The sequence below is a fragment of the Phycodurus eques genome, chromosome 8, assembly GCF_024500275.1.
Source record: "Phycodurus eques isolate BA_2022a chromosome 8, UOR_Pequ_1.1, whole genome shotgun sequence".
Classification (NCBI taxonomy): domain Eukaryota; kingdom Metazoa; phylum Chordata; class Actinopteri; order Syngnathiformes; family Syngnathidae; genus Phycodurus; species Phycodurus eques.
In genome coordinates this window covers 27,668,910-27,924,482 of record NC_084532.1, presented here as the reverse complement: position 1 = coordinate 27,924,482, position 255,573 = coordinate 27,668,910, and the positions used below count along the sequence as shown (strand labels likewise).

Genomic DNA, 255,573 nt, shown 5'->3' with positions numbered 1-255,573 from the left:
GGGTGGATGTTATATTTTTGGGGGGCCAATCGGATTTGAGCCTCTGTGCGTTGCTACGTCAATCTCATCTGCCCAGGGCCGTCACAATCGGTACCCGCTGGCCCGTGCGACTTCAACTAACGTGCTGCCTTGAGATACAAGTTGAAACGTTTTCCCTTCATCCAAACACCCGAATTAATTTTGTGGGTTTGATTTTCAATAAGAAAAACTTGCCGTCCACGTAACCCGCACACGCGTATCGTCCGTCCTCGTTCTTCTTCTGTGGTGTTTATTGGCGGTTGGCAAGTAGCGCCACCACCTGATATCGTCCTCGCGCTGCAAAGGAGACCAATTTCAATGGAAGGTGGCCAGATGTTGTGAAGGTGTCGCCAAAACAAAATTGTCAGCATTTTTCCGTCCCGTGATTGGTCGGTCAGAGCAAAACTGTTCAACCAATAGCGATCGGCACACATTCGTACATTGATGTATTGTCTTTATGTTTGCCCTCTTCTCAATGGCTTCCAAGCTGTGGCCCAGATGATTAACGTGGTACAGTTGCGCGCTGCGATGTTTCGTTTTGATGCTTACGATGATCGCGCTGTGATGTCGCGCAACATCCCACCTGACACCCGAGGTGTCCTTTGCAATCTATCTGGAGAAATACACTCATCGTGGATCCTAAAAAGCAGTGGTAAATAATTAGCACTACATATTATGTTGTGTCATTTAAATAAGTGCATACTTACTGTACAGATGGGGACCGGCGCACTGATAAAATAAATATACTAAACCAATTCATGCTCCCGACGTAAACGTTTGGGCCAACTAAAAACTATGATGATGATGATGATGACGTATCACAAAAATCTGACATCCTTGCATGAATAGCGTTGATTATTAAGAACAAAAGGCTTATTACCATAATAAAGTCCGATTTTATTTGAGAATAAAGGTGTATTTGTTTGAGAATATAATGCCTTTTTTTTTTTTTTAACAGAATAAAGGCGTCTTCCAGAATAAAAGTTGTAATTTTTTTAAATTCCTGATTAAACTTAGACTTTAGTAACATTATATTAGGACTTTATCTTGAAAGAATATTTAAAAAATACGACTTTGCCTTCATTACAACTTCTAGAAAATGTGAATTTCTTATCGTAACATGCCAAGTTTTTTTTTTTTTTTCCTCGAAAAATAGGATATAAAATACTTTTTCAATCGTGCGGCATTGAAGGGTTGTGACGATCGTTATGTAAAAACCTCCCTGGAGCCCAAAGGATGGAGAACCCCTTTGCTAGAAAGCTATCATATAAAGTTGTCATATTGTGACAGCTTGTCTGCCAAAATACAAATAACAAATCCATTTAGCATGGAAACACTTTATTTGCGTTGCCGGGTCGCATTATCCAGCAATGGTTCACAATTACAACAATAACAAAGTCTTAAAAAAATAGTCAACCTTTTTGACCAACCACACACAAACAAAAAATGTTCAAGTTGCTGGATGTCTCATTTGGGTACAGATTGTCCCCAAATTGAGGGGAAAGAACATATTACTGTTAGTATTCTGAAATTGCCTGTCTACGTGTGTTGCTAAATATCCACTGTTTAAAGGATTATAACATCGATGCTAGTTTCGTTAGCCCGTCTATGGGGTTTTGCATTGTTTGTGAGCATCATGCTAAACAAACGACTAAGCAATGCGGTTGCTTTAAATACACGACCGTTAATTCTCTTTTATGTTCAGTTTGAAGGTAAACTTCAACTACGAGTGGCAACGAGCAGCGAGAAGCCTCTTCTTTTTTTTTTTCCCAAGACTCGTTCACGCCACATGCCAAACCGCTGCTTGTTGTTGTGATGCGAGTTGAATTCAGTGCGGCAATTGGAGCACACATTTTTTCAAAGCAAAATAATCATTAAACAATTTCAAAAATCGGCCAAATACTCGCGTCTGGAAAATCTCACGAGTCGTGTCACTTGTACAGTGGGGACGGAAAGTTTTCAGACCCCCTTTAAAATGTTCACTCTTTGTTATATTGCAGCAATTTGCTAAAAGAATTTGTTCATTTTTTTTTCCCCACATCAATGTACACACAGCACCCCCAGATTTATGAAAAAAGAAAAACTGAAATATCACACAGCCATAAGTATTCAGTATTTAGGAGACGCACCCTTTTGAGCTAATACAGCTATGAGTCTTTTTGGGAAAGATGCAACAAGTTTTTCCCACCTGGATTTTGCGATCATCTGCCATTCCTCCTTGCAGATCCTCTCCAGTTCTGTCAGGTCGGATGGTGAACGTCGGTGAGCAGCCATTTTCAGGTCTTTCCAGAGATGTTCAATTGGGTTTAAGTCAGGGCTCTGGCTGGGCCATTCAAGAACGGCCACGGAGTCGTTCTGAAGCCACTCCTTCGGTATTTCGGCTGGGTGCTTAGGGTCATTGTCTTTTTTGAAGGTGAACCTTCACCCAAGTCTGAGGTTCTGGAGAAGGTTTTCGTCCAGGATATCCCTATATTCATCTTTCTTTCGATTGCAACCAGTCTCCCTGTCCCTGGATGTCAGAAACACCCCCACAGCATGATGCTGCCACCGCGCTGCTTCACTGTTGGAACTGTATTGGGCCGATGATGAGCGGTGCCTGCTTTTCTCCACACATGCCACTTAGAATTAAGGCCAACAATTTCTATCTCGGTCTCATCGGACTAGAGAATCCTATTTCTCACCATCTTGGAGTAAGGACCTTTATTTCAGTAAGGACTCCAAGACGGCGAGACGGACGGCCAGCTCTAGGAAGGGTTCTGCTCGTCCCAAACGTCTTCCGTTTCAGGATTATGGAGGCCTTAGGAACCTTAAGTGCAGCAGAAATCATTTTGTAACCTTGGCCAGATCTGTGCCTTGCCACGGTTCTGTCTCTGAGCTCTTCGGGCAGTTCCTTTGACCTCATGATTCTCATTTGCTCTGAGATGGCACTGTGAGCTGTAAGGTCTTATCTAGACAGGGGTGTGGCTTTCCTAATCAAGTCCAATCAGTATCATCAAACACAGCTGGACTCCAATGAAGGCGTAGAACCATCTCAAGGATGATCAGAAGAAATGGGCGGCCCCCGAGTTAAATAAATGAGTCACAGCAAAGGGTCTGAACACTTATGGCTGTGTGATATTTCAGGTTTTCTTTTTTTAATTAATCAGCAAAAACTTCAACAAATCCTTTTTGTTTTCTGTCAACATGGCGTGCTGTGCGTACATTAATGAGGGGGGGGGGGGGGGGGGGAATGATTTGAACAAATGGCTGCAATATCACAAAGAGTGAACAATTTAAGGGGGTCTGAAAACGTTCCGTACCCACTGTACATCTACAAGGCACCACTGCACTTGTAAGTTAACTTGAAAATCAGGTGACGCATCAGCCATCCTTACGAAAGTCGCCACCGCCACCAGACTTTTCTTTTGATCGTCGTCCCTGCCCGCCGCCGCCTGCCTCGGCTTGCGTCGTATCCCCGCAAACACTTTTGTTCACACGAAAACCTTATTGTGTTCCTCAAATTGACAGGACCTGTTCAAAGGCTTTTGTGCGCTAAATTGCTTTGCTTGTATTGTGCACACGCAGCCAAAGAAAAAAAAACACATCGAGGTCTTGACCCAGCCGGTTACTGTTGATCGGTTTGTGTTGTTGTCCACGTGTGGAACCTTTAGAGGAAAAAAACAAATCAGGGCCCCCACAAGTGGAAGTCAGGAAGTTGGTGCATGAAAAAAAAAATATATATATATATATATATATATATATATATATATATATATACTGGGGCTTGAATGATTAGAGATTTGTTGGAGTCGACGTTATGTCTGGCGTCATAATTTTCTCAGGACAGTACAGCAGTCCCCAAACTTCCTTGGTGTCATGTAAAGATATTTTTGTTCCCCTTCTTTTAAAAAAATGGAACAACAGTGGGGGTGGGGGGGGGGGGGGGGGCAAGCTGTGTCACAAATAGCGGTGAAATTCTGCGGGTAATTGACACCCACCATAAAAAGGTTTGTAATAAGATGCCACGAGATGGTGTGAAATGACTTTTGCCTGTTGGAGAAGGCTGTGTCCTGGTGCAACGGAGCTCCTCCCCCTCACTTCAACAAAGCTCCTTGGCGACAAGATATGTACCGAAGCAATACTTTGATATGAAACGGGGCACAAAACCAGCCAATAGGTCCTGATTTCGGCAAGTAACAGGATAGGTTCCAAAAGACTCATTTGCAAATAACAAATATGCACGCGAAGAGTGTGCCAGTTTTTGAAGTTTGCCACTGATAAGAGACGCAACTCATTATCGGAACGCTCAAATCATCTTTCTCCGTTGAAACGAATGAAAGTGTCATCGATCCGTTCCAGCCTCCCCAAAAAACACAACAAAAATGTTTGAAATGTGTTCTTAATACGGAAAATAGCACTCTGTAATATTGTTCTTCATGAAAACAGACAATAATGACATAATTGAGTAGAATGTAAAGAAATTAAACAGTTTTACCGTATTTCTTTCTACAATTCAATGGACAGTGCTGCACCTTCTGTTGTGCACACCTTGGCCACGTGGGGGCAGTGTAATACAGATATGCTGTGTCCGGATTGGAGGATCGTGGCGTTGCTGTGGAGGCCAAATGTGGACCCAAGCGTTCGGAGGAAGACCGCAGTGCAGGATCTGCTTAAAAAGAAGAAACCAAAAAAGGATTCATTTTTAAAAAATAATAATAAAGACCAGCAAGGTGTGGGCAAGCAAACACCAAAATAACGCACAGAAAATGAGGTTCAAAGTATGAAAGAAACAAAACACTCGCCAATACAAACTACGTGTGTGTGTGTGGGGGGGGTATGAAATATGAGCTCGTCTGCAGGTGAGGATGAAAAGCACAAGAGGAATTCATAAACATTTGCATTATTATTATTATTTTTTTTTATAAATATGTTTTTGTTATGTAAAGTGACTGTTTGTAATCTGCACTGATCTTTTTTTTTTGGGGGGGGGGGGTCCATGTTTGTTTTTCTATGCTTACGTGGAATTTAATTATGATTATTCTGATGAAATACGCTTTTTGGCGGGACAATGAAGGTGAAGACTATCATGTTCGGGTTCGACAATGACGCTGGACGGAGACACCAGTCCTGGGGTCAAATACGGGGTCGGGGTGGGGGGGGGGGGGGGCGTCTCCTGTGGCCCCCGATCACATGACGAGCAACCACGTGTACATAACCTTTCTTCTTTTTGTGTAACTTAAAGTGCAGTAGCTGTTCACACAGCCTCTGTTTGTGTGTGTGCGTGCATGCACCATCTCACAACCTCACATACATTACACACTACACTCTATTACTCTACACTGCATTTTATTACAAAACATTACATTGCATTGTAGTACACTATGCAGATGACGTCACATTGTATTACTTTACACCACGCTGCGTTCTATTAAATTACATGACATGGAAAATGAACACTGAACTGCACATTACACCGCATTACTACAAAACAGTACATTACGTTGCGAAAAAAATATAAACCACTACATTCAATTTACACGCATTACATATTTCAAAACATGACACGACACTGCACTGCGATGCAATACAATTACATTGCAAAACTGTCATCTGCAATATAGGAAATGACCCTGCAATAACAAACTACACAACATGACCTTACCGAACTTGACATGGCATCACACGCACATTTGTGCCCCACATTGTCCCAAACTTTGCCTGTCACTCCGCATGGAGACTTTAAAAGTTACTCTTGTCAATTTTCTTAATCTGAATAAACCATTCGGACAGTGAGCTCTTTCTTTTTTTCTTTTTTTTTGTCATCAGTCTCACTTGATTTTATTTCCTCCTCGATCAGTGTAAACGATAAGCAAGGTACTATATTAACCATATTATTTAATAATGCAAACTGGCATTTTTAGAGATGTCGGGTTAAAAAGATTTAGCTCCTTTGCAGTTGTAACACCATGAATATCCACGAGAGAGCACTCTACTTGCCTTTTTTTTGGTATCCTGTAGTGAAAAAACTCGAGTTGCAATACCAATTTTAAACACCAGATGCCAGCATATACAAGCAAAATCGATCATTTCCTTCAACTGTCCTTTTTAACTTTCTTCTAGTGTACTTTCCCATCTGGACTGGTCTTCTTATACATATACATCTGATTTATTGTGTAACCTTATACTTAAAGAACAATGCTCTTACTCAACTCAACACAAGGCGCCGTCGGCGGTAGAATTGAACTATAATGGACTTTTTTATTATTATTATTTTTTCTTTTTTGAGTTGCAGATTGACTTGAATTCATGCTGCGGGATTGTGTAAGAGGTGTCAAGATGTCATCGTGTGGGAAAAGGCCCACCTGCTGCCCCATGCGTCCTCACTGGAGCTCAGGCCGAGGCAGACAATAGCCTGCTTAGCGCCCCGTGTCCACTAGGGGGCCCCAAACTGCAGTCGTTGGTCTCTCAGTCAATTAAGTTAACATAAACTGATGGATCAGAATGCAGCCCTATGGGTGGCACAAGTCAGTGCAAACTGTAGGCCGGTCCCAAGCCCGGATAAATGCAGAGGGTTGCGTCAGGAAGGGCATCCGGCTTAAAACCTTGCCAAACAAATATGAGCGTTCATCCAAAGAATTCCATACCGGATCGGTCGTGGCCCGGGTTAACAACGTCCGCCACCGGCGCCGTCAACCTGCGGGGCGCCGTTGGAAATTCAGCTACTGTGGGTCGAAGTCAAAGAAGAAGAGGAGGTGGAAAGCGGGTTCTTCGGCAGAAAGAGAAGAGGAAAACACAGAGCCTAGAACTGAATGTGGGGACTTTGAATGTTGGGACTATGACAGGAAAATCTCGGGAGTTGGTTGACATGATGATGAGGAGAAAGGTTGATATATTGTGTGTCCAGGAGACCAGGTGGAAAGGCAGTAAGGCTAGAAGTTTAGGGGCAGGGTTTAAATTATTTTACCATGGTGTCGATGGGAAGAGAAATGGAGTCGGGGTTATTTTAAAAGAAGAGTTGGCTAAGAATGTCTTGGAGGTGAAAAGAGTATCAGATCGAGTGATGAGGCTGAAATTTGTAATTGAGGGTGTTATGTGTAATGTGATTAGTGGCTATGCCCCACAGGTAGGATGTGACCTAGAGGTGAAAGAGACATTCTGGAAGGAGCTAGATGATGTAGTTCTTAGCATCCCAGTCAGAGAGAGAGTCGTAATTGGTGCAGATTGTAATGGACATGTTGGTGAAGGTAATAGGGGTGATGAAGAAGTGATGGGTAAATACGGCATCCAGGAAAGGAACTTGGAGGGACAGATGGTGGTAGACTTTGCAACAAGGATGCAAATGGCTGTAGTGAACACTTTTTTCCAGAAGAGGCACGAACATAGGGTGACCTATAAGAGCGGAGGTAGAAGCACACAGGTGGATTACATCTTGTGCAGACGATGTAATCTGAAAGAGGTTACCAACTGTAAGGTAGTGGTAGGGGAGAGTGTGGCTAGACAGCATAGGATGGTGGTGTGTAAGATGACTCTGGTGGTGGGGAGGAAAATTAGGAAGACAAAGGCAGAGAAGAGAACCATGTGGTGGAAGCTGAGACAGGACGAGTGTTGTGCAGCTTTTCGGGAAGAGGTGATACAGGCTCTCGGTGGACGGCAGGAGCTTCCAGAAGACTGGACCACTGCAGCCAAGGTGATCAGAGAAGCAGGCAGGAGAGTACTTGGTGTATCTTCTGGCAGGAAAGGAGAGAAGGAGACTTGGTGGTGGAACCTCACAGTACAGGAAATCATACAAGGAAAGAGGTTAGCTAAGAAGAAGTGGGACACTGAGAGGACCGAGGAGAGGCGAAAGGAATACATTGAGATGCGACACAGGGCAAAGGTAGAGGTGGCAAAGGCAAAACAAGAGGCATATGATGACATGTATGGCAGGTTGGACACTAAAGAAGGAGAAAAGGATCTATACAGGCTGGCCAGACAGAGGGACAGAGATGGGAAGGATGTGCAGCAGGTTAGGGTGATTAAGGATAGAGATGGAAATATGTTGACTGGTGCCAGCAGTGTGCTTGCTAGATGGAAAGAATACTTCGAGGAGTTGATGAATGAGGAAAATGATAGAGAAGGGAGAGTAGAAGAGGTAAGTGTGGTGGACCAGGAAGTGGCAATGATTAGTAAGGGGGAAGTTAGAAAGGCATTAAAGAGGATGAAAAATGGAAAGGCAGTTGGTCCTGATGACATTCCTGTGGAGGTATGGAAGCATCTAGGAGAGGTGGCTGTGAAGTTTTTGACCAGCTTGTTCAATAGAATTCTAGTGCGTGAGAAGATGCCTGAGGAATGGAGGAAAAGTGTACTGGTGCCCATTTTTAAGAACAAAGGTGATGTGCAGAGCTGTGGCAACTATAGAGGAATAAAGTTGATGAGCCACACAATGAAGTTATGGGAAAGAGTAGTGGAGGATAGACTCAGGACAGAAGTGAGTATTTGCGAGCAACAGTATGGTTTCATGCCTAGAAAGAGTACCACAGATGCATTATTTGCCTTGAGGATGTTGATGGAAAAGTACAGAGAAGGTCAGAAGGAGCTACATTGTGTCTTTGTAGATCTAGAGAAAGCCTATGACAGAGTACCCAGAGAAGAACTGTGGTACTGCATGCGGAAGTCTGGAGTGGCAGAGAAGTATGTTAGAATAATACAGGACATGTACGAGGGCAGCAGAACAGCGGTGAGGTGTGCTGTAGGTGTGACAGAAGAATTTAAGGTGGACGTGGGACTGCATCAGGGATCAGCCCTGAGCCCCTTCCTTTTTGCAGTGGTGATGGATAGGCTGACAGATGAGGTTAGACTGGAATCCCCGTGGACCATGATGTTTGCAGATGACATTGTGATCTGCAGTGAAAGCAGGGAGCAGCTGGAGGAACAGTTAGAGAGATGGAGGCATGCACTGGAAAGAAGAGGAATGAAGATTAGCCGAAGTAAAACAGAATATATGTGCATGAATGAGAGGGCTGGTGGGGGAAGAATGAGGCTACAGGGAGAAGCGATAGCAAGGGTGGAGGACTTTAAATACTTGGGGTCAACCGTCCAGAGCAATGGTGAGTGTGGTCAGGAAGTGAAGAAACGGGTCAAAGCAGGTTGGAACGGGTGGAGGAAGGTGTCAGGTGTGTTATGTGACAGAAGAGTCTCTGCTAGGATGAAGGGCAAAGTTTATAAAACAGTAGTGAGGCCAGCCATGATGTACGGATTAGAGACAGTGGCACTGAAGAGACAACAGGAAGCAGAGCTGGAGGTGGCGGAAATGAAGATGTTGAGGTTCGCTCTTGGAGTGACCAGGTTGGATAAAATTAGAAATGAGCTCATCAGAGGGACAGCCAAGGTTCGATGTTTTGGAGACAAAGTTAGAGAGCGCAGACTTCAATGGTTTGGACACGTCCAGAGGAGAAATAGTGAGTATATTGGAAGAAGGATGATGAGGATGGAGCTGCCAGGCAAGAGAGCTCGAGGAAGACCAAAGAGAAAGTTGATGGATGTCGTGAGGGAAGACATGATGGCAGTTGGTGTTCGAGAGGAGGATGCAGGAGATAGGCTTACATGGAAAAGGATGACGCGCTGTGGCGACCCCTAACGGGACAAGCCGAAAGGAAAAGAAGAAGAAACTGATGGATCAGGAGGACAAGGTGTTCTGCACTAATGTAATTTTATGCGCGAAGATGATGTACGATTGCTTGTATTCGTGTTTGCAGCTGTTCCTTGCTGCAAAACAAATTAACTATATATATATATATATATATATATATATATTCAGCTGTAGCAAAGTGCTGTATTATAGTAGAGATGAACAAAGAACATAAAAAACATGAAATACAAGAAGTAAAATAATATAAATCAAATATTCATTTTATTGAATGTAATTAAAATATACTTATTTAAAAACAACTCCTGCAGCACCTCGACTGTGTCTTAACTCAAACTCACAGTCACACACAAAAAAAAAAAAATATATATATATATATTTTTTTTTTTTTTTAAACTAAAGCTTTTGCACATTTTTACATAGTTAAGACCTAATTATTTAAGTTACTTTGTTTTGTACGACAATTTTTGTCACCTTTGTCACCTTATATTTATTGACAAACCTTTGTTCAAATGAGCCATATTTGATTTTTCAAATGGACAAATTGGTAGATTGTGTAAAGGTTCAAAATTTTGAAAAATGTAATAAGGTTCAAATGTAGTCAGCATTGATGCATTGTGAGATCAAGGATTCTGGGCATAGTGGTCGACATTAAAAAAGAGAGAGCGAGAGAAATTGACCGAGTGATGCTCAGAACTGAAAACTTGTAAGTAGTTTTGTTTTATTTTATTATTTTTTTAAATGGACAGCTGTAACGCTTCCGTGCAGAAGGAACTGGTCAGCCGCGAAGGTAAATTGACGATCAGATTATGCTGCTTACTTAGTCAGCTCATCATCTTAATTTTTGCACCAGTCATGGCTCTTGAACATTTCAGAAAGAGTTTGGGAAGATGATGTAAACACGGTCGTTTGCTTTTATGAAGTATTAAAGGAACTGGACCTTTTTAACACATTCACTGCCATCGACGGCTTTAGAAGTCAAATATCCATGTTAACTGGGAAGGCTGGCAATGAATGAGTTAAGGAATTATCTTAAAAATCTTCACGTGTGCTCGAGGTGAACACGGCACACACGTAAGCAGAGTTCGCAAAAGTACTCACTCGCTGTAGAAGTACAAATACTTGTTTATAAAAAGACCGGTAAAACCAGAAGCTCCTTGAAAGTCATTAAAAAAAAGTACGGACTGAAATGCACCAAAGGGCATAACAACCATCAAAAGATGTTTTTCCGGGGATTCACCTATTCACTTTTTTTTTTTTTCAACTCAACTTTTTTTCAATTTTTATTTATTTTTTTGATTATTTTTTTTGATTCTTTAACTATTTTTATTTCTTTTTGTTGTCTTTTTGAGGAGCAACAAAATGCTTAATGGTGGTTTATCCCCACTTATTCAAGATGTATTTTTTTTGTCATGTTTTCACGCGCAACACGTTTGTTTTTGCACACATTTTCTCTCAAATATTGTTCAGAAATCTGTGAAAAATCCCTGTTAGAGGGAACTCCTCCTTTGTCTTCTCCTTCTCGTTCGGAACATTCCGTTTGCCAAAACGTCTGCCAGCCATTTACTCTGATACGGAACGTCTCCTTGTTTACATTACGTCTTCCCTCCTGCCGCTCCCCCGCAAAGTGTTCCTGCATTTATTTGCAGATTTATAAATGTATAAATTACAACACGGTACGAGCCGTGTAATGTGGTTGCGGAAAGGTGTTAGATAACAGATTTGTTTTTCCCCATCATTGTAGCTATGCTTGATGCTGGAACAATCCGCCGTGTTCTAACGAAGACACAGTTTGGAAAAGCGGCTTTTTATACACATACGTACCTACTTCGACCTATCAAATGTGAAATTACAAAACCAAGTGCACGGTTTTTGTGAGCTGCCTGTGTTGGATAATGTACTTTATGTGACACCGTTTTGTGTTTTATGATTAAAGTGGATCCTTGACTTGTTTTTGCAGTCACGAGCCGTCACTCGCTCGATTCTGTTTTTATATAGCGAACTTGACAACATCCGGCCACAATCAGCTCACGTTGTTTACCCGGCAACTGCCTTCGCTCTGCTTCTGTTTGCCAGTTTTATGCCTAGTTGGCATGGGATTTTTTTGTTCCTTCCCATTTTCCAGAGGGGGCTATCCTACCATAGTTTTGCCAAAGCTCCTGAAGCCCATGTTAGCAGGTCAGCGCGAGACAACCCACTAATGAACTGACACCTCGTCAGTCACGCCTTCTGTCTCTGATTGGTTGTTTTTCTTCAGGCGCAGTGATTTCTTAAAAATCTAATTAGATGCACAAGTTGGAGCCAGAGGGGGCAGCTTTTTGTTTTTGTTTTTGTTTTGTTTTGTTTCGGTAATATTGATAGTTTTACCAAATATGCCGGATTTTGGCGGTTGCGCTGTACTTTGAGTCCGAGACGCTTGAAAAGCTGCAGAAGGCTCCTCCACTTGGAGATGTCAAAGTTTATCGGGGCAGTGGAGCAGAACACAATTCCATCATCGAGGGCTTTTGTCCCGTCCTCAATGCCGACTCCCTTTTTTTTTTTTTTTTTTTCACCTCAATCTCGTCCCCCCGCTAAATGTCCTCATTTTTTTGTGTGTTCCCTCTGCGCACAAAGGTGTTTGTCGGCATTGTGCGAGGACATGATTGCCTCGCCGCTATTGTCCACCTGAGCACTTAGGTGGGGGAAACTAGGCGTTGCCACGGTAACCCAGTTCAAAGCTTTCTATTTATATTTCAGTAAAAGTGCTGTAAATTGCGGCGACGTGACAACGCTTCTGTTCGACTCCGCCATGTCTGTGCTGTGCTGTTTCCTCTTTCTATTAAGCTCTATATGATATTCTTATATGATAACAAAAAGGCCCCCTTGGTACCTCAAACATTACAATATGTCCTTTATCGTTCTTATTAATGCCTGAGCACGGAAGTGCGAGGACCGTATTGACACGGCTCTGATTCTGGCGAATAAATGGCCTTTTTGCGGCAAACGCACATCCAGGGTGTGTCAGAAAGGTTCCGGGACCGGTGTCCCAAAAGACACACAACTGCAACCGCAACTGATTTATTTGCACGATCTCCGATTGCGAGCAGGCCCGCAGATTTGTATCTTTCTAATCGAAAAGAATGACATTCTAATTAACTGCCAACATTGGATTGTTCCGTTTTGAGAAAGGCGATGATTCATTTCCAACATTAGACTGTCTCTCAATTAGTTCATTATAATTACATTATTGGCAGCGCGATGACGTATTGGTTACAGTCGACAGGTTCTGGGTTCGAATCTCGGTTGAGGTCCTCCCGTGTGGCGTTTACATGTTCTCCCCATGTTTGCGTAGGTACCCCAGCCTCCTCCCACAGTCTCTTGGGGGGGTCGAACCTGGTGTTGTTGTGCATCCAAAGGATCTTTCCCTGCCTTTTCAAGAATTTGGAGGGGTGTAACATTTTATTTAAATGTTTCAATCCAATTACAATGGGGGGGTCAACCATCCACAGATTTTCGCTATTCTCCGTCTCGCCCTGTCCCTATCCCCCGTGAATAGCAATAGCTGTAAAGAAAGTGTTTACAAGAGTATGGTAGATGTTAATCGGAGTGTGGGGAATATTAATAAGAGTCTGGGGAGGTTTGCACGCCTTTAAAATATGTAGAAATAATCCCCAAAAATGTATGTGGCCGTCACTTCACGGATTTCACCTATTGCGGGGGGGGGGGGTGATCCGGAACCTAACGTCTTCGATAAACGAACGATGACTGTATTTCCAACGTGTCTGATTTGTGCTTCGACAATCTGCCTGTTTGTTGTGTTGCGCTCCGAGCAGAGGAAGTGGCCGCGCTCGAGCCCCGCGACTCCGCAAACGTGCGGCGAAAAGTCCTCCGCCGCAGAGACCGGTTGTTGTGGTTTGTAAATGTGTGTCAGGCCCGGCTTTTGCTGATTAGCTCTGGCGCTAGCGCTGTGCCGTAACACCATACGACGGACGGATCAGACCAACGCGGAGCGACTCGAGATCGTTGGCCGATACGCCGCGGTTGGCCCGTTAAAGACGAGAGTGTAAATTGAGACAGTGACCCGCACTTGTTCTGTTTGCTTAAAGGCGACAGAACAATTGTATGTATGGGAACGGCGCACTTAGCGCGGTGTGTTTGTAATGCAAAGAAGCCAAGTAAGTCAACCAGTTGCTGTTGTTCATAAAAACACAAAAATGTCCGTAACATTTCATTTGAGTTTTATTTCACACAGAGTCAAAAGCTGTTTTCTTCTTTAAGGATAAGCCTGACGTCAAAGTTGAGCCTTGGTCACTACAGTGGGCAGCAATTCAAAAGCTGCTTTTTAAAAAAAATTTATAGGAAGGAATTTTGAAATCAAGGTTGGTCATCAGTCACTACAGTGAACAGCTTTTCAAAAGCTGATAAATTAGGAATGACTTTTGATATACGTATCAGTCACTACTGCGGACAACAATAAAAAAGATTTGTTGTCTTTTGTAGGAATATGTTTTGAAGTCAAAGTTGAGCATCAGTCACTACAATGAACAGCTTTTCAAAAGCTGTTTGATTAGCAATGAGTTTCGATGTCAAGTTATGCATCCGTCAACACTGCGAACAACAATAAAAAAGAATTTTTGTCTTTTGTAGGAATATGTTTTGAAGTCAAAGTTGATCATCAGTCACTACAGTGAACAGCTTTTCAAAAGCTCTTTTCTTAGGAAGGAGTTTTGATATCAAGTTGTGCATCAGTCACGACTGTGAACAGTTTTTCGAAAGCTGTTTTCTTAGGAATGAGTTTCGATATCAAGATGCGTAGAAGTCACTACTGTGAACAGCTATTCAAAAGCTGCTTTCGTCTAAAGGGATGAGTCTCAAAGTCAAACGTTGAGCGTCAGTGACTACAGTCAGCAGCTATTCAAAAGCGTCTTTCATCAAAACCATGAATGTTGTCAACGGTGAGCCTCAGTTACGACAGTCAACAGCCATTTAAAAGCTGTTTTCTTCGATAAGAATGCGTTTTGAAGTCAAAACTTGTGCATGGGTCACGACAGGCATCACAAACACTGCCACCCACTGGTCAGTCATTCGCTTGTTTTGCACTCTCAGCTGACCCGTTGGTTGCAGTGCATGGGATGACACCAAGATTTCCCCAAAAAAATTCAAACAAAAGAACATTTTTTGAAATGATATTTGTGCCTTACCACCACGCGAGGTGTAAAATAACAAAGAGCTTAGCTTTATTGTTAAAACTGAGAACGGTTGAAGCTCTCGTTTGCATTGCACCGAATTGTGCTTGCATACCAATCGAAGGTGCAAATGTGTTCCGTGTGTCTTTCTGCACTCGTTCACCTCATGATATGTATTTTGCGGCGGTGCACGTCTCCGTTTTCACGCGTCACCGCAGTCCCATTCACACCTCCGTTCATCACTCTCCCATATGCGACCCAATTACCGGGGATGAAAAGAATTGTGACCTCAAAAGAGAGGAATATGAAAGCATATTCTTGCCCTTTTGATGGAAAATAACTCCCCAGCCCCCGTTTTCTTTATAATACACTTTGCTTTTTGTCGTGCCCTCGCTTATTTCTTCTTTTTTTTTTTTTTTTTTTTTTTCTTTTTTCTTTTTACTATTGAGCAAAAGCAAAGGAGAGAAAGGTAGCACGCTGCCGGTAAAATGTAACACGGTAGTCAAAATGTGAGCATTTGCAGGAGTGTAGATTCAAAAGCAGAATGCATTTCATTTATTTGATCTTATTTGGGATATACAGCGGCGCCTTGAGATCAGAGGGACCCGACTTAGTTTTTTTTTAGATACGAGCCGTCGTATTCCTTTGACTTGGAAAATGAATACGTTAGTCAAAATGTTTGTTGTATTTTATTTATTTATTAAATTAGGGTATAATAATATTAATAACACATTTAGATGAAGTCGTATTTTTAGCAATCAGATTTTATTTAGTCCCTCTATAATAATGCATGTTTACAAGTATGACATTTATATGTCAATATTGTGGTGCATCATTAATAAAGGGATCAGAATATTTTCTGATTTGTATTGTATTTTATATTATATAGTATACTAGTATTAGTTCTTTTTTAACATGAATAGGATTTTTTCTTTTTATCAACCCTTACTTCATTGTCGTTTGTCATTCACTGCTTTTTTTTTTTTTTTTTTTAATTATTATGATTTAATCGTTTTAAAGACAGCGTAAACACAGCAGCGTCGCTTGATTTCCAGTGCTTACAGACGCTCCAGTGCCGTGGAGCGTCTGTAAGATAGAACCCTTAACCACGGCAGCCTGTCACGCCGCATGACAACTCCATGACAATAGATTAGCAGCTACGTGTCCTCGTGATAGCGTGTGCTTGTGTTTGTGTGTGGGCGCAAAGATGATGTAAGATTTTTATTCTTCCACCATTTCGCGTTAGCCATGAGCAAACATCTTTTATACTGTGCGGTCATTTTGACAAAGTTGAAGGATTATTATTCCAATTGGGGGGGGGGGAAATGTCAAAAAGGTCAAGAAGGTCATTTCATGAGTCCAGACTTGGATTTTCTGGACAGCGTGTATAATGAGGAATCTCAAAGCACCAGCGCTTTTCTATTTGTGTGAGCGTTCTTAATCCATCCGTTGCGTTTATATGCAGCTTGCACAACTGATCACGAGTTCCCCACACAAGATGTGGAAGAATCACAACATAACAGGAATGTTTTGTTTGTGTTCGTTTTCCCACACACTGCGCCGCATCGCACAAACTCAAACCTCCCCCCGATGTTTTTCTCTGCAAATGTTTTCAGTTGAAACAACTGCAGTTCTCTACGGGTGTTCAAAGTTGTTCCTTCCGCCGAACAGAAATGCTTGTGCTAAAATTTGCACAATGTGCAACGAAACAATTTCAACTAGAGCTGAAACGATTAACTGAGTAATAATAATATTAAGTAATAATACAATGATCCAATAAAAGAGCTTCTCAAACTGCCGATGAACTGCAAGTCGGGGAGAGAGAAAAACTTCTTGCTCGGAGGCAATTTTGCAACGGTGCTTCAAAATTAGGTCGATGTAAAAATTCTGCTTCGAAGCACCGCCAGGACCAAAGTAAAAGAGTCAAAAAGTAAAAGTTACACCCGGAACTATGTTTGCGCTGCCGGAACCCACGTTTCTCACGGACATTAACTGCAGATGGACGCAGTGTTGGGCCATAGATCACCTTTACCAAAAATGACAGAGGACCGTATGTAAATGATTTTTAAAACACCGTTAGATGTGTAATGTACATATAACATGATGAATGTGTGAGTTGAATGGTAGTTATTGTTTTTTTTTTTTGGGGGGGGGGGTTTACCTAAAATTGCAAGCATGCTAATGCTAATCGCGATTGCTAAGCGTTTAGCATTTAGCTTTTTTGCTGTCTCATATCCAGTAAACCAAATTTATACCATACACTCAGTAGCAACATATGCAGTTTAAGCATCAAAGTCCATCTCTCTTAAATGACAAATAAATGCATATCAGTAGTCAATTGATAAATAATAATGATTTGTGCTGATTATTCGATCACGAATCAAGAGGAGAATTGATTCTAAAAAGACTCGATAGGGACAGACCTAATGAATCGGCTTTTCTTCATTAGCTTCTGACCATGTTTTTGTTTTCCTTTTTTTTTTCGGGGTTAATTTTTGGGTCGAAAAACGAATACATGAATCGCTACTGATGCGCATTCACCACAGTGGTTGAATTCGTGCATTTCAAAAGTGTCTCAAATTCTGGAAAGTCGCTGAAGTTTAACACGATGGCTTTGGACATCAAAATCATTTTTAGCATAGGAAATAAGAGAAATGAACTGTCTGTTATAAAAACTAAGGTTCTTCACACAAGTGTAAAATCGCAAAACCAAAGATAGCAGTGGTTGTAGGTAAATGTCTTCACAGCAACACTGACGTTAATGTGTAAATTCAGTTCCTGTTGTATTATTCATGTCGGCTTTAGCCATATTGTACTGAATTTTTCCAGTGACGAGCCGTCGCTTAGTCTTTTTTTGTGATTTGTGTTGCGAGCCAAAATTTGCGCTACAGAGAGCTTGCGATACGCCGCCGTTCCAGACAAGTGGGCGGGGGGGGGGGAATGGAGCAACAAAGGTACTGCAATGCCCTCGCGTGTGGGCAAGGAGAGCCACAATCGCGATGAGTGATCGAGACAAAATAACAAAATGAAGGCCAAACCCATTCCAGCTCCTGATGTCACTCATTTGGCCCCGCCCCTTAAAGGCACACAACCAACACACCAATACTACGGTACATATAGTAATTACACTTTATATAAACCTTTGTTTCTAGTGTTCAAGCCCATACTCAGCGGTCCACCTACTTCCTGTGACTCACTCCCACCTCTGATTAATACTGTATTATCTGAGCGTTATTATTTCCTCAATACATCATTTTGAGGTACACAAATGACATTTTTCGCCCCACTTCTGAACCCGTCCGGTGACACTTGCAGGAAGCGGACGTCGTCATGTGTCTCTCAGTAAATGATGTCTGCCGATGTAATGACAGATAAGCGGAGTTACACTGTATTCCGTGTTTCACGCAACTCAATTTTCTCATTGGCGGCGCGTTAATATAGAAAAGAGCAAATGTAATTCCTCGAGAATCTTAAACCTCTTCGAAAAGTGCCTTCATCAAATCCGATACTAATCATAATAATAGCACTATTGTCCAATAGAAAAGTAGTCCTGCAGGCTGCAGTTGTTTTTCCTCCACTGCTTGGGTGCGACATTAACAAATATTATTGTTCGTCTCACGTAACCCAGATGAGAAAAAGAACCATTAAGAGTTGCCGTAATGATCTCATTTCGTGTAATGTTGCTATATTAAATATTGCCCAGGGGTGTCTGTCTGAATAGAAGTGTGGGGGCAAGCAGAAATAATGGATGCACGCAAACATTCTGCCCGTAATCCAATTTATTTGACAAATCAACAGCGTGTGTAATAAACGCGGCTGCAATTTTTTGATGAAATTATTCTGAAATGGCGGTTTTTCATCTGCTTGTACATATCCGCGGCTGCAGGAGGCAGGAAGAATGCGTCATTTATGGAAAGTAACCAGGATTAACTACAGATTGGAATTCTTTCAACTTGAAGTCATTGTCTCCAGACACACGGAACGGAAAACAGCTGCTGCCGCTCCCCGACTGTCACGTTAGTTTAAAAAAAAAAAAAAAGTCAATTGAATCATTTCATTACAAAAAATAATGAAGTACTATTTTTCATTTCATTTGTTTTAGCTCTAAATTAGATGACAGTAATTCCCTCTTGTTTTGAATTCAGATACAGTATTAGCAACATTCTCCAGAATTGCAAAAAATAGCTCCAAAATGTGGTTTTGTCATTCAGTATTACCTTAACTTGAATGAAGTTAAATTCATTACGTGACCGAGCTGATTATTCAATTTACGTGTATTTCAAATCAGTTTTCCCCATTGAAATGAACTTTTCATTTTCCCAGCACACACACCTTTTTGTGTTTTTAATCAAGGAAAATAGTACTTTATTGGATAAAAACATAATAAAACATGATACAATCGAATCTAAAGAAATCCACTGGTTTTATAAAGTATAATTGCTGTTCAAACTGTGATATTCGTGTGAGTGTAAAGTCCATTTTTACTGTGTTTTGCTTTGGCGGTATTGCATTGCGCCTAGCTTATTGCTCGAAACGTGACCCCAGAACGGCGACCTTTGGAGGACTGCAGGAGGCTCGTTGGTCTAGGGGTAGGTAGGACTCTCGCTTCGGGTGCGAGAGGTCCCGGGTTCAGATCCCGGATGAGCCCTGTAACTTGAAGGTGGGCTTTTTCTAGGGGACGGCTACTTGGTTGTTTTGAGGCTTAATCTGGATCATGAAACATCAGAACAGTAATGGAGCGCCACAGGGTTGTTGTTGGTTCTGATACAATCAGTTTTGTGTTTGTCCGTGGTGCTGCATGACTGGTTTGCACCTTCAATCTTTGCCTTTTGTCCAAAATCTTCCTCAGAGGTCAGCTGAGCTCGTTGGTCTTGGGCACGGGTGTTAAACTCAAGGCCCGGGGGCCAAATCTGGTCCACCAAGTCATTTCATGTGGCCGGCGAAAGCGAATCATTTGTCAACTTCCATGATTCTTGCTCAAATTCTCATAAAATAATAACAATAAATAGTATCGTTGAGACATTGCAAGCATTTTCTGTTTACAGTAACTTGAACAATAGTTGAACAAACTATTATCCTTGACTTCTGATTTCAAAACTAGGTATCCATCAATTTGTTGTGTGTATGTAATAATATTATGAGGCGACTAAACATTTATATGGTTCCACAGTCAACGGCCCTCTGAGGGAAACGGTGACGAAAATGTGGCCTGCGACAAAAATGAGCTTGACACCCCTGGCAGGGGCATGATTCCCGCTTTGGGTGCGTACTTTACGTTGCCCTTCCATAGGGGACTTGGCTTCTCTGAACACGGTTGTAGTTAGTGCTGATAGTCTTGGTTGTGATGGCACCATACTGTTGTGTGTGTTGGGGTTTTATTTCGGGGCGGTGACGATTTGTGCCAGATATGTTAGCCTCTTGTCTGCAATTATTCTCATGTGTCTTGTTGGTCGAGATGTATGGTTTTCAGTTGAGGTGTGAGAGGCCCTGGGTGCAAAGCCTGGATGAGCCTTATAGTTTAAGTTCAGGCTTGCCGAGGGTATTTGGCTTTTCTGGATTGTGAAAACCCCAAATAGTTATGGAGCACAGCAGGGTTGTTGTTAGTGCTGTTAAACTCAGGTGTTATAATTCCATAATGCTGTGTGTTTGTTCTGTGCACCTACATCAGTTTGTACCACATTCTTTTCCCTTTTGCCAACAATTGTCTTCGAGTTTCAAATCCCGGCCGAGCCCTGTAGTTTAAGGTGGCTTTCACTAGGGGGCATCACTCCTAGCTTGTTTTAGGGCTGAATCTGAATAACAACTTCCCAGAAGAGTAATGGAGCACCACAGGGTTGTTGTTCCAGCGTTGCTTACTTTATGCAATCAGTTGCGATAGCTCTATAATGTTTTTGTTGTTGTTGTTGTTGTTTTTTGTACTGGACAGCTGTCAAAGTTTGTACCAGAAATCATTGCCTTTGTCAACAATTGTTTTCCAAGGTCCATGGAGCTTGTTGGTCTCACGGGTATGATTACTTGCTTCGGGTGCACGAGCGTGGTCACAGAATGAATTCGACTATATAACTAAAATGAGACAGACCCAATCGCTGAGAGGCCACTTGAATAGGATCCGGACATTCCACCGTGTGTCAGCTTGTTTTCGCCATTACGTAAGGAGCCGACGTGTGCTCACACTTGCCGGTATCAAGGATCGTGGTTTCCCCTGTTGAGCTGTCGACCCGTGTCCAAAAATTCCTCAAAAGCACACGAGTCTAATAGAGGCAAGAAGCAGACGCTCAAGCAAAACGCGCATGCCTGCTGTGAAGAGGCATAATGTTTCCAAATCCAAATAATGGCAAAATAATCCACTGGTCTCAAGAGTGCCACTTACGCCCAGAGCGGCACAGAACATTTTTGCTTTTATCCAGTGGTGGGATTTAAGGAAACACAAATACTTCATTATTGCACTTAAGTAGGTTTTTTTTCAGATACCTGTACTTTACCTGAGGATTTAGTTTTCTGACGACTTTGTACTTTGACTCCCTATATTTGAAAAGATATCTGTACTTTGTACTCCTAACCTTGACAAAATAGGCTCAACTTTTTTCAACCTCTGTGGATGACGACCCAATGTGGGGGAAAACAAAAACAAAAACAAAAAAACACCAGTTTTTGGATTCTAAAATCATGCGTCTGAGTTTATTTTCTTTCTTTTTTTTTTTTTAATGCAATGAAAACAAGTTCTTTGCTGCCCTCTTATTGCATCTATAAGCAATTACAAACCTAACTTGTGGATTTTTGCTTTCAAACTTTTTTTGTGTGCATTTTTTTTTTCATTGTGCCAAGTTATCACAACTGTACACAATTGACAGTAAGAACCATTGTTTTTAGTTTTGTACTTTAGTACATTTCAGAATCTGTATTCAGTTTTTTTTTTTTTTTTTTACTCGATGTAAAGAATTTGAATCAGTACTTTCTACTTTTACCAGTCTATTTCTGTTTCACACAAGTATTTGTACTTTTACTTAAGTACAGAGTGTGAGTACTACTCAGCCAGCCGCGCATTTATTCCACAGAACGAAACAATTGTGATTTGATCACATGCGTATTTTAGCAATGTGACATCGTGCATGCGAGTATGCTGTCATGATGGCGTTTGTTGGCTAGCTGCTAGCTGCTACCTGCCTGCGTACATTGCGTAGGTCCTGCTGAGCTAACTAGGTCAGATGCAGTCTATCATGTTGATTCATCTCGGATGATAAATCCTCAACAGCATGACGGTGGACGATACGCAAGCGTCCGTGTGTGTGTGTGTGTGTGTTTGTGTGTGTGTGTGTGTGTGTGTGTGTGCGCGCGCCTTGTCTGTAACTGCAGCGTTTCATTGCAAGACTGGTTTTGATTTTTAAATGTTTTTTTTTAATTGCTATTGTTGTAGTGTAGCACTCCTTTATCAAATGAGTTGTTTCTAGTATTTTGTTTGGCTTTCAAAGTAGGGTTTCAAGCCATGGTAAGGGTTTGAAACAAGGGTCAGGGTTTAAAGTAAGGTTTCAAGCCAGGGTTGGAGCGTTAGGGTTTCCAAAAAGGGTTAGGGTTTTTAAGAGTTAGGCGTTGAAGTCTTGTTTTTAATCCAGTGTTAGGTTTTCTAATCAAGGTTACAAGCCAAAGTTAGTTTTCTAACAAAGGTTAAGGTTTCAAATGAAGGTTTCAAACCTGGGTTAGGCTTTCAAAAAAAGGGTTATGGTGTAATATCAGTGTTTCAAGCAAGGGTTAGGGTCTCAAGACCGTGTTGGTGTTTCTAATAAACGTTAGGGTTTCAAATGAAAGTTTCAAGCCATGGTTACGGTTTCAAATCAGGGTCATGGCTTAAAGTCAGGGTTAGGTTACAAGTTAGGGTTTCAAAGTAGGATTTCAAACCAGGGTTAGGGTTTCTAACAGGAGATAAGGATTTTTGCGTGGGGGTTTCAAAGTAAGGCTTCAAGCTTCCCTCTGGGTTTGAAATTGGGCTTTAGAGGCAGGGTTAGGGTTTCAAATGAGGGTTAGCACACACTCAAAGTATAGAAGCACTGTTTCATCTCCTTTATTAAGTGAAGGAGTTGAATCAGTGCTAAAAGTAAAAATGAGTGAATGTCAGAAGCTAGTGGTTTTTAGGCTGGCACAAGACACAATGCGTTCACCATGAATCATTCTTCTCGCTGAAAACATATCATTCATTAAATAATCCTCCATTTTCCCAATCTGATGTGTCATCATGGTTAATGCTCCCTGGGTCACGTTCCTCCATTTTGTTGCAGTTAAGTCCCCGAGATCTCAGTCGATCAAGCTCTGAACCACGGTTGACTTTACTACCTCGCTAAATAGACCTTTTTATGTTTGTCAAGAAAATGCAACAATGCCAAATTGTTTTGTCAGTTGGATATCGCAAATAGTGTGCAAGAGCGCCTATTAGCATAGTAGCCACTTCTAAAGGGACGTACTCCGCACAAAACCTCTATCATTGGATTTGTGGAAGGCATTTTCTCGCAGGTATGAATAAAATGTTTGGTCGGGGGTCTTTGAGTAATTGGGCAAAACATAATGGTTAGCCTGTTCGTGACCTGTTCATTTACTGTATATACTTGTGTACTTAATTGCTCCAACTTTTTTTATTTACAATAAATAATGTATCTTTGTTCCTCTATTTATGCGAGTGGGGCATAGTGACAGACAGAACAAATGATAAATGGTCTTCTATTAGATGGCAGGAAGAACATACAGTAATTACTGTATGTTCACTTTTTGTGACATTTTTGTTTGTTGGTGTTTCCATGAGATTTTTCTATTGTGTAATATGTTCCTTGGCTCCATAAAGGTTGGAAATCGCTGCTCTCGTCAGATCGTGTATTCTAATCAGTCAGGTCAAACCAACATTACATGACAGAAATAATGGCTGCTAACTTACTGGAATTCAATTACTTTATTTTTAATTAAATGACTTCAACCACACCGAACCTTTTGAGCATGATTCGACAGAACGGCGGCATGTTTACGTCCAACCGTCAGTGCTAGCACTGGCTTGCTAGGCTACATAAGGTTTTTGTTGCCTGCTTGCAAGCCGTATCGTATTAAAAGTACGCGAACATACCTCAAGCAAGCCTTAAACGAACGTCCTCTCCTGTCCTGACCACCGGTGACCACCAACACACATTTTTCCCCAGTCGCATTTGAGTTGACAAGATAAAGCCCAGTGATCGTAAAAAACGGGATGCGGTGGTATCGGAATACAAGATTTTATTGCAGTAGTCTGACATGCAACCTTTTTTTTTTTTTTTTTAAACATGTTTTCATCCGAGGAGGTTGAAAACAGTAACGATCCTACTTGGATAAAGCAAGGAGTAGAACGTACATATCTACAGATCAGTTTTCAAGCTTTTCACATGCAGGGAGCAAAAGTAAAAAAGAATTTGGAAAAAATAGAGACTCAAGTAAAGCACAGATACAGTAACTTGAAAAATCGACAGCGACAAAGTATTTGTTGCTTCCCTCCACTGGTGCCTGTTGATGTGTTTGGACGCACAAATGCGAAGTGTACTTTTGTGGACGTTACCGCACGCTCCGGCCTGATGATTCATAGCAGACGAGCCGCGGGGTCAGGGATCCTGCACGGCCGTTGTCATGGAAGCAAGAGCTGCAAAGATCAGATCTGCTTTCAGGATCATCGTTTTGTCCTTCTGCTTGTTTGTGTTCAACATATAGGAACCTTTTTAAAATTGTGTTAACCTGTGTCTGCTTCTTTGTGCGTGTCAGTCTGAAAGATGAACATTGTTTCTGTGGTGTTTTTTCGTATGATTCAAAAACTAATAATAATTTTTTTAAAAATGTCACTTCATAGACCTCAATTATCACTGCCTCATATGTGACAGGACCTTGCCATGAGTATCAGAAATTGAGCTACCCGTTGAAGCAGTGATGGCCATTTAGCTTCTCAAACTGGCGCTGAAGTGCAGTAGGAGACAGAAAAACATGTGGACTAGTGGTTAGCACGTCTGCCTCACAATTGTGAGGTTGGGGTTCACATCCGGGCTTTGGCCTTCCTGCTTGGGGTTTGCATGTTCTCATCGTGCTTGTGTGGTTTCAAGTAAGGGTTCAAGCCTGGGTTAATGTTTCAAAGTAAGGTTTCAAGGCAGGATCGGGGTTTCAAGAAAAGGTTAGAATTTCAAATTGGTTCTTCAAGCCAGGGTTAGGGATTCAAATGGGTTAGGGTTTGAAGAAAGGGTGAGGGTTTCGAATGAGGGCTTTGTAGCCTAGGTTAGTAGCTGAACATCCAATAGTCGATGTCTTTGTTTGCACTGCACACTAGTTGAACTGAAACAATCAATAAATCAAGCAGTGGTGAGGTGCAAGTAGGCCAAAGCACTCCCAACTTCATTTAAGCTGTCCAGATCGTCCAGACAGTTTCCTGTTCTTCGTTAATGTACTTTTATAACTTCTGCATGGTTAATGACTTTGCTCATGATGGTCCATAAATTAGATTGAAACCAATTCATCCACATCAGACTTTCAGCCTTGGATAATGAAAGAAAAAAAAAGACACAGAAAAAGGACACTGAATGTCTGCCGTTTTTCAGGTCATATACAAAGGTCCTTAAAAAATGAACTTTTTGCCATATGTTTTCCAATTGCTGCCAAATTGGAACCATGTACATTAGACGGATAGGAGTGGCAAAATTTTTATTTTCATCCTTGTTTTGTTCGTCGACCATAACATGATAGCAAAGTTTAATGTGTCGCCGTGAAGAACAGGGTGTACGAAAAAAGTCTCAAGGACCCATGCCTAAAGTTGAACGGGAAGTCAGCCGTTATAGGTTGAAGTAACCATTTTGGGTGATTTATTTATTTATTTTTTTCTTCTTCTTGAACTTTGACATGCTCTGACTAGAGAATGAACACAAATGATCTGCAATCATCCCGCGATTGGCAGGCAACTGGTCCAGGGCGTACACCGTTTTGGCCTAAAGTCTACTGAGTTTAGCTCCGCTCACATGTCGCCCAAATGAATGCAAGGCCTACGGAAAATGCATGGATGCAATCCGAGACCACTGATTCCCATCCGCACTAACCAATTTCAACTTCAATTTGAACTAAAGTGTCAAAGTTTGATGATCATTTAAAAGCCCCTGTAAAGTGAAAACATATGTCTTCTGAATTTGACACATCACAGAGAAGAGTTGTTAACAACAGTGCCAAATTTGAAAATATTCCCTAAAAAAATCGGAAAGTATATAAAATGAGGCTTGAAAAATCGTGAAAGGTCAAGCCCTTGTTTCCACTCTGATGCTGCGGGTGTGTCCGCTAAATGTGCTAAAATTCCACCCTCATGGTGATGTGCATGCACTCATGGCTGACAACGAGGCACTCTAAAATTCTGAAAAAGAGTATATCTCCACAGTTGAGTACTACATGGTTCTCAGTCTTTGCACGTTTCAGCAATTATCTTCAAACATGTACATTATTCAGGAACACATCTCTGTATTACTTTTACAGGATCCTTATGATTTAAAAAAAAAAAAAGGGGTGTGAGGGCCCTTTTATCACTGCCTTGCATCTACACGCTCGCACTGGATACACAAACAGTACAAACTGCTGCTGCCATGCTGTTTTTGTATTCCTCGTTCGGCACTGTCAATTGGTCACGCGGCTGCTTGTACGTACAAGAGTCTGCATTGAATTACCGTACCACGGTCTGCACACACTGGATATGCTCAGACCTTGTGACCCAGCGGTGTTATTGCTTACACATTTCCATTAGTCTTTGTTCGGCATGTCTCCTCTCCCGTAGCCGAACAGAAAAGCAGTAGGCTATAATACAGAAACATGTGCGGATTTAAGGGCGATGATAATGTCACGTCGAAACGTTGACGTAAGGGCTTAATATGAAAATCCTTCCATTGCTTTGTGTTGTTATTCGTGACCAAGACTGTCGCTTTCTCTCTCTCTTTGTTTCATGAACTTGGCGAAGGAATGATGACAGTTATGAGAGCATGCGTCATAGACATAAGGGCATCCTTGATGAACAATGAAGGGGGAAAACAGCAGATGGGATGCATATAAAACAAGGTAATCACCTTTGCGTGTTTATAGTCAGCTGACCACAAATTTGTCACTTGGATGAATTATCGGCCGTGGCAAATAGCAGAAAAAGGCATCGTTTTGTGTGGCTCGGACAAGATGAGCTCATATGAGTAATTCTACTCTGCTGAGATAGACATGAGTCACAGGAGGCAGCATGTCTCCTTCCACTCTTATTTAATATTCCTCTAAGGCGCTTTTCTTTTTTTTGTTTTTGTTTACCCATCTCACAAGCCTAATCTCTGCCGTAATCTATTTTGAGTCCCAGAGTAGATTAATGTTCATTCCTCTCTACTTACATCAGGGGCCTTGTCACCACACCGACGAAGGAATGAGACGGACGCGGAGGGGCTGTTTGGTTAAGCAGGACAGACATCTTTAATTGGATGCCCGGTCATTTAAATATGGCAAATAAACAACACGGCTGCATGTGGAAGGTCATACTTTTGTTTCTCTCCGGTAGCAACAGTTGCTGAGGCACTCCCGCGCGGTTGCAAGTGAGCTCAAGGGCTTGTTAGTTGGTTTAGCTCAGAGGATGTGTCACATTTACAGTCGCCTTCCCTGCATGTGTCCTCTTCATGGGGGGGGGGGCAACGAGTGGCAAAATCAGGCAACAGAGGTCAACAGCAGGAGAGAGCAGATGCGAAATATGGGACATGCGAGACAGTTTTACCTTGACAACCGCCGCTAGTGTGTGCGTGTCTCTGTGACATAGCAACAGATCGCTTTACATAGTATATGAGGGCCAAGGTCTGAGTAGATGTGGTGAAGCCCCGTGGCAATAAACCGGCAAAGTCCTGTCTTTTTACGAGACATTGTTCATTTTGCAAGTAAAATGCATTTGATCAGTGGTTCTCATCAAATGTTTGATTACCCAGGCAGAATTTGTAAGATGTGTACAATTCTTTAAAGAAAATATGAAGGACCAGGGGAAACACATTTAATTTTATTTTAATGGGATTCAAATTAAACGGCCAAGCATTTCAGAAAAGCATTATCATTAAACAAAACATAACCATAAAGAAATTAAGGGTGGTTGTTGTTCAGTCATCAGTCATACTTACAAAAAAAATTAAATAATATTTCACAAATTCTGCCAGGGTATCTAAACTTATGAGCACAACTGTACATATATGCAGTCATATGTCATGATTCATATGTCATGATTCATTTCATATTGGAATGAAAATGTAGGCTACACCTTTTTTGTATCCACTAGGTGGCGGTGGCATATTAGAATGAAAGTGTACACCTTTCATATAACCTCTAGGTGGCAGTGGGATTTTGCAATGAAAGTGTACAGCTTTTTCATAACCATTAGATGGCGGCATACATTTCTCAAATGTGAACGTTTTTTTCCATTTGCCCCTATACCTGTGTATAATGCACACTATTGACTTTTGACAATTTTGGGGGGGGAAATTGCGCATTATACATGAGAAATTACGGTAATTCTGTGTTTGTGTACATGGCTGCGATGACAACCGCCAGGAGGAAACGCACACTGACCTATTGATGTGAACCTTTGGGCAGGTGAAACTCAGGGACAAACCAGATTACAAGATATGGAAAAATCCGAGTGAAAGAGTGAGAGAGGGATCTTAGCGGGCATCGGAAAGAGGAGAAGGGGAGAGAGCTTTCAGCAGGATGAGGGAGAGAAGAGAGGATTATGGGTGCTTGGATCCCAAAATAATCCTCTTGCTATAGCAGGATTTACATACACCGGTTTCCCCTGGTCAAATGTGCATTGAGCATGCGGGAGCACATCGCGTACGATCAATAACGTGTGATAAAAGTGGAGGTCATGAACATGGCACAAAGGGCCTTTTTCTGCCTGACCTGCCTTGTTTCACATGCTTTAATTTGGATATCGTCACAGGTGACAAAAGTACTCACACGCTGCACTTGAGTAGAAATACAGATCCTTTAAAAACATTTTAAAAATAAAAAGACAGTAATTGTTACTGTCAATTAATCAATAAGTAAGGAGTATAAAGTACAGGTATCTGTTTTTAAATGTAGGTCATAAAAGTAAAAGGCCACCATAAAACTAAATATTCAAGCAAAGTGCAGTATCGATACCGATAAGAAAATATACTTAAGTACAGTAACAAAGTATATGTACTTTGTTACTTCCCACCAGAGACAGCATAACATGTTAGGCAACACAGGCAATCGCTTCGGGCCCCGGGTCGAGGGGGGTCCCGAGAGACGGCTGATCGTGGCCCACTTCAATGACACAACTGGAAACCCCCTAGACCACGGGTGGGCAAACGTTTGTGCTCAACGGCCACTTTTAATTAACACAAATGTGCCAGGTCTTGTAGATGAACGAAAAAATGGTTGTGTATGTAAAAATATTGGCTAAGATATTAGCCATCGTCCCGGTTTTTGTTTTGGGGAGGGCCTCAGTGGTGGGCCTTCTTGCATATAGAGCCCCTGGGCATCGAGAGTCACCCGTGCTTCCAAGCACTGGGTTAAAAGTGGAAGTGGCGCAAAGGGCCTTAATCTGCGTGTCTTGTCTCCGTGCTCTAATTTGGGCATCGCCATGGTTACATAAGATGGAGGGTCAGGGGGTGAGTGACATGACCGGCAGTCAAGAGCGGATGGATGCGTGGCTGCTTCGTAGACACGCCGAGGGACACAATATAATCCGAGCGGCGTGGCAGATGAAGCTCAGGGAAGGAAACATGAGCACCCTAAATGGGAGGAAGTGGAAGTTTACACGGCTGGAGGGAGAATAGAATACAAGAAACAAACAATCAAGACTGCACATTTCCCATCATTGTGCTGCTAAAACAAGAATGGGGAACGTCCCGCGTTTATTTGCCAATGTTTTTATCCGCTTTACAGAAAGTAAACACGGGTCTACGTGCTTTGAGAGGAACAACAAGTGGAAGCGAGTGCTGTTCAATTGAGATACAGTAATATGGTCGCAGCGAGCAAGCGAGAGCGACTGAGAGCGGGAGTGGGGAGGGGGATGGGGATGGGGAGGCTCCGGGTTGCTCCACTAACCTACTTACCATAATCTCTCCCCTCATTTCATAACTGTGCCCACGTTACATGATACGCTCGTTATTGTACCCACGCCGGACAATCAATTATTCAGCCATCTTTAGTAATCGTTTGGCTTTGTGCGCCTAGGGCCTTTGCTCATATTGTCATCTGTGCAGTACCGTTTTATCACGATATGTATTCTTTTCTTTGAAAAAAAAAAAAAATAGCTTTATCGTTTAAAAAAAAATAAAGTAACAGTGTAGCAAGCGAAACAAAACAACCTGTTGACTCATGTAATTCCCTCAAACGAGATTAGAGTTTGTTGATCCGGTGATATAATCAACTTCTTTGGTTGTGTTGCATCCAGCGAAAAGTAAAAAGAGGACGCCAGTCATTGCTCTCGCGATAGTTACAGTGGCGCCTCGAGATACGAGTGACCCCACTTAGGCAGCAGTTTGGCAAATAGTGAACAAATCTTCCCCCCAAAAAAAAGATCCAAGTTGAAGTTTACTGTCAAACTAAATATGAAACAAACAAACCAAAAAATACATGTATTTAAAACAACCACATAACTTTGCCTTCAAATCTGCAAGCTTAAAGCTAACACATGAAAACGCCATAGAGTGGCTAACCAATAGCGTCTATGTGGCTACGGATATTTGAAATAAACGGTGCAGCAACACACGCAGGTAATATAACAATAGTCACAGGCATATATTATTTATCCTTTGCAAAAAGACTTTTATTACCGCACCTTACTGAGTCACTTATTTGTGAAACTCATATTTGTGTGTTTGCATGACTGTATTATACTGCCCCCCCCCCCCACCCCCACTGGCCAAGTCACATGCATTTCAAATGTATGCCATGGATGTTTGCTCTGATGTGTGTTCGACATAGAAATGTCGTAATACTGAAGAATATCCTTACATTTACCAACATTTGTGGCCCTGCGCTGTATTGCAGTGACAATAAAGTTACATAAGGTTGATAATGTGGTATGTTGGCATCATTTTAATGCTGTATTGAATCCGAACCAAATTCATTATAACAAATATGTTTTCAATGTAGTATGCCAAAGTGATGTGTTCATGTGTTCAGTGTTCATGTGTCAAACCGTTTATACTGTGCGCATAATATTTGCTTCATTTCAGTGAACTTTTTGATTTGTAATCTATGGATCTTTATGCAATGTGTGCATTTTTTATTGTATGGGCCTAACAGCTGCAAACCTCATTGTGTAGGCCTGTACTTACGGTACTGCAATGGCAATAAAGTTACATAAGGTCGCATTGTTTAAAATGGATGAGGTGGCAAAAGTAGTCACACTCTGTACTTAAACACAAGTATAGACATTGGTGTTTAAAATAGACTGCGGTAGAAGTACAGATTCGTCTCGTTTGTTTAGGTAAAAGTCAAAGTGAATTTTTATTGCAGTGATATCCGAGTAGCTGCACTTTTACTTGAGTGCAAGTCAAAAGTCGTCAGAAAAAGAAAAAAAAATACTCAAGTACAGAGAATACAGATAGTTTTACTTCCCATAGATAGATAGATAGATAGATAGATAGATAGATAGATAGATAGATGGATGGATGGATGGATGCACTTTTTTGCCCGCGTCGTGTAATAGTTCCCACGCTGCGTGGCCGTCGGCGTGAACTGACACACTGCCACACTTTCTCACGCACGCGTGCGAGAGAGAGCGAGAGAGAGCACTTCCTTACGTGCGTGCGTGCGCGCGCCCGCGTCGACAAGCGGGCACGCACGCTCGCCGGCGTCGACAGGCGGGCTAGGTGACGATCATGTGTAGTCCACGCGTCGTCGAAAGTAAGTTACAGTCCGCCAGTCGCAAGCTCGGAAGGAAGGAGGTGCAAGTCCACGGCTTCTATCGAACCGTAACACGGTGCCCCCATGGGTGGAGGAGGACCGCGTAGAAAGTAACGACAACGTTATCGCTTTTTTTTTTTTTTTTTTTTTTAAACTTGTATCGTGGACGCGCTTTTTGACCCAAAAAGGTTCCACGAGCCATATGAGGAAGTTGCTGTTTTGACAGCTCGGAGCAAGTCAGCTCGCTTTTCGTCCCGGCTTTTTTTTCTTTTTTGTTTTTGTTTTTTTTTCTTTTCCCCACCACGAGGAGTTGCATGACTCGAACCCTTGGCTAAACTCAACCGCCGACATGAGAGGTGAGTAACGTCGCCGTTCTAACAAAAGTCTTGTAACGAACTAAGTGTCCCATTTTCGGACTTTTGGTGGGGGAAGCACTTAAACGCGCCCTAATCTTTTAAAAAAAATAAAAATACAGGAAATGAAGAAAATGGATAGACCGTTTGCATAAAATAATCGACATTGACGTCAATTCACGTTCATTTAGCGAGTTTGTATGTTTGCCAGTGTTATTTTTCGAGTTGTTGCCTTGACTGTGGTTATGTAAGAGCAGGAGCGACAATGGCGAAGGGAGGGAGCGAGCTGCTTGATAACAAGTCTCGCGAAAAGACACTTGCACGGCGACTTTGGGTTCAATCTCGCATTTGCTCAACTTCATTTCCTGCCACTATATGTCATCAATGAGGATCCCACTTGACCACCGACATGATAAAAAATATATATATATATAAGTGAATTATAATTGTTTCCATAGATGTGTGTTAAACAAGTGTGTTGTTTTGAGCAGTATGATGGACAGTGTGTTATGTATTGGGTGGGGGTGGTGCTAGGAGGTGTTCCATTGACCTAGTTCTGTCATTGAGGATTACTGTGCGCGCGTTTTGTAGTCCGTTGCAATCACATTCCTGTGTTCTTGTGGCAGGGATGCTCATCTTTGAATATGACGGACACTCTGTCTCCACTTGAAAGCATAATCCATCAGATGTGAATGCACAAACATGAGCTGACATAAGAAATTGCACTTCTTTGATGTAAAACGCAACCCCCCCCCCCCCCCCCCCCCCCCCCACACACACACCCACAAAAAAATCCACATTTGTTTTTTTTTTTGGTGCAACCTGGAAAACTCACCCATTTGCGTTTTTGTGCTCTTTCTGTAATGACCAAAAAATGCCACAAGATGGTCCCAAATCCCTGGTTAATATGAAAGTAGTAATTGGTGTCAAGGAAGTAAAGTGGACCCCTGTGAATAATTGATGCTCCTTTAAAATGGCCATGATTGATGATTAAACAACAACAAAAAAGAACTTCTAGTGCAATTATTTTCAAAATCAAAACATCTAAAAGTCCATAATTTTTAAGAATAATGTCAGAAAGTGTTTGGGGATCATGGTCTGTGGTATATTGATATATCAGTATGGGCTTTTGGCAAAAAATGTTTCAGTTACTTTTTTTTTTTTTTTGGCAGGGCTTATCAACGGCGGTTTACTGTATACCGTAATGTGCGATACGTAACTGTCCAAAGGTGCCCCTGCCGCTGTTATGTGTGTCGAGCACCGCTGTGGCAAAGCCGGATATGGGCACAGCAAGCCTACATTTAAACTTGAGGCACAGCAGGCTTGAGTTAAGCTCCGTTTCCTCTGTCATCTTGGGTTACTGACATCAACCAGAGGGAACGCCACTCAGGCCCGACACCGCTGGACGCTTCGATTTTTCTGACACCCCTCTCCCCCCTCCTTCTCGATAAGATATGCCGCTCCACCCGCTGTCGTTTGCGGCTAATTGAGAAAATGAAGGGATGTACAGCCACGAGCGACATCCGCGACTACAGTGGAGCACAGACCTCCGCCAAAGCAAAATAATCCTGATTTAAGTACACATTTTTTAAATTTTTTCCTCATTAAGATTCGTGCAAATAGAAGCAACCAAATTGCAAATAAACAGCCTAAATTATAAGTACAGTAGCTTACTGTTGTTTACCAATAATGTTGACAGCAATCTTTTCTAAGATGCTGATATACCTTGCATTTATTCATATTTCAAAATGATTTTTCGCATGGGAAATAGTGTAGATTGGATTAATCAGTTCCAGGCTCTAACAGTCCACCATAAAACCTTTAGAAGCTGTACAGTCCATGTATTAAGTATGTATTGTATTTTTAATGTACATGTATTTTAACAGGCTTAATTAATACAAGTATAAAATATTGTAAGTACCGACAGATCGAATAACTCGTTTTGCTGGCTCCCACGTCACTCACCAGGCCAGGCCCCACCATTAAAGCCCCACACACACTCAGTCACAGATTTTATCATGTGGATCGTGAGGATGGCGACCCCAAGTTGAAAACAATAATGCCTGCACCTTACATGCATATTTTGTTGTTTAATCGTACAAAATAAATTTTAATCCGATTAATCGATGGAATAATCGTTAAAATAACTGATTCTAAAAATATTCAATAGCTTTAGCTTGGTATCACTGTTGGTAGTAAAGCATGGAAACAATTAAAAAAAACGTAATTTGCAAAGGTGCACGGCTCATACCTCTAACTTCTGACTTAAGTTTGCTTAATTTACTTCTGATAAATATTCTCACCCTCTTCGAGCCTTTTTTGTGTTGCAAAGGGGGGGGGGGGAATAAAACAAAAAGCACATACTGACGTTGAGCATGAACGTTGCGTACAAAGTGTCCATGAAAGCCAAAGGAAAAGTCAAACGTACCGAGTTCGTCTTTTCGACCTCACTGAACTGAGGTCTCGGAAGATTTTGGAATATCTGGGATGGCGTCATGCTGAATTTTTGTTATTTTGTGTGTTTGTGTATATATATATATATATATATATATATATAATTTTAAAAACGAGTTCAGTTGTATTTGACTTTTAAGTACAACATATATGTATTTCATCTTTCAGAACTGTTAGTTCAAACATTTTCTTTTAGGTACAATTTTTATTTACCTTTTATGTGACACATAGTTTGAGTGAATCATTCTTTAAGTTATTATGTTCCTGTATTTAAGCGGAGTGTTAATGTTTAAAGTATTGCGCATAATGTTACAGTGGCTTATAAAAAAATACCTCTTCAGGAATAAAATAGCCATTTTTTAAAAAAGTTGATACTTGTCGTACGAAGATTGAGAACCGCTGTTATAATGGTATCTCTGACTGCACATTCATGACTGGTGTGCTACGAGGAAAACGGTTGGCGATGCTGAGTTCACAGAGGATCGAAAGGCCCGGGGGGGGCGAGGGGGGCGTGAAGGCGAAAGGTCCCTCCGCGCTCTCCAAGAACGCTGGGGCGCACAGCCCAGTGAACTCGCAGCCACTATCTGTTCAGTGCGCAGCCTTGCAGGGGTTCACAGTGAAACTCGGGATGTGTCAAGGTGCCCTCTCCTCTCGCTGTCGACTGCACACTAAGATTCCGTTCTACAATTATCTACGGCTTCAACTGAGAGCGTCCGCAGGGACTACATTCATGTTTGCAAGCGTGCAAAGAGAGCAACAAAAGAAAAATATATTTTGCTCATAAATATTTATTTGGACTCGGTGGTATCTTGACGCAAAGTCATTGTGATAAGCAATATCTGCTTGTTCAACTTCTGGATAAGTGACATTTAAACTGACTTGAAAACAGGCTGTTAAAACTCAAGGTGACTGCGATTGGCGTGCAATGGCAAATCACATGCTGCGCACTGAATTCCTCAGCCTGGTTCTGCTTGTGTTGCAGAAGGCTATCTGGATTTGAGAGGCACCCTAAAGAGCGATTGTAGTGTTTTAGTGTTGCTGTTCATTTGGAGAATGTTCATGAGTAACATCTCAATATGTACAATCCTAATATAGGATGTCCCAAAAGTCACTATACAGTACACTTCATTTTTGTCCATTTTGTTTAAGGTATCATTTGGATAGATGTGAGGCCATCAGGATTTGACAGCGTACGCTTTGCAGTTTGTGTAAGCAAGTTTCCATTGCCCACGGCTCGACAATTGACATCCGACCAGCGTTACATAATTGCCGCCTGGCAGGAAGTTCAGCGCCAGTTTGAGAAGCTTTATGGCCGTCCAACGTGTAGTGCAATTTACGCTATCCACTTCAAGTTTCTCGAAACAGGATCTGTTCTTGACAAACCACGCAGCAGAAGGCCTGCGAGGACCACCGTTGATCAAAAACGCCAAACTCTTAGAGCAGGTGCTCGCGCAAAGCCAGGGAAAGTCTATCTGGAGGGCTAAACTAATTTCAGGGACAGAAAAACTTCTTGCCAGGAAGCAATTTGGCTCGTGGCTATGCTCCTCCACTGCCAATTGGCGAGCCATGGGCCGGGGAATGACATGCTTACATAAACTGCAAAGCCTAAGTTGTCAAATGTTGATGGTCTTTCGTCTATCCGGATCATACCTGAAATGAAAGGAAGTGTGTAGTGACTTTTGGGACACCCTGTACGATGCAACGACTCCCAACCACAGTAGTTCAGTTTGATCTGAAAATTATGCTATAAGATCCGTGCCTTTGTCTATCTTAAATTATGTAATAAATTCCACGTATATCAGTTTTGTGCTCCACTAAACAAGACCAGATGTCACACTGAGCCAGTATATTTCAGAGTAAATTGAGACGAGATCATCATTATTTCAGTATACAGTATGTACTTAATGTGGCATTTTTGTTTGGTGGTGTGCCATAAGATTTTTCCAATGTAAAATATGCATCTTGGCTCAAAGGTTGGGAAACACTGACATAATGCAGCAGTGGAACTTCTTTTCCCATTTTCCCACTAGGGAAGAAGGTCGATTGACTCAGTGTCTGGGTCACACAGACTATTGCCATCGTAAAACCTTTATCAAATTGACAGGCAAGTATCATGTTATCAAGTCAAATGTAAGATAGAAGTTAAACGTAACTCATAAAAAAACAATATGACAAAATGTGTACTCATCCTTTGATGACACGTGATGAATATGGGAACATTGCGAGTTACTCCGTAACGATTCCTTTATCCCGTTTGTCCAATTATTGTTGACTTGGCCTTCTTGTCCTGCACAGCCGGGACACAAACGTGTTTACAGCTTTCGACATTACTCTACACCTGCATTGCAAAGAGACAATGATTTCATCTTGACCAACATTGGATTGGTTTTACTTTTAGCAGTGTTTCCCAACCTCTACTGAGCCAATGCAAATATTTCATATCAGAAAAATCTCATGGCACACCACCAGAAAAGTCACAAAAATTTACATACTTAAACAATGATGAGCTCACAAATGTACTTACTCAGTCTGTGCGAGCCATGTTTGCCTTAATCTGCTGTCTGAATGACAGTAATTACATTTAATTACATTCATTACATTACATTCGTGGCGACAAGTTAACAGGCACAACAATGATGAGGAGATGATATAGCCACAAATAATTTGAGAATATTTGTCATTCCAGAAGTGTGTATCATACTGGCAGCCCTTCGCATTAATTAAAGACGTCCCGATCGCATTTTTATTTTTTTTTTTAACTTTTTTTTGCACCCTAGTCCAAGTCACTTGATTTTGAGTAACTACCAATACCAAGTTCCGATTCGATACCTTAGCAACGCCCTAAGAAGAATTGAATAACTGACTCATTTTTGGCCCAATTTCCTGAAATTGGATGATTTCTCGTGGCACACCTGATGATCTCTTAGGTCACAGTGGTGTTAGCATGTTTAATAAACAAAAGGGGGAAAGAGCATCTTCCATTTTTCTCTATGCAGCGGTCTGTGGCAAAAGTGACCCTAAATGCTCGATGACCTGAAGTGTCGCAAGATTTGATGACTTTTCACATGACATTCATTGTGCATGTTATGTAAATGCATTCAAATACCATGACTGTTGTGTTAAAAGATTCCTCGCCATATAAATCAAGGCAGAACGACAAATCATCAGAAGTCCTTTTTAGGATGTGTGCTGACGGAAATATGTTTTTGGGCTGTTTTGTGACCGTCAGCAGTGCGTTGCGACCGCATTATGCTTCAAATTGGACCCTCCCGGTCTGCTGGAAACATTCTGCGCCACAAGTGTAAGTTGATCTTGTGTGTGATTTGGCCTCGTTGTAAATGATGCATAGGCCTGCGGCCGTCGCGCGGCTCCTGTCAGTCCAAAAAAACATGCCCGTAAATGTCAGAATTCTCCCCGCAGTGTCTGGCTGCACTCGAGGTATGTTGCAGGACGCTGCGATGGGCCTGTTTGTGCTTTGACCTCTCACTCGGTGACGTTTGCTTCTGCCGAGTAATTACTTTCACAAGCTGTTCATTTTTTAACGGGGTGATTGTCACGGAATACGATACTGTTTTCAAGGTAGGTCAGAAAGGTTAAAACGCTGAGTAGCTTCTTGGACAGAAGGTGTCAATCAATGGAACAGCCGACAGGGGAAAGAATCATATGCCTTTACGTCGACTGTAATATATAATAACGATACAGCAATAAGTCATAGATGCCATTCCTGTCAAAAAGTACCCTAGGTTAAGTACAGTATGCCAAGTAAGGAGTGGGCAAATACGACTTTGGACTGTTTGATTAGCTGGGAAGAGAGAGCAAAGTTTGCACTGACAAGCCTTTACAGCGCCGTTTCCTGCTGAGGGAAAACCGACTGACTGGCACAGAGGTGTTGCTGTGCTGTTGTCACCTCCCAGGCAAAAATCAATAAATAAACCTAATTAAATGAGAAATACATTGTTCACATTCAAATGAATTGAAATGCCTTTAATCGGTTGCAGCCACCCGCCCCCAAAAAATGTTTTTTTTTGTTTGTTTTTTTTAAATAAAAGAAATAGCACTGTACACACATCATAAAAGAATATAAACAAATAAACTGTTTTCATAAAGTTTAACTACTGTACGCACTGTCGTAATTGTGGGTTGGATGTGTGCTTTTAAAGGGGCGCGGCCTATTGGGTGGCATTAACAGCTGCAGTCAGGTTGTTATTTCAGTGTGAGGGTCTGGACGTGAGTCGTGGCTTTCAGCATCTCCTTGCAGGTGTTCTAATTTTGTAGTTGTTGTGTTTGTATTTATCAAAACAAAGCAAAACAAAAAAAATCGACCAAACGACAACTTGTTACTTGAAAAACATTAACAAGGGTAAACTAATCCTGGCCCATGCGTGATCACACGACACAATTCAGTGGCAAAAGTTAGTTGCTTTTGCGGAATCCTGCTAAACCTCCTTGGTGGAGGTAACACGTGCTCGCTTTTAATGTTTCATCTGTGTGAGACCATTGCCACAAATTGCACCCCCATTATTTTATTCATACGAAATGCGTGTGCTTTTATTGCTTGTATGTTGTAATTACACAGACATTTATTTGCCCGGAGGACCCGTGGATCGCCAGTTGCATCCGCAGCAAAAAATAGATTTATGGGCGCAGCTGAAATTTCACTCCCAATACTTGACATGCTGCAACAAGTTAGGAGCCGCTATTAGCTACAGCTGTTATTGCCGCTGGGCTCTCACTCTACTGTACTTGGACGTTTTGAATAAATCCACATGTCAAACACGTTTTGAAACAACCACCGACTCTAAATCTTAAACCTGTCAAATACTTTTGCAAAAGTTGCACTCCACGCCCTGCTGCCGTCAGTCCAAATCCGCTTTAAAACCTGCGAGGAAAAAAAAAGAAGGCGGCGCTTCCTCCTGCTTGAATGGGAAAGTGTGACAGTGGAGCAGCTTGGCCTCGGCGGGCCCGACTTCGCCGCTCAGCTGACTGGCAGGTGAGTCGGCGAGTGAAAACGCTAAAGTCACCTGTCAGGCGGCCAATGGGAACGGAGGCGGGCGAGGGAGGAACGTCACACGGTTGCCGGGACAACCACTTTTGAATGCGTGCGTTCGTGGAATGCGACCAGACTGCAGTTATATAACAGGCTGGCGGGAGGGGCAGGAGGCCTTGAGAGGAGCGATAGAGGGAGCAGTGGCTTTTTTTTTTTTCTCCCCCCCCTTTTTGTTTCCACTTGCCTTCATCTTTTTATTTATTCATATCTTTCCGATGCCTTTTCGCCAGTCACCGTGAATTCATGCCAGCCTCAGACACTCAAATATGTCACCTGTTGCCCCTGTGCAAGAAGTGCGGATAAAGTCAGGTTTTTTAGGATAGTTCTCATTTTCTGCTCGTGTGTGTGACGCAGGTCTCATCCCTCCCCGAGCGGGATGTCATGTGTGGGCGCTCAATTCCAAGTATTTGACAAAAGAGCCTTTGCTAGCAAACAAAGTGGGGAAACCGCTATTAGCACTGTCCCAAAAGAAACATGGCTGTGAGCAGTCAACACAGTGGTGTGGGGGACAGGGACAGCAGCGCGAGCCATGAAACTTTATAACCTCGGGCTTCAGCTAATGTAATTGACCTGCTATTCTGGGCTTGAGGAGGCCCAGCTACTTAGATAAACAACATAATGAAAAGAACATGCTGTTCCTTGGTAAGAAGACTCAAGCTTCCACAATGGACCCAAGGTGCATAATGTACACACTGTCTCTTATGTCAATCACAGGAGGAACTAGGTTCTTTGAATTTAGTTTGTTCACTCACGTGAGATTAAATAACCTCGTTTTTTTGCCTGAAATTAAAGTGACTCCACCCGTTACCTGCAGCATGTAGCCTGACCTGAAGTCATTTAATATGCAGTTAGTGCAGTCTAAATATTGAGTTATTGGAAGGTAGAAGGAAGTCTATATGAAAATGAGGACTTCCAATAAGGACTAACTAAAAAAAGCAAACTCCACGAAGAGGCGCAGCATTTCTCGCTTTCACTGTTACACTGATCATTCCAGTTAATTAGAATTGTATTGTGTGCATTCGCCTTGAGAAAATAGTTCATTTGTTTCCGTGACCACGCTCGTAATGCAAAACACTTGTATCTCAAATCGTCTTTCCCCATTGAAATGAATGGAAACGCCATTAATCCGTTCCAGCCTTCCCTTACAAAACTAATTTTAGTCATGTGTTTTTTTAATAAAGAAAATTATAATATTGTACTTATTTAGCCTGATGTTACCCTCTCTATGGCATTTTGCATTGTTTGTTGGCATTAAACTGAGCGCACTTTTCTCAGGCAAAGCTATGTGTTTGTTTTAGATTTGTAAGATGTAATGAATTGCGGCTGTCAGTAAATGTCACTAGCCTAGATAGATGAACAAAGATACTTTCTTTGTAGTCAATAAATCATTTTTGGACCGATGAAATTCTCACAGTGTGCCTGATGATCTCTTAGGCAGAGGCTGGGATTCACTGCACATAGATGACGTCATGTTGTCATCGAACTCGTTGAGAGTTCGATGACCAACAGCGCCTCTGCTGATTGCAATCAGTCGTTTTAAGATGCAATTAATCGACAATCAATTCGGCACAATTGACCGGTAATGTTGCCCCTTCTTGTCTGTTTCACGTATCTTTCCTTCTCCATTGTTTTCTCTTTCCAGCTCAAATAGAAGTGATACCCTGCAAAATCTGCGGGGACAAATCGTCAGGGATCCACTACGGTGTCATCACCTGTGAAGGCTGCAAGGTGAGTCCTCGCTCGTGCCAAAAGAGGTTTAACTCATAACCGTCATGACATTCAATACACCTGAGTCGCATCAATTTTTTTTTTTTAAGCCACCACCCCAACTCATATTTGAAATGTGAACCCGTGTGTTCTTTTTGTGAAGGGTTTCTTCCGACGCAGCCAGCAGAACAATGCCATGTACTCCTGCTCCCGACAGAGAAACTGCCTGATTGATCGGACCAATCGCAACCGCTGCCAGCACTGCCGGCTGCAAAAGTGTCTCGCTCTGGGCATGAGCCGTGACGGTGAGTTCCACCGCCCAGTTCGACAAAGCGGTACAGTCCAAAAGTACTTTGGACTCTACACTTAAGTAAAAGTACGGATCCTTTTGAAGAAAAAGACTGGTGAGCGTAGAAGCTAAAAGTATAAAAAGTAAAGACTCTGAAATGTACTTAACTCATTCAACTGCCTGCCGTTTTCAAAGTGGAGCTCCCCATACTGCCAGCCGTTTTACAGCCTTTTACAGACGTTTCAAGACCCAGAGAATATTGTGTTCTGTGACAGTAGAAGCACTCAACCTACCAAACAAAATAGTAAAAAAAAAAAAGTGTTTCTGGCGTCTTCCGTTCTTTAGTAATCAGCTGTAGAACATGGGTTGGTTTCAGCAAAAACACTGGCTTCTGCCAAAAAGCGGCAAAAACAAACTTATTGTGAGAAGAAATACATGTCAAGCAGAACAGTGACTTTGACGTCAGTATTTTTTGTTTTTGTGACATCTTGAACTATAAAACAACAAAAAAGTGACTGAGAGGGCTTTTGATGGCAAAATACTCCTTTATTTACAGATATAAAAACTAAGAAACGCGACGCTGACTTATCGCAAGGCTCAAGTTGAACGCCAGTTGCGTTCCTCATCCACTACTCCGTCGTCTTTACTCATGAGCACAACACACACATTCTACTAAGTACTGTGACACATACTCCGTTTATACAATACACGTAGAGTATGTACTCTGTTTGAGTGTCAGGTGCCTAAACTTTTTTCCTGTCAAAGGGCCTAGTGTACATGTAAATATTATTTTTTATAGCAATACATGATCTATTTTAGTAAGTTCAGGTCCCACATTTTGCTCCATTGAAGTTTCCTCCATGCATTGTTCATGTTGTGTTTGATTATACCAGCATATCATCTCATTATTATTATCATTAAATGTACATTTATTGTTGCTACAGCAGTGAAGTTTGGCCGCATGTCCAAGAAGCAGCGCGACAGCCTGTATGCGGAGGTCCAGAAGCACCAACAGTCCCAGGAATGCGCCAACACGGCAGCCCGGGAAAAGAACGGCGACATGGCCGACCACGGCCGCACCTACAGAAGAGTGTCCAGCACCGCGCTCAGCGATCTGGACGACTTTACCACGCTGCCCGACGGCCTGCTCTTCGACCTGCCGCTGACCCCCGAGGACGGGGGCGGCGAGTACGGAAACCTGGACATGCTTGCCGGCAGCACGGGCAGCAGCTCGTCCTCTCAAAGTTCGCCGGAACAGACCAACTTGGACTTTGCGGAGGGCAACCACAGCATCAAGCACGAATACCAGTTGTTGCACGACTCTGGGCTCTTCTCGCACGCCATCCTCAACCCGCTGCCCGAAGGGTGCTCCCTGCTTGAGCTAGGTACGCACGACTTTTATCACTTGTGAATGTGGTGAATCAATCCTGAGCATGACCGCAATCTTAACGCCAGCGCTCTCCTCTCAGAGCACGTCACTCAATGTGTGGTGAAGTCCCATATCGAAACAAGCCAGTACACTACAGAGGAGCTGAAGAGAATGGCGTGGTCCACATACAGCATGGAAGAGACCCGAATGTATCAGACTAAGGTATGATATAGGACAGAAACCATTAATCGAATAACTACGAAAGGAAGTCAAAGCAAAATCTCTGCTAAAACTTCTCAGCGATCCTGTTTGCACACGGACCGTTACTTCAAACTCACGCACCACTCCGTGTAGAAATGTACGAAATTGGCATGATGGCGGTGAGACAGAAGGAAAGACTGCGTAAAAGGCAGAGAATGCGAAGTAGAAATAATGTGTTCCAAGGTCAAGCCATTGTAAATCAGGCAATTTTCACAGTTGTACACATATAATCAATTAACCACTGTTTATAGTACAATTTTAAAAATAATACTCACATTGCTTTGAATGCGAGTCCCCTTTCACATGCTGTATCTTCCAGTTTATATTCTTAACAGCTTGTGTTGAGGCTACTCCCTGTCACAAAAAAGCCACAAAATCCAAATATAAAGCAAAACTCACGAGATAAACATTAGACCATTTCTCAAAGAATCCAAACAAAATCAGAGAACGAAACATGCGTCTTCTTCAGGACATGTGTACTGTTCTTAAATAATTACTCCTGACCGCCAACAAAAATACCCAAATAGGTATTTAGGTGAGTATGTCTTTGGTGGTAAAAATCGAATGGTAGAATCAGCTCATGAGCGGCAAACATAACTGTTTTCTGTGTTTTTTTTCTCTCTCTTGTATCAGTCAGCTGAGGTGATGTGGCAACAATGTGCCATCCACATCACCAACGCCATCCAGTACGTGGTGGAGTTTGCTAAGCGCATCTCTGGCTTCATGGACCTGTGTCAGAATGACCAGATTATCCTCCTCAAAGCAGGTCAGTAATCCTTAAAAGAGAAATAAATACAGTGAACGCCCGTTCACTGTATTCATTTTAACACACACTGAGCAGCAGCACATACAAACAGAACATACAACAAAACACAATTTATTTAATAACATTAATCATTGTACATTATGTGTGCTAGCTTAATGCTAACATGTAATAGGAAAAGTCATAGAAGGGCTAATGGAAATTAGCATGAATGTTACGGTAATTCAAAACATTCAGATAACGGCTACTTAACGGAGCGGCAACACATTGAAACAGAGTATACGACAAAAGAGAATTAAGCGTATATTTATACACCAAAATGTTTCATCAAACTATAACATTTTGTCTAAAGAAAGTCCGCTAGCTTGATGCTAATATATAATGGGAAAAAACATGGATGGGCTAATGGAAATTTGCACAGATGTTGCAGTAATTCTAAACTTTCAAACAACTGCTACTTTAACATACAGAGCAGCACCACATACAAACAGAGCATACAACATAACTCACAGGCATATATATTGCTCTGTGGGAACTACTACTGTTGTGATCTTAAAATCCACAATATAGCGGGGTCATGAACAATGAATCGCGATATAACTGGGACCCACTGTAAATAAAATAAAATAAAAAACACATACACATTGTGTTTGGCCACAATGCAGCTGGGGGCTGTCGTCACAAGGAAATGGGACTCTGGGAATACGCCTACGCTGCTGTGTGTGTTTATGACTTTGCCGCCTCTTATTTGTCATAGCCATCCTTATGGTCACATGAAACGGCGCACGCGGTACCTTCGCCTCAAGGGGCCGCCGACTTCACGGAGCTCGACATTCACAAGCGTAAAGTGTGACTTGAAAATCTCGTGTCTGTCGTCCGTCGGAAGAATGGGCAGCCCTTGTTTGCACCACGCCGCAGTTATTTGTGCCAACTGTCACGCTGTGAAGAATCCGTGATGTGCAAAATGAGCGGGGCTTCCCCACTATATCGCGGTTCATCGGTTGCACCCCCGCTGTATTGTGTTTTTATTTTTTTGAAACTGTTTTTTTAAATACTTTTACAGTACACTTACTGGTCAGTTAACATGTTTAGACAATTGGACTAACTGGACGTTATCATTAGTACCAACGTATAAAAGGAATGTAAGGAACGACGACGCCCAGCGCACCTCTTCGCAAACCAGATTCACCAGTGACAGCTTAGCTGCCGCTCAGTCAGTCTGAAAATAAAACTACAGTAGTTACAGTAGTCCCCTGCATAGTCACACTTCACTTTTCACAAATTCACCTATTCTGTGGAATTTAAACCCAGCTATTCACTGTTAAACCGAGTGAATACATTACTGTATTGTCACTCAAACAACTATATTAAGAGGAGGTATAAAATCAGAACAGCAGGCCTGAATAAGGTTACATTGCTTATTTCTTCATCCTCTGTCCACAGGCTGCATGGACGTCCTTCTGATCCGAATGTGTCGAGCCTATAATCCCATCAATAACACGTTCCTCTTTGATGGAAGGTTCGCCCCCGCTCACTTCTTTAAAGCACTTGGTGAGTTCCGCCCTCGCGTGCCATCTTCTCACCCCGTCTCCTTCATTGGTCACACACTTTCTCTATATATCCATGATGACTCCATATTTCCCCTTCCTCCAGGCTGTGATGACCTCGTGACGGCCGTGTTCGACTTGGCCAAAAGCCTGAGTCGTATCCAGATGTCTGAGGAGGAGATGGCCCTCTTCACTGCCGCTGTGCTGCTTTCACCAGGTGACGAATACACTCAGCGGATGATTTATTAGTTTCGTAACATCCAATACAAGAAGAACCAGCAGTCCTGGACATTGTCAAATTGGCCTATCCGCAGTTTTTTTGGTGTTGTCTAAATGATTGCTTTGGCGCCATCTTGGGGCCAAGGAATTATGTTGAAGTGAGGGGAGAAGCTTCATTCAGTCAGGTGACATAGTCTTCATACATCTGCGCGGGTCCCAGACTACGAATATAAAATTGTGGTAGATGAGTATAGCAGTCGGCCTCGCTAGCTTCGGCTATTCCGATTTCCGCTAGTCTTAAAAATCTTCATATTAGCGGGGACCACAGGACTAGCGGCGAGGAACGAGGGCAGCAGCGCGAAGTAGAGCTCCATCTTCATCCCCAAAATATTACGTTCGTGGCGCAAAAATGATGGGGGACCTGTGATGTTCTGTGCTGGAAAAAAATATTTGTGACGTCATCGATAATTCGACTTGAACTCGACTTTCATCACATTATAGTTGACCACAAAAAAAAAACAATCAAATAAGATTGCAGTCGTTTGAAGTGTTTTAATAAGTTGAAATGTTTAAAACTGGTTCACTGTTTTGATTTCTTAATTTTAAGATGATGGCTTAATGAGAGTTTTTTTTTTTTTTTTTTTTTTTTTTCCTTTCATCCTCTTCCACTTAGACCGACCCTGGCTGACAGATGTGCAACAGATTCAGAAACTTCAGGAGAAGGTCTATGTAGCTCTCCAGCGCTGCTTACAAAAAGGCGGCGCATCAGAAGAAAAACTTGCCAAGGTAAGGCTGCACTTTGGCCAACGTGAAGGCTGCACGGACTCCGCCGTCCGAATATTTCTGATTTATTTCCTTTTCCTCCAGATGGTGTCCAAACTCCCCATCATGAAGTCCATTTGCAAGCTCCACATCGACAAACTGGAGTTTTTCCGTCTGGTCCACCCCGAGACGGCGTACACTTTCCCCCCGCTGTACCGCGAGGTGTTTGGCAGTGAAATCACTTTCCCAGACTCCACAGAGGGCTAAGCGGCGTCGCAAATCCCACCGCGATTCCGCAACAGAGACTGTGTGAGGGAGCGAGAGAGAGAGCGAGACTAAATGATGTGGCACCAAGCTGAGGCGAAAGGCAAAGTGGCCGCTCAATGACAATCCTGCACGCTACACTTTAGGACGCACTCCTCTCACCTCGGAAACTCCCGACTGACCCACGCTGCCCCTCCTCGCACCGCGCTGAACGGTGCTCCTCGGTACCGCTCTTTTGAAGAGAGCTCAGAGAAAGGATTAAAGAGTGGCCTCGACAATTTGTATTCTCCAAATTATTTTTCTAAGTCCTTAAGGCAGACGTCGTTTCTACTACAGTTCTCACAGCTATGGTTGAATGTAACCCCACCCTGTGCCCCCTTAAAGCGTGCAGCACAGCCTCAAGGCCTCATCCCGAATGTACAGTACAGACTTTAAATCCTCACTTACCTTGCACAGATTTTTTTTCAATTTATTATTATTATTTTTAATCCGTTTCAGTCGTCATTCTGGTAACAGTTAACCACTTTTCGCACAGCATCAGTTATCGCCTTGTCGCAGGCTTTTTGCCCTGCGAACAAAGCGTTCAAAGGACCCCTGATCAAATTCACATCCGTCTTTTTTCCTCTTAGGAGCGTTTATGCAGGTATTTATTCTTTTTTTTTTTTCAAACAAGCACACCCTCAAACACTGATGTAAATGGGCTCTTTTTGATGCAATCTTTACCTCAGTCCCGTGTGCCCTTTCCCTTTTGCATATGCCACTTAGAGAAGAATCACAAAAGCGATTGTGAACATATTTTCAGAGTTTTCATTTTATATATATATATATATATATATATATATACGGCTATATATATATATATATATATATATATATATATATATATATATATATATATATATATATATATATATAGCCGTTAGTAGGAGACAAATACGCACACATACTGCCTGCCCGTACGTTGGCGTTCCGGGACGAAAGGATTGTTATAGCTGTTGAGACAATACAGTGGTTAATTACAATTTACGAGTCCGTGTTGGGCTTCGAAACAACTACTTTTTTTGGGGGGTGGCGGGGAGGAGGGGGGTGGAAGCCCTTTGTGACCCGTATCTGTGGAGTCACGCCCCTGCGTATTGTAGATGACCTGTGTGAACTAGGGTTGCAAACTTGGAAACTTTAAAAATAAACAGGAACAATTCACAAAATTGAAGTTGGGTCCTTATTCAGGAACTTAAATATAGTTTCTATTTTAGCATAATCCTGACTAAAACAACAGAATTCATGCAAGGACAGTGGTACTTTGACTTAAGAGTGCCCCAACTCAAGAGTTTTTACAGTTACTAGCAGTCGCTTGGTTGTTTATTGTTTTGTTTTTACTGTGTGTTGTGAGCCGAAATTTGAGTAACCATCAATTCCCAATTAATTCCCATGGAAAGTTTCCGATTTGGGATATTTCCAAAATTCACCGGCAATTTTCCACCTCTTTGCAACCCTAGTATGAACAAGGTTCCGTTGCATCTCAGCATCTTGTTAACCCCGACAGTTGAAGTAATGACCAGAGCAGTACTTGCCATTATGGGCTACATGGCCACAGCGTGTTTTGAGTGGAGGGGGTGGAGGCAAAAGATAAAGAGTGAACAGATGGGCCGTCGATTTATTTAAGCTCCTTAGATGTCAGTTAGAGCGGATTTATTATCCGCACCAACTCTCACTTGCAGTGGAGCCTTCCTCCAGAGTCGAACGCAATCCGTTCTGTGATGCTGGCTGACTTCCATTCTCAATTGATTTTGTTCGCCCCCGTGACATCTAAGCTTAATTAATTTGTTTGTAAACAAATTACAAAAAGTGTGACGAGGTGGGGGTAGATTCCACAAACACACAATTAATTTATGAATAGGTGGAGGTTCACTCTTTGTGTATTGACTATATGACATCTCGTGTGACTTACACTAAGTTTTGTTTGTATTTTGAGGAAACATTTCGCCAGAAGATTTTGGTTGAACTCTAATTTGGCCTCGACGTCCCAACCCGCTCGTCCCGCTTACCCTTTACTACCTCATCCTCTCACAAACATTGATACTGAAAAGCGTCTGCACGATGTACAGTACTCACAAAAACGGTAGGGATATTGGGCTTTTGGGTGGAATTTCGGGATGAACTGAAAATGCACTTGAATCTTTACAAGTGAGCTTAATTTGGCCTCTTAACTTTTGAACGTCCACTTGTTCAATGCTCTAGCACTGTTTGCACAACTTACTGTTCTTTAACAAGGAGCTGAACGGCAAAATCGAATGTTACTGCAAACTCACACCACTCTGTACAGAAATAAGTTAGGCAAGCCATGAGGAAAGAGTGCATAAAAGGCAGAAAAGGTCCAAAGTTTGGGATGATTTCACACTTCAAAATAAGATGAAGTGCAAAGGTTGTAAAGCAGAACTAACTAATGGACCGCAACAGCACGATCGCCAGCACAAACTATTAAGACGCAAGACTGGCTAACCTGAGCTAACAACGGCCAACAGTGCACTTGTTTGTTGACGCACACGTCACTCACCAGGCCAGGCCCCGATTTTTAAAGCCACACACATTCAAAGTCACAGATGCTACAGTGTAGAACATGATGGTGACTCCATGTGGACAAAAATAATACTTGCACCTCACATGCATATTTTGTATTTGTATTGTTTAATCATGCAAAAATAAATTATTTTCCAATTCATCCTTTTGGATAATCGCTATGATTCAAACGCCAGTTTGTGAATTTTGCTGTTCAGCTCCTCTTAGAGAGCAGAAACTTGGGCAAACAAGTACTAAAACATTTAACAGTTGGACATTTAAAAGTTTAGACAAGGTCAAACTAGTTCATCTATTAATGTTATGTTGCATTTAGTTTTCTTCTTCAAATGTAACCTCAAAGCCCAATATCCTACATTGTTTTGCAAGTCGCGTGTCACAACTACACTCGTTTGAAATCACAATTTATTTTTTTTGAAAAGGCAAAACCACAAACTGCTGCCAGTATTCCACAGTAGCTTGTGCTAGCTTTGCTGTGTTGTTTGTAGCATATTGAGACAATCATATACATCGGATTTTAAATATTTCAGTCAGATTTGCGTGGCACTGCTGGGACAGTGCTGTTGGCCATACAGCGAATGATCTCAAGTAGCGTTAAAAAACAAAACAAAAAAACAACAGCAACAACAACAAAAAACGAGATGCCGCCCTAGCCGGTACTTGGCGGCACAGTGGGATTGTGCAATTGGGCCTTTGTTGCCATGCATTTAACTTTAAAGTAGCATAATTTAGAATTTTTTTTATTTTAAAATGTTCGTTAGATTCTAATATGACAAATTCACAGCTGACACCTGCGCAGGGTTGGCCGGATTGTAACAAGGTGCAATACTTTGTCGTAGAATGTTTAATCACGCTGATTATTATTATTTTTATTTTTTTTCTCCAATCGTTGCAATCCTGCCCAACCCAATTATAGTGGGACAAAAAGTTCCCGGTTGAAGTTCCTCAGGGTGATAGCTCGGCTCTCTGTCCTGTCCTGCGGTGTCTACAAAGCACCCCGCACCAACAAACTGTTGACGACCTTTGAACCTTGATCACTGTGTACAGTAAATGTTCTTGTGAATGTTAAATTACAGAAAGTATCAAAGATTTTAACCCTTTTGATCATTGTTATTGCGAGATACGTTGAGTTGACGTTATAGATGAAATAGCATATTGATACAAGTAAAAAATAAAGAGAAAAGTAAAATGCATATAAAATATTAATTATAATCTCTGATCCTTGTCTTGGTTTTGATGTGATCTTCAATTTTTTCCTGATATGTACCGTCATATTTTCCTCATCAGTTTGTCCTTTTCGTCTTTCGGAGAGATGTAATTCAATTTTTTTTTAAAGAGCATTTTTAAATATGTCTCCCAGCAAGTTTCTTTTTCTTTTGTCATGATCTGTCTGTTTATGATATTGTCACTCTATTTTAAGATTGTTATTATTATTATTATTGAATCATGATAGATTTAAATGAAAACTAATTTATGTCATGTCATGAATAAACAAGCCAGAACGGTTATTAACACGAGAAAGTGTTGTTGCACAATGGTGATATACTTTGTGGATTTAAGAATGTAATAAAATTCTTTTTACAATTAAAAACACGTGGCAGTGATTCGAGTTTCATGTTTTTATTAAAAAAAAAAAACAAAAAAACTTTATAAAGTTGTGCCCTGAGATACAAGTCACACATGTGACTCCACACACTCATATTGCAAAAAAAAACCATCTTTCCCAATTGAATGAATGGAAATGCCATTAATCTGTTTGAGTCAAACAAAAAACGATATATTGAGCGTGAGCAAGAGCAATGGATAACACAAAACTATTGTACAAGCAGTCGAAGAACTAAAGTAACAACTGTAATAACACTTTAAAAAATAATAATAATAATAATCCACAATATAGCAAGACTGTAAAGTGTGAGTTGCGATATAGCGGGAGATTATTATATATGCTTTGCATATCTGATAATGCAGTTTACTTGGTTAAATTATATAGCTCTGGAAAAATGAGACCCCTGTAATATGATCGGTTTCCCTGATTTTTATATTTGTAGGCATATAGTAAAATTAACATTTGTTATTTTCTATAAACCACTGACAGCATTACTCCCATATTCCATAATTGTTTTTTTAGAGAATGTATTTGTAGACTGCACTTTCGAACAGTAACTCAGGGCCAAATTATACGATTGAATTTGTACAAAAGTAGTGTAGTGCCTTCCTGACACTTTCTGGTCAGTAGTAATATTGTTCCAAAACTGGTTTATGATTGTATACAATCTTTGGTCTTTGTTACATGTGGCACTTTTGTGCTCGATGTGATATTTCTTAGCCATCTTTTTAAAGCACACCAAGAAAAAAGTGAAGTATGTGGGGTGTTTTTTGTGTAAGTTTTTTTATGAGCCTGAGCGTTTCAAGTGTGAGTTTTTTGTGTGATGTTTTTTTTTATGTGTGTGTTTGACCGGTAAATGTTTGATCTATTTTTGTACTTTTACGTCAACAACTGATTGTTTGCATCTGACAACCTACTAAAATGTGTCTTTTTTATGTCTTTTAAAATGTCTTTTATGTTATGTAAGCCCAAAGAAAAACATCTGGCCTGGTGACCTGACCTGCACTTCCAGTCGCAACCATAGAGGGGGCGGTAGACGCCAAGAGACTGAAGCTCGCTCAGAATCATCTCATTCCTCTGCAGATTTGTTTGTGTGAATACGTGGAAACTAGCCACAAGGCACCTCCACTACAGAAACTCACCGAATTCCACTTACGGGACAGCCTAGTGCGTGTATGTCCGGTGACAGTGGGACGACACCCCCGCGGACGTGGTCAGTCGGCGTGTCCCGACCCAGTTGACGGACGGCTGAGCAGTCCTATGATACCTCCGCAACATTTTCACCCGTTTTCCCCTCACAACAACGCCGCGCGGCCAACTTTTGACACGTTCACGCCACTAAGTCGCTGGGAAGTTGAAGACACCGCCAACATGTCCGTGGCAGGCTTGAAGAAGCAGTTTTATAAAGCGAGCCAGGTTTGTTACAACTTTTTCCTTTCCCCGGTTCGGGTTGGGCTAGCTAAGCAACTCTAGTAGCTACTAGCTTCACTTAGCATCGAAGCTAACGCAATTTAGTTTGTGCTAATGCTAATTCACTGATAGCTTCTCTTTTCCTTTATGTGCGGTTACAGTAAAAAAAACAAACGTTATATTTTGTAGTGTTTTTATGCCATCCCTCCTTCCCACTCCCAAGCTAATTAAAGTGGAGGTGACTATTCCGGTCATGGTAGCGTTATTTTGTTTGGTTTGGTAAGTTACCTTTGAATTTATATATCAAAGGTCATTTTTTTTTTTTTTTGGGCGGGGGGGGGGGGGGGGGGTAATGAGAAGCAAACAACTTTTGAGTGTTAGTGGAAATGTGTCAGCTTTCTGGAGACCTGATGACCTCCTTTCCCACTCCAGCTGTGTTGTGTTAGTCCCCCCCCCTTTTTTTTTGTTTTGTTTTGTTCCTTTTTTTGTTTGTTTTAAATCCATGAGGTCAATTATGGACCCTCACGGTTTTCTTCCACACAATTGATGAGTTTGAGTGCTGTTTGTTAATTTCAAACGTGGGTCGTCTTCTACTACGACCCAACCTGGGTGGGGATGCTGTAAAAGAATGTCTTTTTTTTTTTTTTTTTTTTTCTCCACCACCCCTGCTGATCTAAGCAGGAAAGACATTTGGTTTCGGCCTCGGGCTTCCTGTCAGGAACATGCACAGATCCCTGACCGTTAGAATATGTTGCAATATCTGGGTAGCTCGTGTGTAAACACCAATGGCGGACACTGTCAGAAGTAGGGCTGGATCGTTGAAGTGAAGTCTTTGCCTTGAAGTCAGAGGGATCATTTTTTTTCACATTGACTAATGTTACTGTCAACACACGACCCGTTGTGTGTACAAATAAATCGGCATGATGACAGTGAGCCAGGCGTAAACAGTCCATAAAAGACAAACTGTCCACTTTGGGTCATCTTGGACTTAAAATGAAGATATAGTGCAATGTTTACTTAAAAGCATCTCCCATCACGACACATCGATGTTAGCAAATTTATATAGCCTACCGCCGCTAGTTAGAATGTATTGTAATGCCCCCAAAAGTGGTGAAGGATAAATACAGCCACCGGTACAGTTTACATGGCTTCATTGAACAAAATTACACTTTCATACACAAGCTGCCACTGGCTGACGGTTAGCCGGTTAACAGCCAGTTGCTAACCTGAGCTCACAACAGCCAAGTTTACTCTCACTTGATGACGCCATGTCACTCACCAGGCCAGGGCCCGATTTTAAAAACCACACACATTCAAAGTCACAGATACTAGAGTGTAGAATCAGAATCATCTTTATTTGCCAAGTATGTCCAAAACACACAAGGAATTTGTCTCCGGTAGTTGGAGCCGCTCTAGTACAACAGACAGTCAATTTACAGAACACTTTGGAGACAGAAAGACATTGACAAAAAAACAATTGTGCAAAAAGATGCAGAGTCCTCTCGCACTTAGAGCAGTTCGAATGACTAATATTGCAATAGTCCGGTGCAATGACCATTGTGCAAAGGGCGCTGAGACTTCAAGGAGTGTATGCGGTATAAAGTGACGAGTAGTGCGATCATCTGGGACAATGTCGATTGTGCAAATGTTACAGATACTCCTCAATCAGTGTGCAAATGGAGCAGATGCTACTCTGGCATGAGTGGCCAGTATATGCAAATAGTGCAGCATGGCGAGACAACTACAGTGAGTGCACGAGGTATACATAATTGGCCCCACAGAAATGAGACAATGAACTCAAGTCAAAAAATTGCCAGCTTGTTGTGATGGAATTATAGGTTAGCTGTTTAAGAAGTTGATTGCAAGAGGGAAGAAGCTGTTGGAATGTCTACTAGTTCTAGTTTGCATTGATCGGTAGCGCCAACCTGAGGGAAGGAGCTGGAAGAGCTGGTGACCGGGGTGCGTAGGGTCCGAGAGGATTTTGCACGCCCTTGTCTTAGTTCTGGCAGCGTGCAAGTCCTCAAGTGTGGGTAGGGGGGTACCGACAATCCTTTGAGCAGTTTTGATTGTCCGTTGCAGTCGGAGTTTGTCCTTTTTTGTAGCAGCACCAAACCAGACTGTGATGGAAGAACACAGGACCGATTCGATGACCGCTGTGTAGAACTGTCTCAGCAGCTCCGGTGGCAGGCCGTGCTTTCTCAGAAGCCGCAGGAAGTACATCCTCCGCTGGGCCTTTTTGAGGACGGAGTTGATGTCGGTCGCCCACTTCAGGTCCTGAGAGATTGTAATTCCCAGGAACTCGAAGGTCTCGACGGTTGACACAAGGCAGCTGGACAACGTGAGGGGCAGCAGTGGCGAAGGATGCCTCCTGAAGTCCACGATCATCTCTACAGTCTTGAGCGTGTTCAGCTCCAGGTTGTGTCGGCCGCACCGCAGCTCCGGCCGCTCCGCTTCCTGTCGATATGCAGACTCGTCACCGTCCTTGATGAGGCCGATGACAGTGGTGTCATCTGCAAAGTTCAGGAGTTTGACAGTCGGGTTCGCTGAGGTGCAGTCGTTCGTGTAGCGAGAGAGAAGAGCAGCGGAGAGAGGACACAACCTTGGGGCGCCCCAGTGCTGATGCTGCGTGTGGATGAGGTGGGCTCCCCCAGCCTGGCCTGCCCTTCAGAAAGCTGTAAATCCACTGGCAGATGGCAGGTGAGACGCTGAGCTGGAGAAGCTTGGATGAAAGGAGTTCAGGGATGATGGTGTTGAACGCTGAGCTGAAGTCCACGAACAGGATCCTCGCGTAGGTCCCTGCACTGTCGAGGTGTTCTAGGATGAAGTGCAGTCCCATGTTGACTGCATCATCCGCAGACCTGTTCGCTCGGTAGGCAAACTGCAGGGGGTCCAGCAGGGGACCTGTGATACTCTTGAGGTGGTCCAGCACGAGACGTTCAAAGGACTTCATGACCACAGATGTCAAAGCGACAGGCCTGCAGTCATTCAGACCCGAAGATTGCAGGTTTCTTGGGGACTGGAATGATGGTGGAGCGTTTGAAACAGGATGGAACTTTGCACATTTCCAGAGATCTATTGAAGATCTGAGTGAAGACTGGAGCGAGCTGGTCCGCGCAGACTTTGAGGCAGGATGGGGACGCATGGTCCGGGCCTGCCGCTTTGTTAATCTTTTGTTGTTTGATGATGCTGTGAGACGCAGCATCCTGTTCATGGATGGTTAACGCAGAAGTCAGAGGTGTGATTGTGGTTGCGGGTGCGGCCGGGTGGGTGTGTGTTGTGAAACTGTCCTTTTCAAATCTGCAGTAGAAGGTATTCAAGTCGTTGGCTAGTGTGCTATTGTTCTCAGCTTGGGGGGATCGTCGCTTGTAATTAGTCAGCGATTGGAATGCATGCCAGACTGATTTAGAGTCGTTTGCGCTGTGTGAGGGTTTTGACCACAAGTGGACAACAATAATACCTGCACCTTGTGGACATTTCTTATTGTATTCTGTTGGTAGGTGGTGTTATTTGATAATGCAAAATCTATTCTAATCTCATTCACTGCCAGCCTTCCCAGTTAACATGGATGTTTGACTTCTAAGGCAGTGAATGTGTTAATTAATCGATGGGATGATTGGTGGATTCATTGATCCTAAAATATATTCCCGACAGTGTATTGTCTTTCTTTAGAAGGGTTTTGCTTGGCTGAAGTGCTTCCAGTACATGTATGTGGCTGTTCGAATTTCTTTTTTCCCCCTTTTTTTGTCCAATCATATTTCAGACTCGATGCATTACCATGTCAATCTAATCTGCCCAGGGCCTTCAGAATCACTAGTGTTGGCCCATGTAACATAACTATATAAGCAATGAGACTGTTTCTTGAAACAAATTTTCCCACAAGAATGTCGGAATTTTTCTGTCCTCTGATTGGTTGGTCAGAGTAAGCCAAGTTGGACCAGCAAAACTGTAGCGATCTGCACAGTGCACATAATATATTTAATAATCAGCATCTCTAGTGAGTATGCTGTTTGTTAATCACATTTTTGTCATGTTATTAGATAAATATTGAACTACTCCAGATTATGTATGTGACAGTTGTGTGCTATTTGATTGTGATTTTGTATAGGATTGATGGTTGCTATAATTGTGACATAATAGTGGTGGCATTAACACATTCACTGCCATTGACGACTTTAGGAGTCAAATATCCATGTTAACTGGGAAGGCTGGCAGTGATTAATAGGTAGATTAAGTCGGGTTAAGGCCCGCCACGAGTAAACACAGAAATAAGCACCACCTTTTTTTAATTTTTTTTATTTTGACTGCACCTCCTTTGTTTTCCCCCTTCTCAGTAACAATTGACACAGCTCAGATTTTCCTCACTGGAAGCATACAGGAAGTGGGACTGAATATCAGTGCCCAACAGTGCGCACATCCTTGTTTATCTCCCTCTTTTTTGGACATTATCGTTGACACCAAATACATGGAGCCTAAAAGGACAGAGAAACAAAATCACAAAAACTGAACCTTTTTGGATATATCTGGCCGAACAACCTCAAAGTTTTGTTTTCAGTTCAGGTTAGCCGTAGTCAATCGCTTTTCTGCATTGCGGTAATAAGATGGCGCCTGTTGTTTACAAACATAATGGAAAGGTGTAGGGTCAACCGATAAAGTGTGTACTCACGAGAGGTGTAACTGTACATGTATATGGAGTTTTCAGTACAGCACAGAGGTGTGGCGAGTTCCAGCCTGGAATATATTGGGTAAAGGACAGGAAGTGTAACTGCGCTCTTACCACATACCTATTCTGTAAACAAATACAGTGGAGCTTAGCCTTTCACCTTTGGATGGCATGGATAGCAATATACTTTTGCCGATACGCTAAACCACTACTATTTGAAGGGGATAGGGACGGAATAGTGAAAAAATGTAAGTAGTTATTGTCGCCTTATTTGAATTTTTGTTTTAACAATTCCCTATAGGCAATTAATATAGTATCTTATACCATATACATTGCAGTATATGCTGCAAACTATGATCCAAAAACACTTTATCATTTTATATGCATCTTACAACAAATTTCCCTTCAAAATAAATGATTTACAGATGATTTCTGTACAGTTGTTGACGATAACGAGACCTGTCGTTCCCCCCGCCATACTTATTGTGAACTGAACAGTGACCTTAAAAGCAAGGGAATATACTTGAACTGTGGTTATTGACCAAAACGTTCAACCCCAAGTACTCAGCCTATGATGACGCATAGCTCAATGACTAATATGTAGCGGGAGGTCCGGGAGTCTTGGAAGTAAACAGCTCACTTTACCTAGAATATTCTGTCTTACTTTGTATATTATAATTTCTCACTCAGCCAAATTGCACGGAACCTTCATTGGTCTCACGAGTCGATTCGATTCAGTTTCAACATGCATCACATCAATTGTCTGTCATACCTCGTTCTGTATTACTATGGTTTTGTTCACTTGTCAGCGATGAATATAAGCAGTGAGATATGAGCTTCCTTTTTTTAATTTAAAATACATGAAACAAAAAAGTTGACCATGAATAAGGCGGACTGACTACTTGTAGTGTGAACTCAAGTTTCAAAAACAAAACCTAGTGCAGTACTAACATTATTAAATAAAAGCCAGAAAATAAGAGCACTGGGACAGCGCCCTTCCTGAAAATATAAAACACTGTTAATCAGGCGAGGTTAAAAAGAAAAAAAAAACAACAACAGAAATACACACTCGTAGTTATGGAATACGGCTGTAAATCCTTCGCAATAAAGACTCTCACAGCCTGGTAATTTTTTTCACTTTGTCTAAGTTAGGCGGGAGTTTTTACAGATTCAAGTCTGTTTCTTGGCTGGTGTGGTGAGCAAGTTAGGGTGGATATGGCTAAAAATTGCAGTTTTTCCCAATTTTTCCATGACAGGCTTTACACACTGTGTGACTTGTCCAGTTTGTGCTTCCCTGTATGATCGTAAAATCCCAAATGTGTCCAGATATCATTTTTAAGACGTTTGGAGCGCCCTTAACTCTAGGCTCTGCCAGCCAATTTGAATATTGTTGATTTGTCAGTGTTCGATCCCTGACAAGCGCGAATCATATTATGGCATAAAATAAATTTTAATCTGCCAGGAAAAATGTGTCTTTCATAGTTTTCTCATCTGAACCTCAAATTGTGGGAAAGCAGATTTAGACAAATTAGTATTTTCTTTCAGCAGTTTAAATGAAAATCAGTTGATTTTTGTGTTATGTTCCTTCTTTGAAGCCCAATGTGGGCTTTAAACAGGCTTTGCGATGACCCACACACATTTTTTGCGACATTTCGTGGTGGTTTTATGCTCAGTTTCCCTGATCGTGTGTGCATGTAAACAAAAGTCTTGCGTGTATGTGAGGGCATACACAGTTTCATCGGCTGGATTTACACAGCAGAACCAAGTGCCTCATTCCGACTTAATGCCTATATCTGATTTTTTTTGGGGACTGTCTATTTCCATGTACAATTCTAGTAACTCATAGCAGACATGTCTATGCTTGTGTCTATCCTGACAGAACATGTGAAGCAACCTGCATGCACAGACACCCATATTGCACGTAAATAACACCAACAACAGACACTGAGTGGATATATCGGATCTATCCGTTTACACCGCACTCACGTTGGTGGATATCCAATTTGAATCGTAATTTTTAACCGCCTTTGGAAGAGGCCTGCATCCTATCAGAGGAAATCAGATTCCATGACACCTATACAAATGTGCCACTTGAGAGCAAAATAAAATGTGTCACTACTTGAACCATGTTGTATAAATCCACCCCCAGAGGTTTAAATAAATAAAACTGCATTTTCCGCTTCACAAAGACATTTAAGGCTGGTTAACTTCCATTAATAGTAGATAAGTGAACTTGGACCGGGAGGACTGTCGATAAGAATCTTTTTCTGCGAGGGTGGAAATCAGTATCTTGTGACGTGAATGCCTCAATGCTGCATTTCAACTTTAGCCTTCTCACAAATATGCATGAGCGCTCCAATTCTAGTCATGACAAAAGGAGTTCAAGTCTTACCGATATTTCAAACTATTTTTAGTTCAGTCACTCTCCTGATGTTAGATTTCCCGGATCTGATAGTTACTCAGTTAAACGTTTAGTTTGATGTTCTTTCTTGAGGCTCGGAATTATATTGTGCCGCTTGTTTTTATGGCACGCCATGTTAGCGTCATCGTTCAGCAGCATACTCTAGGATTGGAACTATGTGACTTCTTTGGGATGGGTGTGGTATTAACGTGAGATAAATCAAGAAATCAATGATGTGTCGTTAGCCCTTTTCATACAAAGCCAGCAAAGTGTGTAAGGTACCGATACGGAATGGGAAGCAGAAGTAGACTGCCAATTTGGCAAGCTACAATGTAGTATCAGAGGCAGAATACCGCATTTTGTGTAAGGGGCTAACAAGAAGCCGTGACCAGGGTGTGACGTTGAATATACTATACATATTTACGTGCTACAGCTAAACCTAATAGGCAAACAGTATTCAAATTTGTTTGGATTAAAATAAAAAATCCTACAGGAAATAATGGAAATAGAAAGAATCCATTCCAACGGTTCAACTGTCGCTATAAACTGTAACATTTGAACATTATAACTCTTAACTATAAGAGTAAGTAAATCACTTATATTACATAAAAACAAAACATAATTGTTTTTTATACATTCTTAATTGGCTCTAAAATGTAAAAACAATAGACGAGGGTTCACTGTATTTGGAGATTTTTCTGATTTTCCTATTTTTTCACAAATCCGTACGAGTTAGTCTGTTCCCAAGTCGTCTGTTATTTGACGAATTTTAACTCATTTAAAGTGTTGCAAAGAGCTTGAGAACAAATCTGTTAACGCTCTCGGCCACTTGAAGTGTCTGAGAGGGTCGTAAAACTCCGCCTCTTCCCTCATGCTGTGGGAGCTGTGTGGCATTTTGTTTCCTGTGCTTTTTATTTTTTTATTTTTTATTTTTACTAATGAGTGAAAATAGTTAGTTTGAATACATTTCAATAAGCCTCTTACGGTAAAAATGGATCGCTGCAATTCTCTGCTGCAGAATGAACTGGTCAGCCCCAAAGATAAGTGCGTTCAGATTAATTTCCACCGATTAAACTGCTGGGCCTGCTCATCCTTTATTTGTTGCATGACTCATGGTGTACGACCTTTGAGGAGTTTGGTAGGAAATGATGTAACCACAGAGTTTTTTGCTTTTGTGAAGTATTAAAGGCTTTTTGTTGGGAGGTAGGCGTGAGAGCAGACTTTGATGTGGACTGACACGTTGTTCTAGCCATTTACTAAGCAATTGAATGTGATTTGGAGGTTGTGTTGATGTTGGTGTGCAACAGTATATGGTAGCAATATAAGGTACCGTAATTTCTCACGTGTAATGCGCACCCATGTATCATGCGCACCCCCAAAGTTGACCTAAAAATCCTGGAAAACCCTTCTACCTATGTATAATGCATTTTTACAATGCATGATTTTGATTCTACACATATGATCAAAACAAGTATTATCAGTATTCTGTTAGTTTTTTTCAAAGAATTATTCTGAAGTTAAGCACTTTATTTCAACACACAATACTTTATTTTTATTTACTTGCTCTTATTTTGACATTCACAGCCCTGCTTTTATTTAGTAAATAAGAAAACACAGTTGGGCTCATTTGTTTGATTACCCAGGCAGAATTTGTAAGATGCTTACAGTTCTTTTAAGAAAACATGAAGGACCAGGCGAAAGACATTTAATTTTATTTTAATGGGTTTTCTCCGGGCACTCCGGTTTCCTCCCACATCCCAAAAACATGCATAAATTGGAGACTCTAAATTGCCCGTAGGTGTGACTGTGAGTGCGAATGGTTGTCTGTTTCTATTTGCCCTGCGATTGGCTGGCAACCAGTTCAGGGTGTACCCCGCCTCCTGCCCGATGACAGCTGGGATAGGCTCCAGCACGCCCGCGACCCTAGTGAGGATAAGCGGCTCAGAAAATGGATGGATGGATGGGATTCAAATTAAACTGTCAAGCATTTCAGAAAAGCATTATCATTAAACAAAACATAACTATAAAGAAATTAATGATGGTTGTTGTTAAGTCATCTGTCATATTTTAAAAAATAAAATATTTCACAAATTCTGCCTGGGTATGCAAACTTATGAGCACAATTGTACATATATGCAGTCATATGTACCTCTTTCATTGGAATGAAAGTGTAGTCTACACCTTTTTCATAAACTAGGTGGCATACTAGAATGAAAGTGTACAACTTTTTCATAACCTCTAGGGGGCAGTGGAATAGTGGAATGAAAGTGTACAGCTTTTTCATAACCTCTAGATGGCAGCATACATTTATATAATTTGAAAGTCTTTTTCATTTTCTCCTGTACCTATGTATAATGCGCACTATTTACTTTTGACCATTTTTGGGGGTGAAAAATGCGCATTGTACACGAGAAATTACAGTAATATCAACTTGAATGATGCGGTGTTTGTTAACTCAAGCAAGATGGCGCTTTTTCGATTTCCTGAAAAGTAGTCATTTTGGAGATGAGAGTATGAGATATGCCATGTTGTACTCAACAGGGTTCCGTTTCTTTCTTTGGTATTTTAGCTTGTTGTCATTAGCCCACAGGACCTGCTGGCATCAGCTCAAATGCATGTTTTTGGCGTTTAACGCAGTGGCCCGATATTAATTAAGATATAATCGCTGTCGTGGGAGCCCTGAAGCAAATGAGGTCAAAACAATTACTCCTTCCTACTGTGACAAATTTTAGCAGTGTTTGATTGTGAGTGTAACACACACCAAAACAATACAGTAAAGCAAATGGCTGCACTTGGCTGTAGAGCAGGCGTGTGGACAGGTCTATTAAAACCTTATGGGCCTCATTAAATGACCTCACCCTCTTATACTCCCCTTCCTCCCCCCACCTCCATGGCTTTTTGTCTTCCTCTCTGCCGCTAGATGGTGAGTGAGAAAGTTGGCGGTGCTGAAGGAACCAAACTTGATGATGACTTCAGAGATCTGGAGCGGGTAAGAGAACTGTAAATTGTGAAATGAAAAATCACCAGGCAATAATAGCTTGCCATGGGGTGGAAGTTTACAGTACATTTTCATGGTGATTTGATGAAAGGGAATTTTTTTAAATATTTCAAAATGGAAACTTTCCTGGGGAATTGAGAGTAATATACAAATTGATAGAAAGGTATCGTATTCGAGCATACATATAAATAAAATATAAATAAATTAATATTTTCTTCTGTCATAAGCAGATCCTTGTCCACATGTGTGAGGGCATTACACTACTTAATTTAGCTCCCTATTACCAGCTAACCTTCAGTTTTGTACATTACAGGTTCATTTCTGTTAATTCCCTTGAAAAGTTTCCAACCCTAGACAGTAATAATGACGATAGTATTCAGTGATAATATTTTTGTACACAATTGGATGTCGGAGCTCTTGCTGTGTGCTTGTAGAAAGTGGACGTGACCAGTAAAGCTGTCGCAGAGGTGATCTCCAAAACATCAGAATATCTCCAGCCCAACCCTGGTAAGATGGAGGGGGGGCGGCGGGTGGGAATACTTGTATAGTTACAGTACTATGTCACAAGAATTTGGACGCGTTTCATCAACTACTCCTCCTCCCACAGCTTCAAGGGCTAAACTATCCATGTTGAACACCATGTCTAAAATACGCGGTCAGGTGAAGAACCCCGGCTACCCCCAGGCCGAGGGGCTTCTGGGAGAATGCATGACCAAGTATGGAAGGGAACTTGGAGAGGAGACTAACTTTGGTAAGATGCGTGTTGGGCTTGTGGACACGTTCCGGGGTTTGGCGCTCAGGTTTGAATGTGGCGCATTTAAAACAACGACATCTTTTTAATGAGGGTCATCGATGACATGATATAGTTTAGTTGAACAAGCATAAAATACATTAGCAGATTGTGGCTAAAATGTCCCTGCTTTATTGTGTGTCTGAGCTGTTCGTCTCCATCTCCAGGCGGAGCGCTCATGGAAGTCGGGGAAGCCATGAAGAGAATGGCAGAAGTCAAAGACTCACTAGACATTGACGTCAAACAGAACTTCATCGATCCGTTGCAAGGCCTCTGCGACAAGGACCTCAGAGAGATTCAGGTTTTTACACCGCATGACACATTTTATTTCATGAGGATGCCCTGAAGAGACGTAACTCCCTTCTGTCGCAGCACCACCTCAAAAAGCTGGAAGGTCGCCGTTTGGACTACGACTACAAAAAAAAGCGTCAGGGCAAAATTCCGGATGAGGACATCCGACAGGCCCTGGAGAAGTTTCACGAATCGAAGGAAGTTGCAGAGACGAGCATGTACAACCTGCTAGAGACCGACGTGAGAACTCCGTTATTAGTTTTACTGTGAAGTGTGACTTTGATCCCTGCTCTGTGCAGCCTGACTGCTACACAAACGAGAGTTTGGTTTGGCTCCTTTGACACTGTGTTGTTTCTTATGTGTTTTGCGAATAGATTGAGCAGGTGAGCCAGCTTTCGTCTCTGGTGGAGTCCCAGCTGCAGTACCACCGGCAGGCAGTTCAGGTCCTGGATGAGCTGTCTGACAAGCTTGGAGAAAGGTGCAGTAACATTAACCTGGCATACACAACATGAGTGAAATAGAAAGAGACTATATCATTTTTTAAAATAGTTTTCCCCGCCAACATGCTTGAAACACATTTATACATAAAACACACTTTTTAAAGGATTCCAAAGTGCCTCTTCTCTCGCTGGGTCACAGTTTTCCAAATGAGTCAATGCGTGCTTGCGTCAAGCAGTTTGTCACTCCCAGTTTGTTTACTGCGAAACTGACACCTAAAACAAAAGAGAATTCAACATTGCATGTTTTAAACACCAAAATGTTCATCAGTACCATTTAATTTTGCCGAACAATTCCATTAGATTAACGTTAACGTAATGTGAAACGCCATATACGGGATAACGGAAATTAGTATTGATGTTATTGTAACTATAAATGTTCAAACAGGTGGAACTTTAACACACACAGCAGCAGAACATACAAACAGAGCGTACAACAATACTTGGAGGCATATTGCTGCTCTGTGGGAACAACTATTACTGGCGCTTATTTTGGGACATTCTCTGCCTCCTTTTCCCCTCTTAATTACACTATCTTTTCCAGTAGACCGCAGTGGTACTACAAAGGCACACAGCTCAAAATTCAGACTAGCCTATATAGTGTAAAAACCCATAAATAAAAAAAAAAAGTGCTAAAAAATGTGCAATATAGCTGAGGCCTGAATGATGACCCGCTACAGTATATTGTGTGTGACCTAGAGATGTACTGACACCACATTTTTTAGACAGAGTACAAATACTCACATTTAAGTTACTTGCCAATACAGAGTACTGATACTTCCTAATGCCATCACAGCTTGCAATTACGATGAAAATATTTTGATTTAGAATAAAATATTGTTGAAAAACAAACTTTTCTTGAACATGGCGTGTTTCACCAAAATATGGCACCAAAAACTAATTTGAACTCATCAGTTCATCATCCATTTTACAGAGCATAATTTGCGGTCGGGCGGCACAGTGGGCGACTGGTTAGCACATCGGCCTTAAAGTTCTGAGGACCCGGTTCACCTTGGCTCGGATTTACTATACTTGTCTTGAGTACCTCGCAGCACTTCAAAATACACACTGCCTTGTACGCATCGGTCCGAATGAGACAGACTGTGATTCACTTTCGCATCTTTTTCAACAGGATGAATGAAGCCCAGTCCCGACCAAGACGCGAATACACGCCCAAGCCCAAACCTTTGTTTGACTTCGGAGAAGACAACCACTCCAACGGGGGCTACTCCACCTCAATGGCCCCGCCGTCTTCTCGCAACTCAGGTGAGGCACTCACAAAAAGTTGTTAATGGATTTTTTTTCTCTGACTCGGAAGAGGACACACAAAATGTCCGGCAATTCCGGGAAAACCGGGGCATTAATTTGAGGACACATTGACACATCTGGTTCTGAAACTGAGCTGACAAACATTCCAGCCATTTCTGACATGATTGCACAAGACCTGCGTCAGTCAGTGCAACCCAGCACGAACATTTCAGACACATCCAGTGTATTTACATGCATGTCCGCGCGTGTGTCTTTTGGCTGGCTATTGTCCGACTGACCTTGTTCCTCTTTCCCGTGACATCACCAGAGCCGTCAATTCACTGGGCCAGATTGTCTTTTCGGAAGAAAACATTGTGTGAGTCAGAATGGGCAGAGCATGAGTTTCTCTTGTGGTCTTATGCGTTTGTTTTGGGTTTCGTTTTTTTTTTTTTTTTTTTTTTTTTGCGCTGAAGAAAGAAGCAGAGTACAAACTCAATTTCAACATGTGCGCTTCATGTTTTCCTTGCTAACGGTGCACGTGGTGAAACAAATCCACATCCTGTGTTTTGAACAGCTGCATCTTTTTTTTTTTTTTTAAAAAGGAACTAAAGTAGCTACAAAATATATCATGTGGCGTATATGTTGAAATATAACTGCTTTGCATTGGTACATCCTGCCAATGATTTTTGACTTTCAAGAAACATGCTTTTAACATGGTTTGTTGTTAACCTGCATGACGTTTGGGTGTTAATAGCCTTATTAACAAATATTAAATTACTGAGGTTCTTTTTGAGGTTTCGAAGCTTGTAATAAGAGCCTGCTACTTGTTTAATTTATCAGTATAATGTAACTATATTTTTTTTCATAAGAGTTTGAACTCACGTTGCATAAGTCACTATGATAAACCATTAATGGTTCTTTATAGATCATCATCCCCCCTCAGTTGTTCCCAACAAAATTTGTCACGTTCCCAAAAAGCTGATAAACAAAACAAAACTTTTTTTCCCCCCTACATATGACTCTGTCTTAGAAAACAACTACACCCTCAAATGTACATCTAAAAAATTGGTTAAGGGGGGGGGGGGGGGATTTAACCCTTTTAACACTTAATATCAACATTAATAGTGACGTGCTTATCATTTTAGTGGCGAGGCACCCTTGCAGAGAACTGCAAAAGGTGTGACATGTTGCTGCTTGCTCCGAATGGGGAATAATTAGTGCCATCTGGTGGACCAAAAGCCAGGACAGGAAGGCATGCTCAATTACCTTTGTATGTACTCTTTCGAAGTGTTTTTCATACAAATATTTACTGTAATGATGACTTTACTACTGCTTCAGTGTAAATTAGTGCTAGATTATGATGTACAAATTTGGGTTAAGTCGCTGCCTTAGCAACAGAACTGTCATGCACCGAGGACCCCACGTAGTCCAAATAAATATCTTTACATCAAAGACTACATTAGTTGAGTTCCGTTCGTTTGGGACTTTATTTATTTTTGCTCGGAATAAATGTGTGTGTTTTCATGTTCCAAAAACACACGTTTATAGTGCTGTTTGATACGGACAAAATTTTATACCCTGGATCATGTTAACGATATAAATCCCAATATGTTTTTTTTCCTCAAAATTGCATGAAATGAATGGCAATTTTACTCATCGCTTCTCCATTTATTTACAAAATACCGTTTATATAGAAAAGACAATAAAATGGATAAACGATAAATTCAGGTTGCCAAATACCACTCAAAATATCTGGCGACAAATGTGCTCAAGATAAAGATTGCTTAACACAGCAGTTCCATTCGAGTCAGTGTAAAATACCTTGAGAGACGTAACACATTGTTACGGGCAGAAGGAGTGATCAGCTCTTTGCGCTTCTCGAGCTCGACAGTGACGCCACACAAAGAGTGAATTGTTAAGACAATCGTGTAGTTTGTTTGTGCATGGAGCTCCTGTGTGTGCTGTGTTGGTCCCAGATCACATCAGTGACACGGGTGGTGGCTGAGTGCATGGGGGAAATATGGTACAAGCGGCGGAGGAGGCATGAGTACTCACATTCTGTACTTAAGTAGAAGTACAGACAAAAATAAAGTGTAGATGTACTGATTCAGTCGTAAAGCTAAGTGAGGTAAGTAAGTACAGGTACACAGTGTTCACCCGTATTTGTGGAGGTTAGGGACTGAGCCTTGCTGCGAATAGCAAAAATCTGCAGGTATTTGACACCCCAACTGCAAAATAGGAGAGGTTTATAATTTCCTGTAAATTAGGGCAGCAAAGCACTACTTTTTTCCTGCATAAATGAAGCTCCTCCCTTCAACATAGTTACTTGTCACCAAAATGCTTCAAGATGGCACCAAAGCAACACTTTTACATTAGATGGGCTTTGGCCTGAGCACAAAAACAGCCAGTTGGAGCTTTTCAGAAAATAAGAGGACAGGTTCTCCCAAAAATTCTGTTATCAGTTTAGTAAATATTTTACCCGTTTTGACATTTGACAACAAAAAGGCATTTTTTCACCATGAGTTTTTAAGAGTAAAACACCCAACAAAGTAATTAAAGATTAATCATCCATTTACTAATGGATGATATTGTATGCATGGAAAATGAACAGTATCCAAAGGTTAAATACACGAAGGAAGTATTTGTACTTTGTTACTTCCCACTACCACGAGAAACCTGGCGATACAGGATGTTTCATTATTGCCGGTCATGTTCCAGTAAAAGCTCTGAAAAGTCCTGCGTTTCCCTCCCCTTGGCCGCAGCCCCGGAGCAGCCTAGCTGCAAGGCGCTGTACGACTTCGAGCCGGAGAACGAGGGTGAACTGGGCTTCCGAGAGGGCGACATCATCACGCTGACCAATCAGATCGACGAGAACTGGTACGAGGGGATGCTCAACAGCCAGTCGGGATTTTTCCCCCTCAACTACGTGGAGGTGCTGGTTCCTTTGCCCCACTAAGGCAGGAGGGCGAGTGGGAGGGCGGGTAGCGAGCGAGGCCTCGGACAGACCCGGCGTGGTCCACACTAGATCCTGGTCCATATGGAGGATGGACTCTTGAAACCTCCCTCGATTTTTAGACCGTGACAAAGCAAGCACGCAACGCTCAGGTTGACTCAATGCTCCCCCCATTTCAAATCTGAGTGCCTCAGTGATGACCCCTGCTGGCCACTCTGACAATTGCCTTTTTATCTGACTGAGGTATGTAACCACACCATCGCAGCCTGCCGCTTTTTAGTTCACAACCAATGACACCTGTGGAAAGCTGCTTGAGCATTTATTCCGTATGCCTGATATCTGACTTAAGATCCAGGATCTAGTACACCCTTTTCCCTTACTAGTAAGACAAGTGCGCTAGTAGAACAACTCTTTTTTTCCACTACTGTCTTTGAATATCAAGGATATCAACTATTCGATAACCTTGATATCCAGCTTAATGTCCATATACGAGTACACTCTTTCTCCTCACTCATTAGACAATTAAGCATACTTGTAGAAAGACTGTCTTACTCAGAATACCTTTTCCACTACAAGTTCCACTTTTGGCCTACTAGTACACATTTAAGCCTTACTACTCTGCTGCAGTAGTAACTACTAGGCCCAACTAGTAGGCATCTTTCACGCACAAATAGCCTCGTCGCTGTGGAGGCTTTGTAGAGAACTGTATGTGTGAATAATTGACTATGAAGGGCAGTCCAGATTGCCACCCCTCACAACTTTGTGTCAGCGAGGATGCAGGAATTAATAAGGCAGGTGCTGAGTAAATAGGCGGCAGCGACATTGCTGGTATATTCGCTTATCTCCAAACGTATGGATGCGTCTGTGGGCGTGGTCTGTGAGACTCCCGCCACAAAAGGGCGAAGGAAACCACATAGGAGCCGAAAAGCCAGCGTCGCAAAAAACTCGGCATCTCTTACCCTCTCTCGACCGTGACAACCAGGACCCACTTAAGAGTAAAATAATACAAAATGTTTAAAAAACATATTAGCATACCAAACTTGACGAGTCTTTTGTGCACTCCTTATCAAGGATATCAAATAAATGCTCTATTTAAATGCCTTTCTATAAAGGCTTTCTTGATATCCATCTTAAGGGCCATGTACTAGTAGGCTCTTTGTCCTCATTAGTAAGACACACTAGTTAGTAGGTGCCAGTCAGTAGTTAGTAGGGTGCGCTGTGTTGCTGTCATCACGGGGCTTTTTTTGATACGGATTGTTCTGTCTTCTGCTCAACCCCTCTCTCCTGTTTTCTCTAGCTACCCTCTGTCGCTCTTCTTCAAACCATTTCAACTCAACAATTGAGCTCACTAGTAGAATGACTATCTTACTAGAAATGTATTTTCCATTCCTTCTGCCACTTTTGGCCCAATACTATGCAGTTAAACCTTACTACTAAACCACTATGTTGCACTTGTGACACTACTAGGATGCACTTGAAGGCATGTCATGCACTACTAGTCTCCTGGACGCTACTAGCAGCACCAAAATGCCCACTAGTTGCGTTACCTCACTAGAACAAGTATTTGTCCTACTCGTATGCCAATGTTGTCCTAAAAGTGTGTAGAATAATCATACAGTTGTGGAAAATTTTTTTACTAGCAAGATATTCTTTACTCGTGTGCTGAATTGTAGTCAAGACAATGGGTGTACTACTACATGGACCAATCAAAGGATATGGAATTAAATGCTCAAAGGACTTTCCATAGCCACTTTGCCTTCAGTGTGTTGTCTTTTAAAGGTTTAGTCTCCAGTGTTTTTTTAAAAGTATCTCAGTGGTGCCGGTTTCACTCGACACATGCACGTTGTCCATTTTGTTTCACTGTGCGTCCTGACCCGTTGTAGAGCACGGCCGTATAACCCACGCAGTGCCTGAAAGGACGGCGCTGCAGGCAGCGCTTTCGTCTTTCTGTTCGTAATGTGAAACTCCCGCGTCCCACTATAGTTATTGGGGAAAGTAGAAAAGTCCCCCTGGTGTCCTTCACTCTGCTACCTATCGGGTTTTTGACTTGGTGCACTTTGACTGTTCCCATGCTCTTAATACAAGTGGAAACACCAAAGTGGAACGACCCAAAAGTGGTGCAAAGTTGGAGTTCAACCACGCCCCCAAAATATTTTGTTTTTGTGGTGGGGAAAAAAGTGTGACTAGAACCACAGTACACGAAATGGAACTTTCTGCCCCATTGGAAAGGGTCTGCTCAGTACATCAGCAGTTCAAATTCCCCTAGTACAGGAGATACGTATCGTTCCAGACCTACTTAAGGTCGGTAGAAATTTGCGTGATAGCGGCCATAAACCATGTAAAAAAAAAATAAAAATAAATAAAAAATAAATTTTTTAATAATTTGATCACTCGTATATATTTTGAACAGTTTTAATGTGAATAGAATCTAATTAAAACACACTTTTTAATGTATTCCTTAGTGACTGTTCTGTTAAGAAATTGGAGACTATTGTATAACATCACATTGAGGAAATTAAAAGAAGACTCGCTTGCGCGTTTTTCCAAATACTGTGCTGGCTTCAAGCTGTTCGTCACTCCCAGTTGAAGTTCACATAAGAGAGTGAAACGTATTTAAACACCAAAATCTTCAACCAAACCATGTAATTTTGTTTTATGAAAGTCCATTAGCTTAATGCTAAATTATGATGCGAAGGGCCATAGACGTTCGAACAAAAATTAGCATTGCCATTCCAATAATATACCTTATGCACGGCAATGCTTTCAGCATTTTCAGTGTAAAGGTCAGATGACATAACAGTTTCCGCTGTCAGTATTTTACTGGGATGCCATCTGATCTGATAATCTGCAAATTCGCCAATACTGAGCCACAAATATGCATGGTTCACATAACGTGATTTCTTATGGGCAGAACAGATTGTGTTCCACTTTGGAGGTTCCACTGTACAATAATTCATTTGCGTATAGTTGAGGACTCCAACAACGGTCAAAAGGAAAACATCAAGGGAATGCTTTGATATGCAATGTTTCTTTAACATTTGTCTCTCTCTCTCTCTCTCTTTTTTTTTTTTTTTATAAAATCTCCCTTTTTTTAAAAATCAGTGTCTGTCCGTTTATCGCCCCCAGAACCATTCTGCCAGTGTTTTGGACCTTGTCTAATATGTTTACAAGTGGTATCCTAGCACTGTGGATGGAGTTTTAGTTGTTTAAAAACTTGTTTTGGAACAGGGAAGGTGGGAAACCAAAAGACTGACATGGTCGCTACTTAACAAATGAGCCACAATTTATTTTCAATTTTAACCCGTGGCACTTTTGCGCTCGTGCACATTGCGGCACATTTACAACACTACAGGCCGTTTCCTCACACACACGCATACATGCACATGTGGCATATTTTTTTAGATTAGTTTCAAAAAGTCCCATTCATTTCCTGGATGTAAAGTGCTATGTTTTGTTTAGTATGTCTTAAATATTCCACTGAATCGTATTAAACATATTCAGCCTCGCAGTAGTATTATTTTTATATCCAAACCCATTTTAAAAATGCATTTAGTCCTTTATTATATTAATTATTGTTGTACCCTGTAAATGTTAGATATGTCACCTTTATACTTTTGGTATGAAAACTGAACAATACCTTTGTCCTTTATTATCAATATTTGTATGTGCTTCTTTCCTGACCCTCCCCACTTACAATAAACAAAAGACAAAAAAAGTGAATCTATTTTCTGTTACTGTGTTGGACAAAAATACAAAGAGCCAGTTGTGTTTTAAATATTTCCAGTGTGTATTGGTTGAAATGCTTTGTGGATCAGCAATCAGCAGGCTTAAGGCATTGCTCTGCATGTGCAGTAATAAATAAAAAGGTAACAAGAAACTCGTACAAGTTATTAGGCGAATACAGTGGTTCTCAAACTGGGGTCCGCAAGCCAAAGTTCGGGAGTCTTCAACTCCCTACCTGTAGCTTTGGGCCAATTAAAAGCTATCACAACTTTTGTTCTCAAACAATCTGCATTTATCATCATGTTACAATAAATTTTTTCCTTAAAGTAGGCAACATTATAATTCCTATGGCATTTAGGGTTAAATGTGGTAATGTTTAGTTGGCATTAGGATGAAGAGGGGCTCCTTGTAATATGACTTTCTTCCTTTGTTAAAGTTGGACTTTATGTATCTGTAGTATGACTTCACCTTGTAAAAAGTACTTTTTAATCCAGACAAAATGTCTTTGTTGTGGTAAGATACCTTTATTTCTACAAAATAAATGACTATCCTGATACTTTTTTTCCTTAAACTAAACATGTATTTTTGTTATTTAATGATTTTTTTTTTTCTTTTCTTAAAAATAACTTTTTTTTTTCCCCCTTTCCTATGATATTGGGATAGAGGGACCAAGCCCTGCCACGAATAGCAAAAATCCACAACGAAATGACACCTGCCAAAAAAAGTTTCATAATTGGCTACAGATGCCACAAGATGGCGGCAAAGCACTTTTCTCTATTAGACAAGGCTATGGCCTGCCTAAATGAAGCTGTTCCTCTCAGTTCGAAATAGTTGCATGGAGGGGGGAGTCATAATTTCTCCCCCTGGACCCAAACAGTTTGAGAACCCTAGTAATAGATACAAAGAAATCACCTCAGTGTAACCTCGAAACTTGAACATTCACTCCAAAATAAAAGAACAAAACAAACATTACCAACAAACTTTGTGCTTCATCGTATTGCTGAAGAAGGCAAATGAAATGTGGCACGTCTCACTGCACGCCACTCAGCTGGCTGTAGACGTGCTCCAGGATCTGCGAGTAGGCTTGGTCCTTGGGGGCGTGGCAGCTCAGCGAGCCCTTGAAGGGGTGGGAGCGAGGAAGCAAAAAGTATTAAAAGGCGTACTCACACTTGACCGGGGAGTGTCAAACACGTTTACATATACAGCGCCGCCTCGAGATACAAGCGACCAGACTTTTGATGTTTTCATTATACGCGCAATAACTTGAGATACGAGCGCCGTGTGGCGGTAGTGAACTCAACTCAATTTACAACAAGCAGCAATTTAGCAGATAGTGAACAATTCGTCAGAGGCCTGAAGCTGTTTATTTACACAGCCAGTTGAAGTTTACCGTCAAACAATTAAATGTGTCGTTAAAACAGCTATGTCTTTGCTTTCGATGTCATTTTAGCTTAATGCTACCAAACGGCGCAAACTAACAGATGGGCTAACGAATAGCATCTTTGCAGCGGTGTAATAACGCTTCAAGCAATGGACATTTGAACACATAGTGGAGCATGTAGACAGACAATAACAATACGCACAGGCATATTCTTTATCTTTTGTGAAGAAACTACTAGAACTGCGGCTTACTTAAGAGTTTTGACCAGCGCCACGTATATCCGTGTCTATATTATATTGCCCCCCAGGTGGCCAAGGTGCACACAGCAGAAGGAGTAGCACAATGTCAATTGAATTAAAGCAATGTGGCCAAAATTGCTTAATTATTTACAATTTATTCAATTGTTATTACAGTGTGTTTTTGCGGGGGCTATGGATCGGGCCGGACCGCCAATAACTGTTGCTCATTATAATTGTGGTGGGGAAAACAATAACAAAAAAAAAAATATATATATATATACATATATATATATCGCCAATAAGTGGTGATTTCTGTGAAAAACAGGTTTTTAATTTCTTTTAACTAGATTTTTTTTTTTTTTTCCCCAAATGTTCATTTTACTCAAATGTATGCCTAAATTAGAGAAACGGATTGAAGTAATTTCCCCCAGTTTTGTATAAAAAAACCGTACCCCTGCATTTGATTGTTATATACAAATTGCAAAGTGACTCTCTCACCTTGATCTTATCCAACATGGTGGTGTCGGGACACCAGTACTGGTTGAAGTGGACGAGGTCGGGGGCGGCCTTGTAGAAGTCCACCAGCAGCACCTGCCAACACTTTCATATTCAGGACCGTTTTGCACCACTCATCATGGCACATAGTTGTCCTTTTTATTTCTTTGTATTTTTTTTCCCTCTGCCTCTCGTTATACCATCTCGTTGAGGACGTCGCTGGTGAGGAAGTTATCCTGAACGTACGTAACCTCCACAGCCACCGGGATGCCGTAGTCGTTGGGCCTTTGCTGCAACAAAATACCGAAAAAGAATGCCTTTTGTGTCAACGCAGGGGTTGGCACATTTTGTGGACAGATGAGCCAGCTCAGTTGTAGATGACATTTAAAATAATAATACTAAAAATGTTAAGTGTAATCATGTAAAATTGTTTATTTTAGATTAAATTAAAATTTTTCATGTTAATGATTAACAATTCTTTTAAATCCATTGCATAGAAAACAAATTGCTTTTTTTCTTATTTTAAAAATTATAAAATTAAGTTTTTTACCATTTGTTTGTAACCATTTAATTCATGAAATTAAAATGTTACACGTACTGTACATCTTAAATAGTTTATCAATAATTGTTATAGTTCCTGTTACTTATGAACCAATTATTTAATTCATTATAATGGTAAATTTACTGTATCCTAAAAGGTCAAAATTCTTATTTAAAGTTACTTAATGTAATATAATTGTGCTGTTATTTAGGAACAAATTAATTGAATTAAAATATGTATCCAATTTAATAGCATTCACATTCTTGAATTTAGTTTACTTTTATGCTAGTTAATGTTAATTGTGCTGTACAATTATCCATCCATCCATTTTCTGAGCCGCTTCTCCTCACTAGGGTCGCGGGCGTGCCGGAGCCTATCCCAGCTGTCATCGGGCAGGAGGCGGGGTACACCCTGAACTGGCTGCCAGCCAATCGCAGGGCACATAGAAACAAACAACCATTTGCACTCACAGTCACGCCTACGGGCAATTTTAGAGTCTCCAATTAATGCATGTTTTTGGGATGTGGGAGGAAACCGGAGTGCCCGGAGAAAACCCACGCTGGCACGGGGAGAACATGCAATCTCCACACAGGCGGGGCCGGGGATTGAACCCGGATCCTCAGAACTGTGAGGCTGACGCTCGAACCAGTCGGCCGCCCTGTACAATTATTTTAATAAAATAATTCTCAAATGTAATAAACAATTATTTGATTAGTTAAATGTTAAAACTTTGTTGAAAGAGTTCTAATCTTATATTATTTACAACAAATCAATTAGCCAATTATTCAATAAGATAAATGAATAAATGACTTTTAGCTAATAAATAATAGGTGCGGGGGGATTCTAAATTAATGCAACAATTATTTCAGCACTCTTGATAATGTAAATTCTTGCTGGTCCGTTTTTTCCCAGCTCTGCCTTAACATCTTCGTGCTCACCTCTGGCGGAGGTACGACCCAGAACGGCGTTATAGTGGAGGCCACGCCTTGGTTGCCGTGATAGTACGGTCCTGGAAAAGTTTCATTATTTGCATTATTTTTAAACACGATGCAAGTTGTAATGTAAGAGAATCTAAAGACGCAGGTACCGCAGATGACGCCCAGGCACGGCTGGAAGCCATTGTTGGATCCTTGCAGTCGCAGTTGGTGGTCCATCTGCGAATCGATGTCCTGCAGCGACGGCAGGGCCGGACCTCGAGGGTGACTGTGGTACCAGCCCACCAACGACAAGCCGCGCATGAACAAGTTCTGGCAGATCTGGACGCAATAGGGTTAAAAAAAAGAAAAACGTCTATGGTGAACTTTGACTGGGGGAAAAAATTGTGTGCACGCATGCATGCAATACCTCCTCCTCGACAGCGGAGGCAGTGTCTCTGTCCGCCAGCCTCGTTCGACAAGGGAAGGCCCGTAAGACGGTCAGCACTGAAAGAAGCCCAAAGAACAACAAACTGGAGCTGAACTTTGATTGGATTATCAATTTGACTGATATTCATGTCTTCATTTATCTCAATCTTGGGTCAAACTCACATTGTGTGTTCGTATCCCAGCGTCCTCCCAGGTATCCCACCACCTCGCTGGTGGTCAGGTGACAGTGGAAGTCCTACTCAGGAGATACACACGTGTGAGAGAGTGTGAGTTTGAAAGAGACAGAGTGAGATGGTGTGGTGTGTGAGAGTGAAAAGTCGAGCCATCTGCATGTTACCATGAGCAGCAGCACGTTGCTGGACACAGCCACATTGAAAGGCTGGAACCTGTTGATGGCCGAGAAGGCCGACAGCTCCACCAGCGTGTGAGGGTCTCTGAGGACGCAAGGTCATCTTGTTAGCGCTCTCTGGTGGCGTAAACATTGACAAACTTTTTAGAAGCGCCGACCTGGAAGCGTCTCTGGTGCCCAGAGTGCAGTATCTGACGGGGATTCTCTCTCGGTCCGTTCGCCTCGGAGCCAGAGCGTCTGAAACGGACAAGAAGATAGTGCCAATGGGACAAACTAATTAGAATTCAATCTACCTACCTACCGTAGAAGTACAAAATTAAAATGAACAAAGGGTGCCACAAGAAGAATGTGAGATTTTGTTTTCTTTTGGTTGCGACCAGCTCGTTGAAGGGAAACACGACTCCCACTAATTACCACAATTACATTCATCTTAGCGGCGTAATGGTGAGTTGAACATTTGAATCTCTTGTTTTGATTTGCTTATACGATGGTCTAGCAAAATGTCTATGTGAAACAGGTCCAAGGTGCAAAAAAGGTTGAAGACTGCTAATTGAGAGGCACAACCCCTTTTATTGAAGGACCTGAGTCATAAGCACAACAACTTTTATTGGATTTATTTCATACAGAATAAACAAACCCGACTGGTCGACTACACAGTCACTAAATAAGGTGTCTTCAAATTCAAAGTGTGCTGTATCTTTTTTCACAGATTGACAAGTCCACGGAGCCTCAGCTGTCAATGAATCACACCTCTTTTATTTTCTCTTTCACTATGTCAAAATGAAAAAGAACGAAAACAACAAAGCTAGAGTTCGGCCAGGACGTTTGAACATTATTTCAAGTATGTAAAGAAAGGAAGAAGAGTGCATACATTCATGCGAGCACAAATGTAAGCGTTATTGTTTCGCTGTCGTCCTTAAAAAAATGTCAACTAAAAGATAGTCGAGTTACAGAACCTCCCTCCCGTCTGTCCTTCTCCAAAATAGGAAACAGATTGCGGAGGAGTAAAGGAGTGACTGGGGGAGGGGGGGGGGGGGAGTACCGTGTAATCCTCCAGGTTTGTTGTTTCTGTTCTTTTCTTCGGCTTGCGTGGCTGATTTCCCTTCCTCCTCGTCCTCGTCGTCATCCTCCTCGCTCACCAGACTCTGACATCAGGGACACAAATACACCGTGTGCAGAATTATTAGGCAAGTCTTCTTTTTGAGGAGGATTTTTATTAATCACCGACCACAGTGCTTTTAGGTTGCTTCAATAATGTTAATAAACCTCGAACAAGACTGTTTAAGAAAGTAAAAGTAAGGTTTAGGCTTTCTTAGGAGAATATTCCTAGGTGGACAATTATTAGGCAACTATTGGTGTGTGGAATTATTACACAACTGCTGAAAACATGATTATATAATCATGACTGACACTGTAAAAGAGCGATCGCTTGAATTAACAATAGTGTATGTCTGCGATTATGGTTGTCGTTTGCAATGGTGTACAACACTGCATGAACGTTGCCTAAAAATGTCGACATTTCAGCCTACAAGAACCCCACATGGATTTCGAGAAAAAAATGGTGCTGTTTTATGAGTGCTTAAAAACAGAAAAGGTTTTTTACAATCATCTCTTGTGGCCAAATTTGCCATAGTCTATGTCATTTTATAAAGATTTGATTTAATATTGATTTAGTTAAAGTGATATTGTTGGGCAAGATCTGAATTTGCACGTTCCTATTTGATATTTTTGTCTATTTTGTTATGTTTTGACTCGTGAGACAAGGTGTCCTCACCATGTCTGCGCTGGGCTGGTACTTGTGCAGCCAGGTGGTCTTGTACTGGGCCAGCTTCTGGCCGCGGTAGCGCACCGACGCCCAGCCGCAGCCGGACTTCTTGGCCGGGTTGACCAGCCGCTTGCAGTGGGTGGCCCAGGCGCTCGGCGAGTTGAAGGTCTGACCCGTCTCCACCCAGCGGATTTTGCCGTCGTTCAGCAGGTCCCCGATGAAGTTCTTACCCTGAGGGAACGGCGCCACAGAGCACGCAACAAACGTCAGACGGTCTGTAGGAGGGCTGGGCGATTAGTCCATTTTATCGATTCATTTATTTGTCAGGACTAGTCTTTTTTTTTTTTTCTCTTAGTAGATTTCAAACGCAAAAGGAGATGTCTCCTTTTTTTTTTTTTGCGTGAATTGAGTAAAATTAGGTTTTTAATTTCTGGTTCCAGATTACAGCTAATATTTTTTTATGCAGGCTATGCTAAATTAATATATATTATAGAGGTGCAACAATTAATCGAGTATCAAATAAATCGGCAAATATTTTGCTCATCGGTTCATCGATCAGACTGATTATTTTTGTGCTTGATTAAAATAAGACATTTGGAGATCAATTAACATTTTTTCCCTTTTTTTTTGATGCTATGGAGCAAAACAACTGAATCATAATGTATGTTTCTGCATTTTCTGGATTGTCAATTCAAAATAATGTACTGTTTTTTAATAAAAGAATGAATTTTATTTTTGTTGCTTTCATAAATTAATCCAAAAAAAAAAAAAAAATCAACAGATGAATCGATTATTACAATCGTGAGTTGAAGCCCTACTAATCTCCCTGATGAGTTTCATGACACAATTATCAAACTTTCAAGCGATTGAAGCCACGTTGGCAGCGAGTTAACAAGAAATATGTTTGTGCATACGACGCGTTTGAGGACGTACTTGAGTTTGTGCTTCTAGAATTATGTTATTGGCTCGTGATTTTGGCTTCAATGGAGATTGCAACCACATGCATACGGCATTTCTGCAATTAAACCTTTACTTTTTTGACAAAGAGGGAAAACATCGATTCCAATGAGAAATGATACGTATATTTTTTCATCTAAGATTTTCTTTGACGCCTGCTGTCTATTGGCTCACCAGGTAGTGGATGGCCAGCACGCCGTCGCCGGGCTCCACCAGGCCGTCCTTGAGGAGCACCCGCAGCGTGATGCCTCGTCGCGTGAGCAGCGAGCCCCGGCCCGAGCTGGAGCGCGGGTCGGCCTCCTCGCCGCCGCTCAGCTCCTCCTCGTCCTCCTCGCCGCCGTCCTCCACCAACTGGGGTGAGCCGGGCACCTCTGAGTCGGACACGCGTACGTGACGTTACCGTTCCAACTGGGGTCGTTATTGGAATTATACCAGCGGTGGCCACTGACTTCCATTTACAGCCTAAATTGTAATCTATTCTCCTCATTTCTTTAACTGTTTGTGGATGTTTGATGTTTTTAAATGTTAGAAGTCAATGTAATCTGCCTCGGGCCTCCCGAATCAGTCGTGCTGGCCCATCTGTATTAGCAATGAGACTGTTTCTTGAACCAATCAGATTTCACATTCATCCTCATAGGGCCTGCGACGACGGCAGCATTTTTCTGTCCTGTGATTGGTTGGTCGGAGCATGTTGCAGCCATGTTCAACCTTCAAAAGGCGCCTGGAGCGAACTGCATGAATGAACACAGTGGCACCTTACAAGTGTCCCGAGCTGTTGTTCGCCGTTTTTGGTTCCACTTGGGAGCAACAATTTGAGAAAATGGCACAAATGGGCTAACAAATAGTGTTTATGTGATGGTGTTCTAATGCTAATGCACAAAGGGTGCAAAAACATAATAATCACAGGCATATATTTTTCATCCCAGTGAAAAAAAATGACAAATTACTGCAATTTACTGAGTCACTTGGTTGAGAAATTCTTCTTTTTTTTGTCTGTATGACTGTATTATACTGCCCCCCGGTGGCCAAGGCGTGCACAGGCGCAAGGGCTGGGAGGGATTAATGGCTTTTAAATTCATTTCATTGGGGCAAGAATTTTTAAATGTGCGTTTTAACAAGTTTAGGCGTTTTAAAGCATGGGAGTGGTAAAATAGTTTGAAAGATCTTCCCCCCGTATCACCCGCGATTAACGGGACTTCATGTATGGCTAATTATTATTGTCTTCCACAGGCCAAAAAATATGTATATATATATTTTTTTTTTTATTCCCAAACTGTAAAGTGAAGTGTCCAGAAGAGGACTACCCACCCATCCTCAATGTACTTTTATATCGTAGCGATAAAATGTCCTTTAATACGGTTCTCTCTCTGTTGTTGTTGTTTTTTTTCTTCTTTTTTTTTTTTTTGTCAGCGTGCAAAATGAGCCCCAAATGGAGCGTTTCCGTCCATTGTCAGTAAAGTAGCGCTGCTAGCCAGCCTTTTGTTTCCGCGTCCCGTCAAGACATGGCTCCCTCTCGGCCTGCTCCCCTCTCTTGTTTTTTTTTTTGCCCTCCCCTTCTTCACCCCCCCTCGGGGCTGACAATTAATTCAAGCCCACTTTCATTCATCCTCCTCACCCATGATGGCTCCGAGGGCGCCGGGAACGAGTCGCTCCAGGCCGCTCGAGCTTGCAGTCCGGACGGAGGCGTTGTCTCCCGCTCCCCGCTCGCAGTTGTGCCCTCCGTTGTTATCGGAACGCATCAAATAAAGGCTGCGCCGCGGTCGTTTCCTCGTTCTGTTGCTTTCATGTGGGCTCCCCTCCCCTTTCTTCTTCCTCCTTGTCACTCTCTCCCAGGGCGCCAGCTGCCATGCCGACGACCCCCCCAACCCCCCGCCCCACTTCGAACCCGATTATTCACCCCAAATGTTTCCCATTTTAACACTCCGCCAGCGAACAACGGCATTGATCGCGATCGTTCTTGAAAATACGCCAATAATGTAAACATTGTGGCGGAAAAGAAAGATTTGGAAGTGAGGCATATAACAATTTTAAAAAGCACGTTTGTTGTGGGGTATCGCCAGCAGAGGGCAGCAGATTTCCAGTTTACGGGTTTGACCACTGCCAGCCTGTTATTAGCTACACCTGCTGGATAAATGCAGTATTACTTTTATAACAATTTTTGTATTTTGTATTTTTTTTAATTAAATTATTTCGATAAATGTGTCAAGGACTATTTGATTATTTCAGTTTGTGTTTAATTTTAAATATTTATCAGTTTATTTCAATATTTTTTTCCCATTTATTTCAACAAAGCAAAACGAAAGCAACTACATTACACAACAAACTGTTCAATACGGTATGGTTACATTAAATAAAGGAACACAGCATCTAGATTTTGTTAACAGTGAAGGTAATCTATCTTATTTTTATAGTCTGTGTTTGTCACACGCAATCTTTTTTTTCATTATAGAAAAAAAAGGACTTTGATGGGTGATATTTCCTTTTACGTTTATAAATACAAAATCTAAATATAGTTATATTTTGCACAGTTCTAGACATATTTTGAACAAAAACAGTAATCGTTTACTTTCTTATCTGTAGATCTTTTGATTTTACTTTTTTAAAATTTCTTTTTTTTATTAGCTGTATATTTCCGGTTTAGTTTTAAACGGAAGTGACATCTTTTACAGCGGTTTCCTCGCAGCCGATTGGACGAGAGGCGACGGGGGCGTTACTTTAAAATAGCGCGAGTCGAAGTAAACAATCCAAGTGTTCCTTCTAACAAAAACACCACACGTACGGGAGGAATGAAATAGTTGACATAGTTTAAGTGTACCTTCGGATGAGCGCTTTAAGTTTAACCATGCGTAGGGTGAAGAATGAAGCTCTCGAAATGGTGGAAAACGTGAAGCCGAAGCGGAAAAGAACGCGTGCAAAAGACGGTAATGTCACAGCACAAACTCGGCGATTTAGCGAAAAATATGATAAATTGACATCCAGCTCGCTCAGTGTGTTGACAAAATAAACCAAAGAAGCAGCACATACAGAGGCGTGTATGTTTTTTAGCATGTTGCTATGCTGCTACACGTGAGTAGGTCACGTGCGCAAGTCGTCAATCTCAAGAATTCACCTTCAAATTTCAAGCAAAGTCCCAAATTGCTTGAGCAAAAATCCATTAATTTCAGTCAATTGAAGTAAAAAATACGATGTGTGTTCACCCGTTTAGTGAATGGGACAAGCAGCCAAACACACCAATGCAAAATGAAAACACTCACAAGGAGCATGGAGTGGCACCCTGCTGTTCACAAAATGGCGTTTTTTTTTTTCCCCCTTCCCCCAGAAGAACCGTCAGCTGTTGCTTCGGCCTCCACGTACCATAAGTTCCGTAGGCCTGCCGAAGTTAGCCGCCTGCGGACTCAACTGCTCAGCTGGTACGACCTGGAAAAGAGAGAGCTGCCCTGGAGGACTCTGGTATGAAATTAGGACTCATACACACACATAAGAAATGTTTTCCAATCGTATATATATTGACAGAACCCACACATAAAGACAAAAACAAAATCTGACATTTAACAATTCTCGAACTTATTGCCTCTTTTTGTTCGATTTCATGTCCGATAATTGGTCATGTTTTGTTAGATTTTGAAATTAGATTTTTGGCTCGGTTTTTGTCAAGTTTGTCATTTTTTTGTTGTTGTCCCATCTAAGTATGTGTCATGTTACCAGCAGTACATTTATAGACAGAAAGAAAAAGACTTAAATGGTCTGACTCGCTTTTTGTATTACTCCAATAGGCCCAAATAGAGACTGATGTCAACATCAGAACTTATGCAGGTACTTCAAGCACCGCCGTTGCATTATGCAGCGTCCACGACTCTCATTTAATTTTTTAAAATTCTTTTCCTGTTCCAGTGTGGGTGTCAGAAATCATGCTGCAACAGACCCAAGTCGCCACAGTGATAGACTACTACAAGAAATGGTTGAAGGTACATGTTTTAGTCGGCGTTTGATGCTATTAATTGCTCTCTTGAGGTTGTAAAGTCGCGTGACTGTCTTCCAGCGTTGGCCCACAGTTTCGGATCTTGCAGTTGCGACGCTAGAGGTGACCACTTACAGTTCAGATCTTCATTAAAAAAAAAAAAAAAAAAAGGATTGAATCTATTGATTTTGTTCATGACTAGGAGGTGAATCAGATGTGGGCGGGCCTTGGCTACTATTCACGAGGGAAGCGTCTGCATGAAGGTGCTCAAAAGGTGAGTGCTGTGCTTTATTTTGACACATTTAACAGCATCTTAACTTGCTTACTAGTGGCGCCATCGGAGCTATTGCGACCCGTTAGTACGTGTGACGTCATGGTAAAAAAATGCCCGTAGAAAACAGGATGGCTGGTTTTGTCGTGATAGTTGCTTTTGCGTGTGCAGGTGGTGTCGGAGCTCGGGGGACAGATGCCCGACACGGTGGACGAGCTGCTGAGACAACTACCAGGAGTGGGCCGCTACACTGCCGCGGCCGTCGGCTCCATCGCGCTGGGCCATGTCAGGCGTCACACACACGCACGCACGCACGCACGCCACTTTTAATGCCAGGAAATGACCACGTCGCTTGTCGCCTAGGTTACGGGAGCCGTGGACGGCAACGTGATCCGGGTGCTGTGTCGCATGAGGGCCATCGGGGCCGACTGCACAAGTCCTGCAGTCACAGAGGCACTTTGGTGAGTCCGTTGTAGGTAAAATTCAAGTGGGATGGGCACTAAGCCCTGCCGCAAATAGCGGGGGATTAAAATCAAATATAATATCTGATATGTGTATTTTGGGGATCAAGAACTACGTGGATCTTTCTGGTCTGTTGTCTTTCAGGGCCCTGGCGAACACGCTGGTGGACCCTGAGCGACCTGGGGACTTCAACCAGGCCATGATGGAGCTCGGGGCCCGAGTCTGCACCCCGAAGGGGCCCCTGTGCCAGCAGTGTCCTGTACGCGCTCACTGCCACTCTTACCTCAAGGTACAACCAAAAGTACTCACACGCTGTATTTATGTAGCACTACAGATACTTTAGTCGCAGCTGGTCAATAGATGGCGCTATGGCGGCGTCCAACTAGGCACGGTGGACACCGCATTACTTTCCTTGAAGACAAAAAATGATAATGGATGTATATTTATTTTTAGATAAGCAGGATATGTAGCATATGGCTATTAATGAGAAAAGTTGTTTTGCATTTCCGGTCTGGGGTGCACAAATCCTCAGATGTCCCTGCAGGAAGCTGCGATTGTTAATGTTCTGGATAATTTTGTGTGTAGGTTCATGCCAGACAAGAGCAGAATTCCAGGAAGCTGTTGGGGTCAAAGGACACGAAGCCTCCAGCACTTCCAGATATCGAAGACTGCAGTAAGTCGTCGTCTTGTTTTCCCTAGTGGACGTGTTCTCATTTTGTACTGGGCATCTCTCGCCCAGGTGCCAGTGGAATATGCCCGCTGTGTCCAAGCGAGCCTTGGGACGAGGAGCTGGGAGTTCAGAACTTCCCGAGAAAGCCGGCCAAGAAGCCCCCCAGGGTGCAGCGAACCGTGACGTGTGTGCTGACTCGACATGGAGAAGAAGGCGAGGAGGAGTTCCTGCTCATGCAAAGGCCAAATAAAGGTATGAACCGTACGTCTGTTTTTCTATTGGGATTTGTATTATTATATATTTGAATTGTAGTGGAAACTATTTTAAATGTTCTGCACACAATTCCACGCGGTTTCGTCAGGGTTGCTGGCGGGCTTGTGGGAGTTTCCCAGTCTTCTGTTGGAAAAGGAGGACGATTCCGAAAAGAAACAGCAGGCGGCACTGTGTGCCCACCTCGACAAGATCCTGGGACCGTTGACTGAAAACTCCCTTCACTATGTGGGAGAAGTAAGTGCTTGAAATGTAACATTATTCTTTCCAGGTTTGAGAAGTGCTTGGATTTTGTCCTAAGTGCTTGAAGTTGTGATGAAAAGCAATTTTTCTGAACTAATTATTTGGTTTTAGATCAATACAAAAGAATTAAAATGAACTCAAGACTTTTGGCTGTTCTTAAATTACTAAGATCCCATCCCCTGAGCACTGCATAGTGTAATTTTGCATATATAGTTTTCTCATATTTTACTAAATGGTAAAGGAATCCACATCAGTTTTGTATTGAGCTCTGGATGCTGGCTGAATTAGTTTTCCTCATCGTCATAGGTGCTTCACGTCTTTTCGCACATCCAGCAGACGTACGTGGTCCACACTTTGCGTGTGGGAGGCGGCGGCGACGCGCGGCTGCGGACGGCAAACGTGCGGTGGGTCAGCAGGTCGGCGCTGCAGGAGGCCGCCGTGTCCACGGCGGTAAAAAAGGCCAGTTACGTGATGTCACAGTAGATCGTAGAACCCATGTTTTGGCATTGTGGTTAAAAAAAAAGAAGAAAAATGGAACTTTAGAAAATATCACACTCTTTTATTTTTTACATGATTCTGACCATTTTTATTAAAAAAAAAAAAAACTAGAAGAGTTGAATGTTACAAGATATCACATTTTTGTATGAAAAAAATTAAAACAATACATTTTGAATGTTACAAGATAACACACTAATACAACTTTGCCTTGAGATACGAGTTTTTATTCCTTCCGTGGCCACGCTCCTAACCCTTGAGAGGATTGGCAATGCCATTCATCCATTCCAGCCTCCCCAAAAATCAACAATACATTTTTTTAAAATGTGTTTTTAGTAAGAAAAATAGCAGTCTGTAATATGTTACGATAAAAAAACATTCAGCAATGCCATCATTACAGAGAATGTAAAGAACTAAACAGCTTTTCCACATTTTTTTGCTTCAATTCAATGCACATGGTGCCGCTCCTTCTGGTGTGTGCGCCTTGGCCACCTGGGGGCAGTATAATACAGCCATACACTATATTGCCAAAAGTATTCGCTCACCTGCCTTGACTCACATATGAACTTCGGTGACATTGCATTCCTCCTCCATAGTGTTCAATATGATGTCGCTCCACCCTTTTGCGGCTATAAGAGCTTCAGCTCTTCTGGGAAGGCTGACCACGAGGTTTAGGAGTGTGTTGAAGGGAATTTCTTCCATTCTTCCGGAAGCGCGTTTGTGAGGTCACGCACTGACGTTGGAGCCAGCTCCAAACCGTTCCCGCAAAGTTGGAACCACGTTCTTATAATACAGCCCCCTGTGCAACAAGTCCAGTGGACTTGTTGCACAGGGGGCTTCCTATCACAGTTCCAGGATGGAATTCACTGAGGTCTTTTTTCACAAATATTTTTAAAGTCAATCTCAACGCGGCAGTGTGTTTCAGAGCTGAGGCCATATGTAAATTTATTTTTTTGAATGTTGAAATGTTTGTTTTCTTTGAGTTACTGTCCGCATGTCAACTCCCCTGCAGATTGCGAAGCTTTGTGACTCCGCGGGCCTTCAGAAGGAGCGGACCTCCCCGGTAAGTGTTCCTATCATTCTGGGAACCTGTCGCCTGCGAACGCATTTGATCTGGCCTACAGTGCAATTTCCAAAACAGAGGCCACAAAAACATGTAACCCACAAATGCTCTTAAAGATATGATACTAATAATAGTTTGCAAATTTGTCTCACTTAGTATGCGAAGAGGCAAAAGGACGACGGCAAGAAAAGACAACGCAGCACAAAGAAAGCCAAAGCCAAGGCGTCGAGTGGCAGCAACAAGCAACTGTCCCTCACGTCTTTCTTCAGGACCACCAAGCAGGAACCCTGCTGAGTATTTTACATGCTGTTTTTTGACGGACTGCGCGGTATAGTTTACATTTTTTTTTCTCTGAATCGTGCGCCGAACAGTGAAGCCGGACGAGAGTCTTTTGAAAATAGTGACAGGTAGGGTTGCGAATAAGTGTCTGGTTAATTTCCAGGGGAAGTTAAACTAGGGGGTTTCGGAGATACAGCGGAACCCCGCATACTTGCAGTTTGGCACCGGCACATTCACTTAGCCGCTGATTTGCTGTATAGTTCACATTTTTTTCCTTTTTTTTTTTTTTTTTTTTCTCTTTTTGTTTTATCGCTGCTTATTCAACAATTTTTGGGATTTAAAAAGAAAAAAAGACAATTCTGTCCACTTTGAAATCTGGTTGTTTTAGTCAGGATTATGCACGAATATGTTTCCCCCCCAACTATATTTAAGTTCTCTATTGAAAATCAACCTTCAGTTTTGTGAATTTCTGGGTTTATTTAGGTTAATTCCCATAAATGTTTGTTTATTCCCTTGGAAAGTTTCCAACTGTAAAAATTCCACGAATTTTGCAACCCTTTGTTATATTTAAAGTGTCCATCTTTTATATCACAATATGATATTGTATCACAAATAAAGCGACTGAACACACGTTCAGCCCAATTAACAGAAGTCTCTAAAAGATGATTCTGAACGATTATCAAGTGGTGCGCAGTGTTAAAAGCGATCTTTATTTCTCAGTCTGTTAAAAAAAAAAAAAACATCGCTTAAACCAATAATTGGGTCTAGGAATTGGGGAAAAATGTTCCAATTCAGTGCAGTTATCGGTGTGTGTGTGTGTGTGTGTGTGTGTACCCTGTTGAAGCAATCGTTGATTTACTGGAAGAGAACCATCACGATAAGGAAGTAACTGAATGGAAAAGAAATTAACCAAATTAACTTCAAGCTTACCATTTGTTTTTGTTTTTTAATTAACTGGCTACAAAAGCACTTTATATTTTCCTGTACTGGTTTTAACCATAGAATTTCGGTGCTGCGTTCAATTTGAAAACATGTTTTAAGGTGCTCGAAAACACAAATGTCAGTAAAACATACTTGATATTTGATGCCGCTGTATTCACACTGCATTGTAAATACAGCGGTACCTTGACCACCACTCGAGCGAAGTGGCAAAACAAAGACACTGTCGCGCCCTCGCATGTGGGCAAGGAGAGCCACAGTTGCACTTTCCGCCCATTTATAGAACGCACAAATGCAAAATGAGAACACTCGCAAGGAGCTGCTGTAGGCCGATGCTCACACTGACGTAACCGGCCGACCCGACTCCAGCTCCTGGCGTCGCGCGCTAGGCCACGCCCCCTTTAAGGCCCAGATCCAACACACGGATACTACAGTATGTACAATAGACTTTATATAAACATTTTATTTGTTAATATTCTCTTCTGTTTTTCTACAATAAAGTGATGTCTTTGGTGCTGGTGCTTTATTGTATTCTTTGTATGTCGTTTGTGTTTGGCGGTAGCGGACGTCACAACATCCGGCCACCTTCAGTTCACATGGCGGCCTCGCAGCGAAAGTACAGCTTTCTGTTGTTTTCCGCTTGCAATTTATTTTTTGTGTGCAGGTATTCTGAATTTAATCTCGGGGGCGGAAGAAAAAAAAACACGCACACACACAAGCGAGGCGCACGTGTAGTCGACTTGGCGAAGCAGTTGGAGCGTTCTGTTTGTATGTTATGTGCAAAACGAGATGATACAAAAGGCTTGAACGCTAGCCCCAAACATTTCAACGCTGTCCAAGAAAGATGGGCGACATGCTCAATGTGAAAGCAAAAAAGGCAGAAAACTGAACATCAACTTTAACAGAAAAAGAAAAACAAATATATTTCTTTACATTGTATTCTCATGTTATTTCTGTATTTTTTTATGAGGGAATACCAAACCGATACCAGTGTAATGATATCATTGTAATCAAAAGATAAGCAGCAGCGCCTCCCAGTGTTCGCACCGTGTCATAACCTGACTTTTTTTTCTTTTCTTTTTTTTTTCCCCTCCTCTCCATGCAAAGAATCCGGATGTGTTTGTTTTGTTCCTCTGCAGCATTCTTCGCCACCAGTGTGGACTTCTGCCGAATGTGCTGAGCTCCAGCAGGAGGTGAAAGAGCACCGCCACTCAACTCAACTTGAGGTCTGTGAACACATCGCTCTTTGTTGAAGACTTCTTCAAAAATCATACTGTAAATGTCTGTTTTTACATGTTTTTTGTTTTAGTTTTTTTTAATTTATTGGTCCGTGACAGGCCGGTGATGACGTCTGCCTGGGACACTATCTTGTCTGTCCACCAGAACATAGTGGACAATGGCGGTATGCATCTTTTCCTCTGACTTCCTTCAATTACGCACAGAATAGTTTTTCTGCTTCATACAAAACAACGACTTCTTTCTGCCGGCCGATTATTGTGCAATAAGTTTGAGACCTGCTAAGCGTGTATGAATGAATGCCCGCAGTGTTGTCACCCGCAACATTCTTGTGTCTCATCCATTCTCACCATTTCTAAACCTTGTGGTCTCAATGCACGCGTTTAAAAAAATAAAATAAAATATAGTAAAAATTAGCCCACTTGTTTGGATACACCGAGACCCGATACCAGGACCTCGAGCAGGCAACTTCGAGTTAATATCAATGATTAACCCCATGTCACCACCTTTACAAGACCTTTGAACGGCAGAAGGGTTTTATTTTGAAAGGATAATTAAGGCCTTCATTTTGGTAAAGCCGAGATTTTTTATTTTTCATTTATTTATTTTGTTAAGAATCTATTCTGCAGACACAATGACTACAAGATATGCAGTATATCAAAGCGATCGCGTTAATAATTTGGCACAAACATTGTCAGAACTGAGCTCGCTTGTCTTTTGGCTCTGTGGATTATTTCAAGTCGCTCTGTTTATTTCCGTTGTGCACAAACATGGGTGGTTATCATGCATAACTCGTTAGTTGCGTGAGCGCACTTAACTATAAGACTTTAAAAAATAATTATAATAATTTTGCTGTAGGTTGTTTCGAGTCGTTCTTTTTGCAGTGGTGCCTTGAAATACGAGTTGAATTTGTTCCATGACTACGCTAATAAAGCAAAAACGAAAAAAAAAAACAGTAGCGAAGTTAAAAAGAATAAGAACAATATGTGTGGTAGAATTTCGACTAGTTGTATTAAATCTTGTTTTAAGAGGACATGAGTTCATTTGAGTTCTCATTTGGAGAATAACATAAATTTTGCTGCTTTCCAGTTTAGTTTCATACATTTGTCTACAGTGGTGCCTTGAGATAAAAGCTTAATTCAGTTTGTGACCGCTAACTCAAAAATATATTCATATCCCAAATCATTTGCTCCCATCGAGCTTTTCCAGTCATGCAAAAAAAAAAAAAAAAACCTTTTTGTAATGTGTTTTTTAATAAGAAAAAAGCAATAGCACTCTGTAATATTGTAGTTTATACAAATGTACAATGATGACATACTGTAATTAAATAGAATGTAGAGAATTGCACCTTTTTTGCCACATTTTCTTTTTTTGCTTCAATTCAACGGAAAATTGTGCTGCTCCTTCTCTTGTGCATGTCTTGGCCAACAGGAGGCAGTACAATACATACAAAGGCGGACTCTAATATTAGTCATGTTTCGGAGAGCACAAAGAACACGAGTATTGTTATATTGTCTGCCTAAATGTGTTGCTCCACCATTTGTGCATAAATACCCGTTAATTAAAGGGTAACAACACCGAGGCAGCGACGCTATTCGCTAGCGCCGAGCCTCTATGCTGTTTTGCAAAATCTGTTAGCATGAAGCTAAGCACAGTTTGTCTACGCATTGTTGCAGACAAGAGGACCGACCCGTGGCCGCTGGTCTACTCGCCGGTCCCGGTGACGCTCATCGTCCTGGTCTACCTGTGCGCGGTGTGGGCGGGGCCTCGGCTCATGAGGTGCCGAGACCCTGCGGACCTCCGGACGGTTCTCATCCTTTACAACTTGACCATGGTGGGCTGGTCGGCCTACATGTTCCACGAGGTGCGCCGCCGGCAAAATCAAGTTTTGGAATGTGCGTGAATTTGATAGATTTCTGCCACAGTCTTGACTCTTTATTGTCACAACTCGTAGGTATGCATGTAGATATAATAATAATAATAATTGTAGACATCTTGTTTTGTCATGAGCAGATTAAATCTAAATTTCAGGACATTTTCAATGGGCACATTTTGAAAATAACACCTGCACAGTAAATTTAGTGATCTTATGGGAAATTTAGCTGAAGAATCCAGGTAAAGGTAATTTGATGTTTTATCATACACACACACGATAAATAAGAATAACTATTAGAATCAGAGAATCTAAATCATCTGTAATGGTCGCGTATGTTAAAACACACAAGGATTTTTTGTTGTACAGCGGTGCTTTGAGATACGAGTGGCCCGACTTGCGAACGATTCCATATTCGAGCCGTCGTTTGGCCGGTTCATTTGCTTTGACTTGCGCATAGAGAACTTTGAGATACAAGCACTGTACGGTGTCAATGAACTCAACTCACTTCGCCGCAAGCGGTAGTTTGGTGGACATTGAACTGAGAAAGTTGAGGAATGCGCATCAAACACCTGGTAGGAACATCCCAAAGGTGAACAGGCTCAATGGGAACAGGTGGGTGCCACGACTGGGTAGAAAAGGAGCTTCCCTGAATTGCAAGCAAAGCTGGGGCGAGGTTCACCTCTTTGTGAACACGTGCGTGAGAAAATAGTCGAACAATTGCAAGGAATTTAGGGGTTTCGTCATCTACAGTCCATAATCTCATCAAAAGGTTCAGAGAATCTGGAGTGTAAAGGATCTCACCGCATGGGCTCAGGAACACTTCAGAAAACCAATGTCAGTAAATACAGTTCGGCGCTACATCCAACTTCATTGGAATTGGGATTGTAAAACAATTTCATAGATTTGCTTAATGAAAATCTGTTTAGCTCAATGCTAACAAAATTTGCAAAACGCCATAGATGGGCAAGTGAATAGCATCAGTGTCGTGTTGTTATAACGGATGTTTGCACACAAATGGTGGAGGAACACAGGCAGACAGATTATATATGTAACAATACTCACGGTTTAACACAACGTCCCAATTTCATTGGAATTGGGGTTTGTAGAATAAAATCACATTCCTCTAATTTGCAGTTTAGTCCATTCATTTATCTAAATTCCAGTATATTCCTCAATGTGAAATTCCCACATTTCACCCATGTTAACACCCAAGAAAAGTTTCCAAGCGAAAATTCTCACGTGATTCTCTTCCTCTGTAGTTCTTGGCTACTTCGTGGCTGTCCAACTACAGCCTCCTGTGTCAGCCGGTGGACTACAGCGATAGACCGCTGGCCATGAGGGTCAGAACGCTTTTGTGGAAAGCTTATTATTATTGTTCCGATTTGTCGTTCTCACGTCCTCACCCTTTCCTCGTCTTGCAGATGGCGCGGGTCTGCTGGTGGTTCTTCTTCTCCAAAGTCATCGAGCTCAGCGACACGGTATAGACCTTTTCAACATGTTTTGGAAACAATACGCGCCAGGGAACTTCCGGGTGGCGCAAAAGTGATTGTGAAAATCATGGCGAAAACTTTGTTTCCTTTGAGAACGCGACGCCAAATATTCAGCTCGTTATTCGGGGGTTTCGCAGAACAAAATGGATCGCTTGTAATATCTGACAGCACGCGAGCCATTTCATCGTTCAAAGTGCATCGGTGCTATTAAATCCGAGCAACAGAAAAGTCCAGCTATTAGCCAGTCCCTTAATGATCACGTTAACTCACCACATCCATTTTTCAACGAATCCACCTGTTGAAATGCGAATCACGGCTGACGCGGCGTCTCATTTCCGAGGAATTGACCCGACGTGACTTTTGGACTCCAACGAATCAACATTCAAGCATCCATTTGCTCTGTTTTCTCAATCGCCGCGTCGACCAAATGGCAGCCCATTTTTCTTTATGTATTTATATTACTGGTTGTACACTTGGGAATGCCTTGCGCATTTGCCATCCAGAACGTGCGTGTGACGTCATAGCCAAAGTGTCGTTTTACGTTCGCCGCGTTCTTAATCCTTTGTCTCTCTCGATCGGGAGCAGCTCATCTTCATCCTGAGGAAGAAGAACGGCCAGGTGACTTTCCTTCACGTCTTCCACCACGCCACCATGATCTTCAACTGGTGGTCGGCGGTCAAGTACACGGCCGGCGGACAGTGTAGGTTGAACGACTGCCGGCTTATTGACAACGTTCCTCACAGGCTTGCAAAATTTCACTCAGCTAATAACGAATGCGCGAATGAACGTGTCACCTTGCAGCTTTCTTCATCGGCCTGCTCAACACTTTGGTCCACACCGTGATGTACTCTTACTACGGCCTGGCTGCTCTGGGCCCTCGCATGCACAAGTACCTGTGGTGGAAGTCGTACCTCACCTGCCTGCAGCTGGTGAGACGAGCAGTACTGAGACTTGGAGGGAAAAAAAATAAATAATAATAATAATACTCTGGTAAAAGGAGAAGTATAAACTACAAACTGAATATATACTCAAATATTTAGGATTTAGTGGATTCCAGAATTCTGAAGTGACGTACTAAGTAAAGATTTTCAGCGACCGCGTTGCACGATAGCTTAGCAATTAGCACGGCTTTGACATCGTCTTCGCCCAGCCACTGCGCGCCGTCCCTTCGTGGCACTTTTGTAACAAGCATGCTAAGAAGTGTAGCTTATTCGCTACCGTGCGTTGACACCGGACCCAAAGAGAACTTTCGCTTCTGCGGCTCGCCAGCCGAGTGGTGTCATAATATATCGTGCACCGAGCGGCTGTTCAATGCGGACGAGCCGATAATGTCGGACGCTGGATTTTTTTCCCCCTCCAATATCCCGAACAATCAGTGTTACGGCCGGAACGGGTCAATGTTCAGTGATTTCCGTTACAAAATACGGGCTCTGGATATACATGGAGAAGGCACGACTAAGCTCAGTAAGCAGCAGTATTACTAGTCGTTCTTCGCAGAGGATAAAGAAAATAGGCCTGTGAGTATATTATCTGTGTACTAAGTGTTGCCCTCCCGTTTGTGTCAAATATCGCTAATATACCGGCTATTCGGTAGCCCGTGTATGGCATTTAGCATTGTTTGTTAGCATTAATCCAAAAGGCAAAGCGATGCGGTTGTTTTAAATACAAAAACATTTACAGTAATTCTCTTGGCTTTATGTTGAGTTTGAGAGTAGACTTGAATTGAATTTGTCTACTCAATACGCCTCCTACTTGTGAAGAGACAGAAGACACAATTAGGTGAGTAACATGCAATGCAGCGACGTTAAAGCCGGCTCTGGTTTTGCCTCCTCAGCTGCAGTTTCTGCTGATTCTCACGCACGCGACCTACAACCTGTTCACCCAGTGCGACTTCCCGGCGGCCACCAACATTGCGGTGGTTGTTTACTCCATCATCCTCATCGTCCTCTTCGGAAACTTCTACCGCCAAAGCTACCTGGAGAAGAGGAAGCAGAAGTAAGATGCATAATAATCATCAAGTCTAACTTGTATCGCACTTTGCTACACAGTCAAATAAGTTGAACAGACAATCAAGCAAAGGACATGTCGATGTGTGCATCCTCACCCTTGTCCACTAGAGAGCAGAGCGAGCCCCTGTTCTCTGCAAAAAGCTTTTCCAGTCATCAATCTGAACTGCTACAGTATTGAAAACAACTGAGAGCTGATGACATGTTTCATTCAGATATTTATTATTTCTTGAATGGAGAAAATGTGTGTTACAAACAAACTGTACATTTATACACACAGCATTAAAAAGAGGGCTGGTTTGTTTTGCGTTACTGTATAGTAGGGAGACAAAGCCAAAGCCGCGAAATGGAAAAAGAGGAATGCAAACATTGTTTCTCTCGTTATTAAAACAACGCAGCAACACGATACGTTTGTTTCTATGCTTTGGTCTAAAAACAGATGTCGAAAACTAGACGATATGAATATGAAGTGTTCATATTGTAGCGGCGCTGTAACCAAGTCCATTTTTTTTTTTGTTCTCGTTCTGTTGAGTCAATAAAAGAGATTTTGAAAAGGTTTTGGAGGATTTCATGGCTCATCCCTCATTAAAAATATGCCGTATATTATCATCACCTCCTCCTTTAAACAGTGCTTAAAAAAAGTCTTATTGAGATGCAAAAGTGGCTTAATTATCTTCAGTCTCAAAGAAGTGAACTGTACAGTGAACCCCTCTCGCTGCCCAACCCGTGGATCGTAGGAAAGCAGTAATTGGTGTCAAGGAAGTATGTTGTATTGATACATCTCAACTGTTCTAAGATCTACAGTGGGTACGGAAAGTATTCAGACCCCCTTACATTTGTCACTCTTTGTTTTTATATTGCAGCCATTTACTAAAAATCATTTGTTCATTTTCAGATCGAAAATGACCAAAAACAACGTATGTCATTTTTCTGTATTTATAGCAGCAAACAAATGTGTATATGTATGTATGTGTGTGTGTGTGTGTGTGTGTGTGTGTATATATATATATATATATATATATATATAAAATCTGTCTATAATAACCAGATTCTGAAATGTACATGTGGCATGTGGGCGCACTAACGCGATATTGCATTTGTTTTTTAACCAACTTTTTTAATGGGATTTTACAGACTACTAATGGTAATGCCCTCGCATGTGGAAAGGAGAGCCACAGTCGCCAATGCACTTTTCAGCCATTTATTGAACACGGGCAGAACAGTAAAACACATTAACACAACAAGCACACTCACACGGGAGCTGCTGTCGGCCACAGCTCACGCCCAGACACTCGCACGCAGACTCGCCTAACGTCACGTGCCACCCATCCAGGCTCCGCCTCTTAAAGGCACATGCATGTACACAAACGCAACAATATGTACAGTATTTTCTACACATTTTATGCTTGCAATTTTTATGTTCAAATGTTTACAATGTGTTTTAATAAGTTTAAATGTATGAAGCGTGGATGGGATTTTGTAATGGTCTTTCTATATTGCAGATTTTCGCCTATTGCGGGTGGGTCTGTACACTGTATAATCCAAAGTCTTTGTTTAGTCTTTTTCCCATGAGATCTGGCTTAGTCTCTCAGCAGCAAATGAATAAGGCATCTTCACCCATCGCTCCACTTTTCCACATCCAATATGGCCGGGCCGGCGACGTACCATTCAACGTTCAAGGCAGTGTCCATGTGTAGACCTTTTGATATTGTTTGTAAAGGCGCCAGGGTACTTCCGGGTGCTTTCTCCTCACTTGGGTTGCGGGCGTGCTGGAGCCCATCCCAGCTATCTTCGGGCGAGAGGCGGGGTACACCTCGAACTGGTCGCCAGCCAATTGCAGGGCAGATAGAAACAAAACTACCATTCGCGCTCACATTCACACCTACGGGCAATTGAGAGTTTTCAATGAGCCTATCATGCATGTTTTGGGAGATGTGGGAGGAAACCCGAGTGCCCGGAGAAAACCCACGCAGGCACGGGGAGAACATGCAAACTCCACACAGGCGGGGCCGGGGATTGAACCCCGGTCCTCAGAACTGTGAGGCAGACGCTCTCACCAGTCGTCCAGTATAATACAGACATACGGATATACATAAGCTCATAAGCTGCAATAGTAGAAGCCGTTGTTTGCTGAGGATCAAAAATATATGCCTGTATTGTTCAATTTTCTGTCTACGTGTTCCTCCAATCTGTACTATAGCTATGTGCTTGTAATAAATACGCAATTCTCTGTCTTATGTTTAGTTTGACAGTTCACTTAAACTCGTAAACCTTATCACAAGGCACCACTGCATGTCTGAATTTCCAGCACATCTATTTTTTTAATCAATTTACCTGTTAAAATGTAAATTACGGTCAACGTCACATCACGTAACATCATTTGTCTGACTGACACGTCACACATTCAAACAACGGCAGTAGAGAAGAAGGCTCAAATCATCATTCAAGCAATTTCCTGTTTTCTCGATAGCTGCGTCTCGTTCAAATGACACAGAAAAGTTTGTTTAGCAGCGGAAAGCTCCGACTTCTGCCCCCCGCAAGTACTGTAAGTGTGACGCCTTGGTGAAAAGTTCAAAATCTGACATCCGTGTCTACGACTCTGTGTACACTGACGACATGTGGCTAAGGCCGCGCTCGAAGCTGCCCGCCTGGAAGAAGGCGCCCTCCTCTGGACTGGAGGAGAACTGGCACCCCGGGCCGCCTTGAAGCTCCTGGCTCAAATTGAAGCCTGGAAGATACATACACGGCACACGCAACCATGTTACAGGTGGAACGGTCACCTTGGCCTCAATGGGAGCATTATGGGATGCCTCACCTGCGGAGCCCAGAGAGTCGCTGGTGGCCATGTGGAAGCCATTGTGCTGATGGGAAGCGTAGGCGTGACAATCTCCGCCGCTCACCGTCTGCTCCATCCGGTAGGAGTCTGCGAAGTGGAAGCAGCTCTGGAAGCTACCTTGAAATTCTGGCAGGGTGAGAAAAAGGAGAAAACGGACTTCATCACCTCTTACCGACGAAAGCGAAAGTGAGATTTTTCCGTCCGTTTGGATTTCCGCCTCCGTTTGTTGCCATGGTAATCTAATCTGCCTTCAGAAGCAGTCATTTTGGCCGATGTTACTTTGACGACACATATATGGGACTTTTCCTTTAACCAATCAGATTTCAAATTCTTCTTTTAGGGGCCAGAGCGTTGGCTCTCGATGACGTCACCACTTTTCCTCTGATTGGTCGGTGAGAGCAAAACTTGTAAAACAGGTCAGTAGTCATCTGCACAGATGAATACATTTACTAATCAGCATCTCTTGTGAGTATGATGTCTTTCATTTCAATTCGTTTTTGTCATGTTACAATTAATAGTGTTAGTATCAAGAGGTGGATTATGTTGGATTAAGGATGAATGCAAATCTGCTACTGAAGGCCCAGATACCAAATGCGTGGCCCGCAAACTGTAACTTGGGCATCTGTAAAAATAATTAGCCATAAACGACGTCATATCATTTAAAAAGTCCATACCTATGTATGGGAAACAGCACGCCAATAAAACAAACCAATGAATCCTCTCTAAGGTAAATTTTGCGCCAAATAAAAGGTGTAAAGATTGTAAGGTCACATAAATCTGACATTCCTCTATGAATCTTTCCCCCCCGAGAACAAAAGGGTTATTATTACGGGAATAAAGTCTTTTTAAATAGTCTTTTACTTTTCCCCTTTTGTGTGTGTGGGGGGGGGGGGTCCTATTTTTTAGAGAATTAATGTGTTTTGCAAAAAAAAAAAAATATTAAGTTATATTTTGTTAGCCTAATAGCGTAATTGCCCAAATTATTTTTAATCTACTGCCACGATATCAATAATTACTACGAATAATCCATCCATTTCCTAGCGCTTATCCGAGGTCGGGTCACGGGGGCAGTAGCTTTAGCAGGGACGCCCAGACTTCCCTCTCCCCAGCCACTTCATGCAGCTCTTCCGGGGGGATCCCGAGGCGTTCCCGGGCCAGCCGAAGGACGCTGTCTCTCCGGCGTGTCCCGGGTCGTCCGAATAATATGATTGCTAAAAATGTTGTTTCATTTATGTCCGTGTAGATCGTCAGTCATCCAGGTTATGGTGAGCCGGAAAGGTGGAATCGAAGGAATTATTTTATGAAAATGGTCAAAAATGACTTCCGCTAAAATATTTTAAAGATGGTTAAAATATGACTTTTATATTTCCCTCTTAAAACTTTGACTTTAAAATCCTAATGCAGTAAATTCCCACCTGTGGCCAAAAGTAAAAATCTGTCCATAACTGACACCCAACCATAAAGGTTTGTAATTGCCTATAATAGCCACAAGATGGCAGCAAAGCAATTTTCTTTATATTAGACAAGGCTATGGCGTAATTTAATGAAGCTCTTCTTCTCAGTTCCACATAGTTTCTTTGGAGCAAGATGCCGGCAAAGCAATATTGGCTTCGGTGCATTTTTCAGCAACTGTGTTCAGCGACTGCGATCTGCGAATTTGCAAATCCTAAACAGCGAATTTGCAGAGGTTCACTTTATCTCGGAAAATGTTAACTCATAAGATTAGGACTTTTTATCCCAACAAAATACGTCTTTGTTCTTGTAAACTATACAACATTGTGACTTTTTTTTCCCTCCACACCCAAAAAAGTTTGAGAAATCCTATTCTGGACGCCATTGTTAAGTCTTAAGTTAGTCTTTGCCTTTGTCCGTGTTTTCGTTCCATACGGACCACAGGAGTCACAATAACGGCCGGGCAACCGTTCCTGGAACATGTCTCGGCAGCGTGACCACAAAGCGGCGACGGGAGCGTCCGCGGTGTTGACGTGTGCAAGGAAAACAGTGTTTAAAGCGTGAATGGGGCGACGGCGCAACGGCCCGGCTCGCCGCGTTGTCCGATAACCGCGCGACACGCTGCCTGCCCGCTGTTTTCTCGGCTAATTCGAGCTTCCGGCATCGTGGTTTCCCCGCTATCTTTACTTGAAAATACACAGACCAAGAGTCAGCATTTCCAAATAGGATCGGCTTGTCATGATGCTTTGAAACCATGATTTGTCCGTTTCTTAAAAAAAAAAAAAAAAAAAAAAAATCAAGTGCAAATGATTTGTACTTAAAGTTAACTACAGTGGAACCGTACTTAACAAATATGCTGTACTTGGATTATAAGACAAAAACAAACAAAAAAACTTTAAGCCACGATAAGACTATGCACAATTTGAACATTTAATTCAGTGATTTTTGTTGCATACTTACATCATTATTTTGGTGTGTTCATGCTTTTCTTATTATTGGGAAAGACAGTAGTTACGAACTGTTTTGGTGCGCTGTCATATCTTCAAACACTATGGGACAACGGCCATATCATGAAAAAAAAAAAAGAGAGAAATGCCAACCAACAACAATGCGTCAATGAAAACAAAAGCAGACGCTTGCATTTGTTTGTGGCGGTGTCCCTAATGAAGTGTCCGGTGGCGCTCCGTGTTCAAAGCGGTGGTGGTCGTCGGTCTTACCGTTATTCGGAGTCTGCTGGTGGTGATAGTGAGAGAAGGGCTTGTGCTGAGCTTGGACGTGATGCTTGTCCAACGCGGGGGGAGGAGGCGGAGGAGGAGGAGGAGGAGGAGGAGGCGGGGGGGTGCCGGTTCCCTTCATCCCCGGAGAGAGGAGCGGACCTGACACCCTGGAGGACACACGCACACGCACACAGATGTTGTCTTCCAATATCAATCCATCATCTCTGGACTTGAACTTAGTAAACGACTTCTTGGCGTCCCAAGCGGAGCCGGAGTGGACCTCCACGCAGGCTCGCTCGCCACGGAGGACGAGACGTGTGGAAACACGTTCTGTGCTCTAAAGTCAACAAACACGCATTCGAGAGAAACGTCACAAGCGGCGTGTGAGCGCTGTCATGGGAAATGTTTTTTTTTTTTTTTTTTTTTTTTAAATCTCTTTCATTGTGATTTTCAAAGTGTGATACGTACGTGACAAAAATCTCCGAATTAAATCTAAAAACTGCACATAATGTTACAGTGGCTTAAAGCATTTTTTATTCCCGTACAGTATGTTTGTTAAGTGGAGCATTGTTGTATTTAACGTTTAAATACAATACATTTGCATTTAACCGACTTGGGTACAATTTGTATTCCACATTTATGTGCTATACATTTGAATTCAATCATTATTTAAGCACTTAATTGCACGTGGTGTGAAATGTGGGCCTGCCTAGATGAGGACAACTCTGCACATCTGCAGAGGTCAGAGGTTCAGAGGTCGTGGGTTCACATCCGGGCACCGGCTTTCCCGTGTTGAGTTTGCATGTTCTCGCCACGCCTGTGTGCGTTTTCTCCAGGTGCTCCGGTTTCCTCCAACATTCCCAAAACATGCGTGGTAGCTTAATTGAAGACCGAATTGTCCCGAGGTGTGAATGGTCGTTTTTCCCTTTGTGCCGTGCGATTGGCTGGTGAACAGTTCAGAGTGCACTCGGTTGATCTACTTTCCACTACACCTGTTGCATCAAGCAGCAGTTCGTCAGACAATTCTTCAAACTGAGAGACTCCAAACTGTACTGTCAGTACCAGTTGAAGTTTCCAGTATTTAAAAAAACATAATTCTGCTTTAGGAAAGTCATTTCGCAATACAAAACACCAAAGATGGGCTAACAAATAGTGTTGGTAGTTCTGAGCCTTGAGAGAAAGGATATTTTAGTCACGTATGTAGAAAGCTAATATAACAATACTCACAGGCATATATTCTTTATCCTCTGTGAAAAACGACGAATATCACTGCAGCTTACGTCGGCGTTGTGACCTTCTCCATGTATATCTGTATTATACTGCCCCCTGGTGGCCAAGGCACACACACCAGAAGGAGCAGCACAATGTCCATTGAATTGAAGCAAAGACCGTTTAATTCTCTCCATTTAAATATGTCGTTACTGTCTCGTTTTATAAAATACAGTGCTAAAATATGAATTCAACTCGTTTCGCAAGGCCCCGCTGTAAACAAAGTACCAAAAGTACCCTGGAGTCTATTGTTTAAAAACATAATGAAAAGGTTTACTGTAGTTTTTTCCGTCTGTCTTTCGAAATAAAGAAACCACGGGTGGAGCGTCCCGATATCGACACCCGAGCAGCTGATTGTGCCACGGTCACTTGTCAGGCACCCGAATGCACCCCGCGGTGCGTTCGGGTGAGCTTGTGCAGAAGCTTTCGGCCCCACACGACACGAGTCTGCACTGCGTCAGCGGCAGCTCGACATGCACGCTGTCATTGAAAAAACACACCAAATGGTGTTTATCCAAGCCGTAGCTGTAAAGTATTTACCGCAAAGGGAATATGAAAGTCGCTCAATGACATCATGTTTTCTTTTTCTCTTTTTTCAGGTGGTAAAACCAAGGAATGTAAAACATGTTTATTTTGTTTCTTATGTTGTAAACTGGATTTTAACATCAGGAAACGGCAACTCTGCTCTAGATCTTGATAATGATCATTTCAATTTAATACAGTGGTGCCTTGGGATACGAGATTCATTCGTTCCTTGACCACGCTCGACACTTGTATCTCAAATCATCTTTCCCCATTGAAATAAATTGAAATTGCATTAATCTGTTCCAGCCCCCCACAAAAAAAAAGCCCCAATAAAAGGGGTTTGAAATTCATTTTTTACTAAGAAAAATAGCACTTTAGAATATCGTACCAAGCATGCAGTAAATGACTATTAAAAAGAATGTAATAAACATTTTTGCCACTTTTTTGGGATTAAAGTTAGTGGACATTGTGCAGCTCCTTCTGGTATGCACGCCTTTGCCACCTGGAGGCAGTACTATACATACGGCTATATATATATATATATATATATAGGATATACATATTACATAGACGGTCATAGCTTCTCAGTAAGATGCAGTAATATTATTAATGTTAATTAATTTTTATAGAGGATAAAGCACATAAGGCTGTGAGTATTGTTACATATATAATCTGTCTGCCTGTGTTACTCCACTATTTGTGTGCAAACATCCGTTATAACAACGCGACACTGATGCTATTTGCTTGCCCATCAATGGCGTTTTGAAAATTTTGTCAGCTTTGAGCTAAACAGATTTTCTTTAAGCAAATCTATGAAATTGTTTTGGAATGTGTTGCAGCCATAAAATTCTAAATTCATGATTATTTGGTAAAAACAATAAAGTTGATCAGTTTGAACATTAAATATCTTGTCTTTGTAGTGCATTCAATTAAATATAGGTTGAACATGATTTACAAATCATTGTATTCTGTTTTTATTTATGTTTAACACAACGTCCCAACTTCATTGGAATTGGGATTGTAAATACACAGCATGCGATTCACTTTGTTCTATGTTTAGTTTGACATTAAACTTCATAAAACACCTTGAAGCTTCTTTTTCACTTTTTCACTGTACTCACTGTTCACTAACTGAGTACACAGCCACTATACAGCGCTTGTCAATTCTCAAATCTTTCCTCGCAAGTCAAAGCAAAAAATAAAAATAAAAAATCGTCCAAACGACTGCTCGTAAAAAATCGTCACTCGTGTCTCAAGGCACAATTGCAAAGTTGACGTTTCGTGGGCCACTGCGGCTGATAGTGAACGGCTTTGGCGGATTAGATTGACATGTCAACACATACAGGCTGAAATCTGATTGGACAAAAAAAAACATTCAGATACTGGAAGCAGTGTAGCAAAAAAAAAAAAAAAAATGTCATGAATAAATTGATACAATTCCATGAAACAAATATATGAATTTAAGTTGTAAATGAAGGTAGCAGAGAAAGCCAGACCGCGCACCACTCCGCTGGCTGTACGTTAACAATGTAACTGCCTTTAATAAAAGGCAGCTGGCACGTCAGCTACCCCTAAATATTCAACAGCTACTTAGCGTGCGCAGATGTGGAATGCAGCACATAAACTGCTGCCGCTGTTCTACTGTTGCCGAAGAGGCACACGCTCGGCAGAGCCGCTAAACGGCGCGCGACGTCGACAGGGGTCCTGCCCGACGGGGCCCCCGAGGTCCCGGCCCGGCCCGGCTCGGCTCGGGCCTCCTCTGTGACCCGTGCGTGATGGCAAGAGAGGCCGGTCGAGTAAATGGCGTTTAACCAACAAGCCTAAAGCTGACAAGCGTCGCTGGCAACACTTGATTTATTCTACATTTGGGTTAGTAGAAGCAGACGGCTGAATTCGGGGTTTATTTCTCCCGCGGATATCCATAAAACTCATCCTTGAGGAGCACATTTTTTTTATTGCCCCTAATTTCTAATGCTTCATAAACTTACGTGCAAGACTTTACGTTGAGGTCATCTAATGGGGGAAACATGAGCACATTTGACAAATATTGAACAAAAATGCGAGACAAAAAGCATTTAGTTATGTAGGAAGCGCAAATAAAAGTGTTTTTGCCATAAAAACGTGATTGTGGCATCATTTTGGGAATGTCATTTATTTTAATAAGGACACACCGATACTTTACGTTTGTACTTGTACTCTGATGCTACGACACCCGATACCATTTTATCAGCGTACTATACAAGGGGGCGGGCAAACATTTGTTTTTAAATGAACAGGTGGGCCAGATCATTCATAGATGAGGTAAACGTTGTAAAATTAGTCAAATGTATTATTTTAATAATAAAATAATTCATGCTCATTCTCATTTTTTGAATACATTTTAATTAATTCAGTTATTAAAAAATATTTTAATGTACATAACTTTAACAAAGATTTTTATTTTATTATTTATGATAACTCCATTAACACGTTATTGAGTTTGGTAAATGAACAAATACATTCTTACAAAACAATACGAAAACAACTGCTCAATTAATGCTACAAAATGGTAGAATTAGTAAAATAATTCATTTATTATATCATTTTAAATTAACATACCTAGAATTATCAACCAATTACTTAAAAAAATAAGATGTTAATGCATATGAAAAATTGTTCAAAATAAATTAACAAATTATTAAATGAGATCAATTTTACAAAATGAATCAATACATTTTTATTGACCAATTTTAGGTAAACGTGGTTAAATTAATACAACAAATATTACAGGTGTCTTGTCATGTAAATATCGCATTTCAGGTGCGGTTGTTTTTGAAGTCATCAAGAAATAAAATTGAGTTGCGTTTTTTGTAACGCCAGTAAAAAATGAAGAAAAAAAAAAAGGTTTACTCAATCAAATCAATCAATCAATCAATCAATCAATTTAGTAAGGGCATGTAGGACTTTCTAAAAAGTGAAATGTTCCCCCTCGTACGACTGTTGTGCAGGAAATGAAAGCGACTATTCAGGAAACCGAGGATTTGTTTGACACTTCATCATGCGGCCGTCCACTTGAGGCCGACTTGCGCCCGGTGCCCACGCATGGAAAAGCCAGCGATGTTGCGTGGCACCCGGTGTCAGTCCGGGCCGTCGGTTAGCGTTAGCCGGGTTCGCGCGGCCGCCGGCAACCCCGCGGGAGCCGCTGTCAGCACCGACTCGGGAAACAGTTCCGCTCTTCATATTTTTACAAGCTGCCTCTATGTGCAAGCTCAAGTGAATCATAAGCTAATCACTGCCAGCTGCCCGCCACCTCCACCCTCCTCCTCATCATCTTCATCATCATCACCCCCTCCACGTTGCCCTGCTGGAATGAGGGGAATCTTTCATGCGCCACATGAATCTCTCCCTGGGAATTTATCTCCTGCGACGCAAGGTGAGCTGGGATTGCTGACGAGTGAATGCCGAGTTGTGACACCGTGCCTTTGAGCAGCGGGTATTTGAAGACAAACAGTGGACCACCACACGTAGACAGATGATAAAACAATGCTCACAGGCTTAAATTCGTTAGCCTCTGCAAGGAATGACGAATAGAACTGCGGCTTACTAAGCAAGTTTGACCGTCTCCTTTAAGTGTATTTGCATGTCTGCATCACACTGCCCACATGTGGTCAAGATGCGCATACCAGAAGGAGCAGCTCAATATCTGTTGAAGTAAAGCAGAAAATGTAACAAAGTGTGTGTTTCCGAAAAAATGTTTTTGTTTCTTTTTCATCTGGAACTTGGACCTTTGTAAAGGTGGAGGGAATTGTGAACAGTTCCAAATAGCAGTCAGTGTTTGCACAAAACCTTCAGGCTTGGCTTGTCAGGAAAAGCCTACTAGAACATCCATTGTCTTCCGCTTATCCAAGGTCAGGTCACGGGGGCAGCAGCCTCAGCAGGGAAGCCCAGACTTCCCTCTCCCCAGCCACTTCCTCTAGCTCTTCCGAGGGGATCCCGAGGCTTTCCCAGGCAGGCCGAGAGACGTAGTCTCTCCAGCGTGTCCTGGGTCGTCCCCGGGGTCTCCTCCCGCTGGTACGTGCCCGGAACACTTCACCAGGGAGGCGTCCGGCAGGCATCCTAAACAGATGCCCGATCCACCTCATCTGGCTCCTCTCAATGCGGAGGAGCAGCGGCTCCACTCTGAGATCCCCCCGGATGACCGAGCTTCTCACCCTATCTCTAAGGGGGAGCCCGGACACCCTGCGGAGGAAACTCATTTCGGCCGCTTGTATTCGGGATCTCGTTCTTTCGGTCACGACCCACAGCTCGTGACCATAGGTGAGGGCAGGAGTGTAGATCGACCAGTAAATCGGGAGCTTCGCCTTTCGGCTTAGCTCCTTCTTCACCACAACGGGTCGATCCCTTATCCGAACTGAGGACCACGGTCTCAGATTTGGAGGTGCTGAATTTCATCCCAGCCGCTTCACACTGGGCTGCGTGCTGCTCCAGGTGGTTCGGTACGCCACACTCCAGAAGCACCCCCCACAGGACCCCCCGAGGGACACGGTGAAACGCCTTCTCCAAGTCCACAAAACACATGTAGAGTGGTTGGGCGAACTCCCATGCACGCTCGAGAACCCTGCCGAGGGTGAAGAGCTGGTCCACTGTTCCACAGGCAAGACGGAAATCACACTGCTCCTCCTGAATCTGAGATTCGACTTCTCGACGGACCCTCCTCTCCAGCACCCCTGAATAGACCTTACCAGGGAGGCTGAGGAGTGTGATCCCCCTGTAGTTGGAACACACCCACCGGTCCCCCTTCTTAAAAAGGGGGACCACCACCCCAGTTTACGAATCCTGAGGCACTGTCCCCGATGTTCATGCAATGTTGCAGAGGCGTGTCAACCAGGACAGCCCCACAACATTCAGAGCCTTTAGGAACTCCGGGTAAATCTCATCCACCCCCGGGACCTTGCCACCGATGAGCTTTTTAATCACCTCGGTGACCTCAACCCCAAAGATAGGAGAACCCGCCTCAGAGAACCCAGACTCTGCTTCCTCATGGTAAGGCGTGTCGGTGGAATTGAGGAGGTCTTCGAAGTGTTCTCCCCACCGGCTCACAACGTCCCGAGTCGAGGTCGGCAGCGCCCCATCCCCACTATACACAGTGTTGATGGCGCACTGCTTCCCCCTCCTGAGACGCCGGATGGTGGACCAGAATTTCCTCGAAGCCGCCCGGAAGTCGTTCTCCTTGGCCTCACCGAACTCCTCCCACACCCGGGTTTTTGCCTCAGCGACCACCAAAGCCGCATTCCGCTCGGCCAGCCGGTACCCATCTGCTGCCTCAGGAGTCCCACAGGCCAAAAAGGCCCGATAGGACTCCTTCTACAGCTCGACGGCATCCCTCACCGCTGGTGTCCACCAACGGGTTCGGGGATTGCCGCCACGACAGGCACCGACCACCTTACGGCCACATCTCCAGTCAGCCACGTCGGATTGGCATCTTTCCCCCACCATCGGACCCAACTCACCACCAGGTGGTAATCAGTTGACAGCTCCGCCCCTCTCTTCACCCGAGTTTCTAAGACATGCGGCCGCAAGTCCGATGACACGACCACAAAGTCGATCATCGAACGGCGACCAAGGGTGTCCAGGTGCCAAGTGCACGTGTGGACACCCTTATGCTTGAACATGGTGTTCGCTATGGACAATCCGTGGTGAGCACAGAAGTCCAATAACAGAACTCGCTCGGGTTCTGATCTGGGGGGCCGTTCCTCCCAATCACGCCCTTCCAGGTCTCACTGTCATTGCCCACGTGAGCATTGAAGTCCCCCAGCAGAACGTCGGAGTCCCCAGCGGGAGCGCTCTCCAGCACCCCCTCCAAGTACTTCAAAAAGGGTGGGTACTCTGAACTGCTGTTTGGTACATTTGGCACAAACAACAGGCAGGACCCGTCCACCCCACCCGAAGGCGGAGGGAGACTACCCTCACGTCCACCGAGGTGAACCCCAACCCACAGGCGCCCAGCCCGGGGGCAATAAGTATTCCCACACCTACTTGGCGCCTCTCACCGTGGGCAACTCCAGAGTGGAAAAGAGTCCAACCCCTCTCGAGAGGACTGGTACCAGAGCCCAAGCCGTGTGTGGAGGCGAGCCCAACTATATGTAGTTGGAACTTCTCAACCTCACACACCAGCTCGGGCTCCTTCGCTGCCAGAGAGGTGACATTCCACGTCCCTAGAGGCAGCTTCTGTAGCCAGGGATCGGATTGCCAAGGTCCCCGCCTTCGGCCACCGCCCAGCTATGACTGCACCCGACCCCTATGGCCCCTCCCACAGGTGGTGAGCCAATGGGAAGGGGGACCCACATTACCTTTTCGGGCTGTGCCCGGCCGGGCCCCATGGGTGCAGGCCCGGCCACCAGGCGCTCGCCTTTGAGCCCCACCTCCAGGCCTGACTCCAGAGGGAAGCCCCCGTGTCCGGGCAAGGGAAACCTAGATCCATATATCCTACTAGAACATCTAAAATGTATTTTGGGTTAATCAGACAAATAATTTCAGTTTTTTTTTCAGTTGAGTTATACAGGTTCTTGGTCACAGTATTGTAAAAAGTTTTGAAATGATTTATCGTGGTCTAATTTTTTTTATATCACAAAGTCATTTGTACAATGGGTTATATCCACTGGACCTGCCGAGCAAAGGTCCTTTATTTGCAAACATTCCGAAAATGTCTGCGGGTGAATTAGTAGATGGTGAATTGCGAATATACCGGACTGCGTTTTTCCTAGGCGGTCGGCGGCCGAGCGATATTTCCTCGAATTCCGCAGATACCGTGAGCCGCGGCGTCAACGGACAGCGCCCAAATCTCATCTTCGTTTTTCACCTGCCTCTCGTTGTCCCGCTCGGGAGCGAGGCTTCCAACTCCTTAGTTCTCCCGCAAACAACCGATCATGAGGTCGCTGCGATGGATGACTGGGAACGCTTCTGGTTCTGGTTAACAGAACGAGAAACATCCCGGCTAAAAGCTGAGCGCGAGCGATGCCAGCGCTTAAGGCTCCGAAGGAAGAGCGAAGCCATATTTTCTTGACAAATATAACATTCCGTGAGGCTTGCGATAAACAACGATCTTAATCACGAGCCGTCTTGACGGCAAAACGCTTCACATAGACTTTGCACCGTAAAGGCCGTAATCTGTGACGACCGCATCTTCAAGTGACAGCTTCGCAACATTAAATTCACGTATTGAATTTGTGGACCGGCCAGGTCACCTTTCATGTTGGTCAGCGCTAATGTTTGCGTTTACGTTTGTGTTCAGAATTGCTTCAAACTAGGGTTTGGGTTTCAAAACAGGTTTAGCGTTTCAAAGAAGCGTTAAGGTTTCAAATTGGGCTTTCAAGCCTGGGATTGGATTTCAAGTCAGGGCAAGGGTTTCAAACAAATTTCAAAGTTGTATATTAGGGGTTTTAAGCCCTGGTTAGGGTTGCAAATAAGGGTTCGCGTTTCAGACCAGGGTTAGGATTTTATGACAAGGTCTTAAATTACAGTTTCAGATAAGGTTTACGGTTTAAAGCCAGTGTTTAGGTTTCAAATTGAGGTTTTAAACAAGGGCAAGGTTTTCAAATTATGGTTTCAAGACAGGGTTAGTGGTTCAAAGTAGGGTTTTGAGACAGGTTTATGGTTTCAAAGTAGGGTTTCGAGACAGGTTTATGGTTTCAAAGTAGAGTTTAAAAACTGGGTTAGGGTTTCAAAGTGGGATTTCAAGACAGGGTGAGGGTTTCAAAGTTGGGTTTAAAAACAGTATTAGGGGTTCAAAGTAGGGTTTTGAGCCATGGTTAGGGTTTCAAAGTACGGTTTTGAGACAGGTTTATGGTTTAAAAGTAGGGTTTCAAGACAGGGTTGGGCTTTCAAAGTAGAGTTTCAAGACAGGGTTATGGTTTCAAAGTAGGGTTTCAAGACAGGGTTAAGGCTTCAAAGTAGGGTTTTAAGATAGGGTTAGGGTTTCAAGCAAGGGCTAGGGTTTCAAAGTAGTGTTTCAAGCAAGGGTTAGGGTTTCAAAACGGTATTAGGGTTTCAAAGTAAGTCCAAACATATTTTGAAACCCTAACCCTGGCTCAAAGCCAGGGTTAGGGTTTCAAAATATGTTTTTGAGTCAGAGTTAGGGTTTAAAAGAAGGGTTTTGAGACAGATTCAGGGTTTCAAAGTAGGGTTTTGAGACAGGTTTACGGTTTGAAAGTACAGTTTAAAACTGGGTTAGGGTTTCAAATGAGTGTTTTAAGACAGGTTTAGCGTTTCAAGATCAGGTTTAAAGCCTGGGTTACGGTTTCTAGATGGGATGTCAAATTAGTATTTAAAACCAAGGGTAGAGTTTCAATCCTGAGTTACTGTTTCAAAATAGCGTTTCAAGATTGTTGGGGTGTCGAGTTCGGGTTTCAAGCCAGGTTTCTATTTCCATTCATTGCAATGGGAATGTCCTTTTTCAAAATGCAAACACATTTTTCTATATTTCTTACTGCCAACGTAGTTAAGTGAGCAGCGCAAAAATAAAAAATATTTTGCGGCTGGAGAATGTGTGGAAGACAGATGGACAAACGGACAGCCATGACGCCTGCCAGCGCCTCACAGTAGGATCTCTTAATGCACGGCCGTTTGCCACTCTAATTCAATTAGCCCGTGTCAATCACTGCTGCGCTATCAAAACGCCTCACGCTAACATTTGCACAGGGGCCCTAATATCAACACGCGGCAGTCAACGACAACATTTACCACCCATCTCTCCGGGAGCGCCAATAGACGTTCGCACGCTCGCTAAACCCTCCGCAAACCGATTTCAACTGGCATATTTTAATAATAGCGGCGGGAAAGTGACGCAAAGTCCGGTGACTCTAAATGGGCCGTTTGAGTCAGGGTAAACACATTTAAGCTGTGAGGTCAGAGGCTGCCACACCGCGCGCCGCTTGATCATTCGGTCCGAATGTTTAACGTCCCGCTAAGCCGTTTGGGAAAAACAAGTGCACCGCTCGTGTTGACTTTGGCAGCGGACTGTACGGCCCGGCCTTGAAACACAGAAATCAAACGCTCCATCGTTAGAGAAATGGAAGTACAGTGAACCCTCGGTCAGCGCGGAAATACGTCGCAGATCCGCCCTGCAGTTGGCGCGATGCCGCGATATTGTGATCCTGAGCAGAGTCGTGGTTCACTATTCACAAACTCACCGACAGACTTTCATTCTATCCGGTATATGTCCAACCTAGTTCCGCATTCGGCAAAATGGGTCTAAGCGCTTCCATCCGGTCCGGATGAATGGCGAAGGGGACCGACCGTAACAAAGCAACCGTTGGGACTTTCAACGTCTACGTCTTATTATAACGAGCCACCAGACATGACAATATTTCATGTTTAGGCTTCGTTCGTGTTTACATGTCTCATATTTGCATAAATAAATGATATACATGTATCTAACTGTTGTGCAAAGACACCAGCCATAAAGAAAACCAAATTTTAGTAAGTTCAGCTTTAAACAATCATATAATCAAACTGTAGTCATGCTCATTGGCATGGCATAAACAGGAGGTCAGCAATACCATATTCCGGGGTTGATCGTGTGACTTTCCGCATGGAGCAGATTCAAATCAACTCAGTAAAATGGGTTTGTTAAGACCCGACATACACTACCAATCAAGCATGTTGGTGATCAGTGTTCAGCGAGAGCATTAAAAATAAATAATAGCCAGTTTATCTCACATCTAATGGAAAGAGAGGGCCAACGAACCAACTGATAGAGAGAGTCATGATTGTAGTGTAGCTAGCACACGAGACGAACCTGCGTCAGGAATGATAAATGGAGAAGAAGGATAGTAACGGGCAGGTTTGTCGACTGCATCTTCGTAGTCCAGAGCAGACAAAAACACGGCTTCAGCAATCCTCGTCCTACAAAAGCGGGTAGTAACCAATTTTCTGCCGCAGTTTGGTAACAAGGGTGTCGATATGGATTGAAAAAGTATTTATTTGTACCCAGAGACTCTCACAATGTTGAAACTGTTAGATGCAGAAATAAAAACATGATCAAGGTTAAGGGTTTTAGCCTTGGAGAACAACATCAATTAGCGCTGACCAAAATTTCAAAGACAAGCTTGAGAGAAACAAGGGCTTCTTAAAAAATATAAAAAGAGAGTTGCAGGTTTTGTACTACTTGTGGAACAGTGTGAGTTATACACTGCAAAATCTGTCATCAACGGAAAGATGTTCATTTCTGGAGACACTATCGTTAATATGAAGCGTAAAAAGCACCGTATCCAGAATTGACCCCTGAGGGATACCATTGGTAACAGGTCCGACTGGATACACATTTTTTTTTTTTTTTTTTTTTTTTTTTACACTTTTATGACTGTGAAACCATATAAATGTTTCATCACCTGATCATATTATATAGACACATACACAACAAAATGATGGATACGTTATGAAATCAGAAGTCAAGGATACTAGTTTGTTCAACTTTTGTTTAAGTTACTGTAAAAAGGGGTTTGGTATGTTCCTGTTATTATTTATTGCATATTGCTGGCGTAGGGCGGACACCTCGCATCTCCAAAACCCAAAAAATGGCATATTTGTTGAGCCAATAGCATTGCATCGTTAAAGAGAGGAAGCCATTTTCAACAGTTTATATCGGTAAAAAAAAAACTGTAAATATAACATACCCACGTGGGGACTGTATCCATCCATCCATCCATCCATCCATCCATCCATTTTCTGAGCCGCTTCTCCTCACTAGGGTCGCGGGCGTGCTGGAGCCTATCCCAGCTATCATCGGGCAGGAGGCAGGGTACACCCTGGACTGGTTGCCAGCCAATCGCAGGGCACATACAATACAAACAACCATTCGCACTCACAGTCACACCTACGGGCAATTTTAGAGTCTCCAATTAATGCATGTTTTTGGAATGCGGGAGGAAACCGGAGTGCCCGGAGAAAAGCCACGCAGGGCACGGGGAGAACATGCAATCTCCACACAGGCGGGGCCGGGGATTGAACCCGGGTCCTCAGAACTGTGAGGCTGACGCTCTAACCTGTCGGTCACCGTGTATGTATCAAATGTATCAATTTGTGAAAAAAGTATGAACTTGACCAAATTTAGACATAGCAGGTTTCGGCCTGATGCCTGCGATGTGATGATTTAAAATTCTGGCACAAATTTTTGCAAGGATCACAAAGTTGATTTGTGACTTGATTTGCTTTCGCGGGTCTTGACACCTGTGGGTTAGGGTTTCAAACTAGGCAGGTTGAAGTTTTCTGAGTAGGGTTTAAAAAGAGGGTGAGGGTTTCACAAAGCGGTTAGGGTTTCAAACTAAGATTTCAAGGCTGGGTTAGGATTTTGAGTTTCAAATTACAAATTTAGGGTTTCAAGTTCGGATTTCACGCACGCAGGGGTTCAGGTTTCGAGGCTGAGTTAGGATTTCAAAGAAGGGTTTCAAGCCACGAAGACGTTTTCAGAGTAAAGTTTCAAGGCAGGTTTAGGGTTTCATCCATGGATTAGCATTTCAAATGTGCATTTCTAGACAGGCTCCGGGTTCCAAATGAGCTTCTCAAGCCTGGGTTAGACTTTCAAACAGGACTTAAGATTTCAGGGAAATCACCCGCAAAGAAAATTTGCCCAATTCCTTACTTCCGCAAGACATTTGCACTCACTCTTGCAAGCTAAGCACAATAAAACCTTTATAGCAAGCCGGATCAGATCTCTCCCTAGGAAGTGCCAATACATCGGATTTCCCGTCGAACGTACCCCAGCGGGCGTTCGGTCTCTCCGATGCGGAGATTGATGATCGGCCACGGCTGCTTGTTTGTTCTTGTACGAAGCAAACGAGGTGTAAATGACATGTTGCTACAAGCGCATTGCACAATGGGCTTCTTTGGCTCTGCCTCCACAGCACTTGCCGAGTCGGCGTCCTCACAGGGGACCGCTGGTCCTGATGTAAGAATGTTTAGCGAATAGATGACCCCCCACCCCGCCCCCCATGCACGCCGCTTTGACAGTTCGCTCTCATTAAAGACATGAATCACTTCCAGCAAGGAGAGGTTTGCTCATCGCTCCGAGGCTGTTGGGGGACATTATGAACACCGAGTCGGGTGCCAGAAATAGAGCAAGTGATGTGTCACGCCGACCTCGCGGTGACCAGCCCGGCCCCTCGTCCCCATGGAGGGGGGATATGCGAACTCATTTCCAGGAAGAAAGGCCAAACAGGTTTTTGTCAGCAGGGCCGAGGGGTTTATCCTCCAAACGGGTTCGCCCTGCATTCCGCCGGGAATGAGGATGAGAAATCGATGGAAAACAAAGTTGTGACCCTCATAATATTATCAGTGTGATTCATACATTTATCAAGTTGTACAATCACGACGACGCTCTCGGTACGGTCAAGGGACGCTCACCTTCTCCAGCGCTCGGCTCCGCTCGCGACAGTATGATATGCACAGCTCCACCATTACATCGACGGGAGAAAATGTGTAATTAAATTACTCTTGCTTTTGGACATTTCCGTGATTATAATTTTAGTCACATTTGGAAAATAGCCGCAAAAGCTCCAATTATTTATTTATTTATTTTCATATCACGTCGTCCTTCAAAAGCGGACGCTTGTGATTGGCTCTCTCTGGTCAAGTGCCATTCTGCTGTAGTGTCAAACAGGACACATTTTTCCAAATATGACCTGGAGCACCACCTTGTGAGATTTTGAAAAGCTTACACTCATAGTTACACTTTTGAACACATTAAAGAACATTAACCTTTGAACAGTTTCTGCTTTATAATTTTTGACTTTTTTTTTTTTTAATGGACCATTTACTTTTTACAATGTAAAAGATGTGGCTTGGCTCAATAAAGGTTGGGAAACGCTGGCATAAATACGTACGCCACCTTTTCATCCATTTTCACTTCCCGCGGGTGGAATGACCAAGTGTCCCATTACTTTTGCAGGATGCAGTCACTTGTGCTGTTTAGAAATAATAGTTCATATTAAATCAAGAGGTTTCGCATTGCCAGAGTGTTTTAGCTCACTCATCTCATGTGTATATATAACATAATATTGGGCTTAGAAATAGTAAATGCGTGAAATATAGCCACGTAACGTTAATGCTTATAGCATATTGACACAAAGCAGGTTACAGTGATTCAACCCCCAAAAATATTTTATAAATACACAAATACAAAATATTTATGTAGTAGGAAAACCTGATTCCCCGTCCCCCAGTCGTAGTTGGAACATCATTAAATATACAGAAAACTAAATTAGTGAACTTGCTTTTGACCTGCCCGTGGTCTCCGGCGGATCTGAATGACGCAACTTCCCGTGGATCATGTGACTTGTGACTTGATATTGACATTTTTTTTACAATCAGGACTGAGTGTAAAGTTGAATTTAAACTACAGTGTGCCGCCGCTATTCGCACCGGGCCGGACCGCGATTAGCCGAAATTTTAAGAATTCATTTTATGTATGAAATATGCAATCAGATCAATGTGGAGAACATTTTGCTTGATGATTTTTATTTATTTTATTTATTTATTTGTGGTAAGTTGTATTGTACATTTATGCACTTTATCTTCTACTGCAGACAGTATTTACCACAAAAATAAAACAATTAAAATAAATGCAGGATATCCACGCAACAGCAAATCATGAAAAGGCAAATTTCTCTGCGAATAACGAAGGGCAGATTCCCCCCTCCAAATCCACAAATAGGTAAATATGCGGGGGTCCGCTGTACTCACCCGTCTATGGTGCCCTCCATGGCGGCCATGGGCGACAGGTGACGCGGGCTGTTGAGGTCCGGGTCCAGGCAGTGCTGTCGGGAGGGCAGGTCAGCGGCGGCGGCGGGATTAGCGGCGGGGGAGAGGAGCTCGGCCGAGGCGCCGCGGTGGTGGTGGGCGCCGGAGACGGCGTACAAGCCTTGAAAGAAAAAACAAAAGCTAATTGGTGGAAGGTGCCAAAGGTACTCCGGGCATCTCGTCTTTCGGCACATCCAAACGACTTCTGATGGCAACCGGGCTTTTGTTTTGACAACCTCCGTCCGATCGCATGAAATGTTCTCTTTTTTTGTGTGCGTGTGCAATTTGTAATTGAAGGTGGGCTTTTGTGCCGCCACGGGGGGCGAGCTTTCAGCTGCTTGTAGTTAGTACTGAATAATAAACTAAAATGTTACATGTGCAGGAGAACGTTTGAAAGGAAGAAGAAGCGGTTATGAGCGTGCCTGTGTTTAGTGTTTTGCAATCATTATGGAGCCAACAGCGCAGATCGATAACTGAATGGCATCATTGCCCGAGTCATTTTTGAACGTTTTCGGGAAACAAGCAAAAAAAAACAAAAAAAAAAACAACAAAATTCAACTAACAAGAAGAGTCCAGTTCCCTCGGGTCAACTTTTACGGATTACCGTGACCTTGATGACTGAGAATCCACGCAGTCCGAGCAAATAATACATTTTTAGCAAGCACGTTGGTGTTTTCTATTGAGATTGTGTCACTGTGTTAAAATTGACTTGCTGTTAGGCTAACAATAGTTTACATTTAAAAAAAAAAAAAACGTCATAAAAAACACAGCTGTTCCTTGACATACAGTACAAATTTAATACGTTTCCGTGAACACGCTTATGGCACCAGCGTACATGGGGACGGTCAAAACTCAGTCATTTAAGAATATATGCCTGTGAGTATTGCTATAGTATCTGTCTACATGTGTTGCTCAACCGTTTGAGTTGAAATATCCGTTGCTTAAAGGCTCGGAAGACTGCAACGCTGATGCTATTTATTAGTCAGTGTATGGCGTTTTGCATTGTTTGTTAGCATTAAGCTAAACTGACTCTTCTTAGGCAAAACTATGTTTTTGTTTGAAATACATAATTTGTAATTTCCTTTGTTTCATGTTTAGTTTGACAGTAAACGTCAACTGGGAAAACACGATACCTCTTTTTCTCTTTTTTTTGGCTTTTATTGTTCACTATCTGCCAAACTGATGCTTGTTGTGACGTTGAGTTCGGTGTCACTATACAATGCTCGCATCTCAAGTTTTCTTTTCTCGAAAAGTCTTAAGTCGGGTCGCTCTTATCTTAAAGCACCACTTTAACGGGCAATTACAAACCTTTCTGGGTGGGCGTCAATTACTTGCAGATTTCCGCTATTAGTGCGTGTGCTGTGCAATACCATATCTGATAAATAACTTGCAATAAATTATTACCGTATGTCATATGTTAAAAAAACAAGGTGCATAGCTACATACATGCGGGGATTGGCACGGCAATAAAACAAACAATAAACCAGTTACTCCTCCTTTGGACCAATTAAAAGCTCTGATATCATTGTGACTTGTCATCACATAAAGTCCTTGCTTAAATAAAGTTATTTTTGTATTTTCTTTTAGAACAAAAGGTGCATTTTTTTTCGGAATAAAAGGCATCAAGGTGTAATATTACAAGAATACTTTTTGGGAAATTCACTTGTTAAAACATGACTTACTTCCTTCCTTAAACATTGACTTAAATATCATCACATTATGACTTCATCTTGGAATCTTCTAATATTCTCGTGAGATGACATTTTATCCCGACAAAATCCATCCTTATGTGACTTTAAAAAAGAGGGAAACTATTTTTTAAGCTTTTTTCATTGTGCCAAGTCATCAATTAAATTTTTTTTTTTTTTTTTTTGCACATATGTGACAGCAAAAACAGATTTTCACTTTTTGCTTCTGTACTTAGAGTGGATATAAAAGGTCTACACAACCCTGTTCAGTGCTAGGTTATGATATAAAAGAAGTTGACCAAATCATTTCAGAACTTTTTCCACCATTGTCACCTATGACCAGTACAACTCGGAAAAAAAAAAAACTTTCCAAAAAATAAACTGCTAATAATGGGGATGCACCAGTGCGCACACCCTTTTATCAGTGGGGATGCGGCTGTGTTCAGAATGAACCAATCACATTCAAACTCGTGTCAAATGGGAGTTTGCGCACACTTGGCACCATTTTAAGTGCCTCTGATTCACCACCCAAAACGTTCTGTTGTTCTAGTAGGCTTTTCATGACTTTTGGTTTTGTTTTTTTGCTTTCAAGCAGATGCCTGACGTTTTTTTTGCGAACAGTGACAGCTATTTGGAGCTATTCATAATTGCTTCCACTTTGTCCAAGGCTCTGGTAACTTCCAGCTAAAAAAAAAAAAAAAAAAAAAAAAAAACAGCCCCAAATGTTGCTGCCAGCCATCATGCTTCACTGTCGGGATGCTACAAATGTGGGAAAATGTGCTCTGATCAGGTCAGGGTTAAGGGTGTGTCGACTTTTTATATCCCCTGTAAGTACATTTTCAGACGCGGATAATTGACGCCCATTATAATTGCATTGAATTTGTTTTTGTTTTTTAACCCAAAATTCTTGAATTAGCGGGGATAAAGCTCCACTAAATATTTTGGGGTTGGTTCCCTCAAAAAAAGAAAAACCGAAACGAAAAAATGAAAAAAAAAAAAAAAAAGGGGAAAAAAGAAACCACTGAAAAAATGTAATAAAATCATCGGATAGCGGAATCCGCAGCTTCCGAGTATGATGGGGTCCGCTGTAATCTTTTCTACACAAGTACTGTATCTTTACTTGTATTTAAATGCAGAGTGGGACTGAGACTACTTTTGCCACCTGTGCCAGCCTGGAACACTTAAGCCATGGCGCACCTTTTAGCGTTTCGGTGGATCCTTGGGGGATTTTAGCGCAACGTCCAGGAACAGAGGGTCGGCTCTGGTGAACAGCCAAAAGTCAAAGTCTCCTTTTGGACGCACAAAAGACATGTTGAGCGTGCACACTTGTCAACGGTGCATTGAGTTCCAGCAACAACAATAAGAAGGCGCATCGGGGATTCTGGATGGCGTACAGGCACAAAACAAGGACAGATGTGTCCAGAAATACGGGAGGCCCACAGGGGCAGGCATCGCTCTTTGTCTTTAATATCTTCAAAATGCATTTCTCTCCCTCCTAATCCAAAGTGGTGTCAGTGCCCGCTGATGGGGGGGGGGAAAAAAAAAAACAAACAAAAAAAAAAACGGACGGGCGCGTGACGACGAATCAACGTTTCCTTCGCTCGCTCGTTGCCGAGAGTTCTTTGGATAAAAAGACCCATGCAAGCGGTGGAATACAAACGCAAGTCGGGTTTGGTTGTCACGCGGCGTAAAGGGTCAAATGTCAAGAGTACAAATATAAAGAACCACGAACGCAACCACACGTTGGCTTTTTGAAGCTCGTCAGGCTCACATTTCGTACGTATGCAGCCAGAACGCTGCCACGAAGTTTTGGGATTGGGAATAAAGTTTAGCGTCATTGAAAAATATGTATTGACACTGAAACAAGTATTGGCATTGAAAAAGATCCCGTTGAAAAATACATACCAGGTGTCAAACTTAAAGAGGCAATTATGTAAGGGTTTGAAATTACAGGTTCAAACTGTGGTTTAAAACAGGATTAGGGTTTCGAAACAGGGTTGGGGATTCAAGTTAGGGTTTCAAACACGGGTTAACGTTTCAAAGTAGGTTTTCAAGAAAAGTCGAGGGTTTGTAATTAGGGTTTCAAGACAGGGTTAACGTTTAAAGACAACATTGGCGTTTCAAGCTTGCTTTTCGTGCCGCGGTTTTGGGTTTCAGACGAGGCTTAAGGTTTCAAAGTCCAACCGCGGAACGTCCGCCGCCCGGACGCACGCGACGACCGTAACGCGTATCTCAAGTTTACGTACATCCAGTTTTCAAAATATTTGTGAAGCAGAAAATCTGTATTTTTCAGAGCACACGTCGACCTACAGATGCTGTATCTCGACAACTACCATGGCTACAGACGTGCTTCTGGTACGGAAATGTCCACGATCTACATATTTATATTCCACTTTATTCGACCTCTTGATCGCACATTTATGCCATGTACAGTTTCAAGATTCCTATCACTACCATTTCAGCTTTCCCAATCCAATCATGTGATCAAAAACGTCATTTCCAGCTGTCAAATTTCCGAGTCAAAGAGGGTATTATGTTTTTTTTTTTTTTTATATCAAACTTAACCTGAACAGTAGGTAAAGGTTGAGATTGTCTCTTCTTGTAAGGATGCAAACACTATTTCCATTCAGATGGTGATGGTGTAATTCCCCCGAAAACAATCAAATGGCTCCAGCGTGCGCACCAGAATTAAAAAAAAATAAATAAAAATTCTGCGTGCGCCAGCAGGCAGTGTTTTTGACAATTATCTTAAAAAAGATTTTGGCTCACCCTAACTTGCTGACTGTCTGTTTACTGGCTCGTATTGCAGTTTGAGGTCGGCTATTGTTGACTGTCAACAGGTCCAATATAATGACGGCAAAATTCAAAAACTAGGTCCCCCTAGAAACGACGCTTCACGACTATACGCTAAACTACTATAGCAATTGAATTTCAAACCAATATCGGCGCATTTTGACAATTGATTATCGATATCTGTGTCTGCTTTTGAACTCCTGTCTCCTGCGTGTTTGCAGCTAAATGACAGCATGTGACATCCAAGGATCGAGCTTAGGCTCCAACCTGCGAACACGTCTTGGCTCAGCCCCGGAGCGCAGCCTTCCTTGTTGCCGTACAGTTGCTGCGTCTGAGCCGAGGTCTGCAGGTGCGCCACGGACACGCAGTCGCTCAGCACGTCCTGCTCCAGGTGAGGACACGGACGCAGCTGAAAACAATGCACAAATCATCACAGACACTCACGCAAAGTACACACTCGATTTTACTCTGGCGTGGGAATGCGAAGTTGAGGAGTCGTAATAAAAATAATAATGCATACTAACACATTGATGTCACGTTTAAAACGATGAAGCTACTTTAGACTACTAGTCCTCAAAGTTTTTAAACCAAGTGCCACCTGAAAAAAAACAAAAAAAAAAACGTAGCTCTCTGTGTTAATAAAAAGGTTTTATTCCTAAAAATTACATTTAGTATTGTTGTAACCCACTGTAACATTATGCTTGAATATAGTAAAATAAAAACACCTGGAATTAATAATGCAATCAAAATGTATTGACCATAAAAGTTAAGTAAAAATGTTTTTTAACTTAAAGGTAAATACAACTGAACTGTATTAAGGCAGTGATTCCTTAATGCACCACTAGAGGGAGTTAGCGTACCACAACTCTAATCGCTGCGTTAGATGATTTGTACTGTAACACAACAAACAACTGAGGCTCAAAATTGGACATATAAAAGAAGAAAGAGGCCATTAGATTTTTGGTTGACTTTGATTAGCTGGCCAGCAAACACAACTCATAATAAAAGCCTAGATTAGGCCAATGTAGAAACCAACCGAGTAGGATTAATACATCCAAACGATGCACATCGGTGAAGACCCCTCCACGCAGCCCGGCTTTCCCAATTTTGTGGCGCCCCCTGGAGGCCACGGCGCCCTTAGCGTTGGCCGATAATGCCTAATGGGCGAATAAGTTGTAAAAAAAGAAAGAAACCGCGAGTCAGAGGGAACAGCGAGATGAGCGCAACAGCTGCCTTGCGTTGTATACACCAGTGGTATCCACTGTTTAACATGCAGCAATAAAAAGTGTATATTTGAGGTACCAGGATGCTTCACTTTCTGTTTATCAGCCACAGCCCCGCTCGCGAGGAAGACATGCAAACGGCCGCAAATGTGCACTTGGTTTGGCGTTCTTTCATGTGCGCTTGTGATAGTCCATGTTGTTCTCATTGTCAGCGAGACCCCGCAAGCAAACAATCAGGCCATACTTTCGGCCTATACTATAAACAAATATTGTTTGTAAAGTCTCGTGTGTGCTGTAAAGCCCACATTGTTGTGAGCCAACTAATAAAACACACAATCACTGAGCCACGATGTAGCGCTCCACGGGAGAACGTTCTCACGACAATTTAGCAGGATTTGCTACGAAAAGTCGCGTCATTTGTCGAAGCACACATTCATTTACGAATGCGATAAAACTAATACGCCATAACCCTAAACCAAAATACATTGTATTTATGCCTACATTTTCTAACATACAAATTGAATCTTTGAAGTTCAACACAAGCCATAAATAAATATAACATCAAGTCAAACATACGTAAAACATCATAATGCTATTAATGATATGAATACAGTAAACCAATGCTTAGAGCGGAAAAGTGCGAGAAATTGACGACCGCCCCCAGTAATGTTTATAATTGCCTCAATTAATATTTCCAAACCATAAATATACCATGAACTTATGACTCTAATTTTCCAGTAACAACCCAGGCTCCTCCAAAGGTCAAGATGTATCACTTGAACAACAGCTTCTTGACAATAATTGCTACTTTCTTATTAGCCTGGACTTTGCCGCCATCTTGTGGCATCGTAGGGCATTGCAGAAAGAGCACCAAAAAAGAAAAAAAAGTCGATTTGTAAAGAAGTGCAGAGAAACCACGAATAGGCGGGGTTCTCTGTATCTTTGGAACATTCTACAAGTGGGAAAATGAAATTCAGCACTGTTAACATTAAAACATAAAAAGAAGAATATCTGTCTTGTTCATAATATTTTTGATTTGATCTTGTTGTTCTGAACAAACTTTGTTTTTTTTTTTTTTTAACTAATTTGCTGAGCTGCGCCGGCTTACTTTACGCCCAAACCGGAGGGAAAAGGAACCAGGCTACATCCTGTTCAGCCGCTTAGCAACCAGTACCAAATACCAAATATGGGCACGCTTGCGGTGTGTCATCACTGGGCCGCGAAAACCAAAATGCAGTGTGTAAAGCTCCTTTTCAATTTGGGGCACAGTTGCCGCGGCAGAAGGCGCCCACCTCGTGCGGCGCCAGCCTCTGCGACACGGCGCTCCGGTACCCGTACCACACACACAATGAATGAGTTGGTTGACGCCACGCTGCGCTGTGGTTAGTGCATGCAACCATCCATTTTCTGTAGAGCATGTCCTCATTAGAGTCTCGGCTGAGCTGGAGCCTATCCCAGCGGACTTTTGGGTGAGAGTCTGGGCACACTCTGCACTGGATGCCAGCCAATCCCAGGGCACATATAGGCAAACAATCATTCACACTAGCAATCAAACCTATGGGCAATTTTGAGCAAGGGTGTCAAACTCTTTTTTTGTTGCAAAACCATATAAATGTATAATCGCCTCACATGATTCCAATTACACAAAAAAGTGATAATAGCTAGTTATCCATTTAATCAGAAGCTAATGAAAACGATTGAACTTCATTTTTTATTAAAAGGGGACGGGTAACAAAAAAAGGCTTGCAATGCTCAGTGTTATTAAAGGTTAAGACAATTTACAATTTTGGTAGTTTAGCAAGAAACATGAAGTTGACGCACATGATTTGATTTCGCGGGCAAGATCTGGCCCCCGGGCCTTGAGTTTGACACCTGTGGTTTAGAGTCTTCAATGAAACTAATATGCATGTTTTTGGAATGTGGATGCGATTCTAACCCAGAAACCCAAAACTGTGAGGCACATGTGCTAACCACTAGCACACCGTCCTGGTTGTTCAGTCTTGAGTCATTGTTTTTTATTTTTTTTTTATTTTCCATTTCCAACTTCATCTTGTGATGTTAACTTGAGCTGATATGTTTAAAATGAATCAAATGTGGCGCGGTCGTACTTGAAGTCAATCACTGGGACATGACAAGGTCAGCTTCAGGGATGTTTTCATTCATCGCCGTCATTCCAAACCTTCCAATCAGGCGCATGTGTCAGTCATCTTCTTATTGCATAGAATTGCATTCACCCTTTGTTCCAACTTGATGGCTTTTTGTTTTTGTTTTTTTTGCTTCCCGAGCAATAACATACCTCCGCAGAACTCTTAAAAGCAATCAAATTTGTCGCCGACTGGCATCTTTTTAAAACCAGCGTCATCGCAATACATTCATCGTCGTGTTGATTTCCCAGTGTAACGAGTAAATGTGTACACAAGCTACAACTCCTCCTGGGAGTCATCCCTGAGAAACATTTATCACGCGTAATCGGCGCTACGCTTACCACCCGGCGGCAACGCTCCAAAAAAGCGCTTTTGCTGTGAGCGCGCAGTTAAGAGCGCTTGTGTTTGACATTTGTCCATAACATCTGGGCCACGAGGGGATTGTGCATTACGGCTTATTAAGAATGCTACGAGCGCACATGTGTTTCCCTTTACGAGCCCGCAGCAAACAGAACACATCACGCGGCCTGCCACTATCCACAACAATGAATCCATTCTCTCTCTTATTTACTCATTTCCAGTCAGGGAGAAGAATGTGCCTTTGACCGTGAACACAATGAGTTGCGCTCAAACCTGATCTATTGTGGCGAAAATGAAAGACAGGCCCGAGCCAAAGCCAAATTACTCCGGCTAAACTGTGATAATGTGCAAAATGCAATGTTTGACTTGTGTAAGATTACGCGGGTGGGCAGGAAACCAACGCAATGTACTGGAAATGGCACTCCTGCAGGCTCAAGGGCTATATTTGACTTTATTTATCAATATTCGGACAGATGGCCCAAGTCGTTTGTACAGGTACATCATCTCTATAAATTAGAATATGGTAGAAAAGTTCATTTATTTCAGTACTCATACATTATATGGAGTCAAACACTTGGGAACATATTTTTTAGAGGGCAAATTCCAGCCTAATTGCTACATTCAAAATCATTTTCTTTGTTTCGTGATTGTTACGTAATATTCTAGTTCTAGCTAACTAAATGAAGCTTTTGACATGATCTAATTTATTGAGATGTACCTGTAGACGAGGTTAAAAAAAATATGCAAATAAGATACTGTGGCCGCCATACACAGCTGTGTAAAAAATGAAGAGCCCGTATTAACACGGCCCTTGGAAGTTGAAATTGAAAAACGACAAAATCTGCAGACTGACATTGGAAAACTGTTCAAAAGAAATATTGTATAACCCAGTTTGTTAATTGCTACCCACTTCCTGAAAAAGGTCCACACGTACGCAGTAAGAGAATGGAATAGTCCATTGTATGAGAAGGGAGGAGGGAGAGTTGGAAACAGTAATAAATTAAGCATTTTGATGTACTTTTTAAGCATGTCAATTAATACTAAAACAATAATAATTGCTTGAAATTGATTTTTACGAGATGTTTGGTGGCTGCTGGAAATCTCAGGGCCCCGGGCAATAGCCTGTGTCCGCCATATTTTTCCCGAACCGTCCATTACACACTTCTCAGATATTTGAATAAAAGTCCATCTGTTTGAAGTGCAGGGAGATGCTGCATTTCGTACCCCCCCCCCCCCCCCCAAAAAAAATCTTACCTTTCTACGCACCTGTTGCTCTTTGGCCGAGTGGATCTTGACGTGCTTGCGCAAGGAGCTGGGGTCGGTGTATCGCTTGGTGCAACCGGGGATCTGACACGCGTATGGTTTCTGTAAGACGAAACAGAGTATTCCGATTTAGAAAGCAACGGGAATAAAGCGGGACAGGGGATGCCACTGGGATCAAAGTCGGAGGAAATTAGATTTTGGGGGAAAGTAAAAAGGTTAAAGTTGAAGTCTTACCTTCCGACTGTGGAGGGTACAGTGAATGTGAAGGAAAAGCGAGAGGGGAAAACAAGACAATTTATTAAGATACAACAGCCGCGACACAATTTTATTTATGTGGAATGAGCAACGTCAATTTAAAAAAAAAAACATCCTGCTTAATTAATATCAAATGCTAAACATATTTAGCAGATCAGCTGTCATTAAAAGGGGAATAGACTATCCAGAAAAGTTAGGTAAAATGAATCAAGCATAATATCCAACCACTAAAACTTTTTTTTTTCTCTTCTGGAATGCAAGTAAATAACCATAATTTGACATCTCAACTCATACAAAATAAAGCGTGTCATTATATTTTTTGCAAGACAATCAACTGGAAAATTCACACATGACAATAATAATGGTATTTTAGCTTTGTTTAGCAAGCATTATTTGTGTTAAAGAGCTGCTATAAACTGGGGTAACATAAAAGGCCATTTTGAAGTTCTTAAAGTAAAGTTGAAATTTAGCTGGGATTAAATTTGAATACACAGTGTAGCTGGATTTATGAGTGCCCAAATTTACAAATGTTTCCAATTACGAGCCATCGCTTGGTCAATTTCTTTGCTTTGTGCTGAGTGAGCGCCGGAAACTCCGAACTTCCCAACATCCAGCCACCATCAGTTCACATTGGCTCCCTCGCAGTAAAAGTACAGCTATCTGTTGGGGTTTGTGCTGGCATTTTCCTTTTTTTTTGTGTGTGTGTGCAGGTATTTTGCCCAATTTCGTTTTCTTTCTGACAATGGTATCACAAATGACAAGTGTAAAGTTGGAGTTTCCTCATCAATTTGGTTTCTCCTCATTAGCCAAGCAAATATAGCATGTTGTATGGCAACCGGGCTTTTTAAAAAAGAAAAATGTACCCCCCCCCCCCAACCCCCCTCAACCCCCTCTTCCCTTAACAGCAGTTTCCCCCCCTCCTTAGGAACATAAGATGCCTATTAAAGTGTAAGTCGATCCAGGTCTTTATTAGCTGTGCCTCCTCGTACGTTGACGACCTCTGTAAATAAGCCGATTTTGTTATTCCAAGGCGCTTACAGTGCCACTCATCTGGGCCGTGTTTGTTTTGCAGCCCGGCGTGGCACGGCGCCCTGAGTGACCAAAATCAAGCGTGACTTCTGTGTAGAATAAATATCATTAAAGCTTAAAAATCATTTTCCTCTAAAGTGCTCTTGGCAGTGCGGGCCTTTTAGCAGGGTGTTAATGTGAAGCCGTAAGCAGCGCCCTCCCAGATTAGCTGTATCATTTGTCCTACTTGTGGAAAGAGTGGGTGGTGGGAAACTTGACTGATATAATAACACAAGGCCACATTCAATATTGTACCTATGCAGAGGCAGTGGCTCTGCTTTCCAATCCAGGTGAATATGTGGCGAACACAGTCGAGAAATATAAACGCAATTGGGGGGGGGGGAATATCCAATCGTGAAATCCATTTCTTTTCCGTTTCAGTTTTGCAGATGTAATTTAGGGTTATCTAGGGACAATTGTTTTTAAACATTCTGCTGCTTGAATTTGAATAAATGCCATAAAAGTCAGAATAAGTTAACCTCTGTTTTGCTTGTTGAATCTAGGATGTAAAAAAAAGAAAGAAAGAAAAATTATACAGCGAACCACTGTTAAACGTAGTGGGATGCGTTCTAAGCCCACTTGCAATTGTTAAACATCAGTGATGTAGAGACCATATTTAATAGTTTTTCTTCTGTCACTCACTGCAAACACATTTCAAACATGTTAAAACCCACTTAAACGTAATAAAACATTTGAAAATATTCCTCAGCGCCTGTTCTTACTCTCTCGCTCGCACAGTTCTCAAAATATGAGGAAATCTGCTTGCTTCAAGTTGTTTTTTTTCCTCCCAGGTCGCGAAAAAAACAGAGAGAACGAGAATTTAACATTTATTGCAACACCAAAATGCTCAACCAAACCATAAAATTCTGTCTAACAAAAGTCCACTAGCTTAATGCTAACATATACAGTGACGCCTTGAGATACAACTGACCCGACTTACAAGTTTTTCAAGACAGGAGCCAACGTTCGGTGCTTTTTTTTTTTTTTTTTTTTTTGCTTGGATTTGTGAGCAAAACTTCTGAGCTTACTTGACAACAAGCAGCAGTTCGACTTATAGTCAACAATTCTTCAAAAAAGAGGCTTCAAGCTGTTTATTACCACTGCGAAAATTAAAATAGGAAGTAAACTAATATTACTACGGTTTAATGGGGAGATTTGACCCGGTACATGTATATCAGTAAGTCGATATTATACTGGCCCGGGGGCCAAGGTGCACAGCAGCACAATGTCCATTGAATTGGAGCAAAAAAAATTAGCAAAAACGGCTTAATTCTTTACAATCAAATGAATTATGTCATTAAAATAAAATAGTAAAATACTTTGAGTGCTATTTTTATTCAAACAAAACACACATTGCAAACTGTTTTTACTTTTTGCGTGGAGACTTGAACAGATGAATGGTATTTATATTAATTTGAACGAGGAAAGACAATTTGAGATATGACTGTTTTGAGTTACGAGTGTGGTCCGGGAGAAAATTAAACTCGTATCTGAGGGAGCACTGTTACGTGAAATGCCATATATTAGCTAATGGAAATTACCGTAGATGTTTACGGTAATTATAAACGTTGAAACAACACACGGAACAGCAACTCATACCAACAGGGAATACAGCAATACTCACAGGCGTATATTCTCTCTGTTTTGTGGGAACCATTACTGTTGGGGACCTTATCTTGCTCTAAAGGATGCTACGTGCCTTCCAGCCGAGCTCAGTGCTGCCTGGCATGTTGTGGCACAACGTGGTACTACACTGTAGGCGCACAACTCTAAATTTGGACTTGCCTGTAACTAAAAACTAAAATACTGACCCAAAAAAATCCTAGAAAAAAAAACAAAAGTGGAAATTGGAAATGGACGACGCTGAAAAAAAAGAAAACACTTGTCACTGAAAAAAAGAAATCTTAAGACTCACATTGAAAAACATCATAATATAAAAAGGAAAATCCAAAGAAAATACTGTATTACGCAATGTTTTTCAGTGCCAATGCATCTTTTCTACAAAGCCAGCATTTATTTTCAATGCCAAAACTTAATATGTTTGGTACTTAATGTTCTGGCTCCGTTTGACCTCAACCTGAAAACGCCAATGAAAATAAACATAATACAGCCAGGTGAGTGTGACTCCATTAAGTTCCTCCTAACTTGCATTTTTTACCTCTTCTGACGTTTCACTTTCCATCTATTCACTTTCTATAGTGCTTGTCCTCATTGGGGTCGAGGGTGAGCCGGAGCCGAGGTGACATTTTCGGGTGAGACGTGGGGGTACACCCTGGACTAGTTGCCGGCCAATCGCGTGACGTGCATTTCCATTCACATTGACATTAGTGGACAATTAAGACCATCAAGCCTATTGTAGTTCAGGAACTACAAGTTCAGGAACCACATACAGCCTAAATTTTCCCTTCGTCTTCATTCAAAACAAAACAAGTATGTTAAGAAAATCTTTACATTTAATTTTTTTTTCATTTTACAAAATAAAAATGTTGCTTCAGTTTGTCATCTACAATGTGAAATTTAAATATTGATCACAGTGATTGTATTTTAAGGCACAATTTAAGTCACAGTCAGTATTGCACTTTCAAATTAAATCAACTCAGGAAGACCTAGGAATTATTACCATTCCATTTCCAACATGAGCGTAATAATTCTCAAATTTTGATCCTTTGTCGCGACCACCACAATGTCTTGTGTATTTTTTTCACTTTCAAATTCATCCCGCTCGCCAGATTGTACCCCCTTGTGGGCCGGGTTTTGGCCCGCGGGCCGTATGTTTGACACCCCTGATTTAGCGCGTTCAATGACGCTAACGTGCATGTTTTCGGAATGCGGAATGAGGCCGGACCACCCGGAGACAACTTACGCGAGCACGGTGAGAACATGCAAACTCCACACAGGTTCGAACCCAGAACCTCAAAACTGTGAGGCGGGTGTGCTTAACCACTAGGGCGTCTGGTCATCACAAGGATATAAAAATGATTGTAACGTGTGTCAGGGGAAGTGGTGTAAAACGTTTTCACGGTGCTGTTCGGTGCTTAACATCTGTAACAACTTCCTTCTCAATTCTCGTGAGAGCACATCGAGCCGCGTAGCTGCCAAATATCGATCGTTCCTGGAAAACAAATAAAGAGATCGGACGGTGCAGACACTTGTTGATTTCTGACCGTGTCCAGGTGAGTGCGCTGGTGCTTGGCGCGGTCGCTGGAGTTGCTGAAAGCTTTCTGGCAGCCGGGGTGCTGGCACAGGTACGGCTTCTCCCCCGTGTGGCTCCTCAGGTGGATCTTCAAGTTCTCCAGACGCGAAAACGCTTTGTTGCATCCCTCGAACTGCGGAGGAGACATGCGTGTGGTTAGGATGGGAATGCGTGGACGCAGAAAGCAACATAGTAGAAAGCAGCGAGCTGGTAGCTTGACTTTCAAGTTTAATTTGCTCCGTGACCAAGCACGTAAATCATCCATTCCAGACCCACCCACCCCCCCCCCCCCCCAAAAAAAAAAAAAATGAAATGACGAAAATAGCACTCTATAATTGTCAACCTTATAAAAACATAAACAATTTATACATCATGGTCAATTCAATGGGTTGAAACTTGGCCACCAGGGGCAGTGTAATACAGTCATGCAGACAAAAACGAAGAAGACTTTCACAACTACTTTAAGTGATTCGGTAACTGCAGTAGTATTTGGCAATTTTCAAAGAGGATAAAGAATATATGCCTGTGAGTATTGCTATATTGTCTGTCTACTTGTTCAAAAATCCTTTCCCTAACAACCGTCACAGACGCTATTCGTTAGTCCGTCTATGGCGTTTAAAAATCTTACACCATGTCAGTGACATAGTGTAAGGAAGTGAGCACCTTAAACCACAAGGTGGAACCTTTCTTACCTTCAACTACTCAATAACGACACACTATCATTACCAGTCCTCAATTTTGCGGTATTTAATCGTAGGTCACTGTTGATGTCGTTAGGTAGGAGTTTGCGGACGTATTGCGCAATGATTTAAAATAATAATAATAATAATTAAGGTTACAATTTCTCATTTTACTCTAAAATGAATGCACAGAACAAATAAAGAATTCAAGTTACAAATGATATCATGAAATCAATCTCCAAACAAAAATGCATTTGAAAGCTTTGACTCATTGAAGTAGCCACTTTGGATAAATACTGCATAAAAGCTGAAAACACTATTATTTTTAAAATGGAAATCAGAAATCAGAAAGTCCCATCACTGTGTGGCTACGATTTGTTACAGAAGCGTTTGTTTGCCGTCTCAGATTGTAAATTGTAGAAAGAGGTTAAAGACTGTCAAATCATCTTTCCCAATTGAAAACAAAAGGAAATGCCATAAAAGTGGACGATACTGTAATTGAAAAGCGGGGATAAACAAATAAGGAAAAACAAAACAGATTTTTTTTTTTGTTTTATTTAAAATATTGGTAAATATTTGAAAACAAATGAAAAAAACTGTCCTGAACTGCGATATCTGGGGCTCCACTATAATCCATTCCAGTCTCCCCCAACAAAATGATTGAAAAAAAATGTGTAATGTGTTTTTAATAACAAAAACAGCTTGCTATAATATTACACATTTTTAAAAAAACTAAGCCATAACAATTAAATGTAATGTAAATAATTAAAAAGTTTGTCCAACGCAAATTCTTTCTTATTATTTATTGCTGCTCTTTCTGGTGTGTGTGACTTGGCCACTGGGGGGCAGTACAATCCAGTCATGCAGACAAAAACAAAGACGAGTTTCACAACTATTGTAAGTGACTCAGTGGGCTTTAGTAATATTAGTCGGTTTTCGCAGAGGATAAAGAATATAAGCCTGTGAGTTATATATTTTTTTGTGTTCAAATATCTTTTATTTAAAGGGTTTCAAACAAAACAACAGTCATCCTATATGTTAGCTCATCTGTTGCGTTTTGTGTTGTGAGTTAGCATGAAGCTAAGCTGACTTTCCTAAATCAAAGTTAGAGTGTGTGGTTGTTTTAAATACACAATGTTATTGTCATTGTTTTATGTTTAACAGTAAACTTCAACTGGCAATGGCAATAAACAGCTTGAAGCTCTTTTTTCAAGTTTGACTGTTTTAATAAAGCGTTTAAAGCATGTGGGAGGGCTAAAAGAAGCGGAAATTGTCACTTTGCATTATGCCCGCATGGGTCATTAGCTAAGCCTGTATCAGATCGGGTTGCGGCGAAGGAGAGAGTGACACCATCAGTCTAATGGGCCCGGCACTTCATGGAGGCTCATCCCCCGCTCGTCTTCATTCACTCACGCAGCGCGCAGGCTGAACGTTCTATTCACCAACGCTCCATTTAATATCGCCGAAACCCAAGCCCGTCATGGCGGAGGCGGCTCGGGTGAGCAGATCTGATCTGTCGCCGCTTTTGCAATTGTCCCCGCAGTCTGGTAGCTATGCAGTGTCTTTTTGGAAAATCGAGCAAACCTTTTTTTTTTCATCTGTGGTTTGCAACTGAAATTGAGCGTAAAATGTACAATGAAGTACATTATGCAACATTGCCGCAAAAAAAGTAAACATTAGGCTGCAAAAACACGGTCATTCAACAAAGGTTAAACATTGCAACACAGCTCGAGACAATGTCCATGTTGTTTTTGTTAGTATTCCCAAATGATGCTGTTTTAATTGTCTTATGTTAATTTTGTATTTATGTACAGGACTTTGTTACAGCTGTGGTTTTCCTTAACGTGCTCTAGAAATAACATTAAGTGGAGTTGAGAGTTAAAAAACAAAACAAAATGAAAAGTAACATGCAAATTTAACAGTATTAAATTTTTTTGGGGAGGAGGGGGGTGTATTTGCAGATCTATGTACAGTAAATAAATATCTAAATAAGATTTTTTTTAAACCAATAAATAAAAAGTTATGGGTATTGGTTGCTTTCAGGTGAAATTTCAGAAAGAACCGAAAATGTATTATAACTTGTAAAGCTTCATTAGACTAAACTAAACTTTTAACGTTTCAGTACATTTTGAATTATTTCCTGTTTTCTAACAAGTAGCCGAATCGTAACAGGTGAACATTTCCAAGCATGTCCACTTGTATGCCTTTCTGTGACTCCTCCCGTCTCTCTGTTTCAACCTGCTTATGACACTATAAACTGAATGGCCACATCCCTCTGAAAACATCCTGTTTGAATCCCGGCAATGGCTGACTGAGCTTAGCGTGTCACAGAGTGTCCTTAGCAGGTTGCAACGGACATACGGAGGGACTGGAAGAGTAACAGAAAGGCACAGACGTGAACATTCCTGGAAAGTTTTTTAATTTTCACTCGAAGGTCACTTTATCCCTAACGTATTATAAGGAGTGTATATTCATTTGACAAAATCGATTGATATTTTACTCTGCCCACTCGGCTGCCAGCTAACAAACCGGGAGATCCACTTTTAAATCAGCAAAATGTTAACGTCAAAGACCAGCAAACGTCGACGGAAAACGTCTTGATGAGTGCACACCCGGTGGAAACATGCATGTCAACACTCCCGCCCGTCATGTCAGATGTAACGGCGATGGTGAAAGCCTAATGCAAATCTTAGCGTAGACGGACATCGGCACCCCCCTTCCGACACATCAGCGAGCCGTGCTGACTGTCAAAGACAAAAACAAACACTGCCCTCATGGCTGTGCCAAATGTGTGCATTTATGTGTCTGAGGGGGGGGGGGGAATTTCACAGTTTCAATGCTTTCTTTTGTGCAAAACAAAAGTAGGGCTAAATTCTAGTTAGGGCTCCGTGGAGGAAAACGTGTTAATCGCTGGGAGCGTATTATTACTTGGGACTAGCGCGGATGATGAGATGGGCTGAGGTTTTTTTTTCCAGGCTGCTGGGAAACCGACTGGCGGTGTCGCCTCAAGGCACAGGCACCAGCCAAGAAACTGGCTGTGAAGAATTACTGTATATGCTACAGTGAGGGCTTTTGTTGTGTCTAATTCCAGGGTTACGCCAGAGGTGGCGAAAGTACTCACATTCTGTACTTAAGAAGAAGTAGAGATACAAACAAAACCAAAAAAGACCAAGTACAAGTACTGATTCAAATCCTCTACATGTTGTCAATGTAATGTAAAAATAAATGTTTTTAACATAAATTTGAAACACCACAGAGAAGAGTGTTGTTAACAACCATGGCAAATTTCAATGATTAAAATACAAATAAAAAAATAAAAAAATAAATTGGCAGGTATATACAATGAGGCTTTAAAATCTCGAAAAATCAACCGTTTTCTGGGCACTCTCAAACGCTTTGGGGGTGTCTGCTAATAAATAAATGCTATTTCGTCTAGCAATTTTTCTTATGCCTACACATTCCTGCATGAAAATATATATCCGCTTAAAGCCTCTGCGGGCTGGTAAATAGCCCACGGATCGTCATGAGGTATTCGGCGGCGTGACAAGAGGCACTAGCTCGCGAGCTAACAGGTTTTACAATTTGCAAACAATTTAACGCAAACAATTTAACGCAATTTAACGCTATACCGTATATTTATAAATTCAGTACTACATAGTTCTCAGAAAACGTGTGGTGCACTTGCAATGTTCATAAAGAAATCCACAAAAATATATAAAATGGCTACAAAGATAAGAAATGGTGAACGTGTTAGAACATTTGGTTGTATTAGCTTTTAACACGAATTGAAAATGGGTCTTTATTTTTTTAGTTTTTTATTTAATTTGTTAATTTTGTGGGGGGGGGGGGGGGTTCTTAGGATGCTTGAAATTTTGTTTGTGTCAGAGCCTTGCTCAAGTTCTGTTTTTTGTTTCTTTATATTAGGGTTTATTATTTGAGCTTTGCGAAAAGATTATTGTACATCTTAATATGGGTCAGTTATTTAGATACATTTATATAACAGCGTAATGCATATGAATAACCTATTATTATGATATTATAAGTTCAAACTATATAATTGTGTTAAGGGATGAAATTTACTGTCATGTTCTTTATTCATTTTATATCTATCCTTTCTTTTCATATGTTTATATGTTCAAATAAAGCAATCAATTAAAACCGCCGCTACACGTATTGTAAAGCTACAAAGTCCTCAGAAAAATCAATTCAAGAGCAGATACCTGAAAAATCTCCTTAAGTCAAATCATGAAATATTTGAACTTCATTATCTCCCATCACTGGGTTCCGCGCCCTTCTTTTCAATTTGTTCGAAGAACTTGCAAGCACTGCAATAAGCTTAAAAAAAATTTCAGTCACTGAAATGATTGAAATGCATTAGCGAAAGTCGCTGATGCATTGAATTTCCACAAGACTGACCAATTGCTGACAATGATTCTGAAAAGTCCCAAAAGGATCCAAAACCACGCTCGCTGGTAAACGTCACATCATGCGCTGTTTTGGAATAAACTCCAACTGCAGCTTAAGTGATGGACTCGCGGGTTTTACGTTCCATAAACAGTGAAACGTGGTGACACGAGATTAATCTTGACTTGGATATTATCTGTGAAAACAGCTTAGACAGCTCTAATCACTAGAATTGCTTCAAACATGTTTGGTTTTCCTCTCCGAGACCTCCGGCTGAGGTAAACCGGCAGATAACCGCGGAGGCACTCCATCTCCGTCTGGAGTGGGAGGGGGGGGGGGGCTCGGTTCGATCGCTCCGTAAACATCGGGGATGACGGTGGGGTCTTGATATGACTGAAGAGGGGGGAGTAAGGTCGCAAGGGCGGACGGGCAGCTGATCATAACAGACGGACGGACTGGCGGCGATGGCCCGAGGCCTTCGTGAGAAACGACTCCTAACCGGCAGGAAGCGAGAAGGCCGAACGGCGTCAAGCGGGGCTGAAAGGAAGCCGTGCCGAGAGCCACGCGAGCGTGCGGCGGCGCATTACAAACCTGCCGGGGATGGGAACAAACCGGCCATTATGGAACGGTATCGGGGAGATAAATGTGCCTGCTGACATGCGGGACAGTTAGCTGATTAGCCTTATACGAGTAGAACTTTAACGGCACCGGAAAGAAATGAAAGATCAGGGAAATAACTTTAGAAAATACAGTTGAACGCCAGAAGAGCGAAAGAACGGTGTTATAACCCTGTAACGGATATTTGAACAAGCAGTGGTGAAACACACGTAGATGGACAGTATCACAATACTCACAGGGGTATTTTCTTTATCCTCTGCGAAAAACGATTAATATCACTGTAGCTTACTGACTTTAGTTGTGACCGTCTCTTTCTGTATATCTGGATTATACTGCCCCCAGGTGGCCAGAAGGAGCCGCACAGTCACAATGAATTAGCCGCGATGCACAAACTGTTTCACTCTTTACATTGCATTTATTATGACAATATTTTTTTATAAGGCACAATATTTAACGTCGCTGTTTTCCTTATTAAGAAACACATTACAAAAGCACGTTACAGAAGCTGCACAGTGGTACCTTAATGTACAAATTAAATTATTTCCTTGGCCAATTCAATATAGTCATATGTCAAATCAATATTCCGCATTGATACTAATTGAAATGCCATTAATCCGTTCCAGAAAAAAAACTACAATTTGTTGTGTTTTTAGCACCGTATCATATAAAGAAAGCTACATAATAGAACATAATAAAGCAGAATGTAAAGAAATAAATTGGTTTTATGGAGTAGGGCTGCGCCTATCGAATAATTTTAGACTGTGACGATTATCTCAGTTGAATTAATCGGGTGATCGGATACAAATTCATTTTGCATTACTAAATGACCAAATGTGCATGTCAGGTGCAGGTATTAATCTTGTCCACTCGGGGTTGCCATCCTCACGTCCCACACTATAACATCTGTGACTGAGTGTGTGTGGCTTTAAAAGCTGGGGCCCAGCCTGGTGAGTGACTTGGGAGCCAGTAAATTACAATATGTCGTAACTGACGTGCGGTTGGGGTTCGTTAGCTAGTTTTGCTTTGCAGATGACATGTGGCACTTTGTTATCCATGCATCCATTTTCTGAGCCGCTTCTCCTCACTAGGGTCGCGGGCGTGCTGGAGCCTATCCCAGCTGTCATCGGGGGTACACCCTGAACTGGTTGCCAGCCAATCGCAGGGCACATAGGAAGAAACAACCATTCGCACTCACAGTCATGCAATTTAGAGTCTCCAATTCATGCATGTTTTTGGGATGTGGGAGGAAACCGGAGTGCCCGGAGAAAACCCACGCACGCATTTTGTTATCTTCTTTCTTAAATGTGAAATGATCCCTACCTACGGACATATTCTGCCCTTTACGCACTCTTCCCTCCTGGCTCGCTGCCATGGCGCCAACTTATCACTTGCGAAGACTCTCCGCGACCTCCACAACAACCCAGGCTAAACTTAACTCATTCCCCTGACATACATGCTGATACCATTTCATCATAATTCCTTTGGCCTAATTAATGTACTCTTGACCCCTTTAGATAAAGCTGTGGCGACATCTCGTGGGAGAGATTTTTACAGAAAGCACAAAAATACTCTGAGAAGTGCGAAGAGGTGAGTTTTTTGTTGTTGTTGTTTTTTTAGACAAGCTAATATAGGTAGGTTTATCAAAGATTCAACTCTGCGATGTTCTTTGATATTTAAGATAGTTTTGAGTTCCTCACTCCTTTGATAGCCACCCCAGCACTAACACTGTACGTCCATGACTGGTAATTGTAGATGAGGACTCTGACTAATGACTGGGAGATGTGACTGAACCACACAGCTGTTAACTCGCATGAAATTCCCGATTACTCATGTTCCGTATAAGGAAAGGGTCCTGAAAAATCCGAGCGACCTCAGCAATCAGCTTTCCGCTGTGATTAGTTTGACCATGCAGGTCCGACCTGCCCCGTTTCCATGCCTGACAGACATGATGAAGGGCTCACATTCAGGTGCCAAAAAAATACAGTGGCCAAATAAAACATGTTATAAAGTGCCAATGCCCCAAAAAAAAAAAAAGGAGTCTGTATAACCTTATAAGTACGAAAACAGGGCACGGCGCGACGGGTCTCGGTTTATCACAAGGTGTCTTTCTCTGCGAGGGAAAAACCTGCCGACACTTCGGGATCTGTTTCGGAAGGGGAGAGCGGCAGATGGGGAGGAACATGTGCGTTTAATCTGCCCGCTTCCAAATGCCCCGTGGCAACCACAGCAAAGAGCAGAAAACACGTAAATGGATGAAATTATATCCACATGATTCAATGAGACAGCCAAAGGGAGGCAGGTTTCTCATGCGCTTCGTCAGGATAGCAAATTAAACACAGCTTGGCTAAAACATTCACATTACATAGTTTACACATATCATTTCCACTGCCTTTTAGCCGGCTGGCCTTTGCTGTTGCTAAGATTCGAATCAAAAAGATTTGCAAAGACAAATTTACACACGGGTCGTTACAGTCCTTCCATGAAATTTCAAACAATCCCTGCACACATTTCAGAAACGTGCACTTGTTGTGTAAATTATAGGTGTCCTGAGACAAGATGTAACTACAGCTGTACTAAAAGTGATTCATAAATATTATTTAAAATATCAAACAGCTCTTGAGCACCCTCTGCAATGGTTTATTTTTTTTAATTTCTCTCGTCCCGCTCTCTTGATGGGCAATTTACATATCGGTGCTGTCAGGCGGAATCCTCGCATCTCCAAAATCACAACTTTTCAAGAAAAGAAAAACCCCCAGACATCTTGCTTGGGTTACCAAGGTCAAGTTTAGTATTATACCTTACACTGCTATTATATACCATCTCATAATTATGTTCTATCGCTAATTTAATAGCCTAAAAAAAAAAGTGGTATCTTTCATATTTTCCAACCACCATTGTTGGTTGTAGATGGGAAAATCTAATTTCACGACATATGTTGCCTGTTTTTCATTAAAAAATATTTTTTTTAAAAACGGTCTACCTTTCAAAAATATTTTGCCAATTCTAGAATGACCCATGTATATATCATTCCTGTACATTCTCTGCAGCCTAGATTGATGAATGCTGGGATATGAGTGCACACATAGCGAATGACTGAACGCGAGGGAGGGAGTGTTTTCCAGATGCGGATGAACTAGAAAGGGAGTGCGAGCCCTGCCGATAAATTGGTGGGAGGAAGCGTTCATGTAAATGACTGAAGAAATTGTTCTTAACAGCCATTTTGCACCCATGCCTGGATAGTCCGGAGGCCGCAATTACAAACTATTCGGATGGCACAACAGGAAGCGCTTCTTATGATGACTAAATGAGGCTGCTCACATAACGAGCCAGGCCAGCTGTATCACTCTTTTCACAGAGTTGGCAAAAGTACTCTGTGCGCTCAGTATTTAAGTAGCAGCACAGATATTCGTGGGAAAAAAATACTCTCGAACAGGAGCGTCGTAGCCATGGTTTCCTCTCAAATGGCCGTTTTGACTGTGAAAATCATATACTGTAAATATAAGATCACTAAGCACATTCACTGCCATTGACGGCTTTAGAAGTCAAATATCCATGTTAACTGGGAAGGCTGGCAGTGAATGAGTTGTAATCATATAAATGTACCGTATAATCACCTCTTTGTATTATTACGTATTGTATCCACATTTCTTTTTTCTTTTTTCTTTTTTTTTTTTAACAAATTGCATTTTGAAATCAGAAATCATAGAGAACAGTGACAACCAAATATGAATACTATTGTTTTATTTATGTATTGGGATTTGGTGGGAAACAAATGGTTGTTATCTATAAAAATGAAGCAAATTTTCAGTTTTTGTACACATTTTCTGCAAAAATTAAAAGAACAAATCCTTTTGACGGGAAACTTGAAGTAGACACTTGATTTACTTTAGAAGGCCACAAAAAATGATGTGGCGGGCCGCATCTGGCCCCCCGGCATGTGCTCTAGAAGTACCTTTTCAACTCCTGTACTTGAGTACAAAAGTACAGACTCTGAAATAAGTACGAAGGTAAACAATAAAAATAAATGATTACTGTCAATTACAGCGCATATAAAAAGTCTACACACCCTTGTTCAAATGCCAGGTTTTTGTGATATTAAAATACTTTAGCTTTTCCACCGTTAATGTGACCTAGAACTTGTAAAACCCAATTTAAAAAATCGAGAGGGTAAGTAAAAATAACTGCGATAATGTGGTTGCAAAAGTGTGCACACCCTCTTAATCACTAGGATGTGGCTGTGTTCAGAATTAACCATCCATCCATTTTCTGAGCCGCTTCTCCTCACTAGGGTCGCGGGCGTGCTGGAGCCTATCCCAGCTGTCATCGGGCAGGAGGCGGGGTACACCCTGAACTGGTTGCCAGCCAATCGCAGGGCACATACAAACAAACAACCATTCGCACTCACATTCACACCTACGGGCAATTTAGAGTCTCCAATTAATGCATGTTTTTGGGATGTGGGAGGAAACCGGAGTGCCCGGAGAAAACCCACGCAGGCACGGGGAGAACATGCAAACTCCACACAGGCGGGACCGGGTATTGAACCCGGGTCCTCAGAACTGTGAGTCTGACGCTCTAACCAGTCGGCCACCGTGCCGCCCAGAATTAACCAATTGCATTTAAACTCGTGTTAAATGGAAGTCGGCACAGACGTGCCACCATTTAAAGTTTCTCTGGTTAGCCCCTAATAAAGTTCAGATGTTCTAGTAGACTTTCTCGACATTTTTGCAAGTAAAAAGTCATCAGAAAAATAAATACGTAAAGTAGAGACACCTGAAAAATCTACTTAAGCACAGTACTTGACTGCCATGCTTCCCATGTGCATGTCCCTGATGGAGGCTTGGCAACACAGGACAGGCAGAGCTGCACAACAGCTTCATGGAAGCACTTAACCCACCGTGATGCCGAGGCCTTCCAACAAATGTCTACCAGCTCCGCAGCCCTGCATCAGATTAGACGACTAAAATGTGATTTCCTCCCAAACTGGCCAGCCCAGGGTTTAGCGGTTCACCGGGTTGAGGGAAAAGGGGGTCATACAAAAGGAAACGTCTCATGCCTTCGTGACGCCTTCAAACGCACGTCCAAGTCCGTGGCCGTGCAATATTGAATTTTCCCTTGGCTCGGCGCGCGCGTGAGTTTTGCAGGTCTCCACGTTTAGGGTCAACTTCATAATGGCGTCCATATGAGTGCTTGTCAGTGAGAGAGTTACAACTGTCACCGAATTGATATTCTCAAAGGGGACCAATTAAGTTCATTTCCCGCTCAGTGTTTTTATTCGTGGACTTTGATTTACATTCGGACCCCCCATTTATCTTATATTGGCCCCTTATGTTGCCCCTTAATTCGTCCTGCGTCTGATAGGAGCACATTTCAGAGCCGTCCGTCACTCACATTACGACCGGTTAGCATTACTCAGCAGATGACGCCGAAAACATCCGTGAGAAGTTATTTTTGGTTGCTCGAGTCTGACATTCCCTCGCATGAAATAAAAAAAAAATAAGTAAATTGAATTAACTGAATTCAACTGAAATGCCATTCATATTTTCTCGCCTTCCAATAATTTTTTTTTTTTTAATGTGCTGCTTATTAAGGAAAATAGCACTGTAATATTGTACTTAAGATTGAAACAGTTTTTGCTATATTTTTTGTTGTGTGTTGCACCGTCGTTTGTATTCAAATATCTGTTGAATAGCAGTAAAAGGCTTTTAAATCTGCACTCAAACATTTAAAAAAAAAAAAAAGAAAAGGTGGACAGAAAGTGACTGTTTAGCTTACAGTAGGGCTATCTTGAAGAAAATTTTTTTCTTACACACCCAAATATATACATATATATCATATTTATTATTGTGCAGCTTTTCATTTCACTGAATAGCATCAATCTTTCTGTGCCGTGACAGTTTGCGTAGCCTCACCAAGCAACCGTATCCACGTTTAACGGCCTAATTAGAGTGCAACACAATGCTTCCACTGCCACATTAGCTAGCCACGAGCCATTAATTATGCACCCGTTCACGAAATCCAAACCGGCCATGAAAACGACGGCCCGGGGCCCTTACGCAACGAAAACGCCAAACGGCGTCTGATGTTACTGGCAGCGGACGCGGGATCCCGTTTGAGCTGCGCCGTCGCCTCCGACAGACACTCTTGCTTTCTGGCACGTTTCTTTCACACCTGCGTCCTCTCGTCTTTCTCTTGCTTTCTTCTCCTTCCTGCGGCCCAACTGAATGCACACTGACGGACACCAACGCCATATTTGACAGATCCACTTTACGACTCTTTTGTGAGCCTAGACAACCCCTAATCCAGTATAATTCAATGCGATGACTGGCTTGTGCTTTATGTTGGATCTTCACCAACATCCTTACCACACCATTCTGCTCTCAAGCTATTTTTTTATTTTTTTTACACTTATTTCATATGCACTACAATGCTTTTTGTGATTATTTTTTTTTTAACGAAAAAATACACCTTAACAAAAGTTAATTCTTGCGTTTTTTTTTTGTCTCCCCCAACCCACCATGCTTTGCCAACTATCAAACAAGTCACTCAAACACGACATTTCTCATGACAGCATTTCATTTTGCGGCGGCTGGCAGTGGAGACGTTGGCTTCTTGGGGCATCACCACAACTTTGGAAAGATGCCCCTTTGCTTTGACATGAAACCCTGACATTAACCATCCGTGCTCTCCTAACAAAAAAAGAAAAAAGCCACAGAATGTATACACAAATTCCAAAGTACATTTCCAGAAGCTCTTTTTTTTTTGGTGCATTGTGGAAGTGTTGGGAAAGGATTTGAATACTTGTCCTGATTATTGAGTTCGAGCAGTGATTCTCAAAGTGTGGTACGCATGCCTGCAGGCTCCCTCTAGTGGTACATGAATGAAGCACTGAATTAAATGTTCAAACTGTGCACGGGGGTTCGTCGCAATTGTAAGGAGCATCAATTATTGGCGGATTTGCGCTATTCGTGGTCGTGCTAGGCCCCTATCTCCTAGCAGGGGTTCGCTGCTTCACAGGATTAACTCTGCTCCTTTTTGTGCCTTCTGTTATTTTTTCTGTGCTTTTCCAAATCCAAAAAGAAGGAGCAGCCTCAACAAAGACTGTTAGGAGAAGAAGACGAGAGAAGAGAAATATTCGTCATCGGTGACACCCTCCACCTGGAATGATTTGAAAATTCAGCCCCTGAAGCAAGTTTAACTTAGCAGCGCAAAATTTGGTAGGTACATTGTGTACGGAAAGTATTCAGACCCCCTTAAGTTTTTCACTCTTTGTTATATTGCAGCCATTTGTTAAAACCATTTAAGTTCATTTTCCCCCTCATTAATGTACACACAGCACCCCATATTGACAGGAAAAAATTGGAATGGTTGAAACTTTTGCATATTTGTTAAAAAAGAAAAACTGAAATATCACACAGCCATATGTATTCAGACCCTTTGCTGTGACACTCATATTTAACTCTGGTTTTAACTCTGGTTTTAACTTTAACTCATTTCTTCTGGTCATCCTTGAGATGGTTCTACACCTTCATTGGAGTCCACCTGTGTTTGATGGTACTGATTGGACTTGATTAGGAAAGCCACACCCCTGTCTATAGAAGACCTTACAGCTCACATTGCCATCTCAGAGCAAATGAGAATCATGAGGTCAAAGGAACTGCCTGAAGAGCTCAGAGACAGAATAGTGGCAAGGCACAGATCTGGCCAAGGTTACAAAAAAAATCTGTTCCACTTCAGGTTCCAAAGAGCAAAGTGGCCTCCATAATCCTTAAATGGAAGACGTTTGGGAGGACCAGAACCCTTCCTAGAGCTGGCCGTCCGGTCAAACAGCAATCGGGGGAGAAGACCCTTGGTGAGAGAGGTAAAGAAGAACCCAAAGATCACTATGGCTGAGCTCCAGAGATGCAGTCGGGAGATGGGAGAAAGTTCTAGAAAGTCAACAATCTCTGCAGCCCTCCACCAGTCGGGGCTTTATGGCAGCGTGGCCGACAGAAGCCTCTCCTCAGTGCGAGACCCATGAAAGCCTGCATGGGGCTTGCTAAAAAAACACCTGAAGGACTCCAAGATGGTGAGATTCTCTGGTCTGATGAGACCAAGATAGAACTTTTTGGCCTTAATTCTAAGCGGTACGTGTGGAGAAAAGCAGGCACTGCTCATCACCTGTCCAATACAGTCCCAACAGTGAAGCATGGCGGTGGCAGCATCATGCTGTGGGGGGGTTTTTCAGCTGCAGGGTCAGGACGAATGGTTGCAATCGAAGGAAAGATGAATGCGGCCAAGTACAGGGATATCCTGGACGAAAACCTTCTGCAGAGTGCTCAGGACCTCAGACTGGGCCGAAGGTTCACCTTCCAGCAAGACAATGACCCTAAGCACCCGGCTAAAATAACGAAGGAGTGGCTTCAGAACAACTCCGAGACTGTTCTTGAATGGCTCAGCCAGAGCCCTGACTTAAACCCAATTGAGCATCTCTGGAAAGACCTGAAAATGACTGTCCACTGACGTTCGCCATCCAACCTGACAGAACTGGAGAGGATCTGCAAAGAAGAATGGCTGAGGATCCCCAAATCCAGGTGTGAAAAAGTTGTTGCGTCATTCCCAAAAAGACTCATGGCTGTATTAGCCCAAAAGGGTGCTTCTACTAAATACTGAGCAAAGGGTCTAAATACTTGTGGCGGTGTGATATTTCAGTTTTTCTTTTTTAATAAATCTGCAAAAATGTCAACAATTCTGTTTTTTTTTTCTGTCAATATGGGGTGCTGTGTGTACATTAATGTGGAAAAAATGACTTTAAATTATTTTAGCAAATGGCTGCAATATAACAAAGAGTGAAAAATGTAAGGGGGTCTGAATACTTTCCATACCCACTGTATGGCAATCATTAGCATACCCACAAAAAAGTCTCAAAAACCCATGCCTGAAAAGACACAGGAAGACTGGCATCTTGGCCATTTCGAGGGGGTACCTGAAATGCAAATTACTCCGAGAGATTTTGTCAGATTGCTATCAAATTGGACATTGTTAAATGAAAAAAAAAGTTTTCAATTCGCGTATAGGTGGAGTAGGGCTAGCTAAGTTTTGATGACTTTCCATAAAACATCAAACTCAAATGCAGTAAGTCAGTTCCACAAGGTCAGATCTTGACCCAACGTCAGCATTGTATAGACGCAATTACGCCGCACTTGACACTCCAATTTCCTTCAAACTCAAGATATTTGCTTTGAAGGCCTCTTCATCACTGCCTGCTGCTTTAATAGTGGGGGAAATATGACCACTTCCACAAACCATATGTTGGACTTCAGAGGACAAAATGAGGAGGACTAGTGAAATCCCATTGTTCTGGTATTGCAGAAATGTGATGCGCCCACACTGGAGTCAGTTCAGCCGTTTCCAGGGGACTGGAAGTGCCGCAGTCGATAATCTAATTTCTTTCAAACTCTGTCAATTCTCATCGAACCGAGTAGCGTGACATAGTCTGCGAATACTGCACGCTGGACAAGTGGTTCCCGACATTTAGGCGTCTATTTTACGATAGAAAAATCTCACGGCACACCACTGATTAAACAAGTCGCTAAAGGTATATACAGGGTGTCAAAAAGTCACGATATACTTTCTTTTTTTCCCCTCTTCAAGCTATTTTAAGTAGCAGGCCTTTCGCTGCGTGGGTTGGCTACAACAGGTTTTGAGAAACTCGCCACGGATAGTGTAAATTGTTCGACGCATTGGAGCAGTGCGATGGCCATAAAGCTTCTCAAACGGGCGCTCAACTGCAGTCGGGGAGAGGAAAACTTCTTGTCAGGCGGCAATTTAACAGCGCTGTCCCGATGTCAATTGGCAAACCATAAGCAAGGGAATGAATGATAGACTGACAAAAACTGCAACGGCGAAGCTATCGAATGATGATGGCCTCTGTTCTGTCCAAATGATACCTGAAATGAAACATAATGGGAACTCCGGATTTTCCTACTTGACCGCCCAACTGTCTAGCGACTAGACAGTTACATGTAAATCTCCACGAAACTCGATGCACATCTCGAGCTTCCATCACGTACATGAAAGTCACAAACCGGATTATGTTCGACTTTGGAGGTTCCGGGACACTTGCAAGACAAAACAGAGCTGCAATCCCAGTTGTTTTTGTATTGCAGAAACATGAAAATAAATAGAAGGCAGTTGTCCAGACAAGGGAAGAGTTGACCCAGCTGTGTAAAAGCTCACGCCTACAATAACACACACTAGCCTTGTCTTACGCGACAACAAATAAACATTGCAGAAGCTCGACGACTTGCCGAGCCAAATGCTTCTGCGCCGGAGGCATTATATTATTCAGACAGCAAACATGCCAGTAGAATTAAACGGCAGGTCAGCGTGGCATCGTGAGCCGACGTGGACCCAAAGGTACGGTGAAGGGGGAGGGGGCAAGCTTTTGCAAACCTCTGGAGGAACACCAGTCCTCAAATGGGGTAAAACTGATGGCACGATGCCCCTTAAGTTTGGTGCCCTCCTCTTGTGTGGGGGGGAAAAAGACCAGTAAAAGTAGAACTTTTAGAAGTACCGATTCAACTCGACAGCAAAAAAACTACAGACTGAAATGTACTAACGAGTAAAGAGTCAAAATTAAATTTTACAATTATATACGATAACCGTTTTGACAACTCGGTCCCCCCCAAAAATTCTGCACACTCATTAATTTCCTGCTCATTAACCTGCATTGTGGTCGTCATGAGGAGAGAAAAAACGCGAGCTAGCGTCGGCTAAGGCTTTTATGCTGTCAAAACACGCTCCCATAGTTTTGCTAACAATGTGAATATAAGTTAGCCACCGATAAGACATTTTTACTTTTAAAACATTCCTGACTCTGCTGTAAAAGTACATTTTAATGTGGGACATTTGCACTGCATAACTTTAGTCTTGTTTAGCATGCTCTTCATCTTCCTTGTTAAGTGGGAAATGATCCCAAATCTTGGACATTCTCTGTCTTTTACCGATTATTTCTTCCCGGCTCGTCGCCATCGCGCCAACATATTTTTACACGCCGAAGTGCGTGACTATATGCCAACATTGGTATGAAAAAATAATCCCTACGAAGCTTCGAGGCAGAGTTTTTGCTTCGACCTTCATTTTTCATCAGATTTCTACGGGCTATTTGATTCCTCGTAATAGCCATTGTAATCTATTCTATTCTGTTCTGTGTTTTCTCTTTTTTTTTCAGCTTGGACGGAGAAGTTTGAGAAATGGAGCTCCCTGGTTCACGTTCTTCCATGTCACTATGGTCCCTGTTTTTCCCATCTTATAATTCCCAAGATCTCAATCAATCCATCAAGATCTCAACCGGGATTTACTTGAGTTTTCTCTATTTACACCCTTTTTTTTTTTTTTACGTAGGTTGAAAAAACTACCGAGCCTATTTTGACAAAGAGTAGAAAGTGCAGTTATCAGTTTTCAAATGTAGTGAGTAAAAGTAAAAAGTAAACATAAATCAAGTACAGATACCTGAAAGATCTCCCTAAGTATAGAAATGTGTACTTTGTTACTTCTGACCACTGACTTTCCAGCACTTTCCACCAGTGAGGACACTCGGCCGAGCCGCAATTCATTAAACTGGGTCGGACACGCCAAATCAAGAGGCTCACAATAATCATTTCAGTGTATGATTCTCTGCTATATTTAATAATCGAATTCCCGCTTCGTGTTTCAGTGCCAAATTTGTTTGAAAGCAAAAACCGCGTCTTGTTCCGAGCCAATCAACCATCTCGCCGATGGCAGCAATCCCGGGGTTCCACTCGTCACAGTTACTCTTCACTTTTCATATTCATGAATTTTATTGCCGTCATGTATTTATTTATTTTTTTTCCCCCCCTGTCTTCATGCACAAAATATGAGTCGCAGCCCCGCGCACACAATTCTTTTAGCGTGACGGTAAATTACAATGTAATATTTCCGACCTAAATTCCATCTTTATTTCCTGGCTTTTCTTTCAGTCGTGCATGGGCAAAGCTAAATTGTTTGGCGCTGCAACGGCTGACTGCTGATGGGATTTTTATTTTATTTTTTATCTAAACGACAGCTAAGAGGTGTCGCTGTCTGACTAAGTGCAATGAAATGAACAGTTAAAGAGAAAACAAAAGTATACAGATGGGTTTTGTTTTGTTTTGACTTTTTCCCGAATAACAGAACCAACTGGAAATGAAACTCTGCCAAACGTTTTCTGTGCTAAACTGAGTCCAAAGCGGAACAAATGTGAATAAACATAAAACATGTTTTGAAAGTGGACCAGAAAGTGAAAGGGCTCAGAGATGATTGTGTCAGCCTGTAGGCAGGGGATCTTGCTCTTAAGATGGGGAAATAGGAATAGAAATCATCATTTTATGTACTCTATCCTTAAATGTCCCACCAATACATTTGGTACTCTTTATGCAATGTACTGTAAAATTCATGTGTATCTGTATATTTTAAACTGAATTAAAATAATTTTACTTACTAGAATTTGATCGTTTCCTTTTTGTATTTTTTTCCCCCGTCTGGGGTGATGATGGTAAAACGAATTACGTAATTACTTCATTGATCCAAACAGCTGTGGTTGGAAGTAATAAAGTATAAATACTCGATTACTGTACTACAGTCGTCGTTTTTTTTTTTTAGGTGTCTGTACTTTACTTGAGTATTTCTTTTTCCTGAGGACTCTTGTGAAAACAAGTAGGCGTACAGAGTGTGAGCACTTTTTCCCCTCTTCTGATTGTGGATGCTGCCTTATGACTGAATTGCCCATATTTGGAATGTTTTTTTTCTTCTAATTGTACATGCCTGGTCTGGGAAATCCATTCAAGTTGAGTGTGCAACATCCGGGCTAATGCTTCAAAAATGTTACAAAAGCCGCACTCCGTGCACGCCTAATCACTTGTCATGGATAATGCCTGATGAGTCGCCCTCATATTCTTTCAGATGACATCACCAGGAATAAAATGCACCACTAGTGTTTATTTAAGCCGTCACGTCTCCTCTTAAACATTGAAATTAACCTCGGCGTATGAACCGTAGAACCCCGCGTGTGCGTCATTTTAACTTGACACTTTAAACACACGTCTTTCGCTACGTAAGGGCAGCCGTTCGCCTCTGGTGTTTATTTAGCGCAGAAGCAACTCGTCACATGGAGCCTATTGGCTCCATTTCTCGCCTGCGCGTGCTGCTCGCTCGGGGGTTAGCGAGCATGGACGCAAGAAGGCTACAAACACTCCAAAGAAAAAATCCCCAATTCTGTTGTACTCGCACCATACAATGCATACAGCGTAACGTATGCATAAGGCCCTCTCTTTTAACCCGAAAGAGTCGACAGCTTTGATTACGCGAATACGGATGCTAGCACCACGCTAGCATGCTAGTCCTTCGTAGTTTAGAACGTTAGCTCATTAGTTTAGCTGTAAATCAACTAACTTAACTACTACTTTATGGAAGTGTAACAGCAGATTGTTTAAGACTAATCAAATCCAAATGAAATGTTTTTAATATAATTGTATTCATTATTGCACAAGACAAGTACAGTACATGATTTCGATTTCTTATCATGTATTATAATTCTACTCCATAACAACGTACACGATCCATGACGGCATACGGCCGACAGGGGCGCTAAAACCGAGTCCTAAAGGAGGTCCTTCAGTTGTCCCCTCGTTGCTACATCAACTGGAACCCGTCAAACAAACACACGTACACGCACCCGCCTTTATATCTCCGAAGTATCAGTAAACTGATCTGGCTCAGGAGAGAGGTTAAACTCATTACACTTTTGGATGGGACGCGATTATGACACAATCTATGCGCAATGTATAAGGGATCCGTGAGCGAGGACGGCGGGGCGGCTCTTCGGGTTTCAGACACGAGGCGGTGATTAAATGTTGAGGAAATAGGCAAACTCCAAATATTGCATTCCAGGCAAATGTAATTAAGGTGTACAGCGCCGTAGAAAACCCTGCAACGCTTTGATACCTGCTTACCGGGTTGAAAGCGAGGTAGCTGGAGTTGTTTGACCTTTTGCATCTTAAATTGGAGAGTTGCACAATATTTGATGTTAGATTAAGAATGTTATATGTGCGTGTGGAGCGCTAGCCACAATATGTTTCATGTCATGTCATGTGAGTTTTTGAAAACATGGGAGTGCTGCTCTATATTTTACATATGTTATATGTCTTAGAGCAGGGGTTTGCCCAAAAAGTGCATCCAAAGGGCTGCACTGGAACTCTGCATCATCAAACGCTCGATTGCAGAGAGTAGCAGCTGGCGTTTATGTTTACAATCGTATTTTTATATGGCACTACTAAATACGATTGTGTATATATTTGTAAAGAATTTGTTTCTAAATAATCATCTGTCTACAGCGTCCTAATTCTTTTTTTAAGTTTAAACTCTGCTACTGTTAAGTCAGCTTTACAGATGCCATGTCACCAGCTACCTTCAGTTTGTTTTCTTCATAAAATGTTATGTTTTTGGAGAGGAGTTTTTTCTTTATTCAAGCGGAAGATGCAATGAAAAAATTGAATGTAAAAAATGTAACCAAGATAGATAATTTAAAACGTTTTACAAAATTAATGTGAACGCCAACCTGTACAACTCAGTTGAAAAAAAACAACAGGGAAAATAAATATGAACGACTGAGCAAATGTGGTTGCACAAGTGTGCGCACCCTCTTATAACTGGGATGTGGGCTGTGTTCACATTCAAACTCATTGCTCATTGTTCAACCTGCCATTATTCAAAGTGCCGCTGATTAACCAAAAACACATTTCAGGTGTTCTAGTAGGCTTTTCCTGACATTTTCTCTTTTTTTTTCAATTGACTTGCACCAGTTATAGGTCATCTTAACGGTGGAAAAAGTTTTGAAATGAGTTATCTTGGTCTTATGTTACTTGTGTGCACCTTGTAGCTGCGCAGATGCAGCAAGTGTTTTGGCGGGGCGGAGGGTGGTGGGGGAACTGGGGGGTGCTTTTGGAAGGATGCAGAGTGTTGGATGACATGAATGCAAAAGATTGACTGGGAAACTTTTCTGCCCTGACATGAAGTTGGCCGCGGTCCCCTCGACGAGGAAAAAAGCAAGCAAGATCCGTCCGTCCAGCGCTGGTGTTTTTGTTTGCCAAAACGTCGGTCGCGTTTCACCCGCCGCCAGCGGTTTCGTCACACTAACACGGACAGTGTTGTGTTACCCTTAAGCATGACAACCAAGAGGGTCGGCATGGGGAGGAAACAAGAAGAAGAGCAAAAGCTGGAGGAGGAGATGATGTTCGTGTGTGCAGATAATGTAAATTCGAACTATCCAGCTACCTGTTGAACTCATTTGTCAGCCCGATGTCTGGCTATGATCGTTCTGGCATTGCTTAAAAGTGGGAGGGGGGCGGGGGGGGGAGGCACATGGCCTTCATGTGCAGAAGTAAACGGGCTTGATTAGCTGCTTTTTAGGTATGTGTGCCAATGGAGCAGACATAAACGTGCAGCTTACGCTTAAAGGCCTTTTCACACACGTGAATCCGTGTGATCGTTTTCAGCGGATTCACAATTAGGGGAATTGCCAATACAAAATTACCATTAAACACACCAAATGGTTTTTAGGTTTTCCTGGTACCAAACGTCTGAATGTCACCATTATTTAACCCCCCAACACACACACGTTATGTTATATTGGAAGCACCCTTTAAAACATCACTTGAGGGACCAAACTTATATAACGGTTCCACACACACACACACACACACACACACAAAGTGTTTTTTTATTGTTGAATGGGGAATAAACCGATGGCTCTTTCACAAACCCAAAACATTTTGCGTTTTCTGCTATTTTCAGTGTTTTAGTATTCTTTGGATATTCTACTAAACAGTACAGTATATGCATTTTAACTGCATGATAGAAATTGTACGACTGAATTGAATACAATGTTAACTGCATTATAATGATTTGACCGTCATTTAAACATGTTTAGGTGTTCTGTGGTTTTGTGAGTAATTGTTGCATTTGAGTGTTTTTCTTGGATAATCTATGAAATCGCAATATGAGCAATTAAAACAAATCTATACATATTTGGACACTATTACTAAAGTGAAATAGCTGAAGTACATATAATGAAAATGTATCCTCAATCTTCACGAAATCCAACATATTGGGGGTGGCGGGAACCTCAAAACAGGCGTGAATGTATTGCATAAAGCATACAGCAATACGCACAGGCATACTTGAACATTTTCTCTGCACTTTGGGAACAATGACTATTACTCAAGATGAGTTGGGGATCGACACTGCCTCGTTTTCTTGCTGTTAATTACGCCGCATGTCTTCCAGTAGACCTCAGGGCTGCCTGGCATGTTGCGACACGACGAGGCGCAAAACTCTTCATTGAGACTTTGTGTACTGTAAAAAGCCATTTAAAAAAAGGGATCGCTTAAATAGCTGCGATATAGTGGGGGGGGGGGGGGGGGGGGGGGCGCCAAAAATGAACTGCCAAATTGCAGGGGCGGGGGGACACCGTATTATGTAACACATCACTCTAACTACATCTGCTGAAAATAAAGTTCACAGCATTCCTTTAAATAACATGTCACTGAACTGTAATTATTTTGGGGTTGAGTGATTTGCTGATTAACATCACTCAATTAAAAGGCATGCTACTCAAACGTAAAACATAATTATGATTATGAGATGAGACCAACAACTTACTGGATTGATTACATTGGGAGAAACCATTATTTGGACACAGGAACATTTTGACATTTTGCCTCCTGAGCCAAAATGTCCAACGAGGCCTTCAATACTGAATCCAAGACCAAACTGTCCGAGTAAAATATTATCATTGCATCCCATCGTCTGTCATCCTGTACCTTTGTTTTAGAAAATACTAAGTTGAAGTAAATGTAAAAACAGCTGCTTAACAGATCTTGTTTCCATGCCCCAAAACCGACGAACCGATCCATCACACCATACCAAAATGTTCCCTAATAACACTCAAAGCACATTATTTTGTTTTGACAAGGCAAATAAACTGCAGGCACTGTAAATCAAATCCATGTGAAACTTGTGTGTCCATTTCACATTGTGTGGTTTAAGAAGTTTTTTTGTTTTTTTTGTGGGGCTCCAAAGGTCAGCTTTAGAGAGAAGAAGAACAATATCAAAGTCTGGGACAATGTCAGGGCTATGATGATCTCTTTTTAATATTTATGTAGACATGAAGGGGGGCAGAAAAAAAATGCAATAACGTAAAAACAACAAGTGAATTAGGCATGAAACACAACAGGATATTGCTGCGAGATTAAGTTGTTTCCTTCTCGCCAGCGTGTCCCTCGTTGCACCGCACAACAGCTCATGGCCGTCTTTAATTGGAGCGCCGACATGATTTCCACAAGCTTTCTTGACTGTGCTGTAGTTTCGAGCGCATTTCGGAGGAGATCAACCAAAAATTGGGCTTTAGTTCATAGAAAACCCACATATTTTTAGGATGATTTTGGTGAATTTACGAAAGAAAGTCGTGGGGAAAAACAGATCCCTTAACCCAAACCTGCTTATTATTTTTACAGCGAAAGAAAAAAAAAATCCTTCTTCGCGTATTAGAGTGCATTCAGTAGGATATAAAACTAAAAAAATAGCTTAAATTAGTAGAAAATCCATATGCAGTATATTAAAATAATTTATTTGTGAGTTTACTAATAAAAATGATCACTCAACTGGTGGCGGGGACATGAAATGAATGAGCCTCGATTCCGGGGCTGTCACTATCAAGTCTTTTTAGAATCAATTCTCCTATTAATTATTGATCGAGTAATAAAATTATAATCCCCCCCCCCCCGCCAAACACTATTACAAAAAACTTTATTACAACTTTACTACTAACATACATTTTATTCCCATTTATGAGAGATGGACTTCAATCCTAAAACTGCAAATGTTGGTACTGAGTGTATGGTTTTTGTGTACAGAATATGAGTCGGCAAAATGCCAGATGCTAAAGCGTTAGCAATCGCAATTAGGGTTAGTGCGCTAGTGATTACCAAAAACGCTAACTACCTTTTTCAGTACACTTATATTCATCAGGTTACATGTACATTACACATCTAAAAAGTGTCTTAAAATCACTTACACAGGCTCCTTTATTGATTTTGGCGAAGTTTGTCACTGGCCCAACACTGCGTCCGTCTGCAATAAATGTCCGTGTGAAAGATGGGTTCCGCTGGCCATATACGGTTCCTGGGCGAAACCCATTAATTTGACCCATTTAGTAATTTTATAGCGGAAAGAAATATTGTGGTGAAAAAAATACTAATGTGTAATAATGTTTATATTGAAGAAGAAGAAATGTCAAAAGGTTTTTGTTGGTGTCCTCTAGTGTATTTAGTAGGACATGAAGCTAAAAATGTGCTTTAATTACTATAAAACCCACGTGTTTATATTATTTTTTTGTGAGTTTACTAAAAAATAAATATGGACAAAATTATCCATTACTTCCGAACCGCTTAATATGTTTATAGTGAAAAAGACTGTTTTTCTTGACTGTTTTGTAGTGCATTTAGTAGGATATCAAACAAAAAATACGCTAGGTTTACATATTTTTTTGTGTGTAGAAAACACTTTTTTTCATATAATATGTTTTCGGGTTGGGTTACTTGTAAGTTAAGGTGTTTTAGCGATATAATAAAAAAAATGGAAACAGAGACTATACAAAAATGTCAGTTTTGATGTTGTTTTACAATGTGCCAGCAAACTGGAATTTGAAGGGTTTAACAATTATAAATGAATGGATATTTACACTAATGACAAGAACTTTAAGCAGTAAAAGAAGAAAAAAGTCTGCACAAAAAAATGGTAAAATCCCACAAGACCTGAAGCTTATAAATGACAGCAAAATATAGTTTAGCATTTCTGTCATATCTGTCATGCATGGATGATTGCAACACTATGAGAGAAATACATTCCCCCTTTTCTCATTTGTCACGAGAAAACGATGTTACGAGTGCCAAATTTTATGGAACGAACCTTGTTTTTTTGTTTTTTGTTTTTCTTTTCTCTCTAAAAGGCATCTCTTAAAATATTAGCCGCGGGGGTCGGACATGAATTGTGCCCAATGATGATGACGACTTTTCCTGCCGAGACGTGGCATGCCACAAGCTAACGATTTACAAGTGCCAGAGAAGAGAGAGAAACAAAGAGAGAGACGCATACTGTTTATATATATGTTTAAAGGGAAGCCGTGTGTGTGTGTTGGGGGTGGGGGGGGGGGGTGTAGTGTTATGTTTGGACGTGCGCTTCACAAGGGTCCAATGGAATCCGCTTCTGCAAAGATAATAAAGGAGATCAGTCCCCCCCCCCCCCCCCCCTTCTTCCTTAAAGAGAATGTCTGATCTATTTCCTCTATAACAATTGCTCACATTCTTGAATGTCTTTGACCATTTTATGACCGCAGCGAAGACAAAATGGTAGGCAGGAGCACTAAAATATATTTTCACTCGGATACATGAGTCAATATCGCCTTAAGGCGCCTGAGAAACTTTGGCATTTCACCCACAAAGTTGAGTGTTGCAAAAAAGAAAACCTCCTTGGCTTAATAAACTGAATCTCCAGATAAGCACACATAATCAGTCATCATAAGACAAGGCGATTTCAAACGGATTTTCTATTTTTGTCTTGCTTCGCAGACAAGAAATCAATACTTCCTATTGGGAGACGACCCGAAAATGATATTCCCACCTCATATGATTGAGTGTGTGTGTACACGCACACAAAATAGGTATACCATGCGCATTAAATATGGATTCATTGCCACAAAACAACTACAATGTGCACAACAAATACTAATTTGTAGCTGCTAAATAGGTATAATGTGCATACCAAATAGGTATAACTTGTGCGCGAAATATTAATTTGTGGCCACAAAATAAGGATTTGTGGCCATAACAGTGGCTATAATGCGCGCATCAAATACTAATTTGTTGCCATGGAATAACTATAATGTGTGCAGGAAATACGAATGCGTTGCCACGAAGTACTGCAGCTGCGGTTCCGTGTTGGTTAGTCGATTACGCAAATGGAGAACACCTTCGCCAGAAACGATAATGGAGCAGTAGAGGCTGGGTCCAAATTTATAAAATGGACAAGGAGATTATAATATGATTGAACTTTATTTAAGGCTGGGGGATGAGTTACAAAGACATTCTGAAAAGCCGGAGGTTGAAAGGAACCATTATTACCGAGAGGCATTTGAAGTACAGTATGGTGTGTTGTAGTTTTTAGAGAAGGTGCGCTCCATTTGTTTACCCAGATATCCAAATTGCTCATGGGAATGATATTAAACCCACAAATGAGAATTTCCTGAACATGTTGTACCCGCACAGTGGGAGAGGGTTGTGAAGATCTTAGACGACGGAGAAGCTCAACTGTGCAGAAATACGAATAGTGCTTAGGAACGGGCCGAAGAATCGATTGATGGTTCATTCTAAATGATGTATGGAATCGTTTATAGATTAATCGTGTCTGGAAGCAACAGTCTCAACGAGTCTAAAGAAGCAAAAGAAGACGTCAGCTGTGGGAAGTTGAGCTCCATCCACAAACACCTCACTTAATATCGAAACACGAGTTCAGAGTATTCATGAATGTACTTTTTCCCCGTCACCGATTAAGTCCAAGTCCTTAAATTGGCCACTTAAGTCTGACTGGACTCAAGTCATGTGACTGGAGTCCCCCACCTGTGGTATTTGGAAAAAACAAGCACAAAGAAGACGACGGCAAGCTTAAGATGAAACATGTGCTGCGGTAATTGTGCAGACTCGTTTGAATTTGGACGGCTTCCTGAACGTGAAGACGACCACTTCTGACCGAGGCTCGGGGTGAGTGAGGACCGTGAACCGAGCTAGGCTAGGGCAACCGTTACCAACTATCCCTCTGTGGCTCGCTACTCCAGACTACTACATTTCTCCTGGTGTTTGCCTTGGACACGAGGCCAATTCACTCAATACTTGCGGGACGGCTAAACGCGTAAAGCCCCCATTTAAAAGGATCAAGTGCAGGCATTGTTTGGTTATGTTCACCATATGTTGGCTTTACAGGATCCGAATCCCTTCTCCCAAAACACTGTGCTTGTGAAAATAAACACGGTTTCGCCCTACACAAATTGTGGACTAATTGTGTATTTGGACTAAATCATTCTTCAAGTTGGAGGGCTTTTTCCATTTGCTAAGGGGTGCAGGGGAGTGACAGCTTGACATTGATCAGTGTGTTGACTTGTGGAATTGGAGCTTTACCTGTAACGCATACGACCACAAAGTAGTGCTACTCGAGCGGCAGCTCACCTCTTCATGTGGAGAAACAACATGTTCCCTTAACATCTTAACATTACGTTCCAATGGGGGGGGGGGAAAACACAAGAATTGTAATTATATCTGATTGCAAACGGAAACTGAAGTTCGTCTCTAAATCGGGACTTTATGATGTCTGCGCTTGTGTTTGATTGTAAGATTTTCCGGGACGCGGCCCTCAAAGTTCTGAAAAATCGAGCCGTTCTCTCCGCTCACAGACCCTGTGGGCGTGTCCGCTTAACGCACTGAACAGAACGCCCCGCTCAACAATCAACTGTCAATCAAATACCACTTCTACGACCAGGAAAAATGAACACTACTTCATTTGGCAAATTTCTTATGCCGACACATAACTACATGTTTGAAAAATGAAAATATATCACTTTAAAGCCTCTGGAGGCGGGAATATATCCCACCGGGTTGTCCGTGCCGCGACAACGAGGCGCTCTAAAGCAGCCACACCAGCCCGAAGACCCAGTCCATACGCTGGCTGTCAAGACAGACTTAAAAAAAATAATAATAATAAAATCCCTCTTCCCCGCTATTCTGCCTTTCTCTGCGGGCTGTGCGTGCACTCATGGCCGACAACGAGGCGCTCTAAAGCGGCCACACCAGCGGACTATCTGAAGGGGAGAATTATTTTCATGGTATAAGCCTGGCCTGTTAGCTAACTCCACATTGCAATTGCTTCTTATATAGTGGGAAGGGCGACTCACACCGGACTCTAAAGTGCACCGTTTTAGCAACGCACCCAGAAAAATAAAAAAGTGGAAAACTGAAATGGTGAAAAACAGTTCAATGAAATAACTTTAGAATTGATCATTACATAGTTCTCAGTCTTTGCACATGTTTTCAACTGTTATCTTCAAACATGTATTATGTATTTAGACACTAATTTCTGACTTGACTTCGCAGCGTACTTAAACAAAGTAAGCGGGAGGGGTAAAACTAAATATTAAAACATTTATATGGTATCACTATAATGTGGATTTTCACATATTGCCTGTGGGTCTGGAACGTATCCCCCGCGATAAATGGGGTATCACTGTATTTGGGCACCAACTATCCGAACATGTGTGGAGGGGCAATACTTCCTTAAAAAATGTATACAGCATGGTCTCTCGATATCGCAGCTTTCCACTTGTTGCGGATGGGTGTGGAACGTATCCCTCGTGCGGGAGTTCACTGTACTGTGCTACAAACGTTTGGAGTTTGTTTGACATGTGCTCAGTGTTTCCAGGTTCACGGAGACTCACCATACACTTGTTGGGTTTCTCCCCAGAGTGAACTCTCATGTGGATGAGCAGCTTGTAGCGAGCGTTGAAGGGCTTGTAGCGCCGAATGCAGCCGGCCCAGAAGCAGGTGAAGTCCTCGCCTTTGCGCTGGTCGATGTGGACCTTCTCAATGTGCCTCACAAGCTCCTCCTGTTGCTCATAGGCAGCACTGCAGTCAATCCAGCGACACGACTGCTTATCGGCCTGCGTTCCAGCGGTTTCCTCGCTTTCCGGGCCCGCGTGGGACCCGGGAGGGCCCCCGGACGACGACGACGACGACTTGAGTCCCAGGGATGAGCCTGGTGGCGATTGATGGGTATGACTATTCAGAAGGCCGCCCCCCGCATATTGGTGCAGGTGGTAAGGCGGTGGCATGGCAGAGCGGGAATGCTGATGAAGGTGACGAAAGTGCCCATTGCGGCCACTTAAGTGATGGTGGTAGCGGTGTTGCAAAAGTTCGTCATCACTGGGGGTGAAGTCATCTAAGGGTTCTTGTTTGAGTGCGGCCGCCGACCTTTGGCTCATGTCCAGCAGAGCCCCGTTTTCCGCCCCCGATCTTTGGTTCCTGTCCAGTAGAGTCCCGGTTTCAGCCCCCGATCTTTGGCTCCTGTCCAGTAGAGTCCCAGTTTCAGCCCCCAGTCTTTGACTCCTGTCCAGTACAACCCCGGTTTCAGCCGCCGTTTGTAGCGTCCCCGACATTAGCATGAATAACCCCAACCCATCCGAGCCCCCTCCGCCTCCTCCTGCATTTCCCAGGGGGGCTGCTCCAGACCCACGGCCCAGCTGCATGGAGCCCTGCTCCTCGCACGACCCTTGGCCTTGCTCCGGATCCGCTGAAGACACAGAAGAAGAGGATGAGGAGCAAGAGGAGGATAGGGACAGCAGGCAGGTGGCAGGTGAGTTTGATAGCTGACAGCTCTCCTGCAGCGAGGCCCGCTGAGGGCTTTGGTGCTGCGGGAGTTTGTGGGGGGCTTCCCGAGGGCAGGGGATAGTCGGTGGGGATGTTGAGGAGGAAGAGGAGGAGGGGGAAGAGAATCTGCCACTGCTAGCGTGGCTGGGCGAGAGGTTAGCGCGGAAGCCGTTGACGCAAGCCAGCATTGACATCTGCGTGGAAGCGCAGATGATGGCGGTGATGTTGATCTCCTCGGAGCCGGTTCTGGTCACAGATGGAGAATCCGCGACGGCGACGCTGCCGGTTTGGATGGCGGACTGCGAGACCGGCGAAAGGCGACGTCTCTTCAGACTGCCGGCGCACAGCAGACGCGCCGAATGACGGGAGCTCGCTGGGGACAAAGCCGACGGGGAGGAGCCGTCTTCATTATTAAAGGGTTGCGACGCATCCCCCGGTGCAGCGTCGCTCACTATGCACATGCTATCGCCGCCGTTGTTGCCGACGTGCGCCATCTCGTCCCTCGACGCCCTCAAAACCATCCCGGCCCTCGAGTTGTGAAACGCAGCCTGGACACCGGGCATCGTGCTCGAAACGGTATAGCCCATGGCGTCCTCTTCTTTGACCAAATACGGTAGAGCCGACGGAGGCCTGCTGGCACCGCCGCAGCCCAGGCCCGGCGAGGCCCCAGGTAGGCTCCTCTGAAAAGTGCATGATCTGCAGGGAGGAAAAAAAAAAACCAGACATTACAAAGAGAGCAACATGAGCTCCATCAGCTCAGCAACTGTTGACAGACACAAATCCTCCCATTTACTGAAATTAAACTCACGAAGCAAACGCCACCATTTAGCAGTGGTGGGAAGTAGCGAAGTATGTATATTTCATTACTGTACTTCAGTAGATTTTACCAGTACCTGGACTTTACTTACAGTATTTATTTTTCCTATGACTTTTTACTTTTACTCCCTATATTTGAAACCAGATATCTGCATTTTCTACTGCTTTCTTTGTCAAAATAGGCTTGTTAGTTTTTTTCAATCTCTGCAGATAATGACACAACATAAAAAATGGGAAAAAAAACATTGACATAATTAGAGAGAGCAGTTGAGCTTTAGCGTGATTGATCGAGATCTTGGTGTCCCATCAAGCAGGAAAAAAAGAAAAGAAAAAAAAATCGAAAGCGGAGACATGGAGGAACATGAAGCAGGGACTTTAACATCGATTGCCTTGTTTAAGGGAATTGTTTGATGTTGTCACCTCCAAGACTGATTTGTGGCAAATGTGTCTTGTGCCAGCCTAAAAAAAAAAAAACACCAGCTTCTGGCGTTTCTTCTAATTCTATGTCTAATCTAGAAAAACACAAAAGTGTATTTTTTCAGTTGTTATCATTAGCTAAATTAGCCTCTTTTTTTTGTCAGTTAGTCACAGGTTGTTTTATTAGCATAAAAGTGGAGAGAACGCAGTCTAGCGCTTTGTAACATGATTGTCTTCCTTCTTTTCAGTATGAGCACTATGTAAGTTCATAAAAGAGGGGAACAATTTTATCTGCAATTGTTACTTTTTTCTTTGTGCCAAGTTATCAAAAAGGTATTACATATAATTGACAGTGGGAATTCATTTTTACTTTTGTAGTTTTTTAAATTTCAGTCTGTACTTTTGTACTTTTTTTAAAAAATAAGAGTTGAATCTATGGGAGTCAATCTCCACCAGTAGTAAAAAAAAAAAATAATAATAATAATTAAGAAAACTGAATAAATAAATAAAAATTGGTCAAATTAAAAATGATTGGTAAAATTGAAAATGATTACAGATTGTCACGTTTCTCTTCAAGAAAAGTCAAACATAAAAAAATGCCAAGTCATAATTATCAGATTTTTACTCATCATTAAAGAGGTAGTAGTAGTAGTATCTCATAATAGTGAGATACTATGTCATAATTATGAGAAATACTGTCTCATACTAATGAGATATTAGCTCCTAATTATCATTTCGGTCGACCACAACCAATAACAACGTTTGAGCTACGTGTACATGTTGCGCTCCACGGGAATCTTAAAGCGAGCGTTCAGGTATTATGTACTTGTAAATGACAAAATGTGGTAAAATAATGTCTTGTTTCTGTCAGTAAATATTTGGATTTATTATTCTCTTTTTTTACTGGCGGAAATGGGCTTCCATATGAATCCGGAGCTTGACTTTACTTTACCAGAGCCTTTTTGTTTCTTTTTCCATATTAATCTCCACTTCTGCTTAAGTACAGCGTGCGAGCACTCTTCCATTTAGACAAGGTTTTGTCTGAATTCATCCCTGATGAGCCAAAATGTTCTTATAGCTGGATGAAAACTAAATCAAGTAATGCGAGAATGGAAACGGGCATTGATGACTACGATTAGAAAGAGGGATGGCGACCGAGACTGAGAGGCCGCGGGCTCGTGTGTCCGTCTGACAAGCTTTGATGGCACAATAGGGGTTAAACCCAACCCAACATCGGGGATAAATGGCGAGTCACCTGTTTTTGGTGGCGTAATTGCAGCCTCAGAAGGGTTTGCCGATGACAATGCCGTGTATTATGGTGGGAATATTTGCCTTGCTGAATGGGGGACCCCGCTCAGGTTTCCCCATGCGTCGCTGTGATCCCCGACATAATAATTCCTGTCAGTTGGCTCATTATGGATTTTGTGCAGAGCCCCTGAGTGATGTGAGAAGATCTCTCTTTTTTTTCCAGGCTGTCTCACCATGAAGGAATCGTCTTTGTCTTGTGCGCCCCCGCCCCCAACCACTCAGCCACCCAAAGCAATGGCGAAAGAAAAACAGAGCCAGAGAAACGATATAGTGGTCTGTTCGCAGGCTCTATCTATCTAGCTATGACAACTATAGTATATAGGTAGTGAGGGTTTACCTGGCATCCTGGTGAGGGCTGTCCTGCAGAAGGAGATCGGGCGCAGGGCTGTCGCACTGGAGGCTCTGCGGGTAAAGCCCCCCCGGGTGACCTCCCAAAGGCAGCGGCAAACTCTGCCCACATGGCATCATGGTGCCCCCCAGCTCAGCGTCGCCATTTTTCTCTAAGCAGTAGCCACTGTTACCTGGAAGCAGAGGAGCAGCAACAGAGTGCACAAAGACCATAAATGGTAATAATAGGTTAGCTGTTCTGAAGCGTTTTGTATTTGTGGTTCTCTTTTTTTTTTTTTTTTTTTATACAAGGACAGCCTCATACTCTTTTTTTTAATTAATCTATCCTGTTAAGCTGCTTGGACTCGCTGAATGGAGGATCTGTATGTTGTTGTTGTTTTTTAATGCTGGAACAGTTTTTCTGGGCAACGAGGAAGTTGGAAATACTCCCTCTGTGGTCGTTTGTATTGTGATTGATATTTATTGGAAATGCAGTGCGGCAGAACGAGGTTTGAGGGGACTGACAGAGAGGAACTGAGAAAAAAGAAACAAAAGAAAAACAAAACAAAGAACAATAGTAAAGAACACAGTACCCACTCATTATTCTAATGTCAATTAAATACAACTCGAGTACCATATGTACCCCTAAATTCTTTTTTTTTCTTCTTTTTTTCAAGAAAAAAATACATCTGCAAAAAAAAAAAAGAAAAAAAAAAGCTGTACAATGATGATATTAAAGATAAAGTTTAGCGACTGAACAAAGTTGTTTCAACAAGTGAATTTCCAAAATATATCTTTATTCTTCTGATATTATGCCATTCATTCTGGAAAAGACACCTTTCGTCTCTAAAAAAAATGGGACTATTTAGAAGTTAAGAATATCTTCTTAATGCATTGCCGAGGTATCCGATCGGACTTGTAATCAAGTGACTCCGGTGCAAATTAAAAATGCTATTGAAGCATCCCTGGACTATATTCGAGCAAAACATATGCCCTTTATTCTTTACTTTAATACACCTTTTGGCTAAAAAAAAAACAAACAAAAAAAACTGTTCAGGCAGGGATGTCAGAATTATGCGCTGATATGTCACATTCATATCTGGGTTTTTAATTGGCCCAAAGATAAGGCAGGGAGGAGTAATTGGTTTATTATATTAAATGAGCTATCATAATTTATTTCAAATTATATTACGGACCCCCCAGCTACAACTCGTAAACCCCTGGGGATCCCGCCAGGCCCAGTTTGAGAGCCACTGCTCTTGATGAAATAATAACCTTTCATTTGTATCCGCCCATTTTTCTTGTTAGCATACGTATCCGACATATGACTGAGAGGTGACATTGATTATTCAAAGGTGATTAGAGGTGTAACTACTGTGAAAACCAGAGAGCCGCGTACAGGTGGGAAAACAAGCAATTACAAAGGTGAGAGAGGAAAAGTCAAACATTGACCACAGCCATTTGGAATGCCTTGAAGAAGAAAATAAATTACCATTGTCCAAAGAAACAGACATCCAATGTTGTCTTGAATGTCAAATGATGCTTGCTACAAAGACAGTAACTGGTGATATATTGGGTACCCCTTTGGCAAAAACACGATTGGTGACAGGCAGAGTAATGTCAAAGAGAAATAATATCAAATATTAGTGTTGGCACAAGTGAAGGAAACTCAAATTACATGTGTCCGGAAAACCAATCCCGCCAAGCGCAATGTAATAAGTCATTTTGTATAAATAATACGATTACTTGATCCTCTACGCACTTGTAAAGTAAATCATTAGTTTTCTGCCCATTTGAGTATTCACGAAATGATTGATGGTGGGATTTTTCCAAACCCTCCAATCATTAATAACAGCTTTTATATGTGAATCCCATCTGCAAATAATCAGATGGTGTGTGAGACACATGGGACGTTGTTGGTTACCCAATGAATCTCCTTTTTTCCACACTAGCACGTTTAGATCCTCATTTACGAAGATGTATCATTGTATCAGTCAAGGATTGAGTGAGAATATACGCTTTGCGGATGCATCTGCAATACCACAACATTAGTGAGGAGACACAGTGGTGGAGTGAACACGGACGGATGGATCAAAACAGTGCATGAGGAAATGTTTACAGAAGGTAAGCCAATATCCCCATGCCACCACTTGGAACCACGGACGCCACGTGTCCCCTGTTTCCAGCTTGCCTAACTCAATTTCGCAACAGCATTTTATTTTCAAGATGTCACTGACACTGTCAGCGCACACCACACGCTCGTAGTAATCAAGTCGCTCCAGCGCACTTCATGCGAGAGAACCCACAAACGCAGAAGAATGGATGGAAAACGGCGGTAGCTTGGCTCAAGCGGGCCCCAATTTCACAAAAGCAAACGTGACATCATTTCACATGGTTACCTCGCAGTGCTTGTACTGGGTGTCCCAAAAGTGCACTATACTTCAAATATCATTCGGACAGACGTGAAACATTTTTTTTTTTGAGGTTTTATGGCAAACGCTGAAGACTAGAGCAGGCTTTTGCGCAAACCTGGCGAAAGTTTATCTGTTGAAAGGCTTCAAGCGCAAGATTATGATAATCAACCACCTAAAGCTTCATCACTCTCCGCAGCATCGACTGAATCAAGTTTCGTGGATGCTGAGTTCCGGTGCAGCCCTCTGGATAGACTGTCTCTGGCTATCCGCGAATGCCTACTCTAGGAGTTCACTGTTTTCATCAGTGGTAATAATAGTTTGTCAAGAACAGAAAGTCGCCATGGATACGATACAGAACAGTGAACCGCACGTTGCAGCAGTGTGACGGCCATAAAGCCTCTCAGACTGGCGATGAATTGCAGTCAGGGACAGAAAAACGTCTTTTCGTAACACTGCTCTAATGTCAGTTGGTGATCCGTGGGCATGGGAAAGACATGCTTACAAAAAGTGCAAAGCAAAAGCTGTCAAATGCTAATGGCCTCACGAAATTGTGAAAAGGAATTGTATAGTGACTTTTGGGACACCCTGTCTTTCGCAAAATGTCTTTTTTATAACCACGGGTCCTAAGAAAGTCCGTTGAATTAAAGCATGAAATAACAGAAAAATAAGAGTTGTGAAGAAGATCAAGTTCAGCAATCTCAACAAGCTATTAATCCTGATGGTATTTGCACTAAAAGTCAGTGTTTCAACCTTGGTTCATGCCCAATTGCACCACAAATCTTTGTAAAAATAAATGGTACAATATTTTCCGTGTAATCCTAATAAACATTGGGATGAAAACATCACCTCCTCTGTGGAAGTCATAACAGAGGGAGAGGTAGAGTAAATGTTTAAGACAGAAAAGCTGACCTTTTTTTTTGAGAGCTGACAAAGGAGGAGAGAGAAAAAAAAGGATTTTGTAAGCTCGGCAACAGAAACACGCCTCGGTACAATACAAGCCTGTGGCGGAGGATGGGTCCCGCTGCTTTGCTCGTGACGTGGGTCACGGCGTCAACACAGACAAGCGGAGAAAAGGGAAAGCAAGAAAAACAAACAGCGCACAATCGGAATCGCCAAGGGGATGGGTAGGAGCGACCCTGGTTTCACTCAAAGTTGCTGGTCTGTTTTCCAGCGCCGCCGCATTTTCTTTGCATTAAAACCCGCCGAATACGCTCGTCGTGTCTGTCACGCTCATGACAAAATGCAATCAAATAAACCACATCAGCAGCCAAGCGAACATGAGCACTGTAGAGCAGTGCTTTTTCTGCCAGTGGCTGGCTTTGCATTTGGTACTCACCCGACTTAATCCATCTCTTAATTCAAATAGTATTACGACGCAATTATAGAAACAATTGTACCTTGACCTACTTTTTGTCTTTATTAAAAACTAACTGGTATGTAAATGGTCACAATCCATTTCGATGGGGAAAATATATTTGATGTATAAAGAATTGAGATACATGGCAAGACATGAAGGCCAAAATCTGATTGGACGAGAAAAAAAATGATTTGTTTTTTAAATCTAACATCCACATAAACTGGAAACAGTTTAGTTAATACAAATGCTATTAAATGACGTGAATAGACTGTTGGAAATGAATTAATACAATTTAATGGAACCAATGGACCGCTCGAAACCAATTAACTTCAATTGTCCACATACTTTTAAGCCTGGGAAAACGGAGGGACTGGGCATAAAACGTCTGTAAATCCCAAACAGTAAACGTCATAGTTTGCTGAAACATCCTGATTGTTTTATTTCAGATCAGTTGTGCTGGTGTTGCAAGGCAAAAATCATAAAAACTCTGTCACTGCCCATAAACGTTTGGACCTGACTGTATTTTTCAGCATACTTTGGTGTTTTGTACTTGGACTCCTCTCCACCGCTAACAGTTCTAGTGAGACAAAGAGACTATGGCTAAATTATAAATCAAATGATGAAAACTAAATGTTTGTACATGAATGCGAAATCAGTATGGAACAAATGAATGAAAACCTGCAGTCTAACCTGTTTCCAGATGACATGTTTAAAGAATGGCTGATGATAGATAGTTTGATAGTTTATTTTCTACATATCCATCAGCAATTTACTTTAGCTAACAACAAGATATTTACTTATTTATGTATTTATTGAAATGACATTTTTTTTCAATGTAGAAAATTACAAATTCATCTTGTTTCAAAATTCATCTAATCCTCTTTTGATGCAATTAGTTTTTGTTTTTGTTTTTTTTTGTCAGTTTGAAGAGGGGGCTGTTGATTTATTTTTCTCGTATTCCCTATATGTCATGTAGTGAAAGTGAGCACGTGAGGCGCGTTTCGTGACGGAGGTCCCGATCGCCCCGCTGTGCGACGTTAGCTCTGCGGTGATTTAGAGCCTCGGTAACAGAATCTGTTCCGCTGGAGAAAATGTGCTGTTCAAACATGCGCTGGCTTGGACGGGACCCAGGAGTAAATTCACTTTAGACTGAATGAGCCGTGGTAATTGAGCGTTCTATATTTCAATGAGTGGTGTTGCGCGCTCGCTTCGGTCGGGAGGCCAAAGCCAAACGGGGCTTCGGCGGACGGTGGCGCGAAGTCGCCGTCGCAGAGGAAGCTTTGCGGCCTCGGTTAACGCCGACAAGCCCAAAAGACTTGAAGCTTCGAATAGTTAGAGTGGAAGAAAACACTCGACCTTTACATAATGTACCTAAAGGTTTTTGAAATCAGGTTAAACAATAGATGTCTCCATTCGGTTTCAGAAGACTGTGAAGACTACTAACCTCCGAATTGAATTCTATCCACCACTGAGCAGGTGATTCAAGAGACCGTTTCGTAATGTTTGTAAACAATAAGAACCAGGGAATTTTCGAGTGGCAGAAAGTGAGTGATGGGAACCAAAGCTCTATGATCAGGTTTTGGGAAGGCATTTTCTCGCAGGTCTGGCGAAAATGTTAGGTTGAGTTGTCTTTGAGTAATTTAGCAAAACATAGCCTAGTGGCTCGCCAGGCTAGCCAACGTCCGCTCTAAAACCGCTAAATCCACCTCAGCTTCAAAAGAGCACGTATGTGGCATAATGTCACGGTTTGTCTTGTGCATGCATGGCTTCTTCTGGGACGGGCTCACTAATTTCACTTAATGAACAACTTGCTTAATAAAGTTGTAACCAAACGGATTGAAGACAGGATAATGACCCAAAACGCACAGCCAATACTACAAACACATTCACAGGGGCAAGTGGAAGGTTTTAAACAAGTCAATCTCCAGACTTAAAGCCTATAGAGCATGCAATTTAGCTGCTAAAGAGGAGAATACATGGAGTAACCGCCACCACAAAAATAAAACGGTTACATTTTATTCACTTTAATCTAATTTATTGTCAGTTTCAATATTTTAGCTCAGCTAAAAATGTGTTGTTGTTTTTTATCATTACTGTTAAGTTGTGTATCCAACCCATATGAAAAGAGAATATCTGAAAATGAAAGCTAAAATGCTGATCTCTCATATTCATCTTTTCATATCGAGCATCAATCATTTCAGTAGGTGGACGGCTTCACTCTTCCAATGTAGATTAAATTTGTCATTCTTGGGCATGTTTATTAGTCATCTATTAGGTCCTAATATGACCAACAAACATGGCATAGAATGCAAATTAGGGAACAAACTCAAAAGTTGTCATTGTAAAACACTGATGCAGTTAAACAGTTAAGCGTTCAAGGTTCGTTTGGGTGTGAACGAGGACCACAGAAGAAGCCCGGTGCCATTACGAAACAAATTAGCAACAATAGTACAAGAGTTCGAGATCAAGGATGAAAATTGCAGACAGACTCTGGAGAAAGACAGAGGCAGGACACTGTCAAGAGACACCTGGTGCAAATTCAGCACACGTGTGTTGGCTCATCGTCCCAAACAGCCGCTGAGGTCAGCATTACCAACGACGTGGAGAAAAAAAAAAAAGAAGGCCTCTATTGTTTTCCACCTCTCGCACCTCCCCTCCGCAAAGAACAAATCCCTCGAGAAGAACGGAGAAAGAACGGAGGCGGGAAACCTCCGCTGTTGACAACATGGAAGTCTAACAATACTTTGCTACATCTTAAGTGGCACCTTCCTTTCCATAAATGTCCTCATGTGTTGTTGCTCAGTCTGTGTAATTACACACACAGCACAACACTCGGGGGCGGGGGGGAAACTGAAGATGTCACCTCACAGCAGAGCTTGTTCTCAGGAGAATTGAGTGGGATTTTGAACAAAAAGGCCACTTCCAAAATAATATAGTTGGTAGATGAACAAACATTTTTTTTAGCAGGTATCTCCAGAACTGCTTCAAAACAAGACATTCCACTTCCTGTCTCTCAACACTATCAAGACATGACATGGTCAATTGAGGTGACTCGCAAAGCCACGCCTCTTAAAGCCATGCACCCAACACACCCCCGCATTACCCGCGGATTCGCCTACCTGCAGATTTTCTTTCTTTCCAATTTTCTTTTCCAAATTTCTTTTTTTATTTTCGTTTTTGTTTTATTTTTTTATTTTGCTTTTGTTTTTGTTTTGTTTTTTTACTCCAAACAACGCTTAGTGGTGGTTTATTTCTGCTCATTCAAGAATATTTTGGGTTTAAAAAAAAATAAAAAAAATCAATGCAATTATTATGGGTGTCAATTATCTGCAGATTTTCGCTGTACGTGATCTGGCCTGTTCTCTTTCCCCTGACATTAGCAGGGGTCCACTGTACTACAGTATGTACAGTAATTATAGAGTGTTGCAGTGAATTGTAAAAATATAAATCTAAAAACATAATACAATTTGTCAAGAAATAAACTGGTATTATGAAGTGTAATTAAACCAAACGTCACACACATACACAAACAGGTACCCTGCCAAACATTCCTGTGTTATGCCTTGTTGCTCTCCTCTCGATCTCTTTCTCTCTCTTCCCCGCACGGCAGCTCTGAAGCGGGGAAAGAGGAGGGCTTACCTAACCAGCAAGAGCTCAGCAGATTCCACGCGCCGTTTCCAGGGTCTCTTGGTAGCACATTTCACTTTCGTGGAAGCCGTACTGGGGTCTCATTTACAACAACAACAAAAACAAATATAGCTGAAATACATGAAATGTGCTGTGAACGACGTTCACGCTGTGCGAGAGAGAAAGCACAAAGTGAGCATCCCGCGTTGATGTCAGGAAGCAGAGTTGGTGACCCCGAGCAATATTTGTCAGACAAAAATTGTTTTTAAATTGATTTGTTACTGAACCCACTCGGTTCCGCTAAGACGTTCTAACGAAATTGCTTCATGTTTTTCTCTTCACCAGGCACACACAGACTACATGTGGAATGAAATGCCTTACCATAAGCTGTCTCCTCTAACTTTCTGCGGCGTCATCATTAGGACCCGACCGATTAATCGGCCGCCCAAAGTAATTGGCCGATATTAGCCCTTTTCAAATTGGCAAAAATCAGTCCATTTTTGTTTTTTTTTTTGGCGGGGGGGTGGGGGGGGGTTGCCAATTTTCAGTTTTAAAAAAAACAAAAACTAAAAATATATATATATATATTAACATCTTAAAACATTGGATAAAGATTCAAACAAACATTTCTTTTAAAAATCTGTAAAAATCAGCTTATTTTTGTTTCTCTCTGTTCTAAAGGTCAACAAATACTATAGGACAAAGTATTGTGAAACATTCAAATGTTCTGCCTGTAATTTGTCTTTATTCCTGTAAGCATTAAGAGACCCAAAAATACGTTATTTTATTCTTTTTTGTTGTTGTTGTTTTTAAATTGGCCGATTAATTGGTTGTCAGAACAGTAGTCCTCCATCAGATCAACACGCCGCCTAGACGCTATTATTGCCTGTAATTGTTGGTAATCTGTCTTTCTTTCTTTTTACCTTTGCACGACACTTCATTTCCTATAATTCTCACATCTTCCTTTTAAGTCACCAAAGCTTTGTGTTAAGTGCTGGAGTAAGAGCGCTTGTGTTGACGTTTAAAGCGTCCGAGTCTTTGGAGACGTACAGTCGAAATGAAAAGCAGATGTGCTGATGGATAGGTGGTTTTAAGCAGAGGAAAAGCGGGGGTTGGGCATCACAAGTGGCCCCCCCCCCCCTTCTTTGGGGAAAGGGGATGTCATGAGTTTGATGCAAACATCTGTACCTGAAATGCAACAAGCTGCCAAAACCGCAAGACAAATGCGTCTGGAAATCAAACGTGACACCTCAAACGTTTCCACTTAGGCTCCACAAATCACAACCTTCACCACGAAAATGGCTAATAATGATAATAATAATAATAATTGTTATCACATATCTTATTCTGTTCCAAAATTCCACTGAAACTTTGCGATGCGCAAAATTCAAGATATGACCGATAGCAATTTTTCATATTCCAAAAATGTCAACTTTTCCAAAAATTCCTTATTTTCAACACAGGGGGGGGGGGGGATTCAGGACATATTGGGAAAACATGTTGACATTCCCCAAACTTTTCATCATTCGACATTTTTCATGACAACATTCCTAAATGAATGCACATTTTTACACATTTACCTCCTTCTTCCACATTTCTTGACAAATTGAAACCGTTCCAACTTCAAAACGTTCATCTGGACTGTTCAGCTGATTCAGGAAATATTGGGAACTATTTTTCACATTGCCGAAATTCCCACATTTTTCATTATTCCACATTTTACATAATAACCGTCTCTTTCCACATTTCTTGACTGATTTCCCAAACGTTAGCAGTAAATATTTTCAATTTAAGATGGCCAAACCAAACCATTTCAACTTCAAAATAATGATCTTATTCAGGACATCATGGGAACTATTGTCATAATCACATTCCCCAAATTCCCAAATGCTCATGAAGAAATTCTCAAAATATATAACAATTTTCACTCCTCCTCCCACAATCCTGGACCAATTTAAACCATTCCAACGTCATACTGTTCGGCTCAATCGGGACCCAATGTTTCAGAATTCCACATGACTAAATCACCAAAATGCATGGAGACATTTTAGAAATGCATCTCCAGCACTGAAATTCCATTTTTTTCCCCAATCGTGCAGCACCGTTTTCTATTTTAATGAATTTTAATTCAGCGTCAGCTCTCCAGCCTTCACATGCGATTTCTACAGGAATTGCCCTCTCTATAATTATATTTGTGCCTCGCATGGCCTTTCTTCTCCCGTTGTCCTTCTTGCATTGCATCCAGAAGCTACAAGTGTGCGACAAAGTCAGAGAGGGTCGCTTGTCCGCTACAGATGTTGCGTATTAAAGTCCAAAGCTCTTCCCGGCTTCTCTGAATTTCATAACTCGTGTCTGTATTTGTGTCTGCGGCAAAAGAGGTCCGGAACTTATTTGTTGGCTTTGTAATGGATGTACGATTGAAAAACCTCGGGGGCACAAGTAAATGAAAAATAACAACGTCTAGAAAGAAAGCTCCTCTTTAAAGCAGGTGCAGAGCGAAAGGAAGAAGGGGAAAAACTCGATTAAGTGACTATACGCGCTCAGAAATGTTTCTTTGCGGCGGGATTATTGAGAGCGGCAGACATGAGAACTTCATGGGGGTAAAAATTTATTTGTTCTGGCTGATTTTAGCCACTCTCAAGCGGGTGTCTTGCTTGATTTTTCTCAGGGTCACTTGACCCAAAAATAACCTCAAATCAACGGCGAATATGAAAGATTAAACTTTATCCAGGATCACGTATTAAAGATTGTTGTTAGATACAGGGTTCGAAGATTTATCAATACAGTGGTGCCTTTGTCCATTTAGCTTACTGCTACCACATAAGGTGAAATGCCATGGATGGGCTAATGAACAGCATCTATGTGGCGGTGTTATATCCCTTTAAGCAACAGATATTTGAACACAAATGAATGAATCAACACATAGGCAGACAATATAACCAAACTCACGGGCATATATACTTTATCCCCTGCAAACAACGACTGATAATACTCCATCTTCCAGAGTCACTTACAGTAGTGGTGAAACTCTACTTTGTCTGTGTCTGCATGACTGTATTGTACTTACCAGTGGGCATAAGGAGCCACAAATTAATTAGTCATGATGCACAAACTGTTTTTATTCTTTACATTATGTTAGGAGAACAATGTTATAGAGTGCTATAAAAAAAATAATAAAACTTGGATTTTTTGGGGGGGGAGGGTGTTAAATATTAATGGAATTTCCATTGATTTCAAATTGCGTTTTATTTATTTTTTCCCCTCGATTTGCAGCAATAGCGGGGCTTTACTGTACTGGCATGGCGGGGGGGGGGGGGGGGGGCAGCACTAAAAACAACATGATTATTGTAATCACAAAAAAATCGTGATTATTTTACAATGTGCACAGTCCACAAACCACATTAAAGGAAACCATTCTGACAATTACTATCAAAACAGGATTTTATCCAGAAACCAAGAAGTTGCCAAGATTAATCAGAGACAATCACAAAGCGTTTTGTCAGCAGCCAAACCCCATCCCATAATAAGTGGACAGAAAAGAGGCTCTGTGTGATCGCGGAATGCTCAGCGCGATATTCTTGGCTGGTGAGCGACAGCAGTCGAAGTAAACGATACCTTTTGGAGAGCTTTTTGTCATGTTTGTAAACAATAGGCACCGGGGTACTTCCAGGTGGCAGAAAAGTGGCTTGAACTGAAAACGGTAACAAAAACTTGTGGTGCCAGATATTCCCAAAAAGGTGGCGGTTAAAAAAAATCTAGCTAGCCAACTAGCCAGACAGATAGTTAGATAGATTTGTATTTCTACTATACTTTATGAAAAACATACAGCAATGACATAAATAAAATAGAACGCAAAGAATTAAACAGTTGATGCCACTTTTTTCTTTTTGCTTCAATTCAATCAACATTGTGCTGCTCCTTCTGTTGGGTGCACCTCGGCCACTGGGGACAGGTATGGATATACAAGGAGACTCCTCAGTGAGCAGCAGTAATTCTTTGCAGAGGATAAAGAATATATGCCTGTGAGTAATGCTATAATATCTGTCTACGTCTTGCTTAACCATTTGCGTTCAAATATCCGTTGCTTATTGGGTTACAACACTGCAGCACCAACATTATCCGTTGGGCCTTCAAGGGAATTTTGCATTGATTGCTAGCATTAAGCTAAACGGATTTTTGGAAGGCAAATCTATGTGGTCGGAACATCGTTTGAGCTTCTGCCACCGGAAAGTACGTAGAAAGGGTCTACAGGACTGCTTAACAACACGGCTCCGGAATCGGGCCAGACTTCAGCAAGGGATCAGGAGGTGCTTCAAAGTCAGACAAGTGGCTGCTGTGTCGCGGAGGCGGCAGTAAATACTGGCAAATACAGGCTTTTACAGAGCGACGACCACGGGAAGCTTCTCGGCTTCCCGACAGCGTTTCCTGCCACGGCCGAGCCTGGGTTGACGCTTGTAAAGAACTCTCGGTATCCATGATGCTGACCAGCATGGCACCAACAAGTTACTGTAAGTCATTTTCAATTAGTTTTCTGGAGAGAGCGGATACCGCCAGGAAGTCATCCGTCCAAAGTGCCATCATAGCTAATCATTTAAAAAAAAAAAAAAGATATTTTCAGCTTCTCTCAGAGAGTTTTGAATTTGTGGCTCAGTTTTTATGCCAGTTATCATTCTTACTGAAAGGCCTAGTCAGCAATAATAACAATCAAAATGCCTTTGAAGTCACCCATTCATTTTCTATACAGCTTGTATGGAAGTGTATTGGTACCATCTGACTTTGAATTTCTGAGCTCAAATTTAGCGACGCAGCCAAAAGCGGCTGAAATGTGTCACAATACGGAGATGCCCTCGCATGTGGGCAAGGAGAGGCACAGTCGCCGATGCACTTTAAACACTATCCAAGAACCCCAGTCGGTCAAAACTCAGTTACACACAAACACGGACCCACCAAGTTCCTGATGGCACTCGCTAGGCCACTCCCCTTGAAGGCACACATCCAACACTACGAAAACCATAGTACCTACAATAATTACCCTTTATAAAGGCAGTTTATTTCTTTACATTTGCTTCTATTTTGTGTTATTAATTTGTATTACAAAACAGTGGTATTTTTCTTCATTAAAACAAATATGTAATTCAAGTGGTTAACAATTTTTTTTTTTTACACTTGTATTAATGTTCAAATGTAACTCAAACCATTGCCTGTCCAGTCAATAAAGGTTTTATGGCAACATTATTTCCTATGGGGATATTTGTTTGGAAGGGATTGAGCTCAACCTTGGAGGTTCCACGGTATAAGTCATCTCACATAGGGGATACGTCTTCTCCGAGTCTGACATGTATCATTCTGTCTTGAGTTCATCCCTGCATCGGGGGCCCGTTCACTGCGGTCTGAGAAGCTGTCAGTACAAAACTCACAGTACGCCTTCAGTCTCCTTCGGCCGTCACCCAATATTTACACGCAAAGCCCGAGTTGTGAGAGAATCCGATTGAACACAGATGTCGGAGAAATTCTTGCAAAATGACAGTGGCCAAACATAACCGCAGAACATGAGAGTATGTTGGTATAGAAGACGCGAGGAGGATCACGGAGCATTAACGCCCGACGACGGGTGCAATTTGACAAGTGGACTTCTGTAAAACAAGTGACCAATTCGCAGCAATTACTGCATACAGTCAACTCCCGTTTATCATGGGCGATACGTTCCAGACCCACCCGCAATTGGTGGAAACAGCAATACAGAGAGACTATATATAAAAAAAATGAAAAAAACAAGAAAGATGTTTTTTATATATATATATATATATATATATATATAATTTTACCCCTCCCACGCATTTTAAAAGACACTTTTACAGTATTCCTTATTATTATATTCCTGACAACCTCTATTACGATGTCAAGAAATGGGAGACTATCATATAACATGACTTTGAGGAAAAGACTTCAAATAAATTTAAAGCTGTTCTTGCTTCAAGCTGTTAATTTGAAACCACCAGTTGAGGTTTACTGTAAATCTGACAAATAAAACAAAAGTGATATCCAACTCTCACTGGAGCGGTTCGCAGCCGGGTGCGAAGACGCTGGGATGAGAATCAGCACCTCCAAATCTGAGACCACGGTCCTCAGTCGGAAAAGGGTGGCATGCCCTCTCCAGGTCGGAGATGAGAACCTGCCCCAAGTGGAGGAGTTCAAGTATCTTGGGGTCTTGTTCACGCGTGAGGGAAGAATGGAACGGGAGATCGACAGGCGGATCGGTGCAGTGATGCGGACTTTGTATCGGTCCATTGCGGTGAAGAAGGAGCTAAGCCGAAAGGCGAAGCTCCCGATTTACCGGTCGATCTACGTTCCTACCCTCACCTATGGTCACGAGCTGTGGGTCGTGACCGAAAGAATGAGATCCCGGATGCAAGCGGCCGAAAAGAGTTGCCTCCGCAGGGTGTCCGGGCTCTCCCTTAGAGATAGCGTGAGAAGCTCGGTCATCCGGGAGGAGCTCAGAGTAGCCGCTGGTCCTAAGCATCGAGAGGAGCCGGGTGAGGTGGCTGGGGCATCTGATTCCGACGCCTCCCGGACGCCTCCCCGGTGAGGTGTTCCGGGCACGTCCCACCGGGAGGAGACCCCGGGGACGACCCAGGACTACGTCTCTCGGCTAGCCCGGGAACGCCTCGGGATCCCCCCGGAAGAGCTGGATGAAGTGGCCGGGGAGAGGGAAGTCTGGGCGTCCCTGCTAAAGCTACTGCCCCCGCGACCCGACCTCAGATAAGCGGTAGAAAAGGGAAGGATGGATGGATATTTCAACACCAAAATGTGCTACCAAACCACATGCAGTACATAATAATGAAAGTCTGCTAACATAAAATAGGAAATGCCATGAACGTGTAAAAGGAGATGATACGGTAATTATAAATCTTCAAACAACTGCTCCTTTGACACATACGGATGAGCAACACATACGTACAAACACAGCATTCAACAAATCACAATTAAAAATTGACTGCTTAAACACCAAACCATAATAATTTTGTCTATCGAAAGTCCACGAGCATAATGCTAACATATACCGCCAAACGCCATAGACAGGCTAACATAAATTAGCATAGATGTTTCGATAATTCAAACAGCTGCTACACATACAGACCAGCAACACATACAAACCTGCACACAAACGGGAGAATATGGCCCATAACGCGTAACGCCGTGGCAATTATAGGCTTTCAAACAACTGTTACTTCATACTCTATTTTAACACCAAAGTGTTTAACAAAACCACAATTCCATTTATCGAACGTCCGCTAGCTTAACATAGCTAACATGTAACGCATAATGTCACTTTAACAAAGCTAACATATAACGGATAATGTCATAGACTGGCTAGCGGATTCAATCATCCGAAGGTAAACTGATTTCTGGTGATTTAATGAAAGAAGCATCGTTGGAGAAAAGATTTCTACGCAGGATGAACGCAGCATTAAGTTAATTCTTCCAGAGGATGCTTGTTGTTTAAAAGCGGTCCGTGCACCAGATGTTTTGAGAACCGAAAGGGGGAATCCGATTTCACTTCCTATTTCTTTGTTACATCAGCAAAAACAACCAGATCTTATCTTTGAAATGGATACCCCCAAAGCATGCATAACAGCCTGAACTTTTTACGTTTCCTATTTACGTTAAAGCACTTCGTCACACTGCCCACGACGAATATTGGCTTGTCAGGATCATGTGAGGTTAACTGTGCCCCAAAATGTTGCTGCGAGAGGATACGTACCAGTGGTGGACTCAGACGCCTTTCTAAACAGAACCTGAACTATTATTAGATTACATAAACACTTGTCATTTTCACAACAACGGTGTTGTTTTGACCTGGCCAACTTTGGGGTTATTGAAGGTAGTCTTGTTTTGACCTCTGCAACTTTTGGGATTTCTTACAGTAAGTTTGTTTTGACCTCTGCAACATTTGAGAAATCTTAGTGTGTTAATGTTAGTTTTACTATTAAAAGCACGACCTTTGGGGAATTTAGTAGTTTTTTTACAGTAGTTTTGTTTTTACCTGAGCAAATTTAGGGAAATTTACGGTAGTCTTATTTTAACCCGCACAACTTTTGCTTCAGTTATGGTAGTTTTATTCAAACCTACGCAAACTTGTTTTATTTTTTTTTACAGGCGTCTTATTTTAACGTGTGCAACTGTAGGGGAATTTACGGTAGTCTCTCTTGAACCCACGTTGTTTTTAAACATTTATTTAGAACCACTGCCTTATGAAGTCCACAAACCTCTTTTATTGTGCGGGGAGTCTTCATTCATCAAATGCTTTGGTAGCGCTGAGCTCCCCCGAGCACCCCGAGACCCTCCATCCCTTTTTAACCTTCAGATGAGTCCGCTGGTGGTCACACTATTGGCCTTAGAAAGGATGGCAGGACTCGCGAGCTCCCGCAGTTTCAATGACTAAGGCACAGTGGGGCCCCATTAAAACGCCCCAAATGGTACCAAGTGACACCTATGGAAACACATTCAATCTTGTGCGGTAGGAGGTTAATATTCAGCTATTTACACAGACAGGGCCACCATCAAAGAGCAAATATATTCTCACAGCGTAAGCATTTTAGATATGCAGGCATTAAAGCCCTCCTGTGTTTTGCCGTCTCTTATTTAATGGTTGTAATAAGATTCCCTTTGTTATGATTTTCGGCGCTGGCTGTGCGAGGCGGCCCGGGGGTTTACGGCCGACGCAGGACGCGGGTTTTGTCTTTGCGGCGAAAATATTTCATGCCTCCACCGCGTCCGACCAACTGCGGCCCGGGCCGAACGCACACATGATTGTCACAATAGAACGCAGTAACCTCTGGATTCTTGAAACAGTTTGATGGAATAGCAGTGTAAAATCCTGTCAAAGAGAAAAGACTGTGGCAAGAGCAAAAGGTGCTTTATATACAATACAGTAAAACCCTAGGGGGATGAGGATAGAACCCTGCCGCGAATAGCAAAAAAATAAGCACCAGTAATTGATGCCCTCTCTCCCCCCCTACATGTGTTTATACAGTGGTACCTTGAGATATGAGTTTAATTTGTTCCGTGACAACGCTCATAACCTAAAACACTTGCATATTAAATCCTGTTTCTCCACTAAAATGAATGGGAATGCCTTTAAAAAAATTCCAGCCTCCCAATAATGTATTTTAATTAGGGAAATAGCACTCTACAATATTGTTCTTTTTAAAAACATACAATAGTGACATACTTAGATAGAATGTTTAGAACTTTGGGGGGCATACACACAAAACAGTTTTAGGCACTTTTTTTCTTTCAATCAATTCAATAGACATTGTCCTGCTCCTTCTGGTGTGCACGCCTTGCCCACATGGGGGCAGTATAAAAAACATAGAGCTATACATGGATACTGTTACTCTTCAGTAGGCGCCAGTAATATTTGTCGTGCTTCACAGAGGATAAAGAAAATATGTTTGTTTGTGTTGTGAGCATTGTTATATTGTCTGTCTACATGCATCGTTTGTGTTCAAATATCCATTGCTCAAAGGGTTACATCAATGCTATTCATTAGCCCTAATATGGCATTTACGTTATTTTTTTAGCGTTACGCTAAACAGACGTACTGTATCTAAGGCAAAGCTACGTTGTTGTTTTAAATACACAGTGTTTAATTCTTTTAGATTTATATTTAGTTTCACGGAAATTTTGTTCTGGCCGTGGGGATAAAAAGCTCGAAGAATCGTTTTTGAAAAATTGTTCATTATCTGCCAAACTGTTGCTTGTTCCGAAGTCTAAGTGAGTTCACAGCCACCATGCAAGCAAAAAAAAAAAAAAACAATCAGCAAAACGACGACTCGTATCTCGGAAAGCTCGCAAGTTGGGTCACTCATATCTCAAGGCACCACTCTTCCGACATTTTCGTTCGGTGGTGTGCCGTGAGAATTTTCTAACGTAAAGTATGTGCCTTGGCTCAATACAGTTTGGGAAAGGCTGATCTCGATTACCGCTATGCTAATATGTCAAACAGAATGAAAGTGGTTGATGTTGAGCTGATAGAATTCTGGAGTACACGTGGTGAGAACAAGCCTAATTAGACGATAACAAGCAGAAAATGAAGAAGTCATTCTCACTCACTTGGCTTCTCTCGTGTGTGTTACTTGGCTTTGCTCAGCCCGCAAACGTTGGGGCTAAATTAAGTGTCATGCCTTTCACATAACCTGGCATTCATTTGTGAGGCAACATAAACAAAATATTCATGTTAACCCTGACCTATTTTCCAACATGGCCTTCCAAAACCATAAAAGGCTTTGCTCCTCAATGATTTTTTTTTCATCTGAAGAGCTTTGAAATGCAAATGTTTGTTTCCTCGCGTGGAGAAAAAGCCTTCTTAAAAGCAATTTGATGTGAAATATGGATTCCGGCCATTTGACATCATCCCTAAAATAAACATGCGGGTTCTCAGTGTATGCTGTTAAATAAGTGTACCTTGGCAGCCCGCGTATACATACACAAATGCCGGACTCGTCCACGGCTCGCAGCTCTAGGGGCTTCTAGACATTTTCACCGTGGCCAACACTGGCAATAATTTCACGTCAAATGACAGGTCTGGCACTCCAAAAGTGGGTAATGTGGTCAATTTTGCATTTACATTTACAGTGAAAGCTATCAAGGACATGACTATATCAAGGCCTGTTGACTTTAGCTCAATTGTGGTTGAAGGATCATTAAATACTTCATAAACCCTCAATGCCTTGAATGGATGTGCGTCCTTGCAAAAATCAGACAATTCACTTTTGATTGCTGTATTTTTTATTTTTTATTTTTTTTGCAGCTGGAACAAAACGCAGAATTCCATAGAACAGGGGTGTCCAAACTACAGCCCGCCGTACATTTTTTAGCTGTGGTTTTCCAACTCCACCTCAAAAAAATACGTACCTCTCGAAGTACCACCATCATGTGTCGTAGTATGCCCAAGTCAGAAATGATACAGAAGCCTTATTCCTAAAAATTATATTTCTTATTTCAAGCTGCTGTGATAATATCCAGTTTGACCAATAACACGGCGCTTAAATATAGGGAAATTTAAAAATATAGATACTTCAACCATAATTTAATGAAACTATATTGCACATAAATGTTGAATTAAAAAATGTAAAAACATTTTTTTGTTAGTCAGCAATTGATTTCAGAAATGCAAAACAAAAATAAGAAAATAATACAGTCATGGAAAGACATGAGAAATGCTTTATGAAAGACAACATGTGAAAAATGAAAACATGGTTAAATTTTACATCTCCGAAAAGGAGCGGTAAAAATTCTAATGGTAAAAAAAAAATAAAAATTCTTAAATAAATACAAATATTAATAATGCAAACGTATTAAACTTAGTTCAAGTTAACTACAACTGAATTGTACTTAACAAATTAACTGTACTGGATTTTTTTAAACAAGTTTAAGCCAGTGTAACATTAAGCAGTAATTCAGTGATTCTTTTCGTGTATTAAAATTTAAGTTAAAGTTAAATACAACTAAACTGTACTCAGGCAGTGATTCTTATGTGTACCACTACACGGGCTCCCTGATCTATTTGCCTCATCACCTTCATCATAAAGCTGTAATGTAGCCGTTTTTCAAAATAACTATAATATATTTAAAAACAACATATAAAATTGCTTGATGGATTGCTATGAGAGTGCATTCTTCAATTTTTTATGTATGCGGCCCTCGGGGGACAAAGGTTTGGACACCCCTTCGTGAGACCAACAATAACTGTTCTGTTGCAGAAGTGCGGAATATTTATTGTTCCCGGTGTATCAGATCATTGTCGAACATTTGCAAATAATAATAAAAATAAAAGATACTGGCAGCATTTGCGCGGAATCAGATATGAGCGGTGAGATAAGGAAAGCAGCACATAGCACTCAAAGCGAACATTATTCATCCTTTTTAAAGTCACTGCTGAGAGCATTGGAGCTGTGTTGAAAACGTGAACTTGGCTCCACATCTGTCTCATGCTAAACACTTGGGCCTTTTAGACATTTCTCAAAGATGACAAGCAGTGATGTTTTATTCAGCGTGTCAGGTGTGCCAAGTGATCTTGTCCAAACTTTTGACTGTCGGACTCACATGGAGTATGCAGCCAGGATTTGGTTGTGTTTATAGAACGGTCCAGAAAATGTGGCCCGGCTGTGTCAGTGCTTATGAAATCCAGGCATGTTGGTACTGTGGGGGGGGTGCTTAGTATTTAAAAACATGAGTGAGTTTTTGTTTGCTTTATTTATTTTAAATGGATTATTACCAGTGGTGGGAAGTAAGTAAGGACATATACTTGGTCACTGTACTTTAGGACATTTTTCAGGTTTCTGTACTTTACTTGAGAATGTAATTTTCTGAAGACTTTTTAGTTACTTCAAATATCTGTACTTTTTTCGACTTACTTTTTTCAAAATAGGTTTGTTACTTTCTTTCAACCGCCACAGATGACGACACGACGTAAAAAAAGATGTCAGTAAAGAGATGTAAAGTCAATCATCTTGGGTATTTATAAGGCGGGGGGGGGGGGGGGGGGGGGACTAACTGGGAGAGCAGCGACCAGAAGAACATGAACGACGATGGCACAGCATATTTAGAAAAGCAAAATATGGTTTTATTCAAGAGAATTGTTTGACGTTGTCGCCTCCAAGGGCGACTTGCGGCGAATGTGTTGTGTTTTGTGCCCGCTTAGAAACTACCAGCTTGCCAGGTTTCAAATTTCCCCACTTCCTCTAAAACAAAATTATAGTAATAAGAACATTTCAGTTGTTATCATTAGCTAATTTAGCTCTGTTTATATTATTATTATTATATCACAAAGTTAAAGTTATGCGAGCGCATCGTTTTGATAGCATGAAAGTGGAGGCCCGGTTAGCAAAGAAAAGCTAAAAGAGGACAAATTTGCTTATTACAGTGAGTGGTACTCTGACATACAAGTTTAATTCATTCCATGACCAAGCTCTTAACTAAATTTATTGTTATATCACATCTATTTTCTCCATTTTCATCCATTCAAGCAGCCAAACCTTTTTGTGTTACGTATTCACAATAAAGAGCACTGTATCGTGAAAAACATAATAACACATAATAAAAGAGAATGTAAAGAAATAAACTGGTTCTATAAATTTTTATTACTGTACTAGTGCATTTGTGTGTTGATTGTTTGCAATGAATGTGCGTAGTGATTGATGTCAGGAGCTCGAGTTGGCTGGACTCCTTATGAGTGTTTTCATTCTGTGTTTGTGTGTTTGACTGTTTGTCCTGTTCGATAACAGTGCAAAAATCTTGCCAAATGGAACAGCAATAGCTTAGTTTTATATTACACAATTTGTTTGGGTTTTTTTTTTTTTACCGGTATTTTAAGAGTGACAGTAACACAGCCAGCAGTTTGTATGTCTACAGCCAACCACAGACCTCTTGGCAGTTGGCGGCCCCTCCCAAAACAAAGAATAAAGATGCACGGAGTGAGATGTGGAAACATTTTTGCTTATGCGGCCGACGGTCAGGGCAAGCCGAAAGATACTACAGATTAAGTCGGAAAAGCCTGATGTCATATATAGTATTGGCAAATCTGAACGGCATCGCCAAAGAGTTGAAAGTACGACAGGTTAGCAAGTGTGACACATTTAACAACTATGGTCAATCGTGTTGTTTGTAAACCGACCATACTACGCAGCTGCACTGACTCATTATACATTTAATTAAAACATACGCTTCAAAATGTCTTTGTACGGTAGATGTATTGTTTACTATGGAAGAAATCAAATGCGCTCAAATAATATACGAATCCCGCATAGAATGTAATATGTATATAGTGCTCCATTGTATATCCTCCTTCATGCACTGCATGAGGGATCGGATCTGACTCGGTATCGGCAAATACTGAAAACTGAGAGACTCGACTCGGACTCGGGTGCAAAAGAAAATGTGCTCGAGGCTTGTTGCAAATTATTTTTTGGACATACTTGGCAAATAAAGATGATTCTGATTGTGATTTTATGGACCCCCGTCATTTGCGAACCACTACTGCTTGCATCAAATTAAGTCACTTAGCGCAAGTAAATTCTAGTTCTTGTGCAACACAGAAAAAAAAAACAACTTTGCCTTGATGGACCTGCTCAAAGATGAAACAATCCGCAACCTTTGGACGACTGCAATCGCTTGTGCGCACTCAGCACTTCACGTATCATCTTACCAACAAATTGTGAAAAGCCTACAACACAGTATGTCTGTGTGTCCCCGAGCAGAACAGCAAAACACGCTGTCAAACTCTATGGAGCGCCGCGGAAGGCGGCGGGCTGTGTAATGCTGTAAAACAAGCAGCAGGTATTTGTTAGTTAATCAGCCTTTAAATTAAGCCAGGGGGCGGGGGTTGCGTTCGGGAGCAGAAGGGGCGGGGGTTCTGTTTTGACTAAGCCATCTCAGCGAGGGCCCGGTCACGGAGACTCGCAGCATTTGCAAAAGATTAGCCCGCTAGTCCCGATGTAGCGAGCGCGGGTCAGGTAGAGTGCAAGGCTCGGTCGCCGGGCGGCTTTCGCCTATATCGCTCCCATCTGCCGCTCACCTCGCAACAGAACGCCCGCTCGTCCCCGGGTACATGAGACACAGCCAGATAATCAGATTTTAAAAAAGCATTCAGAGCTGGCTTTGGAGTTCACTTAGTAAAGATGTTGCTTCATAAAGCCTCCTGCTTGACACACGACGATCCTACAGCAGAGTCTATTCTGGGATCATCAAGAGTAAGAAGTCAACTTTTGCTTTGTTGTGCACAGGGAACGTTCTGTTTTATGTGGTCTCCAGTGCCTGTATCTATGCTAAATAAAGGAACAACAATAGTCCACATGGTCCCGGCCTAGAAATGTAATGAAAACCAACTGTGAGGGAACAATAAAATCATTTGTCATGGGAGAAGGGTGCAGATAAATTCTGAAAAGCATTTTTTCCCCCCAATTGGCTGACGCAACAGCGCTCCGGGCCAAGTGCTCAGCACCTGGTTGTCACAGCTTTGACGCGTCCTCATTTATTTCAACCTTCAAAGCAATTTGATCGGAGTTCAAACCAGCTGACAGTGCCTGATTGGGCTTTTTATCTGCGTTAATCAACAACGTTCGGCGAAAAGTCAAATAACAAGAAAGGACAGAAGAAAGGCATCTTGAACGCCTCTAAATCTGCAACACATTCTGCTACACGCTTCTTGCCATTCCAAAATGTATTGTTTGTGAAAACAATACTGTTTTATGCAAAGCACCAACAATTTCGGCGCAATAATTCAAAATGAAAGAATTTGTTTGCGATAGGTTCAAATTCTGTAGTACAGGGCAGCCCCGCATATTCGCGGTGAGACATTCGCAAATTTCTTTTTCTACTCAACTACAATTTGATGAAAATCGAGTCGAAGTTGATGAATCGACGATGTCATTGTCACACTCTAAGTCCCCAACTTTTTTTTGCGCCACGGACCGGTTTCACGTGAAGACATATTTTGGTTGGCATGCAGAGACCCAAATAAAAACAAATGATTAAAAAATACAACTCACTTTTTCGCTACTTGAAGTCGTTGCAATTAGCGGTAGCGCTGCATATGTTTCGCTACATCCGACCGGCCTTTCTCATCTTGTTTTCCACAGAATAGCGTGTTGTATGACGGGATATCTTAGGCAGGCTAGTCCTGAGGTGTGCCTTCTATGTTTTAAGACTAGCGGCAATCGGAAGATCTGAAGCTAGCGGGGCTAACCGCTACGCAAGCAACAAGCTAAAGAAAGTTCTTACACGTCGACAGAAAATATTCCCCGGGGAAATACATTCATCGACAGGGGGCGTTTGGATGTACCCCCCCCCAGGTGGATGCCCGGGGGCCACTGCCCCCTCTGCCCCCCCACCCTTCCCCCCCGTTTGCACGCCACTGTTTGTTTGTATGTTTATGTTGTTGTTGTTGTTTTTTTTGGGGGGGGGGCATGTTTGTTGGCACACATCAACTAAAGCTGATAAAAATTTGTGTGCGGGTTAAAAAAAAAAAAAAAAAAAAGAAACTGTTGAGTGATATGTCAAGTTAAAAGTCCACATGCTGCACTCATGTAATGACTGCTTGGTCGGAACAAACTGTCGGCATGTGCTCGCGAGTGACATCGTCACAAAAAAGACTGCGTGTCCTTTTCGGGAAGGACAAATAACCACGTGACTGACAAGTGTTGCAACAAAAAGTCGTCTTCACGCTAAGAAATGAAGCGCTGCAAAGTATTAAGTCCCTAATTCGACTTCTCTGCTGAACTTTGGCCTCAATTGTCTTGATCTTTTGCAAAAAATGCCCACAGTTCATTGTCTTTGAAATGACATGCACACATTTTATGCCACACACACACGCGCGCACACGCACTGTCTAAATCATCTCCCATTTGAGATCTTTAATGTCCGACATCATGTTTGCGTTAGGCGGCGCAATTGGAAGCCGACTTCTCGGTCTTCAGGGGAATGTAAAGCATGCATGCTAAGACTGGTACTCGGTCTAACGTGGATCCATTCAAGCCTTACATACTGTTCATTTTCCACGCACACACAGATAGTATGTTCCGGTTTAATTTTGACACGGAACATTTAACATTTAGGTCATTTTTAAACTTTTATTTGCAATACATCTTTAATAAACCATTAGTTAAGTGCAAATTTTATTTTTCTACACTGTATTAAAGTCTAGTACTTGGAGAGCTCAGTACTTTTTGAGGTAGTACTTGATGGTAAAGGGTTTGAGAACCATCATTATTTAAGTACCTAGGTACTTGTGGTATGCGGGATCCCTCTCGTCTGACAAGAAATATTCACTGTTTAAGTACAGTTCAGTTGTATTTACCTTTAACTAAGTTCACTACATTTGCATTTAATCTTGAGCTATTTGTATTTAAATGTTTATTTTTTTTGGTACCCCTTTTCATTCAACTTTAATGTGCAATATATTTTAATTTCGTTATTTTAAAGCATTTTTTTTCTCTTCCTATATTTATGCAGTGTTAATGTTCAAACTGTGCCTCATGTTACAGTGGCTCACATTAGTATGAAATATACTTTTTAGGAATAAAAACTACTATACTTGAACGTTAGCCATTTGCCACACTGGTAAATTTAAAATCTGTTCTAGTTGACACGGGTGAAATTTGAATCCGGACCGCTTTAGGGTAGGCAAATGTTTAGCACCTTTACAAGAGAATAACATTTTTAAATCTTTTCATTTTTGTGTATTTTGGGTCAATTCTGGAAAGGTCCTCAAATGTCAGGGTGAAAGAATGACATTAATTGCATTTTTATCACTGTCAAATGTCAAAATGGGTCCAATCTGACCCTTGCAATTTAACCCTTACAGGTTAAAACGCTTTGTTTTTATTTTGCTCAGCACAAACGAAAAATGTTTAGATAAAGAAACACGGGTCCCACATTTAATCTTAGCAGCTGTAAATCAAAGAAAGAATGACGAGTGCAAGGGGGGTGCTGCTTACAGAGGAACGATTTCCTCATTTACGAGGACAGGAAAAAACTGGCAAAGGACATTGTTCTTTTTCGGTGCCATTTGATGTGGGTCGTATAAAGCAGGCAGGCGTACGCAGCAAGAGGACAGCAGATGTCGCTTCTGTTGCCAGTGGAAACACTGGACCAAGAAATTCATCCGAGGGTTGTGTTTCTCCACTTCCAGCAGGTGAAACAAAAGCAGAGAGCTCGATAAGTCAATGTCATCTTTGATTCCTTCAACTTGCCAATTGGCATGCAAAGAGCTGAAATATAACGAAGGGATTTCTTTTTTTTTTTTTTTTGTCTATACAGAGAAACAAGCGAGCCGACTTTCGCTGTGTGGTGGCAGCAAACGCCACAACGAGCAGCAGGTTGGCAGATAGTGGACAATGCTTCTTCTTCAAAAAAAAAGACTCTTGAATGACTCTTGACTCTTTAAACAACCACACGACTTTGCCCTCCAGTAGCTTATTGCTAACACACAATACAAAACACCACAGAAGGGCTAACGAATAGCATCTATGCGGCACTGTTATGCTTTAAGCAACGGCCATTTGAACACAAACGGTGGAGCAACACATGTAGACAGCTACGATAACAATACTAATATGCATGTGAATATTATTTATCTTCCGCTGAAGAACGATTATTACTGCAGCTTATTGAGGAACTAGAATATTGTGTAACAAACACTCAGGAAACAGTGAAAAATATTTTGGATGTAGAAATTAGTCAGGAATTTGTCTTCTGAAAAGTATTTTCCTAAGCGCTTAATGAATCTATATAATGTATGAGTACTGACATTCTAAATTCCATGTCTACCATTGAGATGTAGCCATATTGTATGATAGCCTCAGAATAACATAAATAGTGTGAGGTTTCCGTGGAAACCGATCCCTTACAGATGGTACATTTTGAAAATAAATAGTCAACTGCATTGCATTGCATTGCAGTGACGTTATGTCAAGTTATAGGCGACGTTATGATTTTCTACAACTTTGCATGTCTGTGTTATACTGCCCCCAGGTGGCCAAGGCTCGCATTCCAGAAGGAGCAGTACAATGTACAGTGAATTGAAGGGGAAAAAGTCTATTTAATTATGTCGTCACTGAATGTCTTTTTAAACACATACAATAAAAACATCATAAATATTTTTGGGAGTGTATGTGTAGCTAATTCGGGCATCCAAGTGGTATAATGTGAGGAAGTGGAGGTTCCCTGCTCAGATTACGCATGTACACTATATGTCAACGTTACGGGGAAACTCGCCAGACTCGAACTGTAGATGTTAATAAAGTTTGGAGGATCCCTGGCAGCTCTGCAATCCGCATCGCTCGGGGTTGTTTTCGCAGACGATGATATTTGAAAGGGACGGCCGCTTTTCGATGAGCAAAGAGATACTGCGGGTGATAAGAAGATGCAATTTCCCATGATGCGAAGTTGTTTTTATTGTGTGGGAATGTTTGCTCTTCATGGGAACTCGTGTTGTTGAATTTGCCAGTTCTCCGATTTATGACAACAAGGGAACGAGGGATGGGCGTAAACAATAAAACATTTCAACTTTCAACTCTTCAGTTCATTCAGGGCACAAATGGAACTATTTATCATATTCCCCAAATTCAAACCTTTCCGCAGTCAAACACCCAAATTTAGAGCTAGTTTACATATTGACCGACCCCTTCCACATTTCTCAACCAATTCGCATGATTCCAACTTCAAACTGCTCTGCTCATTCAGGACACAAACAGAATTATTAATCACATTCCCCAAAATGTCCACATTCGTCATTATTCCACAACATATCCAAATCAATGCAGACATTTGACACATTTCACTGGACCTCCTTCAACATTTCTTGACCAATTCAAACCATTCCAGGATATTCAGCTCATTCGGGACACAAATGGCAACATCCCATTTTGTTAAATTACGACCTTTTCCCAATTAGAATCCCAATTAAAAGAGATGTTACATATTTGCCTCCTTCTTCCACATTTCTTGACCGATTCAAACCCCTCTGACTTCACCTTCTATATTTCGACAATTCAATTCATTCTACAGAATTTCAGTTCAGCGTCTACAGCCCTCTCACACAACTTGTGCAAAAATGTCATTCTCTCGTTTTTTCCGTTGCCTAACTTATTAGACTTGCTACGCAGCGGCTGCAATGCAATGCAAGGAATAACTCATTTCTCCACAACGCTGGGTTTCCGTTAACAAGCTCTAAAAACGATATAACGTGTACTATTGGACTGTATAATGTTTTTCATGGTCCTCGGGGACAGCGCCAGCCAATGGCAGTGTGGGCCCCTGGGCACTGCCCCGTGGTGGCTTTCTGGCAGAGAGAACGCGTGAACAAGAGTGAGGATAAAAGTGGAGATTTCTGGTCTAATGAAGACATAAAACTACCTCGGCTCACGTCGTGTTTGTGACCACTCGCTTGAGACCAGAATTGGATTAATGAAAAACATCAGCGGGTTTATTAAAAGCCGTGTCAGACTGAATTACGTCAATTTGCTGTTGCCATTTTTAAAGGTGACCAGCACACAAAAGGGAGAAGCAAAACTTGGTGGGGCAACAAGCACTTTTTCTAGGATTTACTGCATAATTGTTAACTATTATATGTGATTTATATCATTACTTATCTAATTGTCTGCTTTATCTATTTGCATTTTTAAACATTGTATGTGATATATATAATTACTTATCGAATTGTCTGCTTTATCTATTTGAATTTCTAAACATTTCCTCTCTGTAGCGTTTTGAGATCTATGGATGTAAAGTGCAATGCAAATTAAATAAGATAATAATAATCATAATAATGACTTAATTAATTAATGAATATTATTATTATAGCAGTGGAGCATTTGCAAGAAATGAATGTCAGGATTTTCTTTTTTTCTGTGCATTCATTCATATTTTTGTTAAAGATAGTCACATTTTATAGAGACTACTTAAGTATAAGTGCAGATACCTCTAAATACAGATACGGTACTTGTGTAAAAACATAAAAACAAAAAACTATGGTAAAAGTAGAATTCAACTCCTGTAAAAAAGTACAGATTGTGAAATGTATTGAAGTGCAGAAGTGTTAAGTATAAACACATTTTTACTGTCAATTCTATGCCATACAGTAGATGTTTTGATTACTTGGCACAATGGGGGGAAAACATATCAACACACAAAATAGTTTCCCTGTCTTATTGCTTTACATGCGATTACTGAGTAATAAAAAAAAAAAGAAAAACCTAAATTAGCTAATAACTAATGAGAAAAAAAATACGCCTTACTTTTATTTATGATTTTTTTGTTTTCTTTTTTCCAGATTAAACGGGAAATTTTTGGCTGCCAAACAACAACACATTCGCTACAACTCATTCTTGCAGCCAACAAAATGAAACTATTCTCTTAAATAAGGCCATAGATGAGGAATATCTTGCTTCTCCGGGTCTATTATGTCACTGTCGTTACATCTTTCTACGTAGTTTTTTACGTCGTATCATCCATCATCTGCCGAGGTTGGGAAAAAACAAAACAAAGAAACATAAACTAATTTGGGTAAGGAGTAGAAAGTACAGATATCTGTTTTCAAACGTAGGGAGTAAAAGTAAAAACTCAGAGACAGTCAAAAAAAAAAACTCAGAAAAAGAAATACTCAAGTAAACGACAGTATTTGTAATTTGTTACTTGGCACCAATGACAGCTGCATGACAGCGCCATCTCAACTGCCGCGCTCGGATTCTTCCTCGATGAAACACGGCAACGTGGGCGCCAAGAAAAGCAAGTGGCACAGATGGAAATCCAAAAGCCAGCCGTGCGCTAAGTCACACGCAGAGCCGAGCGGCTGCCGTCTGAAAAATGCATGAGTCATGCGGCCGCTATAGACATGCGGTCAGTGGGGGGACCATGTACAAATAGTTTTTGACTGTACTTTTTGAATCGTTGTATTATTTTATCTGCAAAACGTCCGAATTTGAAGTTTCACTATTGAAGCCGCTGCCACGGGAAGTGTAGTGGTTCACACGTTCGGTGGTGGAAAGTATTGAAGTACTTCATATCGTCAATTTCATGTAAATGACACCAAACACAAAGAGAGCTGCAAGTTATGTATGAAAAACAAGCACATAGCTTTGCCTTACAACAGTCTCTTTAGCTTGATGCTAACAAACAATACAAAATGCTATAGACTGGCTAACGAATAGCATCAGTGTCGTGGTGTTATAACCTTTTAAGCAACAAATATTTGAACACAAACGGTGGAGCAACACATGTAGACCGCTCATACAACAATATTCACAGGTCTTTATCCTCTGTGAAGAACAATTAACATTACTCTGGCTGACTGAACAATTGTGATCGTGTGACCCTAAATCCAAGGTGGACATGGCGCACACACCAGAAGGAGCAGCCCAATGTCCATTGATGTGAAGCGTGGTCATGGAACGAATTCAATTCAGTTCTGTATAAGAAACCCAATTGAACGCCACACGTGCAAGCACTCGGTGACAGAATGGACGAGTGTTTATTTTTCTGACTTTTTACTTGAGACATTTGTGCTTTTCACTCCTTACTTAGTCAAAACATGCTTGTTACTGCTTTCAGCCTCCGCAGATGCAACATGACATAAAAAAAAAGAAAGAAAAAAAAAGAAATGAAGCAGAAAGAGGTAAAGTCACCTACTGTTGAAATGTTGATTGATTAATTGGATTTATAAGGCAGAAAGAAACTGAGACGGTAGCGACACTGAGGAACGTGAGCCGGCGAGCATTGACGACGATGACGCAGCAGATCCAAAATATTCCTCATCCGTGACCTTCATTCAGAGAAATGTCTGATTTTGCTGACTCCTAGAAAGATTGTTTTGTTTTGTTTTTTTCTATCTGTACTTTTGCTGTTCTTTTGCCACCTCTGCATGCGGTGAGCTGAAGCAATGCGCAGTGTCCGAATATAAAAACGTCTTGATTTCGGTTAAACACGTCTGTGTCACTCGCAGGCCCTGGCAGCTCGATCCCCTCATCAGTGAAAAGTGTAGTGTACCAAGCTTGTGTAAGCACTTCTTTTACGCATCATGTGAACTAAAAATAAATCTTTTACGATGCACATCCAGGCCAACTCTGCAGCTTTTCTTTGATTAGGCTTTAGGCCTACAGCGCTTTTTCTCCTGGTATTCCAGAGATATTTCGACACTTATTCAAAACAGTTTTTTTTTTCCTCTCTCCCCTTGTTGACTGGCTGAGAATGAGAAAACCTTTGGTTAACCATACTGCACCGGTCAGATAAGAATGAAAACATTTGAGCTGACTGACACTGACTGGGGGCAGCACAGTTGAGAAGTGGTTAGCACTTCTGTCTCAGTTTGTTTTCTCTTCCAAAAAAAAAAAAGAAAAATATATATAAATTGGAGGAGCAGGATAAATGGTCTGTGCCATTAATCCGAGTAACAGAAAAGTCAATTAATTAGCCAGTCCCTATGTCCAAATTTTTAAATCAACTTAAATAACGGCCGGCGTTCTGTCTCCACTCCAAGCATTTACCGAACATGGCATCCGTTTGTCGACTGACATTTCACGCATTCAAACTACGGCAACAGAGAAGAAGACTAAAATTGTCATTCAAGCCATTTACCCTGTTCTCTCAATTGCTCTGCCTTGGTGAAATGATCAGGAGGGTGCCTGAGGAGCTCACCCAACCAATCTATGTACATGTGCTTTGTAGACTTGAAGACGGCTTTCCACCGTGTCCCTTAGGGAGTTCTGTGGGAGGTGCCCCAGGAGTCTGAGGTACTGGACCCCGTTACAAGGGCTGTTTGGTGCTTGTACGACCGGAAGCAGTGTGTGATCAGCATTGCCAGCAGTAAGTCAGATTCGTTTCCCGTGAGGGTTGGACTCCGCCAAGGTTGCCCTTTGCCGTGGATTCTGTTCATAACCTTTATGGACAAAGTTTCTAGGTAGCCGAGGCGTTGAGGGGGTGTGGTTTGGTGGCCTCGGTATATTGTCTGCTTTTTGCCGATGATTGCCTTCATCAAGCCGTAATCATCAACTCTTGCCGGAGCGGTTGGTAGCCGAGTGTGAAGCGGTTGGGATGGGAATCCACATCGCCAAATCTGAGGCCATGGTCCTCAGTCGGAAAAGGGTGGAGTGCGCGCTCCAGGTCGAACAAGAGAACGTTGCTATGTCTGCAATGACGCGGACTCTGTATCGATCTGTCGTGGTGATGAAGGAGCTGAGCCGAAAAGCTGAAGCTTTCGATTTAGCGGCCGACCTACGTTCCCACCCTCACTCACGGTCACAAGCTGTAGGTCATGACCAAAAGAACAAGCTTGTGGATACAAAGGGCCGAAATGAGTTTCCTTCGCGGCTGTCCCTTACAGATAGAGCGAGAACCTCCTCCAGATGAGATGGCTCTGGCATCTGGTTGGGATGCCTCCCGGATGCCGGTGTTCTGGCACGTCCCACCGGGAGAAGCCCCAGAACACAGTGGAGAGATTATGTCTCTCGGCTGACCTAGGAAGAAGAGCTGGACGAAGTGGCTACGGGGCAGAAGGAAGACCGGGCTTCCCCGCTGAGGCTGTTGGCCCTGACACGCTAACCCCAGATAAGCGGAAAAAAATGGATGGATGGATGGTCAAGTGACAGAAGTGTTTGTTTATAGTGTTGCATTGTGAGTTTCTTGCCACCGGGAAATACGTGTGAAGGTCGATTAGGTATTATGTTGCAAAATGATTGGGAATTTGTTCGAGCACGGTGTTCCCATAGTAAATCCTTTTCATCTGTATGCGCAGTGGAGCAGGATTGGGGTGATTCAAACGTTTCGATCAGTGGTGTTTCCTCTCTCGCCATCTGCTCTGACTCAAGGAACTTTCTCCTTCCATTACCCCGCATTCCCTCCTCGTCTGCTCCGCCAGACGTGAGCTTTTTACGGGAATACCGCCGAGGACTCATCACCGGGCCTCGGCCTTTATGAATCAGCGGAACATGCTGTAAACATTTGCACTCTTGAACATGCTTCCCAGGCAGCGGCACCTTCATGTTTGAAATGTAAATCATTGCTGAGCTCATTCTTGAGCTTAATATTAAGACAGTGTGGGTGCTCAGGGCCAGCAAGGCCTTTTCTGCTGACCTAAACACTATTAGAAGCTCTAACTTACATTTACGACTTAAATTCTTAAACAGTGATAAGAGATAAGAGAGATACAAGTCATTGTTCGACAGATGTTTTGCTTTGACTTGTAAGAATTTTGACAGATAGTGAAATGCTTTTGGGAAAAATGTTTTTTTTTTTTTTTTTTTTATTGCAACACCCTGTTGAAGTTTACTGTCTAAATAAACATAAAACTAAGATAATTACCCATTGTGTGTTTAAAACAAAAATGCAGCTTTGCTTTAGATGAGTCTGTTTAGCCTAATGCTATAAAAAAAAAAAAAAAAGCAAAACGCCATAGACGGCTAACGAATAGCATCACGTCATGGTGTTATAAACTTTAAGCAACGGATATTTGAAAATAAATGGTGGAACAACATATAGACTGTTAATATGACAATAAGCACAGGCATATTTTCTTTATCCTCTGCGCAGAACAACTAATGTTACTGCAGCTTACTGAGAAGCTGTGACCATCTCCATGTATATTTGCACTATACTACCCCCAGGTGGCCATGGCGCTCACACCAGAACGAGCAGCACCATGTCCATTGAATTGAAGCAAAACATTCTTTTTAACTATGTCATTACTGTACGAGCATGGTCATGGAACGAATTCAACTCGTATCTCAAGGCACCAATGTTTATACAAGTACGTACATGAGTATGTACAGGATGGTAAACATGCATGCTACCTCGTGGCCTGTGTTCATTCCAAACTTAAATACATGTAAGGTAGGAGACTACATGTATAAACATAGTATGTAAGGGTGCATGGGAAACAGGAAGTGTAAACTGGCAGAAGATGGGAAAAGCCAACAATGAGCCAATCCAAAAAGATCCATTAGTCATCCTCTCATAAGCTGAGTCAACAGACAGACGGCACAGAATATATCCGATAAAAAAAGGTGAGCCAATCACTGCTGTACCTCAAAACATTTTCCACAAAAACTCTAGCGAGGTATCAAATGATGCGAGAGTGCACGCTTCACTCAAAACCAGATATTCTTTTTCAGAGGGTTGAGGGGGTTCTATTTTCTTTTTTTTTTTTTTTTTTACGAGTGGCTGCTAATATTTATAACTCCGTGTTGGGGAAAGCAATGTTGGGCAATTCCATATAAAAACACTAATGGACGAACAAACAGTAAAATTCCACATGCGTCAACAGATTAATAGAAAGAGGAAATAAACAGCCAAGCATCACACACGTTCACATTTTTCACCATTCATGCTAGTACACCTCAGTACAACCATATAAGGGTATGGAATTTTTTGTTTTTTTTAAAGTATTCGACAAAGGTGGGAAAAGTACTCACACTATGACCTTAAGTAGAAGTTCTCACTCGTTTTCTTTTGTTGCGTTATTATAATATAGCGGCCAGGGCAATCCGCCTCTTCCTTGACGATTGCACCATGTTGTTTGTGGTTCAACAACCGGGACGGGGATGGATTGTGTATAGCGAAAATCCGCAGATAATTGAGAACAAAATTGAAAACTTTTTTTTTTTTTTTTTTTTTTTTAAATGTGTTCAGGGTGCCGAACCGCGACTATGCGAGGGTCCACTGTATACAGTATTTAGCACCTCAAAGCGTTTCCCCCCAAAAAAGGGTAGAGGTTTTTTTCCGTTGCAGGGAGTTGTGTGTGAGGGTCAACCAATCGCCTGGTGTGCGGTTGGAGCTGAAGACAGTTTTTTTTCCCTGTCTGTCCAGTTCGGTCGCATTTGGCCGCGTCGCTAAGTCGCACACTTAAGGCCCACGAACAAAATGCAAGACCCGCATCTGGTATTTGGCCCACGAGCCGTATGGTTCACCACCCCTATTTTAGAGTTTCGTGGTCTTCTGGTGAACATGAATGGCGGTAAAGCCAATGCAAGTGCTCATCAGTCTTTTGTGTCATGCCTCATTTCACATTGATCATATTGCAGCGTTCCCTTCGGGCTTGTGGAGCTGCAATTTCAACTGCAGACTCGCAGCCATTAGTTTTCGACTCGTACGGACAGGAAATGCTGAACAAACTTCGGCTGTCATCTTCATCCCGATGGAAGTGAGACGGTGGGATTCAGAGGCTTTATCATCATATGTGGACACAAATCAAAGCAATGGAATTATTACTTGGTGCTTGCATTATCCTGAGGACATCACTTATTACGTCCAGTACCAGGGGTGGGAGGTCACCAAGTACAAATATTTTGTTACTGTCCATTTGTGTAGGTATCTGTAGTAGTACAGTGGTGTCTTGAGTTTCGAACTTGTTCCGTGACCATTTTCATAACTCACAACAGTTGTATTTCAAACCATCTTTCCCCATCAAAATGAATTGAAATGCTATGAATCCATCCATCCATCCATCCATCCATTTTCTGTACCGCTTTATCCTCAATAGGGTTGCGGGCATGCTGGAGCCTATACCAGCTATCTTCGGGCGAGAGGCGGGGTATACCCTGAACTGGTCGCCAGCCAATCGCAGGGCACATATAAACAAACAACCATTCGCACTCACATTCACACCTACAGACAACTTAGAGCATATATGTCAAACTCAGGCCCGGGGTCCAAACTTGGCCCACGATGTTATTATATTTGGCCCGCAAGACCATATTAAATATGTATATTGAACATGGGCCACTAATATTACAAATCCCAGAATGCTTTGCGAGTGTGTTGGCCCATCAGTCTAGCCCGGCGAGCGCCCCTTCCCTTTCTGTTGCAGTCGTTAGCAACTATGCTACCAGTCTCCTCGAGCAAATTTACACTTCCCCTTCCCAAAAATGGCCAAACGAAAGATGGGAAACAGTTAACTTCTAAGACAGGTGGGAGGCAGATTATCTGTTCACTAAAGTAAAAGACAGACGTGTTTGTCGTGTGCGGATCAACGTGGCTGTAACAAAGAATATAACATCATTGAATTCATGTTTTTTAATTTAATTCAGTGGACATTGTGCTGCTTCTTCTGGTGAGCATGCCTTGGCCACCTTGGGGCAGTATAATACAGACATAGAGTTTCACAACTGAGACAGTGAGCTGCAGGAGTATTAGTGGTTTTTCACAGAGACTAAATGCTTGTGACTATTGTTATATTGTCTGTCTACACGTCGCGCCACCATTTGCGTTCAAATATCTGTTGTTTACAGCGTTACAACACCGCAACGCTGATGCTATTCATTAGCCCATCTATGGCGTTTTGCATTGTTTGTTAGCATTAAGCGAAACTGACTCTATTAAGGCAACGCTACGTGCTTGTTTTAAATACACAACATGGAATTAGCTTTTTGTTTCGTTTAGTTTCAAAGTAAACATCAACAGGAAGTGGCAAAAAAACTGCTTGAAGCCTCTTTTTTGAGGAATTGTTCTCTATTTGCCAAACCGCGACTTGTCAAGAAGTGAGTTGAGTTGAGCTCACTGCCACAGTATAGCACTCGCATCTAAAATTTTCGCCCCAAAATCTCCCAAATGGTAGCTTCTAAGTCAACAAACAAATAATAACAAATTCGGACCCAGGATAAGAAAAGGTTCCTCCAGCACCCCTTACTCTAAAAACAACAAAATCTTCAGAAACAATAATAGAGGATAAAGGCGGCAAAACAACAATGGCGCAGCGCAGGTAAAAGATTTATGACATCTAAACTATTATGTTTTGATGACGGGAGCAGATGTCAGGTTATGTTTTTCAGCCCTCCGTGGGAGGCTGCAGAACACACTTCATGCGTCAAGATATTCCAACAAACAAACACACACACACACACGTGTCTTACTCAGTGTTAATCCGCACGGCATAATCCGCAATTGAGCTAGGGTTCAAAAGCGGCGTCGGCGGCGGGACAATGGGACGATTCATTCGGGATGGAGGGCCCGGGGCACGCCGGAGCTTGTAATAAACGCAGAAACACGTCGGGAGGACATATGGTTTGTGTTTGGCAAGAAGAAACAACAATCAAATACGTTGATCCTCCCCTTCTTGCTGCAAGGATGACTGCTCATATAAAAGTCTGTACTGTCTAATCATGATTTAGGACAGGGTAATTACCTCCGCTCTTTCAGGATGGAGCAGCATGCAGAGAATGCACGCTTTCCACCAGGCTATCCTGAACAAAACGACATAGCCATTTTATCTTTATTTTTAATAAGACTGCTGGAGTAAAGTACAAACTCCAATTTCAATGAAGTTCGGACGTTGTGTAAAACGTACATAAAACAGAATAAATTGATTAGCAAATCCTTTCCAACCTATATTCAACTGAATACACTACAAAGACAAGATATTTAATGTGCAAGCTGATGAACATTGTTGTTTTTTGCAAATATTCACTCATTTTTTTATTTGATGTCTGCAACACATTCCAAAAAATCTGGGACAGGGGCAACAAAAGTCAGGGAAAGTTGAAGACTGCTTTAAAAAGAAAAAAAAAAAAAACACCTGTTTGGAACATTCCACAGGTGAACAGGTTAACTGGAAACAGGTGAGTGTCATGATTGGGCATTAAACGAGCAACCCCGAAAGGCTCAGTTGTTCACAAGCAAGGATGGGTCAAGGTTCACCACTTTGTGAACAAGTGCGTGAGCAAATAGTCCAACAGTTTAAGAACAATGTTTCTCAACGTACAATTGCAAGGCGTTTAGGGATTTCATCATCTACGCCCCATAATGTCATCACAAGATTCAGAATCTGTAGAAATTTCGATATGTGAGCGGCAAGGCCGAAAACCAACATTGACTGTCCGTGACCTTCAATCCCTCAGACGCCACGACATTAAAATCCGGCATCATTGTGAAAAGGATATTGCCTGCACGTGGGCTCAGGAACACTTCAGAAAACCTTTGTCAGTTAACACAGTTCGTCGCTACATCTACAAATGCAAGTTAAAACTCTACTATGCAAAGCAAGAGCCACATATTGTATCAACAACACCCTCTGGGCCCGAGCTCATCTGAGATGGACTGACGCAAAGTGGAAAGGTGTGCTGTGGTCTGACGAGTCCACATTTAAACTTGTTTTGGGGGGGCCAAAGAGGAAAAGGAGCATCCGGATTGGGATCAGCACAAAGTTCAAAAGACACCATCTGGGAAGGCACCATTAATGCTGAAAGGTACATACAGGTTTTACAACAGCATATGCTGCCATCCAAGCAACGTCTTTTTCATCGACATTCCTTCTTATTTCAGTAAGACAATGACAAGCCACGTTCTGCATGTGTTACAACAGCGCAGCTTCGTAGTCAAATTTAAAATGTGCGCAGGTGCATTATGCAACGCAAAATACACTACAACACAGACCCCAGACTGTTAAGCAGCTGAAGTTGTACATCAAGCAAGAATGGGAAAGAATTCCACTGAGAAAGCTTCAACAATTAGTGTCCTCAGTTCCCAAACGCTTGTTGGGTTTGGTCAAAAGGAAGTGCTGTAACACAGTGGTAAACATGACCATAAACCTTCATCTAGCTCAGGAAATGGGAGAATTTTCTCAAATTCAAACTTTTTACATTTATATTCAAAATCTTTGCTAAAATGTAATTAGCACAATTCATGAGGAAATGCATTTAGTCCCATCGCTTTTGCCATGGGCCCACAAATGACTAGCTACGCCCCTTGCCACTTGCAGTGTATAATGGTTCATATAGCTGACCTTATTGAAGCAATTAATCAAATAACTTCAATAATTCAATTACAAAAACAAGTCAAGGCAAAATCTTTGCCTCAAAGCTTGGCAGGGATTGTTTTTCCACACAGACTGATGCTACGGCAGTCACATACTCCACTTCGTGTAGAAAAAAAGTTGGCGCAATGTTGGTGAGCCAGAAGAGCCATGAGCCGTAAAAGACAGAAAATGTCCAAAGTTTGGGATTATTTCACACCTAAAAAAAGAAGATAAAGAGCAAAGTGTCTATTGCAAGGTAGAATTGGCTTACACGAGAGCACGTCCACGATCGCAGAAACATCCATCCATCCATTTTCTTTACCGCTTCTCCTCACTAGGGTCGCGGGCTGCTGGAGCCTATCCCAGCTATCTTCGGGCGGGAGGCGGGGTACACCCTGAACCGGTCGCCAGCCAATCGCAAGGCACATGGAAACATACAACCATTCGCACTCACGTTCACGCCTAAGGATGATGTAGAGTCTTCAATCAACCTAACACGCATGTTTTTTGGGATGTGGGAGGAAACCGAAAAAACCGAAAACCCACCCAGGCACGGGGAGAACACTTTAAAGCGGCTGGGGTTACCCAAGAGACAGTCTTGGACAGAGGTTTCCAAATTTTTTCCTCCAAGGGCAGTGCAGGCAAACGACATGAGCCACGTCAATTATGAATTTTAATATATGACACGGGCTGCCAATAAATGGATGGCAAGCCGTAAGTTGAGACACCCCTGATCTAGGATGTGGGGCAAATCAGAATTTTGCGGCGGTTTTTGGTATGTTCAATATGTGCGGCCCAACAGGGAAACGCTTTTCTGTTGGCTTCGTGACGTAGAAATCGTTGGTATTTGGATGGGTACTTTGCGCCCCCTTGTGGAGACATTAAAACATTTTCAAGGATTTTGCTAAATAAAGGTTATCGGTGTCAAGGACGTATGACATCTTTGTGAAATGCTACATTGTTTTGTTTAAATTCAGTTTCCATATTTCCAAACATTGGTTGCTGTTGCTGTATTTTTATGTTTATAATTCAATATATAAAAATGAAAAAAAATCTTTGGTCCACTCAGCATGTTTTTCATTTTAGATGCCTTTAATGACTTTGGATCAAGCTAGAATGTAGTCAGGTTTTCACTCCATGGTACTGTTAACACAAAGTTGTTTGAAAATAAAAGATGAATAGAAACTCTATTTCAGAGAGCAATGAGTTGAGTTCGCTCCTGTGTGTGCGCACCTGCTTGTGTGTGTGCGTTGTCCGCGCGTATGAGACGCTTGATTAGGTACACCTGCACAATGTAATAGACGAGTCTACAAATCTGCCTTCGAATTCATGAAAAATCTCACATTTTTGCCTCAAAAGTATACGATTTCTGATTTTAAGCGTTTCGTTTTTTGACAATGGCGTGATGTGAGTGTGACTTTTAAAAGTTTTTCTTTCAGTTTTTATCCCTTCTTTCATTCATTCTTGGACCACTAAAGTGTAAACTTACAGTAAATTACCGGCTACCGGCTTGCATAACCTTCACAGGACAAGTGTAAGAATACTGTTCGTTGCTTTTATTCATTTACAACAAAATAACGCAATTCCACAGCTACGTACTGTTCTGTGACAGTAATTTCATGGCTTAGCACGTGAAATTACAGTATATATTTGCTGTTTTACTATAATTGACTCTATTTACAGTAAAAGTGAAAGTAATGCAACTCGTAGCCAGTATTTTACTGTAAACTTACAGCCTAAACGTTTTCGTCAGGACACTAACTTACATCAACTTGCTATATATAAACCTCCCATACATTTTTTTTTTTCATTTTATGTAAATAAATGCTCTAAAGGAATACATGTATTTGGAGTTGGGAATTATGATGACAGTAGTTTATAGAACAAAACAAAACTGTTCGTTTCAATCAAACACTTAATTTCCGCAACATAGGAGAAACTGACCATTTTCCATTTTTTTTCCAAATCTGTATACTTTTCAAAAAATATTTGCACATACCTCGGGTCAGAATTTACCAACATGGCTGCTTTTGTGCCATATACTGTAAATAGTCCAAAATCTAAAATATTGATCATGTAAATGATATCTGACAATGATTTAACAAGGTAGGAAACAAATAACGCGCAACACGGTTGTTTCTACGTATGTTCAAATGATGACTTCCACGACGTTCCTAGGAAATCACAATGTCCAATCACTGGTGATGCATTTTTAGAGCGGGGCCATATCAGTGACCCCTGATTAAGAGTCTTTAATGAATTTAACATGCATGTTTTGGGAACGTGGGAGGAAACCGGAGTATGAGGAGAAACCCCACGCGAGCTTTGTTCATCTATCTATGTGGGCGACACATAGCGACAGGAAAAGAATAAATGCTCTTTTTACTTTTGTAATTCCCAGGCTGTGCTTTTTTTTTTTTTTTTTTTTCGACACACATATCTTTACTTCTACTTGTAGTCGAGTACGGAGCGTGTGAGTGCTTTTCAAATCCTACCTTGTAGCGGTGGGAAAGTGAAACAGGAGCGCGGAGCTTTGGCGGCCACATGCGCTTTTACGCCCGGCGCGGCGGCGCCGTCGGCCGGCCGCTTGGCGTTGGTGTGCTCCTGGTGCTGCTGCTGCTGCTGCTGGTGGTGGTGGTGGTGGTGGTAAACGTAACCTCCTCCGAAGCCGGTGGCTCCGGCACGCCGCGCCCACGTGTCCGCTCTGAAGTCGCCGAACGTCGGCTGACAGTGGCTCACCATCCCGGACTGCGCTGGTGCGGAGTTCTGCATCGGAAACTTTTCCAAACAGGACCTGAGAGGTGCAAAGCGGTTACTTTGAGGTTGGGGGTTTTCGCGAGGCTGAATGCATTGATCGGCACCTCATCGTCGGCGTTTAAGGAGGGAGGTGGGGGTTTGCGCACGTGCGTGCATGGCCGGGAAATTGGAAGGATGTGATCGATAGCATCCTCATCTGCGCTGTATGACGATCAGCATCACCTCGCTCTCTCTCTCTTTCTCTCTCTCTCTCTCTCTCTCTCTCTCTTTTCCTCTCGCTCTCTCACTTTTCGTTTCTCGGTTCTGATTGACACCAGATACCTGGACCCGGCTGCAGCAGTCTCGCGCACCAATGACGACGGAGGCTGAGATTTGTGCGCGGGTGTGTTTAAAAAAAAAAAAAAAAAAAATCAATACTGTTCATTTGAATGAACCAATTTTCGGGGTGAAGATGTGAAATGAGTGCACAAATATTATAGGACTCTTGATTATGTAAAGGATCGGTGTGGGGGATAGTAAACGTTTTTAATATTAAATTGGAGCGTTATTATTTTAATAAAGGCCGCATTTGTGTATTGTCCAAGTGAACCTATTGTGATGTGTGTCTGTGTATCAATATTGTTATTTAATTTGGCCATTTAGGTAAATAAGTGTCTTAATAACTATATAAAACAAATAGATTTAGTCATAAATGGATATTTTGGACCACCACCACACGCAAGCTTTTTGGTTTTCTTTAGGACTCCAAGTTAGTGGTGTTTGATTATTATGCGTTATGGGATTAATAGTAAAAGCTGTCTTGATTTTACTTTCAAAATTGGAATAATCATCCACTTTGGATTTTGCCTTTATGCATTGTTATGCAGCGCCATCTAGTGGCTGCTACGTCAAGGACACAGGATTTCATGCTGTGTTTGAGTGCTGTGAGAAATCCGGGGGGGGGATAAATGAACGCTCCACATTGTTTATTTGATTTATTATTTTGTATTTATTATTTTATTTTCATTTGTATCTTTTTAATGTTATTCTTTTAGGACTCCATTTTGCTTTATGATGACTATTTGTTGTTGTTTCGTTAAATGTATGCCTTTTCCAGGCAATTTGGGGCAATTTAGAAAGCAAAACCGAAACCAGTCCACACACACCAGGATCCCTGGAATTTATTATATATATATATATATATTTTTTTTTCATTTTTATAGGCAGTCATGTTTTGACAATAGGGAATATGTGCAACCAACTTCTGTATGTAACAAAACAGGTCAAAGCACTTCCTTCCAGCGTGGGTCAATGGCGGAACTCTATAGTAGGAGACCGACACAAAGGAACCGTAGGCACTTTAAAGGCAGGGGCGGTTACGGAGGGGCGGCGCTCCAACCCACTGAGACTGACATACACCTTGAAGCAAGCCCGCTTGACCTCTTTTTCAACAACTGTGAGAGCGACAGTCTTTTGATTTTCATTTTCTCAAAGTGGTGTTATATGATGGTCTCACATTTCTTGACAGTGAAAGAGTGAGATCAGGCACTAAGGAATACTTTGAAAAGTGTGTTTAAGAAATGTAAGTGTTTTAAGACATTTGAATGCATCAAAAGCCTATGGCAGAGACAAAACTACCTTGTTGTTTTTTAATATCTCCATCACAGTTTTTTACCTACGGCAGAAAATTTATTTTTTGTTGTTGTTTTTGACATTTTGTTTTTTTTACCTAGTGAGCACCCTGGCAGAAGTGTATACCTGCAACCAGCTCCTGATATACACTGAGGACCAAAAAAACAGATTTTTGATGTTATCTTTTATTGTCTTTGCATCAGAGTTAGTCTTCCCTGTAACACTGTAGTTTCACTATGTCACACATTTGTTATCTACCTGAGAAATTTGACCAATGAAAACCTTTTTTCTGCTTTGCTTATTTGGGCTTTTTTTTTTTTGTTCCTTTGTGCAGGTGCGTCCCTCAACATCATCACTAACAAACAGAAGGGTGTAAAAGTCCACCGTGTGCTCTTTCACGCGCACAAACACACTTCGCTTAAGAGTAACTTACACTTCACTTCAAAATATTGGAAATCACCAAATATACTGTACGTGCTGAAATGACCTTCCGCTTCCATGATAGCAAAGCATTCAAATTTTGAGCTAATGACGTCCTACCAATATTTTTGCACATGGTTTAGCTTGGAGCAGGGTTAATTGGACAGCTTGAACCAGAATCTGCATTTGGGACCATTTTTGAAAAATACAAAAATAAATCCCTTTCAATCTCTATGTACAAGAGTAAGAATGTCTTCATTGTCGCTTGTACGATGAAATTGAAGACAACATGTCACTTTGCTAGTATAGCATTAGCATTTTGAACAGATGCGTAGCGTTATCCAAAGCGTGCATTTATCTGGGTTAATTTGGCGTTTTGGCCAAGGGACACAACAAATGTTTCCGTCAACCTTTCTGGCTAACACGTCCCTAGTAGCATAGCATTATCAGTTCATATAGCTTTATTAGCTTTTTAAGAGGGCCGAAACCTAGCCAAAATGATCATTGAATTCATTGGCGCTTTTGCCGGGAAAGTGTCTTTGCTGTGCTGTAATTGGCCAGTCTGGTGTTTTAGGGGGTGTGGTTTAGCAAAGGGTCATTTCCTGTCACACCTTAAAGTGCACTTCCACAGTTTTTTTGCAAACAAAAACAAAAAAACACACACACCTGGAAAACAAAAAGTTCCACCGTTGTGAGGCTTGGTGAATTATTTCTGGAGGCACAGATTTGCAGTAGGGGTAAAGGCATTCTTGGTTGGTAGCCCCAAAATAAAACCTTGTCGGCGGCTGCGTCACAGCATTCCGAAGCCTTGGGCGTAAGTGATGGCCTTGAGGAGTCTCTCGCGCAGCTTCTCCTTGGAGGAATATTCCGGAAGCAGCAGCACGTTGAAACAGGTGTGCGACGTCGGCAGCCTGCGAGACAACACGCACTATGGACAGGGCCTGTGACGTGGTATGTGTTGGAGCGGGCGATGCTCCCTTCCAAAGATAGCTAGCTAGCTCACTAGCTTGATAGCTCGCAAGCTCGCTAGCTCGATAGATCGATAGATAGATAGAATCTGTGGTATGGTTTGGATCATGGCATGTTCCTTTGCATCGACAATTTATTGGACATAAGATGTGGTATGCTTTGGATACCTGTTCCTTAACCTGTACCATTCTTCAGTAGTCCGGGAGGTTGGTTGAGCGTAATCTAATTTTGAAAAAGAGGATGCCGGTCCATACCTGTCGCTGTCTGAGCCGTTTTTGGTGATGATCATTTTGAGCTTGCCGAGCCCGCCCACCGGCGCCCTGTCCGTCCCGGTGGTGAACTGAAGGAACAGCCTCTTCTGTTCCTCTCCGAACGAATGCAGCGTTTGCCAAAAATCCCTATGAAAACAACCGCCGACAGCAATCATTGCAATACTTGCATCTCGTTTTTTTTTTTTTTTTTTTTTTCTTTTATAAAAAGAAACTAAGGATGACAGTTTGACTTTTCTGTATTATTTCCTATGGGAAACAATTACTGTAGATTATTAAATTGTGTTGTGCAGATTGTGTTCCGCTCTCTCTCCAAATGTTGAGTTTTTCTATCTTACCCCCACAAAAAGTATTCAAAAATGTATTTCATCATTTTTTTCGACACAAGAAAAAAAAAACATGAGACCAAAAACACAGAAGTCACGTTTACTTGATAATTTGTGTATCTTTGCTATAACCTCCATCGTATTCTACCGTCTTCTCCAGGGCCTCAAAGTCAAGTTTCTGTTTGACCACAAGAAAAGTGGGTTGAAGAAAACAACAACAACAAACAAACAAACAAACAATGTTGCATTATAAAACGTGTGCATTCTCACCCTGCTTCCACAGATAAGCAGCTCTACTTCCTCGGGCCTGAACAAGTATTTCATCGGGGACTCACTGGTGACCATGAGGAAACCTTTCTTGAACGCACAGAACTGCCTCTCCACGCTTGTGTTCAGGATGTAGTCAGTGTACAGGTCCACAAACTCCTGCCAATAAAACATGCGTTTGCATGTTTTGTTGCTCCGAGTGTGTCAAAGTAGCAGTTGTTTGAAGGTTTATAATTAACGTAACATCTACGCTAGCCTATCTATAGCGTGTCACATTATATGTTAGCATTTAGCTAGTGACCTTTTGACAGACAAAATGATATGGTTTGGTTGACCATTTTGGTGTTTAAATGTAAAATGTTTAATTCACAATTGTTGGATCTTATGTTTGAATGTGTTGCTACATTATGTGTTAAAGTAGCAGTAAATGTTTATAATTACCATAACATGCATGCTAATTTCCGTTTGCCCATCCAAGGCATTTCAAATTACATGTTAGCATTAAGCTAGCAGATATTTGTTGGACGAAATAAGTTGGTCTGCTTTAACATTTTGGTGTTGAAGTATACAATGTGTAATTATCTTTGGTTTTAGGTGCCAGTTTTACGGTAAACTTCAACTGAGAGTGACAAACAGCTTGAAGCTCTTATATGGAGAATTGTCTTCTTTGTGTTTCCTCGGAGCAATTAAATACGACAGTCTCCCATTTCTTGACGGCGAGAAAATAAAAACAGGTGCTAGGGCATACTTTACTCTTCATCGCAAATTTTTACTTATTGCGGTTGGGTCTGCAACATATCCCTGTGACGAACGGGTGTTGACAGAATTTCCTGTTACCTGTCTGTTCTCCTTGGAAACAGGAATGTCTTCTGCCTTCTCCTTCAGGCCGTACAACACGGGGTTTCCGAAAAGGTCAGTGTGGGAGATCTGGAAGGTGAGCGCCATGTCCGCCTCCACGTCTCCATTGTAGTTCAGCAGCTCCTTCAGACTCTGGTAGAGAACCTGAAACACAAAGTTGACTGTACCATGTAATAGGTCCTCAAAGACTCTAAATTGTCTTCAGTGTTCATACTATAAAAGCACGTATGCACGGTTCGTTGAGGACCCCACGTTTACTCTCTTTACACTTGTGGTGAGGTCCTTTCAAAACTCTTAATATAATGAGTGTAGTTGGAAGTATAGCATAGGCAACTGTACTGGATGTGAGTCGGGGAGATCCAAGAAGGAGCCCTTCTTGCCCATGAGCTTCCTGTAGACCACCATGGGGAAGTGCACATCCAGGATGCAGTTGTTGTAGATGGCGAGGCCAAGCACGATGCCCACCAACGTGTACTGGGCTTCGTTCTCCAGGGAGGATGAGTTGAACCAAAAGAGCTTGGTGTCATCGTCGTAGGTGAACATTCCTGTATGCACAGTCACAAAGTCAAAGCATGGAATGGTTGAGTCACAAAAGAACACATTGAAATTGTCTTTCATGTTAACCAAATTCAAATATTCTGTTGACTGCAGTGTGAACGGTTTTGTCTCGATTCGCCAATCCTGTGTTTTTGAAAGGCGATCCGTCCAAGTTGTAGACTCCCGTCCCGTGTGATACTGATTGAACAGGATAAGCGGCATCGGAAATCTAAATCTCACCGATGTCGGGATTGAAAATTTCTTCCAGGACCAACTGGAAGAACTCCTTAGAAACGCCGCCCTCGTCCACGCCTTGCTCACCCTCGAACTCAACAAAGAGTTGCTTCTTCAGGTCGGACGGATTCTCCATAGAGATCATCTCCAGCTGCGACACAGGCGGCAATGGTAAATGGTAAACGAGCTTTCACTTTTACAGTATACAGTACTATCCGTGGGAGACCGGGACTGAGTCCTACCGCGAATAGTGGAAAAACTGCCATTTATTGACTCCCCCTAAAAAAAATTCCTTTATCAATAGTTTAAACCGTAAATGTACCACAAACTATGATCCCAAAACAGTTTAAACGATGAACCATGTTATAGCTGTACGGGTAAACAATCGCAATGACTCACCCTGACGAGGGCGTCATCGATGATGTGATCCCGCCTCACTTTGAGCTTGAGGTAGGGGCTGGACTGCTGTCCCTGCACCATGCCGTAGAGGGCGGTGAGGCGCCGCTCACTGTACATCCTAATCCGGTTGTCGTAGTACAGCCCCTGGTTCTTGGTGAACACATTGAGGACAAAGGGGCAGGTCTGGAACGAAAACTTGGTTTCCGCATCCACCTTGAAGAAGGTGAAGTCCTTGTCCATCTCTACAACGTCGCTCAGGGACTCATTGACGAAGTCCTCAAACGGGATGAGGGGCTTCCTGCTGTCGATTGGCCGGACCCCTATTTCTTTCTCCAGTAGGTCCACCTCAGGACCCTTCTTGTAGAGACGCTCCTCGCCCAGAAGCTCATGTAGGCTGAGCTCGTCCGAGTCGGCCGCCTCACCGTCGTCGTCGCCGTCGTGCTCCGTGTCCACGTCGCCTCCCACCAGACTGGCGTAGAAGACCACCTTCAGACACTTGCAGGCGGCCACCACCGTGTCGTCGTCGTTGACCAGGTGCTCGCCGTCATATTCCCGGGTGACCACGGTGTAGGTGATGAGTTGCTGGAAGGTCTCCATAATGCGGCGGATGTGCGGGAGCTCGTACTTAGACCACAGCTCGCACAGCCGGCTGAGGGCGGCCACCGGAAGCTTGCTCATGGCCTTGCACAACTGCGGCAGCGCCAGATCCAAGTACTCGGGGCTGTGGAGGTTGCCGTTCTCCATCAGGATGACAAAGATGTTTAGGTAGTCCGGGATGGTCTCGTACGCTTCCAGGTACTCCAGGTCCAGCTCCACGTTGGGAGTGAGGTAGACGAGAGCGTTGACCAGAGCCGACTCGGCCTGCTCGATGGTCTGGAGTCGCTTGTAGAAACGGCGCACCGAGTCAATGTCGACGGTGACCTCAAGGGAGGTGCCCGGCTGATGCGAGGCCCCGTCTTTCGGCTCGGAAGATTCAGGGACGTCTTTACGGAAACTTTTGATCAGGGCGTTGGCATTGGAGAACACCCGGCCGATGACGCGGATGAGGGAGGAGTAGTCCCTTTCCTCTTCGCAAACACTCAGAATCATACAAACTGTGTTATCTGTGAGGTAATGGATGTCTGGAGCAAAAGATCAGAGACAAAACCTAATGAACCAACTGAAAACTCTTAATTTTCTTTCATCAGGATTTTTCCAGGCTCAAATTCAGGCGGATGTCATACAGTTCTGATCATTCACTCAGATTCACTTGCCCCGCCCCCCACTGGCACTAACGGACATTTAGTCAGATTTTATTTTTATTGTCAAAGGAAAGAAAATATGTTTATGGTTTTACGAACGACAATTGTTACATTTGTTGAACACGCGACATTGTCTTTGAAATTGTTTACCGATTATTACAAAAGCACATTGTGTTATGTTAACTAAAGACGAGTAATCTTACACAATATTTACGAAAAGACGCATGTTAAGGTTCTTGAACACTGTTAATAACCTTACATTTTTATGAGCATATACAGGACGTGCAGTTCACTGAAGACTCTAAATCGTCTCAGATTTTTACAAAAACGCGGACTGTATGTTATAGTTTAGAACACTCGCAATCATCTTCAGTGTTCAGTTTATGCTGAAGACTCCAAATTGGCTTTGATGTTGACAAAAAGAGGTTAGATTTGTTGAACACTCAACATTGTCTTGGAAAAGAAAACATTTTTTTACGATGTTGACAAAAACACGGTGTGTTACATTCATTGAAGACTTGTACAATGCTTACAAAATCTCATATTTAAGCTTGGTTGAACACTCGAAAGCAGTTCCACAGTACCTCCGAAGTCCTCCTTGAGATCCAGAAGCTGAAGGTCAGATTCTGTCCGTGACGTCTTGAGATCGCAGAGTTTGGCATTGACCTTATACAGCTCCAGCGCTCGGACCGCCGCCGCGTTTTTATCCAGCGGTCGGAAGTGGCGACACGAGGCGCAGAACTCATTGTCACAGTCGTCATTACCACATCCGTCGGTTAACTGCCGAAAGTAGCGCTCGATGAGATTCTTTGCTGCTGATCTGCTCCTGTTGCCAAAGATATTTAGTACTACACCGATTAGCATATATTTGCATATTGAGAAGCGATTTAATGCACTGTCTTTGGTTACATCGGGAAGCGACTTACATTCGGCTGGATTATGAAACCTTCTTCAGGCCCAGTGGACAATACCCCTGAAATAAAAATTACATACAATACAGCCCGTTAGCGGGTCGCACATTTGGCACCTGCGTCTCAAGTGGGGAGTTACCCGACTTAATCCAGCTCTTAATAGCACCACTATTACGTCACAATTATAGGACCCATCAATAAAAAAACATACATCTGCAGCAGTTCACAGTATATTGTACTAGATACTACCTATCTAATCAAGAGACAGAACATAAAAAATAAAATACATCAGTCGTCAGAGATGCTGATTATTAAATGCATTCATGCGTGCAGCAGATTGCTACAGACCTGTTTTGCTAGTGGAAGTTAGCTGTAACAGGTTTTGCTCCGACCAACCAATCAGGGGACGGAAAAGGGCCAGCACCCTGGCTCTGTGAAGGCAAATTCTAAATGTGATTGGTTCAAGACAAAGTCCCATTGCTGATGTAGTTGTGATTCTCAGTGTGGTACGCGTACGACTAGTTGTACATGAGATCCTTCTCGTGGTACACGAAATAATCACTGTCGAAGTACAATTCAGTCGTATTTCTGAACTTTTTGTCTTTAAACATTTGGGTGCAGTTTTTATTTAATTAGTAAGTGTGATATATTTGAATATAACCGTTACTTAAGTTGTTTTTTCCCTCTCTCCTGTATTTAGGCACAGTGTTAACGTTCAAACTGTGCTTAATGTTACAGTGGCTTAGAATGATACTTCTTAGGAATAAAACCAGTCTCATTTTGATGAACACTTTGGCCAACTACACTACTGTATTTTAATGATGTTGGTATTTGGAGAGAAGCATTTTTCAGTGCTACTTGGTGTCAAATGCTTGAGAAACAATGACTTACTGGATTGAACCATACAATTTGGGTAAAATGGCTTTCATTCTAGACTTGAAAACGAACATTGAAGGGTTTTTTGTTGTTGTTTTCTAACAGATTACATCTTTACATCTTACAGCAATTTTTGGACAAGGGAGCAATAGCTTGTAAAGTTCTTAGTTTCAGAATGAGTAGTTTATAATGGCTACACTCCAGTGGAGCAAATGAGGAACGCAATTTTGATGTTAGGAGATAGAGATACCCATGGAGAATTTACATTTTAATTTTAAGAAGTGGGAGCTCCCTCTGCTGGCTGTAGAAAGAATGCACTAACACTATATAGGACATAGCATTAAACATTTACTTTATAATATAAAGTTTACTGAGAAATACACTTTTCGAGGTTGTTTTACAACCCGTGTTAAAATCCAACAAAGGCCTTGTTGTTTTTAAAACGGTTTTGAGTGTTTATTATTCACAACCAACGTGTCAACAACAAGCTCGTGTTGAACACCTGCCCAAGGCCGTGACGTCACGAGGGCAACTTGACATTAACCTTTCCGCCGGGCAAACACGACGAAAAATTGTGAAGTTTAACGAACGTGTTCACAGTAGTTCTACAAACACAAAGCATCTATTAAAAGTGAGCAGGCAGTAAGTTCGCTTGTGTGTCTGTGACGCTGCAAAAAATAAAAAATACAAAATAAAAACACACACACACACACACACACACATTTTAGCGCCATGCCGTCCACTCACTGTTTATTTACGTCGCCTCCGTTTTTTTAAACAAAACAAAACGTCTGTCCACGTACGTAAAGGTCGGACTAAACTTGTGTTAAAAAGGGACAACAACGTCAAGGTGAGCTACTTTTCGTAACAATTCACAGCAAAAATGTTCTCTGCCAACTTGTCAGAGCGAACGTGATAGTATCCCAGCATGCAACGCGCGCCTTCCCTCCCCTCCCATACCCACGACCCATATTATTAGGTACACCAATGTGTTCTATCCAACATGTAGCTTTGAAATTCTTTATTTTATTTCGTTATAATTTGCTTGGTATTTTTTTATGTGTAACTGATTAATTATTTTACCCTCCCAATTTCCTTTAATTTGTTGTAGTGTGTATTATTTCATTGCATAGTTAATTTTTTAAACATTTTTTTCAGTTCATATTTCATTATAATACTGTTAATGTAATTTCATTTTAATTGTCATATTATTTCACCAATCTTTTTATGTAATGCAATTTGAATTATTTAATTGACACCTATTTATTTTTACTTATATTTTAGTTCTTAGTTCTTTCTACAGCCAGTGTAGTTTTATTTTATTACAATTTGTTGCCTGGTAAGTTTTTGTTTTTAAAACTATTTATTCTGTATTTTATTTTATTTACAAATATTGAATTAATGTTTAGTTAATTTATTCTGTAATTTAATTGAAATTATTTTATCCCGCTGTATATCTTATTTTTGTTTTTGTTGTTGTTGTTATTGTTTATTTAAGTAGCACAATTTTATCCAATTTAATTTATAGAACGTTTCATATTTAATGCCATTTAATTACACCCACAAAGTTCTTGCCTTTTGATTTAAATATAGTCTAATTTTATTTTATGTTCATTTATTGCAGTTACTTTTTATGTAATTAAAGTTTTCTGAATATTCCGTTTACCTTTAGCTTTTTATGTAATCTTATTTTATATATTTAAGTCCTTATTAATACAATTGGTTTTACAACTGCTTATTTCATTAATCACTGAATTCACCAATATCATTTATATAAAAAAATATTGCTTGTTTGTATTTAATTAGGAGAAATATTAATCAATTCCTAAATTAATGTATATAATTATTTTTATAGTATTTACTTAATTGTAATTGTTTAATTACACCGTCAGAACTCACATTTGTTAAAATATTGAAAATTGTGTTTTGATCTATTTGGTGTGTGTGGTTTTAAAAAAAATATTATTTATTATTATTTATTTTAATTTTTTTATTATTTGTGTGTGTGTTGGTAATACTATGCATTTATTTTAACTTGACACTTTGTTGAATAAAAATACCCCAAAATATGATATAGCATGCACACTGCTGCAGTTTACTTTACAGACACTCGGGGTCGCTCTAACCACACATAAATGGCAGAAAAATGATGGTGCACAACCTACACACCACATCATTATTAGGCCTCTGTATGTACAGTGTATACTGTATATACTTTCAAATCTGATTATGCATACAGTGAAACATTAGCATATTCTACTCATGATTGCAAGGCGCAAACATCAATCTCCGTGTGGCTCCTTTCATCATCTTTACTCTACTTTGCATTAGAGCGTATTGCAAGTCATTAGGCCATCATTTGACTCCCAATTAAGGTGGATTCAATATCATTAGCGGCTTTCCAGAGGTCCCAGAGAAACGGAGCTATTATTTGCCTGTTCCCCTCTAAATTGTGCAGCGGCGTGCGCCTTTTGTTGACCAACGGCAACCGAAACAATACTCCTGAGAATGGAGCCGACTTTGTTTTAATACACCAAGCGCTTCCACAAGTTTAGCCCTTTTTAGTTATTTAATAATGTGTTGTATCATAAAAGTTTGGCCCCCAAATTGGTGTTTTATTGCAGTATTGTACAACCCCAATTCCAATGAAGTTGAGACGTTGTGTTAAACATAAATACAAACAGAATACAAAACAGAATATAAATAAAAACAGAATACCCGCACTCTTTTACTACGAAGCCACGCTGTTGTAACACGTGTAGAATGTGGTTTGGCATTGTCTTGCTGAAATAAGCAGGTGCGTCCATGAAAATTACGTTGCTTGGATGGCAGCATATGTTTCTCCAAAATCTGTGTGTACCTTTCAGCATTAATGGTGCCTTCACAGATGTCTAAGTTACCCATGCCATTGGCACTAACACAGCCCCATACCATCACAGATGCTGGCTTTTTAACTTTGCGTCCATAACAATCGGGATGGTTCTTTTCCTCTTTGGCCCAGAGGACACGACGTCCACAATTTCCCAAAACTATTTGAAATGTGGACTCGTCGGACCACAGAACACTTTTCCACTTTGCATCAGTCCATCTTAGATGAGCTCGGGCCCAGAGAAGCCGGCGGCGTTTCTGGGTGTTGTTGATAAATGGCTTTTGCTTTGCATAGTAGAGTTTCAAGTTGCACTTACGGCTGTAGCGCCGAACTGTATTTACTGACATTGGTTTTCTGAAGTGTTCCTGAGCCCATGTGGTGAGATCCTTTACACATCGATGTCGGTTTTTGCTGCAATGCCGCCTGAGGGATCGAAGGTCACCGGCATTCAATGTTGGTTTTCGGCCTTGACTCTTACATGCAGTGATTTCTCCAGATTCTCTGAACCTTTTGATGACATTATGGACCGTAGATGATGAAATCCCTCAATTCCTTGCAATTGTACGTTGAGGAACATTGTCCTTGTCCTTAAACTGTTGGACTATTTTCTCACCCACTTGTTCACAAAGAGACTCCTTTTCTACCCAATCATGGCGCCCGCCCACCTGTTCCCAATGAGCCTGTTCACCTGTGGGATGTTCCAAACAGGTGCCTGATGAGCATTCCTCAACTTTCTCAGTCTTTTTTGCCACCTGGCCCAGCTTTTTTTTGGAACCTGTTGTTTTTATTTTGTGTTTAACACAACGTCCCAACTTCACTGGAATTGGTTGTTGTAATATTACGGTTACCATCCAGAATGGAGCCGACCATTTTGACTTTGTTTTTTGGAGCCAGGTGTTTTACAAGTTATTAGATTTTCAGGTACTGTATGTAGAAATTGTGCAGTAGCCTAGATTTCTTTCATCCCCAATATCAATTCCGTGATTCCGATCATCATGACGTGGTTTTATGAACTGTTTCTACAAATTGTTGCCTTTTCAGTTAAATATTGTGATGGTTTTTTTTTTGGGATACATTTTTTTCAATATCAATTATCGCTGCATTGCATTATTATCCTGAAAGTCGTGAATGGAGCCAATCGTCAGGACTTTGTTTTTATAAACCAAGTGCTGCTACAATTTTTCACCTTTTTCGGTTATATTGGGACATATAATCGTTGTCCCAACATACGTCATTTATCACTGTATCATGATATTTTTTATTTTAGTAAGCCGTCAATATTGCGGCTTAACCTGGATGTCTTGAAATTTGTCCTCACAGGGCCAGATTGCTGGCCTTCAATGAGATCAGTATTTTTTTATTTTTTTTAAATGTTCATCCTCTGATTGGCAGTGTTGGGGAGTAAATAATTACATGTAGTGAGATTACATAATTTAATTATAAAATGTATGTTGTTGTAATCCATTACATAACTGGGAGAAAATGCGTAATTAAATTACAGTTGCTTTTGGGAAGTTCCATGATCACAATTTTAGTTACATTTGAAAAATAGCCGCAAAGGCTTGGATTATTATTATTATTTTTTTTTTCCCATATCACTTCCTCTTTCTAAAGCCGACGCTTGTGATTGGCTCTCTTTGGTCATGTGCCATTCTACTGTCGTCTCAAACATGACATATTTTTCCAAATATGACCTCGAAGTGCCACCTTCTGGAGCAATCAATTAGTTTGTCTGAGATTTATGAAACGTTTAGAATCATAATAAGACTTTTGAACACATAAAATAATATTTTATGACTGTTGAACATGTTTTCATGTTTTCCACGTTATCATGTTTTCCACATGCTGTATACATAGATACAGTATGTATATTTATTTAATATATGTATGTATAATGAAACAATCATTTTTTATTATGCATTTAGATTTCATCATATTTTGGAATCAGTTACTTATTTGTGCAAAGAAAACAATATGTGGTAAATTCCACGATAATGATGTGTGGTTTTAATCCACTTTTTGAGAGGAAACATGCAAGGGTCCCGTTGATGCATTCGTTTAAAATTTAGAAAAGCAATCACAATGTAATGAAATGTAATTAGGTATATTGCTTTGAGAAAGCAATCAAAATAGTTGCACCGCTGTTGCATTTTCAACAGGGTAACTCGTAATGGTAACTAATTACATTTTCAAAGTCATCTTCCTAACACTGCCTATGGGTCGGTCAGAGCAAAACTTGTTAACTTCGACTAGCAAAACACACAAAACGATCTGCACTCATTCATGTATTTATTAAATCAACGTCCGGTGAGTATGATTTGTATTTTAATTACGTTTTTTGGGGTTTTTTTGTTTTTCCTTATCTTGTTTTCGACTGCTCCAACTTTTTTTCCCTTCCTGACTTTTCAAGGCCGGAATGCTATCTCACACGCACCTCACTCCTCACTCATCCATCAATAGGATAGTTGGAATTCTTCTCCACAACAAGAAGAACATGCATGCACTCACCCGTTGTAACATTAAGATGATTATTTGTTATTATTATGATTCACTTTTGACTGATCATGCCTTGAAAAAGCTGACGGCTTTTTATAAGCTAATGGATTTATTGAAATGATCCTATGTTGTCTCTTTTCGGGATGACTTCCGACCGCACCAGTCTGCATTGTTACAACACGGTATCGTTGCATATCGGGGAAATGCCTGCAATAGTCGAGACTTATTCGATTGGATCGATGCCCAGGTTGCTCTCCTTATTATTCCAGCTGTGGGAAACTGTTTAAGATGCCTGCGACCCAAAGTCCTCGGGTTTGAGTTCCCATCTGGAAAAATTTGGGCGTGAACTGTTGCACAAAACATCAGGATCGACGCTCATGTCGGACATCGCCATAGCTTGTAAGACCGCTGTTCATCAATGGATTAACTCAACGGGTGTTTTGCTTTTTTTTCCATCTTTTTTTTTGTATTTATTCATCTGTTATTTGACAGACAGTCTCTCTGTCAAGTACAACATTATTGTAAATAAATATTTTAAAAAAAGCTTTAAAATGTCTGAAAAAGTTTTAAAGTTGATCCAAACGTACCTCGCTGATGGATGGAAGGGGTGATTTTGAGTTCCAAGTGGACACTATTCTCTGTCTGTTAAATCTGACGTCTGTTAAATTGGGGTCCGTTAAATTGAGGTTCCACTGCATTATAAAAAAAAAAAATACTAATTATAAAATCTCTGGCCCTGGGAGTGGACCGCTAAGGGTGGGCCTGGTCATTGGCAGTTGGGATGTCATTAAAGATGAAAGCACAAAGGGACATTTAAGGTTGAGCCTTGATTCAAGTCGTGGGGCCCTATTTTCGTGATTGACGTAAATCTGGTGCGGTGGGTGGCGCCGCTGTGGGAGTGTTTAAAAACGACTTTGTTTGCCGCCAATCAGAGCGGCTTCTCTCGTTCCCTTTAAATGTGGCGCAACTGACAGCATCGACGGAGAAATCTCGCCGTGGAAGAGGACGATGCGTAATCGCAGCGATCCACGCTCTGGCCCGTGTGGAAACAGATAATGCAAAGCTCAAAATGAGCAAGCTCTAAAATATTTTCTGTGCACCAACACATGCAGGTAGGTATGTTACTAAATCCAGAAAAATGGCCGTCATTTTCTTTCCACTTCACCAGATGCCAGATTTCGGGCACGTGGATTTAGCGGAGGTCCACCAACATCAGGTTTTCTCATTGTTTCCCGCAAATTAATACTTGTTCTTTTCAGATTACGTTGTTGGGAAATCCCTTTACGACCTGCTTTTTGACATTTTCAATTCAGTTGAGATTTTCCGTGGTTCTGACAAAGATGAAAATGTTCCGCGATTAGGGTGTCCAAAATCACACGTTCACGTAATTCAAACGTGGATGGAAAACTGAATGGACGTGAATCAGGCATTTTGGTCTCAAATTTCCTCATGATTTACACTGATTTCCGTACAACAAAATTTGAGCCGATTTGCGACATAAAAAATTGCATAAAATCCTTAATCCTTATCAGATTCTTACCACCGTACTCCTCTATCCAAGATATCGTCTTTTTTGACATACACGTATTTTGAAAATTTTAGTAACATACCAAATGTAGGCCAAACTACTGTACTGTACAATATTATGGCTCGATTGCTGCCGAAGTTGATATTAGAAAAACAAACCAACAAAAATAAACTCGTAAATCGGGTGACTCGTATCTCGAGGCACACCTGTATTCCCTCCATCCATCCATTTATGGGGGGAAATTCCTTTGAAATCCGAACACTGAACTCAATATGTCCCCGTAATTAAATAACCCTTTTTTTTCTATAGCTAATTTCTTCCATCCTCCACCTCACATCGGAAAACATGCTCGCTAACTTCCTGTGGACAGGAACGGCAACTCCGGGAATACACCGCGTGGCACTCGCGGGGGCAGTCGGGCCGGGCCGGGCTGGGCTCAGGGGCGGCGGGGCTCGGATCTCACGTTTCCAGCCAACGATGACGATCTACACAAGCTAATGCTAAGAGGTTAGCTCATTGAAGTCTACGAGTTATGCTAGCCCATTAGCCGCATCCAGGTAGCTTGTAGATCGATGAGCTGGGGCGGGCAAAAGTCAGCATCCTTCCCGAAGTGGAAAAAAAAGAAAAAAAAAAAGTGGAGAAGCCCCAAACAAGCTAAAAGTTGTCCTCCGGGCGGGCGGAGTGAGGACATGGATGAAAAGGAGCTGTTTTCGCGAAGAAAGTAAAACGCCGAACCAGGGCGGGGAAAAGAATGATCACCTAGCCGCTAGCTCGAGCTGTGAAGAGAAAAGTTGTGGCGTCCGTCGCTTCCCGACCGACGCCACCCCCCCCCCCAAAAAAAAACAAGACGTCTCGGTCGGCAATGGCGAGCCGCGAAGGAGCCGCCACCGCTGCGTCCAAAGCCAAACTGAGGCCGCGGAAGAAGAAGAAAAGCAAAAAGGAGAGTAAAACCCGCAGCGTCCGCGCCAACATCCACGGCGAGGACGACGACGAGCCCAACCGACATTACGCCGACAACAAAATCAAGACCACCAAGTACACGCTGCTCTCCTTCCTGCCCAAGAATCTCTTCGAGCAGTTCCACCGCTTCGCCAATGTTTACTTTGTCTTCATCGCGCTGCTCAACTTCGTGCCGGTGGTCAACGCCTTCCAGCCCGAGCTCGCCCTCGCCCCGGTGGTCTTCATCCTGTCGGTCACGGCCATCAAGGACCTGTGGGAGGACTACCGGAGACACAGGTCCGACAAGGAGATCAACCACATGGACTGTCTGGTCTACAGCAGGCGAGTAACAAAAAGTCCATTGAAGCCATCCTTTAAAGTCTTACTTTGAACAGTTTTCTAACATCGCGATTGTGACCAAGTTTACATTTCCAACATTTGCAATTTTGGGTCGGGGAAATTAAAAGCGTTGACCTCCATTAACAAAATTGATGTTTTCAAGTTGACGCACGGGCTTTACAGCTGTCAGTTGGGAAAAAAAAAATAAAAAATCGACAATATCTTATTTTCTAAAAGTAAGCCGAGACTTCTGTTTAGTTTACATTTCCAGCATGCACTTTTTTTTTTTTTGCTACATTTAAAAAAAAAAACACAAAAAAAAAACCACACAATGCAAACAGTTTTTCAGTTGAGACACGACCTTACCCTTTGCTTGGTGCCCATTATTTAGTTCAGTTTCAAAAGTATTTTATAATCTGTTATTTTATAACAGCAAGTCGCGCCACTTTTATAAAGTTGAAATGGGCACTTTTAACTTGAACTCCATGAACATCATCAATGTTTTGACGTTAGCACCTTGGCTTCACCTTTTACATCACTTTTTTTTTGAGGGGGGTCAACATTACCTTATTTTCCAACATCAAGTTGTGATTTATGTAAAAAAAAAATGTCATTATTTGTTTTGTTGGCAAATTACATACTGACCAGAATTTGAACTCCGTCCGTCCATCCCTTTACCGCAGGTGCGCTGGCGCCTATCCCAGCTGAGTTTAGGCAGAGGTAGAGTACACCCTGTACTGGTCGCCGGCCAATCGAAGGCCGCACACACACACAAAAAATTGTTTTGGTATATTTGAATAAAAAAAATGTAACACCTGAACTCCATTAAGAAAAATCACTTTCTAAGTTAACACGTTGGCTCCGACTACTGATTAATATTTTTTTTAAATCTAATAGCAAGTTGTAACTTTTGTCAAATTGACATTTGCAACGTGCAATTTGTTTATTAACAAATACAAAACTTGAATTCCGTTAACCAAATCACGGTTTTTAATTTGGCACAGGGGCTCCACCCTTTGGATGGTAGCATAAAAGTTGCAAAAAGTTCCCGATACCAACATTTGAATCTACTTTTTTATATCCCTTTTAAAAGCACCTTGTTTTCTAACATCACTTTTGCAAAGTTAACGTTTCCAACATACATTATTATGGTATGTTTTATTAACAAATGAAACACTTTGAAGTCCATTAGTACCTTAGTTTCTAACAGCTAGTTATGAGCTTACATTTTAATTCTACAATTCGTTGGCATGTTTTTTTGAATTGGCAAATAAAAAACTTGAACCCCATTAACAAAATCACAGTTGTTAAGTGCGCACATTGGCTTCACCCACCTTTGAACAACTATTTACATCAGTTTTAAAAGTACCTAATTTTGTATCACTTTTGTGAATTCAAAGTATACAACCTACCTTGTTATGGTATATTTTATGAACAAATTAAACAAACTCTATTTAAAAAAAAAATAATGTTTTTTTTAGTTCACAGAAGGTATTTACCCTTTGCACGGTACCATAAAGGCTGCTAAATTTCCGTAATATCCACCTTTCAAGCTATTTTTAGACCGGTTTAATTCAAATAGCACTTCAAATTTTAATAGTTTGGCACTTTTAAATGTCCCCATATGCACTTTTCATCATACTGCCAGGTATCTAATCAAAACAGCTGTCAATATAGCCATGCCTAGATGGATAGATGCACTCAGTGTGTATCATCAAAATTGCACGCTATTAGCTTTGTAAAGAAGGCAGAACTGTATGTGCCTAATAAAGTGTCCGCTGTCCTTGTGTGTCGTCCGCCTGTGTTTTGTGGGTTTTTCCTGTGCTAATGAAAAGCGTGGCTGTGGCGTGCGTATACAGAGCATAATTCACAGCGGTCAAAAGGCTCTGTGTTTTGACTCTTTAAGTCCTTCTCTCGTGCAGCTCCATCTAGGTGATGGTGCCGCATACGTGGCAGGAAGTTCCTGCTTCTGTCCCGAAATGCTAATATTTACAAAAAGTCGAGATATTAGAAGCGTTGATGTTTGCGCTCGTCCTCCCGCTTGAGCGGTTAAGCCCGGCGGGGATTGGGAGTAAACGTGGACTTGCGAGCATCGAGTGAAGTTTACAATGCGTAAACACTTGGCTCTTGTTGATGGAACTCCAATGTGAAGCAAACAAGCTCTCGCTTTGGGTCCACCTGGAGGAGGAGCGTGTGGTCTTCGGACTGGGTTTGTTTTGCAGTGAACTCAGTCTGAACTTTCACAGGATCCTCATTTCATCGGTCGAAACTAGAGATGAAATGACCGAAAATGATCACGGTTATCGGTATTATTGTACTATGGCTAAAAGATATGAACATATTGTACAGTACATGCATGCATATAAAGCCTTGCTGTTTTTATTTTGAATACAAAATTGTGTTTAAACAGCACCCCGATGTTCTTTTTGCCAGTGGTGGAAGTAACAAAGTACTTTTTGACCGTACCCAAGTAGATTTTTCAGATATCTGTACGTTACTTGAGTCCATTGAACAACTGTGTAGTTACAAATTTGTATGCAGTAGAACTCCACAAATGAAATTACACTAATATAATCGTAATTTATAAAAACACATTGTTATGAAATGTAAAGAAATGAAACTTCAATTCATTGGTCATTGTGCTGCTCCTTATGCTGTCTGTCAGTAAGCCAGAGTAATAGTAGTCCTTCTTTGCAGAGGATAAAGAATATATGCCTGTGAGTATTGTCATATTGTCAGTCTACATGTGTTGCTCTACTTTTTGGGTTCAAATATGTTGCTGAAAGTGTCGTAACACCACAACATAGATTCATTAGCCCATTCGTGAAGTTTTCCAATTATGTGCTAGCATTAAGCTAGCAGACTTTAGTAAGTACCGTGACACCCATCGTGCTCAGTATTTACAATGGAACCTCCCGTTGAATGAACGCTCTGATTGTACTTATGCGTCCTCAAAGTCATTCGCCACCACAGACATGACAAAGCAAAGAGTCGGCGAGATATTCTCAGCGACCTTGCTATGTGGCGCCGGTGTACACTGGGGTTCCACTGGTCAAAGATGACAAAAATCATGTGCTCTGCTGATTAACATGCGTCAATTCATTGGTCACGGTGCATATTTCTCAGCTGAGTGCGACACTAAGCTAACTGGGTATGTTGCTCGAGTACAACGGAAACGAAATGAGTACATCTGTTGTCTGAATCCATCGATGTAATTGAAAATGAGCAACTTCTCTAGGGCTTGTTAGCTGTGAAATGAGTCTGTATGCGTGTGAATTCTTCTCCCATCAGAACAGTGTGAACTCATTCTATTATAATGAAGACTAAAAATAGAATATTTATTTTTTTCTTACACGTGAACCTGACACAAAGACGTCTCTCTAAAGCTACGTCAACGCCTCCCCCAGGTTTTCGTTGCCATTGATTTATTTATTTTTTTGCTGCTTAGAATGCTGAGCACCATTGTTACATCATCCAGTGATGGAGTTACGCTAATTAACCTACAAGATTATATGCACGCGTAGTACTACAAAGATAACTAAAAGTGAACTATACTTAGGCCGTTATTCTTTAGCGCATTGACTCGATCACTACAATGGATTCATATTCAGATTTTTCAATGCATAATATTCCTCTCCAAATTCCCACAGGAAACATATGAAGTAAGGGACAGCAAGTGTAAATGTGTTGCACTTAAGTAAGGTGTCAATGTTGTAAACAAATGCAGTGCAGCTCAGCGTCCCGTTATGATGGACATGTTTGCCCAATTTCATGTCGCTCGGTGAAACTGGTGTCGGTTGCTAATTCTGTTTTTTTGCCTTGGCCGGCAGGACAGAACGGCGCTACGTGGAAAAGTTCTGGAAGGAGGTGCACGTGGGCGACTTCATCCGGCTGCGCTGCAACGAGATCCTGCCGGCCGACGTTCTGCTGCTGAGCTCCAGCGACCCCGACCGGCTGTGTCACATCGAGACGGCCACGCTGGACGGCGAGACCAACCTCAAGCAGCGGCAGGTGGTGCGCAGCTTCTTTGACCTGGTGAGCCCACGTCACTTCCCGTCGCCGGAATGAGACGACAATGGCGCACGCGTGCCTAATGAAGTGGCCGCGGCGTGGCTGGTTTTGCAGGACTGCGACTTCGACCCGTCCAAGTATGACAGCATTATCGAGTGCGAGAAGCCCAACAACGACTTGAACCGATTCCGAGGCTACATGTGAGTATCGTAGCTTGTCATGTGGGATATGTACTTGTTGTTCCTGATGAAGTCTGTTGAATTCTGGGAAATGTAGGATTCATGATTTTTACTTGTTCACATTTTCCTTAAGTTTTTTTATGTTTGCACTTAAGTTTTACATTTTGACAAATGTTTCCTCTGAACTTTTGTTTTAACTGGTTTTATCTTTTAACTTGGTTTACGTTTTGAATAAGGTTTACAATCTCACTCAATACTTTCAAGGTTTTCTTTTTTTTCCCCATTTTTATTTTATGTTATGCTTTTTCCTCATTATTTTGTTGTTTTTCCATTTTTACCTGATAACGCCGTAAGACAAAAAGCCAAAGAAAAAGTGCGGTGGTGGTGTTCTTATGGATTATTCTTTTTTGGAAGTGTTGGGAGTGTAAAGGAGCCTCAAAAAAGCACGACGTCAAAGTCACTCAAGGAGCCGAGAATCGCCCACTTGACTGGTTTCTCAGGAAAGTTGTGCTGATATAAGGACTCTCTCTTCGGGTGACGGAAGAATGACTGCTCTGGTTTTTAGATAGTGATAAAGTGGGAGTGGTTTGGCTCTATAAATGGACGCTGTCCTCTATGACATTCTGCCACTGGGTTGGGCAGGATGGTGCTTAACGGTGTCAAACCATAAATCTTCACACGCCCAGGCCATCAGTCGGTTTTCCTTTTTAAGTCCAAATGTCCCATTTGCCAGCGGAAGTGCAGAACAGGCAAATGGTCGGCATGGCCGCTGTCATGTAATTGGCCTGATTTGCGTTCCCAGTACCTCCGGCAGCAGTGGAAAGAGTTTAGTACCTTGGAAGAAAGTACCAGGAAGTGAACGTATGATATAGTGTGATGTCCAGCTTTGGAAAAGATTAAGAGTCCATAAAAAGCACTGGACATGTTGGGTTATTTTGACCATATTTCTTTTTCCGCAATGAATACTCTAAATGACTATTTGTATTTGGAATTTGCGCCGATACCACTTTTTTTCAGACAGAGTGCGAATACAGAGTACCGATCCTTGATAATGCCATTACATATTGGAATTGTAATGAAAATGTTTTATTTTAATCAAATATAGTTCAAAAACACAAACCCCAAAATTTTATGGACATGGTGTAAGTTTCACTCAAATCCATGTAACAGTTTTTAGAGTAACAACCTGCCGTCACTGACATTTTAACAACTAACTGCATGTTCTTCCAATAGTCTTACCACCCATTTCACTTGCGTTGCATTTTCATTATGCGGTGTCTCATTCAGAACACTTGGGAGCACTATGTAGAAGGAGTACATACAGTAAGAGACGAAGAAAAATGTAGCGTTTGGTGGCTTTATACTCTGTGTATTTACTACAAAATAAACCGATATTGGAACCTAATTGTTTTTTGTTTTTTTTTGCTATTGTGTTCCTATGATTTCACCACCATTGACTTTGATTCATTCTGGCAGAATCCACCGGAGTGGCCGACGAGACGCACTTTACAAGGACAACCTGCTGCTGAGGGGCTGCACCATCCGCAACACGGAGGAGGCGGTGGGCATCGTCATTTACGCCGGTGAGAGACACGCACACAGCGGCGCCTCGCACTGTCTGGACGTTAGTGACCGTGTGTGTGTCTGCAGGTCACGAGACCAAAGCCATGCTTAACAACAACGGGCCTCGCTACAAGCGCAGCAAACTGGAGAGACAGATGAACGTGGACGTCTTCTGGTGTGTCATCATCCTGTTGGTCATGTGCTCCTTTGCTGCTGTTGGTGCGTGACAGTGCAATGCAACAAACACTCCAGTACATGTGCACACAGAGGCGCATAATCTTGTTTTCTAAATATGTCTTTTGTTGACAAAAACGTTGGTCTGCAGCTGAGAGTACTATCAAGCCAACTGGAATGGGGAACGAAAAACAGAAAGTAGAAACCCAGCAGAATAAAAACAACGGAATCAACATTTATTCACACCAGTTACAACAGATCCATATCCTTTGTTTACAAAATGTTGGACGATAAGTGTTCTGGCTGAGAGTCCAATCAAGCCGATTGGGAACGAAAACAGGAAGTAAAAATTTACCAAAATAAAGCTGGTAATCTGGGTAACAATCAACATGTGTAAATGACACCAGTTACATAAGAACGGAATACAAAGGTTTTGTTGACCAAAAGTTGGCCGAAACCTGTGAGTCGCATCATGACAACCGGAATGGAGAACCACAAATCCGAATGTATGTCTTTTGTTGACATATAGATTTTTGTTCCGGTGGAGAGTCCTATCGATCCTACGTTAATTGCGAACCAAAACAGGAAATAGAAACTCACCAAAATAAAGCTGGTAATAGGATCTATTTTTATCCATGCACCAGTTACAGAAGATTTAAATAAAAACCCTTTGTTGACAAAAAGGTGGTTAATACTGGCTACGGGCTGAGAGTTGTAACAGGGCAATGGAGCACAAAAACAGGAAGTTGAAACCCACTAGAATAAAGCTGGTAACAGAATAACCAGTTTTCCACAACACCAGTAACCACAAACCCAAATCTAAGTGTTTTTGTTGACATAATTTGGTCGAGACCTGATCGTTCCAGATGAGAGTTCTAGCACGCCAATAGGAATTGGGAACAAAAACAGGAAGTAGAAGCCCATTAAAATAAAGCTGGTAACGGAAACAGCTTTCAAGCATGAAACCAGTTATAGAAGATCTAAAGTCCTTTTTTGACAAAAAGCTGGTCGATACCACCTTGGGGCCGAGAGTCCCATGAAGGCCAACGGCAATGGGGGGGAGGAAACAGAAAGTGATGTTATGCTCTTCTTACTGCAGGTCATGGGCTGTGGGTGTTTCAGTACGGAGATAAGAGGCCCGTTTTCGACGTCCTCAGTCCGGAGGGTAAAGACTTGTCGCCCGTCTTGTCGGCCATCTATCTCTTCCTCACCATGATTATCGTCTTCCAGGTATGAAACACCGACCCTACCTTTTGTTCACATGTGACTAGCGTACTGACTCTATTCAGCATGTGAAGCTAGCACAGCAGTCCGGTCAACCCAAGTGACGAGCATATGTCAGCTAACCAGATAGCAGCCAGATCACTAGCAGTTACTGCAAAATACTGACTCAAATATACGACACCACTCACAGGAAAGGCAAGTCAAAGTCCTTTTTTCACAAACAGCTACTCGATATCTGTACACGTATTCCAGCTAACCAGTCGGCGACTAGCTAAAAAACAGTGGACTGTACTGTAAAACGCCAGTCAAAGAGCCAGATCCATCCTTTTGTTCAGTAAAAAACAGGTCATTATCAGCCCCCCACTGAGAATCCAATCAAGCCAAGTGATAAGCATTTGCCAGCCAACCCATTCAGCAACTAGCTAGCTAGCTCTTTGTTGTCAAATAACACAAACAGATGGGCTGATGCTTCTGTATACTGTCAGGTTGTATTGTTTTTCTTTTTCCTGTTTGCTGACACGCCAACCAAACAAAAAAATGTCACCCTGTGCTGGCCAGATTCAAAGTTTGGGTTTATGTGCACAAACAAATATTTGCGGATGGAGATTCCACCCCCCACTCTGACATTTCGTTGTGACAACACATGACTTTTTGTTGACCTTTCAAATACAAGCACTGTTCTTAAAGGCCTTCACGTTAGCAGCAGTTGCTAAGTGCTGATGTTGTTTACCTAAAAATTTGTATGTCACACTTAGCTTAGGTTAGCATGTTTAGCATTTAGCATTAGATTTTATGCTTTTTGCTACTCCGTTAGCCATTTCTGTTTTTAGCTTTTTAGCCATTGTTTTTTGCTATTGTACCTCTAAGCCATTTGTTTTTTTTTTGCAATTTATTGTAGCTCTTTTGACGGCACGGTGGTCAACTGGTTAGCACATCTGCTAACCAGTTAGCAGATGTCTCTGGGAACTCCGGTTTCCTCCCACATCCCAAAACCACACATGGTAGGTTAATTGAAGACTCTAAATTGCCCGTAGGTGTGAATGTGAGTGCGAAGGATTGTTTGTTTATATGTGCCCTGTCATTGGCTTGCAAACAGTTCAGGGTGTACCCTGCCTCTCACCTGAAGATAGCTGGGATAGGCTACAGCACGCCGCTTTTAGGCTATGTTTGAACTCTTCAGCCATAAATTTTTGGCAACTATTTTACCTGCTTAGCCATTCCTTTCTGGTAACTACTGTACTTTTACCTATGGGCTTCATCCAGCTGTTTTAGCTCTTTACCCGTAGATTTTAGCCAACTATTTTAGCTGTTCAGCCATTGCTTTTGGCATAGCATTCAGCCTACTCTTGTACGTCTTTAGCCATAACTTTGCAGCAGTTTAGTCACTGATTTTTGCTAACAACTGTAGCTTTTTAGCCATAGCGTTTAGACAACTTTTTGTCCTTTAGCCGTGACTTTTAGCCAACTCTTTTAGCTCTTTAGCCACAGTTTCTGCCAACATTTATTTTATTTTTTAAGCTCTTTAGCCATAGCTTTTTGCCAAGAAACCTGCTTATTGTCCCCCAGGTGCTGATACCCATCTCACTGTTCGTGTCCATCGAGATCGTGAAGATCTGCCAGGTGTACTTCATCCACCAGGACACCGAGCTATACGACGAAGAGAGCGACTCCCACCTTCAGTGCCGCGCCCTAAACATCACCGAGGACCTCGGGCAGATGCAGTACATCTTCTCCGACAAGACGGGCACGCTCACAGACAACAAGATGGTGTTCCGACGCTGCACTGTGGCGGGCGTGGAGTACTCTCATGACGCCAATGGTGAGACGAACACGCTTTGAAAACACAGCGTGCTTATTGACCAATTTAGAATCTTTGTAAACAAAAGACCCATTAATGTCATTATTTTTATATATGTTTTATTTATATGTTTAATTCCATCCATTTGCCGTACCGCATATCCTCACTAGGCTCGCGGGCGGGCTGCAGCCAACCCAGCTATCTTCGGGCGAGAGGCGTGGTACACCCTAAACTGGTCGCCAGCCAATTGCAGGGCACAGATAAACAAACAACCATTCGCACTCACCTTCACACCTACGGGCAATTTAAAGTCATCAATTAACCTACCATGCGTGTTTGTGGGATGTGGGAGGAAACCAGAGTACCCGGAGAAAACCCACGCAGGCACAAGGAGAACATGCCAACTCCACACAGGCGGGCCCGGGATTTGAACCCCGGTCCTCAGAACTGTGAGGCAGATGTGCTAAAGAGTTGCCCACTGTGCCGCCTATGTTTCAATCAGATTTAAAAACTCATTGAATCCATTGACCCCCTTAATTCATCACTCAGCCTTGGTCTAATGACATAGAAGGGTTACTTGTGGTGCCATGACAGTTTTTGCCAGCTGGAAGAAGGTGTGATGTTGTCATGAATTGTGCTATTGTGCATCTGTGTTGTCCTCCAGCAAGAAGACTGGCCATGTACCAGGAGGTGGACTCGGAGGAGGAGGACTGTACGTCTCACGCTGGGACGCTGCCCAGGCGAGACAGCGTGGGCAGCCACCACAGCGTCAAGGTGGTGCTGCGCTCCCACAGCACCAAATCCCACCGCAGGACGGGCAGCAGGGCTGAGGCCAAGAGGGCCAGCATCCTGTCCAAGCACACGGCCTTCAGCAGCCCCATGGTCCGTGCGTCCACTAACCTTCATTGTCCTTCAATTTGCTCCACTGGCCTAAACTGTCTTCAAGTCTGTTTGTCCATTACTTTCCTCCATATTTTGTCCTTCACGGTCCTCTGTCCCATACTGTCACTTACTGCCTCCACTCTCCAACACTCAACCCCTGATGTCCTCCACTGACAATCTGTGTCCTTCACTGTTTTTCCTCCACTCTTCCTTCACCGTCCCGCGTCCTCCACATTTTGCCCCCTACTTTCTTCCCTTGTCCTCCAATTCCCATTTTCCCCCTTTTGTGGTGCAGGAGAAGGACGTCACGCCCGACCCTCAGCTGATGGACAAAGTCAACGAATGCGGCAGTCAGATGGACTTCATGCGCTTCCACAGCCAGTCCATGTCCCAGCTGCCCTCTGACCTCGACGACATCATGGATTTTTTCATCGCCCTGACCCTCTGCAACACGGTGGTGGTGTCCTCCCCCGACCAGCCCCGGCACAAGGTAACTTCAGCAGACGTCTACTGCACGTGCCATACTGCAGGAGTGTAGCAGTTTGCTTCATTTTGGCCTTTGTTTGGTCACCACTGTCCTCCATTGTCTTCCACTTTCCTTCATTGTCCCCTTTATCCCCCATCGTCCTCCACAGCCCCCCATGCACTTGACAGGCTGCCAATTCGGGTTTTTTTCACAGACAGAGGAGGATGTGGACAAACTACTTGTTTTCTAATGTACAGAAGAAAGAAATGCCAAACAACTGCAGTATAGTACATCAATTAGATTTTTTTCTGAATAACATGCAAGATGTGTCCATATTTTGATAGAAGCATGTTATTTAAACCTACAGTGTTTGCTCTCCCTGTTTTGTTTGATGTGCTTTCGCCTGCTCGCAGTTGTGTATCCGTGATTTGTTTTTTAATGGGTGTGGTTTTCCCGGTCAGAGGTGATATCCTCTCCTCCCCACAGCGTGAACCAGCTCGCTTGTCTCGCCATCTAATCAGATTGTTGATATTATGAGGAAATATCAACCGCATGCTTTTTTTTCGCTTGCTTTGTCCTTTTTTATGCCACTGTGATTGTTCACCGTTTGGTTAGCATGCCCTTGTGGCTTCACCTGAATGATTTATAGGTTCAAGATGCATGTATGTGATAAGTCTGGATGCCAGGAGGCCGCATGGTCAGTCACTCGGCTCCACTATTGTACTGCGCCGCCTCAAGGGGGAAAAGGGACCGGCAAAAAGGAAAAAGGTTATATGCAAATGTTGTTTGGCACTAACAGTAAAAAAATAAATAAAAATGGCGTCTCTTTTCTGTATTTTGATGACAAAAACTGTGAATGCTCACTGATGAAAATGGATGATGCCCTAAAACACACTCTGTAGCGCCCATGGATCCCTGCCCGAAATTGAACAGTAAGTCCACCATTTTGTTTGGAAACAGCTGTTTGTCACTCAGTAGCCATTTTGTGGTGAATGCCAGGGCTCCGATTAGAATTTGCCCGACTGAACACATTATCCTAGAAAGATGGGCAAAGCTAAACACCATCAAATATGGGTGGAGCATGACGTCGAGTGTGTGTCCTCCAGGTCCGGATGAGGTTCGAGCTCAAGTCCCCGGTCAAGACCATCGAAGACTTCATCAAACGCTTCACGCCGAGCCGCCTGACCTCGGGCTCCAACAGCAGCAGCTCATCAAGCCTCGCCACCAACCGTTCCTCCACCAAGGGCTGCTCCAGCTTGCTGTCCTCCCCCTCTGCCGAGAGCACCCTCACCAAGCTGGAGGAGGAGGAGGCGGCGGCGGCAGCGGAGTCTGCTCACGCCTTCAGCCCCGTGCCGCCCGCGTACGACGGGAAAGCTAGGAACCCCGAGGGCGCGGACCTGCGCTACGAGGCCGAGTCTCCGGACGAGGCCGCGCTGGTGTACGCCGCCAGGGCCTACAAGTGCTCCCTCGTCGGGCGACTCCCGGACCAGGTGACGGTGGACCTCCCCCACCTGGGCAAGCTGAACTTTGAGCTGCTGCACACTTTGGGATTCGACTCCACCAGGAAACGCATGTCTGTGGTGGTGAAACACCCGCTCACGGACCAGATCACCGTCTACACCAAAGGTGCTGACTCTGTCATCATGGATCTCATCAAATCCCCCAACATAGGTAGGACTAAAGCATTTTTTTTTCTTTTGTGCTGTATATGCTGCTGGTTGACTATTAGGAAGAGTTGTTTTCTGTAGGCTAGCTACATTGATGGATACAGTTGCTGTTTCAAAGCCACCTCGTATCCACTATATTGAGTTTGCATCGTAAGTGTAGGTTCTCCCTTATTTCATGATGTATGTATTTATGCCCTTGATGTATCCCACAATGCATCTTCAAAAGTAATAGGTAACTAATAGTCATTAGAAAAGCAGGACAGTAAACCCCTGCAAATTTGCCTATTCGCAAATTTTTGTGGGGGAACCCAGCCTCCATTATTTGCTGAAAAACACACTTCACTTTTGTTCGCAGGCCCAAGCCATTTCTCATCTAAAATATTGCTTCAGCGCCATCTTGTGGCGTCTTGGTATGTAGAAGGGAATGGAGAGTTTCCTTTGATTGGGCCATAGTCTTGTCTAATATCAAAAAGTGCTTTGCTACCATCTTGTGGCATTGTTAAGCAATTTCTCATGGCGTTTCACTATTTGCGGAAGGGGTTGGTCCCTATCCTCTGCAGATAAAAATAGGAAATTGGAAAAAAACTGAGAATTATGGGAAAATAACCGTCTTTCTTGTTCAAGTTAATGAAGGTATAGTGATCAGTCTAAAGTCCGAACAAATTGGAGGTTGACCATCATCCTCTAATGCATCTTTTTCCTATCTTAAAAGTTTTTTAACATCTACTACATTTTGGGTTGACTATTGATGTTCGCCATCACACTGTGTGCTCAGTTATTAGAAGGCGCCTCTTCGGTGGTAGCCCCCTGAGGACAAATGCTGTCACCATTGAGAAGTCCTGCAGTGGTGCATTTATTTATGGGGCAAAACAGAGTAGTGTTCTTCACTGACGTCTCATGTTAGTAACACCAGCAGTTGTGGTATGTGACTTACTGTGTCTTGTGGGAAACTGTGTGCCTTAAGCGGGGTCTTTGTTGTTTTAGCGCTGCAGCCTCCTCACCCACCCCTAACACTTTGTGCCACAACCAAAGCCTTTCCACGAAAAAGTTATGTAAGGTGTTTTTTTTTTTTTAAAAAAAAGGGGTGGGGGGCGGGAATGAAAAAAAGAGGGGGAGAGGGGAAGATGGAAATTATAGATCTTAAATCTGAATACAAAACAAATCTCCAAAACGTAAGGTGGGATAAATAAACATTTAAAAAAAAAAAGGAGAATGGTTTAAGAAGGGGAAAAGAAAAAAATGACAAACAATAGAAAAAGCGGAAAAAATAGGATAAATATGGAATGGATAAATCCCAAATTTTAATGATTTTTTTTTGTAAAAGAGCAAAAGGAATCAATAATCGAAAAAAGGAGAAAACCAGCAAAAAATATGAAAATGAAAAACGACCAAATGAAATCAATGAAAGAATAAAAGAGAAATTAAAGATTAACATTTTTAATAAAGAGAGAAAACAAATTTTAAAAAGTGGAAGCTAAATCCACAGCAATTTTATGCCACAACTCAAAGCTTTCCACTGAAATTATGTTTGATGTTTCTTAAGCGTAAGACATTTTTAAAGTGTGCCATTCCCAGACAGCTCAGTACTTACCTTGAAACAATTTTGAAAAAATAAAATAAAAATCACAGCCTGCTTTTATAGTTTATCCCCCCTGTGTGATTTCAAATCATTGTTCTATTTATTGTCCTATTGGGGATGTTTTTATTCCAGGCATACAAAAGAGACCTCGCACAGAACACTTGGCTACTTCCCAGCATGCCATTTGACAATCACTGGCAAACACGCAGGTGTTATAATGTGATATGAAACTACTGATATTGCAAGTAGAGAGCCATGAATCACAAAGCTGTCCAGCAAAAATGCAACCAATAAAGTACTGTATTCCCACATGAAGCCCAACCTATCCAAATGGAAAATATTTAAAGATGTTGTTTTTGTTTTTGTTTGGAGTTGTTGCTCTATTAATTGTATTTGATTTACTGCAGACATTCCGCTACGAGTTGGGGGGCAGTGAACTTCATGAAATCCGATACCAACTTGGGCTTCAAGTCAACTAATATTTATTTTGTTATAATCGATTATTCTTCTGGCTATATTTCATAATTGACAGTGCAGAAAATGCACAGTCATAAATTGACTGATTCAGTTGCTTGGTTTAGTCAGAAAAGGGGCAAAAATGTTGATTAATTTGTTAATCGTTTAGTTGTCAATTAATAAATTGTTGCACTTCCAATGCCAACACATATTACAATAACGCATGTGAGGTGCGGGTATTATTTTTGTTCACTCATCCTCACATTCTACATTGTAGTGTTTGTGACTTTGAATTTGTACGGCTTTAAAGGGCGGGGCCTCTGCTGGTGAGTGACGCGTCCGTCAGCGAATGAGAGTGCAGCTGGCTGTTGAGCTTGGGGAAAAAAGAGGGGGGGTGGGGGGGGATCACGAGTGGTTTGGAAGGTTGCTCCAGCACAGACCACCAAGTGTCAGATGCTCAGGGCACTGTGATGAGGCGTCGTTGTTGAAGCGGCCACGAGTTGTCGTGCCATTAACTCTCGCCTAGTCTCAGAAAGAGTCGTGGTCCTGGAACTTTGCTGACACCCCCCGTATGTCCTGTTTTGGTTGTGCATTATGTGGAATAGCGTCTCGGTTACATCATTTTCCACTTCAGTAAAAGCCCGAGGGCGTCTCCCGTTACCAGAGGTTATCCCATCATCCACCCACCTCCTTCCAGTCAAGAGCCCTTAATGCAACGCACAACACTGACTACTGTGTTTCAACGTCGGGCGCTGGCATCCAATTAGAACGCAGAGCCAGTGCGCGCTCCTGGCCAAGCGGTCACTTCATAATGCCGCCATTCACACGGCGGGAAAGTTGTTCAGTGTCGCTGGGCTGACGCTTGACGTCAGATCAGCGAATCACTAAACTACCTTTAAAAGCTAAATTCATTCTTCCTCATTTGCCTCTTGAGCGGGCACAATGCATGTTCTATGGGGTTGAAATCTGGAGCTCGACTTGGCTGGTCTAAAACTTTTCCCTTATTGCCCCTGTTGTTGTTTTGGCAGTATGTTTTAAATGGAGGCTCTATAGCAGAGGTGCCCACACTTTTTTAACATGCGAGCTACCTACAAAATGACCAAGTCAAAATTATCAAGTACCATTCCATGGTGGAATGGTACTTGGACTTGATGATCTTCATGTGAGAAAAGGCTGACTCACATAAATAAGTTGAGCTGAATAATGCAGTCAAACAGGTTGCACATATCCTCATGTTGGGGGTACTTCTCCTCTGTGAGTAAGCACCAGTACTGTCCATTGGACCTCAGCTCAATATCGGCTTGTAATGTCCAAATCTCCTCCTCAACTACAGTAGAATTTAGGTCAAAAAGTGTTGCCATTTTTGAGGCGAGTGAAACAACCTCAGCATCTTCCTGAAAAAGGTAGCACATTAAAAGCATTAACATTGAAAGCATTAGTTGAGCTGATCATATTGATCATGGTTTTATCTTTTCCTTGCAGCTCTAGGTTCAGTTAATTCAGCATGTTGGTCAGATCAGTTAAAAATGCTAAGTCCAGCAGCCACTGGTCATCATTTAATTGGCTATATTCTGCATGTTTAACTTCAGTGAGAAAAAAATATCAATATCCGGACAGAGGTCTCGAAATCTTTGCAGGAATTTCCCTCGACTAAACCATCTGACGTCAGTGTGCGACAGTAACTCAGAGTAGTCACTGTCAGCGTTATCCAGATGCGCACGGAAAAGCCGTCTTTGAAGAGATCTGGCGCGAATAGAACAAGGCGATCTTCGTTGCTAAATCCATTATTTCCTTCATTTATTTCCTTGAGCATTTCCGCGCATAGTGCTTGTCGGTGTATTATGCAGTGGTAATTAAGGAAGTCCGGAAAAGCGTCGTCCTCCCTGCACTTGGCAATAAATCCATTCAAGCGGCCAACCATCGCAGGTGCTCCATCCGTGGTGATGGACAACAATTTGAACACCCGGAACTGATTTTTCTCAATAAAGTTTTTAAAAGACTGAAATATGTCCTCTCCTCGAGTGTGTTCTTTCATGGTTAGGACCCTTCACAACTCCTCTTTTGCGGTCATATCAGAAAACACCATCCGAATAAAAATGCACAACCGCGCTGTGTCCGTCACGTCCGTAGACTCGTCCAGCTGCAGTGAGAAGCACTCGCGGGTTGCAATATCCTTCCAAGGTTGCTGGGTCAGATCCTCGGCTATGGTTTCACAGCGCCGTGTGACTGTCGTTCTTGATAGTTGGAGAGCTCTGATCGAGGACAGTATTTCCGCTTTCTTTTAAAAGTCTTGGAACGACGAGTGCGCTGCTTCAACGAATGCCTCTTTCACCATCGCGCCATCTTGAAAGTATTTCTTGTTCGTAACGATGAAGTGGCTCACCCGGAATGAAGCTTCAGTGGCTGCCTTTGCTTTCGAAGTTCGCTGCATGAAAAATGATTGCTGCCAGGACAATTGGGATTTTAATTCCTTTACCTTTCTCCCTCTCAGCTCGCTTTTCGGTGGGAAGTCAATGTTTTTAGTGCACAGTCCGAAAATGCCGCTCCATGTTTCCTTTTTTCGGAATAGCGATGTTGGACAGGCAGCTGAGGCAAACGCACTTCGAAAATGACATCGTAAAAAAAATAGTCCTCCTCCCATCCCGTATGGAAGTGGTACGTTTTCAGCGCCCTCACACATTTTTACACCTTAAGTTTAGTTTCTAAATGAAATGAAAGGAAGCCGCCGTTGTGTGCGCATGCCTGTCTGTGTACATCTCCATGACGCAATCGACCCACGCTATCTTTGCGATCGACTGGTAGATCGCGATCGACGTATTGGGCACCCCTGCTCTATAGGGTTAAAGTCTGGGAATTGACAGTCCGTCTAAAGCCTTCTATTCTTTCTCTTGATGTTGTTTTGCCAATGTGTTTTAAATGCATGCTCTACTGGGTTTAAGTCTGGAGATTGACTTTCTTTCCTGTTTTGACAGTGTGCTTTAAATTTGGGCTGCATTTATTATTAGAGTAGCTCTCAACAGAAATCAATTTAATTTCACTTTAAGACCACCCGCAGCTGAAAATAGAAACAGAAATACGTATCGAACATATGACCATTTTAGATAACATAATTTAGAAACAATCCCAAAGTTAAAACCCAAATAAATTGAGATAAGACACCAAAACAGGGGCAGAGTCTCAAGCTGTGTTAAAAGCTACTATAATACCTGCAGCTGCATTTTTTTAATCAGTATTCTTGTTTAATACGGCACAATCTATTTTTATGCAAGGACTCGAATAATTGATGGGATGTTCAGTGGAATAATTGGTCCTAAAGATATTTGATAGCCTCAACCCTATTTTAAATACTCTTTAGGGTTTAGGTCTGGAGATGGACTTGCTCCAATGTATTTTTGGAAATGTCCTTTGGGTGTTTTGAAAGCTCTCCCAATTAGTTTTGGTTGTATCTTTCTTCGATGAGGCACACAACATATTTCTGCAGACTTCTGACCTAATTTCCTATTTCACAGATGATCAGTTAGTGTGTCCTTTCTTTTCCGAAGCTTTATCCTTTCCATCGCTCTTCCAAAGGGTGTCCAAATGTTTTAAAGAAAACATTTAGACAAAGGTTAATAAAGATAACGAGGGTATGCTAATCCTTCTTAATATGGCTGACAGCTTATCAGTGCCTGCAAGCTGTGGTGTTATTACATTCCCGCCTGGGAGACACGAGACTACCGATCAGGTGCAGCTCCCCACGGAGAAAACACACAATATTGGATCATGTTAAAACTGTTCAGAGCGTAATTGAGAGGAAACCTTGTCGGGTGTTTGTGCCATGAAGCAAGTTACAGCAGGGGCGGGACGACTCTTTATTTTATTTTTTTTTTAATCAAGAGCCATATTTGATTATTGCAACATAAAACAAATAGAGGATTCTTGATAATGTTAATGCTCGATGGGCACGCTTTGCCGAGCCGCGAGTTCCATTACGCTGCGGTTGGCGTTTGAGGCGTGAACACAGATGGCGTTGGTGAGCATCCAAACGCGGCACCGACGTGTCAAGGCTCTCCTGCCAATCTCATCGGCGTCTTCCTTCTCTTCCTGTTCTTCCCCGCGGGTTTCCAAGGTAACTCCAAGGGAAAACGGCAGAAAAAGATCATCTACAGGACGCAGAACTACCTGAACCAGTACGCCGCCGATGGCCTCCGCACGCTTTGCATTGCCAAAAAGGTAATACCGCTCCAGTGTTGGAAGTGGCAGCAGATGATGCCGCCTGGCCGACGTGGTGGCATTCTCGGTGACTCGCTCAGCCGCAATCTGTGCCATTTTCCCCACATGGCTGATTTACGCCAGTGCGAAAACACTGTGGCTGTAAAACATGTCTACGGAAAGCTATCCAGCTTGAGCTCCATGTTCTCGTACGCTGTTTGTCCTCACTAGTAAGACAATGCAGTACACTAGGACAACGAGTAGGGCACACTATTGAATGACTACGTTGTACTAGTAATGTTTTTTCCCCCCACAACTAGTCCCACTTTTGGCCTACTTTAACATAATTAAATCTTACAGGTAAACTGCGACTGCACAAGTCACATTACGAGGCCCAACTAGTAGTCATGCGTCACACACTAGTAGCCTCATAGACCCCACCAAAATGGTGACTAGTAGTTTTGCCTCAACTCAGCTGGCTGTCAAGTATATTAACTAAATGCTCAAACTGCTTGCTGTGTACTAGTACACTCTCTGGCCTCACTAGTTACTAATGAGTAGAAAATGGTTCCCTAGTTGACAATTTAAAAAATAAACAAAAACAAATTTTAAAAAACTAGTTAACAAATGCAAGTCTACTAGTTAACACCGATCTATTTACACTAACCCAACCAGTAGCCAAAATTGTGCACTAGTTCACATTTGTGCACTACTAGTACTACTAGTAATGTGCTAAATTTTAACTAGTGGAATTAGTCACTTCTACATGCTACTAAACTGCACAGTTGGGTCGAATAGTGTTACTTGTGCAGCATAGTAGTTTACGAGTAAAGTTAAATTGTGTACTAGTAGGCCATAAGTGTCACTAGTAGTAGAAAATACATTACTAGTGCAACACAGTCGTTCTACTAGTATAAATTGTCTTACTCGTGAGGACAAAGCCCGTACTAGTAAATGGAGCTTAAGCTGGATATGGAATAAAACAGCTTTCTTTCCACCACCTCTTATTTGTGTTAATTCGCTCCCATCAAATTCTTTGCTCTCATTTGCGCCCTGCCAGGTTCTGAGCAAGGAGGAGTACGCCTGCTGGCTGCAGCGCCACCTGGAGGCCGAGACGGCCATCCAGGGACGCGAGGAGCTGCTGTTCGAGTCGGCCCTGCGTCTGGAGACCAACCTTCAGCTCCTGGGTAAACTCTTACTCATAATGGAGGCCGTATTCGCTCAAATTGTTAATTGCGCACCTGGCGTCAACCAATCACATCCCTGATCCCGCCCACCACCTCTTCGATGGGTGACTTTGACAGTTCATTGTGTTTTTCTTTTATTTATAAATGTCCCGTTTTCAATGTGTTTCATGAAGGCCTTTTCGTAAAGAAGTCATGAAATAAACAATTATACAATGAAATCCATTAAAATCCATTAAACTAATAAAAATACAAAATAATAATAAAAAATGTCATGGACTAACTATGAATTAAAAAAATTAAAGTCCAGTAAATAATGAATAATGCAATTAAATAAATACAAATGTCATTCAATTAATAAAAATTTCTTTGAATAATTAAATCCCAACAACTAATAAAAAATTCTATTGAACAGTAAACATTTTTTATGAAACAAATACAATGTAATTGAATAAATTAAAACTACATTAATTTTAAAAATGCGTGAAATAAGTAAAAAAAACTTACAAAAAAAAACTACAAATAATTACAAATTCCATTGCATTACTACAAATGCAATGGAATTTGTAATTATTTGTAAATGTTATCAAATAGTTAACGAGTCTATTAAAAGATTAAAAATGCTTCGTCATGAAATAAATGCTTGTTCAATAGGTTCAATCAATGTAATAAAGATTTATTTCTAAATGTAATTGTCTGCACAATTAAATTATTAAATTTAGATTTTAATTAATTCATGGTTCTATTATCTCTTTGTTTTTCTTATTTATTTAATTTTCTAGTGTATAATGCGCACCGCCAAAGTTGCCCTCAAAACTCTGGAAAACCCTTCTACCTATGTAAAATGCAGTTTTACAATGCATGGTCTTGCTTCCACCCATATGATCAAAACATGAAATATTATCTGTATTTTGTTAAAGAATAATTCTGAAGGTTAGCACTTTACTTGAACACGTAATACTTTTTTTGATTTACTCTTATTTTGAAATGCACAGCCCTACTGTTATTTACTAAATTAGAAAACACACAGTTGGGCTCATATGTTATGTTTGATTACCCAGGCAGAATTTAATTCAATTTAATTTAATGTTAAAGAAAACATGAAGGACCAGTTAATTTTATTTTAATGGGATTCAAATTAGACGGTCAAGCATTTCAGAAAATAATTATCATTAAACAAAATATAACCATAAAAACATTTATGATGGTTGTTGTTCAGTCAACAGTCACATATCAAAAAAAATATATAAAGTAGTTCACAAATTCTGCCAGGGTATGTAAACTTATGAGCACAACTGTACATATTATGCAGTCATTCGTACCCGTCATATTGGAATGAAAGTGTAGGCTACACCTTTTTTATAACCACTTGGTGGCGGTGGCATATTAGAATGAAAGTATACACCTTTCTCGTAACCTTTAGGTGGCGATGGCATTTTGGAATGAACATGTAAAGCTTTTTCTTTACATCTAGATGGCGGCATATATCTATAAAATGTGAAAGTTGTTTCCATTTGCCCCTATACCTATGTATAATGCACACTATTGACTTTTGACCATTTTTTTGGGGGGGGGGGTTGCGCATTATACACGAGAAATTACGGTAGTCATTTATACATGCCATAAAATACAAAGCATTTATGAGAATATTTTGTTATATATTATTTCAAATATCTATTATTATTTATTTGTGGGAAAAAATATATTACTCGCAGGCGCGACGGGAATCGAGGACCGGCTGCAGGACGGCGTGCCCGAAACCATCGACGCCCTGCGGAAGGCCGGCCTGCAGATCTGGGTGCTGACGGGCGACAAGCAGGAAACGGCCGTCAACATCGCGTACGCATGCAAACTGCTGGACCCTGAAGAGGAGATCCTGACTCTCAATGCGGACTCCATGGTGAGCTGGGGATTAGATTAGCTTTGGGTTTAGGATCTTGGCAAAGTCTTGTCTTCACTTTTGTTCTGCAACAACATAATTTAAGGGAGCAACAAAAGAACATGACAAAAAAAATATTTGAAAAATTAATAGTTAAATCACAAAAACTGAAGGGGAAATACAAAACAAATGGGCAAAATGACACCCAAGTCACACAAGAAATGAAGGAAACAGAAAACTAGGTCACAAAAAATGATTAAAACAAAAAACAGTCACAAAAAAATGATGGGAATATAAAAAAGTAAGTCACAAAATCTGACTAATTAAAAAATGCAAAAGGACACTAAAAGTAAGTAAAATAAAAAAAACAATGAAAACAAAAGTTACAAAAAATGACAGAAACATCAAAACGAATACGGTAAAATTAAGGAATTAAAAAAAACAAAAAAACAAAAGGAAACTTAAAAAAAGTCAGAAATAAAATATCAAAACCAAAGACAAACATAGCATTATAAACTGTCACACAAAAAGGAAATCCCAAAATGAAGTCACAACAAATAAAAGTAAGGGAAAGTGGAAAACTTGGCAAAATGACACATCAAAAACGACTGTATTTCCGAAAAATTCAGGATGTTTCTTTCAACTATTTCAAGCCTTCCCTTTTTTTGACTTTTGTTTTTGTCTTGATTTAATTCCTTTTTGATGGGGTTTCTTTCATATTTGTATTTTTTTTTTTTTTTTTACTTTTTGTGAGTCCATTTTTTTTTTGGTCGTTTCCTTAATTTTTTGGTGTCCTATGTTTGTTGATGTGATTTCGTTTATGTCCTTGTTAGCGCCCTTCATCTACTTTCAGCACTTGGTAAAACCAAAACCTGTGCTGTAACACTCTCTGTTTAGTCAGGTCCTTTTGAAGTAAAACACGTGCCTTCCAGATGTGAAGCAGGTTCGTTTTGTTTCAGCTTTTCATCCTGACTGTGCCTGTCTGTGTTGAACCAGGAGGCTTGCTCCCTGCTTCTTGAGGAGAGTTTACACTACATCCAGGCCAAATTCCTGTGCGGCTCGGCCAAGACCTTCCACGCCGACCTCGCCCCCTTCCACATCTATCCGTCTCCTCCTCCTCACCCGCTCTGGTCGTCCTCCCACGCCGCCGTGCACCGGCTCGGCCTGGTCATCGACGGCCGCACCCTGGCTTACGCCCTGGACCGGAGCCTGGAGGACAAGTTCCTGGCGGTGGCGCGCAGCTGCCGCTCGGTGCTGTGCTGCCGATCCACGCCGCTGCAGAAGAGCTTGGTGGTCAAGCTGGTGCGCAACAAGCTCAAAGTCATGACGCTGGCCATCGGTGAGCAGCTATGCAAAGTCCTATGATTGCATTTATTCCATATCATTGATACCCAGATTAAGGGACATATTCTAGTACGCTCTTTGCCCTCACTATTAAGTCAATTTAAAGAAAGACAAAAGGTGGGTAGACTAGCCGTAGGTGTTACACAAGTACTGCTACGTGAATATGTATTAATATAGTATCACTAAAGTAAGTAAAACAAAAGAATAAAGTCATAGGTAATAACATCAAAAGCCAAGTCAAAAATGAAACCTCAAAAATGAAGTCAATTTAAAAAAGACACAGGTGGGTAGACTAGCCATAGGTGGTACACAAGTACTGTTACTTCAATATGTATTCATATTAATAATATCACCAAAGTAAGTAAAACAAAAAAAATAAAGTCACAGGCAACAACATCAAAAGCCAAGTCAAAAATCAAACCTGAAAAATGAAGGCAATTTAAAAAAACAAAAATGATTTTAAGTTGACTTTTAAAAAAACATTTTGTAGGCGACGGAGCCAATGATGTCAGTATGATCCAGGTAGCTGACGTTGGCGTGGGCATATCGGGACAGGAGGGCATGCAGGTAAGCCCTTGAGTTTTCTACTGTGCCGCCTTGGCTGTTGTAGTTAATAACTGCCAAGTAATATTCGCATGAATCATTAAAAGTACGTTGCGCAGGAGCATAAGATCGTTAGTTCCGTGGTCTTTTTCTTTTCACTCTATGGATTACTCCTTGTCGTTTTGTTCATTTCTATTGTTCACGCTGGTGGTTTTCATTCAAACTCATTTACTTCCGTAGACGTTTATATTCATCCACAGGACTCCAACCTTTTACTGCCACCAACGAATATTCATTGTTTCTCAACTGGTAGGTCTGCAAGAGGGTCTTGCCCACCTTTCAGGTGTGTCAACCCCTGTAATGGCAAACAGATCCCTGTAGGTGGCGGCATTGCATCAGTTTGGATTTGAGATCCGAACACAAATGAATCTGAAATTTACGAGATGAAGATTAGGGGATCAATCTCGCCTCGCGATGGTGATTATAAAGGAGAGAAATGCAGACATGTCGGAAGTCGGACAAGTTTTGGCACCTCGCGCTCGAACTGAGTATGTGTGGTGCAAACAGAGTATGTTTCACTTTAGGTAGTAGAAAGTGTGTGGCGCGATCGTGAGAAAAGATGGAGTGAATGACTAATACCCTGTATAAATTTTTTTTTTTTTAAAAAGCCAACTCGAACCATTTGGTGAGACAGCGTCGCTCACGGTGGGTTCTTAGCTGTATATTTAAAAATACATTTAGTCTTTTTTTGTTTGTTTGTTTTATACTTTGAGGTGTCACGAAAGCAAAAACTGTCAGCGTCAAAGTCACTGTTCACCTTGATGTTCCTTTCCCACATAAAGCTTGTTTTCTCCACGTTTTGGTCAGAAACTGGTGTTTCTGTTGAAACCAACCCAACCTCTACTGCTGATTACGACAGAACGGAAAAAGCAAGAAACAAACGTTTTCTTCTGGTGAAAGGAGTCTGCTCTTTCTTTCTAGATTCCGTGTTTATATTGTGACAGAACGCATCGGTGCAAAATGCTCGAAAACGGCCGGCAATATGGCGAAGTCTGCTTTGAAAACGGCCGGCAGGGAATGAGTTAATAACGTGCAAGCAACTATCACATTCATCATGTTGAGTACATTGCACGAGAGAATGTGATCGGGGGAGCGCTGCGTCCTTTATTTATTTTTTTCGGATGTTTTCTAGTGCAATTTCTATCTTTTCTGATGTTCAAGGTGGTGGAAGGACGCCTTTTAATGACCGTAACACGTTGCGTTTTACAAACCTGGCGGGCACCTTTTTTATGCCCCGCGCTCGTTTAGCCGCGTCCACATTCATGCTAATGTCGCACGAAGGTCACGGCCGCACGTCCCCAACAGCCCTGCTTAGCATACAACCAATCATCATCAACGTCATCATCACCCACCCCCTATTCCCGCTTAGCTCGCCGTTCCAGCAAGGTGATCTTGCACAGCAATAACAGGGACTCCCAATTAACTCGCAGGCGTAGCACATCTGTTAAAGACTCCCATCTGTAACGGGGTGGGCAGATTAATCACCGTTAGTCAAAGGGGTGCTTAAAGGGGACAGCGCTCGCTCCCACGTGTGCTGAGATGCGCATTTCACAGCTGGGCCTCGCTCACTATTGCCTCATGAAGAACCCGCTCCCCCGCACGCCCATCCAGACGCCGCTTGTTAGAGATCAGCAGAAAGCCGGCAGAGCTATGCCACGCGAACGCTTGACCACGTCACCCGGGGTCAGCGCCGCCAATTAAAGTGCGAGTTCTGAGGCTGGCTTACCTCAGGGAGGTTTTTGAAGAAGGCATCGTTTCAAGCTGCAATGTAGGGTTTTTTCTTTTCAGCGACATTTTGCCAGCGAAAGGATGCGTAAGACGAAAACAATGATTATGGTGCATTTTTGCTTTGACTTGTGAACACAATTTCGCGCTGTATTGTGGCAGTGAACTCCGCTCACTTCACTCCCAGTCGAAGTTTACTGCCAAGCTAAGCATAAAACGGAGAGAATTACACGTTGTGTTTTAAAACAACCGTATAGCTTTAGAAGTCACTTTAGCCCAATGCTAACAAACAATGCAAAACACCATAGACGGACGGGCTAATGAAAAGCAGCAGTGTTGCGGTGGTAACATCCTTAAACAATGGATATTTGAACAACAGTGGTGGAGCAACGCATGTAGACTAACAACAACAACTAACAATACTCACTGGCATATATTTATCATTTGAGAAAAATGACTAATATTAGTGCATCTTACTGTGTCAGTTGTGAAACTCTTCTTTGTGTGTGTCTCTGTCTCCATTATACTGCCCCCAGGTGGCTAAGGCACGCACACCATTTTCTCATTTTCGGTTTCATCCAAGAATTTTCATTTCGGTGCATCTTAAAAAATTCAAATCAGTATCAAATGAGATTTTGCCAACTTCCATCTTTATGTGCGCATTACGGATTGCTTTTTCTTCTGGCTCCTTTTGAATGTGCACAGCGGCAATTTACGTTCATGCCCTCAGGTCGACCTGGTTGTTTTATTCCACATTTTGCAGTCGCGGTCAGATTCAGCCTCTTGTATATTTGTCAAGTTCCGAATTGGACTTCTTGTAGGCTGAAATACCAAACGTACAAAAATGTAAAGCGGTGCCTACTGGGCAGCCATTGAAGTTGCTGTAGACCAGGTCCGCCGTGACTCGTGTTGTCTTGCAGGCGGTGATGGCCAGCGACTTTGCCCTGCCGCGTTTCCGCTACCTCCAGAAGCTGCTGCTGGTGCACGGACACTGGTGCTACTCGCGCCTGGCCAACATGATCCTCTACTTCTTCTACAAGAACGCCGTACGTGGCCGTCGCCGCTCCCAAAACGCTCACTCTTTGAATGGCAACAAGCGGGTTTAAAAAAAAAAAAAAAAAAAACATGGGGGGGGAAAGTAGCTTTCCATACAGCTGTCTGAGCATTTATTCGATATCCTTAAGCTCAATGTCCTAGTATGCTCTTCTCTAGTCCTCACTAGTATCAGAATCCAGCACACTAGTAGAACAAGTGTGTCTTACAAGTAATGTTTTTTTGTTTGTTTCTTTCTTTCTTTCCTACCGCAGATGTTCGTGGCGCTCATCTTCTGGTATCAGTTCTACTGCGGCTTCTCTGGCTCGGCCATGATCGACCAGTGGTATCTGATCTTCTTCAACCTGATGTTCTCCGCCTTCCCGCAACTCGTCACCGGCACGCTGGACAAGGACGTGCCGGCCGAGACGCTGCAGCAACTACCTCAGCTTTACGTCAATGGACAGAACTCGGAGGTGGATGCGCGCTTCTTCCTTGTCCTTTTTTGGCATTTTGGTTCAAAACAGCCGTTTTAGGCATGAGGAAGTTGTTTATTTATTTCCATAAATTGATGGATGGATGGATGGATGCATAAAGAACTACCGTTGGACATATAACGTGGTACGTTTTGGATCACGAGTTGTCTGACATTGTCATATCATATCTTTATCAAGGCCGAACTTTTGACGGTCAGCTCTTAAGATGACATCCTTGTCTGTCTTTATACATCTTTTTATTTTAATTAACATTGCAATTGCGAAGCACCTTTTTGTGCTCCGTCGTCGTAGTCACGCGTGTAACGTTGCTCACTAGCGGTTTACGGACGGTCTTGTTGCTTTTAAAAGGAATACAAGCCATACATGTTCTGGATGAATATGATCGACGCCTTCTACCAAAGCCTCATCTGCTTCTTCATTCCCTACTTCGTGAGTGTCCCCGCCGTTCCTCGGCGTCGTCGTTCCGTCGTCACCGTTGCGGCGTTTGAACTCGCTTTTCCTCCGCAGGCCTACGCCGACTCGGACGTGGACCTGTTTACATGGGGGACCCCCGTCACCACCATCGCCGTCTTCACCATTCTGCTGCATTTGGGGGTGGAGACCAAAACCTGGGTGAAAAACCTCAGTCCTGGAGACGTTTTTGTTTTAATGCGGAAAAAACTCAAAACAATTGTGCTTTTTGGGAAATTCAATTCAATTCCATTTTTGGATCAGTTGCCTTCAAAGACAAACTGGTCCTAGAGATTTTCGTCACATACACGATGTCTATCTAATGTCTCTCGTTCCAGACGTGGATGAACTGGCTGTCGATCTGCTTCAGCGTGGCTCTCTTCTTCACGGTGGCGCTGTGCTACAACGCCTCCTGCCCCACCTGCTACTCTCCCTCCAACCCGTACTGGACCATGCAGAGGCTGCTGCAGGACCCGGCCTTGTACCTGCTGTGCCTCATCACGCCGGCGGCCGCGCTGCTGCCCAGGTGCGTGCGTGCGAGCCAGCGACAGCGACTGGAATAATAGTAAAACAGCAAGGAAATATAAATATAAAACATCATAAAACTCTTTTACCAAGTGTAATTAAACTGAAAGTTTTGACATGTTCCTTGTGGCTTTTTCAAGGAATTTGTCAAAAACCTGAACCTATGCTAAATTGCTAATAAAATCGCAAATTATAACAATAAAGGTTTAAAACAAAAAGTCGTGATATTGCAAAAATGAGTTACTAAAAAAGTTGTAATGTACATTCGATTTTTTTGAAATGTCCAATTACGACGGTTCAATTGCATTTTTTAAAACAAAAGTCATACGTTGCCAGGAAATGGTAAATTACGACAACGAAGTTGTTAGTTTTATGCAAAAAGTTAGCGACCAAGTTGCAAATTACTAGAGTCCAAAATTGCCAGAATGGACTTCAATGACTTATTTATTTATTTTTTACTGCAGTCCTAAATTGCTAGAAAAGTCATAAATTGTACCAACAGAGTTGGAAGGTTTTAAAAAGTACGAATATTGCAAGAATAAAGCTCATTATTACTAAAAAAAAAAAAAAAAAGGTTCGTGCCTTTAAACACCTGCGCCATGCTCCTTGTGAGTCTTTTCATTTTGTATTTATGCTTGGCTGCTTGTCACGTTCAATAAAACGTCTGAAAGTGCAAATTTGGGTTCTCATAAATCAAGGTATCACTTTTTCGAGCTTTTCAGCACGATGTTATGAAATAACCTGTTTACAAACATTATGAAAAGGTTTATTGCGAGAATAAAATCACGCCTGAATGTGAAAATTGCATTCCAAACGTTACTGTGGTGTTATTGGTCGTCTTCATTCGTGTAGTTTGTTGATGATAATGACGCGTGCGTGTGTGTTGCAGATATTTCTACCGGGCGTGTCAAGGCACCATCTTTCCCAGCCCGGTCCAAGTGGGCCGGCAGTTGGATCGGCTCCCCGCCAAAGACCCCCGGGGGAACATCCTGAACTTGAGCAGGATCCGGACGGGGGCGGGGCCCGACCCCGAGGCCAAATCCTCCGCGGCTTCCCTCGCCAAAGACCCCCGCCGCCCCCGCGAAGAATCGGAGCGCCCCGACGCCAGTCTGTCGGTCCGGATCCACCTCCCACCCGACGGGGGCGTCAAGTACACCAGGAACTCCCAGGATGGACTCAACGTCGGCTAAAGTGCCACGCCTCTCCCGTCCATTTTCCAATTTGCACGTTTTTTATTATATTTTTTCCAAAGAGCTTCTTTTATAAAGGATGCAAATAGGTACTTTATTTTATGCTAATGTTATTTGGGAGTTGGAAGAAGAACTCTGTGTCCTTTTTATTTGCCAGGAAAGCTTAATTTTCCACAGAAGATGCATCTCATTGCTGTCTGAGATAGCTTTTCTTTTTTTTTTCTTTTTTTACATCCAAAGTGCTTTGACGCAACAGCGGCCTTGATTGTGTCTTTCGAAGGGGACTTTTTTTTTTTTTCTTTTTTCTTTTTCAGCACAGCGTGACCTCAGTTCACCGTGGAATGGTAGTGCCACACGAAAAAGAAAAAGAGTCAAATGATGAGGAAAGAGTCAGAAAAGTTGATTTAAAATCAAGTGGTAGAATTAAATGACAAAAGTGGTAAATTAGAAGAAGTTCTAAATTACAGGAATACAGTTGCATTTTATTAACCAAAGTCTTAACTTGCTAGGAAAATTGTTAAGGTTTTATACTAATGGTTGTAATATTTCAAGAATTATGTCGTAAACCTGACCCAAAAAGTTGTGAATTGCAAGAATACAGTTGCGTTTTTGACAAAAAAAAAAAATCATACAATTCCAGTAATTAAAACAATAAAGTCAGTAGTTGGACAAAATGAATGTGAATTATGTGTTAAAGTCTAGCGGGTTACAGAGAATTAGCACACACAAAAAAGTCGTACATTAAAAAGTTGCAAATTGCAACAGATTCTTTGGGTTTTAAACAAAAAATTTATAAATAGAAAAAAAAAATCCATAAATACCAAAACCTACAAAGAATAAAGTCGCATTTTTGTTTCCCAAAAGCCGTGAATTGCTAGAAAAGTCATCAATTACAATAATAAAGTTTTGAACAAACAAAATCGTAGATTCCAAGAAAGTCAAATGGCAAGAATAAAGTTGCGTTCTTTTAAAAAAAAAAAAAAGGAAAAAAAAAAGTTGATCATTTCCAGAAAGTTATAGGGGTTTTCAACGAAGTTGTGAGTTACAATCTTAAACTATTAAATCACAATAAAAAGTCATACGTTACTTTTTTTTTTTTTAATAAAAAGAAGAAATTACAAATATACAAAGTTTTGAAACAAGGTTGTAAATTGCAACTGTTCATTTAGTAAACCTATTTTTTACACTAAATTCGTAAGTTACGAGAAAACGCGTTAAATCAAAAGTAAATTACAAGAAGTCGTTTTAAAAATAATGTAAAAGATTTAAAGTTGTGAAACTACAAGGGAGCATTTGGAGAATTCGAAGCGCCAATTTTAACACGTGACTGTCAAAATTCCCACACAAACAAAAATTCTTGCGGGTAATATTTCACCTAATCATAACTTTTCCTCGTAATAGTTGTGCTTAATTTTTCTGACTTTATTCTCGTTGTGTTATTGTTTTATTTTCCATTTTCGTGTGGCGCTTTTAGTCCCGCTCGTACATTTGGGTGATCATTTTGCTGGATTACTGCGAATGTCTCTTCTTCACGTTCCTGGAAACAATCCAAAGACGGTCAAGCTCCGGCTAGCGGGATTGATGCTCATTATGTCTCATTGTGTTTTAGCAGTGTTAACCAAAGATGCCTCAAGGTGTCCCGGCTGCATCTTCTTATCTTGTTTCATATCCGAACGAGTTGGGGGGGTCAATGTTAAATGCCTTGTTTTGCAAAATGGGGGGGGAACAAAAACATTCCTGGACGTTAAGCTCGCAACCGTTTTACTTGAAGGTCTTAAAAACAGTTTTTTTTTTATTTTTTTTATATATGCTCGTGTTCAGGTGGAAACAAGCAAACAAAAACGTTTCAGCGGCCAAAGAACCAACTTTTGAAAAGCACTTTGACATTTTCAGACGTCCCCCTCCATCCGAAATTTTCCGTTTGGTTCCCGTGAAGAAATGACGTGGTCGTTGTTGAATACATCATCGTTCGTGTGTTGTATTTTCCACGTACGTGCCTTAACACTGGATAATAAATGTTGTCGTTCCCCATTTGAAGCTGTAAAAATTGTTTTGGATTGTTTTTTTTTTTGTTTGTTTGTTGTTTCCCCCCCCCCAACTTGGATGTTTCCATGCTTCATTTCCACGGATGTGTCGTATGCTGGCAAAATTGTGGGAATGTTCAAAATTGGAAACTTTTCACGGGCGTAAACGGGAATATTTTGTTGCTTTGTGTCGCTCAAATGTCGGCTCTCAGTACAAAGTAATACATCGACCAAGCGATGACTTGTACCCCAAAAGGCAGCGCTTCATACATTGCCACTGCGAGACGAGCTTCGCGTGTCGGGGGAGGAGCCAAGTTTAGCCTGGGTTGTTACGCAGAGTCTTCGCCAGGTCAGCGGAACAAGCACTTTTGATAAAGCGAAGCTAATTTATTTATATAGTGCATTCCATGCACAAGGTAACTCAATGTGCTTTACAGGATTAAAAGCATTTTTTAAAAAACAGAAAAAAAACAGCTCATAAACATTCAAAACAAAGTAGGGAATTTTTTTTTATAAAAATACAATCAAAACTGCGTACAGTGCAAGAAATATCATTTAAAAGTGGAAATTCTCTAGAAAGCATGGGGAAAGTTTGGGGAGAGTTTTTAACCTGGACTTAAAAACATGAACACTTGGTTTGGGGTTGACGTCACTTCTGTTGGCAACTTATTCCATTTGTGTGCAGCATAATCGCTAAATGCTGCTTCACCATGTTTGCTTTGGACTCTGTGCTCCACTATTTGACCTGAGTCTGTCCATCTCATAGCCCTACTGGGTTTATATTCCATTGCTTTCATGTAGTCAGGACCTAAACCGTTTCGTGATTTATAGACAACTAGCAGAACTTTAAAATGTATTCTAAAGCTGACTGGAAGCCAGTGTAAAGAGGAATATGCTCTGACCTCTTTGTTCTGCTCACATCCGGAGCTGCAGCTGTTTAATGCTCTTTTTAGGGAGTCCAGTCAGAAGAGCATTACAATTGTCAAGTCTACTTGAGATAAAAGCATGGATGAGGTTCTCCTGGTCTGCTTGGCACATGCAGGCCTTCACTCTGGATATGTTCTTCAGATGGTAGAAGGCAGTTTTAGTCATTGATTTCATATGACTGTTGAAAGTCAGCTCGGAATCTATCAGAACACCAAGGTTTTGGACTTGGTCTTTGGTTTTTAAAGAGAGTGACTCCGGGTATTTACGAACAGCAATCCTCTTTTCTTTATTGCCAAAATAAACAATGATCTCAGCTTTGTTGTGGTTTAATTGAAGACGATTTTTGCTCATCCAGATATTTATCTTTTAGACAGTGACACAACACCTCAATTGGACTGTGGTCATCTGGAAATAAAAAATTCAACAAAATTAAAGTTCTGAAGAATTTGACCCAAGGGTAGCATATACAGGCTGAACAGGAAGGGTCCAAGAACTGACCCTTGAGGGACCCCGTAGGTCATTGCCATTCGATGAGATTGAACACTTCCAATGGTTACAAAATACCTCCTTTCCTCCAGGTAGTACCTGAACCATTTAAGGACTGTCATTTTACTGATTTGTACTCATATTTCACCTGATGGATTGTATTTTGTCACAAAAATAACAAGCAAATTCATTGCATTTATGTGCTGTTAATAGTTCTGGAGCTTTCTGATTCGGGGAGGTTGTGAGCTTGTCAACCACAGCGAACATGGTTGAAGTTCTTACTGATGGTTTCAGAAAAGTGTTGCCGTCTAGGGACTTTCTGTCCCTTGTACCTTGTAATTACAGGGATCAAACATGCCTGATCTGCGTAGGGGTCTGACATTTTCTGTAAAAGACCCCGCAGATATCAGTCAGGTTCGCAGATAAGGTTCTTCATGGGTGGAGGAGGGGCCCTTGGCATCTTAGTGGATGTAGTTCAAATAAAATGACAAAAGCTGAATTTTATGATATCACACTTTGAATTTAAATTTGTACATATAAAGTAATGAACATTTTATTTTTGTTTCAAATTGTAAATACTTTTGAACATTTCAAAATATCACCGTTTTTAATTTAGATATCACACTTGTACTCATAACCTTTTGTTACCGACTACACCGAGCTGAGATTTAGACATTTTTTCTTGAAATACAGTGGCTATAAAAAGTCTACGCACCCTTTTTCAAATGTAAACTTTTTGTAATAGGGTTAAAAAAAAAACAAAAAAAAAACGATCGACCTCATCATTTCCCAACTTTTTCCACTATTAATGTGACATACCCAGCAAAGCCTAATTGGGAACATTTTCAAAAACCTTTTCTAGAGGGGAAGTACAAATAAACAACAGAGATAATGTGGTTGCACAAGTGTGCACACCCTCTCAACTGGGGTTGTGGCCGTATTTCAAATGAACCAATCAAATTGAAACTCATGTTAAACGTGAGTCAGCACACACTTGCCCCCTCTGATAACCTCAAATAAACTTAAGCTTTTTATTTTTATTTTTTTGGAAGATTCCTGAAGGTTATATGCTAACACCGGCTGCCATTTTGAACTCCGTCCACCTTAGCTTTCCTACGTGTTCTGGGTCCAGTGACGGCAAGGATGAAATTTGTGGCAATAATTCCCCAAAATATGTTTTTCATTTTAACTCTTCATTTTATTTGTTTTATCTTGCAATTGGCGGCCGAGCTCGTCCGTAGTACGCGATGTCCTCTTTACACAAAGACATCAGCAAACCTTGACACATGAAGATTGACTCGCACTCGCATAAAGGCATCCTCCTGTTGCCTAGCAACCAGTCGACGTCACCGTTCTCTCGTTCTCTGGCCTTCAGTAGATGCTAAGAAACCGCGCGGGCCAATAAAACGGAGCTCGTGCGGCATCGCAACAGCAACAGCGGCTAACGTCAGCCTCTCATAACAGCTCGGCAAACAAATGTACCATGACGAGGGGCCGCCAGGGACGCAATTCAGGATGACGGCTCGCCTGTGTCGGGAAGACGACTTTGGAAATGTAGTTGGTTACAATTACAAGTCACCCTATTGGAAATGTAATAGTACTTTCACTATTTCAATTATTTTCTCAAAGTAAAATATGTAACGAATTACATTTGGTTACATTTTGATTACATTTTGACAAATAATATAATTTGATTGTGATACAGAAGACCTCCTCAACTCCACCGACACGCCTTCCCGTGAGGGAGCAGAGTCTGGGTTCTCTGAGGCGGGCTCTCCCATCTCTGGGGTCGAGGTCACCGAGGTGGTTCAAAAGCTCCTCGGTGGCAAGGCCCTACGTCCTCGGCAGGGTCCTCGAGGGTGCGTGGGAGTTTGCCCAACCAGTCTATGTGGTTTGTAGACTTGAAGAAGGTGTTCGACCGTCTCCCTCGGGGAGTCCTGCGGCGGGTGCTTCGCGAGTATGGAGTACCGAACCCCCTGATCTACCCTTACGCTTGAACATGGTGTTCGTTATGGACAATCCGTGATGAGCACAGAAGTCCAATAACAGAACACCGCTCGGGTTCTGATCGGGTGGGGGGGGGGGGCGTTCCTCCCAATCACGCCCTTCCAGGTCTCGCTGTCATTGCCCAGAGGGGTGCCCCCGGTGACCCGTGTCCGGGCAAGGGAAAACGTCTTCCTGAATTGTTTGTCATCGTAAGGGGTCTTTGAGCCATGCTTTGTCTGGTCCCTCACCTAGGACCTGTTTGCCATGGGTGAAATGAAATGAAAATTGCGGCCGGCGTTCCGTGTTCTTTGGAAGCAATTTGGGTCACGTGACGTCTTCTTTTCGGTCGACACCCAAACGTTCGTGCTGGAGAAGAAGGCGAAAATCTTCATCGCCATTTAGCCTGTTTTCTTAATCGCTCTGCCTTACTAAACATTTTCAAAACAGAAAAACTATTAAAAAAAAAAAAAAAACCTCGCAAACCTACTCTAAAAAACGAATTAAAAGTGAATCTAAATAACGTCAACGAAACAAAAAAAAAAAGCAACGGAAATTAATTAAAATCATAACCTTGGTCTGCCTCCGTTCTCGCAGTTTCTCGACTTTTTTCCCTAGTGGCTTGCGCCACGTGACCGCTCCACGATGTTGTGACAGGTGGCGTCCGCGCCTACGCTACGTTGCCAGTCGCAGATGGCGACCGCACTCCAGACAACACACACACACACACACACACACGCACACGAGCCGGGATTTGTCTGCGTGTTTTTATAAATTCAACACAAAATGAAAGCAATGAAAAGTCCACATCGGTCAAGTTGGCGTCACGCCAGGAAAAAACAAAACAAAACAAAAAACACACATCCAAGTCGGAGAACCCAAATTTAGCTTAGCGTCCGTGCTAACTCTTGCTTAGCATCTGTGCTAACTTAAGCGTCAGATAAGGCAGTAGAACCTCTTATGTCGAACGACCCCTCCCAACACACACACAAGCATTAACCTAAGATGACTCTTGGTGAAAGAAGCGGGATACACCCTGGACCGGTCGACACTTATTCTCAGGGCGCATATAGACAAACAACCATTCACACTCACCCCTTTGGAACAATTTAGTCTTTCATTAAAGCTAAGATGATTTTTGGCGAGAAAAGTGGGCTACACTCTGGACTGGTCGCCAGGCAATGTCATTGGACAATGTGGAGGACCGACTATTCACACTCACCCCGTTTTATTAACGCATGATGACTTTTGGTGTGCGAAGCGGGATACAGCCTGGACACGTATAGACAAACAACCATTTACACTGTTGGACAATTTAAGAGTCAAATCAAATTAAGATGATTTTTGCACTGGCCGACTGGTTAGCATATCTGCCTCACAGTTCTGGGGTACGGGGTTCAAATCCCGGCCGCGCCTGTGTGGAGTTTGCATGTTCTCCCCGTGCCTGGGTGGGTTTTCTCCGGGCACTGCGATTTCCTCCCACATCCCAAAAACATGCATGCTCGGTTGATTGAAGACTCTAAATTGCCCATAGGTGTGAATGTGAGTGCGAATGGTTGTTTGTTTCTACGTGCCCTGCGATTGGCTGGCGACCGGTTCAGGGTGTACCCCGCTTCACGCCCGAAGATAGCTGGGATAGGCTCCAGCAGCCCGCGACCCTAGTGAGGATAAGCGGTAAAGAAAATGGATGGATGGATGATTTTTGCCGATAAAAGTGGGATACATCCTGGACGGGTTGCGGGGCCACACATTATTTCCAATGGGAGAAATGGCTTAAAAACAGCGTTTGACCTTAGCGGTTCCACTGTACATCGTGGCACATCATAGCGACTGGACGACCTGGCGACCACGGCGCGACATCATTGCCCGCGCGTCCACGACCTCGTGACCCGTGTCCGAGTTCAAACAAGACACACACACACACACACACACACATTAATTGACGTAGTAGAGCCAGTAGACAACGTTGAAGAAGGAGAAGGAGAAAGGGAAGATGAAGCGGGACCAGCGGTCGATGGCGTTCACGTCCGTCAGGTCGGGGATTTTGATCTTCAGCTGCGATGATCGCCTCCTCAGGCGGCTCCTCGGGCCGTCCGGGCCCGGCGCCCGGCGAGCGACCCGCCCGCCGCTCCGTCTGTACTGGACCCCCGAGGAGTTGTCCAGCGGGGCGGGGGTGGAGTTGCGCGTGGCGTCGTACAAGCTGCTACTGGTGTTGCTGCAGCAGCTGCCGCTGCCGCTGCCGCTGCCGCTGCCGAGGGCGGTGCTGGTGACGGCGTGGCCGCCCACCTCGTTGTGGATCTCCAGGGTGGTCAGCAGGATGTTCCCCCGAGAGTCGGCCTGGGGAAACAAAACAAAACAAAACTCTACGTGAGACCAGAGAAGGAAACAAAGACAATAGCCTGGTTTACATGGTGCCTAATATTTCGATTAGAATCAGGTTAGAAGCGCAAAAAGGAACATGGCGCTTCATTCGGGCGCACGGGGGCAGAATATCCCTTTTCCCCAAACTGATCAAAAGTCATTTTTTGTCACGTAAACAGTGAATCGGAATGTTGTCAAGCTGCGTTCTGTCTGCTCAACGTCGGTTTTGACATAAATACGCAGTGACGTTTTCGTTTACCCACTCAGTGAACGCTCCGTAGTGCTT

General features: G+C 42.0%; 9 protein-coding genes and 1 non-coding gene across 17 annotated transcripts in view; 6 read left to right on the top strand and 4 right to left on the bottom strand.

The window, feature by feature from the left end:
* The first annotated feature begins 19,359 nt into the window (after window positions 1–19,359).
* On the top strand, window positions 19,360–19,435 carry trnap-cgg (transfer RNA proline (anticodon CGG)). The gene has a single exon. It is a non-coding gene; the product is annotated as a tRNA-Pro (tRNA).
* Window positions 19,436–31,626: 12,191 nt separating this feature from the next.
* Window positions 31,627–50,908, top strand: rorca (RAR-related orphan receptor C a). The gene is made up of 10 exons (XM_061683636.1): window positions 31,627–32,051; window positions 41,192–41,277; window positions 41,420–41,561; window positions 42,490–42,930; window positions 43,015–43,136; window positions 43,809–43,941; window positions 45,382–45,489; window positions 45,592–45,702; window positions 46,378–46,490; window positions 46,572–50,908. The coding sequence occupies exons 1-10, from the start codon at window positions 32,045–32,047 to the stop codon at window positions 46,731–46,733; spliced, it is 1,425 nt and encodes a 474-aa protein (XP_061539620.1). The 5' UTR covers window positions 31,627–32,044; the 3' UTR covers window positions 46,734–50,908.
* Window positions 50,909–51,974: 1,066 nt separating this feature from the next.
* Window positions 51,975–71,878, top strand: sh3gl1b (SH3-domain GRB2-like 1b). Of its 2 annotated transcripts, XM_061683084.1 has the most exons (10): window positions 51,975–52,326; window positions 62,302–62,370; window positions 62,814–62,886; window positions 62,987–63,130; window positions 63,337–63,470; window positions 63,542–63,700; window positions 63,835–63,938; window positions 65,090–65,223; window positions 65,534–65,581; window positions 67,968–71,878. In XM_061683084.1, the coding sequence occupies exons 1-10, from the start codon at window positions 52,171–52,173 to the stop codon at window positions 68,159–68,161; spliced, it is 1,215 nt and encodes a 404-aa protein (XP_061539068.1). In that variant the 5' UTR covers window positions 51,975–52,170; the 3' UTR covers window positions 68,162–71,878. The 2 variants fall into 2 exon arrangements, with proteins under 2 accessions (XP_061539068.1, XP_061539067.1); XM_061683083.1 differs by lacking the exon at window positions 65,534–65,581.
* Window positions 71,879–71,894: 16 nt separating this feature from the next.
* On the bottom strand, window positions 71,895–80,828 carry mpnd (MPN domain containing). Its single transcript, XM_061683082.1, has 13 exons — window positions 80,588–80,828; window positions 79,147–79,343; window positions 78,025–78,246; window positions 77,293–77,395; window positions 76,409–76,487; window positions 76,239–76,335; window positions 76,064–76,136; window positions 75,882–75,958; window positions 75,625–75,793; window positions 75,476–75,546; window positions 74,197–74,286; window positions 74,000–74,092; window positions 71,895–72,998 (listed from the first exon to the last, which is right to left on the bottom strand). Exons 1-13 carry the CDS (start codon window positions 80,709–80,711, stop codon window positions 72,912–72,914), a joined length of 1,482 nt encoding a protein of 493 aa, XP_061539066.1. The 5' UTR covers window positions 80,712–80,828; the 3' UTR covers window positions 71,895–72,911.
* Window positions 80,829–81,677: 849 nt separating this feature from the next.
* Window positions 81,678–88,134, top strand: mutyh (mutY DNA glycosylase). 2 transcript variants are annotated; one of them, XM_061682781.1, is made up of 15 exons: window positions 81,678–81,893; window positions 82,295–82,422; window positions 82,746–82,785; window positions 82,864–82,937; window positions 83,012–83,053; window positions 83,133–83,204; window positions 83,373–83,486; window positions 83,565–83,662; window positions 83,808–83,952; window positions 84,249–84,336; window positions 84,403–84,585; window positions 84,695–84,840; window positions 85,153–85,305; window positions 86,354–86,404; window positions 86,561–88,134. In XM_061682781.1, the coding sequence occupies exons 1-15, from the start codon at window positions 81,794–81,796 to the stop codon at window positions 86,696–86,698; spliced, it is 1,572 nt and encodes a 523-aa protein (XP_061538765.1). In that variant the 5' UTR covers window positions 81,678–81,793; the 3' UTR covers window positions 86,699–88,134. The 2 variants fall into 2 exon arrangements, with proteins under 2 accessions (XP_061538765.1, XP_061538764.1); XM_061682780.1 differs by having other exon boundaries at window positions 82,292–82,422.
* An 89-nt stretch (window positions 88,135–88,223) lies between these two features.
* Window positions 88,224–96,661, top strand: elovl8b (ELOVL fatty acid elongase 8b). 2 transcript variants are annotated; one of them, XM_061682782.1, is made up of 8 exons: window positions 88,224–88,848; window positions 88,960–89,024; window positions 90,535–90,722; window positions 91,994–92,074; window positions 92,156–92,212; window positions 92,810–92,924; window positions 93,026–93,153; window positions 94,059–96,661. In XM_061682782.1, exons 2-8 carry the CDS (start codon window positions 88,967–88,969, stop codon window positions 94,221–94,223), a joined length of 792 nt encoding a protein of 263 aa, XP_061538766.1. In that variant the 5' UTR covers window positions 88,224–88,848; window positions 88,960–88,966; the 3' UTR covers window positions 94,224–96,661. The 2 variants fall into 2 exon arrangements, with proteins under 2 accessions (XP_061538766.1, XP_061538768.1); XM_061682784.1 differs by having other exon boundaries at window positions 88,932–89,024.
* Window positions 95,423–202,051, bottom strand: LOC133405836 (zinc finger protein GLIS1). Of its 3 annotated transcripts, XM_061682779.1 has the most exons (11): window positions 201,903–202,051; window positions 201,537–201,835; window positions 161,374–161,557; window positions 157,568–159,191; window positions 129,261–129,422; window positions 124,765–124,875; window positions 120,051–120,192; window positions 115,246–115,423; window positions 99,736–99,902; window positions 97,046–97,192; window positions 95,423–96,958 (listed from the first exon to the last, which is right to left on the bottom strand). In XM_061682779.1, exons 1-11 carry the CDS (start codon window positions 201,905–201,907, stop codon window positions 96,822–96,824), a joined length of 3,156 nt encoding a protein of 1,051 aa, XP_061538763.1. In that variant the 5' UTR covers window positions 201,908–202,051; the 3' UTR covers window positions 95,423–96,821. The 3 variants fall into 3 exon arrangements, with proteins under 3 accessions (XP_061538763.1, XP_061538761.1, XP_061538762.1); XM_061682777.1 differs by having other exon boundaries at window positions 95,423–97,192; XM_061682778.1 differs by having other exon boundaries at window positions 95,423–97,192; window positions 124,777–124,875.
* Window positions 202,052–202,938: 887 nt separating this feature from the next.
* ube3a (ubiquitin protein ligase E3A) lies at window positions 202,939–211,639 on the bottom strand. 2 transcript variants are annotated; one of them, XM_061684426.1, is made up of 12 exons: window positions 211,464–211,639; window positions 210,189–210,271; window positions 209,856–209,902; window positions 209,514–209,755; window positions 207,689–208,809; window positions 207,296–207,440; window positions 206,858–207,063; window positions 206,498–206,662; window positions 205,664–205,819; window positions 205,498–205,571; window positions 205,053–205,196; window positions 202,939–204,740 (listed from the first exon to the last, which is right to left on the bottom strand). In XM_061684426.1, coding segments are annotated over exons 3-12 (2,376 nt in total). In that variant the 5' UTR covers window positions 209,858–209,902; window positions 210,189–210,271; window positions 211,464–211,639; the 3' UTR covers window positions 202,939–204,619. The 2 variants fall into 2 exon arrangements, with proteins under 2 accessions (XP_061540410.1, XP_061540411.1); XM_061684427.1 differs by lacking the exon at window positions 210,189–210,271.
* A 6,539-nt stretch (window positions 211,640–218,178) lies between these two features.
* Window positions 218,179–248,207, top strand: atp10a (ATPase phospholipid transporting 10A). Its single transcript, XM_061683345.1, has 21 exons — window positions 218,179–218,890; window positions 222,718–222,922; window positions 223,013–223,098; window positions 224,554–224,660; window positions 224,728–224,859; window positions 225,914–226,044; window positions 227,605–227,857; window positions 228,501–228,718; window positions 229,014–229,208; window positions 230,291–230,855; window positions 236,995–237,098; window positions 238,138–238,264; window positions 239,977–240,161; window positions 241,137–241,479; window positions 241,975–242,051; window positions 244,733–244,858; window positions 245,120–245,320; window positions 245,690–245,770; window positions 245,849–245,953; window positions 246,130–246,317; window positions 247,206–248,207. Exons 1-21 carry the CDS (start codon window positions 218,472–218,474, stop codon window positions 247,504–247,506), a joined length of 4,149 nt encoding a protein of 1,382 aa, XP_061539329.1. The 5' UTR covers window positions 218,179–218,471; the 3' UTR covers window positions 247,507–248,207.
* Window positions 248,208–253,679: 5,472 nt separating this feature from the next.
* The window catches only part of gabrb3 (gamma-aminobutyric acid type A receptor subunit beta3), a 27,123-nt gene continuing 25,229 nt past the window's right edge, over window positions 253,680–255,573 (bottom strand). For both annotated transcript variants that reach the window (XM_061684058.1, XM_061684059.1), the window contains exon 10: window positions 253,680–255,263. In XM_061684058.1, the coding sequence (XP_061540042.1) occupies window positions 254,862–255,263 (402 nt within the window). In that variant the 3' untranslated portion in view covers window positions 253,680–254,861. The remainder of the gene's footprint in view (window positions 255,264–255,573) is intronic.

Excerpts from the sequence above, each read along its gene's own strand:
- LOC133405836 (XM_061682777.1), bottom strand. Across the intron at positions 124,876-129,260 it reads AGCGCACTCACCTGGACACG|AAACCATACGCGTGTCAGAT; the intron begins GTCAGAAATCAA and ends TTCGTCTTACAG. Across the intron at positions 115,424-120,050 it reads GAGCCAAGACGTGTTCGCAG|GCTTGTACGCCGTCTCCGGC; the intron begins GTTGGAGCCTAA and ends TTTTCTTTCAAG.
- mutyh (XM_061682780.1), top strand. The coding sequence starts at position 81,794 with ATGAGCGCTTTAAGTTTAACCATGCGTAGGGTGAAGAATGAAGCTCTC. Across the intron at positions 83,054-83,132 it reads TTGCAGTTGCGACGCTAGAG|GAGGTGAATCAGATGTGGGC; the intron begins GTGACCACTTAC and ends GTTCATGACTAG. Across the intron at positions 84,586-84,694 it reads CATGCAAAGGCCAAATAAAG|GGTTGCTGGCGGGCTTGTGG; the intron begins GTATGAACCGTA and ends CGGTTTCGTCAG.
- mpnd (XM_061683082.1), bottom strand. The coding sequence starts at position 80,711 with ATGCGTTCCGATAACAACGGAGGGCACAACTGCGAGCGGGGAGCGGGA. Across the intron at positions 79,344-80,587 it reads CGCCCTCGGAGCCATCATGG|AGGTGCCCGGCTCACCCCAG; the intron begins GTGAGGAGGATG and ends TGTCCGACTCAG. Across the intron at positions 75,794-75,881 it reads CCTCCGCTGTCGAGGAGGAG|ATCTGCCAGAACTTGTTCAT; the intron begins GTATTGCATGCA and ends TATTGCGTCCAG.
- sh3gl1b (XM_061683084.1), top strand. The coding sequence starts at position 52,171 with ATGATACCTCCGCAACATTTTCACCCGTTTTCCCCTCACAACAACGCC. Across the intron at positions 62,371-62,813 it reads ACTTCAGAGATCTGGAGCGG|AAAGTGGACGTGACCAGTAA; the intron begins GTAAGAGAACTG and ends GTGTGCTTGTAG. Across the intron at positions 62,887-62,986 it reads ATATCTCCAGCCCAACCCTG|CTTCAAGGGCTAAACTATCC; the intron begins GTAAGATGGAGG and ends CTCCTCCCACAG.
- elovl8b (XM_061682782.1), top strand. The coding sequence starts at position 88,967 with ATGACGTCTGCCTGGGACACTATCTTGTCTGTCCACCAGAACATAGTG. Across the intron at positions 92,213-92,809 it reads TCATCGAGCTCAGCGACACG|CTCATCTTCATCCTGAGGAA; the intron begins GTATAGACCTTT and ends GATCGGGAGCAG. Across the intron at positions 93,154-94,058 it reads ACCTCACCTGCCTGCAGCTG|CTGCAGTTTCTGCTGATTCT; the intron begins GTGAGACGAGCA and ends TTGCCTCCTCAG.
- ube3a (XM_061684426.1), bottom strand. Across the intron at positions 208,810-209,513 it reads TCTCAAGGAGGACTTCGGAG|ACATCCATTACCTCACAGAT; the intron begins GTACTGTGGAAC and ends CTTTTGCTCCAG. Across the intron at positions 204,741-205,052 it reads AACGGCTCAGACAGCGACAG|GCTGCCGACGTCGCACACCT; the intron begins GTATGGACCGGC and ends GTTGTCTCGCAG.
- rorca (XM_061683636.1), top strand. Across the intron at positions 45,703-46,377 it reads CGCTGTGCTGCTTTCACCAG|ACCGACCCTGGCTGACAGAT; the intron begins GTGACGAATACA and ends TCTTCCACTTAG. Across the intron at positions 46,491-46,571 it reads CAGAAGAAAAACTTGCCAAG|ATGGTGTCCAAACTCCCCAT; the intron begins GTAAGGCTGCAC and ends CTTTTCCTCCAG.
- atp10a (XM_061683345.1), top strand. The coding sequence starts at position 218,472 with ATGGCGAGCCGCGAAGGAGCCGCCACCGCTGCGTCCAAAGCCAAACTG. Across the intron at positions 237,099-238,137 it reads CGCTTTGCATTGCCAAAAAG|GTTCTGAGCAAGGAGGAGTA; the intron begins GTAATACCGCTC and ends GCGCCCTGCCAG. Across the intron at positions 244,859-245,119 it reads ACTTCTTCTACAAGAACGCC|ATGTTCGTGGCGCTCATCTT; the intron begins GTACGTGGCCGT and ends TTCCTACCGCAG.